The sequence below is a fragment of the Erithacus rubecula genome (genome assembly GCF_903797595.1).
Source record: "Erithacus rubecula genome assembly, chromosome: 1".
Taxonomy (NCBI): Eukaryota; Metazoa; Chordata; class Aves; order Passeriformes; family Muscicapidae; genus Erithacus; species Erithacus rubecula.
The window spans coordinates 82,016,859-82,232,373 of NC_136658.1; the positions used below are offsets into that span (position 1 = coordinate 82,016,859).

General features: G+C 38.5%; 4 protein-coding genes across 39 annotated transcripts; 1 reads left to right on the forward strand and 3 right to left on the reverse strand.

The window, feature by feature from the left end:
• Nucleotides 1-11,239: 11,239 nt before the first annotated feature.
• On the reverse strand, nucleotides 11,240-125,201 carry INPP4A (inositol polyphosphate-4-phosphatase type I A). Of its 33 annotated transcripts, none has more exons than XM_079300230.1 (28): nucleotides 125,085-125,201; nucleotides 81,064-81,124; nucleotides 74,952-75,096; nucleotides 58,208-58,267; nucleotides 55,687-55,905; nucleotides 54,824-54,868; nucleotides 53,283-53,401; nucleotides 53,051-53,167; nucleotides 51,967-52,046; nucleotides 51,424-51,535; nucleotides 50,388-50,478; nucleotides 49,546-49,693; nucleotides 46,520-46,650; nucleotides 46,049-46,153; nucleotides 45,166-45,274; nucleotides 43,535-43,552; nucleotides 40,880-41,063; nucleotides 39,203-39,421; nucleotides 37,801-38,089; nucleotides 35,007-35,039; nucleotides 32,271-32,443; nucleotides 30,600-30,723; nucleotides 29,638-29,764; nucleotides 29,127-29,267; nucleotides 27,755-27,852; nucleotides 24,153-24,265; nucleotides 23,652-23,806; nucleotides 11,240-14,137 (listed from the first exon to the last, which is right to left on the reverse strand). In XM_079300230.1, exons 5-28 carry the CDS (start codon nucleotides 55,790-55,792, stop codon nucleotides 14,005-14,007), a joined length of 2,970 nt encoding a protein of 989 aa, XP_079156356.1. In that variant the 5' UTR covers nucleotides 55,793-55,905; nucleotides 58,208-58,267; nucleotides 74,952-75,096; nucleotides 81,064-81,124; nucleotides 125,085-125,201; the 3' UTR covers nucleotides 11,240-14,004. The 33 variants fall into 33 exon arrangements, with proteins under 33 accessions (XP_079156356.1, XP_079156334.1, XP_079156366.1 ...); XM_079300208.1 differs by lacking the exon at nucleotides 125,085-125,201 and adding an exon at nucleotides 120,959-121,063; XM_079300240.1 differs by lacking the exon at nucleotides 125,085-125,201 and adding an exon at nucleotides 120,959-121,063 and having other exon boundaries at nucleotides 58,193-58,267.
• On the reverse strand, nucleotides 123,559-130,760 carry COA5 (cytochrome c oxidase assembly factor 5). 2 transcript variants are annotated; one of them, XR_013773602.1, is made up of 4 exons: nucleotides 130,511-130,760; nucleotides 130,039-130,122; nucleotides 125,085-127,951; nucleotides 123,559-123,875 (listed from the first exon to the last, which is right to left on the reverse strand). XR_013773602.1 is itself a non-coding variant. In XM_079300569.1 (3 exons), exons 1-3 carry the CDS (start codon nucleotides 130,610-130,612, stop codon nucleotides 127,910-127,912), a joined length of 228 nt encoding a protein of 75 aa, XP_079156695.1. In that variant the 5' UTR covers nucleotides 130,613-130,760; the 3' UTR covers nucleotides 123,559-127,909. The 2 variants fall into 2 exon arrangements, 1 of the variants encoding a protein (XP_079156695.1); XM_079300569.1 differs by having other exon boundaries at nucleotides 123,559-127,951.
• UNC50 (unc-50 inner nuclear membrane RNA binding protein) lies at nucleotides 130,675-145,356 on the forward strand (the record flags this gene model as incomplete). 3 transcript variants are annotated; one of them, XM_079300536.1, is made up of 6 exons in its annotated part: nucleotides 130,675-130,820; nucleotides 131,528-131,811; nucleotides 132,656-132,776; nucleotides 134,611-134,750; nucleotides 134,827-134,928; nucleotides 144,978-145,356. In XM_079300536.1, 6 exons carry the CDS (start codon nucleotides 130,675-130,677, stop codon nucleotides 144,989-144,991), a joined length of 807 nt encoding a protein of 268 aa, XP_079156662.1. In that variant the 3' UTR covers nucleotides 144,992-145,356. The 3 variants fall into 3 exon arrangements, with proteins under 3 accessions (XP_079156662.1, XP_079156663.1, XP_079156661.1); XM_079300537.1 differs by lacking the exon at nucleotides 144,978-145,356 and adding an exon at nucleotides 140,796-140,915; XM_079300535.1 differs by lacking the exon at nucleotides 144,978-145,356 and adding an exon at nucleotides 135,433-135,740.
• Nucleotides 141,044-211,148, reverse strand: MGAT4A (alpha-1,3-mannosyl-glycoprotein 4-beta-N-acetylglucosaminyltransferase A). Its single transcript, XM_079300510.1, has 16 exons — nucleotides 211,019-211,148; nucleotides 206,879-207,190; nucleotides 185,517-185,684; nucleotides 182,907-183,047; nucleotides 180,199-180,332; nucleotides 169,173-169,219; nucleotides 168,521-168,634; nucleotides 167,821-167,896; nucleotides 166,323-166,437; nucleotides 158,328-158,458; nucleotides 157,614-157,721; nucleotides 157,019-157,212; nucleotides 144,681-144,759; nucleotides 142,483-142,549; nucleotides 141,347-141,459; nucleotides 141,044-141,182 (listed from the first exon to the last, which is right to left on the reverse strand). Exons 2-16 carry the CDS (start codon nucleotides 206,970-206,972, stop codon nucleotides 141,156-141,158), a joined length of 1,608 nt encoding a protein of 535 aa, XP_079156636.1. The 5' UTR covers nucleotides 206,973-207,190; nucleotides 211,019-211,148; the 3' UTR covers nucleotides 141,044-141,155.
• Nucleotides 211,149-215,515: the final 4,367 nt, after the last annotated feature.

Below are 215,515 nucleotides of genomic sequence, written 5' to 3' on the forward strand. Positions count from 1 at the left end.
CTTGCATGGGTCTGAACAAGAATGTTACTATTCTTAGATATGATTTATCTGTCCCTCTAAGGTGCCTGTTTCCATTCATTAACAGTAAGGCAAGCCCCAGTGACTACATATATTCCTCTGAGCTGAAGCCAAGTAAAAATGAACCCTTCCATTGCCAGAAAGCATTAACAGACACTAGTGTAGTAAATTTAATTATGAATCAGTGCCACTGCTACCAATTTACAGCAGCAGGTGTTTATCAGAATCCATCCAGTAAAAGTAAGAACTGCATATTTTAGTTAATATTCTTTCTAGCATAAAGGTTTTGGATGCAGAAAAATATGAGTGTTGCATTTAATTAACCAAGGGAGCCCTTTTTCAGCTCTCTTTATGTGAACAAACTCTCCAGGCTGCTGCCTTCCTGGTGCCACCAGCAGAGGCTCAAAGATACAGATCTCTCCAACAGGAACCTGCTTGAACTCCTTTGTTCTTAAAATTTGAGTAGTTCTATAGCCACCCAAGGTCATGAAATGTTCAACTTGAATTTGTATGAAATTTCCCTGTGAGTAACTGAGCAAACAAGTCTCTTACTGCATGAAAATAAAGAATAAGCAGTTAAGTTCCTGACATGCTAGGGCCTGCTTCTCTGCAAATGGAGCTTGGGAAGATAACTAGCAGTAACTTCAAGGTTGAAAGGAGCTGCTTAAGGTCATATGCCACCTCTTTTACCCACCAGGTGTTTACATTGGAATTGATTCCATGGAGGATAGAAGAGGAAATTAATTCTGAGATGCTAATAGTCTGTAGTGGTTTAATCAGTAGGGTAGGGATAAAAAATTCTGGTGTAAGAACATTTCCTTTTGAACAAGACAAGGCAAAACACAAGTAATTTAGATACCTTTCCCTGACCCTCCCCTTCCCCTGAAAAGAGCCATTCCCTTGTGATAATGCAAATAACCTTGGCCACTATTAAAATATTCTTAGTTCTTCTTTTGGAAGAGCTTCCCCTTGAGCAGCAGTTCCAGTGAAACTACCTGAACTGTGAAGAACTTTGACACACAGTTCTCAGTTTCCTAAGAGGGGAAAAATCATGTCTTTCACCCAAGGGAAATATCCAAAGCCTAAACACTCCCTGAGTATCCTATCTTGCTTCTCCAGGGTAATTTTGGAGAGCACCTTCACTTTGTTTTGCCTGCTTTAAGAAAGCAAAAGACCTGCCTTAAAGAGAAGCCATAATTGTATTTGACAAGAATTTGGGTGAAATAAAATGTAGGCAAAAGTTTGGTATAACTAAAGAAACCTCTGTTTATGGTAAGTACATGTACAAGATGGTTTTTGCTGCCTCTTCCTGAGGCACCTACTCTCCAGCTTCTATGGTCTAGTCACTCTTGACATGCATTGAAAAATCTCTTAAGCAGAGGGTGAGGTAGTAATGAGACAGAAGCATCCACCATCACAGAATCGTGGAGACAACAGACCTCTTATGATCTTAAGATGAGGTAAAAATAAAAAGGAAGGAGATTTTGACAAAGCACGTGCAGTCTTGCATAAAAATCTAGATGGTTTTGAAAGCATTGTGCTGGGAGAACAAGCTGAGTGGGGGGAAATGTAAGGTCAAAAGTTGGGCAGCAAGGTGTTTGCAAAGGCAGCATGAAAAAGACTGAAACTCAGACACAAGGGAAGTTCTGTTTGCAGTAAAAAGACTAGAGGAAAAAACATCTTAAAGTGCTCAGAAGACAGACTGTCCTGGAAGCCATGGAGCTCACAGCACTTTGGATAATTTAAAATATTTCTTTGCAGTAGAATCAGGGCCAAACTGGCATGAGTGAGCTCTACTCTTCCAGATCTGGAAACTACCAGCAAGGAAAAGAAACAAGAGAAACAATTGCTGTTAATTTTGGCAATTAGTTTGGTGCTCCTGCAGGGCTGCTCTGTTCTGCCAGTGCTGGAAATAAACTAAAAGCCAGAAAAGTTTCTGTCTGTTACTAAAATCAGGAAGTTTGAGGTATGGCCCTAACATGTGAAATCAGTTTCATTATCATGAGCTCTATGTCCAAAAGCCCTTGAAAGGTGTTAGATACTTTATTAAAGGGTGAGTATATTAAAGTGTGAGGCCATATCAGAACAGGATACGCAGTTCCAGTCAAGGGACAGCCAGTGGTTATTGCACAGATGCAGACACACTGGGCCCAGCCTGGCCACAGCTCTGTCAGCAGCAGTGCAGGATGTGGCTGTGCCACTGGCCTGTGAGGGAAACATGGAATTGGGGGAAGCTCCAGGATGAGAATGTGAGTGGATGGCAGATTCCCAGCACTGGAGCTCAGTGGTGAAATCATACAGAAGTTGTGCTCTGCACTTCAGCTGTGCCTGATTGAATGGGAGGTAAAAAAAGGAGTACACAAAGTATGAAGCTGTTTTCCACTGACACTACTTCACCCAGATGTTTTAACACTTTGTACACCTTTAACTCGGCTTTGTATGTTTTCCCAACCTTTAATTATGAGCAAGTTTTCAGAGCTGCAGTGTTTTGGCCTTCTGAAACAATGACAACTACAGCTCTCAATGAGTCAGTCTGAGGGATTGAAAATAACCCAGCTGCTACTGTATGGCTGGTGCAACTGGAACAGCATTCAGTCACCTTGTGTTAAACAGGTTCTACTTCAAAACTGAGTCTTTTGCTCAGTACCTGTTTTTGTCTAATGCCACTCACTGATGGGCTTCATGTTCAGCTGGTGCTTTAGTCACATTCATGCTCAAGCAGCCTTCAAGATGGCAGGATCAGCATGCTCTTCAGCAGCCCTCTGAACAAACTTCTAACCATGCTTGCTGCTAATTGTGTGCTGCTTCATGCTGTGCAATCCAGCAGCAAGCAGGGCATTACCTTTTAAATGTGGGTATATATATATATATATATGAAACATGAGGACAGTCCTGAACAAAACTTTTTTTTTTTCTTTTTTTTTTTTTTGCAAACTCTGTAAAGGTAGCTGCTCAGATCCATGGATATCAGTTGGCTCAGCTGATCTTAAACAGGAGATTACATTGTACCAAGAGAAGTGAAGAAAGCAAGAGGAAGTGTCAATACTGATTTTATGTCCACTTTCTAAGAAAATCCCCTTGAGGTGTTTCTGTCAAGCTGGGATCTCAAATAGTAGTCCTCCAGAAAGGACCCTGCATCTGAAAATTGAGAATTTGAAAATTCTGAAAAATCTCTCTATTTGCCTACTGTGAAGCAAATCTTTGAGTCAGTGTCATTAGCACTGGATAAAGTGGGATCTTCAGGAGGCACACTCACTCTGCTGAAGATTTTACCAGATAACACTCAAGTAGTCCTTGAGTGGCAGCAGGAAGTGAGTGGGATGTTCTCACACTGCAGTAACAAGCTTCACATGGGACTCTCTTGCAAGCTGTGAAAAATCACAGCTCAATTCCTTGCCCTAAACAAGCCAGAGCATCTGGAGTGTAGCATCCATAAGAGAGATGAGAAAAAAGGTATTGGCTGGGAAGGGCACCAAGGGGGTGGAAGTGGGTGGAGAGATAAATAGATAGAGGCTGACCATTTTATAGTTAAGGGACTAATAAAATATTCTCATAAGAAAAAAACAAACAACACAAAGATAACCCCAAACCAAAGCCAATTAGCTATTCTGTAAAGTTTCCTGGGTGTTTTTAGTATGAGTCTGTACTAGGAAAGCAGCACCTGGAGAAGCTGCTGCCTCATCCAGTATCAATTCCTGGCCCACTCTGGAGTTACTGTCAGGGAAGACACTGCTCACTGGAGAGAGGACATGAACCTGCTTTATGGCAATGTAGGACACAAGAGAAGCCAGTGAGGATGGCCCACTGCCTGCCAAGAGGGAAATATGCAAAAACTGGAATCAGAGGAGAGACTGAAATGCTCGTTCAGTGGCTATTGTTGACTTCCTGGAAGGGAAAAGGACTTTTAGCCCCTTTGGCTTTCCATCACCCATTTTCCTGCTCTAGCCTGTCCTTATCAATCATTTAATTACCAGCTAAATCCTGCCAACACTGAACAGTCTGACAACAAAGCATGAATTAGGTCCCTAAAAACTATGCAACATTCTTCATTAAGTGGGTATGACTCAGCTTGCAGCTCACAGGGGAATTCCTGATGTGCTAGAAATCTTTTGGGACAACAGTAATTTTAAGGAATATTCATTTATATCTTATCCCAAACCAGAAGTTTATTCCTCTGAGCTTCCCATGCAGATCTAGCTGCCAAACCCAGCCCACATTTACCCACCTGCCAAATTCTGCTCTGTGGCTGAGGATTGCATCTCCAGTTCCAGGGAGGGGTGGGGTAAAAATCAACAGATCTTAAGAACACATCAATAGTATCTTAACTCTTCAGTTGAACTGTGCAAAGGCCACAAAATATTCTATTAATGCTTTGAAATAATAGGGAGGCACACGGAATAAAAGAGTTCAGCTGAATTTAGCGAGTTAGTGAGAAATTCAGATTTCATGTGCATGTGAGGAAGGGAGGGTGGAAACAAAGAGGTTTAGATTGACTGTTAGAAAAAAACCTCTTCACAAAGGGTTTTCACATATTGGAGCAGGGAACTGCTTCAGGGAACTGGGGGAGTCACCATCCTTGGAGGTATTTTAATTACTTGTTGCACCTGGGGACATAGTTTAGTGATGGATTTGGCAGTGTTAGGTCAACAGCTGAACTGATGATCTGAGAGGTTTTTTCCAACCTAAATCTTTCTAAGGTTCTGTTTCTGTTAAAGATGGTCCTTTCTTTGAAGCAGCTGAACTCAGCATTTTGAAGAAATGCTCCAAATGGAAATCTCATCACAGCTCAAACAGAAAGCAAACATCCATGCTACAACTATCAGCACACAGAATAACTCATGGTTATGTGGAAATTAATTTCAGATGTGAAAATGTGGGAGCTAGGCACTGGCTGTGAGTTGAAGCCACAGTTCCTGGTATGTGGAATGAGAATGAGGCACATTGTGCACTGATTTAGTGCCCTTTTATTGATCAACTGCATGAAAAAATCCATATGGTGCAGTTATTAGAACAATAAAAACTGAATATTGTTCAAGTCAGCAGGTTCAGCCTCAGAGAACTTCAGAAAATGGACAGTATTTGTCCTGACTTTGTAATTTAATGGAGCCTCCTTGTGAGAAGACTGATTTGTTCTATACAGCAATAATAACTCACGGGGGAAAAAATGGCTTTTAGGAACTCTGATTAAATCTGCACACTGGAAAACACTTCCTCATACTCAGTAAATTTGAGTATTGCTGTTTGCTCCCTTTGCAGAGTGAAGAATGAGAATGTTGGATCAACAGCCCCCCTCTGTGGCTGCAGAGAGCAATCTGGGCACCACAGCTGTGCCAGTGGCTTTAGGATTTCCTCTAAGGCTTCTCCTGACACCTTGAAAATAACAATTCAGCTTTAGTAGTAGCATTTTGCTTTAATTAGCTGTGCATTGGGGAAATTAACACTCCTTTCCCCAGTGCCAGGCCATGCAGCTGCCATTCCTCAACAGTGATGTGCCAAAAGTCCTAAAGAGGAACTTGAAAGTTCTTGCAGTTCAGTAGGGAAAGTCCTCAAACCAGGGCAAAAACCAGTCACACCAGACTTCTACTTCTCTTCAAGCATAGTATCAAACATGCCAGACAAGCCCAATGCAATCAAACTATTGATTTCCTGTATTTATTCTGATATTTCTTTCATCAAATATCTAAAAGTAACAACTTTTCCTTCTTTTCTATATAGGTGTGTGTTCAGTAGCTCTTTTCCTATTTCTGCTCACCACACAAAAGTATTTCCTCACTTTTTTTAGTCACACTATTCACCAGTTTTGTACTCCCTAAATAACTACCACTCTTGATTTATAGTATGAAAACAAGAACAGTGATCATATTGCTGTCTATCTACATCCATAGCCTGACAGTAGACAGGAACATATCAATAAAATAAAACTAATAATAATAATAACAAACAAACAAAACAGCTACAGTTTATTGATGAGCCATCATCTCTCTGGTCAACTACTTCCACCATAGAGGAAAACTCAGAAGTTAGTTCAAGTATTCTATGTACAATCTGCATAAACATCATAATCCTCATCTTCTGAGGACTCAAGTGATGAGAACTCAAGTAGAAATAAAGAAGTGAATACCCAGAGAAGGGGAAGTAGAGACAAAATGACACAATGGAAAACACCATAATAGCACTAAAAAAATCAACTCAGAGTTAACATTTCTGGCAAACCTACTTCCAAAAATGCAAATCATTAAAACAAAATTATGCAAATACATGTGGAAATCCCATGCTATGTTTACTCTGCCCTTCCACAGATATAAGGTAGAGGCCACTGTCAAGACAGGATATGAGACAGGGATGGGTTTTCCTATCACAAAGTACAGACATTTTGAGGTTTCTAATTCAGGTTGGGAAGTCTTGAATCTATTTGGTTGCTGAATCTTACCTATTAATGGCCTGTTTAATTAAGTAATTTTCACTCCTGTTCCTGTCCAAGCAGGACCCAGAAAATGAGTTTCTCTGGCCCCTGGGTAGCCTCACCAGAACAGCTCTGCTTATGAAATGCCAGCCCCACTGTGAGGACCCTGTTCATATAAGGAACATTTGGAACAGAATTACAAACAAGAGGCTGCTTCTTGCCTTCACCCCAAACTGAAAAACAGGTAGCTAATCTAGGATAAATTCACCCCAAGGAACTGTTTGTCCCTGGAAATGCCCCATGGCACTCATCCTGCCTGCCTCACTGACAATCCCTCCTGGCAAAATGAGAAGTCACTTTCCCATCTTCCCACTCAGTAAAATCCCCACTGAGTTCTCACAACCTAAAGCAGCAGCACTTCACTGTCTTACTGACAAAACCACCTGGTGCTTTTGGAGTTGCTTTCTGAGGATGACTGAGGGAAAAGGAGAGAAGCACAGAAGAGCCCAATTTCCAGCATCCTGTGCACCAACTGATGCAGGATTTGGAGAGGAAGGATGGTGATGGATTCCTGAGGACTGCAAAGCATTGGAGAGCAGGAGCAGGCAGCTCTCAAGGACCTTGTCCACAAGCCATGTTTCTCAACCAGGTGTAACAAATGTGGCAGGGGTAAGGCTGTGGCTGTGCCAGCAAGGCCAGAGGTACAAACCCCTGTCTCTATTCCCAGCACTGGGGTGAAAGGAGGAAGCCCAGGCTGAAGTGAATCTCACTGACAAAGTTCTCATTAGCAATTCCCAATATAGAAAGCTTTAGGAAGCTCATCAGGCAACTAAGACATTTACAAGTTGGGCAAGCTATAGGTTGCAAGTGTCCTTTGTATATTTAGTTACAGTGTTTTTTGCAAATCTTTGCTGATGGCAGCAGTGGAGCCAGAGTCTGGAGTGTGCAACTCCCTGCAGATCCAGCCACAAAGCCAAGGATGAAAGGTGGATTTTGTGTGCTGAGTCAGCCCATGGTACCACACAAGACCAACCTAGGTACCCATAGTAAACACAAACATTGCCCATTTCCTCTGGCTGACATTTCTTAATAAGCTTTATTCTAGCTCCTGCCATCAGCCATTCACACAGCTGTCCCAAAGTTATCCACTTCCAGAGACTAATCCCACATAGGTATTGTAAAGCTGTATTTCCACATAGAAAGTTGACCTTTTTTTTAAAGAAGTTTCATGAAAGAATTCTAAATCTAACAAGGAACTGAGAAAAGTCAGAGACTCTTCTTCAGCAATTTGCCTAAAGACCTTGAAGTTGTACTTAAACACCCACTCACCCATACTTGAAACTAAAGCTGATAGAAAATATAAATTTGTGTGCTGTGAAAGAAAGTCCTGACACACTCATAGGAAATTTGGCCAAAACACAATGTGAAGAACACGGAATGAAGCACCACATTTAGAGCAACAAAACAGGGCAGGAATACCCCCAAATGAGAGAGTTCTGATGTCAGAAAAAAATACAGAAAAACCCATCAGAAGGACAGTATCCTACTGTAGCTAATGAATGCTCTTCCAGACCTGACAGATGTCTTTCAAACACCTAGGCAGGTTCACCTCATGTTTGTTACAAATATAAAATATGAAGGGCATTTTATCAACATTTTCAGAGCACTTCTATAGCAGCACGTAGTCTCAATGTTTGGTTCTAGTGCCATCATCTGCCTGATACCAGTATCAGGTAGTGACAATTCAATCAACATCTTCAAATAAATAAAAAAAAAGTGAGTTATTCCAATATTGCATTTCAGAACTTCTCAAATCTGTACTGCATGGTAACAGCAGCATTTTGAGACATGGCTACAATTTAAGCAATGTGTAGACAAATACTAAGAGCACTTTAAAGCTATCTTGCTTTCATGTAAATGGGTTTTACTGCTGTTATTATAGGAACTCCAAAGATCAACTGGTCTCTATTTCAAAATGGAAATTGCAGGTGCCACCAATATGCTGAATGAACAGAAAACTAAAAGATAAGCTGCCAGTGGAGTATGATCTTTAGGATGTTTCACTTAAGTGCGGGATCTAACAAAAAAAGGATTCTCAGTCCTGCCAGACTAAATGTTACTACATTTCCACAAGAGATGCTGCACAGTGGGAGAGGGGATGGTCCATGCTGCCAAGCAGCCCCTGCCCAAAAGGAGCAACATTTGAGGGGATGTGGGACATGTGTGAGCACCACAGCACCAGGGCTCCTTTCCTCCCTCCCTCCCTCCTTCCCTCCCTGTGCCCTGAGGAAGGCAGTGGCCACTGCTGTGGCTGGCCAGGACACCCAGTGTAGTGGGAATATGCAGGTGGCTGCAGGTGGAAGAGGGTGAGTAGGAACCCCAAGCTGGGTCAAGGTGCACCCAAACCTTCCCCCATGTGTCTGTCATGCAGGATCACAGAGCATTCTGAGTCTGAAGGACCCACCAGGACCATCAGGTCCTTGAGTGAATGGCCCATTCAGGATGGAACTCCCCACCCTGGTGTTATTAACAGCACACTCCCAGGTTTCCTGTGGTGAGCAGGGTTATGGCCATTCCTGGTGTCCAGGCTGAAAGATCCCAGTAACCCGTGTCCATGTCAGTCCCTCTTGTTACTTACCCATTTCTTGCTTACCTCTCTTCAAATCACACTGTGAATAAGTGGATAACCTGCATCCATCCTGATTTGTGGAGGGCAAAATATTTCATGAATTGGGAGAGAAAGCCTGCCTGACATTTAAAGCAATGTCAGAAAAAAGAGGTTGCTGTTGTGTTTTCCCCATCATTGCCTAGAAGTCTTGTAGTTCATTGGGAAGAGTTATTTTAAACAAACCTACATGCAGCCAGAAACAATATATAGATCCAAAGTTTCTAAGATACAAGGCTTAGATGTATTTAGGAATTCACAAACTAAAAAAAAAGGCTGAAAATGTTACCTTTGGTCACCAAAATTACTTACAGTTTCTTCTGATGAGGATTCTTTCTCTGGTTTAAACAAGTGGTTTGCTATTTTTTTGTTATACCCTTCTTGGTTTTCTATTCTGTCATGCATTTTTTGTTTTTCATCTATGAATATTTCCTCTCTTTTGTCACTTTAAGCACATTTGTGGCATCAGGCAATCCCTTCAGAAGTGCTGTCAGTGCCCAAAAACAGATGCCTGTACGAGCACTTCAAGCCCTGCCTGACCTGATGCTTGGAAAGGCTGACCAGGAACAGAGACCAGACTGAGCAAAAGGAATAAACTAGGTATTTATAGCGTTAATTAATTGAAATTTATTCAATAAATAATTAATTGATTGAAATAAATAAATAATTGGCTCTTGGGCAGTGCAAGAGCCCAGCCAGGGCTGCACTCAAATCAAAGACAGATCCCAGACACAAGTTTTTATACTTTTATAAGTTTTGGTTCATCCACATATTGGGGTCAATTGTCCAACCACAGCCCCAGGCTAGGAAGTCTCAGCCCCCTGGCTTGCCCCCTTGCCCTTGTTTCTGCTTTTTGGGTAATGCTGTCCTTGATTCTCTAGCTAGGATGGGATTGTTTTGTCCAAGTACCCTGTGAAGAGAACTTACTAACACCTAACGTGAAGTTTCAGAGCTACACATTAAGCAGCACAGAATCTGAAAAATATAAAAGCTAAAACCCAAGGCATCAGAAGGGCAGCAAAAGCCAAGGGAAAGAGATGGAATTCTGCTCCACAGGAAAGCAGGTGGTCATTGGTGCCCCAGCAGTTCCCATGGGATCACTGACAGCCCACAGGCACACCAAAGTCCCTCTCACAGGCACAGGAGCCCAGACTCACAGGCACTCCAGGCTCCAAATGGAAAAATCTTCATGGAGACGTTCACCAGCTTCAAACACGTGGTAGCTCAGAATGCCTTTTAAAGATGTCAGATCTTCAACCATTTTTTAAACATCCCACCTTTAAAAATTAAGAATAATACTGGTAGATACTTTTTTAACAGCAATTAGAAATTTTGAAATCTGTGTGTGTGTATATATATTCACCCATATGCAGATGCATTTTGCATGTTTAGGAATTCCTAGCTGTCAAACATCTTCTCTTTCTGCATTTTGAATGAAAGCAGTGTGGGTTTTTATCTTCTACTGGTTTTGCTTTTATATAACAAAAAAACCCCTAATTCACTCAGCTCCACCAATGCTCCCCAGCCTCTTTCACACAAAGAATCTCTTTGGCAGTTCTCAATCTCCCAGTGGCACCAGAATTGTATTTTTGTGTTCTATTCTTTATATTTTACAGAAATCAGAATGCTCTGAATTATTGTCTGTTACACTATTACATAAACTTTATTTAATTTGAAATCAAAATGACAATCAACAAGGACACTCTGTCCCTGTGGAAAAGCAGCCCAACTGCTGAAGCTTCTGGAGGGAGGAGTTACCCCAATGGGAAGCAGCAATAGAGAAAAAAATTCTGCTAATGAAAGGAAAAGTGAAAGAACAGAGAACAAAGCTCAGGAAGCTCTTACAGAATATTCACAGAGAAAGTAGGTAAAACTAATGAAGAAAAATACCTTGTTTTGCTTCTCTATTTAACTGCTGCTGCACAATGTGAGGCATGTGGGGCAAGCTGGTGCCTCACTTAACTACAGAAAATTGGCAGCAGCTGTTCTTTAGCAGGGGTTAGAAGGAACTACTTCCTGACTTGCACATCTGTGTAAAATGTCTCCCTACACAACTTGGCTTTACATGCACTCCATTGAAGTGTATCAAGTCAAGAAGCCTGAAAGTGTTTATTTTCACTTACCACGAACACATTAAAATTAAGCCACCACTGTTATTCTTGTCAGTTCTTTATTGGTTTTCATCCTAAAGACTAGCACATTTACAGCATACATGGATTGGATGAACTAGAATATATAAAACAGTAGCCATATGTTTGTAATATATTAATACTGCCCAAAACCAAATAAATAAAAATATTTCAATGCACAAAGCTTGGCAAATACAGTCGTGTCGGGACAAAACTGTGTCATATTATACAATAATTTTACACGTATAAATGAAAAAAGGCAACTGTGCTGTAGGTACTTTCACAGAACATACACAGAACATACTCGGCAACAGTTTTCTTCTTTTACCTTTGTATGTTTTATAATTTAAAAAATGTACTCAAAAGAAGGAACATTAGACAGAACTTCATTTTACAGTAATCCTTAGATTCGCCTCTCCAACAGAAAAGCTCCTTCCCCTTGGGAGGCTCCATGTGGATGTCACATGTCACAGTTTTCTCTGGAGGAGCCGCTGGAGCCCTCGCTGCCCTCGGGAGGAGCCTAAGCCGTGTCCAGGACACCCTGGGGACACCCTGGGGACACCCTGGGGACACCCTGGGGTCACAGCCCGGCATCCCCGGCACAACCGCGCCGCGCCCGGGGCTCGGCTCCGCCGCGCAGACTAAATTCACAACTTTCAGATTACATTGTTATACAAAATAAATAAAGGATTGCTAAGCTCTACAGCAGGTCTAATGATTGCTGGCCACCATCTAAGAGAGTGGCACTGCTAGTTGTTACAAGAGACATTTGTTATTTCCTTCTGAAGCTGAACATTTGAAGATTTTTAGTGTAACAATACAGGATTTAAAATTAACCATGTTTGAAATAGACAAAATAAAATTATCAACTCATAAAAACTAAGGGATATAAAGAGCAGAGTTTATACAAAAATAAAGTAGCATTTAACAATGGGCCAGGGACTGAAGGCTGAGCAGAACTAATGGAGTAACTTGTCTAAAATTTTTAATCGTATATTTGTTTACTTGTTAGCAAAAAATAAAATCAACATAAAATCAACATCATCATTGGCAGATGGGGTTTGTAACATTTCCAAGGGACTGTTCTACTGTTGATGATTTGTTCAGACCTGGGGTAGGTACTACAATACATTGCTTTTTGCACAGAATTCCATGTTTTGTTATTCTAAAGAGTCTGAAATAATGGCAACAGCCTAGCTCAGCAGAACTCTCTGACCTGGCTTAGTGACATGCTGCTCAGTGTTAAACTGCAAAAAGCAAAATGCAAAAACTGCTGGACCTGTAACCCCCAAACCTACATGGGAGCAGAATGAACATGGCTGATTGAGAGAGCAGTGACAGCACAGACAAACATCAGTGAGAGGGAGAAAGAAATCAGAAAACAGCCATATACTTACCTGGCTGTTGCTACTCCCACAAGAATAAATGGGCAATTTTTACTATATCTGAAACTTAGATCCTTAGAAACTAAGAAGGAAAGTACAATGTGCTGAATGAAGCTAGCTAAAGATTACTTGATCTTGTTAAAATTTGGAAATGAACGTTTAGCTGCTTTTTAAAACGCTATCTTAGCTCCAAAGGCATTCTTTGGGAATTTATTTTGGAGGAGATCTCTTGAACATTTTTTATCAAATGCTATCCAGCTGACCACCTTTGCCATAAGCTAGAACCCACCTGTGGTTCTCAGGCACAAGCAGTAGCACTGAGCAGTTCCTCTCTAACAAAACAGGGCATTTCTACCTTCCTCAGAAATACCCTGGCACCACTCACACTTCCCCCCACCAGGATTCTCAACAGGTGAAATGCAAAGGTAAACAGAAACCAATTTTGATTTTAGAGCAAGGGAGATGCATTGGGCACTTTGAGCATTTTTGCAATGACAAAACTGATACAGAAAAATTGTACACTGACCAAAATATGTAACACCCCGAGGTACTAATGCTTACAATCCAGAAGTGATATAAAAAAAGCCCCATGGGTAAAAATGTGATAATTAATGTACAACACCATGGAATATACTGAACATATCATGTGCAACATCAGCAATTTGCTTGTTGCACTTGCCTCAGAGTGGGGAAGGGCATTAATAGTTAAGCATCATGATGTTTCTGAAATACTTTTAAAAATCAGTTGTGTGCCCAAGGCCTTATCTGCCAAAGATGACAGGAGTTTGTTTTATCTAAACAGAATTATAAACCAGACCATGTCTGGCCTTTTATATATTGTTAACTTCAGACATGAAGGTGGGCATCCTATATACAATAAAACAACTCTTTCTCCTGGCTCTTATTGTGCTGATTTTTTTTAATTAAACCCCCTTTTATTGATTGCAACAATGCATTCTACAGTTACTAAACTGTCTAGGATCCTTTTTATTTACAACTTTTAATTTTTACTCTCAGTTTTAAAAAGTTTAGGAAAAGCTCAATCACAAATCAACTCAGTATAAAAAGATGTTATGGAAACAGCTGCCTGAATGCCGTTCCTAGAGTCCTTGCCCATCCAGGAGGTACCTAGCTATTTGCATATAGGTAATTATTAAGTAGCACAATATCTGCTCATCTTACATACACTGAAGGCTATTGAAATGGGCAGAGAGTCATCACACTATTCTCAAGCTAAGGTGTCAGAATAATTGTTACTATAGATTCCAATTCAGTAACATGCTCTGTATGACCTAGAGAAACGTACAAAAAGGTTATTTATCTCTTCTGGATGACGAAATCATGTGTTAATCTAGAGTGTATCCACATGTTTTAATGGAACAGCAATTAAAGGACATAGTATGCTTATGTTTCAACTTTTCCATAAGTTCCTTCTGGAGGCCTGTAATACTTTGGGAAAGCCTTCAGTTGCAGGGAATTAAATGCATACTTGCGACATCCAACATTCTTCATTGTATTTTCTCGGCGACAACCCTCACTGGGGAAAAAAAACAAGCACAAAAAATGACAGCAGTAAAAGGGGAAAAAAAAAAAAGAAAAAAGACTTAAAACTAAGATGAAATGAACTGGTTATTTTATAGCATTAAAATAAAGTTGGTTATATTTAATGAGTGTTTAATTAATTTGCCACTGCAAATATTAAAAGAGATGACTCATCATACAATGCTGGTAAAAAGCACACAGAATGGACACAAGCTATGTTTGGTTGCTAGTTTTGCATTTCTAGAAAGCAGCAGCACATCTACTGAAAAGGTTTGTCTGCTCCAGTTTCATGTATTTCAAGTTACACTGTTGTGGAGTTCACATGCCATTCACTGCACAAGGGATCCCAAGGGATTGCTTAAAAGCAGTTCTGCTAATTTATTAACACATAAAGCTGAAAACCAAAACCTGCTGATCTCTCTATAAGAGCTTTAAAGTAATTTTATTGTTCTCTGTACGTCAGTATTATAAGTACTTACTAAAAGATTAGAGCTGATACAAAAATAATGTTTCCAGTTATCTCTGCATGCATAAATGGACATGAAAACCAATACAATCTAAAAAAATCCTAATCATGAAATAGCAGTGCAAAAAAGACTGGCTGCATTGACAGTCATCACCCCAAAGAAACAAAGCTGTGCAGAATTTAATTTTCACCCAATGTTTTGGTGCAACTGCCCCACATTACAAAGAGATTCTGTGCTACAATAGAAAACTACTCCATTATAAGGCTTCTTTACACTAGTAAATCTAATTCAGAGTTCCTTTGATTATATCCAAAAAACAGACATACAAAGAGGAAGCACTATCTTTTAAATATATATTATAAATCAATTTAGGCTTGCAGGAGAATGTCTTTCCCTGATTGAGGACTGGAACCTAAACAATGAAGACTAGACCTTCATGGCAAAGTGTACAGTACAGCATCTTACACTGGAAATGTAACATTAGTCCTGCCTTGGAGATGGCTGCAGCATCTACCAGGTGAGCTGTGATCATCTGATTCAAAAGGAGAGTTTGGATTCTGGTTCAGCTTGAAAGCTCTGATGCTCTTACAGACCTCACCGTTCTTCTAATTTTGGTTCATGAAACTGGCTGTCACTGTGTTCTGTATGTAGCACCTAGTTCAACTTCATAAAATACAGCCTTCTTTTTTCTTTTGCTTTGAGGAATAGTTTAACTAAGTTTGAAATTTGTCTCTGAAGCACATTCTGTGCTTGCCTTTTATAGAATGGATCATCTGTGATGACACTTTTTCTGGCACTGGTTGTGTTTCACAAAACTCCCCCGACAGCTCTTGCAGCCAAATAGATACATCAAAAGTTTGCACAAATCATACTTCAGAGTACAAATAAAAGCAGTAAGTTTAACTAGCAAATATGTGATGCTAGGTGAGCATTTTAACTGCAAAGTGAATCTTTCTCTTCACAACACATTTCACTGCATCTGGTTATTGCATGTGTCCCTCATGGCACAGATATGGTGACAAGGGTATATTTCCCACATTTCACATGCCATCTTCCTTCTCTTGGAAGCACATGAGCAGGATGCACTACTGCATCTTAAATCTGAATGCCTTAACAAAAGCACAGGCCAGGCTCCAAAAGGAAAAAAAACCCAGACTCATCCCAATCAAAGTTTAAGAAGAAAAGAAAAAACCTACATTGTTTTCAAAAAGCCTGGGCTTTCATTCCAGTTTTAAGGTGGTCTTACTGCAACCCTAGTGGTGATCATGAGCAGCACCTTCATACTTTAGACAGTTCAATAATCCCAGAGAGTCCAGTGAATATGAACTCAGAGTTCATATTCAGAGTGTGGCTGGACACTGGACCAGGCTGCCCAGGGAAGTGTTTATGGCCCCAAGTCTGCCAGAGTGCAAGAAGTGTTTGGACAGAGCTCTCAGGCACATCGGGCATGGCTGTGCCCTGTGCCAAGCCAGGAACTGATCCTTGATCCTTGGGGACCCTGTCCAACTCAGGGTATTCTGTCATTCTAAAGCTACTTCCACACCAGGTTAGACTCAACCCAGGACACTCCTCACATTGCAAGATCAAGACCACAGTCCACCCTGACAGCTGCTCACTTTGTGAAAAGGTAGACTGGGACACCCACAGCAAACAAACCAGTGCTAACCATAAAGAACAGATGATTTCTATGGAGACACAGCAGCATCAGGTATCACCACAGCACAGGGGTGTGTCCTAAACCTCTACATAAATCTCAACAGCAGTAAGGATTTACCAAAACTCATTGTAACTAAAAATAAATAAGATACGTGCTTTATATATAGATATATAAACATGTAGGTATTTGAGGTGGGGTTTTTTTGTTTTTTTTCTTTTAAAAACAAAATTGGAAGAATAGTGAGGAAAAATATTAAGAGATAGTGTACTGTACAGTCTGATTTCATGAAGACACAAATATAACCACACACTTTTTTTTTTTTTTTTTTTTAGTTAGAATAATAAATCCAAATTTAGGATTTAATTCTGATTTTTATTCTAACTGTGCTTTTTTGGTTTTTTATTTCAGCATATTTCTCTCAACAGCTCTCAATTTCAATAAAATTTATAATAAAAGCTAAAGCTACCTATACTTTTGAGCAAGTTAATAATAGTAGAAAATACAAATCACAGTACTAGTTCTCCTCAGAAGCCCATTGTCATCTCAGGCACCAAGCGAAGTAAAACCCTTTATGAGTTTATCAAACTACATTAAATGAGGTTAGTTTTTTTTAATCAGCTATTGCTATTGACAAGCTTTGCCAGACCACAGTATCAACAAAATCTTTCATTTTAAATAGGCCTCCCCTAGTTTGATGTTTATATATAAATGATGATCAAATTTCATCTGCAAGTACTCTGCATCACTAAGCTAGGAAAGCCACTTCAGTCTCACCACTTAAATAAATGTTAATTCACCATCGCTCGCTTATCACTAAGTCACTATCAGCATCATAATTTATTAAAGCTGTGCAACGCTTAAAAATGGAAGTAACAGTAATATTTAGTCTCATAAATAAATAATATTTAGTCTCATGTAAATAAAATAAAGCCTAGTGGAAACCTGAAATCCACCTACTAAAAGAGTTAACTATTACCTCCCTCTTCTTGCTTGAAAATTAAAGACCATTATCTTTAACTTCTAGGATGACCCTATTTCACAATAATTTCTATAAAAGAGCACCTAAAATAGATAATGGATTATTAGCAGGCTAATGCCAGTCACATCCCCATCCTGACCACAAGTCATTTTCCTCATGTCTTTAACACATTGCAAAATGCAGATCTACAAATAGAATGAAATAATTCTGCATGCATCACACTGCAAATTGTTTTCTGAGTATTTTCTAGTCTATTAGAATATATTTAACCATGAGAAAGGAACAAGACTATGGTTCTACAAACTGTTCAGTAATGTAATTTGGAGATTATGCTTTGAAATGAAGGTATAAATTTGTTACTTCTTTAAATAAATTTCTTACAATTTCTTATAAACCCCACCCATGTTTTTATTTTTCTCTTCATACCTCGTAAAAATGAAAGGCAAGATTAGCATACACCTTAAATATACAAAAAGATAGAAATTATTTTCAGACAGAGTTCCTTTCTCTGGAATACATGAAACGAGTAACACAAAACTGTATTTGGTAAGAGATCTTCAGGCCGGCTAAAGTAACGAGGTAACAGGCCAATGTCAGACTATGTTACAAGCACTGAAAGCAGAACAATACTTTAAAGTTTCAATACAATTCTTTTTGATAAAATAATTTGATGTATATTTACAGTTTAGTACAATAGAAACGTAAAATTGTAAGGCATAATAATAATTCTTGGCAGACAATGCTATGACACATTCCTTTGTCCAGCAGGTACCAAGTGGCAATACACATTCAAGCACTTTTTTGTTTTTGTGGTTTTTATATTTTTTGTTGCTTTTTTTTTTTTTCCTTTTTTTTTTTTTTTTTTTTTGTTTGTTTTTGAACTCTATCTTCACTTGCAACGTAACCTGGCCACCAGGTATGCTATGCTCAGAAACAGCCACACAATCAGTAAATTGGGGCTGAGAGCTAGTAAAGGAATGGAGTAGAGGAGGCTGGGATCTAGTCTGAAATCTCGGATGGGCACCAAGCCACTCAAGTTCTTCTGGGTGACTATCTCCCGTGTTCCAATGCTGTGAAAAGGAAGAAGTTTGGGAAGAGGGAAAATAAAACAGAAAGGAAGATGGACATGCAAATGAATGGATAAAAAGAGATGGCAACACAAGGTGGTCAAGAAAATGAAAAAACATGGAAGAACGCACAACAAAACCAGAAGATGAAATAAAGAAAGAGTGGAAAAACATCTCAAAAATATGTATCAGTACAATTATAGAAATAAGGAGAGGGAAAGAGAATAAAAGAGAAAAATAAGAAAGAAGTACTGTAGTCCAGTGAAAATAAACACATGTAGGTTGAACATTAATGGTTTTCCATGTTCATTCTTTCAGATTACCAAGCAATAATACCCCATGCTGCTCTGCCATGCTTTGGCATGCTGCAAAGAAGTGGAGCTCTGAAAAGCAAGCTGAACATGAATAACCATTGTAGTATTTGACCCTTTCAAACATCTTTCCATGTGGGCTGCAGTGATTTAATTTAACCTCTTAACTACCTGTCCAACATGTTAATAAAAAAAACACCAACCAAAAACAAACCACCCGTCTATTTTTCTGCTTGGACACAAATTCAAGGATATATCAATAAGCATTTTTCTGAAGACAAGCTGCAAAGCCCATCTCATTGTGCACCCACAGTGAAGAACAACTCCTCAGGTAGCTTGCTAGGCTTTGCAGTGTGGTCTTTAATTCTGGATCACTCTTACACCCTGAGCAGTCCAACTCTGTTTTCAGTTCACAAAGCAACAACTAAATGACCAAGATGAACAGAGGGATGGAGCACCTCTCATACAAGGAAAGGCTGAGAGAATTGTATTTGTTCAGCCTGGAAAAGAGATGGCTGAGGGGTGATCAAATTGCAGCCTTCCAGTACCTGAAGGGAGCATACAAGAAAGAGGGAGGGACACCATTTACAAGAGCATGTAGTGACAGGACAAGGGAGAATAGGTTCAAAGGGAATGAGAACAGGTTTAGATTAGATATAAAGAAAAAAATTTACTCTGAAGGTGGTGAGGCACTCATGGATGCTCATCCCTGGGAGTGTTCAAGGGCAGGCTGGATGGTGCTTTGAGCAACCTGGTCTAATTGAAGGTGTCCCTGTACATGGCAGGGGTGTTGCAACTGGATCATCTTCAAGGTCCCTTTCAACTCAAATAATTCTATGATCCTGTGATTTTAAATATCATCTGTAAGCCTAATGCTGTTAGAGCTTGTGCACTTTCTCCACCCATAACAAACCATTCATAACCTTGATGGTTGTGGAGCTGGGTTATGTAAGCATCAGACAAAGTCCTGCAAGAAATCAGATACACCCTGGAGGTGATGAAAAAGAGAATTCAGATGTTGGTGACACATCAAGTCAAATGGAATTAGGTGTGCAGGGAACTAAACCAACTGTATTTGATCCGAATTGGTAATGAAGACATGTTTTCACTCCAGGTGCCTACAGTGGACAAGGGCAGATTAAATCTGTGAGGCCCAAAAATCCCAATTACCTTTGTAGCAGTGGGGAGAGGGGTGTGTGTGTGACAGATCAGGAGAATCAGCCAGGGGAAACCTAATGCTCACTGGAAAGTGGTGGATAAAGGCTCAAAGAAATAGCCTGGAGGAAGAAAAGTGGTTTAGAATATAGATAAAATGCAAAACAATGGGAGAGGGGAAGAAGGAAGGCTAAAAATGCACATTTGGCATTATGAACATCACATGCCACATCTCCACCATTAAAAATTTGTGTAATGCTACTCAATTTTACACAAAGATGTATACACAGACACATATGGTTGGGAATGGAGGCAAAAGCTGGAAAGTGCTTTCCTTGTCACTGTTGGCCCATGTAGATGTGTCCCCCTGAGGGGTGAAAAGTCACCTTTTGGTGTACCAAATTGTACAGTGTCTTAAATCAAAACATTCATCAGCAGACTACTTCTAGGAGAAGGGTAAGGTTAGGCAATCAGCAATTTCCCTTCTAATTTAGCTGACATATGGGAATTCTCTCTGAGGAGAGGCTGGGGCTGCCCTGTGCTGGACACTGCTGGTTCCAGCCACCTCCAGTGACCCACTGCAGGCACAGCTGAGCCCTCAGCCATTCTGGTGCCTCAGGAGAAAAGGCAAAGCATTGCATGGCAGTGAAGAGTGATGGGAAAAGATCTGGGAAAGAACTCTGTGAGCACCAAAGTCAGGGAAGGAGAGGAGAAAGAGCTGAAGCAGTTTCCCCTGCAGTCGTGGAGAGGAACTATCCCCACTGCAGCCCACAGAGCACCCATAGTGCAGCAGATGAATATTTACTGAAAGAAACTGGAGACCTTGGAGAGCCCATGCAGGAGCAGGTTCATCCTTCAGGACTGCAGCCCATGGGAAGCACCCACACTGGAGAGGAGGAAGAGTACAAGGAGAAAGGAGCAGAGACCTGTTAGGGACTGACTGCAAATCCCTGTTCCACATCCACTGTGCCTTGCTCAGCATGGGGAGAAGGTAGAGGAGATGAGAAAAAAGCAGGGGAATACTCTGGCCTGGGACAAAAACAGAGGTAAAGAGCAAGGTTTTAAATTTTCTTTGTTTCTTTATTCTTTATTTCTTAACATCCCCAATCCATTGGCAATAAATAAAAAAATTTTCTCCGAGTCTGTTTTGCCAGTTCTGTGCCAGTAATTGGCAAGAGATCTCCCTGTCTTTATATTAATCCATGAGCTTTTTCACATATTTTTCCCCCTGTCCTGTTGGGGAAAAGTAGTGAGCAGCTGGGTGGGCATCTGCCAAGTGGTCTAGCTCCACTCAATATGATTTTATTCTTAAACAGGCCAATCAGTGAGGAAATCCAATCGAGCTTTTAATCACAGCTGGTTTATTGCAGTGAGTGGTCATACCCAAATATGACTCCTAGGACTTTATTATGTAATCCTTTTAGTCAGCACCATAGTGATTTTCCTCACCCCATTTCTAGCTGCTTTTCAAGACCCACTATCAGAGAGAAGCTGAAAAAAAAGCTATAACTGGAAAAGCTATAAATTATTGACAGAAAATGAGTTAATTCTAAGAGAGTATTTGTTTCTAAGGTGAAAGCCACAAACTTGTATCTGTAAACTTCTACAAGAACCTAGAACACTCCTAGCTCCCTTCCTGATGTCCCTGTTCACTGGACACAATTATCATTCATAATTATCACAAGATAAGGAAAGAAGGGAAGTCCCTGAAGACATGTAAGTGGGAACTAAAACCTCTGAAGACCAATATCACATAGAAGAAGATGATGCTTTCTTAATATTTTCAAGAATGGTAGAAACAAGGACACTTTTCTTCTCTGGAAGTCATCAGTAGATAAGAGATTAAATACTTTGAGACTCACAAATTTCTAGTATTTCTTCCCTATCCTTCCAAATTATTCAGAAACTTCAAAAGTCTTTAAGAATGAACTAAAGCTTCCTTTTCCAGTACAGTTAAATAAAAGATCCAAGTTAACAGGAAGAACCCCAAGTTTTCTGAATTACCTGGAAGAAGTTTGGGTACAATTTGCTACCCTTTCTTATCCTCTATCTGTCATCTAGGTCAGGTCAAACTGTCCAGACTAGAATGGGATTTGGTGGAGTTGGACTCCTACTTATTTGTTCCATAATCCTATCTCTTTCATTAAGCTTTATTAATTCTGTGCCATTGCTCCTGAGTAGAATTGACAAAAAATTTTAAAAACACAACCACCTATCCCAAAGAGCAATGTGAGGAAGAGTGATGGGCTTGGAGAACGGTCTAATCTTGGTTTTTCTTCTGGACTGTATAGTATTTGACCTGCACAATCTCACTTAGTCAAAGATTTAACAGAAGAAAAAGTCATGTCCTTCACCTGCCAGACCAAGGGCCTGATGTTGGTAGAACACTCAAGCCAAAGATTTTGATTAAATTGACCCTCTTTCAATATCCCTGTGTAGGTCAATATAAGGCAGTACCTTACTTAGGTCAATATTTTATCTGACCCTGTTATATTAAATTGGTAGACTGAAGGACAAAAGCAATGTTATTATTAACCTCTCACTCTCTATTGTGCCCGTGACTGCATTAAAAAAACCCAGTGACCTAGTAAAGAATTTGAAGAAATTAACAAGATTCCCAGTATTTCTCCTAGTTGGTTTTATTTTTATTAAATATACAACTGTGAAACTGTATAACAGTTTCAGATGTCTATGTCAACCAGTTGTGTAATTTAAATAAAGATGTTTGAAAACCACTTAGTCCATTTTAAGTTAGTAAATTCTCACAAAGCTGTTTCAAGTTTTGTTTCTAATATCAATGTTTAAGTAGTTTCTCAATGCATTTTTCATGTAGTGTATGAACTCTGTGACAATATAGCAAAAAGTGCAGCAAAAGACTGAAAAAAAACAAGTCCAGTGCCACTCAATTAGATGTAGATATAAACCCCCAAATTACTAGTGTAAGAGGCTGCAAGTGTTATTATATGAGACATTTTTCTGCTAGGTAACTGAAGTGTAAGAAAGGGTCAAACAGCAAAAAACATACAGAAAGGATAAGAGAATTGAACACTCTAGAGAATTTGGTGAAAAGACACACAGTACAGTACATTCGATAAGAGTGAATGTTGAGAAACAGGACTGAACAGCATTGTTGAACTACATTGATAAAGACTAAAGCTAGATTTCTTATCCTTTCTTTTGGTATGTGACTTACGGAGTTTTCCAGCAGTGCTTGAAACAAGGCATTGAACAACAGTAAACAGATTTGGTTATTTTTTTTTTAAGTATAGTACTTAATCTGCAAACATTTCTGCTGCTTCAGAATACAGAACATCATTATTTTGAGAAGACAACAGCACACTGACAGGTTGTGATGAAATTTGGTTGCTCTAGTGTGAAACACTCATACTGACACTTTACCCAGTGAGCAGTGTTTCACTGCTAAAGAATACACGTGGCAAACCAGTGCAAACTGCAGGTGTCTGTGTTTCAAAGAACAAAAGACAGGCCATCCCTGAGTAATCTCCCTGATCTAGAACTAAGAAACATAGTGCTATGACAGTTCAGGTAAAGTCATCATTAAACAACTTTCAAAGAAGCACCAGTTTCCTGCTCTGTAAGCTCAGCATGAATGGAAAACATATTTTTACATGCTTATCTGAAAACTCCTCATTTTCTGCTGAAAACTCAAGCCCATCTGACTTAAATCTGGTAAGATCCAGCTTTAGCATATGCAACTCACATGCATGGGAGGGATGAATTCTAGCAGCCAGTTCTATAGTTTCCTGACTTTACTTTACTTTACTTTTTCTTTTGATGGAAACAGAGACCACCACTCCTCTGCAGTTTGCATGGTTCCTTATTTAGGAATAAGTGTTGTGGTCAAACTCTTACCTCCTCATACACTCCAGAGCCTGAGTGAAGACCTGTGGAGCCATTCCATGTTCATGCTGTAGGATCAAACACTGCTCCAGGGTGATTGACATGGCAGTCCTGTCCTTGGCACTTTTACAGCTCGTAAATCGAACACCGTTCAGTCTGCGGCATATCTAGAAATGGGAGAGACAATCCATCACTCCTTGTGCATGCAAAACCTTCTGTCAGAGAGAACACCTGTACTTCCCCTTAGAGAGATACAAAAGTTGTGTAGGGCTTCAGTGGCAAAGTTGGGCACGTTTGAGAGAGCATTGTATGAGTTCAGGGGAAAATTCTGATATGGAAAATACATTTTATCTCCCCATGTCCCATTCTATAGGAGGTCTAGCCTGGCAGCCTTTCCAAGCTGCATGCAAGCAAATGAAGAAATTCAAACATGTCAATAATAAAAAAGGGGCAAATACATAAGCATACAGAAACCCAGCTGAACTATGCACAGATGCTTAGATGAATAAATACCTCAGCAGCTTGCCAAAGGATATCAACATTCTTGTTTTTCCTTGCATGCACATTTTGACCCAGAAATCTTAACAGTTCAGGCAGGCACGTCTGACTACGGGATCGAGGTAGACCTATAAAACACACAAAACCAACTCCACATATTCATCTGTATTCAATAGATCTTTTTCAAAGTGTTCTATTACAAAGTGTTTCTATATGCCTGTTGCAAGTACATTTGTGTTTTCTTGAAACTAGAACAATTACTCAAGTTCTGATTTATTTAGTACTATCAATGAAACAAATTCAAGCTTAATTAAACTAAATGGGAAATATAAATTCTAGTTATTTAAAACTTCAGGAACTCAGAATCTAATAGCAGCAAATTAAGAGAATGAACAAAGGGAGCATGATTGGTATAGTCTTTTGGTTTGTGTGTCACAGAGGTGACAGGAGAATATGCATGTCTTCAGAGAACTTCTGAAGATATTTTATATGCTACTCACATATTTTATTTTAAATTTGCAATCTGGTCAGCTTTCAGTTACAAGAAACACCCATAGGACACCACTTTGTCATGATCTTTTTATAAATTTTTCACTAAGTGGAAATGAAGTAGCTTAAATTTTTCAGTGTCTTCAGTACTCATCTCCTGTGTTCAAATTGTTGTACATCATCTCTTACATATGCAGCAAGATACTCCAGACAATCAATTACAAGTGTTCAACAAGTTGTCTTTTTTGTTGTTTCTTCTTTTTTTTTTTTTTAAAGGAGTAACCACAGAGAGCACAAACTAAACTTGTGACTGAATAAATACAGAGGTATGCACTGTAAAAGGTGACACTGTGACAAAAAGTATCCTACCTGAGTGACACATGAGGTTTTACATTAGGCCTACTTCTCACAGCAAAGAGTATGTTAGATTAACCTCCTCTTACAGGAAGGTGACCTGCTGAGTAGATGAGGGAAGGCTGTGGACATTGTTCACCTGGAATTTAGCAAAGCCTTAAATGCTGCTCCCCACAGCACTCTCCTGGACTAACCAGCTGCTCATGGTTTGGTGGGACATACTGTCCACTAGGAAAAAACCCCAGCTGGAGGGCCAGGCCCCCAGAGTGCTGGTGAATGGTGCCACATCCAGCTGGTGGCTCCCCAGGGCTCAATTCTGCAGCCAGTCCTGTTTAAGTTCTTTATCCATGATCTGGAGGAGGGGATGGAGTGCACCCTCAGTCAGGAACAGATGGTACCAAGCTGGGCAGGAGTGCTGGTTTACTGGAGGGGCAGGAAATCTCTACAGGGGGATCTGGAGGCTGGATCAATAAGCCAAGGTCACTTTTATGGGGTTCAGAACAACCAAGTTCCAGGTCCTGCCCTAGGGCCACAACAACCCCAGGCAGTGCTACAGGCTGGGGACAGAGTGGCTGGGAAGCTTCTGGTAGAAAAGGATCTGGGGTGCTGGTGGCAGCAGCTGAACATGAGCCAGGGTGTGTCCAGGTGCCAAGAAGGACAATGGTGACCTGGCCTGTACCAGCAATAGTGTGGGCAGCAGGAGCAGGGCAGGGATTGTCCCCTGCACTCGGCACAGGTGAGGGCACACCTCAAATCCTGTGCTCAGTTCAGAGCCCCTCAATTGAGGAGGAACATTGAGGGGCTGGAACCTCAGTGGTGTCCAGAGAAGGGCAATGGAGCTGGTGAAGGGTGTGGAGCCCAAGTCTTATGAGAAGCACCTGAAGGAGCTGGGGGTGTTTAGTCTGGAGAAAAGGAGGCTCGGGGGGACCTCGTTGCTCTCTACAACCACCTGAAAAAAAGAGGGGAGCATTTCTCCCAGCCAACCAGCAACAGGGTAAGAGACAAGGCCTCAAGCTGCACCAGGGGAGATTTAGATTGGATGTTGGGAAAAACTTCTTCACTGAAAGGGTTGTCAAGCACTGGAACAGGCTGCTCAGTGAAGTGGTTGAGTCAGCATCCCTGGAGGTATTTAAAAACATGGAGAGACACTTGGGGAGACAGTTTAGGGGTGGATTTGGCAGCGCTGGGGAAACAGTTGGACTTGATGATCCTAAAGATCTTCTCCAACCTAAACAATTCCACATTTTTGTTCTATAATTAGCAATACTGTGCCTGTGCTGGTCTGCTTGAACTCTACACCTAGAAAGAAGGTAATATCTGTAAATAGAAAGAGAGCACAGGCTCTTTCTAAAGACAAGGAGAGCTAACAGTACAAGGACAAGCGGCTAGTGAAGCTAAGACTAATTAATTTCTTAGAAATTCTGCAGAATTTAGAAATAAGAGCACAGGGACATGGACAGTGGGACCTTTATCTCCTAGAATGACGTGTCTGATTTTCCTTTTGCCTCTACCTACCACAGACTACATAACTGGGCATAATCACCTGATTTGCAGTTAAATGCACAATGTTATTCTCCCTTGATAAGGTTGACAGAAAAGTACACTTCATTTTGTATATCCTAAATATCATCACAATTTTCAGGAGAAAAAAAAAAAAAAAGTAAAAGCTGAAACATGATTGGATCAAACATAAGAGGTCTGGCAAAAAGACTGAAGTAAAAAAAAAAAAAAAAAAAAAAGCAGAATTAAAGAAGAGAAGAAGGAGCTGAATGGGAATTATTTTTAAAAAAGACTAGATGGAGACATGAAAAAAAAATATTTTAAACTTATTAACTTTTGAATCGTACAAGAAAATCTGATTCTTGATACTATACAATAAAAAATTAAATTTTGCAGTTAACATTCCAGAGTATCTTTTATTCAGCATTATGACTGCCTGGATGGAGGGAAGCAGGTTCTGCTCTCAGCTGTATCAAAAAAATTCAAGGTAACATGCAATTACACACTTTAGCAGACAGAATACTTACTATCCTATTGCATTTGTATTTCTGGAATAAAACTGCAACTGTAGGGAACATGAAATAACCTTAGAAGAGGTTTGATTGTAGTAATAATGAATTGACAAATTTTCACCATTTTTTGGTCACATGTAAATAATACTTATGCCACTGCCTTCTCAAAAAACCCCAAGCAGTAACAAGCAAGAAACTAACTAGTAAAAAAAAATACAGACAACAAAACAAAACAAAACAAAAAAAACACCAACCAAAAAACCCAATAAAGTTTAGGCATGTAGCTTTTATCTCTCTTCCAGGTTCTCTGTTGTTGGCTGCAGATGCAACAATTATAGGGAAGCACCAAAGGAAAAACAGAGAGAAGTGACTGAGTTCCTAAAAACTGGCAGTTGCTCTCTGTGCAGGTTTTATCATAAGTGTAGGGAGCATCACCAAAAACTGCACATAAAAGTGCTGCTGTCACTTTTACACCTTTACCTTACAACAATCTCACTGCCTAACTGGATGATTATACAGTACATAGTGCCACTTAGAGATGTAAAAGTAACCTTAAAAAGGAAAGTTAATCAGTCTGACCTTTAAACCTCCTGAATCCACTCTGCTTAGTACTAAAGTATTACAACAGTTGTATAATTTCTTGGAGATTACTAATACTCGTTATCATCAACATTTAAAAAACCAACACAAAGCAAACAAATGAAAAAATCAGCCTGAATTGTGCTGTTCAAGCAAATTTGTCATTAATTACAAAATACTTACAATCATCAGGCAAAACTTCCTTGAACTGCTCAAAATATGAATTCAACCGCACTAAGCTTTCCATGTTAATTATTTCTTGCAGTGAGGTGTCCCCAAACCTTTAGAAGGAGAAGAAAGGAACAATTAAGTCCAAGGTAAAATGTTTCTCTTTTTCTTTGAAACAACTCTACTTGGCAATATGTCTACCAAAAACCAGTTTAAAGATTCATCCCAGGAGTTCTCTAACCATTCAAATGCCAGGTGAAGTGGAACAGAGAACTGTTGCAATGATTCATTACACACTCATATGAGTATGAGGGGAAAAAAGGGAAGGAAGGTATAAGAAAAATACTGTACAAAATAGTATTTAAAATTCTTTGACTTTCATGTCTCCCTTTCAATATGGAAAATTGTTTTACTTAAATTTAAGTAAATGGATTTTAATAATGGACTTACTAGCTTAGTTCATAAACTAGTAATAACAACCATAACATCAGTAGATAGGACTGAGAATGTTGACTTCAGGTAAATGTAAATGAAAAATATGGATCTAGGAGTAATAAACCATGAAAGTAACACATATTGTCAACAATGCCATGATTCATCTCATCTAAATAATCTACATACATAGAGTGCTGACATCTGTAACTGTGCTAGTCATCTTGGGTTTCCTTTGTAGGCAACAGAGGACAACAGTAATTGCTGGAATGCTTTTGTTAGACTTTTTCTTGTCCACCAGCACAGTGCACACTCCAGCCTGAGGCTGTCTGGAGTGTGCACTGGAGAGCTCTGCTGGAGCAGGGCTCCATCAATGTACTCTTTACAGGATGTGGCCACAACAGAGGGAATCCACTGGCTTTTCCAGAATTAAACAGTTTCCCTAGCAAATAAAATTACATAATTATATTTTACAGCTTTGCAACAGCAGTGTTGCATTACATAAATACTGCAAGGAGATGTTAAAACACAGGTGCACCTTGCCTGTTATCCTGAATTTTGACAGTGACCAGGAGAGGGAGTCTCAGGGAGAGTACAAACCAAGACAGCAAACACACAGCAATATCCAGAATGATCTCAGCCTCTAGTGATTTGTCACTCACAGAGGTCTTAAATCACAAGGAGCACTTGTGTGCTAAATAGCCCTTGATATATCTCCCATTGCAAATTCACATCTGAACCACATAAACCTGCACTAATCTCAAACCCATGAGGTAAGGAGCTTCACAAATATGTGGCACGTAAAGAAAACCTGATTTTTTTGGCATTTGGCAAATTCATTTAGAACAGTGTTCCCATGTTCATGTATTGGAGAAATCAAGAGTGCAATTCCACATCAACATAGCTCCACTGCTGAGCTGCCAGTAAAGCTGATCTTGCCTGGCTGGGTACCTACTTCTCTGCTAGAGTTTGCTGCTCATTGATTCCCACGTTGAAGAGAACAGGCTGAACCCTCAGTAACATTCCACTTTGAATCTCGCGCGGCAACAAATCAAACAAGGCGCTTGGCAGAGGGATCCGCACGTTAAATCCATCACTGAGAAGAAATAAACAGCTGTTAGACATAAGGATCAAAAAGCTGCATTCAAAGGATGTTCTATTTATCTAAAGAGGGATAACACCTAGAATGTAATATAACCATTAAAAAGCAGCCATCAAAAACTGACTCTAAGGAACTGCCACAACTTGCTTCTAGTCAGAAAATCTATTCCAGTTCAAAATCAAACCTGCAGCAACTGTTGCATTTATATCCTCACTGACTTTCAAATCAGATCTGCCAATTTCCTGACAGTAGCTGATTTTGCTCTGCTCATTAATACTGCAATTCTTCTACAACTTGGGTAGAAAAAGCCAAACTTTGGCATGTTCTCACTCATCAGGAACAAAGTATGTTTATTGTTATTTACCGGTTTCCAGTGATCACTGGCAGCATATCAGTAGATGTATTTGACGTAGCCTGAGTTACTTTAAAGGTTACATTCCTCAAGTCCATGATTCCCAAACTCATGTCCTCCAGCATTGCCAGCTCCTCACCTAAATCCAAGAGGAAAAAGTGAATTGTAATTACTTGTTATGCACAACTTCCCTTTGTCAATTTGATGACAACAGTAGGACATCACTCCATGAACAAGTTCCACAGATGAAGGGCTGCTGCAGCCCAGACCTCCCCTTGACCTACAATGTCATGGCTGATTTTTTGAGTTTAGAAAACACCAGTTCTCTAGAACAGTCCAGACTACTGTTCTTTAAGTAGTTGATATGCTGATTTTCCAAGTTAGATGATGCTAATAAGTACTTCTCAGCATTGTCAGAGCCATGATAACTTTTGCACTGGAATAGCTACAAGGTATTCAATAATTTGCCTGTAAAAGCATTCCCTAACCAGCATCCAGACAGCTTTTCAGACACAGGAGTCAAGCACTTCTGAGTGAAGTACTTTCTTTTTATTATATTCTCTCTTCAGTCTCACATTGTGCTGCAAGTCTACAGAAATTTCAAGAAAATTCAAAAAGTTTATTTTGGGCACAGTTTCTCCCAGCTTACCAGAACTTTCACCCAATTATTTTCTGAAAAAAACCTAAAGACACTGTGATACGTTTTAGTCTTTCTTAAACCTTTGACACTCTGTTATAAAAAAGTACACTTCATCTTTTAGAAGCAATTCAAGTAAGTGTAAAGAAACTCAGAGTTGTTAGATAATTAAGTACTTCAGCTATAATCTAGTTTTGCATTTCAGTTTTCAAAATCATTTCGTAGCTGAGCTGCAGATTTTATTGCAGAGCCCAAACACTCACATCCTGCTGTAGCCAATTTAATGCAGAATTTGCTGACTCAGCAGCTTTCCCACCCCCTGGCCCCATGCCTTTACCATAAGTGCTCAGCAGGCTCTCAAACTGTGCCAGCAAGCCAATGGTGTAGAGTTGTCTTAGAAATCCATCATCATGCAGGCAGTTCCTCAGCTTGATAATGAAACCACAAATGAGAGCTGTCAGCTGTGAGAGAGGAAACAGACAAGAATGAAATGATTAAAAAAAAACAAAAGGTTCTTCAGCCTCAAACAAAAATGATAGCATGTATAAGAGGTGCAATAAAATCTGTCAAACAGATGCTCTTTTCCCTTAAACATCTTCTCTTCCTTGCAGCTGAAGACAACCAACCAATGAAAACCCAAAACATTCATAAAATCAGATTCAGGGCATGCTGCCTTCATCTCACAAGCTCTCTCAAAATGGGGCTGCTGTAGATCTTACACCTTTTTGTTTTCTGAACATGATCACTTGTGGTAGGGTCTACAACTTCTGAATTGCAGAAGTTTCTCCTTAGAGAACTATTTCAGTTTTAGACAGAAAAGCAACACAGCTAGTTCCAGGCCAAGAATTTTGATTATATGAATAAATTACTGTTTTTCAAAAATGACATCTGAGAAAGATTAAAAATGCAGTATCTGTTTGCATTATGCAGACTTAAACTCTGGTGTTACAAGATATTCAGAACAAGATCCTGAAGATCTAGTACTAAGGCCAGTACTATTATCTAAGATAAATATTAGTCTTAATTCATTGTCACCAAAGGAATTTCTCATGCAATGGCCACATACTATGTACACAGGTGCATGACTTTGTTATAGAGTTAAACAGGAGAGAATGAAGTTCTGATCATTATGGGTAAACATATTCAAAGGAGTTAAAAAAATATCTGCATTATGAGGTGTTTTTTATATAGGAAAATTCCCTGTTTTTATCTCTATGAGATCACAGAATCAAAGAATCATCAAGGCTGGAAAACACCTCCAACATCACCAAGTCCAACCCAGCAGCACCCCCAACCATGTCCTAAACTGCCATATCCACACATTTTTTTGAACACTTCAGAAATAGTGACTCCACCACTTTCCTGGACACCCCACTCCAGGTCTTAATAAACCCTTCCATGAAGAATTTTTTCCGGATATCTAATCTAAATCTCCCCTGGCAAAATTTGAGGACATTTCCTCTCATTGTGTCACTTGTTTTACATTTTTGATACATTTTGATAAGCCCTGCCAATGATGTCCAAGAAATAAACTGTTTGAAATACATGAACAAGATAGTGATTTCCAAGGAAAGCACATACATGACAGAAATGCAGTGGGCAGAAAAATTTGTTTTCTGTGGCCAGTGGAAATTTATTTAGTGCAGACACCTGCTAGTCAGTACCTGCTACTCACAGACCTTTTTGTCTCCCTCTTTTCACATTCTCCTGATTTGGCTCAGTGACATTGGAAGGCAAAGGTTGTTTCTGAATACCGAAGTATATTTTTACTAGTTCTGGAAAAATTTTTGTTTTCAACAGTGAATGTATATCCAAGGGGACACCTAACTTATGTATTGTCAAATTCATATAAGTAACCAGTAAGGACAGAATAGCACAGCTTGTGAGGGGAAATTTGTCAAACCCAGGAAGAGATCTGAAAATTTCTGGGAAGAGTAATCTTTTACATTTTACAGAAACTCCACTAAATATGGAAGTGAAATCAAATCATGCACATTTGCTTGCTTACAGTCTGGCAGAAGACAACATCCCTGCGATACTGAAGGCTCAGGCAGAGCCCTATTGTTGGGGCACTGTCCTGCATTAATAAAAAGACCATGGCTTTCTTTGCCTTGTCGCTCATCATGGCTACACAGTCAGTGAGTGTGGTCAGCAAGGGATAAAGAGCTTCACTCCATTCACCTGGTAAAAAAAAAAAAAAATTAGCAGCAGTGGAAGCACTTTATTTGAAACAAACACACATTAAGAAGAAACTTCCTGTTGCAAGTCAGAGTTGTGGATAATTCCCATTTAGAACTCATTCTATTTTGGCTGGATGGTTATTCACTGCCTTGTAATAAGTAACCTTACAGTGTGGTTATTGCATGAGGAAAATATGGAGAATTTTACTCTGTAAAGCTGTTATGACTTTCCAGACCATGTAAATTTGTGCCCGCACATCAGGCTTTACAATAGCTGATTCAGAAATCATAACAGAAACATGAACAACTATATACAGAAGTGTATATAACTGCATGTTCCTTTCACTGCACATACATGGACAGACAGTAAGGAGTCCATTGTATTACAGAAATAGGGACTATCTGCTTAGCCATTTCTGTCAATGAGATTCCTCCCAAACATCCTGCCTTTTGAATCTCTAGGCTCCTAGGTGTATCATTCAATTGCCTCAACACTTGCAGATCCTTATTGCACCTCAGGGACACAAGATGATGCTCATCTCCTATTTGCAGCTAAGAATAATAAGGTGTGAGGTGAGAAATTAATGTAGGTACTCTTTTAAGTGTTTCCTGTCTCCTGAGCAGTTTTAAAGGCTTTAAGCCAGATAACAAGAATTACTAAACATAGTGATTTAGATGGGAGTCATACAGATTCTTGGAAATACATTGGAGTTTTTCTTCCACTGAAATACACAAGATATGACCCAAAGGGTCCTGCACAGGAAGCACAGAAGTGAAACTGAGTTGTCCAAGTTCTTCTCTTTTTAAAGGGCAGGACAATATGTTTTATTTTTCAAAAGCACCAGAGCTCACTAATAGCACACACACAACTCCCACCCCAGTTGGCTGTAGAAACAAGGCAATGTACAGACCAGAACCTGCATGAATGAGACACTTAAAGCCCCTGAAAGGAAATTTTTGGGGATTTTGACTCAAAGGCAGTATTAAGAGCCAGTAATAATAAATGCTCCTTTGATAACCAGCCAAAAAAGGGAACTCTGGAAGTCTGCTAACAGAAACATATCTGGCAAGATGAACAGAACTATCCTTTTGGATTTTGTTCTATGTGGTAGATAGACAACCTAACAAACTACACAAAGTGGAAGATGTTAGACTGTTTCCTTGCCTTAAAAAAAGCAGGAGACACCAAAAGAACAGGCAAAGAATCACAGCTTGTCTTTTAAATTCTATAAAATGCTTAATCTCAAAATTAGTCAGATGCCATAACGTGACCGTGTGAACATATAGAAAGTAAAATATAGATGATACTAACAGTGTTTCTCTTACTGCATTTAAGAGCTTTTCAGTAAGCAAATGAGAATAACAAGAACTGAAAATATCTTCCAGCACATCATCACCTCATTGACTGTATGCACATACATTAATATAGTTACTAACTCAGCAAAGATTTAAAACTGTCTCACAGCACTTAATTTGAAAGATATGTTTATCTTTGGTAATCACAAAGTACACTGATGAAGATAATGTTATTATTAGATGGAGGTTTTTCTTTCATCATTCACATACAATGCAGGGACTCATCACGGGTATTGAGCAAAAAATCCTCTGTGCTGTATATTCTCCTGGTTTGAAATTCTGGCCATGAAAAAACAAAGCCTTGTCAGTCTGCAAAGTCCTGAATGATTTTTGCTACTTACTTCACCTGTCTTCTTTTATTTTTCAGTCAATGGAAGTTGTTATTAACAGTAAACAGGAATAGAATGAATTGCACTCCCAGTCTCAAATTAGGTTGGAACAAGGTAGGGGTGTTGGGAAGGCCAATGAGTTCACATAGCAAACTTTTGTTGACTATATATTACTGATTATTTAATAAAAAAATAACATCTTTTTAAGAGAACCAAATACATAAAGCCTGTGGGATGAAATGTCAGGTGGGAAAAGTTCTTGCATTTTTGCCCTAAGGGTATCTCTTCTCCAAAGCAATAAAAATATTAAAATAGATGTCCTCCAAAGCCTTGAAAATATATTTTAGTCTTTTCATATTAAGTACAGAGGGACAAGGACAGAAGAAAGAAGGTTAACATTGGGATGAGACTCCTAAATTCTGTATCCTGAAACATGAGACTCACAATCCCCAATACTACTTGGTGTGCACCCACAACAAAGAATTTTCCATCAGCCTTGTTGACTCCTTCATGTTCTGCTTGACTTCTCATTCAGAAAGACCAGCTCAACAGCCCATGTGAAAGGGCATGTCTGAAATGTCAGACTCCCACAGACTTCAATGACATTTGGTGACATTACAACAGTTTGCTAAAACACATCAACTGGAGAAACCAAAGAGGCCCTAAACAAGCACTCTCCCATATCTGGACATGCAAAATGACCAGATGCCCCCTGCACTCTTAGGAAATAATAACTTCTCAACAGCTTAGGTAACTCACGTGGTGTTGTAAAGCACTGCCATTTCAAAATAGTCCATCTTAAAGCAAGGCATTTGTTCACTTAACTATGAACAAAACCCTGCAGTTTTCAGGAGAAGCAGAAGCCATGAATGCACATACCTGGGGCAGATTCTTCCAGAGTAGGGCTGCAATCTGCACAGAAATGGAGGGGCAACATGCATGATTAAGGAGCAGCAACACAGTCTAAATACAAGCAACTCAAATGCTCAATGCCAGGGTTCTCAAATATTTTCACTGAGTGAAGAGGAGCTCAGCAGAAATACTTTGCTGCCCACGGTCGTGGAGGGCATGGGCTGTCTCCTCCACTCCATTGTTCTGGCCAGAGGAACACCTGGGTGGGGACTTGGAGGAAAGCCAGTACCTGCTAGCTCAGAGGCTCGCTGTGGATTACCAGCAAGGGCACTGTCAATCCCCAGTGATCCACAGCACACAATTTGAGAACCACTGGTTTACTGCAAATATAGATTAAGCTGGCAGTAAGGCTGCTAAACAGAAGAGCAAAAGATCAGCAGTAACTTCAATGCACTTAACAGAAAATGACATTAAGGCACCCACAATGCAAGAGTAATAAAAAAAACCAGTAGTTCACTACCTTAGTCAAAATTCCATCACACAATTTCTGAGATAATTAACAGAAACATTATAACTCATATTGAGGGCTGGAACCCCACCAGTGAAGTCTGGTGAAGTCCTCTCACTTCAGTGGGAGGATCAAGCTGTCAGATGAAAACATACTACAGGTCAATGCTAACAGTAAAAAAATAATATGTTCCCTGTTATAGCAAGCCCTGCATTAATGAAAAGTAGTTTACTAAGCTTCCAGAATTTAAGCTTCCATTGTTTATATCTAGATTCACTAGTCAATTAATTATAAATCTGAACGTAACAACAGAAAACATAAAATTTAATAGTGTGCTTCAGGACAATCATCTCAGCTAGATAATTAGAAAAAATCTCTCAGTAAATTAAAATTCATCATGTTCACTAAAGAAACTATATGTTTCCATGCGATTTTAGTAATGAATATCTAAGCCAATAACCAAAGTAGGTTTGAAAATATCTTTTTAAGTTTCCACTGTTTCAGTCAGTATTTTCTTTCACAAACATTCATTTCTAGATAGATCCTCTAAAGTCCTTCAATAAAATTTTACTATTTCTCTCTTACCAATTGTGAAACTATCTTGCTTGGCTGGTTTTTACATTGCTTTCAAAATAATTTGTCTGCTCTCTGCTCATTTATTCAAAACACAGAATTACTAATAAGAAAAACATTAATTTCTTTGAATATACAACAAGAAAAAAGCGATTCTGGACTTAGCGAAAGAACCTTCTTTGTCCTTCAATTCTGCCCCAGGTTCTGTTTGTTAAATAGAAAGATTTTTCTTCCCCTATTTTGGAGGAATAGCAGGGAAAAGTTACAGAAATTCTTTGCACTAACAAAATCTTTGGCAGGTCTATGCAGCCAATTCCACTTCTATATGCTGTGTCAAGATCCAGAGCAGAACTAAAAGATCCACTGAATACGGTAGAAAAATATTGTTCTAAGGTGTTTTCAACATCAAATTTTCATGGGAAAAGCTTCTGATATAATTCATCACAGATTTTTCTTGTGAATTTTTAATATTAAAAATCCACAATATTTAATCATTTATGTGAATGTGCATTGAAGTTTACTGATTAAACGTACATGTAAATAACTATAAAACTTCATGTAACCTAGCTATCAAACAAAAACATTTACAGGTATCAAACCAGTAGAAGAAATTTAGTCAAAGATTAATGAAACAAGACCCTACTCTCCTTTTTTTTAATAATACACAAAAATTTCAGTCTAATCTAGAAAAACATGGTTATCTAAGATACTAAATAAACTATGCATAACATGCAAAACTACACAAAAATACATTAACATTAATTTTGACTTCCTCTTTGTTTTTTTTTTTCTTAAGGCACTGCCTTCCACTGCAACACTAACAATGTGATGGACATGAAGTCACAGACACACATAAGGGACAAAGGGCCATCAAACAGTAAGACAGAACAGGACAAAGGAAATGAGAACACACATCAGTCTTTTTAGAGCTTCACTTTGCCCACCTGCACTATTAGGTGGCCAAATCAGAGTGACCACACATGAAGAATGTGAGAATAAGTCAAGTAAATATATGAGTAAATAAAATAATTCTGAAATTTAATGCACAGCTGCCAACTGTCAATCTAAACTGATAAGGATGTATTTCATTCACACGCTCACAACTTTACACTGGATTCAATACAGCTTCCACTTGAGCTTAAATTTTGAATGGATTATTCAACTAAGAGCTTGCACTACCAATTCCTACATTCCAGCTTACAAGAAGTCTAAATAATTGAGTGCCTCAGCACCACAATTTGGGTTAAAATTTGCTTTAAACTCTGTTAGGTTCATCTACAATCAGTTCAGTCTAATGGGAGTGATTGGGGTCCTCTCCCATTCTTTAGCAGTCCAGCTGGGGGACCATCAGCTTTTCAGTAGTGCTGCACTTGTCTCATGTTTTATTTACCTTTAATAAGCTTTGATTGGTGCAAAGAAGCTGAAGCCAACAGAAAAGCTACCAGAAGTGGTGTCTGTCACGTGATAGCCCATACAACTGTTTTACTTTAAAACTGTTTTGTTTTAAAGCACACAGAGTGAAAACCAAGTGCCACTTCCATCAGTGGATTTGGCAATGATTTCAGTGGGACCAGGATTTCAAAATAAGTAATGGGCTTACCAACAGCTCTTTCTGCCTGACACCACTGCTTAACACCACGACTGAGCTAAGAACATATGGAGGGCTGCAAGGGAAGCTTAGGAATGATGCCAGCACACAGGAGGAGAGCAGTAGTGAGAAGCGGTGTCTGGCATACGCACTTGTCCTGAGAGAATGGCATGCACAGGATGGTGTGGATGAAGATGGTGGTGAGGATGATGAAGGTGGTGAGGATGATGAAGGTGGTGAGGATGATGAGGTCTCATTTAAATCTTCTGGATTTATCCAGTAGGCACGACTGTCCCGATTACCTTTCTTACTAGTACTGCTGACGTCACACTGGAACACGTCCTCACAGCTGTCACTTTGCAGGCGCTCCTTCTGGAGGAGTTTGTCCACTCGCTGGATGATACACTCCAGGCTTTTGTCCACATTCAACCAAACTTTCTCCTTAAATGAAGACATTTTTTCTCAGTTTAAAACCAAAAGAGATGTTGGGTAACAAATCCCTTGGTGATATATTTCCTCCTGTGATTCTAGTCACAATTCCTCTGCAAAGTTTCCTCTGGGCTCTTGTGGTTGCATGTGTGCACACACAAATTATGGATATGTAAACAATACGCAGTGACATGACTTCTGTGGTAAATTGCAAAGCTATTTTCTGTGTAAGCTTGCCAAACAATTTTAAGTTCCTCTTCCTGCACTATTATTCCAAATTCGAGCTGGCACCATTGTTTACTCTTGAAATCCATGTTTGACGTAATAATTTTATACAATCACATCTTTTTTTTCTCTGTAACTCAGTGAACAACAGATAAAATTAGTGCATTGTAGTAATGTCTAAATACTGAATTAGCTTTATTTGTATCTTACTACTGTGACTTTGACTGTAAGACAATGTATGCCAAAATAATTACAATTAGCAAGAATGCATTTCCCAAATGAATTGAATCTCTTTTAAAATTTGTTATTTCACAATATTAATAATTGCTTTAATTAATCTTGACTATTTGTGAGATTTAGTTAACTTCTGTTTATGTAACACAATGACAGAATTTACACAGTCCAATTCTCATTTTGATTGGCAGTGTGTTAGGGAAAATAATTTAAATACTTTGTGTAAACAGTTTTAAAATGCTGCTCACAATCTAAACAATGATCAACTGCATGTTCTAAATGGTTACAGGAGAATTTCTGTAAGAGGAAGGCTAAATTGCATAGCTAGCACCACAAAATATACTTTATTTGGGAGAGTGCAAAAGCCCACTGTAGTATGTTCAGTTTTTCACTTTAAAAGCTATTTACTTTTCCTTGGACCTCACCTTAAAAATGCTATGCACCTACCATAACAATTTCCATAGTTTAGGAGACACAGAAATATTTATTAAAGCCTACTTGTTCTCCCATGGCAAGGAGTAACTTCCTGCAGGATAGAGACAACATCTTTGCTAGATGACAAATACCCACTACATACTCATCCCATATCTGGTGAGCAGCTACAGAGCTTATTAAAAAAGAAAGTCAAAAGAACAAGGGATTCACCACTCTGCTGTGCAAACATACCCATTCCTCTTCATGCCAGTCCACCTGCAGAGAAGATCGGCTGTTTCTTCCCGTCCATCTGGCCACAAGTGTATCCTGATCATTCCTCAGCATCACTTGCTCCCCTTCTCCAGAAGTTGGAGATGCTTTTGAAGCTATATAGTCTGGCCTTGCAGCATTCAGTCCATGTATTGAATTTGCCAACAGCTTGCAGTCACAAACCGTGACAAGTTGCCGGGTCTAAAAAGCAATAAACCCCACGTTTTGAAAACTTTCCATTACTCTATATACAATCTATACTGTAATTTTTAAGAAAGAAAAAAAGAAGTAGTATTTTGTAAAACAAACTATTGCTTTAAGGCACCATTTGAATACCTTTACAGAATGACCTTAAAAAAATAGTATAGGCTCATCCCAGAACACAAATGACACATTTCCAAAGACTACTATATTAGACTTGCAGTTGTTGAAAATGTCACTAAGGAATGTGCAATTACTCTTTATTTGCACTTCAGCTTAGAACAAGGTGCAGACATATGTGGTGTTTGAGCACTGGAACAGGCTCCCCAGAGAATTAGTCACAGCAGCAAGCCTGACAGAGTTCAACAAGTGTTTGCACAATGCTCTTGGGCACATGGTGTGAGTCTGGGGGTGCACGACCAGAATGATCCAGATTAGCCCCTTTAAACTCACTATATTCTATATTAAATAATTTTTATACTCTACACAATAGTTGCCACACAGAAGGAACAGGCTTCAATCATCCTGTCTGAAATCATAACAAGAGGAGGGCTGAAGGTACAACCCACCAATCAATGCAATTTGTCCTCTGTCTTATTTAGCCATATTGTATTAAAGGATTTCTTAAGCCATATGAATATAAAAACTATGTGGCCTGTGTGTCTACTAAAAAAAGTACAAACAAGACATTAATATGTCATATATTCACATAATTTAGTTGTAGGAAATCCCACAGATCAGTTACACACTGTACTTGTTTAGAATGAGTATTATAATAAATAATACATTTACAATGAGGTCCCATTATAAAAAGTTGTATGCATATCCCTTCCACTGGGACATTTCATGGCAAACTGATTAGCCACTACTGCTGTTTAGAACCTTCAGATCTGCTTCAAGGACAGAAGATGTCAGCAAAACTGCATTTGGGTTTTTCTACCTGTAAGATTGTGTTCAACTGTGGGTCCAGCTTGTTTTCTTTAGCATACATCAAGAAATAACTGGTTTACACCCCCATAATTCAAGCAAAGGCTGTGTCAACATTACTCTTTATTTCACCAGTGGAAAAATACAGAATTGTTTCATTAACCTTCACACAGTTGCTGCTGCTTGACAGATGACTCAGAACATTAAAAAATAAGTTGGTTATGGAGAAAAGGATATAAAAGAAAGTGAAGAATGCACATTACTGCAATGTGATGAATGAATAGAGGGAAGCAGAGGACATTGCTCTCCACTGTACTTTCAGGAGGAGGTGAAGGCAAGAGTGTCAAAAGTAGGAAACAATGTAAATAAAACCAGGAACTTCTAAAAGCTGATACATTTTTTTAAGGACTCTGCATGTTACAACACAGTACTGAAATAGGTAAAACAGATGCTACAAGAAAATGTACTAAAGGCACAGACAGAAAAAAAAAATACACTATGCTTCAGCAGAGAAATGAATTATTCTCCTACCTTATCTGCTAGGATGGCAAGTGTTCTTTCAAGGCCATTAGCTGATCTATCCTTGGCAGCTCTTGAGAGCCTTTCTGCATAGTAACTGACTTGTGTTTTCAGGGTGTTGATTTGTGCAATAATTTCCTTTGCTCTAACGATGTCCTGTGGGATGTATATTATAGACTGGGAACCTGTTGAAGTGCTGGAAAAGAAAGATTGATTTTAGGGGGGAAATTGATCTAAAGGTACACACATTACAGTGGCATGCTGGGGAATTAATGGCAGACAACAAAAAATTACCTAAACTAGTGATCAACAGTGAAAGTCCAGTGGGCAATTGCACAGCAGGAACATGATCCTAGACACTTCTCTGCCTTTACTGAAAGCAAATTCAGATGCAGATTTACCAGTCCCTAATACCAAGGGGCTGTGGGCAGAGCCTGTACACCAGAGGACAGGTTTACTGAGGAGAATGTGGGTAACAGATTTTGCCATCAGATACAGAATCACTGTTTGCAGAGACATTTTGCTCCATTCTCCCTCTCTTTACAACACAGATACTTCACTGAGGCCTTGTTTAAAAAAATGCTTTATCACATACTGACTAACATAATGAAAAGAAATTCTGTGCTCCTTCTAACACAAAAATGCCACCCAGATCCATAATGCAAACACTTGTATTAAAAAGAAGTCCTTCTGCTAGTATATCATTTCTTCTATTGCAGACCAGAATCAAGTTACACCAGCAAAAGCAATTTTATAATATGTAAAAAATCAACATGCATCTTCAGGCTAATCCAAGGAGATTGCTCTCTGTGTAGTTTCTGTTAGCACACACTTAATATACTAAACTAGGGACAAACATATCTTTATATGGGGATAATGCAACTACACAAAGATTGCTTATCTGACAGTAGAGAATGGTTTATGCCCTTTTAAGTTTAAATGTCTTTAAAGTTGCTTATCCAATCCAATCCAAGACAGATGCTCTACAATTGCTGGAGAAAGAAAAGCACTTCCAAAGGGTAATTTCATCCCACCTGAAAGAGTCATTCACAAAAGCTGCCTTTTAACCCAGAAAATTACTCAAAGCTGAAGCTGTGCTATTAGTTAATTATTTGGAACCAAGTGACTACTGCTCCCCTTATCAAGCAAAATGCTGGGTTGTTCCTTCCCAGTAGGAAAGGCACCCAAAGACCAGGCCTTTACATCATCTCCAGCTGTGCCAAGTGCAATGCCCATTCATGACATGGCATCAAGCATGAGGAGACACCAATTGTGCATTATCTTAATTTCATTATTGTTGTTCAGTCATGAATGGCTTCAGCATAGTAACAGCACAGAAGAACCTACTATTTGCACCCATCTCAGCACTGTTAAATGGAGACAGCCAAGCTGAGAGCTTGCATGGAGAGGAGTTTCTTTTTCAGACACAGTTACCACAAATTACAACCTCCAAGGAGTGTGAACTGCTACCCTTAGAGCAATGCTGTTAATTTCTGCAGTGTATCTGTGAGGTAGGACATGAGGATTGCCTGGGGCACACTACAAAATCATGCCACAATTCCAATTCTTGTGTTTAACAGATATCAAGGCAAAGGAGAAGCCTAATGCCAGTGTCTGCCTGAGCTCCATTACAAAAGAAAGATGAGGGATTTGTTTTCAAAGGATGTAACTCAGAAGCAATTCTTGAAAGAGTTTCCTTGTTTGTGCTCTGGTCACCCACCCAAGTAGGGCAGATAACAACCACTCCCCAGTACTGCTATGCCATACAGCAAATTAATCTCAGCTTTTAGGGCTTTTCCTGTACTTGATTTGTGCTTTCTAGTGACTGGTGATCTTAGTGACAATTCCTCTGAGCAATTTCTTTCCACGACAGTGTGGTTAACATGCATAAAGACATAGTTGGCAGAAAAGGCCATGCAGCATATTGAGATTGGATTTAGAATTATATTTTTAATCACGAACATTTGCTAGGATGATTGGGGCAAAAATTATGGTGTAAAGATCACATATACTTACTTTCCAACCTGCAATTGCTTTTTCAAATGAACAGCTCTCATTGTATTATACCAGCAAACTGTAACATAGACTTATACTCTCAGTGAATTAGGGTTTTAACCTTAATAATTTAGAGCAAAACTTCTTCATTTTTGAGCAATCCAGCAATGTCTGCTTTTGATAGCACTGAACACCACAAAATGAAGAAAAATATTATGTGAAAATGTTTAAATAAAGACATGGATTACAAAAATATACACCATGCCAAATCTATCACTATTAAGGTTTTAAAATACATAAAATTAGCTTAATTATCTTCCATCACTGGCAGAAAAGTTTCTCATTCCAAGTAGTTTTCATTGGAAATAACAAAGCAAAATATATTAAATTCTTGTGTTCTGATTCTCAGTTTTTTAACTTCTTATGATCAGAGAGTCAGGAAGATAGCTGTTCATTGCAAACAAACATTGCAGATGAAATGGAGTTCATTCACACATCATGTTCTACAAAGCAGCTACAATTACTTAGAGCACAGTTAGGGATGCCATGATGCATGACATTAAAAAGCCCTGCACACTTTAAAACACACCAGATCTTTGCCAAAGAAAAGGAAAATAAAACAACCCAGAGAACAGAAACCCTCTATAGAACTCTCAGAAACAGAAAACTCACCAACACTCCTCATAACTGCTACAAAAACAAAAAACCAAAATAAAATTAGCAGATTGTTAGCAAATACCAAAAGCAGAAACAAAACAAAGTATGATTGGGGAAATAACTTATTTGAATCATTTTTTCAATAAGGTGGGTACATGAACTTGTAAGCAAAAAAACACAGATTGCCAGATGACCATGATTTGATCTGGGGAAATGCTGTGAATGCACCAAGCCCAGTTATGCCAATGAAAGAAGAAGGAACTGAATGTAACAATGAAACTGAGGAGATGGATCTCAGTTCTACTATACTGGCTTTTTTGATAACATAGATGTACTTAAAATGAAAGTTGTTCTTCAAATGTTGAACCTGAAGTTTTCATGGACCCAGAAGGAACAGTTCTGAAAAGCTTAGAGGAAAAGTACTGGATAGAAATCAAACTCTCCAATCAACTCAATTACAGAGTGAGGGAAAAAGAACAAATTCACACGGGAAATCAGCTATTGCAGGAGCAATAGTTCTTACTGACAGAAGGAGGTAATTTCAAAAAGCAATAGTGGTATCAAAAGAACAGAAAGGGTGAGCCTGGCATACCAGTGTTCAAGTTTGCAGTTTCCTCTAGTCCTATCCTAGTGCACTCTGTCAGCCTGAATAATTACACTAGGTATTTTTGCACCAATCTTTTTATCAGTACATATCTGACTGACATTCACGAGATGCTGCTTTTTACTTCTCTACAGCCAAAATTAATTCTGCAGTTGATTCCCACGTCATTCCCTCCTCTTATCAGCTCCAAATCCTACTAATCCTTTCTTTGGAAGGGTATTATCAAGGTCTCCTTTTCCCTGACTCCAAGGACTCCTTATTCTGCTGCTCTTATGTCTTGAATGCTCCATACAGCAGTAGAAGCAATGCAGACCCTGCAGCACTCTCCTTTCTCTGGGAGTGGGTGCCCTGTTGGTAAATGTGACATTCCCAGCTTCTGCACCTTCCTCTAGTTCATATAGCCACACTTCTACAGAGGTCACTCAGCAGTCCCTACAGACAGGACCATGGAGGCCAAGTATCCCACCTGTAGGGCAGAGGCCAAATTCAGAAGCCAAATCTGTGCATACAATTTTAGGCAATGCAGGAAGGCCTCCAGCAATAGTTTCAGAACTAAACCCACTTTGTCAACAAGGAATTCACCAACAAGGCAAAGCAGGTTCCTACTATAAAGAGCTCAGCAACAGGAGCTAGAAGCTATGAGAGGGGTGAAAGTCTCCTGAAAATAATGGGTTGAAGCATGATGTAGTGCAGCTGAGGAGGTTCAGAAGACAAATGTTCTGACCCACAATTAGGCAGAACCCAAACCCAACACCTAAAATAGCTAAATTAAATTAATCAACAAGTATTCAGAAAAATTAAAGTTTTCATAAAAAGACTCTCAGGAGCCCATAAGTAAACAAATACAGTAATATAAGGAGGAAATTGTTTTCCTTCTCCTTCTTTGGAAAAAAAAAAACACAGAAAAATCTTCAATACAAAGTATTGTATAGTAGTACTACTGAATGAAATAAAACCAGAATGGAATGATTTTCCAAATAACTGAGCATGGACCAGCAGAAAAAGGCACAATAACAGCTAACACAATAGTATTTCTACTTACTGTTTTTTTGCCTCTTCAAATTTATGCAGCTTTTTCCTCAAGCCACCTGATTTAAAGCCTTGACAATGAGCTGCTGGTGCTCCTATGGTGACTATGTCGTAGTTCTGATCTGGGATGGATAAAAAGGACTTACAAATGAAAACTTGTCATCTTTAACACAGACAAACAATTGTATAAGTTCAAAAACTTTTCTGAAAGTAATTTCTAGGGAACTTTGCCATGGTTTGAAAGACATGGAAAATTAAGTTGTTTAAGAGGCCCTGGAAATCCATCAAACCCTTTTTCAGGTGAAAAACCCATTCATGAACACAAGTCCCCTGTTTCTTAATCTAGAAGACTGTCAGTGAAAAAGAAGTCTTGAACATTGGTCTGCATACAAAGTTTGCCACTACTGGAATCCCTCACAAGGACACGTGAGACAAGTGAGTGTCCACGGTCACAGGGAATTACTGTTAAAAGAGGGGAAAACCCAGGTTATCTATGATGAAACAAGCTTGATGTGAAAAATGTGATTTTGCATTACCATACATGTTGATTCTGGAGAAAACGCACATAAGCTTAACAAGAAACAACAGTCAGAACCTTTTATATTCTACTGCAATTCAAAATGTCTGGAAGGGATACAGCAGCTTAACCCAACCTTGGTACAAAGGCTAACTTGTGCCACCTAGAGTTCAGTTAACACTAGACCTGTAGAACAGCAATAATACTTCAATTTCTTCTTTTGCAAAGAGATATGAAATCTGAGAACAAAAGGTGCTATAAAAATGCCAACTAGCACTACTACAGTAGTTTGTACAAAGTTGGCTGTATGGTTGAGGATGGAAATTTTAAAAAGTGGAGAGAAAAGTAACAAGATAAGTGAAGAAAGAGAAACTAATACCTGATCCTCCATCATCCTGGACTCTCATCCTCTGTATATGTAAATTTGTAGGAACGAATTCCAATTTTTTATCAGCTTTCAAGCTACTGGCTTTAAATGAAGGACCTGAGAAATGCAAGACAAAAGTAAACATAAAACCCTTTTCCTTGTGCCTAGGCTAAAACATTCAAAAAGTTTCATTCATCATTTGCTATGTGCTTAAAGTAAAGCAGAGAAAATTAAAAAGAAAGAACAAAACAAAATCTTTCTTTCTTTTACTGTTTGCACCTATCCTCTACTTTCAGAGTAAGACAAGAGAACAAATAGAACAGATAAATATTCCCAGGTAATTACAAAATAAATATTAATAAAGACAAGGAATTTAATAGAATTGTTTACTCATCATAAAACATTCTGGGTTCTCAATTTCCAAGAAGCACTAACAGTCCCAGTAGAGAACAATCATGTTTTTATTTAAAAAAAGAAAATCACCTTTATACTGGTGCAGGTCAGTTAGATTTTCCTGGTAAGTTAAAATAATTGTTTGGTACTGTGTAACTATTTGTCGACGAAGGCTTTCCCAACAAGGAGACAGCTCTCCCAGTTCTTCTAGTTCACAAACCCTGGGGGGGAAAAAAAGAAAATGAGGTGTGTGGGGAGGGAAAGAGAAGTATTTATGTCCATAATCCACTTGACCAAGAATGAGTTCCACATCACATCAATGGAGCACCATCCTCAGCTGACACACTCTCAATTTACCGTGTCTGAGCTACTCACCAGACTGGAAAAGCTTCCAAACACACATCCCAAAGCACATCTCAGGGCATAGGTCAAACATTATTTCAAGGTAAATTGCTTGCTTACACTGTACTCCCCCCAGCAGCCTCAGAAAGCAGAGTTCATAAGCAGAGCTTCTCACTTTTCTGCAGGAGCTCTCAAACTACATGAAGATTGGTAAATGATGAAACTGTCATCATGTCTGGTGACTTTGGACAGTGAGGACCTTTTAAGGATAATTTACTGAACTGTGGTGGCTATTAAATTAAGAACTGTGACAGAGGTTAGGTGAGATACTGTCACCTATCTGATTTTAGGCACAATTCACTGGTAAGGTATGTACACAACAGTTTACAAGGCCAGGGAAAGCCTAAGAGGTGTAAGCATTAAGGGTTTGAAGAGACTGTTAGCATTAAGCATTAAGGGTTTGGAGAGACTGAAGATGAGCCAATAAAATCTTCATCTGAGATCCAGGATTTTGGGCACTCAGGGTAGAATAAAGGAGGACTGGACATCCCCAGACACGAACAGGAAAAGCCCTGGCTTTTCCCTTGTACCCTGACTGCCAGGTTTCCCATCATACAAGGCAATTCTGTGTTACATACTGTTCCTCAGCAGTGCTGCTGAGAAAATACTCAATGTATTTCATGTCATGTTTGTATTACTGCCTTCTTGGATTAGTGTATTATTTGGAAAAAAGGAAGAAGGAGAAAAAGTAAACAAGCCAACAACAGACACAATTCAACAGCACGTTACCCCAGAAAAAGCAGAACTGGACATCTGACATCTGTTAAAAGCATCCAGTAGGTTTTTTATTCAGTTCTCTCAATATCCCTAATTCCATTGTTTTAACCAATTATCTGTGTATCATTTAAGACAGCATTTCACAGAGCAATTCCCACTCCACAGTACTTAGGATACTATTAAAAAGAAAAAAATTTCCAAGAAAATCATCAGATTGATTTGCCAACAGGCAACAGTGTAAAGTATATTTATCAGTGACCTAGATAAAGACTTCCAGTCTTTATCTTCCTGTTTCATCTTGAAACTTGCTTTCTGCACAAGATGCTATTATGATTACCTTGTCAAACTCCCTGCTCAAAAGAATCTGAGTCTTGGTCTTCCTGAAGTAAATTCACAGCATAACACTCCAAGTTGATTTGTTTGTCCCACAGAGTCAAGGTAGCAAGGAATATGTATGCCACAAATAATGGGGCAGTCAAAATATCACACCCCCCAGTAAGATGTTCTCTTACAAAGGACTCTGCCCAGAGGAGTTTTATCTAAAAAACAGCAGTTGTGATTACCCAAGGACATTTTAAAAGTCACCAGGATGTGAAGACAGAAACAGCTGTGCTTGTGTAGCTGTCATTCCTCTGGGCTGCAGCACTGAGAATGGAGAACAGAGCCCTTGGTCAAATCTGAGTGACTCCATGAATACAAAGTGTGATTGTGCACATTATTAAGGGTCACCTCAACTGAACAGACAAGGGAGCCTTTCTCAGTAATTACACAAAGGCTTATTTACCTTTGAGCCACACCACCCAGGGTACATCCACAAGGTCATATTAACAATCACCTGGGCTGTTATTAAATAGTACCTGTTTACAACAGGCATTCACAGATCTCTGCATGATTTTAGCAAGTGCCTCTGAATAGTCACATCTCATGGCCAAGGCCTCAAACTTCACTGTCTACAGTCTTACAGAAAGACACATCTTTTTTGCTCATTCACCCTAAATTCTCCTTGATCTTCAAGTCCTTAACCTACATCCATCATACATGGCACCTTATGGAAAAACATGCCAACTCTTTATTATTATGGTTGTACCTCATAATGAATAGATGCTTTTAAACCTACTGTGAGGAAAGCTGCAGAGAAACAAAGATACAAAATAAAAAACAAATAACCTATGACTACATGTGCAATGGCACACCCCTAGCCTGCTCCATCAAGATTGTAGCAGGACAGCTGAACAAGATACAGCATTCAATTTCTAGAAATCAAGTGCACATCACTAAAAACATAACATCATAAAATTGAATAAATGTGAAGTTCAGAAACAAAATTAGTTTTCCCATGCATTACAAAAAGTCTCTGCCATCTTCCTGTGAGAATTCATCATTTTCACAAAATATGAAAATACCTACAATGAATGGATTAACCCATGATTTTACTTCATGATATCCAAAAGGAACTGAAATGTCCTAATATACAATAATGAGAGCACTAATTAGTTTTTAATTAAGTTCAGACTTAGTTAAGATCTATAGGACTGGATTCAAGCACAGTCAAAATAAAAGCCCAATACTCAAAAACACAGCTAAAATCCTTTAACATTCCAATCTTGGCCTTTATAAAGAATACATAAACCATTAGATTTGCAAACCACAGCCTAAAAATGTCAGGAAGAAACACTCAAATGAATATGTTGCCTGGAAGAGAGTTAATTGCTTCAAAAAGAAGCAAGTTCAAAATAAATCTACAAAATGCTTAACAGATTTCCTTTTCCCTCCCACCTCCTAAAATGAGGCAATGTCATTACTGTACTACAGAGTTTTATTTTACTTGCTTTTATTCTGTTTTATTTTCCATTCAAAACTACTCTTCTGACTCTCAAAGCCATTTCTTATCTCACAGAGTAGTCAGTGCATAATACAGATATATTTATGCCTCTGTTACTCAATAATAGTCACATCACTGTTGTATTACTGCACAAGTAAACCATCCCAAAACTCACCTTGCTGCATCTTCTTCTAGAAGCAGCTTCACAAATTGTCTAGGGATGTGCAGTGACAGGATGCTCTCTGCCATCTGCTCCAAGATTCTCAAGTGGTTTCCATCAGTGGTTGGGAAACGATACATTCGGCAAATGGCACCACCAAACACTAAAGAATTAAAATGATATTATTTAAGCCTAGGGTTTGACTTAAAAGTGTACAAAGTGTCTTCTTTCTTAAAGTAACTGGCTTCAGTTCACTAACATGCTGAAACATCCTGCTGTAAAGATCTGGTTTAACCAGGCATCAGTCTACCATTTGCAAGCATGCCCATTCTGCAATGACCATTCTTTGAGTGTTTGCAGGAAAAGCCTCCACTCCAAATGACTTACTACACTGCTAAGGAAATTAAATTAAATACATATTCACCTTCTAAAATACTTTAACCTTTTTTTTTTTTTTTTGGTCAATGTGCTATGCATTTTCCTCTCATTCAATCATTAGCTGGAAAACTAACCTTTCTACAAGATTCTTTTTTTAAAGCCTCTTGCTTTCCTCTGTCCCTCTTCTCACCCTGCAACAATTGCTTAGGAACAGACTATGAAATTGCATGGAAAGTGTTATATTACAGTCAACTTAATGGCAAAAGTTTGCTTCTGCTGTTTTTACAATACAGAACAGTGCCTATGACAAAATGATTTACTCTGGTATGACCCTCAAAGGACTGCTCAATCAGCAGCTTGTTCCTATTCAACATTCAAATGAAACATCTGCTGAAATGCCCTGGGGCCACAGGCACACAGGGAGAGATTAGCTTTTATTGATACCTAAAGCTTACTTGTTACAGCCCAGGGCAGCTTACCAGATTTCAGTAGTGCATCCTTCCTCAATGAAGCATATTTGGATCTGATTCCTAAGGATTCTGTTAAACTTTCATCAACTGGCAACACAGTCTGAACAAAAACAAAAACAAGAAAAAACAGAAATGGTAAAGAATGAAACCTCAGTGCCCAAGCAATATGCAGTGATGACCTATCACAGAGACTTCAAATAAATATTCAACTCCACATACGCTTTAAATAAATATTTCAAATATTTTTACCGTGAACAAAATATATTGCAGGCTGGAATAATAAATCTTAAGCATCCCTATTTACTTCTACTTTCTAGTTCAAAATGCCACAAAAATTTTCATCCAGCCTTTCAACTACTTATGGTAGCACAGCTTCAAAGTCCTCATTGGTACTGCATCAATAGGCATGAATAGATCAGGAGGATAGAAAGGGATTCTAATGCACATCACGAATATAATACACATATAGGAGTGCAATGATCACCAAGAACTCAGAACACAAGCTTTACAGAATTAAATATATATTTAGGCTGAGAAAGTGCTGTAAACATCTGCTTTTAAACAATTATTTGGGGATCAAGAAAAAAAAAATCTAATAGTCAAATAACCTCTTCAGTTTTACTAAAATTCTGGGAATTCCCTAGCATCCTCATTGTAGTTTTGTTTAATGGTACCTTCCAATTCACAATGTGAAATTAAATACCACATATCTCTGAAACTGGTTATCCATGTACCAAGTGCACCAATGAACAGTACCAGAAGCCTCTTCCAATGAAGAACATGAGTACTTGATGCTAAAGCTTTATCATTGAAAATTAAAATATTTTTCCCAAGACTTTTAACTACACACATGAGCAGCAAGAGCTCTACTAAACTCAAAATGGCTTCATCAACATTAGGCTGCTCCTGACAGTATTTTAAAAATGTACAGCACTACTAAATATCAGGAGGGACAGGAACATTGATGGCAGATGTCAACCTAGCTTATTTCAGTGCTGACATTAAATCTGCATTTTTCTGAATTTGGTACAATGCTCATACTCACCCTTCCATTAATTGTATCAGGTGACCTTGTCACTGGAGGCCTTTGGTCAGATTTTTCCTCCATCTGCCATCCAATAACTGTGATGTTACCAACACGGTCACTTTCAGCCGACCTGCAACAAATACTCTGCGTTGAGATTTTTTTGGAGGAGGACCTGTTCATCAACAAGGAGACACTTATAAAAGGCTATTAATCTTCAAACTTAAAGAACATTTTAAATAGGAAGCTTTTCAACTTCATTTGGAATAATTTTAAAATGGGTTATACAAATAGGAGAACATTCCCCTTATTCCATAAGGATGTTGTATGGAATTGAAGGCAGCCTAGGCAGTGCTCTGTGCTCAGTTTATACATTTGAGGCTAACATGACAATGAGAAGAAATGCATGTATTCACACATTTTGATAATCAGAATATACTTGATATCAAAACAAGGGAGTTTAATGAAGTCTATTTTCAACTAAGTCATTACATAAGATGTTTTCATCGCATCTTAAGCACGTTTTCAAGAATTAACACTTAAAAGAAGGAAACTGTTACAAACCTTAGTGTTATGTGCAACCTGTGGTATTTCTCCTGAAGAAGATCCTTTACAGTGAATGTCCCAGAACCCAACAAATACATCTGAAAGAAGATGAGTTCCAGAATTGTATTTACCTTTACAGTCAACAAAGGCTTTGACCACAGCACTGAAGTGCAAAACACAATTATTATACATGAAAGTCCCAAAGCAAAACCATAACTAAATATGCCATATATAACTAATTAAAATATCTTAAAATTTAATGTATTTGATAATATATGAAAGCTTTTCTTCTTCTGGAGTACAATATGCATTTTTGTTCTCTATAGGTGGATATAGGATATAGGATATATGAGCTTAGGCCAAGCAACACAGGAACACTGAAAGCAATGACTGAACAGGGCTCAGCCTGCATCCTTGACCCAAATTTGTCTCCTCCTGGAGAACTTACTTCCTCAGGAGGTATTCATTTTTCCCTAGAGCTTCCCCATGAAGCACTGAACAGAGAGGGATAGCTCTGCTGCCCCTGAGGAAGCCATGGAAGAGCAGACACATGGAGCCTGAAACAGTATTCTGGACAACAGCCTAAGAATAAATGGCCTGTATTGCCCTCAGATCCAAGTAGCAATGTAGGAGGCTGACACTTAAAGTTTTTCCAGTGAAGGAACAAACCTTACCCCTGAACAAAATCTAATGTATCAGGGCAGGGTGATTCCTGGAATTTAGGTACTCTGTTCCAAAGGACAGGTTCATTATGGCGTTTTGGCAAAGACTAGAAGCCTCAGTTAGGGATATTGGATCCCATCTGTTGTCGAGTTTGCTAAAGATGTCCACAATGTAAGAGCACAAGTGACAGGACCTTTTTTATTTAAATCCATGGTTTCCAAACTTGCTGCAGACAAGCCTTATTTGGGAAAACTGGCAATGCTTCTCACTCTGAGAAGCCAGTCTCATTAGTTCCTCCTTTCCCTACCCATCTTGTTCTCTGTATGATAAGTGCTGCTACCCCTTTGTTTTCTCAGAAATGATATATAATTTTATCTCTCTGCCTATCATTTCCTTGCTCCACACTGACTGGGCAGGCAGTAAAATAAAGAACACTTACTGTTCCCTGAGATCTATCTTTGACGTCATACACGGAGAGTTTGATTTGTGTCATTTGATTGATAAGAGAGTCTTGGAAAAAGGCAATGCTGCTGAGAAAGATAGGATTGCTTGTTCCCTGTAACCATAAACAAAAAGCCAGAAGTTAATGTAAGGTGGTATTTATTAGGGAAGAAATTATTCCTGTGTTAGCTTTGATTTTAAATATAATCTAGAAGTACCTCAGCACTTACCTCAATAATTTCTGTCTGTGCATGCTTTGTCCAGAATGCCTGGGGAGGAGTAGTTACACTCACTGCTACAAAACTATTTGGTTTTCGATCTAGTGATGGAGTTAGCAGCTCACTGCAAGCTTTAGATATGCAACAGATAAAGAAATTTAGATTCAGGATCTTTTACATATTGATGTAAGACTACATTTTTATAAAACCACATTATATATCCTCAGCAATCAAACCACAAAAGGCTTAATATTCATTCTACCACATTATAAAAGCAGACATCACTCACCTTTCCGCATGCAAACAGTAAACATGCAATCAGCTCAGTCTGGCTCCAAGCTCTAGAGCTGCAATTTAAACTTGTTCTCTTCCAACACATGCCTATCCCCCCTTTGGCAAGCTCATTCTAACAGCCCACATGCATAGGTTTTCCCCTGGGAATCTCATGAGTGTGGCTGCATTTGATCAGAAGTCACGCTCCATTAAGCCCATTAGCAAATGGCATTTGCCCAGGCAGAACCAGCAGAAGTGCCTTAACATTGATCAAGCAGGAAAACCAGCTTGTAATTGTAAGATGACAGCAATTTATTTCCTCTAAAATGTTACTGAGAGTTTAACTGCTGGAAAAGGACTATGGTGAGTAGGGAACAATTGCCAAAATTTTCAACGAGTGAACTCTACAAAATTACATTAAACTTCAGAGCCAAATTCTACAGTGTGGTCCAACCCTGCTTCAGCTATGTGCAGAAAGTTAATTCTGAAATTTAGCAGTAACAGCTTTGTAATTCTAGATATTTTTAATTTATCTGAAAATATTTGAAGTACCTTATTCAGCTCTGAATAAAGATTATTATCAGTAAGACAATTACACACAAATGAGAAAATTTTCTAATTTTTCATTAGTATACTGTAAAGACCATAACCTTCCAAATACCATTCCACTATTAAACCAAGAAAAACACCCCCCAGTTGTCAAAGTGGACTGAATTTTCATGAAGAAAATATTTTTCACTTATTCTTCAAGTGATGTGAGTCAACGCACAAGTTTCTTGTCCAAATTCAACCATCTCAGAATTCAGGTCACTTCTGCATCTTGCATTACCACTTGACAGCAAAGGCCCCAGGAAGGAAGCTATGTGTAATTCTCAATTTTTAGAAAACATTCTGCACTAAAATGGTGCTTTCAGCAAATCTTCAGTTTACTTAAAGACATGAACAGCTGACTTAATAACAGTGAAGGCAGCTTGACTGCATCTTCATATAAACAAAGTAAACATTTAATAATAATAACATCCACATAGTAAAAATTTAAAATTTTATAGGACTGATGTTTTAGTTACAGACTTTTAGAAACTTCACAAAATGAAACTGCTGACTGCTTATCAAAAGATACTGTACAGGCAGCATGAAAATTGTACCACATCTCCATAAAAATCTGAGCAAAATTGCAAACCTTACTATATGAAATGTACATCAAAATCAACAATTACAAAACCCCACACATATTCAACAGCATGAATTATCAAAACTAGGATAAAAATCACTAATCCTACCTAAACTGAACTCTAAAATGGGCTCATCTGGATCCTGGATGTTTCCTGTAAATCAGAAAATTTAACACAAGATTAGCCAATTCACATCACTGCCATGTGAATTCTTTACTGAAGTTGCAATCACGCAGAGAAAGAAATTACATTTTATACAAAAAATATTTTTCTTTAATTCAGTGAACCATGATTGGTATCTAAAACATTTATCAGGTAATCCTTGGTATCTAATAATAATTTGGAAAACCTGGGAAGATTTCAGTTTATTAAACATGTTAAAATATGTAAAGCAATGTGAGATTATATGCAATATGCGAATATTAAATGCTTAATCTCAATAGAAAACAAGAGGATTAAAGCCTGAGCCACTGTTAATGACAAATTATTAAATCTGTGGTAGTTAATAAGAAAAAAATTAGAAATACTTATCTCTCTCACTAATGAAAGAAAGCCTCTGAGGGTTAGAATCCTAATTTAATAGCCATAAGAGACAAGGGAGACAAGCCTCAGCTCCCTGAACTCTCTTGAAAATTTTATACAATGTCAAAAGAGGGAGTTGCCAAGACTCTTCCTAGGCTTTGACATTATTTTGCTATTTTCTCCCCATTGCTTATTTTTGCGTGACAAACATAACTACACAAATCTAACTTAATTTTTTAATCCCTCTCTGCTTTTCATGCTTTATCTGTTTTAAAAGCAGCAAATTCAAGATTTTTAGAACTTTTTAGCATAATTCCTTTATCTCATTACCACCAGATAACCAGCCAGATCTAAATCTTCGAGCAATTAAAAGAAAAAAGCCAACACTAGTACAAGGCAGCTTCTGAAAGGAGCAGCAGCAGAGCAATAGGTGACAGGAAGGTACAAACCTGTTAGAGAAAGGCCAACCATGTCAGAGGTGACATCAATGGTGGAGGCTCTCTGCACAGTGCGGGATTTGGCCCCATGGCGGGGGCTGTGTTCTCTTGCTGTCATTTTCTCATGAAGAGCCCTTCTTTTCTTGCTGCTTGGCTTTGCTGATGTTTGTCTCACAGAGTAGCAGAGTGCAGCAGGTTGTGTCCAACTGCTACTCCTCTAACATTACCATGCTAAGCAACAGAGAAAGCAAAAACATATACCAAAATTGTAGGTCACCATCAGCTACTGTTCTTTTCAACAGTAGCAAACCAGCTGCCATAAAATCATCTCAGGTAACTAAAACAAAATGCTCAAGGCAGATCTAATGCACAGTAACTCCATTTGCATGAACTGTACATCTGTAGCATTTTACAGCAAATTGTTGAAATCTAGACCACGTGCAAGAAAGCTTTTCTGTCAGAGAATGGGGCTTGAGAGAGACACGTTAACAGACCAGCTGCTCTTCTCCTTTGTCTAAGTTATTAAACCATCCTTAATGAAGTTTCCTGGTTTCTAATCCCTGGGGATCACAAGTAAATTCGTCAGATGGGGCCTCTGTCTGCAAAGGAAGCACTAGGGATAAGGACAAAGGGACAACAGGTTGGTGGAGCACATAACAAAAGGGCAGGAAATGTTGACAGTGTCAGCACATTGTGTTGTTCTAGGCTCTACTGCCATGAGAAAGGGATAATGAAAACTATAAATAAAGCTTACTGGGTCAGAGAGAGGTTGAAATTCTGGGATGGTGGTGGAAAGAAAAAGCAACAAGGGATGCCTGCTGATGTGGCAGATGGCAGCATCTGTGCTTTTCCTCCACCCTACACTTTTCTGGACTACAGACATCCACAACAGTCCTTCCCTTTACAATGCCTATGAAGTAAAAAATTACAGTAGGGAAAAAAGCCTACAGAAAATCTGGTTACCATTTAAAATAAGAATGTTCCTTCAATTAACCATGCTAGTACTGCAGTTAGGGAGGTTTTGTATTTGTTTTATACTCTTATGACAAACTCCATTAATTTAGCAAGTGAGGAGTAAAATCTGATAAATCTGAAAAGTACTAATAGAGTAACTATCACCTTCCCAGCAGCCTCTTAGTCATTCTACAAAACATTTGAACCACAACTCAAAATGGGAGGATATTTATTTTCCTTTTAGGTTGATGGACCTAACAATGAGCAAGATGCATTCTAATTAAATAAAGCACCTAGATACATTTTGTTCTAAAACACCACTTTAAATCTGTCTGCAGGCCACCAAAGGAACATTCAACCTGCTTAACTTAAGTCTCTGAATTTAATTAGTCAGCATCTCCCTCTGGAAGATTTCAAAAGAATCTTCTCTCTCCATGGGGCACTCAAGCTTCTTCTTAACTATCACTGCTTCACTGGACACCAAAAAATTCAAATGCAAGTTAAGCATGTAAGACAACACAGCCCTGGCCATCTACAACAGAACAGGAATTAGGTTTTAAATGAGGATCTCACTCTAGGGAAGAAAGAATCTGGGCCGTGTCTACAAGGTAGGCCAGTCTGTTGCCACTCAGAACTAAGAATGTGATTCAGGTCAGATTTTTATGATATGTCATAAGTCAATTTCAAATAGGAAAAAAAAAAAATTAGATCTCTGAACATCCCATCCCCAAAGCTCTGAAACTCAGTGACAGCATACAAAACAACACTCTGCCTATAGATATAATTTCTGACAGCCAAAAATTAAAGCAGGCAGCTTTCCAATTCATACTGAATAGTTGAGGTCAGATAAATTCTGAAGTTTATCTAATTCAACCCCCTTGCTCAAAGAAAGCTTTTCAGAACTGTGTCCAATTGGTTTTGGACAAGAATGTACCTCTCTAGCCAACCTGGTTGTTCCAAGGCTTGACTGAACACAGTAAAAAAGCTTTATTGAATTTATTAATGTTTAAGTGGCTAGTGAATAACCAATCTTTGTCAAACAGTACTGAATGTCCTGGTATTTATTCAAATAAAACTTCCATCAAAATTCTTTGACAGTTTCTAAGGCTTCCCATTCTCCTATTTTTTCACTTCTTTCAGCAATTGGCTTTCCTTGGTTTGTTCTTCATATAATGTGACGTTTAACAGTCTGTAAGTCTATTAAAACTGCCTGATGAAAAGACTTACAAAATGTACTTGCAGAGATTTAGACAGGATGCCATAGTCCCTTCCCCCAAAATCTACAAATAACATATTAGAGAATAACTAACACAGGTACAGGTCAAAGAGCAATTAAGTTCAAGAGTCTGACTTATTTTCAGCTAAAATCTCTGCAATTCCTGACATTCTTAAAAAGGGTCAATCCTTGATAAGTTAAAATAGAGTCAGGCATCTAATTTGTTATGGAGCTATTTCTATTTAAATATTACTGAGCACAATTTTCCAAGGCTCTCTAAGACCTCAACTATTCATTTAAATTGCAATATTAATTTATCATCTAATGATGTATCTTTACAATACTTACAAGGATCATACTTACAAAGGGCTCTTTTCCTCATGTGGGGAGGGATTTTGCACATCATAACAGTTAAACCCACATCTAGAAAAATCAACAAAATAATCATCATAAATTCACAGTCTTTTTATACTGCATAAATCACAACCAGTGGGCATGTACTATTCTCAGATTAACTGTAAATTTAACTTCTGATTACCAGTGCTCACAATAAAGTTTATTGAAAATAGAAAAACTGAGTGATCTTCTGCTGGATCTCACCCAGCATTAGTCAAGGCAATAGCCTGCCAGATTAGGAACACAAAGAAATAAGCTTATGCTGAAAAGAACTGACTTCAGGTAAGCATTTGGTGAGTGGGTAGAACAGCTGTAAGAAACATACATTAACATGTTTACCAAAAAGCTTGGTGCCATCAAGAAAAAGGAATGTGTATGATACCTTAAGTATAAGACAGCATTTTTTACTATGTTTGCTTTTTTACAGCTAAACTTTCAAAATGTTGTTTGGAAGAGTTATAAATGCTACTGTCACAAGAAAAGATCCTGTGTCAAAACACAGAAGTTCAAAGGATCAGGATGTAGGTCTCTAACTCCTTTGGATGAAAATACTACACCAGGAAGGCTTCTGCAAACAGCTGGCAATGAGCATACAGTAAAAACAAATTATTTTTAAGCTTACTACAGGTCAAATGAAGGTTCATATTTGATAATGCTGCCATCTCATTTAAGTACATTTACATGAAAAGGCTATGTCTTTTAAGACCTCCCATTTATCCCTTACTAAATTTAAAGAAATTGGGAATTCCAGTCTCAGTTTCTTGATTTAATCACCAGCCCTACATGAGCTCTTATCACTTTTACAGAAAGATTTCATCTCACCTAAAGAACATAGGAGGCAGGTTTCTGATCTCAACTCACCACTCAGGTTCTCAGTATAGTCAGTGGTGAGACACAGGCACTTCCAGAGAACAAGGTAAGTGGGATGAGTCACCCCATGGAGATACCTCTCTCTAATTATAAAAATTATTTAGATGATGGATGCTGCAGCTGGGCAAACAGGATCCCTCCTACATCTGTACTAGCTCAGGCAGGGGTGAGTTCCCCTGAGGAAGATGTTTTCATCTGATGCCACCCTGCTCAGATACGTGACCTTGTGTCTTCTGGGACTGAAATTTTGGGATGTCTGGTTGGTCCCATTCTGCTTGCAAGATCTCAAGCAAAAATTATGATCATCTAAGCCCCAGAATAAACCCCTGATGATTAGTTTGTACAAGCTAATATTCTCCTCATCTCACCAATTGTTTTGATGAAGTGTGTTGGTCTGTTCCCTTCTTGAAAACAGAATCTACCAAACTACCCCTTAAATAAACATGAAGTGAGATTAAACCTTATTTCAGCCTAACATCTACTTTTTTGACACTTCTTACAGAACTGCAGAAAACAGGATTTTTCCAATTCACACATCAATAAGCAGGAGCAAGAGGATACCCCAATTACTGACTGAATCAAAGTCTACTTTGAGGCTGTACTTTTCTACAGGCATAGTGCTCTAGGTTTATGGCATTTGATCAGGTAAAGATGCAAAAGCAAAAAATGCAACAGCAGTGGAAGACTAAATCTTACTGACATATCTACATGAAAAGAATAACAGACAAAAAGAAAGAGTGTGACAGTTTCCTTAATGTTTAAAAAAACCCAGAAAAAGTTGCTGAAACTTTACCATCATCTCCAAGAAAGCGTGAAAAAGTAGTTGTGGGTTCCTTACTGAACTGCAATTAGTTTGAGAGCCTCAAGTCCCTCCAGACTATTCCCTGAACCTCACCAATTAAGGTTCTTGTTCCTGAAAAATCCATTCTGAAACATCAAGGGAATTCCTTCAGCCAACTGCATTCTTCAAATAAATAATTTCTCTGATTAAAAATGTTTTAACAATACACAAAATCACGAAAGTGACTATCACCTGAAACATTTTGCATCTGCAGCATGGCCTGGTTTCCAACTAACATTCTATTTACTGTATCAATATGGAAAAATTATGGAAAGGAAGAAATGCCTAATTATGTTAAGTTATGAATATGTTGCCTTTCATGTAAGAATACTATCTCTAGTATAACTAGCATGCAGGGAGTGTTTTTTTATTTATTTATTACCTCCAACAATAGAAAACTTTGGTAGTGAAACAAAATTTGACATGTTGGCTCAAACCAAATCTTTCAGCAATTCCAGCAACCCACCTCCAACAGCTGTTTCAAAGTTGATGCAAGGGACTTTATTAACCATGCAAGGATTTGAGATGAAGATCTGGATCGAGCCCATCACTCATGGCTACAGAGGCAACCCATGAGCAGAGCATCAGCTCAAAGGACAGCAGCTCCCAGCTAAACCTTCTAAACCAGCTAAGACCTTCTCCAATTAAGAGCTATTTTCTCTTCTGTCTCATTTAATGAGACACTGAATGTCCTGAATCTCACACAGATCAAAACAGGAAAAGTCAAAGCCATGAATTTGGCACCTTTAGTCAGATCCTTCCAGCCAAACTCATAGAGCAACAACATAGAGTATGTCTACTGCAGATCCATAGGTTGACAACAGTTTCAGTCCATTCATTCCATGATCTAGGCTTTGGGAAGGCAAAAAAATATGTGATGCCAGCATCCAGTCTGAATCTTTGCCTTCCACTGACATTATTTCCCCACAGACACACTTGCTAGGTGTCAATTTGCCAGCTCCACAAAGGGGCTGTATCTCCCCCTCTCTGTATCTTCTCAAGTCTAGTTTCTCCTCATTTAACCCTAATCTGGTTAAACGTTCCCTTCTCCTACACACCAGAACCTTGATTAATGAAGACAAAAATATTGAGTTTGACCTGAAGAATGTTCTTGTCACTCTCTGAAGCTCCTCTGAGGATTCTGAGTGAGTAACCACAGCAAGAACAGGGAAAAGTCTTCCACAAGAAAATGAAATCATCACAAGGTATCACAAATGTATTTGTACAATGTGGAAATCCCTGAATGCAACCTGTCAGTGATTTTTAGATAAAAGGACATTTCAGCACCAGGAATTGGCTTGCTTTCTTCTAGCTCTCCTTTTCCATTTGTGGAAATTTTCCAAATTTCCACAGATCCCACTTAATTGCAGATAAGTTTGTAAGTCACAAAACTTCTTCATGATCCTTTCCCCCTATGAACTTCAGCAAACTCAAATAACCTAAAACCCCAATTTTACCTCTTTCATATATTTGAGTACTTTTAACAGGAAACTGCAATTTAGGCCACTTAGTTCTCTGTGCAAATTAAAACTATTTGTCCATATTCACAACAGAAATACAATTAGAATTCTTCTTAATGAGACATTGTTTTAATTTCGTTTGTCATCGCAGTATTTTTATTCCTTTAGTGCTTCTAGGAGCACAAAAATACATCCACAGGTGGAAGTCATCATTTGCAACACACATCTCTTAGCTAAAAAGGAAAAAGCAAAGCTCTGTTTCACTTTGCAGAACAGCTTTTATCAAGTTGAGTGCAGCCCAATGCCATGGAAAATGCTGAGTTTTGCTATCGGGAAATTTGAAGTCCAACCCTCTCAGCCTCCTCTGTCACTTTACCAACAGAAACTGAAACAGCTTACAAATGGTCTTTAACCCCAAATTAACCTTTACCCTGTTTACAAGAAATGTGCTGTGCTTTACTTTGTGGTAAAGTTTCCTGTGCATGGGATGACATCTATCCCCATGGGGTTCTCACGCTGCCTACCGAGAACAGGGAACATATTTTCTGTTGAGGAGTTTGGACTGGAAACACTTCTCTGAATTTGATTGTCCTTTCAACACCCTCCCAACACCTGCCTCTCCTAGAGCAGTCTTCCATTATAACCATGAAGCTAACAATGCAGAAAGACACTGTTCTAATTGGAAAAAACAAAGAGCATAACTCCCTCTCTGAGCTCCTCCTGCTGCAATAAAGAGTGAGGCAGGGGAACAAAGGCAGGAAAAAAATTCAATTAAAGAAAACCAACCAACCAACCAACCAACCAACCACACAAAAATTCCCAAGCACACCCCCAAAACACAAAAAAAGAAAAGAAAAAAAACCAAACCCTAAACCAACCAATCCCAAAAGACACAAATAAACCAAACCAAAACAAAACCAAAACAAAAAACTACAAGGAAAAAACCACCAAAAAGCACCAAAAACCCAAAAACCACAAACAAATCGTAACCTCAACACTTTATGTCTCGAAATGGAGATGAACCAGAACACAAGAGAACACAACATTTGCTAAAGATTTCATACTGCTGTTGATTACAGATCAATGCATTATCATATTGCCCCTCAGGTAATAACAGCAGGACCATAGACAAGACAGAGGGATAAAAGCACTGAAATGACATCTCTAATCAGAAGTTTTGGTCAAGTTTGGATTACAACAAAATGTCTAGGGAACCACCTGATCTACCTGACTATAATAATCACCCACTCCAGAGACTAATGTAGCACTAATTAAAGTTAATGTATCCTGGTCAACTCAGGAATCACAGTGCACTGATAGCACTGTCCTCTATGTGTGTGACGGGATCTGACAACCTGCTCTGAAATCAGAGTTTCACCTGGGCAACAGGACTGCAGCTCACAGTCACAGTGAAAACTTCATTTTCCTGACCCTATATTTTCCCACATGGAAAGGAATGACCCATTAGGTCACAGGCACACCAAAAAAATCTCTCAAGCACTCTTCATTTCCACATGGCATTGTTCTGACTCACTGTGATTCTGACACTTACACTTTTAAATGTTTATATAAACTAAAAATACACAACAGCATCTAAAACCAAACCAGCAATGCACCAATTCTTTCTCTAACACGTGTTTTCAATAAGATATAACTAATTGACTCAGGATTTGAAACAGTGTCAAGTATTTAGAAAATTAAAAATAAATGTTAGTGTAGGAGTAATGTTCCACAAAGGTTATTACTAAGATTTAGGCAGCATATCAAAACTGGAGTCTTAAGCTACTAATGCAAATCTGCTGGTGCATATTTTTCCATCAACACTTGTTTTGTGTTTCTGAACTATGTTTTGTTCATGTATTTCTAATCATGTAACTTTTTTACTTACAGTGTACATGCCTACACTATGCCTAATGGCTACAATACTAGATATCCTTTCAAATATTTTTATTCTGTTGTTCCAGTATCTGATTCCTTTGTGCTGCTTTCATTTCTTCTTCCTGGAAAACAGAATTATTTGTTTGCTTACATTGACCTTTCTAATTGATGGGAGAGAGGGTTGCTGCAGGCCAAGACACTGACTGCACAGCTCTTCCCTGCATTTCTTTCTGGAGTCATGTGAACAAGTGGTGGGATGCTGCAGGTTGGAAGCACAAGCACAACTCCTCAGAGGCCAACAACAGTCTGTGCTTCCCACCACTGTTCTCATCTCAACGCCTCGGTGGAACAGCTGCCCCAGTGGAAGGAATCCTTTTTAATGCCTTTTTTACCCTTTTTTAATGGGTAAACAGTAAGATCACCCTGTAACACACAATAGAGGGGGTGTGTTGCTTTGGTTTCCTGCCAATTTCTCAAAATAATCTCTTGACAAGTTACAGGAGGCCAGTCCCTAGTGGTGTCCCCCAAGCTTCAATTCTGGGCCCACTACTGTGCAACTTATTCATCAAGGACTTAGATGAAGGGGAGATGCCTCCTCAGCAAGCTCTAGTGACAGAAAGCTGGCAGAAGTGGCTGATACCACAGAAGGCTGTGCAGCCCTTTGGAAAGGCCTTGAGAGGTTGGAGGGATGGACAGAGAAAAACCATCTGAAATTCAACAAAAGCAAATGCAGAGTCCTGCACCTTGTGAGGAATAACCCTGGGCACCAGCACAGGCTGGGGCTGACCTGCTGAGGAGCAGCTCTGAGGAGGCACCAGGGGGTCCTGGTGGACAACAAGCTGTCCCCAAGCCAGCAGTGAGTCCTTGGGGCCAAGAAGGACAACGGCGTGCCATCAGGAAAAGCAATGGCAGCAGGTGGAGGGAGGTGATCCTGCCTCTCTGCTCAGCCCTGGTGAGGTCACATCTGGAGTGCTGTGTCCAGTTCTGGGCTCCTCAGTGCCAGACAGACATGGGGCTCCTGGAGCAAGGCCAGGGAGGGTAATAAAGGTGATGAAGAGACTGGAGCATCTCTCTCATGAGGGAAGGTTGAGAAGGCTGGACCTGTTCAGCCTTGAGAAGAGACTGAGAGCTGACCTCATGAGAGTATACAAGTATCTGAAGGGAGGGTGAGAAGAGGATGGAGCCAGCCCTTCTTGTTGGTGCCAAGCAATACAAGACACAATGGATTGAAACTGATGCCCAGGAAGTTCCACCTGAATAAGAGGAAGAGTTTCTTTACTCTGCAGGTGACCAAGGACTGGAACAGATTGCTCAGAGAGGATGTGGAGTCTCCCTCACTGGGGATTCTCCAAAACTGTCTGGACACAATCCTGTGCCATGTGCTCTGGGATGACCCTGCTAGAGGAGGGAGGCTGGACCAGATGTCCCACTGCGGTCCCTTCCAACCTGACTCATTCTGTGATTAACTCATAGCAGAACAACTGAAACTTAACCATGTAGGAATCATAGTGTGAATTGATGATCATCAATCACTTTAAAACATACCAGAATAACACTTGGAATATATTGAAACTGGCTGTATTTGGCTGCTAAATTAAAAAAAGCTAAATCGTAGCACAAAACTGGAATAAATAAAGAACATAAGGTACAAAGAAAATAGATTAGTGGCTTGACTGTCTTTGAAGCTTCATAAGAGGAAATCAGACCAAATGTCAATGACATATTTCTATGAATTTCATTACAAATCAGTATCTAAGGTCAATAGATTTCTATTAGAATACCATATTTTAATAATTGTTCCCTACTTGTGAAAAATCCTGTGAGTTTCCCCAGTTTTGACTATTGGCCTTACCAAAATACTATATTCTTTGTTGAGGTGTGATTGAGTAAAAGAGTTATTAGAAAAAAAAAAAGTCTTGTAGTACATATTATGATGCTAGCTCTGAGACAGAAACAACCAAATGTAAAGTTTGGTAAGAGTAACAAAAGTAACTGCTCTGATGGTTTACATGTGTAAGATGAGCAAACATACAAACTCCTGAGGATAAATAAAAATGTTGCAGGTACTTATTTTAAAGGTTCATGTCTCCTCACACCAACATACTACAGGTTAAAATGCTCCATTCAGACAGAGAAGATAACAAGTACTTGTATAGCTGCAGTTATATATATATATATATAAAATGTGTTGTGCATTATTCAGTGATAACATTCTTTTCTTTCACACTCAGCTACTAACAGACCAGATGTAATAAACAATTCAGTCCAAAATTGCAAGAATTTGAAGGATATTAAGATTCCTATAGGGTATGGCCATGGTTTCCTGGACTACAAGGCTTTTAAAAACAATTTTCAAGTAACTGTAAGCATAATCTACTGGCTTGTTTTCAGCAGCAAGTACTGATCAATCTTTAGAACTGATGCAGTTCTAAAGGGCCTTCAAAAATGTATTTTAAAAAATACCAACTGCTGCAGGGATGATAGCAACAATCACAAAAAAAAAAATTAAAAAAAATATATAAATGGTATGCAAATACAAAGAGTGTATATTATTGTTGAGTTCCTTGCAGCACTCAGTACTTAAAAATATGAACTTAAATGTCAAAGTTTTGTCAATTCTCCAAACACTTACATGGCTTCTAAAACTGGTATGTTACTACAGGCCAAATTTACCTAAATTTGGAAGCACTTTTTTAAAAAGCAAATTTTGCATGAATATAAAAAAAGCCTAAAAATGTGAATGATGTATCCCAAATTACTTTCCTTTCTTAAGTTCATGACTAACTCACTCCCATGACTGATATATCTTTCATTTTTTGCATGTTAAGGCAAGCCACAGTGACACTGACTTTTGCTAACTTCTGTTGCCTCCCACCACACTTTATCAGAAATTCATAAGCATGCTGCCTACCTCAGCAGTCAAACCTCTACAGCAAGGCAGCAGAAATTATAATTTTGCCTACAGCTCTTTGTTTTTATTTTTGTTTATATTTGCATGGTACCATCATCATTTCACAACCCACCAGGATGATTTAGTGTAGAAAAATAAGAGCCTGGTATGATAGCAGAGGCCTTCAGACTTGGAGACATAGGATGGAGCAGAAGCATGGGATAAAAGAGAGAGGGTACAGAGCTGGCACTTGGAGGGACTGTGGCTATAGCTCACCCATGGTCACTTAAAGAACTGCAGACTTAAGGCAGGGCAAAACTAGTTCTAGAGTGACCAGCTGTATGTATGGTATCACATACAGTAAATCTGGACATAACTCAGAGCTGCAGACCAGCAAAAAGAGAACCAAGTTTAAAAGCTTGTCAGCAAATATAAAAATGACCCTAAGTGGATCCTAGAGTGAAGAAGAAGAAACTACCAACAAGAACATCATATTCCTCAGATATTCAGATCCTTCAGTATCTGAAATCCTTTGGGTGCAGACAACTGCTGAAATGCCCCCACATACCCACCACCAGAATGAAATCACACACAGTCCAGTGGGGGAGGAAAAAGATGAGCATTACAGCACGAGAGAGGTACATGCTTTATGTGTTCAGTGAATTTAACTGCAGTTACTTATTGAGACTTTTTCCCTATACAGAAGCATTATTTCTTTTCCAGTAATTATTGGATCTAGCCAAGTAATGATTCCTGGATCAGGCTGTAATGACTTTTAATTATAACAACAACAACTACTTGTCTTTAAATATGACATGGGTTTCATCTTACACTTACATAAAAAAGATTCTGAGTGAAACAGTACATATGTGGAATTTTGTGCCATTCTTCACTGTTTACATGCACCAGCAGATGCTGAAGTCCCATGCTTTATGAGATAATTTCTTCAACAGTTAGGAACACTAATTTTACTGCTTCCAGCCTTTTCAGGTCTGCAGAACTCCTCTCTACAGCTTTATTTACAGAATCTTTATAGACTAAAGATGCAAGAATGAGAGCTAGCCATAAGAGGCTACTCAGGACAGTTTGTGATCATTTGGATAATTTCCACATTACAAGAACAATATACCTGTTTCCACTGAAAACATAGTATGTTTATCAGCCCACAGAGAGTCACTCTGTGAATCACAGACATCACTGCACTGCATCTTCATCAAACTATTTTTCTAAAACAGCAAATGTCACAAAACTCAACTTTTTAACTTTTAGAAGTGAAATAAGCTAGAACTGCTTGACAAAACTAAATGGGACATGAATAAACTCAGTTATCAATAGCTTTCAATATTTTATGATTAGAAAATGCCCTGAAAATTTTCCAGTGGAAGAACAAGCTAATTTAAAGCAACTGATCGTGGGTTGTATTCCTCAGTTACTTCCCACTAACTTTATTTGCATAGTTCATGGACAATTTAAAATCACCAACTTAAACATTCTAAGAACTAAACAGCTGTTTCCATCTGCTCAGAACTATACAAAACAATCACCTAACATTCTAAATTCTTCCATGTTTGGTCTCCATTTAGAAGCAAACTTGTATTTGGAAAGTGTGAGCAAATGTCTTTCTGGATGTTTTCCAGTTCTGAAAAGGGAAAATCTATTAATAACTTTCTTTATGCAATTAAGAAAGAAAAAAAAGAAATCAATCTATTTTCAACAAAGAAAACCAAAACAAAGAGTAACTGGAACCCTACAGGACAAATAGTTCTTCATAAAGTATACAGTTAAAAACAATTAGCACATTTGCTAATCCAAAACAAAGTGAGTTAGGGAAAAAATCAGTTTGGCATTACCTATATGGAAGAAGTCAGGAACTGCTGCTTGAAATGAAGGTGAGCAGCCTTGACCTTTAAATAGTGAAACAACAACAGTGTCAAAGCCCTGTGAACGCCCAGCTACTGAAGGATGATGCAGAAAAAGTGGTATTAGTGTGTATCCAACAAGCACTTTGTTAATTCTTCCATTTTGAGTATCTCTGTGGCTAAGTACCTCAGTAGGGGTAGCTCTGGGGTAATAAGACAAGATTTTTAAGGAGCACTCAACAGGCAAAGAGCTACTAAATTTCATCCTTATTTTGTCTATGAAATTATCTGAGTGCTAGAGAATTTCAGGTATGCAGCCTCAGTAAAGAATGTAAAAGTCACAAAGATACTGTCCTCTATCCTTCATTTACACTCTATAAGTTATTATATGACCTAAGGCCCATAAATTGTTTGGCTAATTTAAATGACTGGTACTGTAAATTATGGTTTTTCAAATGCATAAAACTAGAGTTTTCAGAGATCCAGAGGGGGTGAGAAGGTATAGAAATTTGACTATACAGTCAGGTAGAAGATGCAAAAATTAACATACTTATTAACATTTCATAAAAGCATATGCCATCAAACTGTAGCTATATCTGTCTTTTATAACTGCAGATAAAATTAGATCCCACCTGGGAGTGGACAACAGCGGCATCCAAATAATTAGAGTTAAAATATGTTCAATGGCCCATCCTGCATAAGTAAGAACAGAATTCACAAACACTTACCCAAATGCATTTTCCTAATGCATCCTGTCATGTTATATAGGAACTCCTTAATGTGCCAAAATTACAACTCAGAATGCAGGCTTCAACAGGGCATAATACTGTGAATTTCTCCTCAGTTCTAGAAAACCACTGACTGTGTGGTAATTTCCCTGTATGTTTTCCAAGCACTTTTACAAAGCACAGTCATTTCAGTTCTCATGTTCAGACTTTCCTTTTTGATCACTAATAAGGAAACAGACCTCAGAAGAAGAGATATCTTACTTCTTTTATGCTAAATGACTTCAAAGCCAAAACATTAAGTTAGAATATGCCAGTGTCATCTCTGTGCTGATGGATGCAGCTGGACATAGAAGAGATCTTTCCTAGTCTGTGAGGCTCCTATTTAGCAAACTGATTTAGTCCAGTCTAATGAAAGATGTTTTGTAATGGATGCCAAGTACTTATTGGTACTTCTTGGTGTTCCTAGGGAAGGGGAAGAAATACAGTTTTTAAACAAGACCCACAAAGTGTGGCACCAGATGACTGGAGCTGTGCTGGGATAGTTACAAGCTGCTTTAAGACTTGAATAAAAAATCATGAGATATTTTTTGTCTTCCCTTCACTGCATAGCAAGTTACCCAAACTCTCAATTTCAGACAAGCTGAAGTACAACCAAGTTCATTTCTCCAACTCCTGAAGTTGAATAAATATCAACAAATACATAGTAAAACACAGTCAACTGAAACCACTAATCCCCAGTGCTCTGGGCATCTGTTTTGCCCTTTGTATCCATAACCACTGCCCCACAGCTTGACTTTTGCTCCCAGCAGAGCTTCCTCAAAAAAAACCAAAAACCAATTCTCAAAACCTTTTTCTTTCCATTTTTTCCTCCTTCCATATCAAATACCATCTGAAAGCATTTATCTCCCAGCCTTCCTTCTCCAAGAAATAGACCCTATGTGGCAGGGTTGATTTCATAACTATTACTTAACCCATCAAAGCAAATGGGTTAACACATACAACCCATTGTTTGAGTTTAAAATGCACCAACAGGCACCACACAAAACAATGGTGATCTGTCATACTTTGAATCCAAAACAGAAAAAGCTTTTCTTCTGGTAGTTTATGTTTTTTTGAAGCTGATTCATGGAGAAATATCAGGAAATTATTAAAGTTTTCTATTATTATTAAAGTAATTTAGAAATTAAATGCTACTTGTCAAACTACTGATATGTGCCATGTCTTAAATATTCACACAATACTTTTTCTCAGAATTTATCTTCAACAGCCATTTAAGTACACAGTTAAAGAACTCATCTTTGAACTAGCAAGGATGAGCTAAGAGCTCATCTGTTTGATATTGCATCATTGTTGACTTAAAAAATTTTGTATTATCCTCTACCTTATTGTTAAAAATATATTAAATGCTCTTAAACTCTAATTTCTATTTTTACCTAGTTCCTATTTCTGTGGCCTATGAACTAAAAAACAATAACAAAATAAAGCAGTGATGATTTTCTTTTTTTTCACTAACAACAGAAACATCAGAATCACTATGGTGATAAATAATTCAATTCTATGCCAAGTTTAAACCTTGTTAGACTGGCATGTGAAGATACTCATTACTCTTCTGCTAAAATATTCAAAAAATACAATGAAAAAATTGCAGAGCAGCAAACTAAAGTATTTACGCATTTATATAAACAATTAGAAAGTAAGACTTCTTTTCCCCAATAACATTGGATGGTGGATTTTGCTGCAAAATATGGCATTGCACAAAACAGATTGCAGACTGATTGTTTACCATCTTTTCTGTATTTCCACTTCCAACAGATTACTACCATGACATTTCAATCACTAATTTGGCATATTTCAACTTGTTTATTACATCTTCTTTTCTAAAGTTGTCACTTTATTTCTGTAAGGAAGCTGTTAACTTTTTTTTCCTTTCTTAAATGTTATTAAATCACCTTCATAGTAGAATTATAGAGTTCCCGTATTAACCTGGGCTCATGCATGAAAAAAACAGAATACACAGAGACTCACAGTTATTTAAGAAATAAAGCAGTAGAAAAATATTTTAAAGGAGTCTTTTCCTCAAGATTCTGTGTCAGTTTAGCTAGGGAGAAAGTTTTCCTTCCCTCTATACTGAAGACAAAGCCCTTACTCCGTATCTCAAACCAAAATGAAAGCCATTTAAAAAGGAAAATCAAAGCTAGCTGACACTTGCTGCTTTGCCTCCCATAAAAATCACAGTTGGTGCCTTATGGATTCAGTTTAAAAAGTCAGGTCTTGTTCATCTAGTACTAACAGTTTTCACTAAAGACATGTCACGTTTATTAGGTAGAGTCTGGGTCAACTTATAGGATGGGATAAACAAACTTTAAGAATGCCAGACAAATAACAAGAAAAATTCCTCCAAGTGGAGATCTACAAGTTTCTGAAAAATCACAGAATTATTGCAATAGGTAGGAAAAAACTACTAAGATCCAGTCCAACCACTAACCCAGCAGTGCCAAGCCCACCACTCCCACGCCTCCCCAGGGCCACATCTACAAGTGCTTTGAATACCTCCAGGGATGGTGACACCACCATGTCCAGCTGCTGTCACCAGCATCCCAGGTCCTTTTCCAATGGACACCTTTCCATCCACTCTGTCAACAGCCTGTAGCACTGCCTGGGGTTGTTGTGACTAAGTGCAGGACCCAGCACTTCACCTTGTTGAACCTCAGACCTTTGGCCTGTGCCCATCCCAAGATGCTTCCAGGACACTATACCACACCTAGAGATGTACACAACTGGAGATTCCTCCACACTGTTTTTCTTTGCACCTTCACTTTGAATGTTTGACAGTATTTGGCAGCTGCCTGGGACAGCTCCAAAAATCACCTTGTCTCAGATCACAGCAGATTTGACTGAAGGAAAGTCTCCAAAGTGAATATGCACAACCACAAGTGAAAGTGCCTCCACTTAGAAACAGTAGATCACTGTTCAAAAGTCCCAGCAAAAATAGCTCAGTGTTAATAGCTGAGCAGCACTTTTAAAACTTTCTCCTTCTTTGCTCATGTTAAAATGGAGAAAAGGCAAAACTGTAATTTCAGACAGCTTATCATTAAAACGTTTTTAAAGACAGTATGCTCCTACAAGGGTCTTCTCTATAATACATCTTTCAGATTATCTTCACATTTTAGACACTTCTGAAGCTAAAATTTAGCAGGAACTGCATTAAAAGTTTTTTTTAATATGAAAATTACAGAACAATCTTGAACATAAATATTCCACAAGTTATATATTCTTGTTTCAAAACAAAATCAACATAAACGCATTTCAAGAATAAATTATCTCTATCATGCTTGACTACAAACCCCCAAAATACCTTGGCAAAATTTATTTTTAGTTTTTAATAGCATATATTCTATCCTAACAGCAAACATACTATTTAAAATATCATGACAGAATATCCAAATAAGTTGGAATAACTTTCTCTCTTGTAGTGCACACAGCTTAGCAGAGACAGAGTTCACTAGTTCGTGTAGTTTTGTTGTAGAAAAATATTTAGGTTTTTATTACTGTTTAAGAATCTGTGTGAACAAAGCATAAGGACAGTGTTGACCTTGATTAAACACCATGCTATGAAAAGTTTAAGCAAGAGGTACAGCCTTTGGATGGAATTCACTTCACTGAACTGTACTGAAGTCAAGCAAAATAGGCAACTAGATAGAATTGAGTAGGGAAGGACAGGAAGGAAATGACCTTCAAAGGGTCACTTTTTCTAACTCTCAAACAGCTATCTTAAGAGACTATGAAACAAGATTAAATTTGCATTTCAGCATCTCATGTTTAGTAATGATCTCCAACAGTAGATTGTGCCTATTTGATCCACAGCCATCCCCCTCACCCCCCATTCCCACACACAAAGAATCTGGGTTTGCTGGAAATTCTTCTGTTTCTTCTTCTTCCCCATTATGACTGTGAGATATCTTTTTCCTGAAATTTAGAGGTGGTTCCCTCAGACCTTATAATCTTTTCTTTTCCAGAAATATCTTCAAGTGATGTTCTTCCAGTTTTTCTGGGTATCTTTTTAAGTTACAGCTATGCAGGCCTGAGATGCTCCAAGTTTTGTCTCTCAGGAAGAAGCTTAGACAGATTTTCAAAATAAACCCCCAGTTTACTAGCCAGAAAAACATGACTTGGAGCTAAATAAAACCTAGAATACAGGGGGAAAAAAGCCATATATAAACTAGGACAGATTCTAAATTTAAGGTAGTTGACCATGACTAATAAAAAATAAACCTGAAAGAGCCCTGACACATTTTCACACTTTTTTCAATCTTCCCCTCCTTGTCATCCCTCCTCTTGGACTGTCATTCAAAGCACTGCTTCCAACAGAACAACCCTCTTCCAAACTACTGAATTTCATGCATAAACAGAGTTTTTTCACTGTGGCAACTTTCCAGCTAAGGACTGTGAGATCATCATACAATTGTTTTTACCACAGAACAATAACACTTAGTACCACTATACAATAATTAATTACAAAGCAGAAGGAAAAAAAAAAAAAAAAAAAAAAAAAGAGGAGCTATACGACTCTCTCCTGATATTTCTTGGCACTTAAAAACCTCAGAATCCCAGGCTGAGCCCTTATTAATGAACAAATAACTGGAGAACTAAACATAGTGCTGCCAGAAGTACATTAAAATTTTTTCTTTACGTGACATTTTCCTCCTGCTATTTTATGAAGACTTCTGGTAAAGAAGCAACCTGATCAATCTCTTAATAGCTGGTAAAGCCAATTAGAGCAACTCAGGATTTGCAACAGAGCAGAAAGCACATTACTCACCCTTGCTCTAAGGATTCAGCTCCTTTTTGAACCCATTGTTGGGACAAAGCAGCATCCAGGGAAAGGGCAGCTCTTCACTAACATACAGTTTTAAGTTTCAGTGTTTGCCAAACTAAGGAGGTATCTGGGGCAAGGGCTGTCACTGACTGTAAGTGCTGCACCCATCACTTGTCACTACAGGCACATCATGGATCTACAACCACAGTTTTCACTTCAGAGCAAGCTTTTCTCTCAGTGGTCATGGGTTTGCTATCTAGCAGTCAGCTTCTAAATGTATCTTTGTCACAGGCTAAGCTTAACATGCCTTTGTCCAGCCCTGCAAATTCACTCAAAGCCTGATTTATCACAGAGCTTTCCCTGTGCCATGCAGGGCAACAGCAGGGCAATACAGCAGACAGTAAGCACCACACTCTGTAGGAGCCATCAAAGAGCACAAGCTACCAAACAGCCTAAGTCCAAAGAATCCAAGCAATCATTGACCTTCATAAATCTTTAAGCTTGTCTATAACTGCACATAAAGCATTCTCCTACTAACTATGTCATGTATTATGGAATTATCACTGTGCATTCTGTGTTGGTTAAATATTTTATCCACATGCTAGGTGAATGCACAAACTCAATCAGTAAGACATGTCATATATTCAGTTTGCATCACCTCTAAATCTCACAAGTAGACACTTCTAGTTTGGTATCATAATTTTCCTACAGTACCATAATGTTGCACATAGACCTGCATTAGTCCTCTGATGACCTGCAGACATTCTGCTTGTTGGCTATCACCTAGCTGATATCAGCCACATTTCAATGCTTCCCAGAACCCTAACAGCAGAGCTGTGGCAATTACATTTCCCATTTTATCAGTCTTCCTGACATATCCAACACAGCTCTCAGTCTCTCAGACTCTTCTTGTAACATAAGCACTCTGATCATCCCTGCAGTTTTCCACAGAATGGTTTGGGTTGGAATGGATGTTAAAAACCAACCAAACCTGCCATGGCTAGGGACACTTTCCACTAGACCATGTTGTTCAGAGCAGCATCCAATCTGTCTTTGAACTCTTCCAGGGATGGGTCATCCACAGCTTCTTTGGGCAACCTGTCTCACCACTCACACCATAAAAAATTACTTCTTCACATCTAATCTAAATCTACCGTCTTTCAGTTTCCCTGCCTCTATTACATATTGACATGAAGTTTCTCAGATACTGCAAGAAGTGTTGCACACTCATTCTAGATCAGGTCCCAGCCCAAATGCACCCAGCCCTCTCTCAACTGGAAATACCTTTTTGACACTTGCCTGTACCCCATACATCATTTTCATAATGATGTCAAATTGACAGACTAAAAACAAACTTGAACCCACTTACCCTCATACAGGCCTTTCTCCTTCAAAATCTTCCATTGCTGAACTCCCTCTTCACAGGAAAAGTTGTTGCATTACTTCCTAAGCTGAGGCTGTAGCACCATCCAGTTTCAGGCATTCAGCACTGATGCCAGTCAGGTGCCCAGGCTCTGTTAACAGTCAAGACAGAAAGCAGGGGTTGGGTGCCTAATTAAAAATCTTCCCCTTTCCACTGATTACATAAGACTGTCATACTGCTAATTTTGACACCAAGGTTAAACTGGATAAGAGAATTCATGACACTTTGCTGGGTTGAATTCCATCCCTTTAGGATTATCTAATTGTCCAATTAACTGTATAATCACTCCATCTAAAACTGCACTAGAAATTAAGGTCCTCCCATCCAGGAGTTTCAACAGCCTGCTTTCAATACAGCACACCAACAATATCAACTGCAGAATACAACAAGACAAAACAAACAAAAAACCCTCAAGAAAAATAAACAAGTCAACCCCCAGAGAATAATTCATCACATATATCTACCTCCTTCTGTCTCTCCTGTGTCAGTTCTTTGGGTGCCTTTACAGTTCTAACACTAACCTAATCTTCCTCCACCTTGAACAGTATTTTTGATGCAACACCTGGTTAAATGGCTCAGTAGAATCCAGAGAGACCAGATATAGCCCACTTATTTTTCTAGAAAACCTACTTTCTTATTAAAAAAAGATACTAGGCCAGCTTGACATGACCTATCTTAGAAAAATAGATTGTGTTTCATCTTCCCTCCACTCAACTCCCATGTTTTTAATTATTTATTCCTTAAAAAAATTCTAAGGTTATTAGGGTCAAATTAACAAGTCTGAAGTTGTCTAGATCCCATTTTCCATATATATAAAATTCAATAGTATGAGTAATAAAAGTCCTCTAAAAAAATCTTAGTAAGGGATCTATATTTCACTCATACATAAAAAAGGCACCTTTAAGAAACTCCCAAGTTGGAAACTCCCAATGGAGCAACTTAAAAAGCAATTCTGACAGCCAGAAAGTCTGATTGATTTTAAAATATGAGAGATGCAGATACTGGATGCTTCTTCCAAGAAATGTAAAATCATGTGTAAAACACCCAAGACTTCCTGAAACCTCCTGAGACAAAACCAGAGATATAGCTAAAGCCCTTGTATAACATTATATGTGTTGGACTCAATGATCTTGGGAGACTTTTCCAGTCTTAATGATTCTATGGGAAATCCCAGTACAAATCTGAAATGTTCGTGGGACTTTGTCACACAAGTCTCTTAAGAGTCACATAGTACCTTAAATTCTCATTATTCAGTACAATTTCTTATATTCTCAAACTGTTGAATTATGTTTATGTAGGCTTTTTGATTACTTGGGTCACTCGAGCATGTAACATCTGGAAAAGTTTCTCTTACAAGGCATAATGATTTTTTTTATAATATTCAAAAGCTTTTTGAAAGAATAAATACACTATTCATTTCAAGAAAACTGTTAACATGCTGTAAGATTTTTTTTGTTGTTTTTCTTCCTCTTCTTTGGTATCTCAGCCAGCTTGACAAAAAATGCAAAAAGAAACCCTTAAAAGCACAAAACATTTCCTTAGTCTGCAATTTTAAGTTCTTTTTCTGACCCACTTTTGCATTTCTCTGCCTTGAACTGCAAGTAATCATCTTGTTAAAAGGTAATATTTGTATATGTTGCCTCCTTCAGACAAATCTGGCCTGAATTTTAATACACTCACTTATTGATTCATTCTTCAAACAGTAAATGTATGAGTTGAGCATCTTAGTGCTTTAGAAATAGGCTTGGAGCTGCCTGCACGTCACACAACAGCCGAAATAAGCAGTTAAGATTTCTTCTGAATATCACAGCTAAAAATGTTTAATTGTGCTAAATTAATAGCTATGAGGCATCCAATAGGAGGGGTACAAGTGGAAGGGCAGGAACCAATCTCTTCTTTTTGGTGACCAGTGACAGGATTCCAAGGGAATGGATGAAGCTGTATTGATATGGTCAGGGTGGATATCAGGAAAAGGTTCCTCACCCAGAAGGTGGTTGGGCACTGGAACAGGCTCCCCAGGGAAGAGGTCACAGCATGAGCCTGACAGGGTTCAAGAAGCATTTGGACAACACTCTCAGGCACATGGTGGGATTCTTGGGACTGTCCTGTGCATGATCAAGAGTTGGACTTGATGATCCTTGTGGGTTCCTTCCAACTCAGGAGATTATATGACCAAACAAATTCTGGTTCAGCAAGGTGAGCTTGGGAGTAGTACATGAGAAGACATATACCATAAGTTTCAGTTCCACTGAAACAAGCAGAAAAGTTAAGATTTCTCCTGGTGTAGATTTTAAGACTGACCTGACTTTCTGAGAGAATTCAGATCACTGAAAATTACTCCTGACTTTACCAAGGGCTGCAGATCCTCAGTGACTACAAAAGACTTTTATTGAGATGTCTGACTTCAGATTAAACATATGAATTCAAAATATTCCCCTGCACTCCCCAAAGTCATGAAAAATCCTGCACTAAAGTTAAAAATAACTATGAGCCTATTTTGCTATTTATTCTTCAGAGAGTAGCATGCTAGCAATACCTCAATCTGAAGCAAACTGCAGATTTTTTGTCTTTTATTGCAGTGCTTCAAGTTATTGCAGTCCATACGTATGGAGACCATACAGAGTCTTTACAAGTGTTTGTACTGCACAGTCCAGACCTTTTGATACGGGGAAGTTTGTGCCTGAGGACCTACACAGAAAATTTCTATCTTATCTTCATAGCTAAAAGGAAAATAGTAATGAAGTAGGAAATTATCCAAATGCAGAGTTTTCAAGAATGAAAGCATGGTAGGCAGCTGGTTTTGAAGGTTGGTTTAGATGGGTCAGATTGTTAATTCTCACAGTATGTTTTAGTGATACAATTATTACTGAAACCCTCATTATTATTCTGTGGTATTTCATCTTTGTATCTCCCAAGAATAGTACTGAGATTATTAACAATTAGGTACTGGACATTTTATAATTTAAATATTGTAACAGCTTTATAATTAAAATGCAAACACAGGAGTAAAATTAATGTTATTGAATTGAATGCAAGCTTGGAGAGGATAAAGTTCTGTAGACTTTAAAGGGCTTCATGTAAGAGTAGTATTCAATTCCAGAAAAAGCTCAATTTTTGTGCTTGCATAGAACATAACATAGACAAAATATTTATGAAAGACTTTGTATTACATAAAATATAATAACAAAAATTATAAAAATATTTAATTATTATTAAAATATTTATAAAAAGAGACAGAAGGCAGAAGAAGACAGAAAGAACCAAAGTAATAGCTCATAGATCACTGTCATTTCCAGACACTTAAAGCATTTGAAATTCTGTTTCTGCCTTCTCCCTGTGCCCTCTTCAGCTGTTCTCATTATCTATGTGACATTATGTCCTCTTACTCTTCTCTCTTTCCCTCTCCCTGTATTCAGCTCTATTCAACACCATTATGTCTTCATGTAACATATTATTCAAACTCAGTTCTTCATCTCTCTCTTCACTGCTAAAAGCCATGGTTAGCTCTGTATACTAAAGCCAGCAGTCAGAAAACCCTCTAATGGAATGCAGAATATTACAGAAAGGCCAAGTACCACAGATCATGCAATGACTGCACATGTAGTTACTGCAATTACACATGCCACATTGGCATGGGGCAGGAATCAATCTAGCATTAACAGGAGGATTATGAACATTATGCTCTAAAAAACAAGAGCACTGCACATTTAACACAGCCACACAGTTACACATGGCCTGCTCTTCATTTATACTTTACAAATTGGCAAGGAGGAAAAAGGCACAAACTAGCAAATGCTGGTGGTTTTTCCTAAAAAACCCAAACTATAAAAAACAGATAGTAAACTTGCAGTTAAAGTGAACAACAATAATCATAAAGCAGCTTGCTGTGCTTATATTAATGATCACCTCTTTTTAGTCAGTTACCCACTCATCATCTACACCAGTGTATACTTTAGCTGGGGCACATTTTTCAGATATGTCACCCTGTCTTATACACAATTAAGGAGCCTTAATTAAAAAATTATGTGGAGCTTTATACATGCAACACAGACTTTGATTCCTTATAAAGAAGCCACTAAATCTACATTAGTGGAAAGAAAATATGCACTAAAATACCAAGCAAGCAGGCAAACAGAAGTGGTGGCAATCTCTTTTCCTTCTTTCCTATTTTCTCTCTGTACATACTCTAACACAAAGTTTCAAGCAGGTAGTGTAATCTGACAAAATATGGAGTGAGTTATATAGTCAAGGCTGTATTTGAGAAATATCTAATTAGGATGATATGCTGTCCCTGTAGGGGAGCCCCAAATGCTGACTTTTAGCTCTATTATTATGGATTTCTTTGCAAGTGTGGTGATAGACCCCACAGGGGAGAAGTCATAGCTGTCTTGGGGTAGAATGAAAATTCTTTTTTAATTTCTTCAGCAAGAAGCAGCACTGCATTGGATGGAGATGAAGGATTGCCTCAGGCATTTCTTTTCCAATGAAGACAATGATTAACAAAAGACAGAAAGACAGCATGAATGACTAGTAATACTGCAATTCCTTTAAAATTGCAATATAGCTACAGGGTCTGGCAATACTAATTTGCTGCTGGCAACTTTATCCTGACCTTCTTGGAATGGAGAAAGAACTGCAAATGCATGCCTGACTCCCAAGTTGTTCTTCACTGAGCAGTTCAAGATGGTGAAAGGAAAAAAATTATATATAAACCTCTAGAGCATTCTGTTGTGCACTCTATTCCATTCTGCCCCAATTAAATAACAGTCCATGGTATCGACCATTTCCTTTAATTTCAGATGTAGGCACAATCATGGCAGCACACCTCTCTAGACATTTCAGTAATTGATTCTCAGTCTGCATTAAGACACACATTTAACACAAAGAAAGCAATGCTGCAGGAGAAAATAAATCTGCTTTGTCTGCTTGATCTTACAATTTGAACTCCCTTAGCAGGAGCAGGGGAATAACACTTCTGAGAAGTCAATACAGTTCACCATTGACTCTACTCCACCATTCATTACTTGCTGAACTCTGTAAAAGGGCACTCAAGGAACTACATCAGGGACAAGGGCACTGAAGCCCACCCTCAATTTCTGCAAGCAACCATAAGCATTACACTTGACCAAGAGCATCCTGTTTCACCTCTCACTGCCTCCTATTCCAGCAAAACCTCCTGCCTCTACCAGAAGACTCATTTTACTAATGTGCTTCATACTGCCATGCAGTTCAGGCCACATCCCCCATCTCATCAGCATAAGTGGTCCAACTTCTCTTACTCTCTGGAATACCAGAAGCAGCTGCTCAGCTCAAAACACAGCTGCTCTGCATACAGGAAACAAGAGGAATCATATGATTGAACTTTGCTTGGAAACAAGTGGCCAAGAGTCTTCTCACTTCTGTTAGCAGGAGCTCCACCAGGACAGAGATTTGTATCTCAGGGCCCAGTAATGTGACCATCAGCCTCTGCACCCTGCCACACCACAGGACACAAAGCAGCTCTCTCACTGTGGAGAAGCAAATACTTGGCACATGTTTGTGAAGTGCCCAGCAGGGTTCATCCCCTTCTGAAGGACAGTGCTCTAAGCTACAGCAATGCTCAATGACAGGCAGACCTGCCTTTTTCCATCTCCGGATGTTTAAGGAGAAAAACTAAAGAAAGACTGGTTTGTTCCTACAGTAGAAAGAGGCAACAAATATCGGCCCTTCAGCATAGGCTGTACTTTAAACCTCACAGACTTCCAGAAACACATAGTTTATCTAAATACACACATATCCTCCTGTCACTACCTATTGAACTTCCTCACTTCTGTGGGCAACCAAATAAGAACAGAAAACCCCTGGCCAATATAATGAACTACCCACAATAAAAACCATAGTATAAAAGCATGCCACTGGTACCAGAACATCAAACCTTGCCAGTGTTTCATTATTTCCAAGGCTAATGCCCCTAATTTATGATGAATCTGCCCCTAATTTATGATGAATCTTTGAACTCTTGCCCTCAGTGTCAACAGATTATCACACATTACAGTAGTAATCACTAAAATTATCTTACCTTACTTCACCTTTCATAAATGAAATTCAGCATGTGTATCCAGTTCTTTTTTTAATGAAGTCTGAAAGACACAAAAAGGACAAATTATTTCTGACTGAATCAACCCAAATAAACAGGCTACAATCAAATAAACAGGCTAGTAGCATAGGATTTTATTTTTGGGGGAGGGGAGCAGTAAGTAATAAGTATAGGAACAAAACCACGAAAAACTTATGAAAAAAGTCTGAGTGTTAACATTTTATAACAGAGCTTCTCCATCATTTGAAACAAAATTGTTCATTCAGTTTCACACCTTCACCTCTTTATTTACACTCAGAGAACAAAGTCTGTATAACTGGGAGGTACCAAATAACTCTATGGATCAAATTTTTTACCTTAAGGTCAAAACATTTCAAGTAGTATGACTTCCAGTGTAATTTTTAACCTGAAATATCAACCATTTTGCTTCAACAGAGCATGTTAGAAATCTTTGACTGTGGCACTATAAAACTGTGGCAAGTCAACAGGTTCCTATGTGGAGAAAATGCTTCTCTATTAAAATGTACAGATAGGGCAACCATATAAATATATACAGTAAGATTAATAAAGATAAATCCTTAATTCATAGAAAAATGCACAAGCAAAGCACATTAAACTCAGGAGAGATTCATACATAAAGCAGTGTTCAAATGCCTGATGCAATAATCAAGATGCAATTCATCAGTTTACAGCAAAACTAACAAAAGAGAACCAGGACTGAAATAAAAGAAAGAAGCTAAAAAGTACCAAGATAAAACAGCACACTACAGACTAACAAGAACTTCTGCAACCAATTGGGAGCTTATCAGTTGGAAAAAACCTAGAAGAAAGAAGGCCTTCCAGTCAGATAACACAGCCACATAAAGAAAGATACTTCAGTAGGGTGTACCACCCAGTGTGCTCCTGTTGCTACAAGAAGCAGCAATGAAACTAAGTCAGAAACACTTGCTACAGTAAGCTGGACACCAGCCGGCTCAGCCTGCAGAAAGTAGAGAAAGGCTTGTGCAGGCAAGGAAGAGTCACCTTCTGCAAAAAGATTGTTAAACTCAGCAAAGTGGGAGCTTAGATGAGTTACAATTTGCTCCTCAGAAATACATGACAAGGGCTTTCATCAGTGAGCTGAAAAAAGTGTTAAGATAAACAGGATGTTAACAAAGTAACAGACCTAAACTGAATAATAGCAAGGAAGAAACACAGTTTAGCCAAAGGTAACCTTGTTTTCCATATAATAGGAGTGCTATGCCAATGTTGTAACTAGAGTGAACAACTCAGGAAACCGAAGTCAGCCCTGTGCTTTCATGGACTCAACAGCAAAGCATCGAAAACTTCTTAGAAAATTATACCCCTTCATACAAGTGGCCTGCAAAGCAGCTTAGGTTTTGTTCTCTTTGCATTGTCCAAGGTGAAGGCAGAACCAACTTCAGGTTCACTTCTATGACAATCAGTTCAGATGAGAAGTTACAAAGCATTTAATTAACCCTGCCTTTTTGCCCTCCAGAGGACAGAGACCTGTAACATTATATGGAGCTCTTTTCGGGGTAAGTATTTAATATTTAATATCCTTTATAGCTTCTTTAACTGCATTTAATCAATATGGTTATTTTTTTCTTTTTCCACTCTAAAAGCAGGGCAGGTGCAGCAAAAGCTCCTAGATAACAAGAAGGCTGCTCCCAAGGTAAGTCAATGCTAGTCACAATCACAAGATCAAGAGCTGATACTGTGGACCTACTACAGTAAAATCCATCCTGTAATATACTGTACCACCATTCACCTTCAGGACATCTAATATAAATACTTAAACCTGGCAACCTGGCAGTTATTATTTATTTAATTTAAAGGAAGAAATTAAAATGACTGAGATGATAAAGGAATCTAAACGTTCTATTCACAACACTGTGACAAAAAGCAGCTTAGTTCTGTGGAGACAGGCAAATCCTTTTCATCTTATTTGCTTAGCTTAGGTATCTGTAAAATAGAGACAACCCAACCTAGTAACTACATCATGCTTCTTTATTGCAAAGTTAGATATGTAACTTGTTCACTATCTTCAGCAAGTCACACCCATCTTGCAAAGCAACACTGAGATTAGTGTTAAACTGATGTGTTTTGAAATGAGCCCATCAGTGAGATTTTTTTAAAAAATCAACTTCTGCAGAGAAAGCAAGACCTACCTACCAATCTCTCTGCAAGTTCTTACCTCCTGCAGATGCCCTCCTGCTCTGCATCCCCTTCTGAAAGTAACTTTGGGTTTTCAACTACATTTCTAGAGGCCATCTTTAAGTTCTCCTCTTTTATACAACCACAGTTTTTAATTGTACTCCAGCTCTGTTGCACTTTGGTACCTGAAGCCTCAAAGTGCAGCTTTAGCTATAACAACTAAACTGAAGACCAGCAGCATATGCCCAGGTATTACATTCCCAGAGATGCCAATGGCACTTGCAGGTGAACAATTCTAACTGGGCACCAATGCAAGTCACCCTTTGTCACTCCACATTGTAACTTTTTAAAAATTATATTGCCCTGTAATAGCAGTAAAACCATAGCAGAGTGTGGTAATGTACTACTGTACATTGCATCAAAGGACCTTTAAGGGCAAAGGACCTCATTACATGTTCTGCCTTCTGTCTCTGGCCTTTTGCATTAAGACAGCTTCATTACAGAAAAAAAACCCCAAACATTCTGTTAAAGACTGCAGCATAGTTTTGCTTAATTAAAACCATTCAGAAATTGTTTTGCAATCGACTGATGATGGCAGTTCAAACCTTAGAGCCTGCTGCCAGATTTTAAATGCTATTCAGATCCTTCACTGTAAGGAAATTATATATAGTGAGGCCTTTTTTTCTCCCCAATCATTTATACTTGCATCTAGGAAGTATAAGGAAAACATCAGTTCTCAATTAAATCTGCCACACCATTATTCCAAAATGCAGAAAGTTAAGTGCATGACACCATTTTCTGTAGAAAAACATCAGTGTAATAAAAACCAAACATAAAAGTATTAGGGAGTATACATGCTCCCACTGGAAATCCCTCACTTTCTCCTCCATGCTCCCTTCTTCTTTTTTTCTGACTCACTAGAAAGCAGCTAAATTGTTCCAGGAAGGAAGGCACAAATAACACTTTTCCTTTGCAATTAAATGTGGTGCAAACACCTCAGAAGGGTAAGTGCAACCCATGACACCAGGTGTGATTTTTGTCTATTAGTTAACCAGGAAAAACAGAGCTACTTTGGCTGGAGGTTATCTTTGATATATTTTGTCCAGGTTCAGTCCAACAGATGTGCTACTCCCTCGAGAGCTATGCCAATCTAAACTACTGTCTCCCATTGCCTTCCTCACTTTTCCCCTCCTTCTGTCTGTCAGCAAAATGGCACATGTTGGTATAAACTAAATGTCTTTTAAAAATTATCCAAAGCACACCATATCAAAAGCAAACAAACAAAAAAAATACCCCACCACCCCACCCCACTTCTCCCCAGAATACTCAGACTGAACAAAAGAGCAAAATAGAACACTTTGCTAAAGGCACAATGCAAAACCAAAGCTCTCTAAAAGCTTGGAACAGGGAAGGACTGTTTGCTGATAATAGTGGCAAATTTGAGGAGTAAGAACCTCTGCAGTGGAAAAGAAGCTGAGGATGAACCACATGACAGCAGAGCTGCAAACTAGTGCTCATTCAAAGCAAGTTGTTAGATCTGGTGTAGCTCAGAAGATATTTCCTGTAAATGTATTTTAAAGGCTCCACTTTCCAGTAATCAGCCTACAGACACAGGCAGCATGTTCTTTTTCTAGCAGACAGAAGACAGAAAATACTGTGTGTCCTGCTGTGCTCTATCTGATCTCCTTTGCTTTGGTGCAAACAAAATACTTCATTGTCTAAACTCTCTTGCAACTATATATTTGATTTCCTGGACTCTTTCTTCATTCCCCATTTTGAAATACCAGTTTACAGGAAATATAAGAACATAAAGAAGATAAACTCACTTTATTCTGAGCAAATCATTACTGTGATCAATATGGCACCTCTTTTTGCAGTACTTACACAAGATGCTGTCACCACTACACCAAAATATACCCTCCAGAAAGAATAAACTCACCTTATCTTCATCTAATTTCCCCAGAATTATTTCAGATTGGCTTGCATTATGTATGCAACCTGTACTGTGCACATTATGTACACAACATTAAATTTTTATCTATTCTCAGCTCCCATTTGTGAAGAAATAAAACACGTGTCTGCAACTCTATCTATCACTTGGTTGCAGCAGTGCTTTAGCATTCCTAATGCCAGGCTGTGTTCCTGAAGGAGTCACAACTTCTTATTGGGCAGAAACACAGGAACAACAGGTGCTCTGCACCTGATTTTTATGAAAAGAAAATCAGAGAACACAGCAATACCTCCCCAGGTTGAACACACAGAGTCAGAACCCAGAGCATGACCCAACATTAGGTCCATTCCTCAACACTCTCAAATATGAACCTCCACAAAGTCCATCTAGATAAAGAGTGCAGTTCTGCCAAATGGAAAGCCCCATTTTGAAGAGAAGGAAGAGAAGATTACAAAAGACAGTCTCAAGGTTAAAGTGGTTTGCACAAGTAGATCCTGTATTTCATATTCTATTTTTACATACTAAAGAGTTTGGTTTGATTTCATAAGCATTACTGACCCAACCATATGTTTATCCAAAAAAGATGAGGTGACACCCAGGACCATGGTGCACCAACGGTGAACAGTTGTGTGATAGTGTTGATAGTAAATGAATGGTGTCCAGTATCTAAAATTCTCACTCTCCTTTAATTTATTCTATCATTGTCACAGTAAGACATATTTTACTTAGCTACCAAATGCCCACAATGCCTCTCCCTTTTTTTATCATGGGAGGCAATGTTTTCAAGCTAGATAATATTTCACTGTAAAACTAAACACCCAAGGAACAATGGTTGGAAATTATCTCCATGCAGTGTAACCAAATGATAATTTTCTGAGGATGTTCAGTTTTACACAAATTCTCAAGATGTTGAAACATTAAGATAGGTTTTCCTTACTGCAATGACCTTGTAATGTTCATTTTATGAGCCCTCAAAAGCAGCTTGAGAGCTCATGTAAATGGGAAGTCCAGCCATGAAACATACAGTACAATATGGAGAAATCTAGGCTGCATTATTAACTTCTCATATAATAGTCATGATTACTGTGAAGGCTGTTTTCTCAGAAATGTGAATCACAAAGGAACAAAGGAAAAAATGCAGATTCTAGGGAGGCTGGGAAAGATATCATGCTTTCAAAAAATAAATGCTGCACACTGTAACATTCTTCCTTCATCAGCTAGCACAGCCCTCCCCAATGCTTATTTGACACATAACTTCTTAGCAATCTTTTAGATGTCTGCAAATGTTGCTGGTGACAATAAAGCACTGTGCTAGGAAGAAAAAGCTCTTGCCATTTATCCTGGATGCCTTGCTCATGACTGAAAGGGGGATCAAATCATCACACAAATTGAGTCAAATTAATAGAGTTCTTGTTCCTATTTATCACAAATATAACATCAGCTAAGCAGATATCCACTGGTAAGTGTTCTGTCCTCCATTTGTCTTTCTGCTAAATTTTACACAAAATTGCTATTTAAAGACACACCTGGCTTTTAATGAGACAATTCTTACCTGTGCCAAATTTTTTCTAACCCACAATAAAATCTTACTGGCAGCCCTTTGTGACATTCTGATTTTCCATGAAATTAAAAACTACAGTGATGTTTAGATATCTGAAATACAAATCCCACTAACAAGCACAGAAAAGAACATGCAGTTCTTCTAGAGGTATTAGGAAATATTTGCACGTCCAGGGAGAAAAAAAAAAAAAAAAAGGCAAAGCATTTATAAGGAAGTCAGAATAAAGACAGCATGGGTGTTGAAGCCAAACCCCTCCCTTCCTCAGATCACACACGCACATAGACACTGGCAGCCTTCCCTCACTTCCACACATAAAAGGAGCTGTTTCACTCACATTCTCACTTGTGCAAATGGAAGTTTATCTTTCCATGTGCCCAAACAAGCCCTTCCTCACTGCTCTCTGTACCCTAAAGGTGCTCAACTCTTTCCACTATGCCCATGTACTCTGCCTCTCTTACTACATGCCAGCAAAATCTGCCTTTCTTACTAGGTACCAGCTAAACATTAGTCACTTTTCCATGCAGCTTTTCTGTGTAAAATCAGTTTTCTGTAAATTGCCAGCATTGTACTATCATGTTCTCATCAGAATCCACAAAGCTATGGGACAATGATGAGAAATCTTTGTTATGTAGGCAAAACCACAAAGGCCACATTCTTCTTATTACTCACTACCTCCTGTTTACCAAAACACAATTGAAAGTCATCTATTTCTCTCAGGAACAGAAAATAATTTAAGTAACCTTTCCCACATACCCACATTTGAGAGAGTTTATGACAGAAAGAACTCACTCTAGCCACCTCAGTTGTGTGCATTTTTATGTCATGTATTTAGAGCCATGATACTTATATTTAGTGATAGCAATACTTGTGACACAATCCTTTCCATACAAATCCACCATGCTATCAGAGAACTCAAAAGAGCTCTTTTTCCAAGTTTTTCTGAAATAACAGAGGACACTGTCAACATGGTATTATTTATTCCATGCTCTTGTAATTACAAATTAACATTTTATCATTTTGCTCCATATAGCCTTAGGAGAACCCCTGTTAAATGCTTGACAGAAATAACATTGAATCCTGGAAAAAAATAAATCTTATGCTGGGAAGCCAGACCACTTGTGTCTATTTCTGAAATGAGACAGAAGAAATCCTTTATAGCTGTTTGTATTTCAATAATCTGGGATTTATAGTACATTCACCTATCATACACAGGAAACCCAATGAAGTTACTGGCATTTAGTAAAATCCAGAATTGCAGTGCTGTGTTTATTTTTTTTTAAATATATATATTGCAGTGCCGTGATGTTTTTGTTTTTTTTAACAGCAGATTTGCTGCCCAAATAACCTGCATGCTTTGTTATTCACCTCTGCCTGTAGCTGCTTTGCCATCTGGCACTATCAAGTATTTATCTAAAATGTAAATTTGCATTAAGGATCATGAATCCACTTCCTTTAAACTGTGTTTCACATAGAAAGTCAATTCACAGTTATGTGAGACATCAAACCTACCAATTAGGTACTGTTTATTTAAGTTCACACAGACAAGTCAGAGGTACTCTGCTGCTTTAAAAGCAAAGCATCAATTTGAAATGAAAACTGAGCTAAGCCCAGATTTCTGCATCCCTCTAAAACACAAGGACGATTCTGCACAGAAATAACATGCCATCATAATCCAGGCCATAACCTCATGCAACCAGAGCAAAATGAACTATCCTTATCCTAACACTGGTTCTGACTCTGGAGCAGGACAGGGGGACTACAGTCATGAAGTCAAGTGAAAACCCTGACCCTGAAGGCAAATGAAAGGACCATCATTGTTACACTCAGAGTATAGGCTGTACCATTCACTCTTTATTTAAACTAGCACAAGCTTCAAAACACACAAAGGTATAAACAGACAAAAAATGAGACCGTGGCTGTTTCTGCCTGATGCAAAAGCTCATGCAACACAATGAGCTGGGAGCCCCTCTACCAGTTCAGACCTTGCAGGGCAATCAGGATGTGTTCACCACCTCCCTCTGGGTCCCCCTGCTTGACCTGCTCCAGGATTAAGTGCAGAGCTTTTCAGGACACACTATAAATAAAGATTTAACCACTCTTTCCTCTTTCTCTTTAAAATCAGGCAATAAATCTGATCCCTACAAGAAGGCTTCTTCAGAAAACAGGAAAAGGGGCCAAAGAGGTGTCCTCTAGATGCTTATACTTATGCAAGGCCCTAAAAATAACTAACGTAAAAATTGTCATTGCTAAAAATTACATAAATAAAGAGAGATCTCCAAAAAACAAGATGGTCCAGTACTGCAGATGGTGCTATTCATACTGCTCACATGCAAGGATTTAATTCCAATATATCTCCAGTTTACATGGGTTTATTTCAAACATGCATAAAAGGAAACAAACTTGTTAAAAAACCCCCAACTCATACAATTTTTTCCCTCCCTCCATTTCAAATTCCTATTTAAAAACAGAAATGCTGTGCTGTTCTCTGATAAGGATGTACTACACAAACACCAAGATGCTGCTTTTTCATATATTGCAGAGTGCTTTCTCAGGAAATCTAATGTCAAACAGCACATCACCACAGAAAATATGGCAACCATTCTTTCTGGGGAAAAAATAGAAATCCTTATTCAGTGCATGAGCCATCTTTTACTCTGTGCAAAACTCGGCTTCTAATACAGCAGTGGTCCAGTTTGGGTTGATCATTAACTAAAACTGTAATACAATAAAAAAGTATCACTCATATTAAAGATGACTCACGTAATTGAATTGCAATGACAGGATTGGATTTCCTCTAAGTTCTTCATCAGGTAAGGCTAGTTATAAATCATTGCTAACACAGCTTTTGTGTAAAATAGGAGAGTAAGTGCTTCCTCCCACTAAAGAATTTTGGAGAAATGCTTTATTTCTCTAGGGTCCTCAGTTCTCCACCTACTACCCACAGCAACAGCTCTGTTTCCTGCAGCCATTTCCTGCTGTCATGGCAGGGAGAGGTAGAATAAAGTGCCCAAGGATGATGCCACTGTCTGTTTTGAAACTTCTGCTCAAGGACTGAGAGAGCAGAACATGTAAGAGGTCAGAGTTAATCCAGCAGCTCCCCAACTGCCAGGAAGGCTGACAAAGGGCTCAGAGTAACACAGAGCATGGTCACAAAAGAAGCCACCAAAATAAAAAAATAAGAAAAATAAAAAATTAAAATAAAAAAAAAGAGCAGGAAGTTTTACAAAGGAAGAAACAAATAAAGGACAGCCTGAACACCCCACCTGTTGTTTGGAACACAGGCAGCACAAGGAACTGCTGAATTACATGAGCTTTGTGGCATTCAAGGCTTTCTTAGGTGGAAAACCTACCAAGGGGAAAGAACCCACACCTAAGCACCTGAAGTGAGAATCAAAAAGGGAGCTTAAATTTCAGCAGGAAGTTCACAAAAGCTTTAGAGAAGGCAAAAATAACAAAACATGGCTCTGTAGTAATGCAGAGATGAGAAAAACAGCCTTGATACCCTGTAGGTAAGGAACAGGAGGGGAGAACAGAGAGCTGGGATCTTCTGTCTGGGTTTACAGAAAAGAAAGGCCAAGGAGATCATGAACTCTCACAATTCAAGTCTTGCCAAAATACCAGTGAAATAGTCCAAATAGCTTCTGACACTTGCTACCTTTGCAGCCTAACACAAAGCTATCTTAAAGTAACAAAACCCAGCTTTCAGGGTGCCTAGAAAGCAGATTTTGAGTCTTGTTACACTGACTGCAAAATCCCTCCATAGAAGGATCAAATGGAGCTTGATTATTGACATGGTATCACAACAATCACTACTGGAATTGCATTAATTCTTCACAGAAGCTCTCCAACTCACATCAAGCAAACTGTCTAGCTATCTTGCAAAACTGAACTTTTTGCTCTTTTTTCTGCTGACATTCTTTTTCTCTTAATGGCATCCCAGCAGCAGAGGGGCATGAGGATGTCATGAATCAGAGAGAGTTCTCTCTGATGGTCAGCTCTTACACAAAAAGTCTATGGACAAATAGATGGAGAGAATGCCTTCAGGTGTGTGTTGATTTAGGGGCTGTCATCCTTTTAGATGTTTCAGGGGCTGTCCTCCTGCTTTCTAGATGTTAAGTATGTTCTTAAAAAGTCTTTTAAAAACATTGACATTAATTGTGTCCACAATGTGTTACAATAAAGAAATTACATAAACTAAACCGAAGATAATTGAGTTTTACTCCAATAAATCATTTGTTCTGACATAATACAGAATTTGTACCTGAAGGTATACTGAAAAGGCAATCATTAAGGCACAGCTCTGACACAATCCTAAATAACAGTAATTAAGATACAAATCAGTGGAAAAATTAAGACTGTAAAGAATATTTTATTTCTACTTGTTTGGATTTGGAAGGAGAAGGAGACTGTCATGTGCCAGAATGTTGTTAGTGAGCAGTCCCCAAACCAACCCTGACAACGTTTAAACTAGTTTGCATTTATAATGCTGTAGCATGAGAAATATTTAATATCAGAAACATAAATCATTAAAATTAGACAACAAAATTTTTCCTCTGGGAGTTGGGCATCCAAGATGGACATTGCTTTAAAAGCTCCTCTCACACTGTAGTTTTCCAAGTTGGATGCCAACAGAAGCATAAAGATGCACAAACAAACCTTACTGTCCATTTTATTAAGAAAACTAATGTATTTTAAAAGCTAGAGCTACACCAAATCTGGTTAATTCATAGCAATGAAAACGTTGTACATCAGCAAATGCTATAAACTAGCAAACAGAAAAAAAAAATCTAAAGTATCTTGTCATTTTAAAATGCTACTACTACAGCACTGTATTTCTTCCAGAGAAGAAGACAGTTCTTCCTTTAATTTAAATTCTAAATGGAAATGAGTGGCAATTTCAAGTACCTGAAAGGAACCTAGTAAGTGATCAGATTTTGAAAACACCCTCGCTCCCTTATTACTGAAAGCAGCTGCCAACCTCACTGTACGATGCACTTTAAAGGATACTGCTTTGCCAGTCCAAAATAAATGAGGGGGAAAATAGAGGGGAATAGAAAAGAGTAAATTAATTATTTATTAATTAAAAATTCACTATTGCAGTTCAAAACCAGAATCCCTAGTTTTTAAAATATCTTGTGGGGAATACAGCAAACTCTCAAGGTTCATGAGCATAATAAGCTATACCAGTCTAACCTACATCAAAATTATAGCACTAAAGTGCAGTAAAATAATATATATAATAAAGTGCAGTAAAACCACCAGAAACAAATATTATACCTGCTCTGCATATGTCAACACTAATTAGAATATGTCTCATTTTTTGCATATTACTAATTGTCAGAACACAACATATGTGCTGTTAGTGGCACAAGATGAAAATCACCCCAATATCTGGAAGTACCATTTGTAGTATTTGTAGAAACTGTTTACATCAAGGCACTGCAAGGATCACATGCACAGTCTCAGCCCCACAGTGACTCTAAAGGTAAACAATTATTTTTCTTCTTCTAATGCAACTGCTTTTTTAATTCTATTTACACAGAAATTCAGTATGCAAGAGCTAGAGAACTGCAGCACTCTCCAAAGAACAGAGAGCTGTTTAAAAACTACTTGTTTTCCTTGCCCTACCGTCTAGCAGCACTGTTTCTTCAAAAGAGGTCTTCTGTCCTTAACATGGCTGCCATGCCTTACATAACATCAATGAATGAGAAAGTAGTTATTTTGTTTCCTAGGACGCACACTGCCCATTAGCCATATGATTCTCCATATGGCACAGAAAACAGTCCAGACAAAGCTTTGCAGTAACACAGCTCCAAAGATCAGCATCCTCTGAGAATAACAGCAACAGTAATTCAGACTCCACAGGCTCCAAATTCCCTTTGGTACATATTTAAATAAACAGGCATTCTTACCTTAAGAAAGCAATACTAATAATGACAGCAGTGCTCAGTAGAGCCTCCTCTGTTTCTTCTGTGCTTGTAAAAAACAATCTTGGTGCAACTGTCCGCTGCAGCAGGTAATCAATAACATAACCTGCTTCTTCTGTTGCCAGAGCTGCTCCATCTGAACGCTAGCTAACGTGAACGCTGTCACTGTGAGTCATAGCAGTGACTCAGAGCAGATGCAGAGCTGCAGGAGGAGTTTAAGTTTCAAGGCTTCCTCTGGCTCCAGCTCCCTGTCACACAGGCACTCACTGCCTGCCTGTGTCTCTGTGTGTGCCTGCAGGCTGCCCCAGCTTGCTCTTGCAGCAGAAGCTGGATTTTATTCTCTGCATAATACTGGAGAGTGGAGTGGTTTTGGTTTGTTTGTTCATTTTGGGGTTTGGGTTTCCCCCCCAGAACAGCAATTCTGCTCCTTCACCACAAGGATATTTATTGGGTATGCAAAAGCTTGCTCTGCAGACCAAATTAATTATATGTCAGGTGAAGCACTATTACGAGATACCTGTGGGCTCACATATCTCATCAAGAATATGTACAGAACTAAAAAAAAACCCAGGAAAGACTATAAAATGAAAGTATTGAGTGTGGGCAATATCCATTTATTCATGACAACTTCATAGCAAAGTGTATGATTTCATTAAGTACTCTGGGCACAGCAAATTTGGATTCACATTTACAGTGAGATGAAGGAACCGTAGGAAGGACAGTAGGAAGGGATGCACATGAGCAGAAATGCTGTGTGCCTGACACCAGTTTAGCAGGGAAAAGAGCCTATAGGAAAAGAGAAGAGCTGCATTATAAACAGGAACAGTGCATTCAGGTTTGGGGTTGAGTTCTGCAGCCTCCCCCACAGCTATCCATCTCACCAGGCACTGATAACATAGTCAAAGAAGCATTTTGAGCACACACTTATTTCCCAGGCCTGTCAGACTCCCCACCTTGAACAACTGGGAACAGGCATCATGAAGCCAAAGTCAGGCACTTAATGTTGGACACTGTTGATATGCATTCTGTACTGATCCCACTTACTTCTGAAAGGCACATTATATTAAGCAGTTGCAGTATTTAACAGATTCAGCCTTCAAGAGAGACAGATGAAGCCATCTAGTACTGAGCCCTCAAACAAACTGCAGTGGGATGAATCAAGCAAGTATTGTCAAAAGAAGATGCTAGCTGAAGGAACAATGCCACTAAAATGCATAGACCTGCTTAACAGCCACTCATATAAACACCCCAGAGAGTTTGGGGAAAAACACTTGGTTTATGTCAAAGCATTTACAGTTGAACATTTTTCCTCATACTTAGCAAATGCCCAGTTGGCTCTCACCCAGCTAAACAGATTTGTGTTGAGATTTCTCATGGAAAGGCTAACATCAAAGCATGACTTTCATGGGTCTGTGTGTTTCAACATTTTAAAGAATTCCTTCTTTTGCAAAGCCCAGTAAAACGAAAGGTACCCCTGCCCATTCAATCCAAGTATATGTGCAGCACTCTTCAGGACTGTATCTGGCTGTTAAAACTGCTGAACAAATTTTGTACTACTGATGGTGAATGTTTACTCCATGTATCTCAAAGCAGCCAAGAACACTGCCTTGGCAAGAATCAAGAGATGAGATGGAATCAAGCTGAGCAAAACAATCCTTGGAGCATGGTCATGGATACAGCATAAACAAGGAATAGCTGGTATCTATGAAGATATACTGAATTAAATTCTTTCCCCTAAAAGCATTAGTATACTATCACTAGGAATATCTTCTGTTGAATCCCATCCTTTCCCCCCATTTACTAATGACAGTGAATATTTGCTTCTGTCAAGCTTCCAAGGCTTTACTTTCATGTTTTAAATGCTTGAATAGGCAAGAGAATCACGGAACCATCTAAGAACCACAGCGCGTCAGGGAAAAAAACAAAACAAAACACAAAGAACACAAAAAACACAAAAGCAGCAACAAAAAAACAAATCAAGACCCCTGAGATTTTAATCAGGAAAACTAACATGGTCCAAATGGCATTTATGACACAGGCAGAGAAGAAGACTAAACTGGATGATGCTTCACATGTCTGGGGGTTTGGAGGACGGTAGTTTGGGGTTTTTTGGGAGTTGGGGAGTTCTGGTTTTTGTCTCCTTTGAGATATATTGCATGCAATTGTGTATCTACACTCAATTTTGTGCTGCTGTCCAGCTAAGAGCAAAGATTTGGATCAAAGCTGGCTCAAAGAAAAGAGCTGTTAAAAGCCTCAAAGAGATAATGCACACCAAGAGGGAACACCCACTGTGTAAAATGCATATACTTGCCTCAGCTGCAAATGACCTCATCTACAAATCAGATGTGATTTAGCTGCTTTAGACAGCAGTTTCCTGTTAAATTTGATCAGTCTTTTTTTGCTGGACTTTATGCAGTAAAAAGGGGTTGGGTCAGGGGTTAAAAAGTGGGAGAACCTGAAGCTTCTTACCCCAACAAAAGTGAACATACACAGATGTGGATGAAACCTTGACCAGAAATTTAGTGCAGCCTAATGAACTAAACACTGCAAAATATTCTGCATTAAGAGGCAGTGTAGACTATTATTCACTCTTTAAAGTCTATAGATAATGTTTTTGCCTTCTTTACCTTAGATAACAAGCAAGCAAAGGCTTTTCTATAGTGCCTTTTCAACATGGTACCAGGCTCAAGAATTTGTTCTTTTCATCATCTCCATCTCTAGGAATTAGTTTGTTTGGAATTTGTTTTAAAGTCACCATTAAGCCAGTGATGATGGAAATGGTTTCCTGCAGCCTATTCCAGATTGTCAGATTTCTTATTAACCTGCTTTCTCATGAAAGCTCAGATTGTCCTTACTGAGAACACAAACCCCTAATCCTGTTTCTGAGCCTTATTCTTCTTAGGTTATACTGTCTGTGGGTGGGGATGGAATGGAAAAAAAATTTAAAAAGCATTAATTTTCTTCAAGGACAGACCTGGCTCCTGATACAGTAAGGCAACAGAAGCAGATTGAGGACCACTGCCAATATCCACAGTGTGTCCTTCCACCCTCACCCTCCCAGCTTTCCAGTCATCTTTCCAACAGCTACACTCTCTACTGCATCCTAATGTTTTGTAAACTTGTTTTTCTCAGCCTTGTGTAAAGGTAAGAGTTCAGAGATACTAATTTTTGAGGAGCACTGACACACATTTTCAAGAAAAAAAGCCGAGCTGATTTGCTGAACATGGAGGAGTATGAGACTCATATTCCCTTTATCATTGATTTGGGGATTACAATACTTTACAGAGTACCAGAGAGCAGTCATGCATGGAGGCAAGTGCTATGCACACACACAGGAGAAGATACTCACTGCAAAAGAGCATGCATTTAAAAAATACATATAGGCAAAAAGTTGAGACAGTAAGTATTTTTTGCATTATCTTACAAACACAAATAACTGACTTGACACACGTCCACAGCAAAGCAAAAGGCAGAAACTAGATCTCAGTGTCTTGCTCACCATCAGACTTTCCTTTCAATGCATCTCACTAGCAGGTTCCTTTTCCCATCTAATTACCTTTCATGGGTATTTTGATATGCCATGACAAAAGCACTGTTTGCTTCTCAGGAAAATTAAGACTCCTGATGGGAAAAATGTCAGAACCAGAATCTTTACCCTGCACAGGATATTGAACAGAGGAAGCCAGACATGAAAGCAGATCTTTAGTGATGGGATATGGGGGGAGGGAAGAGGATGATGCACTTACCACAGCTACCTCAAGGTTTCTGAAGATAAATAACAGGATACACTGTAGCAGTTGAACTTTTTACCTTCACTACATCATCCACCACTCAGTATCATCTTGCAGTCCTCTCTAAAAAGCAGTTAGCAAAGCAACCCACAAGAGGCTGTGGGAAACCATTTCATCCACACAAGTACATTTCTTCACTGAGACCACCTCCTCAAGCTACTGCTATAGCTATGACCCACGTAAAATGTATTTTTTATTACTCCCTAACAATCCAAAGCTACACAGACTCCAATGGGAACAGACAAGAAAGTGACATCCTGTCAGTAACACACTGCATGCAGATCTCGGAGGCAAGTACTTCTGCAAATCCAGTGAAAATGCAAAAGACAACCAAAATGCCCATTTCCTCTCATCTGTTCTCAGCACATGAAACAACAAACTGCAGAGACTAAAATCAGAGAATTCAGCCAAAACAGGACAAGGACAATATATCTCATAGCAACAAAGATGTACTGACCAGATGAGAGACTGGATCACAGACACTCCTGTGGTTCCTGCATGTACAGACAATGATACATTGCAAAGGCTTGCTTGGGTAAGAAGGACTCTCCAGATTGCACTTGATGTCAGCACAGTGTCAGCTGATCTTTTGGCAGCTGGCCTGCTCACATCTATCCACTTCTGCTCTCTTTTTCTCTCTAATGCTAACATCTGCCCATGTTTTGCATCAACAGAAAAGGTCAGCAAGACCCTAATGACACATTAAACCTGATAATCAAGCAATGCACCATTTGCAATTACTGTGTGCTTACTCTCGTTCCCATTATATTCAAAACTCAGCTTTTTCCTAAAAAAGTCCTAATACAGGGCAAGTGCAGAAGAATCTGTAATCTCAAATCTTACATATGTGCCATAGGGTTCAGTTTGGATAACACAGAAAGTATGTCAGAACACATAGATCTCCCCAGGCTTCCAAGAACATTAAAATTTGTTGTATCAATATAGACACAAACTTCTTATTCCAAACAATCTTTATTCTTCTATACAATGCACAATTACATCTCTGTTACAAACCAGCACGCTCATTTTCTGCACTCATACAATCACTTCAATTAAATATTGACCTGAGAATCCTAAGAAAAGAGACACCCAAACAAACCCAGCCATAAACTCATTTTGAGGCAAGTCTGTCTGAGTCAAACATCACAGTTCTTCATATTGTCTAACAAAAATCTATACTAGGATGGATATTCTCTAAATCCACTCATTTTGCTCATTCAATATACTGTAAACATTTTAAAACTGAAGTTTTTCCTGTTGTCTCCCCAATGCAGGACTTGCAGATCTCATGCTGGTGACCTATGACTGGGAGGTTCTTCTAATGTCTCAGAACAATTGTCAGTGCTGGAGAAAGTGGATGCAAAGACTTATTGTTTTCCCAGTACCATCTGGGGAAAACAAATCAAAACCCTCTAAGACTGAATGCAAAGCTGGACATTTTTGATGACTATTCCTGCAGCATTTGCTATAAAATTTACTCCTCATTTCCACAAAGAGCAGCTGTAATGTGAGATTTCTGTGGTTGCACAGATGATTTCTAACATTTTGTCTTGTCTTCTCACCTCATCATTGCAAGTTAACGGGTCCTTATTTTCAGCAGGGAAATCATCTTTTGATAGGTTCCTAATTAGTAAGGACATGAAAAGTAACTGCTTATCTAGACATGTTTACAACCTCATTCTCTTATTCCTATTTTTGGCATTCTTTGCCTCCATTGAGAAAAAAAAAAAAAAAAAGTCCTGCTCTTAGTACAGTCTAATACAGCACTTCACAAAATGCTATGAGGGTCCTTAAATGTAAATTGACCAATTAAAAAAAAAATAAAAATAAAAGGCCACAGGGTTAAACGTGTTTTCTTCTCTCTCAAAATCCTTTATTTCTTCTTTCAAAAGAAGAAATTATTGGAAACATTAGAAAACAATCCAATCATGGAGAGTTATCTGCAAGCTCATATCTTTCAAGTCATTATGTATTTGTGGTACACTGGAAACTATTCTCTAGATTAATGCCACCAAATAATCAATGGGATCACTCAAAGACTAAGGTACTGTACATGTTGAGTTGTGTATCCAGTGGGGAGCCCAAGGTGGAAAAGCTTATTAAAAGTGTTGATAATAGAAGTGGTTTTTTCATGATTAATCTAAATTTTGACATTCAGAACTTAATTGATTTGAGATCATTTGGGATTTTTCCTAAAATTAGGTCACAAAAAAGCTCATTAAAAATAGCACTGTGGTGTTCCTAATGGGATTTCAATAAATCTTTATGTCAAAGGCTACATGTCTTATTCTAAGAACTGCAAACCAGCACGCCTACAGAGATGGCAAAAGTAGGCAAGTAACAATGATTTTAAAAAAGAGAATAGATTCAGCATCTATTTATTAAATAAATCTTTTTTTTTTTTTTTTTCTAGCAAGTACATAAAAATACAGACCTCAAAGAGAACTACCAGTTATGACATCCTTTTCCATGTATCTGTTGGAAAAGCAGGTGATACATCCATGCTGTGAGGGGTTTCTGCTTTTCTTTTCAATGAGTTTCACTTGTTTATGTATAATCCCTAAGCATGCATTAATATATTGCTATATGTTTTGATTATTTTCACTTACTAGTAGAATAAAAGGTCTCTGGCATGGTGACTAAGGTGATTACAGATGTTTGCATCATACAGTGTTTTGGGAAAAGACTTTGAGTCCTTGAATTTTATATTAGCATACAACCTCTTGTTTATAGTTAAACTGCACCAATCTAAACTGGTAAGATTACTGGCATTATCTTTTTATGTTATAAAGACAATAAAACAAGTATTTTCTATCAACCTGCTCCCTCCCATTTCGACCTCCTCCTAATTCTGTGATGTACTTCAGCTCTTTGGAATTGATGGCTGCTCCTGCACCTGCTTGATGATGGTCACAGCCCACAGGTCCTGCCACTGTGCACCCCCCTTTGGAGCTGCAGCTGTCCTTTCCAGCCTGCTTGAGCCACAGAACCAAGAGATCTGTTGGGTGAAAAGGACAGGTCTGCTGGCATGAATTTTGCGGCTGAGACAATTGAGGATGGAGATGAGGTCAGTTATACTCATTACCTGTTCTCTAGATTACCTCACAGCTTTTAACCCAAACCAGAGAAAGGCTGGTTTTCCTTCCCTCAGCTCATTTTAGGTTTTTCTGGGGGGAAGGTGTGAGATTGGATGACTGTGTCTTGTTTTGTTTTTTGTTTTTTTTTTTTTTCAAATGGAAGAATGAATCAGATTGAGTTTGAGGCTCAAAGGCACAAATTTCTAGGGCCCACCTCACTGAGCTGGTAATGATTTTATTCATTACTTGCCTGACATTATGCAAAGAGTCTTGGGAACTGAATCTTAAGGTCCAATTAGTGCATTTTATATTTGACAAGCTTTATTTAGGGTATTAAGTAATTCTGGGATAATACTTGGTTTTGGAAGGAAGATATCCATTTATCTCCCATCCAAATTTTGTGAGGTTGACTCCAGTCAATGCAGAATGCTTCAAGAAACTGTTCAATAAATGGCAGTCACATTCCTAGAAAGGTGCACTCCAAACTACATCCACTTTTGTGAGTTCAAGGATATAAAAATCTCATTAAATAATTTTAGAGACAAAGAAAACTAACAGAAAAAACCTGGCTATAAACACAAAACCACCAGTACAAGTCAGCAAGAGCCACAAAGACAGGTAGCATGAAAATACTTCACCAATTACTATATTCCAAAATAACACTAATTCTCTGTTAAATTCTCTTGGGAAAAACAATTCTAGTTAGCCTTCATGCAAAGCCTTCTGAAATAGACTACAGTACATTAACATTGGCTTATTATATGAATAGTGAACAGAGACAGCAAACTGTGCAAAGAGGAAGAACACAGAGCATGGAAACTACGTGATCCACACCCATAAGTGTGGAAGGACTCTTAAAATACACAGGCAGTAATTCAGAGTTACAGCTGTAGTTAAGACAGAAAAGGAAACAGAAGCATTAAAATGAAAGACAAGTAAAAGCTATCCTCACACTAAACCAGTTTCAAAAGTATGGGTGTCTCTTTTTTTACAGTGGGTCTAAAATAGGGGAAGATTTAAGCAGCATCTATTTTGGGCAGAGTTTCTAAACAACCTGCCTTTTTTTAGGTATTCATATAATAGGCTGAAACCACACAAATACTGGCTAAACACTATTTGAAAAGACTTGATGCTTTGTCAGCTTCATATAAATAAGTGAAACATTAATTTTTATAGACTATAATAGGTAGTCAACAAAGTCTTTTTCTTCTACAAAAATGGGGCATATTTCTTCTACCTGTTCTTTCCCCAAAGCTATTCCTCCTAAAAGGCAAATGATTGCAGGTTTAAAAAATATAATTAAGACATGCCTGAGCCTTTTTACAGATAGTAACAAACTCTGCATGAAACTGGTAGCAATCAGCACCAATATAAGAAAGTGAAAAGGAAATAATAATTTTTTACTCTCATAGAAAAGAATTCCACACAGGAAAGCAACATATTTTTGGTATCTTACTTCTGATCTTTTAGTTTGTTTGCTTTTAAAAGAAACCTTTTCAGGTCTATTACTCCAAAGTGCAAACTCCTGTAATTTAGGCACAGAAAAGATGAAATAGTTAGAGGTAAGTTTTTCATTGACAAATGTCCCATTAAGGAAAAAAAAAAAAAAGTAAAAGAAAAAGTGGGAACTTAAAATACACCATTAAAGAAACAAATCTATTTATTCCTCCTACAGATGTAGCCTGCTAAATAGGAATGAAGGAATATTTAAGTACAGAAGCTAAAAAGTCATACCTTAAAATTCTGCAAAGCCTGTCATCACTTCAATAGGTTGAAAATTACTACAATTCATGCTACTCCTTATATGCAATGTGGAATATGAATAGTCTACATTAACAAGAATGTCCAGGAAAGTCAGAAAATGCACTGTATTCTCTGCTTTCTCAGCAAGAAGACAGGCTAAGTGTGATTCAGAACACCTAAGCTAAGCAGGAGCTATGTTGCTAACTCAGAATCTGTCAGAAATCACCTCTATAGGTATCACTATATAGGTGATATATATAGGCCCATATAATACAGACAATTGCTTCCCTCTGAAACCACAGAGGGGGTGAAGTCTGCTGGTACTAACATGCCCAAATCAGGCCTAACAACAAATAAAAAATTCCCCAGAAGATCTACAGAAATGTTGCAGTGGTTCAAGTCAAATAGCTATCCAGTAGAAGCAGAGCTCAAAATAGAACATAGATGGAAAGAATCTCTGATGATATTTTTTACAAGATAATATAAGAAACCAAGGAAATGTCAGAGCAGGGGAACCAAGACTCTCAGCTAGGCAAAAATCGATGTTACCATCAACAGGATACAAGTCCCAGTTAACACACCCACCTGAGAGCAGTTCTTAGCATATGGTCTTGAAAGGAGAGAAGTCAATAGCCCTGTGGTGGCTCACTAATGGGGCAAACTGGTTTAGAGAGCAGGAAATGGAGAAGGGATGGCAAAAGAGCACAGCAAGTCATCTTAGGGGAAAGTGTGGCAGGGCAGGAAAAACAGCACAGTTAACTGTGATGGAGAAAGATGCAAAGAGGTGGATTCAGGACAGGAGGAACTCAGGCAGAGACAGGCACACGTTTCCCCAGGCAAGAGCGAGCTGACTGATTGACAGGCTGCTCAGAACAAAGCAAGATGCTTGGGGAAGCTGTGACAGTAAAGGGAGAGAGAAGAGACAAAAAGGACTGGGAAGAGATCATCAGGAAAGCTTCACATAAGTATTATTTGGCAACAAAAACAATGTGTGTTAATGCTCTGTGGGAAAAGACCCCCAAGTTTTTCAGGTCTGTCTCTCATCTTGAAATCAGGCAGAAAAGTTTTAAGGCTGTAGTACATAAAACTTTGCTGTAGCTATCTATGCTCCTTGACAGCAGCAAGGCCTCTTCCACCAACACTGCTGTCTGAAGAGCCATGAAGAGCTCTATAGGTTTCAGTCTGGAAAAAGGTCCAATTGCAGTTTCTGAATATTGCAATATCACTCTCTGAAAGTTTGAGTCTGACTGTCAGGAAACCAAGTAAGACACTAAAACATTAAAGCTTTATTTAGTCAGAGGCTTCAAAAGTCAATCCCTTCCTTGTTCAAGGGAACAATCATTTACCATGAGGCAATAACTACTTACATTGAAGCAAGTGCTTATATATTACATATTTAAGGTCTGCTTGGCCTCTTTAATGCAATACAGGCAATAATATTAAATAAAGGGACAGCAATGCCATGCAAGTTTGCAGTGCTTCAATCAGAAACTCCTGGCTGGGCATTAAGCAGTCCTCAAAGGTTTGGCTCCTGATGCTGCAATATGGGGTTCTGCAAGTCCTCCAGGACTATGCTGGAGCACAGTTACACAAAACACATGAAAGGCTGAGTTTGGATGCTGCTTTAGACCACCCATCCATGAAACCCCAGCCTTTGGGCTTGTGACAGAAACACTCCTTTATTGTCAGCACAGCTTCCTCCTTGTGTTGCCTTGCAGATTGGCACTAGTGCCATTTTTCAGAATTGTGTGGTACCAACAACAAAGCCAACAAGAAGAAAAATATCAGTAATTCTAGAAGAACTGCTGTGCAGAGCCTTCACAGGATATTCTACTGAGTGGGCTTCAGGCCTGGAAAGGTACTGGGGCAGGTGTGGCCTCTAATACTCCAGAAGCCACATAGAAAAAGGAAAAGTGGTACTGCAAGTTTAACCTTTCTATGATACCCTGAAATCTACAACAAACCCATTTGCAGCAGTTACCTTTTATTGTCCCCTTTAAGTCCACACACTAGTTTTTGTACTTTGAGCAGCTAGTTAGTACAGTGTCTTCTTTGAAGAGCTGGATGTGCTCATCCTTTTTACTCCAAAATCTGCTAGTCATCAGTTTTCTCTATGTACAAAGAACACTGAAGAAAAGTGTGAAAAAGGTAGATACATAGAGGGCAGTACTATGGCACTCCAGCCTCAGCCTAGTTTCTAACAGATATAGACATTAACAGCTGAAGTACATGACAAACCTGGCTTAAATGCAGCCCTGTGGAGAATAACAGCACCAGCAGAATGAAAAATTGTCTTTAGCTCCCATAACACTCAACATACCCTAATTTGTGTACCAAAGCAGACCAACCCTAGTTTTTCAAAACAGATAAAATTAATCCCAGCAAGACATGGGGGATAGCATCTTTAGTATTCAATTTGGGAAAGCAACTAAGAGCAGCTGGTGCAGAGCAGCATGTCTCCAAGCTAATCTCTAAACTGTTATCCAGTCCCAGAGTGCTCCTATCATCTGCAAGCACAAAAATGTGACAATTCAGAAAATTAATGTTAGTCCTTTTTTTCTTTCCTCAGTCTTTCAAGCCTGAGAGCTAACAACTCTAATAAGAAAGAAAAAAGAAAAAAGAAGACAAAATTATTTTCCAGATAAGTAATTAGACTGGCATGTCTTATTTTAGACAGAGATTACCCAGTTAAACATCAAAAAATATTCCATCTCCTAGGTACTTTTTTATCCTGTTGCCTGTTTGAACAAACACAATATAATCTATTTTTGCACTACACAATCACCATGGGTACTAAAGGATGAGACTTTTACACTTGGGATTAATTAAAGGTAATGTCAACACTTATGCACACATGCACCATAATCAAGAACTAATCTTTCTTTGCAAGTGAAAACACTAAATTAGTCAGCTAGTTTTTGTAGCAATTTTGCTCTATTTCCTCAAGTCTGCTTTGTCATCCTTCAAATTATTATTAAAACAGTGCTGCCACAAAATCATTCAGAGCAAATTATCTGCTTGAAAAGTATCTCTATAGACAGGTATAATTTTTAAAAGTTAAAGCAAGAACAGTTTTCTCCAGGCATTCTTTCGAGCAATATAAAACTTGTACCAAAGAAGTAACTTTTGTATTTATGAGAAATCCTTTAACGCATTTCTCAAAAAATGTCATTTACAACATGAAGCTACATAGACAATAAATCTTGAATCTCTTTAGGATAAGTTCAGCAAATACTTTAAGAGAACAATACAGAGGTACAGGCCTACCCATCTTACTGCATATACTCATCCACATCTGGCTCAATGCTGCATGGAGAGACAAACCAAGAACATGAAGAAGAAACCAAGGAAAGGCAGGTTTTGCAAAGAAAATTAAGGCAGAAAAACACCATAGGATAAAACTACTTCCAGAAGCATATGGTAAACAAGATACACCCTCTGTTATTATGTTACCCCAAGGCTGGGGCAGAGTTGGAAGTTTTAAAGCACCTATGGATGTATATAGCATATCAGGAATTATAAACTCTGGGATATTCAACGTTTTCCTCAAATGCCCAATTGCTAATATCACAAGACCAGGCAAAAGTCTCAGATCTCACTCTTAAAATTAAGTAACCATTGCTGCAAATCTCTATTATTTTGTGTTTTAGCAGAGGGAACTTTGAGGACCTGAACCACAAAAGTTCAAGTGCAAGAGCACTATTGGAAGGAGTTCCACCCCAGGGTTATTTGAAACCTCACCAATGTCTACAACTAGCTTGAATAGTGAGTTTTGACCAGTGGCAACAAGCTAACTGCACCCAATTACAGTAGCTTGGACTGGAATACTGCAGAAATACTTAGACCAGGTTCAAGTCTAAATATGTTGGAACAAGAGACAAAAAAAAAAGTAAGCTGGTTCCCTCCATATGGACAACATTCTTCTCTTAAAAGGACAGCACCAATGTGAGACTTCCCTTTAAAAAGACAAAGGGATCTTCTGTCCATTGCTACATTACAGAGTACTGTCTACTGAATTATGCCTGCCCTATGCCTCTGTAGCCATATATGCACAAGCAAAGCAGCAAAGCCACCTCCCCTTCTCCCTCTAGTAACACCTTTCAATTTGTTTTTTAAAAATGCTCATGGACAAAGTAGTTCTCTCTATGGTTATAGGTAATTTCTTTAACAGAAGTTATTTAAAACAGACTGCAGTCAGATAACTTCCTGTTCTGTAAGTAACTTCATCAATTCCAGTACAACTTACTCAGCACAAGAAAGACACCAAGGCTCAACTTCAAGCTGTTTTCAATAGTTAGGATTGGGTGACAAACAGGAAGAAGTCAGTTTCCCAAGGCGTGAGTTTTGTGCCTCTGAGCACAGGAAGAGCAGAAAGCCAACACACATTATCAGCATGAGTGTCTCAGGTGTCTCGTGCAAAACTGTCCCCTTTAGAACCAAAACTGCTAGGAGGCACTGATCAATAACTATATGTAACTGAATTGTGTAAAGCTGAAGGAATCCATCCGGAAGTAAATAAAAAAAGTCAGGGAATCTGCCTGGGGACATAAGCACATCCAAAGGAGAGATCAACAAAACCTAACATATCTGTGATCCATATTTCTGGGGTTTTTGGACAGGTATAAGCAAAAGTGACAGCAAAACATCTACTCTAAAATGTAAATTACTTGAGAAATCCTTCTTAGCAACTGTTTCCTTGTTTCATGCTTGATACAGAAAACCACTTTAAGTATTCTAGTGATACAATTAAAAATTAATAAAAGGAAAGAATTCAGCTTTGCAGAGATCTCAGGCACCTCTGACTAAATCTGTTGCCTTCAATGCAATCTCCAAGTCTCAAATGAAATCTGAGGTGCTTTAGACCTCATCTTTCCTCTGGCAAGATGCTATCCCCATAACCCTTCAGCAGAATAAACTAATAGATCATATAATTTTTCACCTCTTTGCTACAAGACATTCTAACATGCCTAGCTGTAGAGTCCCCAGCAAGTCAGTTCAAGCTAGACTGGTGTTAGTTGTACCAGTAAAACCAACAGAGAAAACAATCTGAGCCAGCCCTTCGTTCCCATCCTACTACCAACAGCAGGCTCACGTCTCAGTGTACAGACAGCTGGGCTGAAGCCCAGACAAACACAAGTGCACTTACACCTTGACAAAAACACTACTGCTGATGAAAACAAGCACATCCTGTTTCAGCTCATTTCCAACAGTCACCTAGAAAACTCTTGACTTCGCTTAAACTATGTTTAATTACATTAATTAATCATTTCTCGGTTCCAACAGTTTGCAAGGCAGAAAGGAGACAACAGTTGAAGCTGTGCTTTTCTGTTCCTCAAAGAGCAACAGGCAGCCCCTGAACCTGCAATAGCTAAACCTCTCACGTTTTGTTGATGAACCAGAACATGACACCATTCATTTAAAAGTAATTACTTTTTTCATCTAAAACTATCAGATGCTATTAGAGTCATTAGTTCTAGAAGTATTTCTGGGTTTTGTATATTGCTTACTACCTTTCCTCATGTCAGCTTATCCTATTTCTCCTGCTAAAAAAAGGTACAGATGGTTTTCTTCTTTCTATGATTCTGTGATCTATCTGTATGTCTGTATGACTTCCACAGAAGTAAAGGTTTGATCCAACACCCACTGATGTCAGAGGAAGAGACTAGTCAGACCATAAAGAGAGGAAAATAGCCAGAATGTAAAAGGTCTGTTCTGACCAATTTAGTGTCTGGCTTTCAGAGTTTTTAATGACACCAAGTGCCAAGAACAAAGACTCCCTCAGCTGGAGTTCTGGCAGGTATCATAATCAGACAAGATGGGTCTGTGTAGTCTTCATCCTCTGTGTACTTATCATCATGAACTCCATTTGAACACTGCAATCTATTTATGCTCCTGCAACAGGACAGAACTTGAAATTTTTTTTCTAAAAGGAAACCAACTCCCCAAACCTCAAAAAAAAATTTACATCTTTTCATCCTATCTTCTATTACCTACAAAAGATTCTGTTGACCATAGTTAGTTGAATACACACCCTGTACAGCCAAATTTAAGAGTTTCTGTGTATATGAAACAGACATGCATATGTAAGTTTGCATATTTGCAAATATCTACATCTAAAGATGTTTCACTCATTTCTCTGTGTCCATAGCAAAAAAAACCCACAAAAATCCAGCAAAACAAACAAAAACAAAAACAAAACAAAAAGTTCAAGTATTTTTTTCTTAAGAAATCTGTCATTATTGATTCAAATTGAAAGTGGAAAGTGGCCAATATGTCAAAAAGGGAAAAAAAAACCCATAATATTTTGATTGGCCTTTTCAATGTTTTTGGAGAGCTCTAGAATAACACACTATATAAGAGACAGCTACCAATTGTATTCTATTTCACTGAAATTAAAAGCCAATTTCAAGGGTAGCAACAACTCTGTCCAGAAAAATAATTTACCATCACGAGTTGTTTCTGTTTTTAGACTTTGTTTTTCTTGAGCAATAAGAAAGCACTGATTTTAATTTCTCAAGCACTAAGAAAATTCCCCATCTCAAAGCCTACATTCACCCTGCCTGGGAAAGAGCACATACATAATTTTTCACTACACTGTAACAATCAGCAACATCATTACACCTCACATCTGTCTGGGTTCTGCCCACCTATGGCCACTCACCCCTTCTATCAGCAATTCCTTGGACAAAACCAGTGACAACAAAGGAAAGCAAAGCCTCCACATTCTAAACCAGGTGGTGACTTGTACCAAAACATAAATAAAACTACCCCAAAACCTGAAGAGCTATTTCTGAAGTTTCTGCTTATGCTTTTTCTTGGGATATTCTCAAAGGACTGGAACTCTCAGCAGTCAACAGCCACATTTAGCTTTTTATGTCACCCTCCTGTGAGTCGTGTTGCATTTTTCCCCCCATGAAGCAAGTAGCCATAAATAGATATGGGAATCCAAAAATATGAAATTAGTTTTGTGAGATTTGTTTTCTTTACTTAAAAAGGGATGATGGTTGAAAGAAAGAAAGAAAAAAATCATATCATACAGTGCAATACATTTAATTACATTTAGAATTGTCTAGGGAAAAGAAAGATATGAGCAAATTGACCATCTGAAATGAAACCCAGAGTTTTAAAGCACAACAAAAAACATACAAAAATAGAGAACTTTCCCAAAGTCAGAGTACAGGATGTATGTTTACTTCATGCACAACAGACATTACTGTCATGCCTGATTAATAGATATCATACCATGGTAGTCTCAGATCCAGCTACAAAGTATTATGTTGAGCAAATACATGAGAAGTTTCTTCTCCTACATGTCCAAAAATATAAAAATGGTTCTACCTAAGCTACACCACAACAGTTCCCTTATTGCCCTGCCCTTTTGCCTATCTGTGTTGGTAAAAACTGTTTTGCAATTACATCTAGATAACCACTGCTAATGACTCAGAGAAGAATATTTATAATCTGGGATTTATGCCATCTTTTTTTCAGTGAAAACTGATTAAAATTATTTGGCCATATTGCAAACATAATTCAGCATCTTTGGCAATGTTTAGAAAACTGTGATCACAGCTTCACGTGTATTAAGACAGGTGGTCACCTGCAAAATTTCATGCTGATGCATCCAAAGAACAGATATTCAGCCAGCCATTTGAATTATGGGTGAAAAAGATGGGGGGGGAAAGCAGGAGATAAGATCCAAGAGGGCATGATTAAGCAAATACCCTGTTCCTGAGAGGATAAAACTGCAGCATTAAAAATAGACACTGTGCAATGCCATCTCAAGTGTTGCATTTTATATTAACAACAAATTAAAAACTAAGACTTCTATAAAAATATAGAAGATAACTGATTTTGATACAAAACACCATCTTAAAATAATCATTTAAATACATTATCAAATTGCAACAATATTTCTCCCTCACATCTCCTCTTTCCTCTTAACTTTGTCTGAAATCAGTTCTCCAATGACAGGAGCAAATCCACTTTGCTTCAAGCATTCTTCTGGCACCAAGAAATGGAAGCAGGGTATCAAGTTAATTAAGAGCATGATATTAAAAGCTGTGTTAGCAGCAAAGTGAAGGTGCAGACAGCAGCAGATTTTCTGTGACTCTTTATGGGAGAACTTGTCTCCACTTCCATCTGAAAGTCAGCATCTAGTGCTCTGAATATGGAAATTCAGTTAAAGCCTGCAGGTAAAGCAGCAAGATATTTCAGATTCAAGCAGATATAAGAGAGAAATTCCAGCTCCAACAGGTAGACCACTGCTGCTTATATGGGGCTATGCCTTCATTTGTAGGATTTTCACACAACTTTTAGCAAATCCTTTCCAGAGGAAAACAGACCAGTCAGCCTGACAGCACAATCAAATTGACAGTATCATATTTCCAATGCCTTCCAACATGTTGCATGTCCCTCTCATCACTCACCACCATGTTTTACAGTAAAAATCATCTTCATGGGGACATCACAGATGTCCCATTCCAGCTTAATGCCCCTCCTGCTGAGAGGAGACTGCTTCCTTACTACTCATCTTACAAGTTTACTCTGTCATTTCAAGGATTTCCACACTGATCATTACTGCCAAGAACATCCCCTTTAGCCTAAACTCTGCCTTCATTTCCACCCCTGCTAGCACCCAATGCTGAGTGCTGCAGAGGAATTCAACATCTGATAAATGCAATGTCATACACACTCATCAGTACCAAAATACCACTTTCCCAGGAGGTCTCTGGGAAGAGACTTTTTTTAGCATTTGAACCACACAGACACAGAATAACAGGTCTGAACAGCATATGGTAGAGTTGCTTTGTGTAAAAATCAGACAGAAAAGAGCAGAAGGTGCCTGAAAGGCTACATGGAAAATGGTTTTAGCTGGGCTGCCAGAAAAAGAGAACCATGCTGGTATTTTGGTAAATATAAGCACATTCTATATACACATAGAGATGCAGTTGCTTTTTCTCCCAGAAAACTTCACTAAATCTTATTAAAGAATATTCAAATGAATTCCCAAAAAATATTTAAAACAACCCAACAAAACTATGCAATGATAACAAGGAAATATTCATCTTCCTTTTCAAACTTCCTTTCAACCTACCCCCCACTACCTTACTCACAGCACCTGCTCTCAGCTGTGTGCAGCATACAATTTAGGAGAAAACCACATCTACACCCAGATTATTTCCAGCCACACCCAGAACAACAGGAGAGCACAAATATATCCTGCACCATTTTAGTATTGCACTCTTGTCAGCAAACAGTAATCTCAGATAAATGCAAGACTCTATTGCAAAGTATCTCCACTAAACAAAGTAAACTACAAAAACAGCTTTTCTCTAAGTTACCCACCTGCACAATGCATTTAACCAAACCTTTCCTACACACACACACACCCATTCACCTTGTAAAAGGGTACAACAGCTGTTCAAAGGCAAACAAGAATGCAGGTGATGGGATGGGGAAGGGAGGGACTGACTTCCATTTGACAGCTTGGGAAGGTTTAGCCTTTGGGAAGGTCAGGAAGCAGCTCTTTGGAGACAGAGGCTGGCTAGAACCACCTCTGATGCTGCCTAGCCTCCAGGAGGATAGAATTGTTTACTTCCTGTGTGATGTTACTTAACTTAGGTCCAGTAGGAAACAGAACAAAAACCTTTATACCCCATATGGTACTCAGAGCTACGTGACAGGAAGGATTACAAGCCAACATTTTCATAATGCATCCAACTTCCAGCTTCAACACAAACTTCCAGCCACAAGCTTTTCAACTTGACAAACAGCCTAACCAAGCACCCTGTCAGAAGTAAAAAGATGTTCATTTAGACCAGGATTACAAAGTGGTATGTATCTTGCAGCTGACAGGAACAGGAAAGATGAGATCCAGAATGCAGAGTTACTAACAATATAACCAAACAATTTCTTGTTGAAGACATAGTCAACTATCAACCATAGTTTTATTTTGAAGTCATCTTTCTTCCTCTATGAAAATTAATTACATTTGCATACTCTTTCTACCCACAGGATAGCCATTTAAAAAGTTTTCATATTAGTAATTGTCACTAAAATCAAAGTAGCTTGAGAATATTTTTGGATAACCATGCAAACTAAAATATTATTTTTATATGCATCAGCTGCAATTAATGTTTTTCTTTGATTTAGGTATCTATAGCAGTCAGCATGGAAACCTCATGCTTTACTTCTAGGTTTTCTTTCTTCCTCTTATGCTTTAGTGTGCTGTTTTTGATAGTAGAGCAAATTCTAATAACTTAAAAATTCTACACAGCCTCTTTACTGGACCTTCTAATTCACACAGTACCTTGAAGGTACTCCTTTAAAGCATTTAGTATTTTTAAAATTTATTGTGCAGATGGCTGCTTCTCCTTTCATTTTCTTTCTGACAAATGCAAATCTCCCAACTTCTAAACTTTTGTGTACTTTCATTTTCTGACTGCTAATTCTGTTAATTCACTAGTACCAAAATTCCCTCAGAGTTCATAGGTCCCCTTCCTTTCTTTTTTTAATCTTTTGAAGAGGGTTGTTTTGGTACTTTTTCAAGTCTTCCTTCTTGCAGTTCTTTATGTTCTGCTGATCTTCAATCAAAATTCTAGAGTGTCTTCCATTGTCTCCTTCCCAGCAGTATTATGAAAACGACAGATAAATTATATTTTCCCTATATTCTCCATAAATTAACATCAGAGTTTTCTAAAGTCTGTGTGCCTAGAACTCACATATAATCCTGCCAAACTTTCACAGGCAGACCATGCCTCTCAACTTGTGCTCTGCAAGCACCCTTTCTGTTCAGTTATGTATCTCTTGCCACATTTCACAGATCCCCTGTTTCAACTGATCCAAATTCTAGTCTACTTCCAATCTGGAATCATAACTGCAGCAATGAAGAAAAAGGGGCCACTGGAAAAAAAAAATCTCCTTTTCATTCAACTTATAGAAGCAACACTTTCTCCTTCTACTTATAGAAGTAACACTTATATTTTCTTTTTTTTTATTCCCAAGCTCTTGCAACATTTTAGGTAAACTGAAGCTCTCCTCCTTCCAGAGCCACACAACATTACCCTCCCTAGAGGAATGTGTCTTCAAGGGCTCTCTAACTGGGATGCTAAAAAGTAAACAAACAACAACAACAAAAAGGCAAAAAATAGATGGATTCTTAACACTTCTTGGTTCCTCTAGTCCTCAGATCTCCCAGTTTAAATTACACCAACTGTTCACAAGCTCTAATTTATAAATCTCAGCAGCAGATCTCAGATAGAAAGTATCAGACCAAGGAGAGCACAGCACTGCCACAACATTTCTCCCTCCACACCATTTTCCTTGACATCACCCAGGTGCTGGGAACCTCAGCCACAGAAAAAGGCTGAATTAACTGCTCCACTTAGGCATAGGGTTACCCTTAGGGTTATGGTTGAGAAAACCACAAAGCTTACAGTTCCAGGGACAGTGTTATTACAAAAGGCATGCCAAGGGGAGCTCTCCATTAAAAACAGTCAAATAGCATGCTGTGTGTCACCTGAAATTCTGCTATTCCTGAAACCCCTCTTGACTGATTGTATTTTGCTGCGTTTTCTTTTTATAGAGTATATAATCTGGTCATAAAAGAGTGCTTGCTTCCAGCTTGAAAGCTTCTTGGGAACACAGAACTATAACCTGTCATTCATATATTAAGTACAGAACATTTCAAAACACCATGACACAGCAATTACAAAGTGAGAACCTGATATAGAATGAACAAGGCTTTTTTTCCATATCCATCTCTAGAACATCTCCAGAAGTGAAGCTGTAAATCCTTAGCTGTTCCTGGATCTGTGTCTCTAGCACTGCTACCACAGCCACTAGTATTTCTAGCAGAAATATAGTTCTTACTGATACTTCCTGGAAAGGGTAATTTCACTAAAATACAGACTGGGTCAAACTAACAGGAACACGTATTCTTGGGTTATCTGTTCTTGCCAAAAGAAACATATTGTAGAAAAGATTCAATCAGAGCATATGTAGTTTTCTCAAATCTTATAAACTTTGTAAGATGAAGTCTGTCTATTACTTGAATTAAAAAACTCTAAGTAATGCTGACAATTTAGATGGCAGCAACCATACATTTTGGGTTAATGTTTCCTCACAGTTGTTTGAGAAAATGTACATTACTTGGGAAGAGAAAGAGTTTTGCTAGACATCAAAGCAAAGATGCACTTCAACATTTCCACTATTCTTTCCTAAAGAGGAAGGGAAGGAAAATCTCTGTTGACAGTGAAAACAGTTCCTTGTTAGCACAAGATTTCCCCTATTTTTCTAATGGTCAAGTGATTTAAGTGCCATCACTAGTTCCACACTACTTTAAAAACCTCTTATATGCCACTGCATGTCAAACATTACACTGCTATGCTACTGAACAACAGCTGAGAAACACAGGCTCCCCTGAAGTGAATGAACAGTTTGTAAAGCATTTTCTAATTGTTCAGCACAAGAGGAGCAATCAGAAGGTGGGACCAGTAGCATCTATGCCTGTAACTAACCTGCTCAGCACCACTTCTTAAAAGACTGTTCTTTTCACTTGCTTACATTCTTCCAAAGTGTGTGCCCAGAATTTTTTCATGCTCAGTGTTTGTCTTGGACTGGTTTTTAAAGACCAATCATCAGTTTCAGCTCAAACAGTTCAGCTGCTACCAAGAGTAAGGACTAAAGGAAAAAAAAAACCACAAAAACAATCAACTGTCAGTCTTTCTATTCCAATCCTTTAAAAAGTCACAGCAAACACAGATCCAGTAGAGGTTAACTCATAACTAAAATCTCCAAAGATGTCAAAAGAATGAGTACTCTTGATTTCCACAGGTAACATAGCTGCACATGCACTGCTTTACAGGCACCCCAAGGGGTTCAGAAGACAATTCCTTATAATAATCATTCAACAGTTTGGCTAAATATTGAACTTGGCAACAGAACCCATATTTCTACAATAAGCCTTCAGAGATAAGAAAGGAATACAGGTAAAAATGGCCAAATCAAAAGATCAGAAGTACTGAAGAGTAATACTGGCAAGTTGTCAGAAGACCAGGACTGATGTTTGGAGGTAGAAATAAGGTCAGAAACAACTTGGCTGAGAGGAATCATTGCAGTAAAGAGCTGGGAAATTGCCAGAAATGGGCAGATCAAATAGATGAGACAAGTAGCATAAGGAGGAAAACCAAGGGGAGAAGTCTAAACTAATGCAAGGAGGTTGGGAACCATCTCTGGGAATGGGAGAGATACTGGACACAGATTTCAAGGGAGAACCAGCCAGCTTCTGCAGAAAGAATAAAGTACCAACTAGCTTGGGTGTCCAACTCAAGATACTCATGATTCAAAATTGGAAGTATACAGCTTTTTACATAATATATGCAGTAATAGATCAGAGGGCTTAGATATTCTATGAAACTGAAACCAGATATTATATCAGGCACATATCTGAAAAATATTGTACTGACCAAAGGCAAAAGGAAAATTTTCAGACTTGCTTGCACCACACAGTCTGAGGAGTGGTAGAGTTGTGTCACAGGCCTCTGGAAGGATGCAGCTCTTAATTAAGAAAACAATTTTGTCCTCCTCTTCCTTTAATCTCCTGCTTTGATGGCTGTACAGCTTTCAATTTCTGCAACAAATCAAGCTGTTACACTCACTGATGGTCTTTAATGAACAGTTCATCCCCAGATTAGACTCTTCCTGTGCACTAAATACAACAAGAAAAAAGTAGATCATCTAACTAAAGATTGAGCATAATTGGAATCCACTAGACCAAACCATGGTTACATAGATTGCTCTTTTAAGACAGTTATTTGACAGCAGTGTGGGTCATTTGCAGTTTTAAATGCTGTATCCATGCCTCTGAACTGCCACATTTATAGCACAGCATTGTTTTCCATTTGGCAGGGAATCAGTTCTCCCAGTCTCAGAAATAATGATGGATGGTCCCCCCATACTTTGGGAGTAGAAGTTATGATCACTGGAAAACCTTGAGGACCATATTCATAGAAGTATGTGACTGGACAACAAAGCAGGTTCATGAGCCCACAGGGAGTTAAGTGTCACAGGCCAAAAGCTTCCAGCTTCTAGCTGTGACACCAACTCTTAAATATACATATAGATATATATATATATGACTTTCCTACTGATATTACCATCTACTAGTACTATAATTGTTGCTGAACTGTCTGTATGATACTGTACAATTTTGAACTTTAAAAGGTGACCCATAAAACTTGGAAGGGATAAGAAAGGAATAACATAGCCTTAAAATCATTCTCTTGTGCAGATAACATCCATTCTCAAAAATGGAAGTGCTGAGAAATGCTCTATAGACTTCTGGACCTGGACAGGAAGACTTATCCCAGATTTTACATTTTATCTGTAGCATCTTCCACAAGACAACATCTAAAAATCATTTTTAAAAGAAATTATGCAATGTTCAGTAAGTTGTAATATTTACAGAGCTGTTATCAGAATTAACAGTTCACTAGCACCTAGCACTTTATGTTAAAAAATACAACAGAAAAATGGCACTAAGAGCTCAGCAAGTAGCTCTGGTGACTGAAGATATTACCACACTGCTGTTCAAGTTTACAGCCTCCCAGGCAAAGGCAATGGACCAGTCTGTGAACACTCTTCAGAAATGTCAAGGCAACAGTTTAAATTAAACTGCTGAACTTTGCACTGAAGTTGCTGAAGCGTAGGGACACATTTCATTCCACCTGCCCTGCTGTGGGAGGCAGTGGTTTCCAGCCAAATGAACGTAAAAAGCAGCTACACGATTGAAAGAATTGTTAGTGGCAAGACAAAATGTAGGTGGGTAAGGGGAAAAACTAAAACAATTAACATCTTTCGAGATTTTTGGAGATCAATACCTACTATATTCAGTGCAACACAAACTGCCCCTCCCCTCAAGCTGGTTTTTGAAAGAACAGTGTCAAAAATTAGAGGCTTAGCAAACTATGAAAAATTATTCTTTAATTATTCTCTTCCTCCAGTCACAGAGAAAATGTAGAGAAAGAGCTGGAAAAAGAACAGAAGAGACTCCAAGCAGGCAAAGTATGTTTAAAATACCTGATAAAAAGCTGTTTCATTCAGAAGTCTCATGATAACTCTTAAAGACTGGACAATTGTTTAAAAAAACATTGTCTTGTCTGAATCCAAGCTTCAGACTGTCAAGGGTTAAGACTTGAAGCAAATACAAACTGTAATCACAGAAATGCCTAACTTTAGCAGTAAACTCAGCACTGCATTTCAACACAATATATATTTAACAACAGAAAATGAGTGGAAGAACAAATTCTCATCAAATCTCTGTGTTTCCACTCCTACCTGTAATTTCCACCTTACAGACTTGCTCTACTCATGGCAAGGAGAAATTCCAGGCATCAAATTCTTTCTAATAAGATTTCATTTTGCTAGAAGGAAGTTAGAGAAAACTCAGAGCTACAACAGGGTAGAGCCAGGTAAAACAGTTTTTCAAGCACAGAGTTAATCTGGGCTTCTTAGCCTTCTATAAAAGGAGGGAACTGAGCATGTGCAGAAGCATTCACAGGAGCTGGTTATAGTTGCAATATTCTGCACAGTTTGCAACATTGCAGTAAAGGTACCTTAGCTGTAAACTGCCCCAAGGAATTGAAGTGTGCTGTTTCCCAAGGTTTGCAACATCTGTACATACATGGTTCCTATAAATAGTCGTACAGTGGGAAGAAAAGATTTTCTTCTAATCTTTTCTTCTAAAAGATTAGATGGTAACACATATTACTTTGTTAAGGAAGACTAAAATACCCATGCTTGTGAGAGCTGATGACAACAACAGCTCTAAAACTTCATGCCTACCAATGGGAGTCAGCACCACACAAACCTTGTACCAGGCCTCTGTCTGCAGGTTCTCACTCAGAGTGACACAGCCCCACTTACTTCCCATATGCTCAGATTCAGTCTGCATCTGTCAGAGAAGTCCAGCTATAAAGCCCAGCCCCTGCTTTTGCATCCCCCACAAGCACACCCCAGCTAGAGGTAAAGGTTTGGAATACCTCCAGATTTTTTTCAGAAATTACAGCTTTAAAGTGCTCCATTGGCAAATGCTACAAAACCTTGATGAGAAGCATACTGAATGAATTTTTCTATCACTATCTGTCCTTCCTGTACTGTCTTATCCTCTACACTCATTTCCCTTTGCATCCTTCCTCTATATCCACACTCCTTTTCTCCTATACTATTCCCTTTCACCTCACTTGGTTACCTCCTTCACAAGATCTGCAGTTTGTCTGCAACAAACTGGCAGAACACAGCTTTATTTAGAGAGAAGCAACTCACAGGCTTCTCTGTCAGCACACCACAGCAGCAGATGCACAAACAAGATGCAGGAATTCATGAGACATACAAGAACATCAAAGGGCACAAGTGGGCCAAGTCTAAATGTAACAGTACAAGAATGTCAATGTCTTTTTGAAAATATCCTGCTGGTTTCCTACAAGGTCTTAGCAGAATCTCAATGCTGTACATTGTGAGTATTTTTAGTGACTACTGATACACATTTACAAACTTCTGTTGCAGAGAAATCCTTGGCCATATACTACAGGCTGGACAGAAAACCTCCTTCACCTAAGGTCAAGATCTCAACTTGCCTGGAATTCAGGGGAAAACTACGTTACTCTCTTATGTCTCATCATCAAGATGGTTTTGGTTAAGTTAGGATGTACCCTAGTAGTTAGATTTCCCAGTTCACTATTTATTGCATATTTGGTAAAATTATCATAAATTAGAGAATTTCACACTCCATGAAAGTCCAGAAACAGCCTTCTTGCTGAGTGAATACACTTTACTGAAAGCTTCAAATGCTATTTTCAGGAAGTGCTAACATATTTCTGTAGTACTGGCACCTGTTTTTCCTCTGCAAGAGACAAAAGTAGCTGACAGAAGCACAATATCCACCTGTGTTGGCTCTTGCAGTGTCATTAAACCCAGTTTATGGTACAGGGGAAATGGAGCAGTAACTGCCAGGAAAGCCTGGAGTGTTTGCCTGTACACCTCCCTTACACCACAAAGACTATGACCCTACCACTCCCCTGGGCAGTCAAGACACGCCCCCTACTCAGTCACGTCCTGAATTTACAATGTTCCTGTTATTTTCTGCACTTCACTTGATTTCCTCTTCATTCTCAATCTGCTTTGTCTTGATTGTTGCTTGGTTTTGCCTCACATGATGCCAGTCTGTGGCAATGCTTCCCACAGTAAGCAAAGCACTACAGAAAACAACACAGGAAGCAAAGGAAAGAGGGTAGTGGGAGCAGGAGTGCCTGTGAAGCAGAAAAGGGAAATGCCTCCTATCTGAGAGCCAGAAGAATCACCTTCATCTGTAGGAAAGAGCTTAGTGTATTAGATAAAGCAGCAATAGGTGTGATTTAAACACATTTGAAGCTATGCCTATCTGTCTGACAGATGTGAATGAAGTAGATACACCCAAAGGCTTTCTTCTTCCAAAATCAACGTTTCCCAACAGTGTTTCTGTAAAGGATGTCTGTTTGAGATTTAGGTAGATAATCCAACAATGGAGGGGAAATTCAGTTTGTCAGACAAGAAACAGGAAGGGAAGCAGCAAGCAGAAGCAAAGAGCATGTAAGACAGACCTCTGAGCTGTGCTGCCTGTGTTATTTGATCTCTCATCTCTCTTCAAAGAAAACAGGTAGAGGTTTCAAACTTCATCTCCAAGCAAGGCAATCACTCTTCATATCCAGTCAAGAAATGGGGAAGTTTTTCCAACAGAAACATCTACAAAGGGGGTCCAATGGGTATTGTTATATTCTAATGGTGCATCTTACACATTAGCAATTGGGCAATGAAAATTTGCTGTTGCAGAGCACAGCCCATAAGCCTGAATTAAATCTTAACAAGGAAACAAGAATCGAAAGGGGATCCTTGGCCTTCTCATTTTCCTTCCTAATTCTAATAAAATAATACAGAGACTGGGGAACCAGAACATATAGGAAACAAAGCAGTAATTTCTCATAGCAGTCAGTTCACTCCACAGGGAGAACTTCCATTTAATACAGCATCCTTACAATTAGACTGGACTTGAACAGGTCTAAGAGATGATTAATGACACACAACCCTCAATATATCTGAGATCTTAGCACTGAAAATTCTGCTACCTGAGAAGGGGTGCAGCCTTCAGTCTCAGCTGACAGCAAGTGAGACAGGTGTAAAGTAAGCAAGTTTCTGCAGAGGTGTCATCACTGTCTTCAATAAGAGAGCGCAACACCCTCTGAAGATCACACGGCTCTTTTGCCACACTTTGGCAGGGTTCTTTGTTTCTCCATGGCTCCCTGCAAGCTACCACCCACTATAGATTAAGTTAAAATTAGCTTATTATAAAGAAATTAAATCAGAGGCAAAGCTGTCATGTATCTAGCAAAATACATACAGCTTAGATACAGATACTTGAAAACAGCCCTGAAATCATTTGCTATCAACTTAGTACTGCAGCAGAGAACAGTGAGTAAAAGAGGTCACATCCACCTTTAAGTCTGAAGGTGCCAGAACTTCTAAATTTAAGAACACTGAATGTCAAGTTCCTGCCAAAAATACATATGCCCCCCCACCGCCATTTGCTCCCACCTAACATTTGCATAGAGAGTCAGAGAGACTTGTGAAAAAATTGGCAAGATACTGCATTCTCTGAGTTCCTAGAAGCAAGGCAGTCCACTGAATTAAGATCTTCAGAAGCAGGAAGAAAAACTTAATAAGCTTTTAATTAAGAGCTTTTGTGAAAAGCATTAGCAAACAGTTGTTCTGCAATGGGAAACTGCAAACTAATCTTGTTTTACTCACAACAGGGTTTTTTCGAGTTTGAGGGCAGAGACTAAATGAGTCTCTGCCTCTGTTGTTCAAGAAGTAACCCAGCAAGACCCTCCCAGCCGGATCTCTACTGCCAGCCTAGACAAGCTCAACGCCAGAGGTTCCTGCAGAAGGATGATATTGACCTGCGGATGGAGAGCTCCTGTCAACACCGTGCTGGACCATCATGCAAAAGCCCCTCTGGTGTCTCTGCAGTCCAAGCTGGGCTCTGATCAGTATATAATGACTTTACTCATGGCATGGGGGGAATGTATGCCACTGGAATAAAGCTTCAAATTCATTCTTAACGCTGCTCCGCCAAACCCACATAAGACGGATGATGGTGCATCAGTACTGCAAAGGCATTTCTACCATATTTCACAACCATATTCCAGCTCAATAAACGGGCAAAAATCTGAAATATGCACCAAACTAAATGCACAATCTTGCTTCCTTTTAAGGCTTCTCAACATGGGAAAGGAATCGTGAACCCCGGCCTGTAATGAATTAGGGGAGATCAGACACCCTCCCCGCGCTCGGTGTCGCTCCCGCGTTCCCCGGAGGCGGCTGTTTACGCGCTGTACGCTCCACGCTCGCTGTTCACGCGCCCCGCCGCAGCCCGGCACGGCTCGGGACGAGCCCGGCGCGCGCTGGCCGCGCACGGCCGGAGCCGGCAGCGCTGCCGGTGACAGCTCCGGCGGCAGGGCCTCCCCAAGATGGGGGCTCGGCCGCGCTCCGAGCGGAGCCCTCCCGACCCCGCCGCCCGCCCCCGTGCCTTCTCCCGCTGCACCCCGCGCCTTCTCCCGTGGCCGGCGCCCACGGCTCACCTCCGCACCGCGGCTCTCCGGGCACCGCCCCGCGGCAGCCACCGGCCCGCGCCCCAGCGGCTCCGGCGCCCGCCCGCTCTGACGGCGCCGGGAGCGGCGGCCCCGCCTCGGCCCTGGCCCGGCCCCCTGCGGCCTCACCGCGCCGGCAGCGCCGCCCGCCCGCCGGGCTGCAGCGGCAGCGCTTCGGCTGCCCCCGGCCCGAGGGGTCAGGGTGCCAGCCCCGGCGCCGAGCATCCAGAAATACAGAAACCAGGACTCTCTTGTATCGTCATCTGCAGTTAAGCACTGGAGGTAGAAGAAATTCTTCCTAATGTCCAAACTAAATTTCCCCTAGCCCAGCCCATCACTACGTCCTTTTGTCCTGTCGCTGATTGCCCTTCACCAGCTCTATTGCCCTTCTCTGGACATGCTCCAGCACCTCAATGTTTTTCTTGAATTGAGGGGCCCAAAATTGGACACAGCACTCAAGGTGTGGCCTCACCTCTGTGGAGTACAAAGGGGAGAATTACTTCCTTAGTCCTGCTGCTCACACATACATTCTAACATCATCCATCCATCCATCCATCCATCCATCCATCCATCCATCCATCCATCCATCCATCCATCCATCCATCCATCCATCCATCTATCCATCCATCCATCCATCCATCCATCCATCCATCCATCCATCCATCCATCCATCCATCCATCCATCCATCCATCCATCCATCCATCTTCTCCACACTTGAAGTTGCTCAATAGCCGTCTCACTCGCATGCTTTCAAATTGCTGTGCAACTGGAGGCTGGGCTCCATTTCTTAACTAATTTCTGTACCCCAGTGCTGTAAATGAGGGATTTATTGTGCTCGAGCAATGTTAAGAGTCATTTGAAAGAATGTAGGAAGTAGTCACAGTCCAGCTCTGGCTCATTCTATTATTTTTACATGGTGCAAAAAAGACACAAAGAACACAAGTTACTAATAAATTTCCTTGTGGAAACTCACCAGAGGGAGGTGAGTGGCTCCTGCACGGAGGAAAGACGCTGAAGTGAGGAATCTGTGAGACACAGACAGACACACTTGTCTGGATGTCTCCAGCCAACTGTGCATGACCTGCAGAGGACTGCTGCCAAGAACCAGCTGAGTCAGTCCCAACACTACTCTAGTGCAAGAATTTTAATTTGCCCGTTGCAGTTCCCTCGTGCTGGAAAGCTGGAAGCTGCCAGCTGAAGTCTCCAGTACAAACTGAATTGGAATAGAGAAGCCAGGAGACCCAGCTTGAATTTTTATTTTCATTTCTGCATATCCTTGGTGAAATTCCATTAAGGACTCCCAGCTTCAAAATCACACAGACCTTATAGAGAAGAGGTGTTTTCAATGCATAGTCAAATATGGATAATTTTTCACATTTACTTTTGCCCATAGTTTAGCACAGAGCTAATAAACCCTGCCACGTTTTTAAACAAAGACACAGAAAATAAGAGTTCCTCTGCATACCATGCAAATTTAAAGCCATCCTCACATAAAAATATCAAATATGCCTGGTGAGAACAGGCTGGAAAGCAACATTGTCACTAGCACTTTTCAAATTAAACCTTGACAGCAAAAAAATTGATGGTTTATTTGCAGCTGATGACATTATTAATCATCATCAACCAAAATACAACCTTTGTAAACAGCAGACTTGGACAGCTCCCCACCAAGGACTCCAGAAGTATGATGTTTACTATTGATATTCATTTAATATTAGGAAATCGAAACAGCACCAAAACCCAAGGGACCAGAAGGGCCTTAGGTTGCACCAGAGTTGAAGGAGGATGTGGAGAATATCACCATGTTATTTGTAGGCAGAGCAGTCTGAATTACCAAGGCAAAATACAAGAAAATCTAGCAGGGTAGGAATGGATAGCTAGAGAGGTTTTCCACTTACCTAATTTTTTTCTAAGATTATGTTTTCTTAAACTGTAAGTAATAAAACCTTACAAATAGGAGGGAGTTGTATTTCAGTAGAGTACTTAGAGAGCTGTTACTTAGAGGGGCCATTACCAGGTTTAAGATTATTTCATATTTTCTTCAATGGTGTGTAAGTATGTATAAAATCACTGCCAATTGTATTTGTGGACAATCCAACAGCTGACACTGTGATTAACAAAAGAACTGGGGCATCACATAAAAGTTCTGGAACAGATGATAAAGCATACTATTCAAAACTTCTATTATTTTTAACAGCCAAATCTAAGGTTATAAATTCAGGAAAAGGACACAAAGCCATACCCAGGGAAAACAAGCCATACACTGGGAAAACATCAGAGTGAAAAACTACTGACTCTGAAAAAGGCATCAGGTTTTAAGGGACAAGGAACTGAATACAAGATACCACCTTAACAGTGTGTTAAGTGACAAATGGGACACTCACCTTGGAAGCACAATCAATAGTGTAAAAAGAAAGCAGGGATTTTACCTGCATGTAGATCAATGGAAAAATTAGTAATAGAGGTTTATTTCCTTCCTAAAAAAAAGATTGTGACTCCCCCCAACTGTGATGGGACTAAGAAATGCAGGGATAACACAACATTTTAGGAAGTCAATCCATGCATTTCACTGCATTTTTTTTTTTTTTAATTTTAACTTTCAAATGCATTCCAGCAGGAAAATGTAAGATACTACTAACATCTTTGTAGAGCCATCCCCTCTTCTTCTCCCAGAAGCAAAAACTGAAGTCAAATTCTAGCCATAAGAAAGACACGCTCTTTCTATGGAGGGATTACTGGCTATTGAAATATTCTATCAAGAGAAAAAATAATCAGATGTTATGCTATTTTCAAGAACAGATGCCTTTCTCTGACATAAAGAAGTCACAGAAGGTCAGACTAGATGAATGGTGTCAAAATGGACCTGAATGTTATCTCAGCTGATAAAGGGCTTTATGGACTTCTTGCCTGTAAATTGAACAATAAAAATTTTTACATATCCAATAATCAATCCCCTCAACACATATTTACACTCATCTTCCTCAGCATGCCAACAATTCAACAACCTGTAACAGATTTCTTCCCACTCAGAATCCCAGAAATCATCCAGCCATGGCTGTTAGTGAGGTATGGCTGCTAAAGAACCAAAAGCCTGAAACAACAGCTAGTAAATACTAGACCTTTGTGACCTCAGAAAGACTTAAAAACTTTCCCCACCAAAAAGGCCTCAAAAGTTCCTGCCACAAATTGACTAGGGAAAGTTCATATTCCTCTTTCTTTGAGAGGTAATGAAAGACAACACAATACAATTTTACAGTAGCACAGTTTATCATTAGAACTTATCAAGTACAAAGCAATTTCTGATTTCCTATTTTTCCATAGCTCCTTTCAAAGCAATAGTAGCAATATCACAGATTTTTAAAATCTTGTTCTAGGTCACAGAGATTTATTTGTATCATTTCCTCTGTTACTAAAAAATCTTTAGGGAAATTATTCTGCTCCATTTCACTGCAGCCCATCAGTACCTACAGGCCAGCCAAAAAAGAATATTGCATATGAAAGCCTCCATCAGGACACACCAACCTCAGCTTGACATAAAAATATATTTTCAATGTTCAGCTACTAAAATACATTGTTACTTGAAATATATCACCTTCTACTGACCTAATTAAGCAACTGTTAAAATATAATCTCCTTGCTTCTTCCACTTTCAGTGTTCAAGAACATCATTAATGAACCAATTGCAAATCCTGAAAATAAAGCATAGTGCAGTTCCAGAAGCTGCTCTCTATGTTTACAGAATTTTCTTCCTACAGACTGTCAACCAAGTCATTGTGGATTGTGCCACAGAAACAACTGGTTAATGATCTTCTGAAGATAGCTGGAATAAAACCATGCCAGAGACAGAAAATTCAGTAAGCAGATTTGGAAAAAGAAAAATGAGAAAGGATCTTAAGGTTTCTGGTTATTATCCTGTCAACTACAACTTATGACTAGAATTAAACAGTTGTGCTCTTCAGCTTTAGGCAAGACACATATTTAAAATAAATACACACATTCTAAATGACCACATATCAAGGCAGTGTAAAATTCGTGATTTTAACAAAGCTGCTACAGTTCAGTATTTGTAAATTTTCTAGCCACAGGCTTAAACAACAGATACTGCTTACCACCTACATTCTGTGGTTGCATTTTTAGATGATGTCTTCATTTAATGCTCTTCTTATGAGTAGAAGGTGTCAATTGAGTTTGTTCCAGGCTCACTGAAAAGATGTAATTTTGAATGTTTTCTTTGAAAAAAAGCATCTCATCCAAACTGCATCTCTCCAGAAACTTTAAAAGTGAAGAAAGACTGGACAACCAATTTCTTATGCCACCCAGTGAATAATGAAGCTCTTTGTAGTACAAATGCACCCATTCTGGAAACAAAAAATATTTCAAAAGTGAGGGTTTTTTAAAGATGCATTGTCCTCCCTTCTGAGAGGCACATATTAAATACTAAATGTGTGATACTTTTTTAACTCCAACCCTTTTCTCTCACTTTTCACCATATGTACACATGGACCTTCGTTAAACACTCATATACTTACTTCTTTGTACTAATGTGAAAGAAGTTAACAGCCTAAAGAATTTTCAGAGTAAATGACCACAGCCTGTTTTTTATCATCATAAACACCTGAGCAGTCCTTCAATATGTGTTTACAGCTCTGTAAATACAACTGTCTTTGCAGGATTGCTTCACAGAGAGAACATTATAATTGCTGAAACAGGATATTGTAACACAGACAGGTCCTAATAGGCAGAGGCACATCCTGCAACATCAGTCTCAACAGTATTTAGCGCCCTCTTACTCTCCATCATGGAAAACAAATGGGAGGAATAAGAGCAGCAGTGAGGTCTTTGCAAACTCTATTCTTTACTTTTCAATACAAATTATGAGCATTACTTATATTTGTGATTCTAAAACTAGTATGAGCCTTTTGGTGCCATGCCAAACATTTGTCCTCAATATCCCAATTTCTCAGCTCCCATCTTGCAAAACCTACCAAAGAATAGCAACGTGCACATTTTTTAGTAAAAATCAGTAATGTAGCACAAGACACGAGACAAAATCATAAATATATTTAAATAAAAAGGTTTTACACATTAGGGAAAAAACTGTAATCAAATGCATAGGACTTAGGGCATTAATGAAATGAATTATTTTTCCCAAAGGAGCATTAATATTTCTCAAGTAGGACACTGCTCCAAGTCCCAAGACAATTATATAATTACTTATCTTTAGACACAGTGTTAGGTTACACAATATTGGAATTGAACAAGTCTATTGAGCAAATTACTATTTTGATCCCTATTACAGTATTTTCATGCTGTCGTAGGTAGTTTAGTTTTTAGGAAGTTTTGACACTAACATTCTATTGTATCAAATAATACATGTTGTCTGTTAATCATTAAATCCATAAATATCTAATAGATTTTATTTTACACTTGATCTCCACCGGATCTATCTGATTACTAAAAATAACTGTGCCTGTCTATGATGTAACAATCTTTCTTCTCCCTTCCAAAATGAGTTGCTGCAGCACCATTATCTGAGGCTTAGTGACTATGGCTGAGAAAGGAATAAAGATCACTTAACAATCAACCTACAAACCTATGCAGTAGGGCATACCATGGAAGAGTCCCTGAATACCAAACTCATATACTATTCCCACTCCCCTCTCTAAATGACATTTAGATACCTACCACGTGACTTTATATCTCTTTTTAGGATAGACATTTCTATGTTTTCCCCATGGAAAAGGCTTCTAAGTAGTACTTTGGAATTAGAGTGCTAAGTTAAAAATACTCTTATATTATCATTTTAGTGTATGTAAAGAGATAATATGGTATTTAGACTCTGGAAAACAGGATGCTTACAGTACTTGAACAAATGAACCAGCTTCCACATGATCAACAGAACACAACAAATGTGAAATCAGTTGATTTAGGTGGCAAAAATAAAGTCCTACACATACAAGGAATATAAATATTCTCTGACTCATTACAGAACAATTGCTCAAGAGACAGAATTAAATAGTCAGCATGTGCTCATTCACTTAAGTCATCAGTTTTAGAAAGAATAAGTGTTGGATGCATCTCTTCAGACTTAATGTATATCAGACATTTGGCTATAAACTTCAGCTCCCTCTCCTCTCCTCTCCTCTCCTCTCCCTATTTCCTCATATTGCTTCTGATCAGCTTGTCTGAAGTTAGAGATTCCATGTGTAAGAGTTACAGCAGCATTTATTTCTTAAAGGCTTGTAGGGAGAGGCAGGGACACGGAAGGAAGGAAAAGTAAATATTCCTCTGGAAAAGCAGTTCTTATACAGAACCAGTTAATATTGACCACAGTCATGGTTTAAGCACTATTTAATGATTCTTACTCCCATAAATCCCACTTCCTTAGCAACGTGGGACTGAAAAACACCACTGCTCCCATCTATTACAGGTTTATTAGGTAGCAAATCTACTGGAGAGGAAGCAGCTTGCACACACATTTTATAACTTTGGTCAAACAATCTCTGAAAATAGCTCTGTTCTGAGAAACCCTCTGAGATACTCTTCTACTAAGGAAACTTCCTCAACACATCAAATTAACTCCCACTTCCATATCTTGTATTATTTTTAATAATAAAATATTATCAGAATTTACAGTAAAGTTACAAAACACCACTTCAAAACAGAATGATAACTTCTGCACTTTTTTCTGGATTTCACATTTTTATTGCAAGTACATGAAGGTAGCTATTTTGGCCAGAATTTGCAGCTTTATCTTGCCTTCTTTTTAACATTTAAATGCACATCCAGGTCAATCTGTTGGAATACTCATGGGTAGATACCTTCCACAAAAACACTGCATGAAAGGATGCAGCAGGTACCATCTTCTTACTTTAGTCTCTGTCTTGTGTAGAGTGCTGATGAACCTCAAATTCCTGTGGCTGGGTCTCTTGACAAGGACTTCAGTATCCCTTCCTTCCTCTGAATCTTGCCCTGTTATCCAACTGAAAATTGAAGACAATATATTAGGAGCAGGTATTTTCCAAAAGAAGTATTGTAGAGGGTTTGTGCTACCTTGGCATTTTGTAACACCAAAATAAAGGCCAGAATAAAGCAGAAGAAAACTAGTGATCTAGCCAACAAGCCACATGGGATTCCACTGAAAGAGGCATTACATGATCTTAAACCTCACACAAAATTAAAACTATGTGATAAACTTCCTGTGCATTCTGAAATAAACAACATAAATTATAGAACAGCACAGCAGGTAAGGAACCATGAAAAACGAGGTAGTGTAAATCTGCTTAGATCAGCTTGCAAACATAACTGATAAACTGAAGGAGGAAAATTCAGGTCTGGTTGAAGTGCAAGACCCTACAAATGTCTGTGAGGAGAGGGATAAATTAAATGCACAAAGTTTCTTGGAAAAATAGCAATAAATCAGTAAAAACAGAAACAACATTCAGCTTGTACAATCTGCAAGTTTATTCTTGGCAATTACAGAAAATGCATTTAATGAAAGGCTAAAGATGATGGTAAAGCTAAAAATAAAAGCCACAGCCACAGTATTTGCAGAAGATAATCTGCAAGTTCTTTCCCAATGCAACAAAAAAACCATACTTTAATCTTGGGAGAATTCTTCTGAATTTAGCCAGTCTTGAAGATGGCAGCAACAGATTGCAACTCAGCCATATTCTGATATTAGACTGAGGAGGTTTCTGTTACCAACATTAACTAACCTTCTTCCAGAATTCAAAACTGCAGCAAAATATGTAAAGAGCAAGACTCATGATGACACAGCTTGTCCAATAACCAAGCAGCTTTCACTTTAAACCTTGGCCCTACTTCAACATCTAAAGTGTACTGAAGTTACTTCTCTGATAAGACTTTCTCTTTCCTTGAAAAGAAAACAGCATTTACTCAAAACCACTGACAATTTCAACATGCTGTATATTATATCTGTATTGAGCATCTAACTTGGTTTTGGATACTCTTTAAATTTCACTATAATAACAAATAACAAGTTTGACTGAGTATGATTACTGAAACTTAATAGAATTAACAGGACAAGAAAAACTTCACTTATCAGCCTTAAAATCTGGGAGAGTTAAATCATTTAAGAGCAGGGCTTCTTCCTGCATGACTAGAGGCATTTAGCTAGAAACTTAGTTTCAGCAGGCTCCCTTAATAATCCACAGACAGAAAAACACAGGCACATCACCTAGAGATGTATATGTTGCTACTGCAGCTTTATAGAGGTATTTCAGACTTTCAATACATATCTCCCCATACAGAGAAATATTTTTTCACTTTATGGATTAATATGGTTCCTATAAAAGAGGTACAAAAAGCTGCTATGACTAATACAAAATTGAAGAAAAATTTAAAGTACCATTTCAGCTGTACACTCTTCATCAGATAAAAATAAAAATGAGCCCTGCATTTCTCATGTTTGGGAAGTTTTAATGCCATCTTTACTACATCTTAAATATGTTTTAAATTCTATGAAAACACAAGCAAAAAAATCTGGACAAAGAACTCATCAAAATAGGAAAAGCTTTATCTAATTACATTTTTTAAAATCACTTGTCATTTCCATATGGGATAATTTATTATATAAAAAAAATAAGCTGTTATTTATCATTATTTCTAGTATTCCAAGAAAATTAATGACTCAACATGAATTCACTGCAAGATCATGCTTCAGTGAAAGTCTCACTTCATTTAAATGTTATCTATATAGATGTTTTTCAAAGACCTTACAGGCAAAAGATAGCTTGTCAATACCTTATCTTACCTGACTCAACATTTTTTAACCCAAAACTTTACTAATAACAATAGTGAAAATATACCTCACCTGTCATATCCTAAGCCCAATACAATTGAAACGTGTGCTTTTACAATGTTTTCTACTCGACAGCTTCTTCTTCATGAGAACTGAGTACAGCACTAATAGTTTAATCAGGATTCAAAGGCAAGAGTTGCTCTGCTTAATGACACCCACCTTGCTGAAATAACTCGGTATTCTTAAAAAGAGGGAGAAAAGGACAGAAAACATCCAGGCCAGTAGCAGAAGACACAGCACACTTACCATTGATCTTTTGCATGCAAAGAATGTCACTTGCAAACTCCTACAGTGTCCTTCCCGCAAGCATTGTTTAGGGCTTTTGTTTTCCTAGTAGATGAAAAGAGAAATTATTAAAAATTTGGTCTCTGTAGCTCGTCAAAGAGACATCAAAACACTTCACAGAATCATAGGACAGAATCACGAATATTCTGATTTGGAAAGCACCCACAGGGGTCCTCCAGTCCAAGCCTTAAGAGGCCAATACAGGGACCGGGCCTGCGGCCCTGGCGTTATTAGCACCACGCTAAGGGGTGGAAGGGGCCTTTGACAATCATCTACTTCCAACTTCAGAGAACTTCACTAGCGATTTCGCTTCGGTACGGTGGCCCGCGTTCTCCTCTGGCGCTGTAACTCCCTAAACCGCTGCAAACAAGAGGTAAGAGGCCGCACAAGGGCGAGCTGCGTGTCTGTGGCCGCGCAGGGCAGGCGCGCTCACCTGCAGCACGCAGCGGCTCTCCAGCAGGCACTGCCGCAGGTCCTCCCTCACGCCGCTGCAGGCGCGCCCGTCCTCCTCCTTATCCTCGTAGTACTTGGGCATGGCGGCGAGCCCGGCGCTACGCCCCGCTGCCGCCCGCCCCGCGGCCGCCGCCGAGCGCCGCCATGCCGGGCCTCTTCCGGCGGGGGCAGGAAGGGCCGGGGCGGCTCCGCGCAGGGTCCGAGCGCCTGCGCCGCGGACGGGCCCGGAAGGCTGCGGGAGGCGGCGGTGCCGGGCGGGGCGGGGGTCGCGCCGCGGGCCGGGGCAGCAGGTGAGACCCTCAGCGCGGGCGGGGCTCGGGGAGCGGCGCTGCCCGGCCCGGAGCTGAGCGCGGGCCCCGCCGACGGGGGCGGGTGTTTGTCAGCAGCGGCGGCCCGGCCGCTCCTAAGTCACGGGATCGTTCGCTGGTAAGGGCTGCAAGAAACCGCAAAGATCATCTGGTTCCAACCCCCCTGCCGTGGTCAGGGGTACGTCCCCCTAACCAGGTTGTTCTAAGCCCCGTCCAACCTGGCCTTGAACGCTGCCAGGGTTGGGGCATCCACAGCCTCCCTGGGCGGCCTGTGCCAGTGCCTCACCTCCCACAGTAAAGAATTTCTTCCTTGTATCTAACCTCATCTTCCCCTGTTTCAGTTTGTACCGTTACTCCTTGTCCTATTACTGCCGTTCCCGATGAAGTGTCCCAGCTTCCCTGGTTTCCCCCTTCAGATACTGGGAGGTGCTAGGAGGTCACCAAGCAACCTTCTCTTCTTCAGGCTGAACTACCCCAAATTTCTCAGCCTGTCTTCATAAGGGGGGTTCTCCAGCCCTCTTACCGACTCCATGGCCTCCTCTGGACTTGCTCCAACAAATGTCATTGTTTATGCTTGTGCTCAGTTTTTGTCACTTCAGCATCACAGCCGTGGCCTGCACCACAGTATTTTATTTGTACCCCGTATTTGTGCGCAAAATCAAATCCATCTTTTGAAATCCTTTCTTTAGCAAGATGCTGCCAACTACGTTGGTTAATTCTGGGAGCCAGGGCAATGGTGTTCTGAGCCCCAGAGATGCTGCGAGGCACACGGCCGGAGCGAAACGCTACAAGTACCTCCGGAGGCTCTTCCACTTCCGACAGATGGACTTCGAGTTTGCGCTCTGGCAGATGCTCTACCTGTTCACTTCACCCCAGAGGGTTTACAGGAACTTTCACTACAGGAAACAGACAAAGGACCAGTGGGCGAGAGATGATCCTGCTTTCCTAGTGCTGCTCAGTATCTGGCTCTGCGGTGAGTGCGGGAGAACAGAGAGCGTAAGGAAGAGGAAGGGAAAGTTTAGGGATGAATGTTTATTTTTCTTTTAATCACACACACACACACAGAGGACCAATCTGTATGGATGATGTGTTAATCAAAGTAGAAGAGAAGAAAAAGGCCTAGCCTTTTTGAAGTTAAGGTGGGAAGTAGAAATTGGAGTAGGCTTAAGTAGTACTCCGTAGTCTTGAATTTATCTCTCCATTGCAATTAATTTTCTGTTGCATTTTAAACTGCATAGTTCACTGTAACTTTACAGACCTGCCACACAGCAGTGTTTTTGTTAAAATATACTGAATATTTGATTTACCTGAATATTATGGATAAAACACTGTTTTTTCCCATAAAGAGCCTGGTGGGATTCTGTATATTGCAGAATTGAGCTATAAAAAAGTGGCTAATATAAATGACTGAACTGTTAATTTAGTATCATGTCAGTTGTCTTGTATTACATAGTGTATTGCTGTTCGTAGTAGAAAAACTCTTAACTGAAATAGAATTACACATGTGGTTTGAGTTAACAAGGAGCTTTTATAAAGCAAAGAATGTTCTATTGTAGCATTGTCTGATTTTTTTTCAAAAATAGTTTGAGTGGAGCATTACAATTAGATCCAAGTACAGATGAATGTTTATACTATGAAAAAATTGCATTACATTTAGTTTTAGTGGAAAAAAATGGAGTTGTTGGACTGTTAATCTCAGTGAAAAGATAAAAAAGAAACTGGAGATTTCATAACAGTATACTTAAAAAAACCCATCAGTTTAAGATCTCCTGCTTTCATTTCCACAGCTGACTTTAATGATCTTTCTTTGCTTTCAGTGTCTACTGTAGGATTTGGATTTGTGTTGGACATGGGTTTTTTTGAAACAATAAAACTGCTACTTTGGGTTGTATTCATAGACTGCGTAGGCGTTGGGCTCCTGATTGCAACTCTGATGTGGTAAGTAGTGATTTCTGAAGCCAAGTTCAGTATTGCTGTTCAGACACAGAGAGTCCTCTGCTGTCTGTGAGACACTTGGTTCTTTGTTTAGGATAAACTTACACTCAAGTATTGACTTTAGGTTTTATGCTGTTGTAATAATTGTTTCAAAATGATGCAAAAAAAAAATACATCTCTCTCTTTACTATTTTCTACAGAGTTAAATGTTCAGAAGGTATCCATTATGATGAACATCCCAGCTTTTTTTCTTTCTTCTTGAGCTGGTTCATGTTCAGCAGTAATGCCAAGTAAATTTAAAAAAAAAAAAAGTGGTTAAAAAAGCAAAAAGCTGTTCCATTGAAACTATGAATGAAAAAGTCAAACAGCATAAGCCTGAGGATGATTCTGTTTAAGCAGGGTAATATACATTTGGCCTGTGCTTCTTGCTGAAGATTGTAGCTAGTGCCACTACAGTCAAATCTGTTCTGTCTGTGCTTGGCACTTTTTTGCTTTGTTGGCAGGCTATGCTAGTTTTATCCTCTACTTTCCAGAGACTTGCAGAAGTAGAGAGGCAGGAGCAGGTCAACTTACAATCCAGGCTTCATCAGCACCATAGTCCTGCAGCAGTGAGGGAACCATGAAATGACAGGAAGCCAGTGTTTCTGTGCTGCAGCAAGGGGAGGCCACCAAAGAAATAATTTTCATTTTACAAGGAACTTAAGAAAGCAAGGACATTTAAGGGCATTCTTAGGGATGGAGCATCTTAGTGATGGAACTTTAGTATCTTAAAGTGATGATGATTGGAAAAGGGATAAATCCTAACAGTGGCCTCAAGAACTCCTGCTTGTAATTGCAAAATTGAGAATGAGGTACATAAAAGAAATGTAGCCTATAGATGAAAGGTCCACCTGACCTATGTTCCTGACTGGCACAGCACCCTGCCCCCATCCTCCAGCAGTTTGTGGTCCAGGATGCAGTCTCCTAAGCCAGGAAGACTGCAGCATCTGCTCGTTTTCCTCTGTCTTTTAGTCAGCTTCCTGCAGGCCTCAATACCAGTCACCTGGCTCCAGTTTGGTTCAAATCCTTTCTTCCAGTGCAGGCTCACTTTTTTTCCCAAAAGCTCCCCCCATTCCTAATGAGTCTAAACTTCTTGCCTCGCCTCTCCTCATCTTGCACCCAGGCTCTGCTTCTTTGCAACCCTGCCCTTAGCACACACAGTAGGTCAGTGGAAGCTTCCATGAAAACTCTGGTCTCTTATTTCTGAGCACGTATTGATTTCCTGTTCCTCTTCTAAATGGGATAAATATTTTGATACCAGCAGAAGTAAAGAGCCTTGAGGCTCATTCAGTAGCCTGTAATACCTGACAGTGCACATTGCATTTGCACATCCTTTCAGTAATAATAGGCACATGTTATGAGCACTCTCCTGCCCTCCTCCTGTCCTTGCAGTGCATCAGTTCTGTAGAGATGAAATAAGCCATCTCTGTGGGAGGTGTGCTGATCCTGTACTAGCACTTCACTGAAGTCATCTCCCTGTGTGTACAGAGAGAAGTGGCAGCCTGTGACTGCACTGATAAATTGTAGCACTGATGTCTTTATAGAGAAGTTTTGTTTCTGTGTTACCCACAGGGTATTTCAGCTGCCTGTAGCATGCAAGGGATGTGATGATAGTTTTAACAAAACCATTTTAACGATAGTCTGGTCTGCATGATTCTTGCATGTTTTTATTCCCAGATAGTAGAAACTTTGCGGTGGAGAGCTGGGATCGCATATGACTTACTACATCAAACCTGTATATTGTCAGTCAGCTTTACAGATTCCTATTAACAACAGTCCCAAATATCTTTTCATGTAGGTTCATTTCAAACAAGTACTTAGTGAAGCAGCAGAACAGAGATTATGATGTGGAGTGGGGATATGCCTTTGATGTACATCTGAATGCTTTCTACCCTCTTCTAGTCATCCTGCATTTTATCCAGCTGTTCTTCATCAACTGTAAGTAGAATACTTTGAGCTCTCTGCTTCAGAATGGTCCACTATCAAAACAGCTGAGAGCAGTTATCTCTTGCAGATGTCATCATATCTGATTCTGTCATTGGGTATTTTGTTGGGAACACATTATGGCTGATTGCAATTGGTTATTACATCTATGTGACATTCCTAGGGTACAGCGGTAAGTAACATCAACTTCTTTTGTGTTTATTTGACTAAAAAGAAGAGCATGTTTTCAGCCTGTTAATTTGATCTTAGTCTGTTATTTGTAAAGCAGAGATTCAGCTGCTTTTTGAAGTAATTCTTTGTGGTAAACAAGTTTGATAGAAATGTAGCAATCCATGTTTTGAGCTGGGTGGACATCTTAACCAAAGAATCCACCTCATCAATTTCCCTTCTTGTATTAGATCTGTAGCACCACAACTTGGTTTTCTTGTTCCTCTGTAAATCCACATGAAGATGTTTGCATTAGATAAAAATTCTTTAATTTAAGTCCATAGTTTTTAAGTAAAACAGTTCCCCAAGGCATTTTGAGATAACTGTAGGGTTAGTAGGGCAGAGATGTCACAGGACAATAGCAGAGCAGAATTATTTTTTATTTCTGCCTTGCCCCAAGGTTACTCTATGTGAAGCACTTTTTAAAGAACACTATTTTATACTTGCTTCAATATTGCTTCTGTTTCAGCATTGCCCTTTTTGAAGAACACAGCTATTCTTTTGTATCCATTTGCACTTCTCATCATGCTCTATTTGATCTCATTAGCATGTGGATGGAACTTCACCAAGATGCTTTGTTCTTTTTATAAATACAGAGTGAAATAAAACCAGGACTTCGTATATCTAATGTTTATTTTGTTTCTACTGTAGCCATTTTGACAGTAAAGAAAAAAATTAAGAACATTTTGTAAATGGTTGTAAATTTCTCTTTATTGTAGATAATTGTGTAAAAAAGTTTGAAGTGTCCTTTTTTATTAAAATATTTACAACAGTAAACATGTTAGCAATTTTGTTCAAATACTTTCGCAGTACATTCCTAAAAACAAATTACTTGTACATTTCTGTAGCTTAAATTGAACTGCAACAAGTCTATGTAGCATAACTCTTACTGCAGATACTTTGCACATACTGGCATAAGCTCTACATTATGAGGGGTTTAAGTGACACCAAAAAGCAGTTTTCTTGAAGAGTAATATTGGAATACCTTGCCTTGGGACTGTGTGAAAGTACAGATCTTAGTAGTGTTGCGATGGTAAAGCAACAACTGTCTCTAGACACAGATCTGTCCTCTCCTTGTATGAAAGATTGTGAGAACAGATTTACTTCAGTGACTACTTCAAATATACGTGGACAACTCTGGCACACAGGAAAAACAGTGATGAAAGGCACAATTAACATGACCCATACCAGGTTTCCAAAGATAGCAGCAAGTTTTTAAACCCAATCTCTAGCAGTCCAGTGGGTATTACTACATCCACCATTCTGAGTGGCAGGTCAATGAATATGGAAGGAAAGTACAAGTTGGTTTGGCTACAAGGGCGGGCTCATGGCAATGCCTGCAGCTCTGAAGTCCACAAGGCAGAAGTAGAAACTGACCATCACAAACAATACCTTATGGAAAGTGAAGATGACAGCTTTCCAATGCAGTGTTCAGCATGAAACATGAGCACTAGGATTCAGTTTCCAAAACAACACGAGAGTAAACTGGTTACAGTAAGACAATTTCAATACTAGAATTTGATCTCTAAGGAAAACTATAATTTATATTAAAATACCAAATACGCTGGCAGTGCATCTTACAGTACTGTGTGTTTCAGCCACTGTTAAGGCTTGAAGAGATTCATGTTTCCCTCTCAGCAGATGCTGAGCAACGTTCTCCTTTAAACAAGGAAAGCAGTGATCTGCTGATCCAGGGAAGGTGAAGGATTCCAGTCAGGATCTGCTCACTCCCTGGCTAACAGCATGAGCTCCCGTCCTGCAGGCAGCTGCAGCCTAACTGTACACCTTTTCCCTAACAGGAATCCTAGCATCACTGATGATCCACTTCATTTCAACAGTAAAAATACTTCTTATTCAGTGCCCTGTAGTGCAATACTGTTGAAGGACTCAGGGCCTCTGTACCTTCCCTTTAGAGATATCAATGTTTTTCTCCTTGAAAGAAGGCTTCATTATTATCAAAATTAAACTACTTTAACTTCCACAGTTCACTCTTTACAGCAGAACTTAGCAAAACCCTTCAGAGACCACTAAGGTCAGAAAGGTGACATGTGAGGAATTAATGACCAGGTCTCCATGGGCTGTGTGTTTTACATCAGCAATCAATGCTAGCCTGAAAACACCAGTTGTTTAATAGCTTTTCAGCCTTATGCTGGTGATTGTAAAGATGATTTAAAAGCACAAAGACTTTTTTTTCCCCCCCTTCTTAGCTAGAGTTACTTGTTCTAGCTTTTTCAGAATACATCCTTCCTAGTAAGAACAAATGTAGAACCTTGCATTTGTATATTTCAGAGAAGCAAGGTTTGAGAAGATTTAATTTTTCTGTTCCCCCCCATGAGACTAACATAATACTTTCCAATTCGTAGGCGAACAACAAATTACTATGATACTTCATCTGGAGCAAGTACTTCAAACAAAATACAGAGAGTACTGAAATTATAATGTATCTGAAAAAAAGAAAAAAAAGAAATGCGTACACAGTTTCCAAATTTTTCCAAAATCACACTTCAGCTGGTTCAAGGAACTGTGTTTCACACAGGCAAAATATAAATTGCTTTGCTCAAAGTATTGACTCAAGGTATTTAAAAAACTGCTTTGAAACAGCTAGACAAGCAGTGATACGACAGAAGACTCCAGTCTTTTCTTGGTCCATGAATCACATCACTATGAATTTTTCTAAGCCATCTTTAAGTACAGAAAAAAAGGAATATATCCATAGGAATTTTTTCCATCAATGAAAACACACGATTGAGATGCCTGCAAAAGCTCAAAGCCTTATACAGTGCTTTAGAAACACTCTATCACATCCTGTTCACATTATTTACAATGTTTTCAGTAGGATGACCCACTGAATGAGCAAAGCAAGGTTATACTGACAGTCTTGTGTTTCCTTGGTCCCAAGCAATCCTGATCAGCTCAGAAAAGCAAATGTTCATATCAGCCAGTCTGTTTGGCATCCAGTATAAGAAGTTCATTTGCCCAGATAATGAAGGTTTCTGGATAGGAGCATAGGACAGTGCACTTGCCATTATTAGATAACTAAGATTCAGCAGCCTCAAGGGGATTTTTAAGGTTACAACAAAAATTACTTGAAATTGAATACATGTAGGGAAAAACTCCCTCAAAACAGGTAATAGGTTCAAGATGCTGTTTAGATCTCTTACAGTAACACTGTCCCATACAATGGAGACGTGCAGGAGACACTGGCCCACTGGTGCACCACTTTAGCTTGACTTGTAGATTGGAATTTAAAGGTACAAAGCCCAGAATAGCTATTTGCAGAAATAATGCACCTAATTACACCAGCTCTGAATTTACCTGGATCTATGAAATATAATTTGTATTAATGTGGCACATTTATCTAGAGAGCCTAAAAGCTCAGGAACATTGAAAGTATTGAAGCAGCCCAGAGTATTTTCAACATTGCTACCACAATGTAATAAAAATGCATCAATCTTTAGAAAACAAGCCACATTTTACCATACACTAGTTTAATTTGTTGTCTTGGATAAATTTCTTCTCAACATTTTTGAAAACTAAATATACTACTAACCAGTCTTGCAATCAATGTGGTATGGATTCTATGTATTTAAATATATTAGCAGTGATTCATCTTAACTACTGTGAAACATCAGGAACACCGGTGCTTTGAGAATAAGCACACAGTTTTCTTATTTAAATGGCACCAATAAATTTCTGGACTCATGGAAACATGGAAAAGGTCACTGTCAGCAAAACTAGTTATAGTAAGAAACTGTAATATCTAATGTATTTCTGCAGTCTGGTTGTAATAAATAATCCTAGTTTAAATAATTTGCATCATTCATTCACAGACACAGCTGAGAAGAAAACCTAAATACTTTCTCAGACCTTTGCTAGCTGATGTGTGATAAAAAGCCATTGCATGGCCATAATTTGATGGCAGGGCATTATACAGGAAACAAACAGGGCTGTAGCACCATAATAAGCTAGAGTCACACAGGATTCAGAGCCTAGTTACCCACATTCCTAAATCCAAGAATAAGCTTCATTTATGTGACCAGTGCTTAGCTTATGCTCTCAATGTCTATGGGCAACACAAGCTTTCCAAGTAACATTTTATTTACACCATTTGATGCAATCAGAGAAAGTAAACAAGGTCCACTTGGTATCTAATTTTTCTTGAACTTATACCAGTCAGTCTAAACAGGTGGTCTTAACCTCTGTTTACAAATCTTGTCTTCCTGTGTCTCCAGACAACATAGCTAAACCAAAATGACAACAGTCTGTAGAAGCAGCTAAGTTCTTCAACTTGAATATTGCTAAATTGTCAAAGCTATGGCACAATTCTCCAACAAGGCAGAAGAGAAGACAGGTTGACACTATAACCCAGCAGTGAGGGTGGTGTGATGAAGAGGCAGGCTTAGGCTCCTGCTCCTTATAAACATATCATGAAAGAGAGGCCAAATCTACCAGCCAAACTTTAATGGGGAAGTACAAGTTCAAGACCCCTGCTCTAGATCAGGGAACCTGCAACAGGTTTTGTGCATCTGTGCCCTGATCACAAAGACAATAAAGGTAATTTCCAACTTAAGTGATTCCATGATTCTGTGTTGGGGGGAGCAGAGTGTGTTTTCCCACAGGGAAAGCTGGTCAGCTTTTGAGATGTCAGTTCCAGGAGGCTGGTTCACAGCTCAGCTGACAATACCCAAGCCAGCATGGATGCCTCCCTCCAATGTCAATCAGGCACTTCATTCCTACTTAAGGGAGGAATTCCTCCCTCTCTTTCATTCACCTAGCCATTTCTGACTAACTGAATTTTTCTCAATCCTTACACATAAGCACCTAAGCAGAAGGACTCTTAAAAAACGCAGCAGCATTAGTGCTGCAACAGTTCCACTCTGATTGTAATCCAGACCACGTTCTGTTCCTGACCAAATTTCTGATTCATTTCAGATCACTGTTGTTTCCCTTGAAACAAAAAGGCAGGTACTAACTTGAGGCCAAATTCAGTTCCTACTATAAAATTAGTGGGAGTTACTGTACTGATTCATAAAGGAGGCAAACTAAGACCTGTTCTTAAACAAAGGAAGAAAATAAACTGTAACTACTCACTAATGTATCCAAAATAAACACTGCAAATAACAGAACTTTTAAAAAGGAGACCTCTGTAAATCAAATTTATCTACTGTTCTTTTGATAAAAGGTAACCTCTTGTCACTCCAAAGCAAAGCTGGAGAATTATTTTCTTCAGTACGAAAAATGAATTTGTTCAGCCTAGGAAATGTTTACAAATATTTTTAGAAAGAACTGGTTTGGAGTAAAAAAAAATCTTCTAAAATGCGATGGATTCTATCTAAAATCATTGCAGATTTAGTACATAATATGAAACAAGACATCTCAACATGCTTTTTATGTTTGTGGCTACAAACTATACATAGTGGAATTTCATAGCCCCAAAGAAGAATGCTCTTCAGAACTCTATTTATGCCTCTGAACATCATTCAGATTCTGTGTATAAAACTACATAATTTAGAAACTTAATCTTGTTTTTTTAAACATGGCAGTATATTTGAAATATGGTATTAATTTATGTTCTCATCTCCAAAGAAAAATGTAGAAAGATAACTTAAACTAGAGAATTCATAAAAAAACTATATCAATTTAAAATTTTACTGCATAAAAATATGTACTTTTCAAATTATTTTAATAAATTAAATATCCCTAGCATTTTTAATATATATCCCTGACAGTCTATAAAAGAGGGTTCTTGTTATAGAAAATAAATGGAACTCCGGAAGTACCCCCTTCATAAAACTTATTTAACAATAATTATATTTCTTTTTTTTCTTCAAGGAATGTAACAATATGTACAACTCTATATTACTATACTATCAAAATAGTACAGGTTAAGCATAGCAGAGTTCTGCAACCATAAGATGGCAAAGTCACATTACAGTGGAGGACAACCTGGGCCTCAGATGAGAGTTATCAGTGTGGAGCATCAGTTTCTGGATGGATCAGATAAGAAGGGGTAAATACAATCTTCTCATCTACAGTAGATTTCACAAGAGGTAGAGTTCAAGTGAAAAAGAATGACATTTGGAATAAGGTGCATGCTCAGTATTTTCAATTTGTGACTTGCTAAGGATGTCATATTTTATAGGAAGAATTTTCAAGAATTCTTTCTTTTTCCTCTAAAGCAGATTTCCATGATCAGTTTGTAATCTTTTTAATATGAATCTGAAATAGAGAATCAGAAAAAACAAGTCATGGTTTAGTGTATTATATTTCTCAGTAATAAGAGGTATCTATTTTTAGTGTTAGCCAAAAGTCTGAGCTTCAAAACAGAATGAAGAAATCTCCCATTCACTAGTTATGTTTTTCAATGTTCTACCACCTCTTACCTCATTCAGAATTGCCCAAACAGCCGAATTTTGTATCACTGAAAGCCGGAATGATGAAATAGGATTTAAGCTGGGGTCAACTGTTCCTTCAGCTACACCGTTTTCAAACTTCCCTGCAAAAATACATACTCAATTAAGTCCTGTTCAACAAACTGGAGTACAGAATCCAGAAAATGTGTCTGTAATATTATTGTGACAGCATCACAGTGAAACCAGTATCATTCCTGAAATAAAAGGCAGTGAGTGATTTTGACATCAGATCCAATTTTGCAGCAGCAAACAACATGGGAAACATCATCAGCACACAACAATCTGAACAGGATTACACATAAGAAAAAAAAGCTTTGAAACTGTCTAAAGGCATTAAGATCTCAAACTCTCTGAAGATTTTGGCACAGGTACTCATTTAATATCAGAACTAATATGATGCCTTTGGCTTATGTGTTTTCAGATAGGATTAAGGACAAGGGATATCATTCATGCAGAACATATTCCTATCTAATGCATCTTCAATTATATTAGGATGAGTAAGAATTCAATTTAGAAGCCCAGATAGACTTTACAGTAAACCATAAAGACAACAACTGTAATTTATAATGACAAAAAAATGTGCTTCCATCATAATAGGATTGCCATCAACTATGTCCATCAACTAATTAAAATCCATGTAAAATTTCTCTTCCTTGATATGTATCCAGGCACCTTCCCCAACAGCCTCTTGGCTGTTGAAATACCAATCTCATCCAGTGATGAGACAGCTGATTGTCTGTAGGGTGAGTTCAAATCCAAGTCAAGTACACAACTCACACAAAGGCACTTGTGCAGTCACAGGACAGAGAAGGCCATCTTAAAAAACCTGGAAATGCCTCTATGATAATCTAGGTGGTCAGAAAAGTTGGTCCTGGCAGAAAAGTTGGATGTAGCTGCACTACAGCTAAGAGTCTTAAGTGTCTCTGTTTAGTACATCAGTATGAAAAGAATTAGTGGACACAATATTAAGGAAAGCCTACGGGGTTATGTACCCAAAAACGAATGATAAAAACTCAGGTTTGGGTTTGTTTTGGTTTTAATAAAGATGTCTTATTTAAGAGTTGCAATAGTAAGAATACACTTTATTTTTTTCTAGTGTTACATACCTATCCTGAAGTAACCATCCTCTAAGCGTTTGTCTTTGGTTTCTTTGCTTAATACCAGTTCTTCACTCTAGAACAACAAAGCATAAATGAGAATTTATTTTGACATATGACATTGCCAGAGAAAGACAAATGTGTGTGCACTCTTTTATATATTCAGCATCCATTTTTTCCAAATAATTAAGAACAAGCCTGGAATATAGTTATTTATAGCATTAGACAAGCCAACACCAAAAAAAAAAAAAAAACAACCCCACAACAGAAAAAAAAAAAAAAAAAAAAAAAAGAACAGCTGTGTTCCAGAACTGAACAATACTTGGCTTCAAAGGAGAAAAATCAAGTACTGTAAGTGCCCCATGAAACTCACATGGTAATTGCCATGTGAACAGAATACTTAGCACATACTGGCATACACAGTATGTGACAAGCAAAGGCAGGACCTGGCTTTTTCTATGGCTTAACAAGAGGTTTCTTGGATAAATGAAAACTTACAGCTAAGTTTTTCATCTAAGACTTTGGGTGAGATGGAAAGCCATCAGAGCAGCGAGGGAAGCACCACAATTATCACTGCCTCACTATATGGATGGGGATCAGTAAGTTTTTTTTAATAAGCACCAAAAAAAATGTAGAGCAGAGCTTGAAAAACAGCTTTTTTTTATTATTATTCTGATTTTGAGCTAAGGCTGAATGAAAAAGTGGTGGGAATATTTTTGGTTATTTATTTGGGGAGCAAATGTTTTGTTTTCTTTGTTGTTATTGTTGTTGTTTGGGTGTTTGGGGCAGGTTTTTATTATAGGTTGTCTTGAAAGTTTTTTAGTATGCTGCTTGAATCCCAGACAAATCCAGTCTGGGGGTACTCTGGTTTCTAAGGGTTGTTTTATGTTTGTCTGAATTCTACTTAAGGAAGATCAGGGTTCAAATAGTTGAATGAGTTTCTAGCACTGCTGAAGTCCAGGGTGGAGAAACAGGGCCCTCAGGAGCTGCTGTCCTCAGATGACAATATTCTACTGACAACACCACTGGCTTAAAAACAGGCCAGATGCAGAATTTCCTGTTTACCTTTTCCACAAATTGCATCAATAGCAATAGAACCTCTGTAGCACTACTTCCTTAAGGGATGCTCCAGTGAGGGACATTCCACAGCCAAGCAAAGCCCAAAAAGAGATGTCTGATGCACATTTTTGCTCATTATTTTGTCCATTCTTGTATCTTGGGCTTACACAAAGTGAGGGTTGCTGCTGTTTTTGTGGTTGAATATATTTCCACAGGTCTGGAGAAACAAACCCCTCAGATCTTATGATATAATATCCCAAATGTTACATTGTATAATTAGAATCAAACAAACAATTTTCTTTTAAAGGATGGGAATAGTAAGAATTTCCTATTTTTGTCTGCTCCAAGGAAGGCAGACTGGGAAAATGGAGATGTGAACTCCTCCACAATTACTTACTTTAAAAAGAAGATTAAAAGGAAGTTAAAAAAAAAAATCAACATATGGCAATTTCAGCATAGATTCCAAGATTCCTATACCAGATGTATGGGGGAAAATAGAGTTAATTTGCCATTTTAATACTAAATTAAATAAACCTGTCTCAAGTAATATTTTAATCCCCTCACTCTTTTGTGATAGAAATGGTTAGCTGTAATATCTAGTTGAAGAAAACGAACTCATGCCATCTGACTTCAAACAAGAATATACTCTAGATAGTGTAGTACTCTCCTGTGGTAAAACTGGCTGATTTTGAGGGGGTGGAAATTAGAAATTGGGAGAAAGGTACACATTCTGCTTAAGAATCTATATATTTTGGTATCTAGTGGGTTTGGATGTTTGTCAGTCCCTGAACTAAGACTTTTTTTACTAAGTGAAATAGCATATTGACTTAGGTTTCCCATTTCCCAAAATACACAGGAGAGAGAAGACTGTTCATTTTTTTGTTATAAATAGTAGCAATGAACTGGAAGAAAATGACCTTGTTCACATCAAAATTACCAATAGCACTTGTAGCAGACTGCACCCTGAATGAACATCTGAATAGTTACAATAGTCTTCTGTGAATATATCCAATTAAAAGAAGGAAAAGTATGAGAACATCAGAACATCAGATTCATGCAGTTAAAAGAAGCATTTATGTCTCCTCACCCTGTTAAAAAAGACAACAAAGAGACTTTGCTTTTATACTGTAATGGAGTAAAAATCATACCTGAAAAGGCAATACTTCTACAGTCGTGTTTAGAAGTATGTCTCCTGGATGCTCTGGATTGCCACTGTGAAACAAGTACCTATAAATGAAAAGGAAAAAAAAAAGTCATGTACATCAGTCAGAATCAGCTGTGTTACTGTCTTACATGTTAATTGTCACATACAGATGTTACAAGGATAAACATAATTTTTATATTGAGCCTGCATCAGCTGGGGAAAAGATGCTTTCATATATTACTGTAATTGGAAGAGGTCAAGTTTTTCAGTTGCTAAAGAGAAGTTGGGCAATATTTTACAGAGGAAGGGAGTTAGCATCATCTGCTCTTGCCAGACTGCATTACACAAAGCTGTAGTCATTACTGCCTGGCACACACTGGTATCACCCCCAGAAGCAGGAGCCCTGCCTTCTTCAGCCTCTCCCTGTGCCCACAGGATGAACTCTGCAATTCCATTCTGAAACACTTCTGGGAACTTAGCCAAGTCAATATTTTGCCAGGTGAGTGTTCCCCAAGTTTATCTCCACCATGGCTCATTGCAAAATCTCATTGATGATTGTGCCAGGAATTCCCAACCCACATCCACACCCTTCATGTTACCTGAATTCAAACTTCTATTTCAAGGATAGATTTATTTAAGAAAAAAAATCCCTCAAATAAACCCCAAACCATAAAAGCCTGTTTCTGACATGTATACACACATAAAAAGGACTTTTTAAAACCTGTACAAAGTCCCCATTAGTCTCATTCAGTTATGCCATTTTTTTTTTAAGTGGACAGAGTAAATATGTTTGAAACATTATCTAAACCATCTCTATTAGTATCAATCAGTAAAGTCTTCAAATTCTAGGTGCCTACTCTGAACAGCATTTGCAGTACTGCACATGTGGAGATCATATTACAGAAGAAACAGTTTAATTCCTCTTTCTTTATATATAACAGGAACTTCATGTTATTCTGAGAATGTATTATGTAAACCAGTAATAATATTTCTTTACCACTAGGTGGAATCAATGCTTGAAAATTGTTCAATACTTGCCATTTTTTCTAGTGGACCAGAGTTAATTCAGATTACTGTCATAAACTAGTTTGATCCTACACCAACTCTGATGTCACTTTTAGGCAGACTGTTTTACTTTTATTATGTTTAAATGAATATGTAAAAATCTATCAACACATTTCAAACTTTTCTTCAATTGGAACTTAAGATGGTATTCACTGTTAATTTCTCTTCAACATTAAATATGTTACCAGCCAGAGACAAAATTAGTTCAGAAATTATGACTTGATTAAATTAAAAACATCGGCTCAATTTGCAATTTATTAAAATGCAGTTAGAAGTGTAAATTCCTGTTTGTCTTTATCCAATATATCTGGAGCCAGCTTGAATATCTGCCATTAATCCATACTCCACAGCTACAAGACAAGTAGAAGAGAACAGTGCTCTGACCCTGACTCAGAAATGTCTGTGACCCCAAAATGATAGAAATATTTTAAGAAAATACACACACACATAAAACATTTCTTTTATCAGGGCTCGGAAAAGGAGCAGCATCTCACATTGTGATACAAGAAAGCCAAACTGATTTCTATTGCATTGGTTTCAGCAGAACTGCACAATTGTACTGGAAAACAGAACTGGACTAAATAAGCCTCCCTAGTGTGTTTCAGGAAAAATAATTTCCACACTGTACTTTAATGTAAAGGTCAGACAATTCCAAAGTATACAAGCTACCTAAAACGTCCATAGTTCTTCCAAAACATATCTTGTGACTTTTTCTAGACATTAATGACAAATAAAAAACCTCAACAAATTATTTTTTCTAGGAAGATGCCTTCATTGTACATCTCAATTATAAGCAAAACAAAGCTCTCAGGAAGGCTGACCAGAAAACTAAAATTACTTTCTGCTGTCTTTTGACCTAATAGATCTAACTAGCCATTCCTTAGTTTTTCAGATATCCTAAATGGTACTGAGCCTTTTTTCTCTTGAAAACACTGAAAATTCTAAGGAGATTTAATTTAAAATGAAAGTAATCAAACACTCACCTAAGGTATTCCCATTAAATGCTCCACCCAAACCACAGACATGCTTCTTTTCCTTAGTACTTAGTTCTGAGAAGACACACCTAAAAATCCACAAAGAAGCTCCCTCTGATCTGGGATCACTGTGCTCTCAATGAACAGTAATTGGCTTTGGTGGTTTGGATGGGTTTTTTGGGGGAAGCAGTAGCAGTGAGGGCTTTGTTTGTGAGGGGTTGTCATTTATTTGGGTTTGTTTGCTTGTTTTTGAAAACAGTCCTGCAAGCACACAACCACAGCCAAGCATTTCTCCTACTGTGCTATCAGCTTTGAGACTGAGATGCAGCTCCCCCCCCTCAGCAGTTGTCACTCCATCAGAGCAATGCACTCCCAAGCTGGCACAGTGCCACAACAATTCACAGCAGTAATTAATCAAACCCATTTCCATGTAATCAAACCTATGCTATTTCAGTATATTTTCTATAACTATCTGTTAATCCATATGCACACACAAATGTAACACATGCACATGTCACATTTTATATTATGTTTAGAAAGAAGGGTATTTTTATATCTGAGTCTTGCTTTAACTTGACAGATAACACCTACTTAGACATTAAAAGTCACACAGATTGAAAACAGATGCCTAAATACACATACACAGCCAATCCATATCTGTGATAAATATTTTGTTTAGAGCTAAAATTTACCAATTAGAAAATTTTACTTGAAATAAAATTTAATTTATGAACAAACAGATATTCTACAGCTCCTAAAATAAGTGTCATTAGCTACTCTTTTGTAAAACTTATTTTCTGACAGGGGAAATTTTCCAATGGGGATCCCTTGGAAATGGGTTAAGAGTGTAAAACTCATTTCAAAACAAAGGTCAGTTAAACCTCCCATTCCCAAATCCTTGAAATGGCTTTTAAGGAACCTGTCTTTACCTCGTCAAACCTTTTGAGTTTGCATTCACTATATGCCAAGATCTTTTTTACAAACTTGCTGTTATGGTAGATGTTTAACTGGATGAGAGAGCATTATGGGTTTATTATGGGTTTCTCCCTCCCAGGTGGAGAGAAGATTCTTATGTTCCCTAACTAATGAACTGATTAATTCATCTAATATTTCTTAAGTAAAACAGACATTTCTAAAAACCATAGAGACTTTTGCAGGACATTTAGAGTCCTCATTAAATTACTAATGTAGAGTAATCCAGCTGATAGCCATAGGATCAAGAGGTTGTTTCCTTTTATTTAATTCCTGCACCAATGGTAAGATGTCTGGCCCAGTCCTTTTTTCTTTCAAGAGAAACACTGATTTATACCTGGACTGAATGACCTTAAATGTCTTTTCCAACCTAAATGATTCTATGATTCCATGATAGGTATTTGTCAATACAGATACTGAAGAGCCTGGGAATAGCTTTGCTTTCAACTACCAAATTATTTTGACACCTGTCCTGGGATTTACACATGACAGTTCATGTAAACAGTAAAAATGTGAACTCTTTTTCCTAATTACTTAATTTTTTTCTTAGGGTAGAATCACTAAGATCTTCTTGTCTACCTGCTGCTTAAACCTAACACCTTCTGAACCATTCCTTCAAATAAAAAATCTGAAAGCAATGTATCTCTAAATATAGTAATCCCAACCAAATTTACCTAAAGTTAATAAAAACAAACCCTACTATTGCCTTATGGAATATTACTTCATTACTTTCTTAATTACAAAAAAACAAATGTGAACAATTGAACATTTTTGATCAAAGTCATCAGAGAAAAGTAACTCTTACAATTGCTAAGTATAATACTAATATATTTGAATCCAAGAGGACCTTTTCTGCCTGCAGTGTCTTTTTAAAGAGTCACAGTTCAAAGATAATAACCAGCTACTCTAGATATTCCAACACAGACACAAACCTCCTCTCTACCAGAAGTAATTATATTTATGAACTCACATACATTCTGCTCATGACCTCAATGTGGTAAGAAGAGGTTAAGTGTTAGTATTTCATGTAGCATTAAGAAATACACAAAATTTCAAGAGCAATGAAGGTTTAAAAACAAACAAGAAGACACACAATCAGAAAAAATCATCACCAAACTAAATGGAGCTTAAAGTCAAAGCTGCAAAGAAAACTTCTGTTTTTATACTCAGTGACTTCATTATTTACCCAGATAGAGGGGTTGAGTTGTTGCCTTGGAGTTAGATACACTTATAAAATCAAGACAAATAGAGGGGGAAAACCCCCCAGCCAATAAGCTGAAACAAAAATCCATACATATCCTAACACACAAAGGGAGGGGAAAGCAAAATTGGGATTATCATTTGTGCACTGACAAAAGATATCATTAGTTTGCCAACACAGTTAACTATTAGGGTACTTGAAAACCCCACATTCAGAACCCCTCCAACAGTGAGCACCCAGAAAGATTTTCATCTTTTGTGATATCCCTCAGAAGATTGATAAGTCAATATTACTAATCTGAACTGCTGAGTTTGATATTAATAGCTAAATTTTTTCAACACTTTTGCTTTAAAAACAAAGAAAACCATGCACACCTCTACCCACCCCCTATCTTGCTTATAGAGGGATGTATTTCTCTTCTTTCTCTCACATTCAAGCATATTTAGGCCTAAAGCCTATTATTCTATTATCCAATTTGATTTCTTTAAGGTATTAGAAAATCTTTTATATTTTATTCAAATGAAGTGCCAAATGTTTTTTCAGCTATAGAAAGTATTCTAATTACATGTTCTAATTTAAATAAAACTGAATACACAACAATTTTATTAGTAAATTATGGCAGTTTGATAAAAGGAAATAGTACACAAAAGTACTTTAAACAGCACAATTCACATCCACTGGAAATATATCTGGGTTTTGTTTTGAAGGAAACAAGTTCTCACCTGATACTAAACCTGATTCTAAAAATATAAGAATCCACGCCTTTGTGCTCTGTAAACATCAGAATCAAATCCTTTCCTTCACATATCCTCCTTATGTCCCTTTTTAGAAATGTGATGTATTTTAGTATATCCCATTTTCAGAAAAGGAAAATAGGTAGGAAGGCAAAGAGGAAATGTTTCCTTCCACATTTGAACAAATTATCTATAGCAACATGCAGCCTTACAGTTTTTAGTTCTGCACAACAGGAATTTCTGTAAAAGCAACATTCAGTCAGCAATTTTTTGGCTCTCTATAGATGCCATCATCCACTGCAAGAGTCATTATTCACCAATTCTATCCAGCATTTTTGATCACTGGATGCAAATATGATGAAAGAAAACTAATTTACCTCCTTTGTGTCACTTTCTTGGAATCCTAATTAGGAAGTGTTATTCTACTGTCACTGGAAACTGGTATTAACCATGCACTATTTCCTCATGCAAAATACAAACAGAAGATGAATAATTTCTTTTCCTTCTCTCAAGCTCAATTTATTCTCCTATTCTTCATGCCTCTTACTAAGTCACTTGAAAAAATTGCTTATACTTCCAGAAAAAGGTGTCATTCCTCCAGTCTATATATATATGCATCTGCCAAGAACTCACAATAGGTAAGCAATGTAGTGGAAGCTTTTGTTATAGATATACTAAATATATATATATATAAAGCCAGAAAAGCCAGAAAAATCTCCCTACTAACAAACAAAGAAGAAATCCTCTGGCCTCCCCAAACCACACAAAACAAAAAATACTCCCAGCCTTCTAGGCAAAATTCCTGGTAAGATTTCACTTGCTCTGACAAAATGAGCCCCTGTAAGTGTCTTCATATAAATTGGGCTGCATGGTTGAGAGCTGCAAGGGTTGAATTCCCCATTTTCATGGAACTGTCGACCCAGTGCACCTGAAGGAGTGAACTGTCTTATGTTTGTCAATGGACCACAAAGTAGCTTGACTAAAGAGGTGATTGAAGGATTTTGGGGAATGCTTTGAGTCTGTTTTATCCATCACATGCCTAAGAAATTAATTTTCTCACACCACTTTAAAACCCAACCTGAATCTTCTGGTAAGATTGCCTGTACCATTTCCTAACACTCTTCACTTGTGCAGTATGTGTAGAAGGTATTTAGCTGTGTAAGAAAATCTCATTCTCTGGTCTACCCTTCTATTGTTTCCAGACAGGACTATGACATCCATTTTCCCACTGGAGAAAGACTGACATCCACTGTCTCTCTGGAGTGAGCTCACATCAACTGTAATAAAAAAATGTCTGGAATTAAATTAATTTTAAATTTTCGTTTTGGAGGTGGAGTTTTGTTTTTTTTTTTTTTTATTTAATGGATAGGGGTTTTTTTGTTTGTTTACAATTTTGGCTGGGGGAGATTGATTGTTCTTATACAAGGTTATTTCTGCTGAAATTTTAATCCAGTGAGATGCAGAAAGGCTTTGTTGTGGTTTTGAGTTTAATATGTGTGTGTGTGTATATATGTGGGTGTTATGCACATAAACATTTTTTACCCCCCCCCCCAGCTTGGCTGGGGAAACACAGATAACTCCCTTCAGTTTTATTATACACAGGTATTTGCCACCATTTGAAATTGCACTTGTGTATGTGACCTCACCACAGGCTGGAAAGATGCAATTATGACATCTCAGAGACTCCAGTCCTTCTGGAAATCACGTGAAGTATTTTAGAGTATCTCAAGTGGCATTAGACATCTAACATTTTGGCAACAGCATTAAGCCTCCAAGGTTTCTGACTAAGAACTATAAATCCAGGAACACTGCCAAGTACACAAATCTTGGATATTAGTACCATTAAGGAAGAAGCAGCATGTCCTTGGCTTAGGCAGCTCTTTTCTTCTGTCTCTGATCCATACTTTAAGGTTTTTTTCCCTTTTCATATGAAGTCCTTGCCTCATTGTTATGGGCAGAATTCCATGCCCAGAGCAAACAGCATCAGTGCCTGGGAGCCTGCCTGCCAAATCCCTGCTGTCAGTGCATCCATTTGAGGATGTTCTACTCATTAGTACAGAAGCTTATGCAAACAGAGAAACCAAAGTCCTCAAATTCTCTTTTATGTATACTAAAAGTATTATCCCACCTGAAATGTACTGACAAACACCAAAACATTTAAAATAATACACTCAGAGATTTTCAAATATTTCCTATCTGCTGATATGAGCAGTACAAGCTTCATAAGATGGTGTTGCACTTTAATAGCATACATCTTTAGAATCAGAATTAAAGATTATGTCTAAATTATGCACTGTGTTTATGCATTTACATGGTTCTTGAGCTAAAACTGCCCATAAAAGGTTAATGCAGGAGAGATTCTACTCTGAACAGTGATTATGAACACAGAACATCAGGCAAATCACTGTACTTATCTAAAACCAAAACAATTCTGCAGGTCCCTAGGTTTTGAGTGGTTGTTACTGCAAAAGTCAATAATGAGGAAGTTCCATTTCCAGGTTTGGAAAGCTGTTAGGAAGTTTTTTCCCTGTTGTAATGCATTTGATCTTGTATCTCTCTAGCCACAGGAGGACTTGCAAAAGATGGATAATTAATTACATGTTGAATACATACAAGACTGACTGCTATGATACTTTCTTGGTAATTTTTTTTGTACTTTAAAAAAAAAAGTTCATTCTATTTTTCACTGCTAGAGAATCTGTTTTAAAAGCTGCCTTTATTTTCCTTTCCAAAATATCTCCCACCCATCTGTCACTTTTTATGCAGGTATTTTTCAGCACTGTCACAATAATTTTAAAGCAGACAAAAGAATGTATATGTTTAGTTACCAGGAGTCCAACAAGATACTATTCACACTGAAAATATTGATTTTCTAGCTTAAATAGTCAAATTATATTTTCTTGCATGACTATTAATTCTGTGTTGTGAGAAGATGCCACAGGAAATATAAGTGAGTTTAACATGTGTTCCCTGCAATTCCACTGTCCAGAAAAGAGACAATTGGATTAATAGTCTCAAATTCTGCACATCCAGTATCTATGCCAATATCTGAGCACAAACTGGTAAATGTAATCTACAAGGTGGTTTGTCAAAGTATTAAGATTCCACTTTAAAACTGAAATTCCAGACAGCAAGCTGTACCTTATCACTGTATCCATGATCAGTGTCACATTAGGATGACTACTCAGTAACTTGCTAAAAGGAGAGGCCAACCAGCTACAGGGCAAATATAGAGTTCAAAGCAGTGATGGGGGGAAAGGGAAGGAAAAAACCCCAACACTACAAGCCAAAACACATTGCCCCTCCCCTAAAAAAAGTAAACCACTAATCTTTTTGAAAATATTCAAAGTAACACTACAAAGCAGTATTGCAGAAGAGTCTGGAGCACAAGTCCTATGAGGAGCAGCTCAGGGAGCTGGGGGTGTTTAGCCTGGAGAAAAGGAGGCTCAAATTCTCTCCAAATGCCTGAAAGGAGGTTGGAGTCAGGTGAGGGTCAGCCTCTTCTACCATGTCTCAGTGGAAAGGACAAGAGGAAATGGCCTTAAGTTGTATCAGGGGAGGTTCAGATTAGATACTAGAAATATTTTCTTCACTGAAAGAGGAGTCAGGCATTGAAATAATGTCAGGGAGCTGATGGAATCATCAACTCTAGAAGTTTCCAAGAGGCAACTGTGTGTGGGTTGAGGGTTGGACTAGATGACCTTGAAGGGCTCTTCTAACCTTGAAGATTCTGTGAAGCAGTTACATACAAGAAACAATGAGCCTCATATTTTAGAAATATTAAGCAAATTTATATACATATACTGCTGAGGTCAGGAGGAGTTTTGGTTTTCAGTGTTTCTTTTTTTCCCCCACAGTATAAAATACATAGTTGTCTTTTCCTCAGCTTTTTTCTTTTAAAATAAAGGACAGCATTTGAAATGCATTTATACTGAAGCAAACCTGAAGCCTTTTTAAAAATATTCACTCTAAATTCCTATTGCAGAACAGCTATAAGTTTTGCACTTTCAAGGGTTTTATCAAAGTAATTAGTGTATATGTTCTTTGAAAACAACATCTAATTTGTGTCAATCACACCTATAGAAAGGACTCGGAAACTTAGCAGAAAAAAAAAGATTGTGATGATGATGGACACCAGCATCACTTGAATGCTAAAATGGAATATCTTTCTCAGATGTGTTTTGACTGGTTCGTAAAGAAACTCTTAAATATATTTGTCAATTTTAATAATTAAATTTATGCTTCAAACAGCAGTGTACATACCAAAACAGCAAAGTGGATTTCAATAACCATGTAAAAGCCTGAGGGAAGAGAAATCTAATATTTTTTTCTTTACAATGTAGGCTGTTTTGAGCATCTATTTATTAAAAACAAAACAAAACAAAACAAACAAACAAAAAACTAACCTAAACCAAACATACCTTCAACATTGTTATGCAACTTGTTTTAAAGAGGAACATCCTTCAATCTACTTTCCTTCTCAAGGATTTTCTACTGAAAGAAATGTATGCATTTTCTTATTGCAAAGGAAATTACTATTATTAGATTACTGTTAAGGGACTTCAATGTTTTGGCTGAAGAACTTTTGCTTGGAAAGAACCTAGAAAGCTTCAGTACAAGAACTGTCACTAAAGTAAGTATTACCATGTTTCAATTTACACATCCCTGATCTCTAGGTGTGGTTTAGAACAAGCACCATCTATTTGGCTGTTCAATATTCAGCAGGAATCTGCCAGCCAGGTCTTGCATAAAATAGGCACAAATGTTACTTTCTGCACAGTGAAGTGAGCTCAGTTCTCACTTTAAGTTAAGAGATCCTTGACAGTGTCATTCCTGACAATATTCTCAGATCTCAAAAATTAAATATCTAAAGACTTAATTAAAGCTAATTACTGAACTGCAAAAAACTCAATTCAGTTCAGCAAAACATTTGGTGTGAAAAAAGAAATTGCAGGAACAAGTCAGTGCTCTGTCACAGTGTAATAGATGTGCCATTTATTCAGTCAGAGCTGTGGTCAGTATTTCCATTAAAAACTTCTTCATCACAAATTTATTATGGGAGTAACTAAGCAGTTACCTCAAACTGACTTGGCAGACAAAATTTCCTTTAAATTCAAAGAGTTCTTCTAATATTTAAAAGAGGAAAAGAAAAAAAGAAAATGCCTGTTGCATCTTTTCACAGACACAAGATTGTTACCAAAAGTGTGCTTTCTACTCCTAATTCCCACCATCAGATGCATTTCCTCACCAGGTAAGTTTTCCTAATGCTTGGTCCATTTTCCCTTTTCTTTGTTTCAATCTGCCAGTCAGTGTTTTGTTTTTGACTGCCTCAGTAAGCATCCTTGAAATATCAGGGAAATCCATGGGCTCTACTAGACCTGCACTTGCCAAATTCTGCAGCTGCTGCTCAAGTTACACAGACAAAAACAAGTCCCCAATAATTTGAAATTACAACATCTGTAAATCTAATTAATCACTGACTTCAGAAAAGTAAAATACTGTATTTTTGGGGGTATTGTGGAAATACAAGCTAAAAGTCATAATAAACTTTGAAATGGGTTACAATGATAGCTGAATAGGTAGCATCATTCAAACTTGTGTACTTCCTCTGAGAAAGCAACAGAATGCAAGATTTCTAAAACTAAACTTTCTTTAAAACTAAAATGCAAATAGCAGTACCAAAACAAACAAGGAAAAACCAAAAACAACACCCCCAAATCAAGCAACCAAACAAAAAACAAAATCACCAGACAAAAAAAACCCAAACAAACAATCCTACAAGACCAAAAACTCTCCACAAAGAACACGCAACCACAAAATGCCTTGGAACAATGAAACAAAACCAAACAAAAAAAATCCCCAAAAACACAACATCCCCTCACAAAAAAAAAAACAAACCAAAACAAACACCCACAAACAAAACAAATCCCAAACCAAACAAAACAAGACCCTGAAAAACTTCATTTCTTCCCCCCAAGAGCCAAACCAAGTCTACAGCCAAGACTATTCTTAACACAGCAGATAGACATAACTACCTTAGGCCTGGCTACAGTTTTCCACAACACACAATGAACATTATTTTCCCACCTTTTACACATATAATTAGTACTTTCTCATTCCTCTAGTTCCCTTCAGCATTAAGGCAACAGGTATAAAAATATTAAAAAAATATTTTTTTAAGTGTTGGCACCGAAAAAATATTTTGCCTTTAATCCAAGGAGGTATGGCAGTGTTCCTCCACACATGCACCTTGGACAGCTAACCAGGGAAGTTTTTTAAATTACAGCAACCAACTGAGAGAGTAATTTGACATCTCAAACAACAACCTTGAGTTTCGTAAGTCAGACTAGTTGGAACAACATAGTCACAAGGGAACTACTGATCTTCACTGTTGTGCTAAGCCAAGGTGAAGACTTAGCTTTTGATTATGTACCAAGGTACACAAGTTGACTAATTGGATTCAGTTCAGCACAGAAAAAAGGTCTCCTTCACAAGAAAAACATCCAGTCAAATTGATTCAAAGAAACTTTGTTCTACCAGGCTATAGGTATTGGCCTAAAAAAACCCACTAAGGTGTGTGAAGTAAGGAGAAAAAAAAATCCACTGACATAGCAATACTTAATTAGATGTTAAATAAACCATGTATTTTATAAATTTTGAATTACTATGTTGGCAAGACAGTAGCCAGAAAAGCAGCAAATGAGTCTCAGTAAAACTAAAGGATGACTAATCTCTACAGTGCTAACTCAATTACCCTTAATTAATTTGACCAGTAGTTGTAAAGAAGTCACCTTTAGTCCTCCAACAAATATCAGATATTTGTATTTTGAAAGCACACACCTCCTTGCTTTTTTGCTGCATTTTAATATGTTTTAAATAGGTCAACCTGGAATCTTAGCACACTGACTTTTTTCAAGCCCTAAAGCTACATCTTAAAAATACTGCCCTTCAGAGTCCCCAGCTTTCAAGTCTGGGGACATCTTTATATGCTCCAGCAAGATTTCTGATCTGGACAACCAAGGGACCAAGGCCACAGGGCACAACACACTGTACCACATACCAAGCTGTACAATTGCTCTGTAATTAGAAACAGACTAACCAAATACAAATAGGACCAAACTGTCTTTTTAAAAATTCTCTGTAAGAGAAGCACTGGTTTTGCATTGCATTTTTCAAAAAGGCTCCAGATTAAACAAAAAAAACATTTTAAAAGCAAGACAAAATTTACCACAGTAAAAGAATTAGAGGGAAGACAGTAATGATCATAATTTCAGCTGAACTCCAAATGTCCTACACCATTTCATTTTAGGTAAAAGTGACAGCCCCAAATTCTAACTTAAAGCATTCTAGGCACAAGCAACTTTATATATGAGACCAACAGCAAGTAATTACTAACCTTTCTACATTGACTGGCTTGTCAAATTTAAAGAGAATATAATCTCCAGCAACTGGTGTGACAGCCCAGAAAAAATCTTCCCCTACGTAGGTTTTCTCTAGCGTGTGCCCCTGGTAGACTTTTAAAGATGTTGAAACCTCTGCAGGTGGATTCACGTGGATTTTATGTAGTAATGGTTTCAGGAAGTCTTTATCCTAATTGAAAGACAGACAAACATCATGCTGGTCAGACAACCTTGTTTATTATGTTCCTTTCCCAAGTGGTTACACTTAAAACAAACATTGGCATAAAATGGAAAATGAATGCATTACTCATTTTGGGTGCATCAGATCTTATACAGCTCAGTAATATGGATATGCCATTAAAGTAAAAACAATTAGAAAAAATATCCTCTAGCTAAAATTCACATAAATAAGCTGGACTAGAACTTCTACTTTATATTAACCAATCTGTATCAGATTTAATTCCAGCTGGAGCAATATACATCATGCTTGAAAATGTAATACAACAAGAAAATGCCTGTTTTGTCCATCACCACAATATTTTTCATTTAATCAGCCTGCTGTGTAAAGGAAGGGAAATATTGTCTACTAACTGTGAGTTTCTGGATCTTCCCTGCTAGAGAAGAGTGGAGGCCAACATGCTGGAAAAGAGAAGGTCTGAAGCGTATCCGTAGGTTAGATTTCTGTCGATCACAATGTTTCTGAAATGGTGGGGGAAAAGGTAAGGGTGGGATAAAAAACAAAAATAAAACAACACATTAGTGAAAAACAACAAGGTAGCAACACAAGGTAAGAACCTAGGCCTATTTATCTAGTTTTTATGTTTTCATTCCAGAAATCTACCAAGACTGCTGTGCAAATGCAATACTGTTCAAGGTCCTTGCACAGAACCTGTTTATTCAGCTAGAGTGTTTCTTGAGAAATGGAGGACCAAAATATTAAGTTTATTCCCCATTTGGAACTTTCTCCAAGACTGCTATCCAAGTAGTGACATTCTGCAGTCTCACTAGTGTTTACATGTATTAGTTTATTTTAGGTCTGTTCCACATGGAATCTAACTAGACTTTTGCTTTTTATCCTTACTGCACCCATCTCCAGAATCTCCAAAAGCAGTAACAGCTGCAATGCCCCTGAGAAGTGTCCTTCTTAAATTCTTTCTGAGATAAAAAATCTTGGCAGGAAGAAAGTCTCTTACAGTACATGCAGTAACCATATTGTACACTGGCTTTCAGCTCACAAAAATCAACTCCTTAATCATCATGAAAACATTTTAGGAACTTTATAATAAATTAAAAAAAAAAACTTACAGCATCTTTCTCAGGGTTACACACTTTCACCCAGAGGATATGGTCCAGGAGCCAATCAATAGGTTTCTCCTTATAAAACATAAATATGAACTCTACAATAAGAGTGATATCTGGAGACTGGAACATTTTACCTGTGTGTGACATTAAGAATAACTGGAGTTACTTTAGATTAGAGAAAACATTGTCTTTTGAAATAAAAGTGATAGCAGATGATAACATTTGTGCCAAGACAAGAAATGTTAGTAATGAACAACTTGAAATTTCAATGTTATTAAAAGTTCCATACCTTTCAACTAAACAAAACAACTATTCAAACAAGAATTTGTTTTCATATATCTTGGTGCTATCAAAATATTCAGTGTATATTCAATGTACCACAACACAGTCTCCTAAAGAATAGAAAGTATCACTTTGAAAAATTATGAGAAAAAAGTGTTATGGTTTGGCATCTATTATTCCACATGTAAGCTCAACACCTGAGACAAGGAGTATTGCAGGTGTTATCTGTCCAGTCACACAATTTCAGCTTCTGCAGGTACAAAAACCAGAGATGCAACACCTACCACTAACTTCAGAACTTTCTGGGCAGGAAATCAAAGTGAATGCAACTCAAAGAGAGACATCCCACAGTGACCAGAGTTTTTTCTGCAGTGCACAGACCATCAGCAGGATTTCTGGGTGGCACTGTGCAAAAGGATTCTTGGGAGTCCTGCAGACTGTGAGGCTTAAAGGAAGCCTTTGCAAGAGAAAAAAAAACTTACTGTTGATGAAGAAACTCTATTTAATAGCAACATGAGCAATCACATACATGGTTGTGGAATGCACTTCTCTGGTAGTAGAGGTGTCTGAAGAGAAAGGTGGCCGATACACTGGGCTATTGTGTCAATCTGAATGCAGCACTTGAAAAAGGTGCCTTGTATGAAAACATTGCTACCAGGAGCAAAACACCTGGGAGTGGGGCAGTACAAGGCTGAAGACAGACTGACAAGTGCTTGTACTAGAGATTTCACTGAAGCATTGGACCAGCTGCTGAGGGCAATGCTTAAGGCACCATCCCTGGAGGTATTTAAAAGATGTGCAGATGTGGCACTTGGGGACATGATTTAGTGGTAGATTTGGCAGTGCTGAGCTAGTGGTGTGACTTGATGATCTTTGAGGTCTTTTCCAACCAAAATGATTCTATGACCATATGTCAGCTAAAATCCCAAAGGCAGTTCCAGATTTCAAGCTAGATTCAGAAAACATCACCAGGTTTGCAGATGAAGTCTGAAGTCTTTGCTAGGTTACAATGGAGAAGGCAAGGAAGAAAGACACCATGTGACAATGAATCTCTCAGGTAGACACTGGCTGAAGTGATTCAGTTCTGCAGATGTTTCTGACTGAACTGGTTCTGCAGTGCTGGGCTAAACAGGAGTGGGCTCTTGGTGCATGTGTGCATCAATGGATCAGAATCCAGCAGAAGCTCTTTTCCAATGCAAGTTTTCTGTCTTTTCACATTTTGTAGTCCTGTACAACACACTAACACACAGAACTCAGGCACAGGAAATGTTCTGAGGGGTTTTTTCCGCTTGTGAAGAGGCCTCCATAAGCTTTCTGAATAACAAGTTCCACACCTGGGAGAGGTTCAAATATTTTCTCCTGCTCTTAGGAAAACCAGCTGGAGTAGACGTTAAGAAGAGATCACTGAAAGAGCCTTGCCCTTTTAAGAAATCAGGTCTGATGCAATCTCTTTTCTTAATGACTTGTGTGAAATTGGATAAGGACAAAGCCCATGAAAGAATACTCAGTGGAAACTCTGAGAGGAGTTTGGAGGTGTCTGAGTTAGATTACATCATTATGCCATGCAACAAATATGGAAGAAGCACCTGACTAAAGCACCAATTATTTCACCTGTTAGAATGATGCTATACTCATTATAGCAGACAATTTACACATCAGGGTGGAAAAGTAAAGATGCTAAAACATTAACTGATTTGACATTGCCATATCAAAGTTGTCCCTTACAGAAACTTTTCATCCAGCCCTTTACAAAGCAAAAATATTGCCATCGCTTTTAAGTGGCTATTGCAATGAGGTCTACAAATAGGTATCTCACAAAAATACTCTGTAACTAAAATTTGAAACTCCCACTACACATGGGGCAACTCCTGCTGAGCTAGGGACAATTGCAAAGCTTTATTCTTAAAAGACATAAGAAAAATATTATTATTTTATTAGTACATTGTTAGTATTTACACACAGTATTGTCACATTGTTTGACATTATTTGTGGAAGTAAATATTTAAAAATGGGTAGGAAACAACCATATGATTAGTTAAATGTTGTGTAAAATAGTCATGCAGAATAACAGCTTTCAGCTTGTCACACTTCCAACTAAACAGACCCCAATTTTCCTAGTGATTCATCTCTGCCTACTGCTTTCAATGGCATAGGGCAGGAGAAGAGAAAAATATGGTAAGCCCTAATAAAACACCAGCTAAAAATGGGCTTTATCAGATGTTTGTGGGATTTTTATGGGACTGAAACCATCATTTCTAGATGACACCTGCTGAGGCAGTCTGTCAGTCACATCTGTTTCCATAGGAAGTGCACCTTTCCATGTGGTGTCAGAGAGATGCAAAATGCAATGAGTGTCAGAAGACAGAAATATCCTCACAATATTGCCCTAATCTCAATGCAAGTAGACTGAAGAAACAGTTTATCCTCTTCCAGGATCCATACATAACCATGATGCTTTAGAATCCTTTTCTTCTTCTACCCAATGACAGAGCAGAAGAATCACACTGACATTTTTTCCTTTGACTAACTCATCCATTGAAGAACATAAGGATTATTGTCTTGTCCTCACTCACAGACCATGTCACTTAAGGTGGCATGAAGGTATAGGATTAATTAAGTAAACTGAGAATAAGACCAAAGGTAAGAGTAGGAATTCACTCTTATCCCTTATAAAGATATCCTGATTTTATATCAAATAGAAACAGGATATTAATGAATTATTTACCTCCATATGGCAAACTTGTCCAGGCTCAGAGGCAGTTTCCTCTAGGCTGGCACTCTACTGTCCACCAGGCAGTCAATCATCCCAGACTTGAGGAATAATATAATTGCCATGGTGATGTCACAGGGTATACCAGGCAAAAACAAACAAGAAAACAAAACCAAACCAACCACCCAGAAACAAACCAACTAATCAAGCCACACTAATACATTCAACTGCAGCTAGTCAGAATAAGTGAGGTGAGCCAGCTGTCCCTGCATCTTTAGACCCAAGCAGCCTCTCTGCATTACACTGCACAGCACCATGGAAGTGTTCAGCAGTGGAGACAAAGTCCTCTCACATTAATTCCTAATGAACACTGGAGTAAAGATGAAAGGAAACATCCTGATCCCAAGACAAGCCCTTGTCTTTCTTCAGAATCCAAGGACAGACATACACACACCCCTTTCTGAAATGCTGTCACCACCTTCCACACACAGCTTGGCACAGTTTGGCCCCAGCCTCTCATTCACTCTGTATAACATTCCCTCATTCATCTGTCATTTCTGTCTCAGGACACCACCAATGCAGCAATATTGCCATGCATCTATGTCCCCCTTTTTTTCCATCAGAATAGTCTTCCTTCAGCAGCTCAAAACCAGAGCTCTGCAGTGAAGCCTCAGGTAAAACAGGTCTTCAAAGCTCTGCATCCCTGACTGGCCACATCTAGTCCTTGTAATGGAAACCAGCCCAGTACAACTGCTACTGCACAGATCCAGCACCCAGCCCCTCTGAATCCCAATCAACCAAGCTCTTGCCTAGTCTCTCCTAAGCAAGAGCAGCAGCCTGGCATCCTCAGGACACAGCCACAGCCCAAGAACAAGCAGCAGCTTTTACTGAGGTTCTTCTGTCCTGCAGTTCCCATGCATTAGCATGAGCAAAGTGCTGTGAGCCACAGAACCACTGAGACACCACTCAAACCCAGTCTATGGATTGCCCACTGGCCATCCCCAATATCCAGTCAAAAATCATCCAGCCAAAGAGACCTAAGAAAAACACTGCAGTGAACACACTCTGCCTCAAACTGCAAACTCTGTGAAAGAATTGAAACAATGGCTCATCTTGCACCATGTTCATGCACTTGGTACAGTACATGGGAATAGACATAAATCCAGCACACTCTGCTGACAAAACTTCAGAGCTTTTGGATTCTGGGTGCATACCACCTACCATTGTGAAGAAAACTTCAAAATTTCAAAGGATTAAGAGACAAAGGTAAAACCTTGCTCCATAAAACCCTAGAGATACAAAATGTAAACCTTCTCTAAACTATTTATCTATATTAAAAAATATTATGATCAAGACTGGGAAAAAACAAACCTGTGGAATATTTTCTGATTTACTGTGCCCTGACAAGACTTCTATTCATTTTTCAGTCTTTTTTAAAGGCCATCCTTAGTGAATTATTCTGGCCCTCTCAGTATTTTGCTGGCAAATACAAGGCACGCACAAAATGAAACACTTTGTTTTCTAGTTCTCTGAACTGAAAATATCTAAATCATTCATTTTAATTCTTCCACATGAGCATCACTAATATTGAGTCTACACCAACAATTTTACACCTGCTAGCACATATTCTAGTTGTAGCTGATGTTTTCAATGCTTTCCCTGTTAATGATATGCAAATTGCTGGCATTAAAACCAGAATCCCTTTGAAGTTATTTAAAGCTCAAATATTTGACTTGATCTACTCTTTCCCAAACTTCAACTATGTGCACAGCTTGAGCAAAAAAGTTAAAATAATCAAACCAACAGGCCTTAAAACACTAGGGCACAATAAGACTCAGAGGAACTGTATAAGACAACCAAAAGGCCATTTCAGACCACTCCATTAAATGTTTGTGACAGGTGGCATTACAGCTACAGTGCAAGGATTGCAGTTCCTCTGGAAAACACTTCAGCTGACAGGCAGTTGGAAGACAAATCATTATTCCTCATAAAAAGCTAGCAGGACTTTCCTACATTATGTCACAGGTCTTGCAGTGCAAACAAGAATTCAGAAGAGTAAAAGATACATCTCCTTCCACAGAGCTTCTTAAGGAAACAGCACACATCTCACCCATTATTTATTAGTTACTTGACAGCACTTAAGACTGTGCTTTCAGGATTAAAAAAAACCCAAAGGAAGCAACGTCTGTTCCGTGGCAGAGGTGACAGAATTCTATAATCCTGCTGTCAGCCTAAATAGCTATATTTGCCACTTCCTCATGTAGCACTTGCATAAATTAGATTTTTAGTTCAGAAATACACTATGATAAAAAATCCCACATTTTTACCTCTCAAACTTGTAAGCTAATGAAGGTTTCCAAGTTAACAGTGAATCAGCCACACCTCTCCTTTTGAGAGATTATTTCTGAATCAGTAGCATCTAGACAACAGCTGCCCAGAGAAGCTGTGGATAGCCCATCCCTGGGAGTGCTCAAAGCCAGGCTGGATGGAGATCTGAGTGACCTGCTCCAGTGGAAGGTGTCCCTACCCTTGGCAGGGGGTTGGAACTTTAAGGTCTTTTCCAAACCAGGCCATTCTATGATTCTGTGCATTGAGTGCTCTACATTCTTTCTTGGACATCTACACATAAAACTGATCCCCAGTTACAAACTACTGTTACTCTTCCCAAAGGTATCTGCATTACCAATTTATCACAGTCTGCATCAAGATCCATAAAGGGATAGCAGAGATGAGGCAAATCTACATTACTTGCATAAATTTTGCAAGCAAAATTTGATTATAGCACACCAATGTGTACCAGCCAAAAATTTTAGGTGCTTTTATGAATACTAATTTTTTCCTCAAAACTTCAGAACAAGATAAGTAGCTATATTGGAAGAAGAAAAAAATCTAATTTAATTTTCTAGGTAGAAAATTAAGATTTGTAGCCATAGCTAAATGCATCTGAAATTCTACTGATATCATCTAGTTAAAAGGAGGCAAACAAATATGATACAAGGAACAAAGAACACGGATGCAAGCAGCAGGAGCTAACACTAAATTTAACTACAGCTACTTTCAGAGCCCACACCACCCAGAAGTATACAGACAGTATAGAAAAACAAGATATTTTTAAACAGTTGTGCTTTTGATTAAGTCAAGTACTAAGAATTATCTCTCTACCCTACCAGTCTTAAACACTGTGCCCTCTACAAGAGCACAGGGAACAGAAAGGGGGGGTGCAATACACAAATACTAAGCAAATTAAGTGACCTGAAATAGAACTGTACAGGGCAGACAGTGCACATCCTAAAGTGTAAGTTGTTTTTATGCACATTTGGTGTGCCATTCTTACAAAGTGGCAATTTGGAAGTGAGAACACTCAACTACTAAATCAGGCAAATGTAGAATAAATGTAAATTCTATAGCCCAGGAACTTCATACAGAATTTACATTTAAAGTGCAATTAGACTGGGGCTAAAAATTGTGTTCAAATTGTGGGCTTAATCTGGGTTACTGTTTAACTGTTCTATAGTAGAAACAAAGTCTTACCAAATGCTGTATTCAACCAGTCCCTGCTAACACATAAGAATGTTGCAAGGAGTTCCCCAACCAAGGAGAAGTTTATTCAGGGCAAGATGTTAGTAAACTACTTAAATTCTTATTTTTCCATGCTAGGCAGCATAATTTCCTATTCCTTCTACCTCTAAGGTCACAGAACCAATCCCACAATTATTTTAGCAACAGTGTATCTCTGATGATAGCCCAAGGTGACAGCCAGGTGTATGAGACTGCTCTGTCCATTTCCATTCCTCTTCCCCATCATTTCTATAGGTTAAACTGGCAAGCAAGTCTACAAAGTACCATTCTGTACCCTAACGTAGCATTTATAGGGGATAATTACTGTTTTCCTTTCTACTCCAGGAATCTTTGCTTTGAGACCCCCAAAGTCAGGGAACTATTGCACACCTGATGCTGAGCTGGAAACAGGATAGCATTTATTCAAGTAATGCCAACATTTTCAGTTCTCAGTACAACCATTATGGGTCACTGAGCTAAAAATTAAGCCATTCTCTGCCAATAGATCTAAAGGAAAGAGAACAACAAGAATTTCCAAGAGAATGACAGAATTCAGGGCTGTACTTTTATCTGTTACATGTAGGATTTTCCTTCTGTTCTGAATTCAACTTAAAACCATCATACTGGAATAATCTTTGTTGACCACAGGTTGCCCAAAGTCTGCCCCAGCTTTTGAATTTTCCTAGTACATCTCCAGCTTGCTGCTTTTAAAAAGATCATGACACATCAGCCCAATAATGAAATAACCTTTTGATTTGTAAAATCCCTTCAAAACTTCTCCATCACTGCTTTTCTGTTAAGCCTAGTATCTCTCCATGAAATGATATTAGTGTAAGAGCAAAGAATCATAATTTCCAGAGCACCCTGGCAGTCAACCTACAGCAACCCAAGATCCTGCATTAACTCCTCTCATTTGCTCATTGCAAATGACAGACCCTGACTGCAGCTAAGAAGAAGCAGATTGTCATAACTTCTCCTTCATGAAGTAGAAAGATGGAGATAGAACAGGCTTTGCAACAAACTGATGCCTGCTAATTCTTGGAAATTTTGGCACAAACACCAATGAAGTTCTTAGGTGGAGCTAATTTCCATGGGTTTTTTTTTTACTTCAGTCAGTTATGTTTTAATGATATTTTCATTTTAATGGCAGCTAAATTAAACATAAATCATGCCTTGTGATTTGATTGTTAGATTATCATAAATTAACTTTTGGTTATAGAAATGACCTCTCTTTTAACAGTTGCCTCATCATACAGAAGTATATGAAGCAAATGAGGGGCAAAAGCAACAACCATGAGCTAAACCACAGCTCCTAAAAAAGGTAATGAGTTTCTTCTTCTTGGTCTATTTCCAGTACAAAGAAGATAGCTTTGAAGTCAGATCACTATTAATTCACAGTCTGAGTATGAATGTGTACTTTCAAACTGCAAAAGTGAACATTTTCTTACCAATGAAACCCAGCTGAGAAAATTCTAGAATCATCCAATCTTCAGAAGCAAGCTGAAGTGCAAAATTTTTTATTGTGCTGAAATAATTCTGCTTGACAACAATGTCATCTTCAAGCTAGAGGAAGGTAGAAGTTATATCAACATTAAAAAAAAGCACTTGCAAAGCAATAGAAAAATGTACAGCTAGGAAGTACTGACTTACAATATATTGCTAAAACATACCATGTATTTCTAATGCTAGTACTGATATAAAACATAGATGCCACAGCCTGGAATAACTGTTGTAGGGATCAGCCTGTCTATTTGTGGAGGGCTAATACAGAATCCTTCTGTAGTAAGGATCCACAAACATATCTTGACTTCTTTCTTTAGAACACTGCTTTCTCAGTTTCTTTGTTCAAAGGAAAATCATCCATGAAACAATGTTAGTCTAAGTGGCATTATCAGAACAAGTTCAATATCTGCATTATTTGTACACAAATGTGACTGTTTACTTACAAATGTAAGAGCACTGAAAGAGTTTCTCCTCTGAGACAAGAGGCTGAGACACAATACCTGCAGAGGGAGGATTCATTCCACCTGCCCAACTCAAGCACCTGGTGGTTATGGTCCATAACCACCTAGTCCAGGCTGCAGAACTGCCAACATGGGGCTACAATCCCTGTAATTCACACTGAGTGCAAGGCATTGCTGCATTAGGGATCTGCTTCCCTGTCCTTTCTCACAGTGCAGCCATGCCCTCCCCCTTTGCTGGCACTAATATTTGTGCAACTTCCCAGTATCAAACCAGACTGTCACATGTTACTGGCTCTGCAGCTTCCCAGAGAGCTGAGACTCCAACTGCTCTCAGAGAGGAGTCAGCATAGCTTTGTGAAAACTAGATGAGACGTGTGGGACTTTACACCCCAAGGACACAGGCACAAAATCTAAATAAAGATCATTAGTGCAGTTACTAAATCTGAAATACCTGTAGGTAAGACTTCTACATCAAAGCAGAAACACATGATAGGAACAATTCTGAGCTAAACTGGAGAACTGCTTAACTCTGTTGTTGAAAATCTACTTTAAAAAAAAGAAAAAAATCCTATGTCTATACACAACAGTAATATTAAAGTGACACTGCACTTTCAAAAAAAACCAAAAATAGATTTTAGCTTCATTTCCACTAAAAACTATTTTTTTTGCCCTAGGCAACTCAACTATAATTCAATTTGTGAACAAGGAAAACACAGCAGTTAAGCTGCTTGGATTCCTTCACATTTTTTGCTAGGCATCTTAAGATAAGTGACATGGGATAAATTACTTTCTACTTCAGAGACAGTGAGACAGTGTCCTCCTCAAATTACTTCCCTGTATACCATAAGCACCATACTTAATGCCCTCTTTAATTGATGAGATCAAGTTCCCTGCTCTCTGTAGGTCCTTCTGATGTGTCCAACAACCTAATTTCTGGAGACTCACTTGAAAACTTTACTCAAAATAAAGAAGAGAAATTTACCTGAATGTAATAAACCCCCTTTTTCTGGGCATACATCATAAGAAAACAATAATCCAAGTTTTGTTTTGTTCGCCATCTGAAATTAAATTCAAAGCTTAAAGTTTAGGAAAAAAGGTTATTTCAATACATGCTGGCAATATAAAGTAAATTTCATTATGAAGAATGACACATATTAGTGAAATGTTAGGACAGCTGCTTTTGGCACTGCTCTCTCAGGAAATCCACTGTCTGAAAAAAAAAAAAAGGAACAAAGCTTTCACCTTATGCTTTAATACAGACATCAAACTGTCTGTTTAATTTGAACCTGACTTTGTGACAACTACCTAACATTTCACTAAAAACACATGTGCATTTAAAATGGTAATTCAACAAGAACTACTGGGTTTTATCCTGTATTTCATGAAGAAAAACAGCAAACAAAAGAGTCCACATACAGGAATAAAAGTACATTGAAAGTCTCAGTTCTCTTCCCAGAATTTAACACTAAATGGATTCAACTAAGCATAGGCTCTGATCATGCACAGAAGAGCATGTAGCTAGGAATGAGATGGATTCACAGAGAGCACTTTTAGCATCCCCACACTTGCACAAATTACAGTAAGAAAACATTTCAAGAATTCACATCCCACTTGTCATTTTGTAAACAACCAAAGTGTGGGTGTGGGAGGAGATGGGAAAAGATCTGGAGGAATAAACCTACCTCACTCTCTCTTTTGAGTCTCCAAATGTTTCTTTCAAGTTTGACAAGTCAGGATAGTATGTTGCAGGAGGGGCTATTACTTCCACCAAGCCAGAATTGATCTCTGTAGAAAACCTATCAATAGAAACATCCTGAAGTCACATGAGAGATTCTGATTGAGTAGTTCCTGCTAGCTTTCTGTTGGAACAGTTGTTGTGACTGGACTTGCTCAAATGAGGCATATAAAAGAACAGTATATAGAAAAGAACTCTTTTCCTTAGCTTGTCCTTCAGAGCACTATTGCTTCTTGGCAATCAGAATCAAACTACATTTAAACTTTTTTCATTTTGTCACAACCTAATGATTTTTTTCTGCAGTTCTCTTTGAATATACAGTATACAAGGCCCTAACACAGATGACACAAATTGCCATACATGTTTAAACAATCCCATCTGTTTATGGTGCATTAAATAATTTAATCCACTTACTGTTATACAGTAACTGAATCACCACCTTTTAATTTGTCATCTCTTATTTTTTGTTCAAAAGTCCAAAACTCCACTAAACAATCAGGCATGATCTCTTATTTCCAGAATATTTTTAATGTTAATTACAACCTGATTTAGTTTACCATCAATAAACAAAGAAATCCCCAATTAAAACTACAACTTACTCTCTCTCCAGGCTTGCAACAACACTGTTAACATAATCAAGATCAGTCTAGGGAAAAACAAAAAAATAAAAAAAATGAAGATTACTTGATAGTTCTGGAGGTACACATCAAAAGATCAAAGTAAAATAAACATGGCACGTGGCTGTCCTTGAAAATCACTTTCATTATTTAAGATATTGGAGCAATACAACAACACATCACAGATGTAACTATGTCTTACTTTCAATATTAGATTTTTTTTGTAAACAGTGGGGAATAATTATCTCATATTTGCACTTAACAGAAACACTCTTGGATGATGAAATGTTCACTGACTGTTTGTATGGGAAGAACTTAATATTATTTTACAATAATAACGATACATAGGGAAATATCTTTCTGGAAAACAATGCATTGAACACACACATTCTCTTATTTCAAAAGCATATCTCCTAAGCTTTGCATTTAAAGCAAATGCTCTAGCACAGACAGCAGTGAGCCTGCTGCCTTTCTGAATAGGGCTGGTTTTTTGCATCAGAGACTAAATTTGAGGGACTACCAATCTTATCAATCACTCAGTTCTCATAGATGCAACAATTCTAAAAATTACTCATTTGTGAAAATACAAATCATGACATTCTGGAAAAGCCTAGATCATCTAAATTGCCAGCACTGGACAATTATTCAGCCTGCCTGTACACATGCGTTCCAAGAAAAGAGAATTTGTGAACTCATAAATGTGACTGAAACCCCTGGTCTTTGTTATACTTATTAATCTAATGATTTGACACACCATTTACATTTTTGAAAAGAATAGTCTATAAGTCAACCCAGATACTGGCTCATGAGGATTCTGGAGAAAGAGTTGTCTTTGAAATGCCAGAAACAAAGGAACAGTTCACATTTTTTCTGATTAATTTGTAACACAGGATATCATTAAAGGATTATATACAGAAAATAAATCCCTTCCAACCCTTTCTATAGAAGTTTTAATCTTGTTTGATGAAGGTGCTCACCCTTTGATCTTGAAAACCACCATTTCTATTTTTTAAAGATTTATTTTTATGAAATCAAACATAATGCTAGTGGCGCATGCTTTTCAAAAAGGACAACAACAGCAGTGGATTTTCTCCAAAAACAGATTTTAAATATCACAAGAACATGTGAGTAGAATGTATTTCTCATAATTTTCTCATGTATATTTTCTTCCTAAGTGCTATGCCTAGTGCTGGGCAGAAGCTCTAGTAAGCTGGTAAAGTGCTCACAATTTAAAACTCATCTCACGCTGAGTTCCACACAAGGAGACTCAAAAAGTCCATATGGGCCTTTATATATCACTGTTTAAATACTTTTATGTATTTTAACACATTTAATTAATAGAATGTAGTTAGACATAACTTTTCCTATGTTGTGTAACAGCTGCAAATCACACTAACCTTGTGACTACCTAAAAATAATTTTAGTATACCCATCTTTAACCGAAGCATTTCTTTTTCTCTCTTTTCGAAACCTTTTAAACGTTAAAAATACAGAAACTGTAGTTCAATAATCATGTGAAAAGACAAAAATTTGCATTTCAGTTGGCATGTCAAATTTCAATTACTCAGTCCAGCATTAAGAATTCCAGCACATCTAATACAGTCTCTATTGCAATTGCATAGAAAAATATAGGATTTATATATATCTACATACACACACTCAGCAGAAACACAGCTAGTTTCTATTCAGTTTTCCAGAGATTAAAATAAATGCCAAATTTCATGCCAACTAGAATCATGTATTTGATCACAAGCCTGTGCCTTAGTGCACATCTCCTTAGCAGAAACATAATTTTGACCTATTTTCCAGACTACCATGAAGCCTTAGTACTGCTTGTAAAACCTTACGCTCTTATATAGAAAATATCACAATCAGGAAAAAAAAAAAAAAAGTCCTGAATAAGAGAGTTTTTCCCTGCTTCCCACTATTTGTTTGTGTGCTTCACATGGAAGGCTGGCAGTTCCCCCAGTCAGAGCTGCAATCACAATAGGGTCACATTAAAAAGCTGCAGCTTGAAGTCTTCCAACCTCATATTGTAGTCTTGGCTGTCACAAAAAGTCAAGAAGGTCTGGTCTAGCTGCAATGAACATGAGATACAGAAAATACCACCTCTGGCTTAGTAGGCAACTTTTCCTTCTCAATCAGCAATCACTGTATCAGTGTGGTGCAAAAGCAGATGACACTTTTAGAATGAAAAATAACATGTAAATTAGAAGAGTTGATGTCATTTTTCACATGATCAAATGCATTAAAACACCGGTATTCATATTCTGCCATCATTTTTAAATAAGCAGTTGTAATTATATCTACCAGCAGCATACAAGATTCAGAAGCAGGATTTCAGCACAAAACCCTTCCCCTCAGGCTGACTGTCCCCTTTGCACACCTGAATTTCAAGAGACAATCAAACTCCTCTCATTGCCCAAGTCTAACACTAAGTAGGATCTTTGCCAACACCCTTTGGCACGGACATGACCCAGGGAGGTGGCACTTTTAAGTTAATTCACATAACATCATGAAATGAGTATGAGAATACAAAACAAATTCAATCAAGCTGTGGCTATACTGGAGGCAGGAGTTAAGCAGATGGATGACTTTGCAGGGTAGCAATGGAAGCAAATCTGGAATAGTTAAATTAAATCTAAAGATCTTTCAAGCAGTATCAATAAATTCAATCAGCAAGTTAAAAGCAACAGAAAAAAAATCCCTTATTAATCAAAATCTATTCCCCATTTTCGAGGAATAAATTTACTGTCTTGACAAAACAAGACACAAGGTCCTCTTTATCAGCCTGAAGGACACAAGGCTGCTCATCTCCAAGAATCTTAAACAGGACAAGATAAATACAGAAGAATAAAAAGAAGTCACTGAGAAGGAAAATGTGTAACTGTTCCTTGGGCTTCCAGGGAAAATCATCTGGCAGATTACAGGTCAATTTTGGAGCAGAACTGATGAACTTAAAATCTGTTTCATGGTATCAGTGCTGCTTGCAACTATTGAAATGAAATGTTGCAGTGATCACAATGATACAGTTATGAATGATTTTGTCTATCTAATCCAAAGGCATTACAAAAACAATTTTTTTTTTTATTAAAACTCCTAAAGCAGAAGATTAAAAGAAATCCCAAGGAATTCTAGATCCATAAAAAAGAAGCACAAGTGAGTATTTTAAGAATAAATCCCTTAAAAGGAATTAAAAAGTTGCAAAATTATGTTAGGCCCCGACCAGAGAGTTAACATTTCCAGACACAAAGATTCATGTTATCAAAGAATCACATGAAACCTTACAAACAACTTTGTCCTGGTGCATAGATCTCTGAGAACTTCAAAATAAAAGGCATAGGGATGGTTATTTTGATATCAGCAGTTCAAATCTTTTGGCCTGTCCTTTCTGCCTAGTCACATGAAATTACTGTTATTCAAGATAATGCAAAACACTTGAAGTAAATCATCTTCCTTTATTCACATCAGACCAAGGATTGATCCCCACCAGCTTCTCTTGCTTCCAGCAGAGGCAGCCAAGACAAGATGCATAGCAAAGAATAAAAACAAGACAAACACATACAACACCCCCTCCTGCTATCATCCACGCTCCAACTACTTTCAGATCAGGTTATTTCCTGAGACAGATGTGATTTTGTGTATTTAATATTCCTCAGTAGACTCATTCTTCAAGGTACCTCATTAGCATCCCCTTGTGCTATCTAAATTTTCAACAAGAAAAGAAGATTCTAGTTTATGAGATCTGTGGAGTTTCATAAGCCAGCAAACATGGCTGTATCTAAGGTTTAACTCTTTGCACCAACAATTTTGATGACAAATGCACATAAAGTGCTTTGATGAATCTCTCTTTAAAAAAGCCTCAGAGTCTGTTGTAGAGCAAACTAAAGTTGCAGATTGTCAGTGAAATAAATTTTTAAATTTCCTCTGTTTTAGTAAAATGCTCCAATTCTCTAAAGCACTTTTCTGTAGTGCTGGCAAGGCTGCACATCAAGTTTGTGATTATTCTAACATTTGTCTGAAGAGACATCATTATTGTCAACAAATGCAGAAAGAACAGAGCAGCAGTGAACTTTCCAATCTTCTTTATTGATTTTTATGAGTGTGTGCACAGCAAAGCAGCAGAATACATTTGCTAGCAGACAAAATGAGAGGTTAGAAAGTTCTGATGAACAGCTAGCCAAATGTCCTATGAAACCAAGATTTCTACTTTAAAGAATCAACCCTTTAATACTGTTAAATCCTGATTCATACCCCCAAGAATGACAGAAGGTAGACTGTTTATAAAAATGTAAGAAAACCCATGACATTTAAAGGCCAAAGGTTTATTTACTGTCCTAAGTGGCAGAAGCATAGTGAAAAAACGCAATCATGGAATCTCTCAAGCTAGAAAGAACCCAAAAGGATCATCAAGACCAACACCCTGCTCCTCAAACAACTACCTAAAACTAAACCATATGACTAAAAGCATCCTCCAAGTGCTTCTTGAACTCTGACAAGCATGATGCCATGACCACTTCCACCCTGTTCCCATGACTGAACACTCTGTGAAGAATCTTTTCCTAAAGTCCAGTCTGAACTTCCCCTGATGCAGCTTCACACCATTTCCATGTATCTCCTGTCACCAGAGAAAGGACATCAGCATCTCCCTCTCCACTGACCACCTCCAGGAAGCTGTAGACTGTGATGAGGTCACCTCTCAGTCTTTTCTTCCAAGTTTTACAAACTAACCTCTTCCAAAGCCCTGCCCTTGAGGCCTTTCATCACCTTGGAAATTTATCTGGACTGTTAGATTATCCAGACCTCAATTCATAAATGAAATCTACTATTAGTAAGTCGTACATTATTCAAGAACATCTTTCAAAGAATGACAAAGTCCTTGAGAAGCAAGCATGCTAATCTGCATTGTGTGGTCATTTCATTGCTTACTAATTACAATTTTGTTTGATCTTTCATCATCCCATATAATAGAAGTGAGATAATTTTACCACATATTTCATATGACAAATAATGTAAAATTACAGCCCTCAGAAAAGGCAAGCTACATGTTTATTTGTCTTGAAACAGTGAAAATACATATATGTAACATTACCTATATACAAGGCATAAAACTTTCATAGGAAAAAATCAGCCACTAATGTGGCATTTGGACCTATTTTGGGATATCTGTGCAGTGAAGACAAAGCCCTAAGGAATAAAAAAGTGCAGCAGTGGCTTCCAGTGGTTGCAGTAGTGTATGTATATAAACAAACCCTGTGGAAAAAGGTAGTATCATCTTTTAGAGTTCAACAAATGCAGCTGAAAAAAAAATTATATTCATGAATCCAGTGTCTTCTTTCTAATCTGAAGCAGTGAGCTCAAGTTAAATACAGGGAATGTGAGACCAAGATGCAAAGCAAGAAGCAGGAATGAGAATACTGTCATAACACAACCAGCTAATGTTACATAAGCAAAAGGCAGCCTGTGTCCTACATGAGCTAATGACTTCATCTCTCCATTACTGAAATTCCTCCCTCTACCACACAGGCAAGAAATTTCTTTCTGTCTCCAGTCATTTCTAGGATTAACCCAATGCAGTTCGGGACAGGGTTTCAAGACAAAAGCCTTTGTCAGCAATAGCAGGAATTCAGGAATACTCCTGTACTACAACACTCTTGTTTCTCCTTATCCTTGTGCCCTGCCTGCCAGATCCTCAATCATAAGAGCAAATATCCATATGGATTGTGCTGTGAACCACAACAGCCTGTCAAAGAGCAAGCTGAGTTTTTAAGAAGGCCAGCCAGAGCAAAAAGCATCACATTACATTTCAAGACCAGACATTCAGATGCAAGTTATTTTGTGCCATACAGCCACTACTAGTTTTGTGGAGTCTGAAAGAAAGCAGCATATACTGCCTTGCAGCATGGGAAACCTTTGGCTGTCCTTGGGGAAGCCTGCACATTGTTGTAATGGTCTAGACAGCTTGTCTTCCAGAAGACAGGCAGTTGCTGTGTACAGTCTAAAGTACCTTCTAGGATTTGTGTTCTTTATTTGGAGGACAGAAGGAATTTTTAGGTCAAGGCAGACCACTGGAGCAAAACTTGATAGTGTTGTCCAAAATTCAATGCCAATTCAGTCCACCATACAAGTATGAAGTCACCTGCTACATGGCTTCTGAAATAAAATTATGACTGTTACTTCCCATCTCCCAAATACCTTAGATGTCACCAGAGAGATCAGACACAACTCTGGCTATCAATAGTGATGTTACCTTACCACAAGCATCAGGTATTTATTGTGGCCCAGGTACACCTCAGCAAGTTCTCAGAGAAGCATTTCAATCATACAAGCCTAGGACTCGGGGAAAGAGCAAAATCCTGGATTTTATCTATGTGCTGAGATACCAGATTTGTCTCAGGTACATTCAAGTTTTCAAATCCTGTAAAGGATCTTTTCTTAGATCTAAGAAAGATTTTTATCACTGGTTTAATTCCTTATAGAAACTTTGCCAGTCACTGAAATGGAAATAGAAGCATAAAATCCTTGTTGGTGTCCAGTATCAGGAGTCCACACTTCTGTGTACCAAAGCTTAAGTGACAACAGAGCATGGACTGCAAAAACAGCATAAATATCTCAAATTTTCACTGACAGGTCAAGCTATCTTTACAGATAAAAAAGCTGGCAGTGTATCAAGCAGGTGTGCTCATCCTGATCAATTTTTGAGTGAGAAGTCCAAACCAAAGATTCCCATCTCTGTAGGCCTTTAATATTATTTGGTGTCAAGATAATGTATCTTGACATAACAGCTTTGATTTTTTAAAAATATATATACATTACACACATAAATGTATGTATGTACACACTAAGATCTATCAGATTTTCTCCAACTCAAGATGCACAGTCAGATCTTTCAAGGACTGGAAACACACACTCCATGGCAGTTCCAAGAAGGAGCAGCTCACAAACAATTAGCAGAAAGCATGAACATGTCTGTAGCTGGGATGATGTTAAGACATCCAGGTTGAAAGCAAGACAGTCAAAACACTCTTTTGTTTTCTATCAAGGGAGCTGCTGATCAGAGAGAACCATAATTCAGGCCCAGAGCAAGAAGAGGTGAAAATACAGGATAGTTTATTTCATGGAGAAGGTTTGCATATTGCACTGCAGTGTCAGTACCTGCAAAACAAGTTCAGCAAGATTTGACCCAGTACAGGCACCCAGTCTTTAATTTGCTAAGGCTTTGTTCATATCAGTGCACAGGATGGTACCTGGCTGGGTGCTTGTGTCACACTGACCTAACCAGGACAGAAACTTCTCTGAAGAAATAACAAATAAAAAGATTCTCCACAGAAGGAGCACAGAGAAAACACTATTAAAGATCAACATCTTTTAATTTAGCAGCCACTGTTTACATCAAGAGATAACACAGTGACAGTAAAAGATAATCAAGATATGCAAATTTTTCCAGCTGAAGTGAACTGTATATACATGAAACAAAAGAGTAAGATTTAAATAAGGAATATGTAAGAAAATAAAACTTGTGGCCTAATGCTGCATGAATAAATGGCTGCTCAATTACTACCTAGTCAGATGTAATCAGCAGCACACAGAAATAGCAAAATGCTTTTGCATACCTGTAGTGTCTTCCAATTCTTCCTGAAATTATTTGTCCTTCTATTATTTTTGGCCAAATCAAGGGCTTATAGTCTTTCCAGCAAGCACTGATTACAATTTGTACCAAAGACTGGGCTAAGTGCAGTCTCTGATTAATGAAGTGGACTGACAATAATTTCTGATATATTCAGAACAAACCTAAGATGTATTTTCTTCATTGTAAATGAGATCTCCCCACAGAAAAAAAAAAAAACACAAACATTTTGTTTAGATAGCAGGGAAGTATTCTAATTTCCCTCATATTCAGTTGTGTGTGTGTACATATACTTGTCTATTGTTCCACTATGATCATTTAAAGTACTTCAAGACCATGTTTTCCATGTTAATTGCAAAGCCTACTAAAGAAAAATACTAGACAATATTTTTAACCTGGAGTTCATGGTTTCTTAAACCTAGAGTCTATGGCTTATTCTGAAAGCAAGTTCTCATACAAAGCAGGTTAATGAGATTTGAATCATTTGTTTTCAATTCATATGAGCTAGGAACTAGCTACATAGTGAGGGGGAATAAAAAGATTTTGAAGTATTAAGGAATAATGAATCATACCTATTTATTAGTCATCCCAATGAACACCTGCAAATTATTCTGCCATAAAGTTATTTTAACAAATTGGAGAACATAGACATATGTCAGTAACTAGGACAATTGAACAGTTTACTGTCAAGCAATTCTAGTAATTATTCAAATTGATGATTAGTTATCACATCAGCTGAGATATTTCAGAGTTTCTTGAGCTTCCAATATGGAAATTTACTATGTACAATTATATTACTGAGAAATATCCATACAGTAAATGAATATGCAGATCTCTTTATTTAGCAACCATAATGAATCTATATTTACTAGCTCCTCTATTTACACTGCTGAGGCTGTTTGCAGAAGGCCATTAGCTTTCTAATTTGTTTTCTAGTAAAAAATGAAATTACAAGAAGTGAGTGAGATTGAACTACTAAAAAAATAGCAGTATTAGGAGAGTTTTGTAGCATGCTTAACACAAAGAGATTACAGTCCATAACTATGGCTCCCAGCAATCCTTCTTAAACACTGTAAATTTGATTTCTCAAATAAAGATAGCAAGAAAAATAATACAATCCTTTTAAAGTGCTATTTTTTCCTACAACTTTCTTCTAAAACCATTTTTGCACTTTCATTTTTGTGTTCATTTTTTTTGTTGTTGCTACAAGCTATAGACAAGACACAGATAGTAATTTTAAGCTTATTAGCAAAATTACATAACCTCACCCTATGACCATTTTTTGCTGTACTTTAACTGCACATATGTTTGAACAGAGGCCATACCTTTTTTTAGAAATTTTGACATCATTTTTAATACAAGCATAGTTGGTAAAAGTTTTAATGTATTTTTAAATAAGCCTTTATTATTGTACATGTTAATGATAGCAATAGCCTAATGAATTTCAGGCTAGGATAGCCCACAGATAAGGTTATTTTAAAAGACACAGCCCTTCTTTTTGTTTAAGGAGAAACAGAAGTCTACCAGAGGAGTAGGCATTCCTTCAAACAGCCAGAGAAAATGCTTAATAAGCCTACACTTTTTATCTTGCAGAAAGAAACTGAAATATATGGAATAACTCAGAAAAAGCACAGCTTATTTCAGGATGAAGTATTTAATGCACCATATTAATCACATAGAGAGTTCCCTGTAGCAATTACAAAGCAAACTGAGCTTAAGAAAATAAAATCATGGTCCAAGAATAAAGAAGAAAAGATAATAGGATGGAGTAAAGAAAAAGAAATGCAGTTCTATCACATGGTTACAAGAGAACAAAAATTTAAACTTTGGTTTTTCAAATGTTCTTATACATTCCTGACTTGCAGTGCCCAAAACAGGTACCTGAATAAGCACACAGAACTGCTCTCAGAGGGGAACAAAGAGGCAAGACAGGGAGTAACTGTCCCCCAGTCCAGAGCCAACCACACCACTCTCCATGGGCCCAGGAGCAGCAGCTCCAATGTTAAAATGTTCAGTTCATTGGTGGTCACTTCTGTAGAATCACTCCCAAGATGAGATTATTCCACATCACCTCAAAGGAAGAAAGATTCCACCTACAGAAAACCAAGGTACAGCAACATGGCTTGTCTAAGGCAACAAAAGATGGTGCACTTGGGGACACTTCATTCCTATTCCAAATTTTGCTGAAGACAGGGAATCCAGTGATAACACACAGTCCTCATAGCTCAGACCTCCTCAAACAAAACAAAAGAAACTTCTGTTTTAAACCTTGAAAAGAAGCCACATTCACAGGCAATAAAATTTCTCCAACTAATACAATGAAGAAAAACACAAGGTTCCAGTAATACAGAAGGAATTCTGTTTCCCTGATATTCTCAACCAAGAGATGTTTTAAAAGCATCTTTTTTTCCCCCACAAAAACAGTATCTATCCAGACAGATAGTTTTTGACTGGTTGTCAAGAAAAAGAAAATAGAGCAATTTGCATTAGAAAATAGTAAGAAACAATTCTCAGATAAAAGCAAAATGTTTACAAACTTGCCAGGGAAAGTTTTAAAATATGTTGATAATAGAAGTATTAAAATACCTGATTTTCCACTGATTCATCCCTAATGGACACTGGCTCACTAAATTAAAATAATTTTCAGTTATAATTGGGGATTTGAATTTTCATCTGTGGGATTTATAAAAGACTGTTTCAGCAGAGAACTACAGTTAGATGGATGAAGGTCAAACATAAATACAAATTTCCCACTGTCCAACTCAGACTTCTGAGAAAAGCATAGAGAACAAAATAGGTACACGCAATTCCCAGCATCCAAGAGAATTATTTCTGAAAGTACTCTATCATTTTCCTAAATTTGATTTCCACTAAATCAGAGCCAAAGTGAACAAACAGTCCAACTGAACACTGAATTAATCCATTAAAAAGGTCTGGGCTTCAAACATCCACATTGTCCAGAAAATTAATTCAATAACAATCTGTGCCTCACATCTCGAACTGCAGCACTCGTTTGACAGAGGACTGAGCAGCAGCATAAAGAAAATGGGAGAAATCCTCCCCTACAACAGAGTTCCTTAGCCATCACTCTTATGTTGAAGGAATAGCACATCTTGGTCACTACATATAAACATAACAAGATTTGCAAAATAATCACACCACTGAATCCATGTCCACCATTCCCCTGATAAACAGAAAAGGTTGGGCTCTTCAGGACTGTATCTCAGAAACTCAAGACTGACAACACTTTCCTTTTTCTGGAAGGAGAGAGTCACCTGTCTGCATCTTGAGGAAAAGGTAGATCCTCATCAGTTCCTGAAAGGAGTGTTACTTGTGATTAAAGGCAGGTTAGAAATTATATAAAAAAATTTAACTGATTACCTCTCCTATAAAGACAACCATAACACAATCCAGTTTTTCTTCAGGAGACAGCTTATCAATAAGGGAGTGGAGAGTTTCTGTAAGGTAAGACTTGACTTTTCTTTTCACCGTAGGTATTCCCATTACAATGGAAACTGAAATCAAACAAACCAGAAAGATACTTTCAGTAATTTCAAACACAAGACAGAAAACAAACATCTTGCCATAAGGCATTGCATAAGAAATGTAAAGGTTTAAAAGGTGGAGATTACAGTAATTAAAAACAGTTTAAAAATATGCCACTCAGCATCAGGAGCATGACTAACAGTTAACACCAATGCTCAGAACAAACACAGCAGACAAAAAAACCCAAACCTAGACATGCCAGACTATTGTGTAGGTGTGGTGGGCTGATGCTGACACCAGGTACCCATCAAAGCTGCTCTATCCTCACCTCCTCAGCTGGACAGGGAGGAGAAAATATAAATATTATTTCTATGGGTAGAAATAAGGGCAGGGAGAGATCACTCACCAGTTGCTGTCACAGGCAAAGCAGACTTTAGGAAGTTAATTTATTACCAACCAAATCAATATAGGGTAATGAGAAATAAACACAAATCTTAAACCATCTTTCCCTCAACCTTCCCTCTTTTCTGGGCTCAGCTGCACATCTGATTTCTCTACCTCCTGCCTACCAGGAGCACAGGGGCATGGGGAATGGAAGCTGGAATTCAGCTGATCACACACGATCTCTATCACTCTTTTCTCCTCTGTGGAAGGACTCCTCTGACTCCTGCCCTGATCCAGCATGGGGTCCCTCCCATGGAAGACGGTCCTCCAGGAACATCTCCAATGTAAGCCCTTCCCACAGGCTGCAGTTCTTCATAAACTGTTCCAGCATGGGTCCCTTCCATGGGCTGCAGTCCTTCAGGAACAGGTTACTCCAGTGTGGGTACATCACAGGGTTACAAGTCCTGCCAGCAAACTTGCTCCACTGTGGGCTCATCTCTCCATGGGTGCACAGGTCCTGCCAGGACCCTGCTCCACTGTGGCTCATCTCTCCATGGGTGCACAGGTCCTGCCAGGACCCTGCTCCCATGTGAGCTTCCCATGGGGTCACAGCCTCCTTTGGCATCCACCTGCTGTGACAGGGGGTCATTCACAGGCTGCAGGTGGATCTCTGCTCCATGGGCTGCAGGGGCACAGCTGCCTCTCCATTCTCTTCACCACAGGTGAAGAGGGGACTCTCTGTCCTGACACATGGAGCACCTCTTCCCCCTCCTTCTGCACTGACCTTGCATGTTCTGACTCCTCTCTACAGCTGCAATAATCCTTGTGCAGTTTCCTCCCACTTTTCAATCTTCTATTCCAATCTCCTATTCCAGTGGTGCTGGTCTGGCTATTGGTTCTACTGGATGTAGGGAAAGCTGCTGGCAGCCTCTTAGGGAAGCCATCCCTGTAGCCTCCTTGTTACCAAAACATTGTCACACAAACCTCAATACAATGGGAAATAATCAACAACCATGGTATTATTCAAACAAGGTGTACCAAGAGTGATAAACTCCCCAACTTAAGTTTGAAAATAAAACTGGTATAACCATTCTTTAAATTCTGCTGAAAGACTCTATTACTTTACTTGCACATATTTTTGGTTCCTCTAAAAACAAGTCCAGGACAGCAGAACTGCATGGAAGTTCCTCAAGGACATTTCTTATCTCTGACAAAAGCATCACAAATGCAAAGTAACACATGTCCAACTACAATGTTATTAACAGCATCTTTCAGCAGGCCATTTGAGCCCTGTGTTGCTTAACTTTTCCATGGTTTTTCTTCTGCACTGTACCCAGGGCTGGCTACCTACTGGGAAAATTGCAGATACCAGCAGGAATGCAGTGAAAGGATAAAGCAGACTTCATGAAGTCCTGAAACCCTGGATTTCCTTGTTCTGTTTAATTAAATAAACCTGATTCCAATTTCTATTTCGTAATTCCAAATTTCTGCCATATATTTCCAGGGGGACATAATACAGACTTCACTTAAAACAGTAATGGATTATTAGATTTTTCCTCCCTGACCAACAACACTGAAATAAAAGATATTTATAGTCAGAAAAATAAACCTGTGGCCTGAGTCCACACATTTGTCAGGCATGCCCTCTGTTAAAAGAGGGAGCAATCAAACCCACTGAAGTAATGAAAAACTGCAAGTCAGGAGTAACTGCAATACTGATTTCTTTTTTCACCTTCCAATTACTGTTTAGATTTTATTGATACAATTATATCTGATTATCTTAGTTCTTTCAACTTTTAATCTATACATTGAAATATACTCTTCAGAAAAACAGAAACATCAATGCTAAAACAATTATAACCATGCATGGTTGCCCTACAAATCTGAAAAGCCAAAGGGATATATCCATTAGCAGTTCAGGATCTGAAATGCCTGAGCTTTGTTTCCTTTTAGCTACAAAAAAAATTCACCCGAACTAGATGCTTCTAAATGTGTACCTTAACATGGCATGGGGTGTGACTGAGATTATGCAGAAAAGAGCAAAGCTCTTTTCAAACCAAGCTCCTTTCATCTCAGATTCAGTGTGAATTCAAAGGATATCAATATCACACAAGTTAAATGAGATGTCCTTCACCTACCAAGAAATGCAGAAAATTCTTTTTCTAAAACTAGAAGGTCCTCCAGATATAAAACATGAAGTAACCATCATATCAGCATACCTCCTGTCCTTCCAAGGCCAACCTGCACAGAAGGTTGAAGGCTTCCTTCATTTTTCAACAAATGAGGCAAATGGTAATAGATATTTGGCACTTGAAGAGATTTTTTACTTGTAAGCTCTTTTAACAATTTCAGCGTCTCATCTGCAAACATACAGGAAATCAGTAATGCAGAAAACAAATCATATGAAGTTTTAAGCAACAGTAAACAGTATAAAATTCCAAGCTTGGTCTTAACTGGCAACCAGAATAAATTGTGCACTTTTGTGAGTCATGTCTACAAAGAAAGCTTTTTCTTATTTTGATTTTTTTAAGAAACAATGGCCAAGACTACTTTCACCTATAACCTTGCTACAGATACAGTTAATATTTAAGCATGACCACATAAGATTTAGTCTGAATTTACAGAAGTAAAGACTGCTTCATTTATCTGGGGGGATGGTGGTTTTGTTAGGGTTTTTTCCCAATTAATCAAATGGGAAGCTTATTTCCCTGGATAATTTTTTAATTTTGCTTACAGAGGTCATCAACATCCAGCAAACTCTACTGCAAATAACTTTTCAGAGCTACAAATACATATTGGAATATACTGCACACAAAGAAACAAAACAAAACAACATTAAACATAGTTGATATTTTAAGTATTCCTGAAAAAAAAAAAAACCAAACCCTAATGCAAATTTAATTTAGTCCTTTAGAATGGATTATCCTATTAGATTCCATTAGAATCATTCTTGCTCTTTCTGCTGCAACTGCCTTTCAGTAAGTCCAGGTGGCTCTCAAAGTTGCAAATAACAGTTTTTTAAATTACCCTGCTGTGTGTGTTGACTTTCTTGCACCAAGTGTGAAAACGACTCATTTCAAATGATAAATATGATAGCATATGGATCTTTGAAACTTATGGGCTTTATAATATTGAGTTAAGTAAAAACTGTAGTCAAGGTTTCTTGAGATAAAATTGAGAAGCAAGAAAAAGAAAGCCAAAAGTGTAATTCCTCTCAGATTGTGAGCAGAGCTTCTACAAAGATAGATGGGTTTTGCTGTGCATTTTGGTTCTGTGTGTTTAGGGATTTCTAAAATATTTATTTTTTGGTGAAACTAAATTCCTAACCACCTCAAAACTGCAAATAGATACCACAAGTAGATAAGTCTATTTTGATAGACTCCAATTCAGGCAGATTTTACTTTTCCTGCTAACATTTCTTTAACTTCGTCTGCAAAACCTGGACTAAACTTTGTCTAAGTGTAAGAGCTCTTTGTGTGAATGAATAAAGACCTACACAAAACAATCTGGAATTCTTTCAGCTTCAAAGAGAACAAATGGGTTTTTATTAAGCTTAATACCCTTAAGTATATATAATACTATCAATACTATGTTCTGAGCACAAAAGCTCAGTAATTCAGTTAGCTTCCCATTATGGCTCTACATGGAAAAATGTGGATGTCTATCCCAGCTGAGATCCAGACATGATAAAATGTTTAATGAATTAGTACTTTCAGCTGCATCAGAAGAGAGTAACTACCTGTAAGTATACTGCCTAAAAGCAAGCTAAGACAATCTTAGAAACAAATGTGGTAATAACTTAATCCTGAATCCAGAATAAAAATTATTTGACCTCCTCCACGCTTTACTTTGAAAGCAAAACCACATACATGAAATAGGAAGACAAGATTTATAGACCATGCCAAATGTAACCTTTATCTGTGCAACTGCTGGAGATCCAGGGAACTACTGAGATCAGGCCATTAGTGCCAGGCAGCAATTCATGAGTGGCATCAGCACTGGAGCCTATAATTATAACCTTTTCCCAACAACAAAATCTATTTGAAATAGTAAATCATAGCACAAATGCAAATAGACAACAAATTCAAAAATCTTGTTCCAGGTTTTTGAATTGCAAAACCCTTCCAGTTTCAACTCCTTATTAGACCAATATAGTGAAATTTCTGCAACCTACCAAGTCAGATCTCTTGACAGAAAATTTGGACTTATTTGTTATTCATTTTCCATCCACAAAAATCAGAGCAATGAAACAGTGTGATTTTAAAAGTTAATATCAATAATCTGGTGAATATTGCAGTATTTTTCCCTAATATTGCCAAACAGCTTTTTGTAAACCTGACTATTCATCTCCAAAATGGGTAAAAACTTATGGAAGATTTTACAAATTTAATCACTAGTTATTAAAAAGGCCATTTCCTATACTTTTAGCAAATCATAACCAATACTTCAGTCTATATGATTTAATATCTTCCAGTTGACTTTTAAGCATATTTTAACTGCTCCAAGTTCATTCCTTTTCCCTTCAGATTCCATTTAAAAAATGATGTAAGTTAATAGTCAAAATGTATTCAATGTATTAACTAAGTAACCAGAAGTTCCAAACTTTTGGAGTTAGGTGTGGAGTAAGTAATTCTTACTACTTTATGGACTGAATAAGAAGAACTGGAAAAAACAGGCTGAAAACACCCACACCAGATACAACATATTACACATCTTCATTCACACCGCTGAACGGTTTCATTTGGCTTTCGTGGTAGCAATTTCTTACTCTATAGTAATAAGAAGAGACATTGGCATTGCAGAGCTATAAACAATATCTCAGTGTGCACCTGAAAAATTGTTGATGGCATTCCTGCTGCCGTTGGTTTCCGCCACGGCCCTGCGGAACTGCTCCAGGATGGCGTTGAGCTCGGACGAGCGCTGCAGCGTGCGGTGCTCGGCGATGCGCAGGCGCTCCTTCAAGGCGTGGAACTCCCGCTGGTAGGCAAGCAGCTTTTCTGGGAGAAAAAGCACCATTCCAGTCACTGGGGGGAACAAACTGCTGCTGACAGATCCCACAAGTGCCCGGTGCTGCTCAGCTTTGCAGCGCCTGGAATGCACCCGGGAAGGCAGAGCCCGGCACGGTCCCACCTGAGGAGCTGCACCGCACTGGGATGCAGGGCAGGCATTGAGGGGGATGCTCCTCACCACAGCCACAGACCAGGGCTCCTCTGGGTGCCCAGCACTCTGAACCATTTCTTTAAAGAAGCCACACAAAAGTGGCCCCTTACAAAAGTGCAGGTTACATCTCCTTAAAGAGCCCTCCTTTGTAAGGATGAGTGGAACTCAACAGTATTGCAGATATATCAGTTTTAAACCCAAGTTTTAACTTAATACTATGGTCGGTGCCCAAGACTGAAGAACAAAATTTTTTTTATCTAAATCTTCCTGATGTCGATACATACACATACTTTTGAAAACGGACCAAAAGGGAGATGGAAACACCAAAAGTGATTTGCTGATATAGTCCCTTTGCCCTTGACACCCAGTAAAGTAATAAACCCTGGATATTGTATCCTTCCTTCTTCCTATTGGTGATTTCCTCCAATCTTCTGCTCACCATCATCACTATCACCCTCCTTCAACCAATACACAGATATTGACTGGAGTATTTTAAGTGAATTCATAACTCATAATCAATATTTCAGCCACTCAGCTGACATCCACAGACTCTCTTTTGCTATCTATCTATCCGTTCCTAGTCTTTTTGTATTGCAGTGGTAGGAAAGAAGAAATTTAGCAAGCAATTTGAAACTCTTCCTGTTGCTATATTACATAACACATGGGGGAAAAAAGGTATTGGAGTCAACTTCCATTGTTAATAAGGCTGCTTTTCCCCCCAAATTCTTTCAATTTACTTTTTTGTTGTTGTTGTTGTTTTTTGTTTTTGGGTAGTTGGGATGTATTGCTCCGATTACGTTTGGAAAACTTAATTTAAAATGCCCTTTGTCTTGAAGATGGAAAAATAAAAACATAGTTCACTACCTCTTAAAAACATTTCCCTTGCCAGTTTTATTTTGCTTCTTTCATTAAAACCAAATGGTTACTGCTTTTGTGCCAACACAGATGCTGGCCCACAACAGAGTGCTAGGCACTCTACACACTGCTGACTGGATCCAGGCTGCTATTTGAAATAGGAATTGATGCTTTAGTCAGCAGCACTTAGAAGACTGGGAAGATTTTTGAAGTTTCTGCCATGAAAGTCATTCTTACTTGCCAATGATAACTAAGAAAGTAGTTCAGTCCTGATGCTTCCAGTGAACTGTACTGGTATTGCATTCACGGTACTTGAGACCTCAAAAGCATTAATTCCTTCAAGAAATACTAGACAAGGATTCAGCTTCTCACAGTTCCTTCAACCAGACATATCTAGGTTAAGGAGGCTGCTCTAAAAGATACATAAACTCCTGGCACTTATCCTTCATAAATATATGGCAATGTTTTTTTCCATTAAGGCACAATATTATTCAGTCAAGTACAACTAAAAAATTCTAAGATTACAAATACAATAAGATTTTAAGTCAACTATCCTATGAGTATTTTTCTAGTTATTTCTGCAAAATGAAATTTAAAAAAAAATCTTTGTTTATGTGAACTTAAGTGACCTAAAACACACCTCTAACACTACCAGAGCTAGCACTTTTCATGTTTTTGGAGATTAATGTGCAATTTGGCATTTTGTTTTATAATATGGCCTGTACTTTCAAACTAAACAAATTAAATTTAAATGTCTAACACTCATATCTTTAGCATACTTTCAGTACTTCAAAGATCAACTTCTCAGATACATATTACTTACAAACAAACAAAAAGCCATAAAATTTATCTCATACTGAAAGGCACTTGCAAAGGAGAAAATACTTCTTAGACTCTTACAGTACCATCATTAGCAGTGACCACATCCCAGACTTTAGAAAAGCATTCCTTAAGCCATCAGCAGTTTATAAATATTCTAATTTGACTTACCAGAGTTCCTAACTAAGTACTTGAGAATGAGCCTACAGGATTAAATTTAAAGAATCTTTTTTTATTTAAACTTTGACTGAGCTCAAGTTTGGTGGAGAAAGTCCTATTTAAGTAATTTGGTATCATTCTGTGCCTCATGGATGAAGGCAAGATGAAGCAAAGGCAGTGGTTGGTGCAGACTCACCTGGAGTGCTGTGTGCAGTTCTGGGCCCCCCAGTTTAAAAAGGATGTGGAGCTCTCTGAATGCATCCAGAGGAGGGCAACACAGCTGCTGACAGGGCTGGAAGGTCTGTCCAGTGGAGAGTGGCTGGGGATTTTGGGTAGGGCTAGTCTGGAGAAAAGGATGTTGGAGGGGTGACCTCACTGCTGTATGCAGCTTCCCAAGGTGGGGAGAATTGCAGAGGGATGTGTTGAACTCTTCTCCCTGGTGTTTAGTGACAGGACACATGGGAATGGTCCTAAGCTGTGCCAAGGGATGTTCAGATTGGACATCAGAAAGCATCTCTTTACTGAGACGTTGGTAAAACACTGGAACAGGTTTCCTAGAGAGCATAAAGTACTTAAGAGGCATCTGGACACCCTTAATAATATGTTTTAGCTTTTGGTAAGGCCTGAAGTGGTCAGGCAGTTGGACTCAATTGGTAGGACCTTTCCAACTGAGATATCCAATTCTATGACAAGCTGACTTGTAAGCATTGTATATCAGAAAAAAAATCAATAGTGCACCTGATATTTTCAAAATACATTTGACCATTTAGTGTTTTATTGATCAGAGATTTCTCCAAAACCAAAAGAAATTGAATTGATTTCTTGTCCAGAAGTATGAAAACAGTTTTTGGTAGCTATTACAGTAAAAAAAGGAGAGTACTGAGCATAAAATCACAGAGAAAACAGAGGTCAGTGATCACCATCAGTAAAAAAAGATGCTTTTTCTACAGGATTATGAATACTGTTCTTATTCTCATATTGAAATCCAGAGTTATTTAAGAAAACAGAAGAAGGAATTCAGACAGTAAATTATTGGCCTTACAACACTGATGAAAGCCCCAAACATATCTGTCTGTTCTCTGACAAACAAAACATCCCTCTGACAGCAGCTGTAGCCAATATTGAAGACATTTGGTCTTCAATAATTTCAGCATACAAACATATTTTTATTTAAGAGTACCATACTATTTTACATTAAATTGAGATTTTCCACACTTTTCTCTAGAAACCAGAAAGACCAAACTCTTTGAAAACTGAAAGCATTAATTCTTCATCATTTTTCTCTTAAATTCTATTTGGTTCAGCAAAACTCCAGAAGCTAAAGCCTAAATATTTTAGCTGGCCAGATGCTGTGCAGTTCTCCCAACACTATGTCAACTGAACCAGTAATTTGTCAACTTTTTTTTCCTTTGTAGAAATGCATTCTCTTAAATATGCAGAAGCTGGAATTTAGACAAGCTCGCTTGAAAGTTGATGCAGTATTTTGAAAAGTGAAAATTCAAATGGAACTCTGGTGGCTTGCCAGTTTTTAACCAGAGATGAAATCTCAGCTCTCAGCCTCCTCTGGGTTATTTACAGTTCTCCTACTAAATAACTGCTAAAAAAAAAAAAAAAAAAAAAAAAAAAAAGTTATTGCAAAAAGGTACCACTGACCCAAAATTACAAACTCAGTCCACTCCCCTCTTAGCCATAAACAATCTTGACTACATAATTTGCTTAAGAGTTGTCTAAATTTAAAGAAAAAAATCAAGGTTTTAAAACATCTTAGCATGCATCTAATTTCTTTGTTTGGGCTTTTGTACTTCTTGAAAAATCTGTTTATGTACTTCAACCCCTGCTTTTTGTAACAGCAAAGAGCTTTCCCTTGAGATAAAAAGGGACATCAAAGTAAAGGAATAAGAAAATAGGCTGTAGTCTGAGTTTAGAAAAGCATTTTGCAGAGTATTTCAGCTCAACTGAAACAGCATAAAACTGAATTGCAAGTAAATTACCAACAGAAAACTTGCTGTATTCTACTTCCAAATAAAATATCTACTGAACAACAAAACAGAAAAAATACTGTGGAAAAACTAAATCAAAGTAATTTTAAGGCTACACAGTTTCAAAGCCAATAAAAATCAGCAGCAGCTTGGTTTTTTGTTCACGATACTTTTTTAGCCAAGTTAGATATTTTAATGCCCCAAGCTGTCAGTGTTTAAGAGGCATTTGGACAATGACCTTAACAACATGCTTTAGCATTTGGTCAGCCCTGCAGTGGTCAGGCAGCTGCACAAGATGACCACTGTAGTTCCCTTCCAATTTAAGGGGTCTATTCTATTCTAACATGAAAACTATGAAGAAACTATTTGAGTGCACTTCTAAACTGAGTGGAGTGCACACTTGTAAAAGTAAAGAGAATTGCCTGGAGACCCTCTCACAACCTAAGAATGTTTTGGTGATTCTCAGTTAGTATTGCCATTATTCCTCGAGGAAAGCCTTGACTGTGTCCTAAAAGAACTACAGTCTACAACATAAAAGGCAGTATGAAAGCTTTGTAAAGTGTTATTTGTCTTATCCATCAAGCAGGCTCCCAAACACGTTAAATCACAGGCCATTTTCACAACTGAAAACTGAATGTGTTGAACTAAGATTGTTGAACCAAGGTGGCTGCATTCACATAAATAAATAACTAAATAAATAAAAGACAAGCCACCATTTACTCAAGAGCTCTGTGTTAGTATGGCTGGTTGTACCAAAGGCAGATGCATCAGACAAGATCAGGAACAGATTTATGACTTTCCCATATCACAAGCATGCAGTTGAGCTTTCCTTCAAACCAAACTCATGGATCTGCCACACAGACAAAAAGGTCACCAGCCATAGACTTGGCAGTCAAAACCAACAGCAAGCCAAGCACAGAGGGCTTAGCTTTGCCAATTAATTGTAGGCCTGATTTATATTTTCAGCCTTCACCTCTTTTTTTCATTAAACAACAGGACACACAGACAAAAGGCTGTGGTTGGCAACAAAGCATTGTACACAAATACTCAATAAGTAAAACACCTAGAGAAGGATAGATACCTGATACAACACGACTTTTCCTCTATCCAAGTGGGGAAACTTTGAATCATTATTCAAATCAACAGTGTATCACTGGCAACAGTTCTACATTTGCCAATGTAACAATTATGGCCCACCCTAATGAGAACCCTTTCAGCTTTTACAAGTTAAAGGTTCCACAGCAAATGCCTCATTTTTCTGTACACCCTGTTGAAGAGTTATTAAAATGCCATTAAATAAATGTTTGAATCTGTGAGAACACGCTGTAGTAAGTGCTAATTCAGGTATTTCTGTGATTAGTTATTCTACAACTCATTTACTCCCATTATAAAAACCCTACAGCAGTTACCATCATGCCATGGGTCAGATACACTAACAAGCTTTGTGTATTAATTAATTACAGTCCCATAGAGGATGTTGATCAGTTTAGAGGTTGATACAGAGTAGAGGTCTTAGCTGGCAGTGAGTTTGCTCTCTGGGTTTCACACAGAGCCAGGGCTGAGGCAAGAGGAGGTTACTCCTCAGTGAATTAGGGATTTGTCAACGTGCCAGCCAATTCAATCTGGCTCTTACGGGAACATTTCTTTGTTTGAGCTACACGAGGTATTTGAGGTATACAAATTAAGTTCTGCACTTCCCGTAAAATCAGTTCAGATGTTTTATGTGATCCATGAAGTCGTAGTATCAAGTAAATCAGTATCCAGTAAGTCATGACAATGCCTGCACAGACCTGCACTTCAGTCCCACAGATGTAAGCAACAAGAGCTTTTTAGACCATGCTCAGTTCATAACAACCAAGCACCTTACAAGACATCACATTTGTAGTATGACTGATAAAATACTCATCTTCATTTCTTAAAAGCAGATAGCCTTTTAAATTAGAATCCTGCAATGTGACAGACTAAATTATTTCCACTATCAACCGAAAAAAAAAAAAAAGAGTGAATTTCTCTAGCATATAAAATAAAATTCTTACCATGCTAGCACTTAAGTAATTCTAAACTTAATCTTAAAACTGACACTTTTTTTGGACAAAGGCTACACTTCCTCTTTAGCACAGGTTTCGCAAAATACAACTTCAAATACAATTACCCAATACTGGGGTACAAAATTCTGCTCCTACTGCACTGTACAGTCACCAATATCCACATAAAGATTCACAGATAAAAAATACATGCTGGCATTTACTGAGACAGCATGAACATTGCTTCCATTGTCCTTTGGAAGTGACTCCAGAGCTCAGAAGATATTCACAAGACACAGACGAAGCACTTCATTCTCAAATGCCTGACAGAGGGGAGGCAAGCAGAGGAATTGTCAAACCCATCACACAGGCACAGACAAAAAGCTATGTCCACACAAGAGAGATATTAAAGATGTTCCAGAATCCTCCTGTGACATTCAGACTTACAAAAACAGCAAAACATTGTAGCAAGCTGAGCTAATTATCAAGTGTCAAAACCTGCACATAGGCACAAATCATGTTAATAATCAGCAATGTCAAACAGTGAAGAATAAAGAAGGTTAACAAGATTTACCCCCAAAGTTTAAATCTCAAGCGTGCTCACAAATCAGATTCTGACTTGTCTCAAAACTGGCTAAAAGCTGATACATGGTGTCCTTGAAATGTTACAATGTATTACCATAGATGATCACTCAACAATAGCTAATTAGCTTCCCTGCTCTTAAAGTGAAATTAAAACCTTTTATAAACAAGCTATGATGAGTTATAAAATCCAAAGCATTAAAGCAATCAACCATGCAAATACAAATAAAGCAGTATACTGTAAAGGCTAACAACAAGATGCACTATAAATAATAGTTCTTAAGAAAACTGCTCAAGGTCAAATTTTATCAGTCCAATTTCAACACTTGATTCTGTGTGTCTTTTCAGTTACAGAGTCTGTAGCTATGTCTAGTCATAAAGCTATTTTATTATTTTGAAGAGATTGGAGAATATGGAATTTTTTCTAAGTATAATACTCTGTGAAATTGAAGATGAGAAAATATGGTAGATGATTTACAAAAACATACATCCTACTAACCTATTGAGAAAACATTTTCTGCATCAGGAAAAAACCAAACAAAATCAAGATGCAGGAAAACAAGTGGGCAAGTAATTTTTTTTATCCCTGATCTTGTTATTCAAACTGATGGGTCATTTCAGTAATTCACTATTTCAATCTACCAAAACATTCCATCAGAACTACTCTTTATTGCCCTTGTTTTCCACATAGAAATGTACTTATTAAGACAGCAAGTATTTTTAAAAGTGCTTATTCATGTTGCTTTCATCATGAAGAACAGCTTCAATTTTTGAGAGAAGGTTCTGCAGGTTTTCCTAACTTTGGTAAAAAAAACTCAATGATTCTAATGACTTAATTTCTCATTGCAATTTTTTCACATTTCACATTTCAAGGATCTCTATAAACAAATAATGTTTTTTGTTCTCTCCAATTTTAGTGCACTAGAACATGTGAAGTGCTTGCTTTGAAACTTTCAGGGCCTGATCCAATCTCAGTCTAGATACTTTTGTTTTAACATTCCTTTGCAGCAGGAGCTGAAGTTGTTTTCTCTAAAATTTTTAAAGCAATCTGAATATGATCCTTTTGTCATATCAACTGGTAAAACCTTTCTATTTTGAACTGTAGATTTCAGAATCAATCTTTTTGTAAATAGTCCTTTGATCTGAGAATCTGCTTTCCCTCCATTTTTTCCATCTTTAACATAAATACACTAAAAATTATGTATTTACCAATCAAAATGGAAGCATGAAATGGTACATCATGTTTGTTTGATTTTTTTTTTTTCTAAAAAGCCACAGGATACAACATTTTTCTAGAGGAAAAAAAATCCTAAGAAACTAAAAAGCCAAAGAAGTCAAACTAGAAGTGTGGTAATTGATGAATGATTTACTTAAGGAGTATTTTCAAAGCTAGATAGAACAGTCAGGAACAGTTTTAAATGTCTCCAGATGTAACTGCACACCTTTGCCTTTACATAAAATTTGTTCAATAGAGAAAGGCTACAATTTAGAAGATTTCCAAATCAATTATAAAATCCAATATGACACCATATTCAAATAGCCCCTGAAGAGGGCTGACAGAGAGCCTGAATGTTCCTTTGGACACAAGGAATAGAAAGAATAAAATATCAGAAAATCCAGACACCCACAAATAAGGAGGTCAAGTCAACAGAAGCATATGGTGCTCTGTCTGTGCACTGGCTTCAGACAATAAGGATAATTAAACACATGATTTGTTTGAGAAGAGTTATTGGCAGCACTTGAGCTGAAAGTTGTCTTAAAACAGAAAACAGCAAGCTACAGTGATGGGGAAAAAACAAGCAAACAAACAGACAACAACAACAAAAAAAAATTGAAAAAAACCTCAACCAACCAAGCAAAAAAAACCAAATCAAGCCCCCCCCCCAAAAAAAAACCCAAAACACCAAACAAATACCCAAACAGAAAACCCAAAAACAATCCTAACCCCTTCCTCTCCAAAAAAAGAAATTGCACAATTGTACATTTGCAAATTATTTGTCCTGACCTGACTGTTAACTTTACTAGGATTCACTAGGATTTACTAGGATACTTCTGTGACTAGTAAACAACCCTACCCAATACTCTTTGGATTAATATAAACCTCAGGACTTTTTAGCTTCCAGCTACTTGGTTCTTATTTTATTCCCAGTGCTAAGAACTACAGTCCCCTCTACTGGCATTTCTTCTCTAAGGGGAAAGTGATACAAGAACACCACTGAAATCATATGCTAAATCTGTCCCACAATAAGCAATCAGTATTTAACCCATCTCTATCCCTGAACAGAAACACTAACAGATTAAAAAAAAAGCTTCATAGATTCTATTTTCAAAAAGCAAAGCGGAACAACAAAAGTTATTGCAACTTCTGTTGTAGACATTCACTGTACTAAGAATTAATTTTAAGAAATTGATAAAAGAAAAGCTCAACTGAGTATACAAAGCATTGAATTCATGTGAACTGGACAGTGACTCTTTACAGTGAAAAAAAAAAATTACCTTCAAGTAATTATCACTAAAACACCCCACTTAAACATTTCTGACATGTCTTGCACAAGATTTAAAGTGTAGAGCAATGCAAAAGAAACTAGGAAACCTTCAACAACATCACAGCATTACCTCAAAAATTACAATTTACAGTGACAGCTTTTACAAAGATCACAATGTCACAATTATTTTTTCAAACTAACTGCCAAATAGAAAATAAGACTGTAACTGTACTGCTCAAGCAAGCACAAAGTTCCAGTTTGAGCAAACATTACAACCATAACAGTGAGAAACACTTAAGATACAGGACAGGTCAATAGCTAGCCCACATTCTTGGCAACACTAAAGGACTGAACACATTAGGTGAAAGAAAGCATTTATATTGCTTTTCTAACATACTAGAATAAAACAATCCTTTCTACATTTCTGCAGCAACATGTATTAAGTACATGCTGCATTCATTTATTATGTTTGCTTCCATCATTTAGTTTAGATGTATGTATAATACACTTCATTGCTACCAATGAACAAGAGTATCTTCTAAAAACCACACAGCAGCTAATTACACTCATTCTTAACAGGACATATTAAAGAAGTCATAACCACTGATCTGATCTGAGCAGCATGTGGCTTTATAATCAGCACCTCTGTGTGGTATCATAATTTCAACATTAAAAAAAACAACAAAACCTAACCTTGACACAAGACATTTCTTTCATATCTGTTAAAAGAGCACAAGGAACAACCCTTTCACCTGAAATACCTAAAGATTTGCTGACCATGTAAACTAATGTAATTACCCTGTAGGTAATCTGACCTCTTAGAGTCACTTTGACTACAAGTCATCTGAAACATCTCATGTTTCTCCTCAGATCTCAATCAGACAATAACACTTTCACCTACCTTCCATAGACAAGAACATATATCTAAATTAAGATATCATGCTATCTAGTGGTCTCAAATTCCTGGTGAGTTCTTTTGTGGTTTTGGTTTGGTTTTTTTTTTTTTATATTTTAAGGAAAAATATTTCTCTGCATACTACTTTTTATAACGTACTGAACTGGGCTCAAACTGAAAAAAAGGTAGGTTTAGATTAAATGCAAGATAGAAACGCTTTACTGTGAGGGTGTGAAGCACAGGAACAAGTGGCATACAGAAGCTGTGGGTGCCCCAACTCAGGAAATGTTTAAGGTCAGGCTGAATGGGGTGTTACTAGCACCATGCTCTGATCAACTGAACTAATCTCAATTGCCTCATAAACAGGAAAACAATGGTCTTGAAACACTAACAAAGATATTTGCACAAGGTTAGAGAAGGCACTACTGAGCTTCTAGTTAGACTAGACTGAGGCCATTAGAATGTGTGTGCCACAAGGTATAAGAAGGTGAAATTTTAAATGTTTTTGGTGACAAGTCTCCAAAATACTCAGTGCAGAAAATTAGTATTTTGGTTTCAGTTTTCCAAATCACTCTAATAATTACATATCCTAAGTTATTTTTCCACTATAGTACTCTTCATCAGTATTATTGAACAATGTGATGCTACAACAACACTGAGAAATATGGCATTTGTATTGCCAATAGGTTAACATTTCTAAATAGAATTACAGTTTTCATATTGTTCCTCTCTGCAACAAAGAAACAAGGACTTTGTAGAAGAGCTAGCATAGTGTGGTAATTACTCCCATAGAAGAAGAGATCCAAGTACCATAATCTCAATAAATATTAACCTAAGAAAAGTTTTTTATTTTCACTACAGGAAGGACTTTGCATTTTGTTAAAGATTTGTTCCCAAAAAAATTTGCATTGCCAAAATTGGATGGAAAATTCAGTTCTTAATTTTGAAAGGTACAAATCAATAAAGCCATAGAATTTTTTATTAAGTGTCCTGTTACTTTCATACTATTATTGTGGTATACAAATCAATTTTCTAGAAAGCTTTTTTTTTGAGAATGAACAGTAGAGTCAACTGCATCAACCACACATTCTGCAGTTCCACCTAAACAACACTAATGGCAACACTCCCCTTTAGTATAACAACCTAACAACAAACTCCTACATCTAACTTCCATTTGAAAAATCTATAATGTCTCAATAAATAACAAAGGCAAGCAGCCTCTAATGCCTTTTTCTTCTATGGTAGGTTTAACAATAACAACAGCATGGACAAAAAGTTAGGATGTACCACCATAGCAGATATAGATCAAATCAAAAAGCTGAAGTACAGATTCTTGCCAGGCTTAGAGAGCTATTCTCCACTAATTTTAAAAATTACCAAGTACAAAATATGACTATGAATACAATCACAAGCAGTTTGTCTTACACTTTGAAAGATCAAACCAGCAGTATAATAAAAAATCCAAAACTAATGCATACAATTCACATGGAAATGTCTGCTTTAGTTTTAAATAAGCCATCTCTCTCACCTGGCACTGGGAAGTTTGTGTGCCTTGGGAGCACCAGGAATGTGAGATGGGGAGAGCACATCCAAACCCAAACACAGGTACTGCATCCACACAAGCTTCACAGATTTGATTTCCTACAGCAGTTTCTACCCCTCCTCACTTACAGAGGGTTCTGTCAGAGCAGCCTCTGCTCTTTCCCAAGACTCAATTCCATACCCCAAGACCCCCCCTTTCTTTGCCCAGCCCTCCAAACCAGCATTCAGACCAAGCACACACAAACCCTAATGCTGTTAATGTGTGTGTGTTCCCATACATAACAGACCTTCCACCCCTGAACAGCAGCTGCCTTTCACCCCCAGCAGCAGCAGTGCTGCAGCAGCTCTGCACCCTGCAGTTAGCAGAATGGGAGCAGTGGCAGCCCAGAGTATACCTTCAAACTCAGAGGAATACCACATTAATTTGTATTCCGCAGTAAATTTGAACCAAGCCAGACTAAAACAGTATTGTGAAACAGTGACAGAGGGAAAAAAGAAGATACAGCAGCATATTTTAAATGCAATTTTTGAAAAAAGCCATCCCACATTCATCATCCAAGACATTAGGTTATCTTATGACTGCTCTTAACTTAAAGCCCTTACTACAGTATATACAAACATTCTGGTAATGTCCTGACACCAATTTTTGTCCTGAATAAGAACAAATTCTCAGCTTTACCCAATTCAAACCTTTGATCACTTTAATCTACATGCAGCTAAAATACCACAAAATTCAACTCAACTAATTGCTTGATCCCCAAAACATAACAAGACAAGTCTTTCATTCAGTTACAGCTCACTCCAAGTTAAACTCTTTCCTCAAACTGTGTTAAATACAGTCAGGTCTAAAGCAACATACTACAAATACAGAGTTCAGTCCCTTTTTCAGGGTCTTTGTGCAATATAAAACTGCATTCTATACAACTGCCTTCTGAGTAAAGCAATGTGGAGGAGGAGAACAAGGGAAAATAAGCCCTCACCTGAGGGAGCCAAATCTACCCATGAGAAAGCAGTTATTCTACCAAAACATGTGTACACATGTGAATTCCAGAAAGGTCTCCCCTGCTTCTTCCAGAGCTTTTCTCATCAACAGAGAATGCAAACAACCTTTGTGCAAGGCAGAAATTTTTAACCCTGATGCTTCCATGCAAACAAACTCTACAACACATGCACCTCCACACATCCTCCAGAATGTGACTCACAGCACACACACCAGCCAACTGTGCAGCAACTGAGTGGCTGACCCCTCTCAGACATCCCAAATGCACATGGACTTGAGCACTATTGTATAACTGCTCAGCAACCACTTAGCACAAATATGCACTTGTATAAAACTTCCCAAAAGTGTCACTTACTGTGCACACTTAATCTGTGTGTACACAATTGGAATTTCAGCAACAGGATGCTACTTCTAGCAGATGTCTACTTCTGACAACCTGAAAGCTTCCAAACACCTTAACATGATTTCTTTCCACTACAGAACTGTTAGTAGCTCAGTGAATATCTGTACATGTAAATCAAGATGCTCTTACTTTAAACCATTCCTTTCCCTCCTCTCAGAAATAAACATATACATACAAGCAGCAACTACAGCAAGAAAACCCAACTTCCCAAACTGAAAGGAGAATAGTAATGATTGCTCTACAGCCAAATGTTTAATATAATAACACATTAGAAGAAAACTCATCTAGCAAAAATAACTAGTCAGAGGAGTGCTACAACCTCAAAATTAACTGTGCTATTTTAAGAGCTGAAACTTTTAGAAATTCTTAATAGCCTGAGCACAGCACTCCAGTCTTGCGGAAGTCTGGGTATTGTTCCCACACACGCTAGTGGGTCGAGGCTGCTGACACTCCTCCTTTCTTTGTGCCTTGACAACTGTTGAACAAACTGCTCCTGGGAACATATTCTAACTTTCTAACTTTGTCCCCTTGCAAGCAACTCAGGAACAAAGCTTCATAGTGCTCACACATTACTGCAAATTAGCAACAACCTTGTAAGTCAGATGTAATCCCATCACATTTTTTTCATTCAAATCTCTCGCTAACAGTACATCTATAGTTTGTCTCCAGGGGCCATGCAACCAAGTATGAGGGCTGTATGCTGCACAAGTACTTCACCAGTAATTTGTAATGAGAAAAAAAATTTAGTTCAGCCCATCTCTGAACTGTCTGAGGAAACCTACACGTCCAAGGCATTGATATGTAAGGCCACAATGTATCTACAGGCAACTATAGCAAAAAATATGCTTGATAGGCACTGAAAACTTTTAAATTCTTTTTGAGCATAATATAGTAAAATTATATACTGTCACAGATGAAAAAGAGGGGTTCTGTTGTTTACAGTTAGATAGATGGGTGGCACATCTGCGGGAAGCATCCACAGGAACAGGCAGAAAGCTGCATGAAAGCTGAGGAGACAACCAGAAAAACAGCTGGAAGCACAGCTCTAAAATACTGCAGAGTAATTGCTTTTAGACAGAGACTAGCTGGAATAAAGCCTTGCACTGTGAGCAAGGAAACTGCTTTCTATTCACTTTCTGCCATGCTCAGGAAAACAAAATACAGTGCATTATAAACAAAACTAAATTATAGACTTACCAGTGTCTCATCTTAAAAAGAAACATCTTTCAGGATTCTAGTCCTAAAGATTGTATAAATAATGAAAAAAGCTTTTTTGTTATGCCAGCAGCAAATAAAGTCATAATTACACAGCAGAAAAAGGTTACTGCTCCAAACTATGAGAGTGAGGAAAAAAAGAAAAGGAAAAAAAAAAATCAATTACACCTGAAAATAAAAGTAAGTAGTTTTTTGATGTTTTCCTAACACAGTATGTTCATGGCTCCTAGCTACAGAAGTGGCTGTTTATTGTTAATAACAGCAAGAGACTAAAAATAAACAGATAAGGGAATCTGCTAAATACAAGCAAATATTTTCTGTATTTGAAGGGATCAAATTATATTATAAGAAAGGGCAACTCTCACATATCTCATGCAAACATCAGTATTATTTAGTAATGAAATACACTGTCATGTTGCTCTTGGCACAACGAGAGATAGACCTGGCAAATGCCAAGAATAACTAATATAATTTAGGTTAGAAAGGACTTCTGGGGGTCATCTAACCCAATGCCCCACTCAAAACTAATTTCACCACAATTGCCACTTCAAAGCTGGAGCATTCCTACCAGCTGTTGGTCTTCCCTAGCTACAATTTATTTTGGAAGTGCCATATTGACTTGAAAAATCAGTGCAACTCATTATTTTTGTGCTAGCCCAAATCTCTATTGGTACCAATTATGGTATAATTTACTTGTCTTTGCTGGTTTAATTACTCTTGAAACTGCCTACATGGAAATTCTTCACCACCAACCCCTCCCCAGCAATCTCCTTTAGTATATAACTATACTCCCCATTAGAAAAACTGTCCACTATTGAACCTTCTTCTCCCATTCAGTTTCAGTCCCTTAGATCCTATTCTTTACTATGGCCACTAACAATAGATTATGCCTTTTTTTTCCCCCTTTCTGTTTTTGACAAGAAATTCTTGGCAAGAACTTTTAAAATATTTGAAAATTATCTTCCTGTCTCTTTCCTCACACCTCTCCTTTAAGGTAAGGAATGTCGAGACACTGACCCTTCCCTTTCAGGGTAGACTTTCTGGATCTTGGATCACTTGTTGTTACTTTGAACCACATCTAATGAATCCATTTTCTTTCCAGTGCACCATCCCAAAGCAGACACAGTACAAAGCAGAGCAAAAAAGACTTCCTGTGTCTAGCTGGAGCAGTAGACGTCATACATACTTCCTTAAACCCTTTTTTTTTGCTCAACTTCTATTGTTTTCTGCAATAATGTGATGAGTCACATGTGGCATGACTGTCATTTCTACCTATAATGCAAAGATCAAATTTCTTCCCAATTCTTCATGTACATATCTGATTTTATTTACTGCACTCCACATTTTGACTGGGCACTTTCACCTACCTTCAACCTACCATAGACCCCACTTCCTGACTTGGTCTCCAATTTGCCTAGTCAAATTTAAATTTCAATCTCTTTGTCTATGTTTGCTGCTCCTCCCATCGTGGTGCTGTTTGAAATCCAGTAAATATTCTCTATCTCTAATCATCTTGATTCACTGAAGAAAATATCAACTACCATCAAAAAAGGACATCATTGCTAAGCCCCTTTTACTCACTTAAAAATGTTACAGTATGGTATAAGCAGCTGTGTCAGATGCAACTGCCTTTCCTGGCTTGGCTAAATTGATAGTCTCAATAGTCTCTGGATGTGAGCAGCAACCAGCATTTTGAAGGAGCTGTTAGCAAAAATTGGTAAAAATAAAACTCCTTAACACTAAAGTAGCATTAAGAAGCAGACATTCTTTATTTGGCTGGATGCAAGAGGGGATATCTCACAGAAGCACAGAAGACTCAGGCTGAAGAACAACAATGAGAAGCTGCACTGAGCAGAAGCATGGGCTTTCCCTAACTCTAGGCTGTAATTAACAGCAGAACCTCAAGGTATTGGCTAAGCAGATCCCATTAAATACTCTGGTAGCAACCAAGTTTTAGAATCCCATAAAGAGATGAGCTAACCTAGCTAGCAGGTTACAAAAAATGCAAGGAACAAAGCAGTGCTGCAAAACCCTTTTCTCCAAAAAAAAAATCACTGGTGCCAGAGAAGTTCTCCTGCAGCAATCATAAGAAAGACACAAAGATGCTGCAGATCTGAACACTGTGCCACCTGAACAGCTATCCAGTTCTTTTGTGTTATTCACCTGGGACAGGGTGTTCACAACCTGCACAGGACTCTCAGTAACCAAACCAAACACACATTCTTGATTAGCTTTAATGAAATTCAACTATTTTTAGTATCAGTAAGCTATAGGCCAATTTCTTGTTGAAAACAAGCTTAAGTGTATTTTAGATAAAGAATAGAACAACATTCATGTGCTGGTGTTTAAAAGAAAAAGGAAACTCTTATTTCCTTTAATTTCAGCTCCTGGAAGATCTGCAACAATTTCCAAAGGAAACCAACATTTCCCTTGTATTTAACACAAATGAAAGGGCCCCCTCTTCTCCAAACTGGCATAAACTGCTAGGAGCACTTTCCACTTTATCACCCCAGCCCATCCCTTCCCCTGCCTTCACTCCTCCCAGTTTGTAGTCCAGTTTTTGGTTAGCTGGTCTTAACTCACACATCAGTGGGAAATGAGTGCCTAACTCTGAAAGTCAGAACACACAGTCAGAAGGCTGTAGCAGCCATTTACCTGCATTAACAGCTTCTCTTAAGATCTGGGTAGAAACTAAGGTGGGTTACAGCTGTCAAATACATGTATCTCTCAGATTTCTCACCTCTTCTTAATGAGAATATTTCATAACAACTGCCAAGGGAAAAGATAGATAGATAGATAGATAGATAGATAGATAGATAGATAGATAGATAGATAGATAGATAGATAGATTCTATCCTTCTTGCCTTGTTTTCTCTGTGGTTCTTCCTCTAGGGACTCTTCCTCTGGGGATAAATATTCCTGCTTCTCATTCCAAAATTAACCACCACTGGCTGAGGTTTTTTTATTTAAGCCTCAGTTAGGTTTTGTTATCCTTGCTAAGTTTAGATGTTTTTGAACACTTACGATTGTTGTGGCTGAGAATCAGCATGGCAATTCTAATTTTGTGAAAACAGAGAGAGGAGAGAGAAGACGACATTTTTATTATAAAGCCCAAGCCATTTTCTCTCCAAATGAGAGAAAACTTCATCCTTAAAAGCAAACATGTTCATCCTTCATTACTTAAGCATGAGTGAACGTTTTAGTGAACCAGGAAGCCATATAAATATCTCAGAAGTTCTCCTGGAGGTCTTTACATGGGAATTTGCATTGGTGGACCAAAATAAGCCATCCCCATGCAGTGAGGAAATCCTGCAGTTAGAACAACACCCTTGGATGAACTGAAAACCAGAAGTTCTTCAACTAATTCTTCATCATTAAGGAAGAATGATGAAATACACTAATGGTTTCAGGGTGCCATGGAAACTACATAATTTAGCCAATTAAATTGCATCAGATTTTCACAATGCATATTGCAATACCTGTTCTCAACACTTCAAGTAGCCAAACATCTCCTAGAAGTGGTGCAATACACTGCCAATAACTGACTTTGACCGAGAATAAAAGTCACATACTTTAAATGAAAAAATACTTGAATTCCATCCTACCATGCCTGTACTAATTCAGTAAAGTTATTTATCCTCATTCTCAATTTCCACTGCCATCAGGAAGTTTGTTGATCCAAGAAGGGAGGTTCTTTAGCATTATGGAGCACAGGGGTCTTCCTGGAACATTATGTACTCAGACCAATAGTCACATTAAAGAATAAAGCAGGACTACACTTTACATAGCATACAACTGCTTTGATGTAAATGTTGTGACTGGTCTAACAGGTATGCAGTACTGTTCTGTACTAGTTAGATCTTCTTAAGAGAAGTGTCTTTAGGGTAAAAAACCCACCACATTTCTAGAGCTCACAAATGAGGTGCTGAAGACCAGTGACCCTGAGCAGGTAGTGCCAGAAAACATGATTCAGTCAGAAGAGATGGTATTAAGCATAAAGTTATTCCTTGCATAAGAGCTGGGTTGTAGGAGGAACTCAACTACACTGAACTAACTGTGATTGCAGATCCTTTAAAAGTGTTTCTTCTGTGCACCACAGTAATCAGCATTTTTTAATATTCCATTTCCAATATGTACCTCATTCATGCTAACCATAGCACATTTTAAACCCTAGAAAGTGGTCTTTCAACTGATTTGCAAGAATCCCCCAGGACAGGTCCTTCCCAGGTGCAGTCAGGGCTTGTACTGCTTCCTCACAGCATCAGTGCTTCTACACATTGCATGAGGTACAGAAAGCAACAAAGATCTTGGACTAATTTTGAAGATTCTCTCAAATGACCAAAGATATTTCAGCCAACCTTTTCAACCACAATTATTTTAAAAGCAAAATCAATTGGCTATTTCATGCAAATAGCAATATATGCCTTGTGAAATGGTATTCACATAATCAAACCTCCGGGTAAGATGCAGACTGCTCTTTCCAGAAATGGCACTTCAAACAGAATGTTTCCTTTGGCTCCTGACAACTTCTCAGCATATCCTAAAGTTTGTAAAGCATTGTTCTGCTGAGACAAACTTCTGTGCTTGAAAGTAGTATCAAAGTCTGTACCACTTAGAAGTGTCTAAATCCTATCCTGCATAGACTAAGGATACACAAATTTACTAGAGGAAGGTATGATCTCAAAAATATCATATCATCCCAATCTAATTGGTATTCTACAAATGATGCTGCATTTTAGGTGACAATTATACAAGATCTTAATTTCTAAATTAAAATTAATCACTTGAAAACTGATTAGGGTAAGTTAAAAATAAAGCATTATGCTTCTGCTTTAAAAATCAGAATTTGTTTTAGTTATCATTGAGCAATTTAAGAAGTGTTGCTTTTTCTTTAAGAAAGTGCAAAGTTTTCTTTCTAAAACTGGAGATTTAATTTGCTGTCCAAAGATTGGCAAATACCTACAGGAATCTAAATGTAATTAAAAAAAAAATATCATGATCAAAGAATGTCCCACCCCACAGCCTTTCAATGAATGGTAAAAGCAAACTATGTTTGCTTCTAATTCAGCCACTCAAAAATTTGCAAAGAAAATGTTATCAATGAATTAAAATACCATCCTATAAGGCTATAAAATTACATTGAACTGGAAGAAAAAACTTTAGCAAATATTCATCATCATTTTCTGAAACCTTTCCACTGTGCATTGATGGAAAATGTATTTTAACTCAAATTAACTCAAATCTGTTTTGATTTTTGTTAACCTGTGAAAAAATTTAAAAACAATGTTTCACGTATAAATTTCTTTTGAGTAGTATTATTCAGACTTTAGTTTCATAATTGTGATTTATAATTAACTAACACATTACTGATGTCTTGTTACACTGATTTTTATTTCACAAATTATCATCTTAATGCTCAACAGCAAGATCTTAAAGAAGATAAATGCAGAACTTTTATACCAGCATTAAGGAAGTATTGATTCTAAGCATTCAGATGGAAAACAAAAGTATTAAAAAAACCCAGAGCAGTCTAACTAACAAAAGCTTAAATTGTTGCAAAGTGCCATATATTGTATATTCTCCAAATAGCAGTTTTTGTTAATTTAGCAGAGACTTTTCTTTGTGTACTGCTTTGACAAAAGAGAATAAGACTTGTAAGCCATATATCAGGCAAGAAAGAAAAAAAATTGTGAAGAATTTAATAGATACAGATCTTTGCTGAAGTGAAAGCAAAATTCTTACAAGGTTCTTAAGCAGGAAATTAGTAAAAATGCAACTAGTGAATTTTTTATTAGTCAAAATTAAGAAAGTACTGCTTTGAGTGCTATTCAGACACCCTTTTCTTGTCTTAGGCACATCTACACTTTTGTTGTCTAATTAAAAAGTCTATGTATAACCATAACCTTGAGAACCTGACATTTTTCCTGCTGCTTGCATTCAGAAGGGTAGCCCACCAACCAACTGCTGCAGCAGAGATCACACCACAAAGCATCTGCTTCTTCCACAAGTGCCCAATGGAAAAACAATCCAGCATGCCACAGAACTCATCTGCTTCTATTGTACTTAAATAAGAGTAACAAGTTGGCCATTTTACTACAGACAGTATTGCTGGAAAACCTCAGCTTCCTCTAATTGGATCTGAGACACAACTGAAAATAATATTTTCTGCAGAGCAATCAGAACAATCACTGAAGACGAAATTAGTTTTAAAATTACTTGATCTTTGAAGGACGTAGTCTACTGTTTTTCAAGAGATCAGATGTTTATAAAATAAAAAAACCAATCCTTTCTTCTTCTAGAAAATATTGCTGAACAAGTTTATTTGCTTTACTGAAGGACAAAACCAAATCATCTTACTTTCATAAACAATAACAACCCTCAGAAAAACTACATTTTTCAAGGTTCACAGGGAGTGCAGTAAGATCAAAGATATATGAACATGTAAAAGTCTACTACACAAAACAGTTACTTAAGTATTTTATCAAATTTGCTCATGTTATTTTAATAGATGTATTTCCTATTACCTAGTCAATTTGATAATTTTATTTCACTTCTTACATGGTACTTTAACAAAAAGAATTTTAAATTTTTTTCAAAGACAGCATGAAAAATCTTTCCACAGTGTTGATTGGCAGTTTGCCATTGCCATCAGTAAATCACCAGGGAAGACAGAAAGCAGCACCAAAAATAACATTCTCTAGTTGGGTCTATTGGCCATATGTTACACGTGAAAAAAAAAATAAATAAAGCACCAACCAAAAACAAACGTATGTTTCTCCAACAACCATAAACCAGGAAACAAAAATAATGAAATCAAACCACAACTCCTCAGCCTTGACCAACCCATTCCTCCAAGTGCAGAATTTGTTTTTGTTCAGGTATCTTTTTTTTGTGTGTGCCCTTTTTAAACGAGACTGCTCAAAGTTATTTTTCCTGAACTTATTAGCAGGTGTTTATTTCTCACCAAGGCAATACCTTCTGTAGCAGAGCTAGTCAACAAGCAATTTACAGATTGCTAACATGCAGCAGCAGCACACAGAAATGCAAGTAGGTTTTGGAGCTTTTTCCTTACCTTTCCCATTTTGCCATGCAGTATACCAGGACAAACTGAGGAAAGTAGTGATGAAAACTAACACGGTGGCCACAGTTCCATTTCGGAGCCTCATCTCATTTCAGCATCACACTTTATGTTCTCTTAGTGATGAGGACCTATCTGTTGGGCTTGCTGCAATGAAATCAGCTGAAGTACTCCAGCAGCAGCTGGACAACAGTGACACAAAATGTAGCTCTCATGTATCAGATGTATCATAAATCAATCCATTCCAAACTGTTGTACGCTTTCTTATAGTTCTCATCAATCCAACTTCTCTTTGTTCTTCCAGTCCTGTTTAAAGGAAACAAATTTTAACAGATTATGTCAAAAATACTTAGAAGAGTCCTGCAAGAACAGAAATACACTACATCTTCACTGCTGTGTCTTACATGAAACTGACTCTCACTGCCTCAGTCTTGGCTCAAAGAATAAGACTTGTTAGATTAATGTGTGCCTTTTCTAAGACTGTTTGCATCTGGGGGAGCTGTATTTCACAGGAATTTGGTCACTGAAGGACAAACACACATCAACAACACTACAACTTTATTCTCAACTCAAGGCAAGGTCATATGTCACCTGCAGGTGTCAAACTGATACAAAAGCTGCTTTCAGGATGCAGTAACTCAAGGCCCCACTCCTAAGACCTCACTTCAACAAAACCTCTGTGAAATCAGTGAGGTCTCATGCAACTGCAGGAGCAGAATCACCTCCAGCAAGCTGAGGGACCAAAGCATTGAACACTGTGCACAAACCTACGTCGTTCATCTTTGCTCAGTGCAAGAGGATTTAATCCATCCACAACTGTTTTTTTTCCTATCTCAGCTGCAACTAAAGCACAGACTACAATCCCACATGCAGAGACTGCTCAACACCAACTGGCACCAACCCAGGAGCCCCCTAAAAGCCATGGTATGACCATATCGCTCCTCTATCTCTACCACACAGACAAAGACAAATTCTAAGTTACCTACAGTTCAGTTTTATGCCTCAGGAAGGTTCCATATCCTGGTATTAGAAAATCATCAACTGGCCGAACACAGCCAGCATCTAATCACAGTGTCCTAAGCAAGACAAAGAGAGTATAAGGCAATAAATAAACCAACTTTAAAAGAGAGGGGAGAGGTTTTCAAAGTATTAAATCATCTTTACAGTAGTCAAACATTAGCAGTCAACATTCTTTCAAGGTACTGCCAAGCTTTTTCCCCCACTATAAACTATATCTAATACAAGTATGTTACTCAGCAATAAATAACTTGCCCTGCATTTTCTTTGGAAGCCGTCTCTGTCACCTTCTAGCCTTGCTGAATACAGAACAACCAGGAGAAAATCCACTAGGATACAAAGAGATTCCAGTCAAATTTAAACTATTCTTCCCAAGTTTATATCACAGCACATATTGCCTTTACCAAAGGGCCCACAAAAGGCATAACCAACAAGCATGGCTAACAAAAGAATGTAAGCGAGCAATAAAGTTGCAGAACTACACACTCTTATGTTCAAATCTCAGTCACAACATCCAGGTTACAGGAAGTGTTTACCTTTGGACCACAGCTACCTCCCTATAATGCCAGCAACGTGCCTTATTTGAGGAACTTCACGCACAGATAGGTTTGTGGCTTTAAACATTAACTCAGAATGCCCACAGTGCCTATGAGGAAGGGAACAAATGCAAGTACACGGGAAGCAGACACAGTGGAAGGTAAAATTCAGTGAGAAAATAAGGAACTGGAATAGAAAGAACTGCAAAACACCTTATATGAGAAATCAGAGCTCAACACAATGAGATATAAAGACAACTGAGACACCTATACAGAGACAGAGAGCACAGAATAGCAGGAAATATCATCAGTACCAGCAGTCCAAATGGGAGATGGACATAATAAAAGACAGAAGTACCAGCAACAATAATTAGGTGAAAAGATATGTCTTGATGAGCTTTAATAGCAAGGAGAGTCAAAGATCCCAAGTCTCAAAGTTTTATAAGGATTGTCTAAGTGAATTTAGGAAGTTCATGCAATTCCCAAACTCCCAGAATAAGCATCTAGGATACCAAGATGAACAGTTTGACTCAGTTTAAGTGTCTCTGAAGCAAGGATGCTTAAACTGTTATGTAGTTTCCCCATTATTTTAGCATCAGTCAGAACTCTCTGGGGCAGCTCAGGTGTGCACAAAAGACCAGGCTGCAAACTAGAGGGATTATCCCAGAGAGGGCAAATGGCAGCTGGTCCAATGTGCAAACAAGAGAGGGCAACAAGGCGAGTAGCAATATCCCATAATGCAAGGGAAGCGAACCCGAACTCTCTGCCTTTCCAGAAATGCGGGCATAATTTTTTCATTTTCTGCAACTGAATCAAGATGTTGCGATCAGGGCCTCTCACTGTGCTATCTGAATCCTCAAAAAAAAGTAAAAGGAACAGTAGCAACCTGATTGAACCAGCAGTCAGCATGTGCAACATTGTGTCAAAGCAATAATTACCGTAAGTTTGAGCTGGCTGGTTCTGCTTTCATCCTTCTCTTCGAGTGTTGTAACCACTCCTCTTAGCACAGGCACCAGCAGCTCAGCTACAGCGCAGCAGTACTTAGATGATTATTTATGCATTTCACTATATCAAACTGCATACATGGAGGCCATACATAAACCAGACACATTCCAGTTTTTGAAAACGCATATAGCTAAACCAACAGAAACACATGTGTAGTTGCACATAAATTATTTAAGTCCCAGGTGGTCACTTTAGGTTTGTTCAATAATTTACAGCACAATCTAAACAAATTTGACTGAGGGGTAAGCCAGTTTGAGATGACAGTATGATAGGGTATAACTAGACAGATGAAGCCTACAAAACCTGCCAGCACCATTATGACCTGAACCTTTCCCACTGGAAGACTGAAGAGGATGACCCGGCTGAATGCTGAAGGCCGTGGGTGCTGAAGGTGCCAGCACCTCTCTGCTGAGCAGAGCCCTACTGAATCACGTCTTAAATAAACCAAAAAGTTTCTACTTGTATCCAGACACTCTCAAAATGCATACAAAGAATATTCCCAACCGCAAACCATAAAAACTGGTACATTCCAATGAGCCTGCAAAGGTTCTTCACATAGCTGCGGAAGGCTTGGACGGTGCGGGATCACGGCACGAAGCGTGCCAGACTTCTGAGAGGATGAGCCAGACCCCATCCTGCCGGGAGGGTGCGAAATCTCCTACCGCGGCAGCACTGCCGCACGGAAAAGGCTGCTCTCGAAGGCACGGAAGAGCGGCCCGTGAGGAAACGGCAGCTAAAAGGCGAAAGCGGCGGGGACCTGCTAAACAGGGGCTTTTCCGCCGTATTTCCACTGACACGCTCCCCCACAGCCCGCGGCGTGCAGCCGGCCGCCGCCCGGGCATCCCGCAAACCCGGGGAAGAGGGATCGGCTGCCTCCGTGGAAACCGTCCCGAGTTAGTCAGGATCTTCCCCGGGGTCCCGCCGCCCCGGCCGCAGCTATCTCGGCGGGGAAGAGAAAAATCGGGGGGGTGACGGGCGCCGGGAGCCGCCAGCTCTGCCGGGCGGCAGAGGGCGAGAGCTGACGGGCCGGAGGGAGGCGGGGAAGGAGAGCGCCGGTCCGGGGAGCTGCGCGGCGCCCGGGGCATCGCGGCGAGGCTGCGGGGGAAGGAACAGACACAGGAAACTGCAAACTCCGCCGAACGCCCCTGCGATCCCAGCGCCCGGCGAGGAGGAGGAGGAAGGGTGGGAAGCGGGGTATCCCCCAGGCACCCTAGCAAGAGAGGGAGAGGGCACAGCAGCGCTCTGCCCCGGAGCCCCGCGGGCACCCCCGAGCAGCGGCCAAGGGAGAAGGCGGCAGCAAGTCCTGCGGAGGAGCGGCGGCGCTCCCCGCACCGCCACGCAGGTGCATGGAGCGCAGAGAGAGCGGGCGGGCAGATGGCGGAGCAGGACGGCCCCCAGCCTCCCTCCGGCGATACCGCAGAGCCCCGCGCGGAGGGGAATCGCCCCCGCCGTACTGCCGCTCCGCAGGGTGAGGAGAGCAGCCCGTCCCCGGACCCCCCCCCCCCGGAGCCGAGCCGGCGGTCCGCAGGGGCGCGCAGGGGCAGCGGAACGCGCTGCCCGCTGCTGCCGTGCTCACCTGTGCGCGGCGCTCCGGCACGGCGGACCCGCGGGGCGCGGGGGCTGTGCGGGCTCCGCCGGGGCTCTCGCTCCCCTTCCCCGCCCGCCCCCCGCGTCAGCGGCGCGCCCAGCCCCGGCGACCGCCCCCCGCCCCGAGCGCCATGGAGCGCGCGGAGCCCGCCCCGCCCACCCGCCGGCACCGCGGGCAGCCAATGGGCGCCGCCGCGCATGGCGCCACTCATTGGCTGGGCCGCCTGTCACTCTCTTGAGCTGCGGCTATAAATGGCTCTGTCTCGCAAAGCCTCCCTCAGCGGCTGCGGCGGGAGCCGCGAGCGGGGGTGTTGTGTTAGAGTGCCGCTTTCGGCAGTGTGTACCCTTTTTTGGAGTCGCTTTTGGGGGTTAGTGGCGTCGGGAGAGCCCCAGGAAAGGCTTAGCTGCGCCAGCGCTTGCGTGCTCATTGCCTCCTGGTGAGGTGCACTCTGAACTTGGGTCAGGGCTGAGCTGCTGGCCTGCTACGTGGGTGTTTCTCCATCTGCCTGTCAGTGCCGCACAAGCCGCATGTATCAGTGCCCCGTGTGACCTGCTGGCTCACTACTTTACAAGAAGTCGCAGTCATGAATTTCACCGTTGAGTTCATGCTCTGCTAATAAAAACCTCCCGGAGCTTGGCGTGAGAGCTGTTGAAATTAAAGAGCAGCTTGTTACTTCACGCCAGTAAAAGGAGCCCTGTGTGCTTTGTGGCGCTCTGGGCAGGGTGTGCTCGTGCGGTGCCGTGTGGGCCGCCCACGGTGCTCACACAGGTACAGCCGTGAGGGCGTGAAAATGGACGCGCTTTCCCCCTGAGGTTCCCGCACTGTGCGATCACTGAGAGAAAGGCAGCAGCAGCTTTGCTCTGTGGGTTCGCTATTCAGGGTCATGATGCTGCTGTTCTAATGCCCTAGCTTCAGTGGTTTGTTTCATGTGTTCCAGGAATTCCATGCATCTTCTAGGGTCTAAAAACTTCCATTCAAATCATATGGCACGCTTGGCTTAGGGTAGGATCTCATCTACCTCACACGAGCTCCACTCTTGACATGTAGTGCTAACTGGTTGGCAATGTTCAATCCTTTTCATAGACTTGATTTCTCCTTCAGTGCTTTCCTTCCACCTACTTCGAAGTCCACAGTACACATTTTTAATCTCCATAGAATTGCAGACTCATAGAATAGATTGTGTTGGGAGGGACCTTAAAGATGATTGGGGTCCAAGGCCCCTTGCCGTGGGCAGGGATGCCTTTCACTAGGCCAGGCTGTTCAAAAATCCATCCAGCCTGGCCTTGAACACTGCCAGGGCTGGGGCATCAGTAACTTCCCTGGGAAACCTGTGGAGTTTTATCCTCCGTTAAGGCTCTTACACTGGATGTAGTGTGATAGTTCCCCACTAGAACTTTAGAAACTGTGGAAAAATCTTGCAAGTTGTTCTGTCTGAAGAGTGACATTTAACAAGTTTCCATATGCTTTCATGTTTTCCTACCAGTGCTTCAACACATTACAGTATTTTTTACACTTTCGGGTACCTGCACAGTAGCCCTCAGTGATTTTTCTCTTTCTCGAAGATTTCAAAGAGGGTCTGGTGGCAATTCAAACAGATTGCAATAAAGAAGCTCAGGAGAAGTTTGCAAGGTCTTGACACCCAGGCTGTTCTGCGATTTTACTCATTGAGTGGTGAGAATTTATTATGTAAATGTGTGCTTCAATCTTTCTTTTTACAAAGAAGTAGAATTAAGCGGATTTTTTTTTTTAAACAAATTTAGCACAATAACTTTCAAACAAAAATTAGAGCATGTACACCCTTTTGCAGACAGGCACATCTATGGCAGAATTTTCTGTAGAGATCCCCACAAGCTAGAAACATTAAAGGCACCATTGTTTACATCTAATAGATTAGTGCTGCTTAGGATATGAATTTTTGCATTTCTATGCTGGAAAAAAAAACCCTGGCAGAGACATTTTCACATAAAAGTCCTTTTGTCAGGAGAGCTTACTCTGCTGAAGAAAAGACTCTTACAAGATGAGTATAATGACAGTTACTTCACAAGGACTGTCTGAGCCTTCCTACTTTTTGTCCTTTCACTGATTGAACGTCTGCATTAGGAAAGTTTGCTGACTGGAACTTGACAGTATCCAATTAACTATTAACTTCCCCAAACAATAGAGAACGTGTAATGTAGCTGTTCCTCTGACAATCTTCCTCTTGAGTGTGTGATGCTTTTTTCCTGAGAAAGAAGGCAAAGTTCAAAACAGGGAGAAAAAATCCACATTGTCCTCATCTGACCTACTACAGCAATAATCAAATGCCTCTTGTCATATTCCACTGCTTGATGCATTGACAAAGTGCACATGAAGGAAGTGCTGGAGCTGCCAGTGGAAAGGAGCTGGGACAGGCACACTGAAACATCCCTTACTTCTGGTGAGGATGGCAGCCCCCTTTTAGCCTGAACAATATTTAATGCTGGCAAATTTCTAAATTCGTTCTTCCTGCTGAGTTATTCTTTCATCCTGCAGCCACTGCTGTTCAACTGGAGTATCCATCTGATATGGGAGATGATTAAGCAATCCAAAATCCCAAAACTGTATTTAAATGCAAGTGGAAGGTGCATACACTGTAACAGCCTTAGTGGGGGAGACCTGAGGGAAGATATTAAAATTTTAAAAATATAGGAAGCTTAAATCCCTAGTATTACAGTTTTGGTTACTGAGAAAAAAAAATTACCAAGGAGTTTGCTATTCTATGCCAGCAGGAAATAACACAAGAGAGAAATGAATAATCATATTTCAACAGAGGGAGGATTCCATGCTGAGAGATTTTGTTAAGGTATTGCCTATCAGAGTAAAGACAAATTGGTAAAAGATGCTCCAGGCTTGCTATAATTTCATATATGCTGCAGTGGCTGCACATCTGGGCAGTCAATTTCTATAGAGCTGTGTGGTTGTCGCTATTCATTGGATCTGGAGCTTGTTTTATCCAAGCATTTATCTGACTCCTTCAGAAGCACAGCACTGTTGTTGTTCTTGGATTTCACTGTGCTCATGTTCTGGCTTTCTCAGGCACTGGGAAAGATGCAAAAAAAAGGTAGAGGTGCTTGGCAGTGACAGCAAAAATCTGAGTGGCTGAAAAATGCCCATCTGAAAATTGTCTGCATCTCCCAACCAAAAATTGAGTCCTCTTTTAGAGACAGGATTTATTCCCAGCCTGCCACTTAACCCTGTTTTTTAACAGAGCAAATTCCTCTCAGTGCAAACCTTTCATGACCAAATCTTTTTTGCTTTATGTTATCTGAACACCTTGCTCAGAGGAGCTGTATTTTTGCTGGGCCTTCTCTATACTCTCATATCAACAATGAAGAAGGAGGGGCACAAATACACCCAGTGTGTGTCACAGAAGGACTGGCCATGGTTGCTCACTGTCCCTGCAACTGTTCTGTGCCCCAGACTGGCTCCTGCTTAAGGTCATGTGCCATCCCTACACAGATGGGGGAAGGGAAAGCCAACTGCCCTTCAACTGTGTTCTTAAACCCAGTGTGCTGAGGAGCTGGGCTTCAAGTCATGGCACAGCACAGGGAGGATCTGAGGCCCTCACCTGGCACCATGGCAGGGCAGCAGGAGGCCAGGCTCATGGGAAGGGAAGGGAGGAAAAAGGGGAGCTTTCCCATCCCCTTCCTATGACTAGATTAAACAGTGTATGTGTGACAATACAGAAGGTTTTTCCATCTCACAGACAGATTTCATGCTCATGCAAATTCAGATCTCATCCAGTTTTGTAGATGTAAACTGAAACAAATGCCTCAGTTACTGAGCTACTTTGCAAAATACAGGTTTTGGTTTGGGCTACTGTAAACTTATTTTATATACAAAGCTGCTAGTTCATGGCTTGTGTAGCACCTGTTGTAGCACTAATACTCAACAAGAAAAGGGATGTAGAAGATCATATTGAAATACAATTGTATATTCAAATGTTTAGTAGCCATAAAATGCCACATTTAGGTAATCTTTATTCTGTCTTTTCTGTGGTTACATTATGAAATCTTCTATGTTGTGATGCTGTACCTGCACACAGAGGTGTTTTGTTCAAAAATTAGGCATGATCCTTTCCAGTAGGTAAATTGTTGTTACACTTTAACAAGATAGAAACTGAAGAGTGAGAGAGAGCAAATAATCTGTCTGAGAAGTCTCTGAGGAAGGTAGGAACTGCAGCTGGTCTCCAAACTTACAGAATCATAGAATCATTTAGGTTGAGAAAGACCATTAAGATCATTGAGTGTGTTTCTTTACCCTCACCTCACAATACTCATTCCCCTCTGTGTAGATCCTGTCTGAGACATGCTCAAAGGTGATGAATATTTACATTCATTCATCTTCTAGAGGCAGAGGCTTTTAAATGCATTTGTACTGTTACATAAACATGAACCTGGAAACTATGAAGTTCATAGCGTGCCAATATTGTTGATGTCAGCTGAGGTGCAGTGTCCACACAAGGAG

What these genes read in the sequence shown, in the direction of transcription:
- INPP4A (XM_079300238.1), bottom strand. Translation starts at nt 55,792, where the DNA reads ATGACAGCAAGAGAACACAGCCCCCGCCATGGGGCCAAATCCCGCACT. An exon ending in ACTGGCATGAAGAGGAATGG is followed by an intron (nt 38,090 to 39,202) that starts GTATGTTTGCAC and finishes TCTTCATTTAAG; the next exon opens with GAGAAAGTTTGGTTGAATGT. An exon ending in GGAAGTTTTGCCTGATGATT is followed by an intron (nt 24,266 to 27,754) that starts GTAAGTATTTTG and finishes TGTGTTTTATAG; the next exon opens with GTCTACCTCGATCCCGTAGT.
- COA5 (XM_079300569.1), bottom strand. Translation starts at nt 130,612, where the DNA reads ATGCCCAAGTACTACGAGGATAAGGAGGAGGACGGGCGCGCCTGCAGC. An exon ending in AGAGCCGCTGCGTGCTGCAG is followed by an intron (nt 130,123 to 130,510) that starts GTGAGCGCGCCT and finishes TTCATCTACTAG; the next exon opens with GAAAACAAAAGCCCTAAACA. An exon ending in TTGCATGCAAAAGATCAATG is followed by an intron (nt 127,952 to 130,038) that starts GTAAGTGTGCTG and finishes TTCAATTTTCAG; the next exon opens with TTGGATAACAGGGCAAGATT.
- MGAT4A (XM_079300510.1), bottom strand. Translation starts at nt 206,972, where the DNA reads ATGAGGCTCCGAAATGGAACTGTGGCCACCGTGTTAGTTTTCATCACT. An exon ending in TGGTTGTCTTTATAGGAGAG is followed by an intron (nt 169,220 to 180,198) that starts GTAATCAGTTAA and finishes GTTTTTCCCTAG; the next exon opens with ACTGATCTTGATTATGTTAA. An exon ending in TTTGGGCAATTCTGAATGAG is followed by an intron (nt 141,183 to 141,346) that starts GTAAGAGGTGGT and finishes TCTCTATTTCAG; the next exon opens with ATTCATATTAAAAAGATTAC.